The 284,121-nt window shown below is 48.0% G+C and overlaps 4 protein-coding genes and 1 long non-coding RNA gene across 17 annotated transcripts; 3 read left to right on the top strand and 2 right to left on the bottom strand.

The window, feature by feature from the left end:
- Positions 1–574: 574 nt before the first annotated feature.
- On the top strand, positions 575–41,171 carry RAP1A (RAP1A, member of RAS oncogene family). Of its 6 annotated transcripts, XR_012584333.1 has the most exons (10): positions 575–711; positions 18,241–18,310; positions 22,252–22,335; positions 25,987–26,055; positions 27,604–27,660; positions 28,579–28,719; positions 33,603–33,746; positions 37,050–37,165; positions 39,218–40,395; positions 40,578–41,171. XR_012584333.1 is itself a non-coding variant. In XM_074564046.1 (9 exons), exons 3-8 carry the CDS (start codon positions 22,279–22,281, stop codon positions 37,134–37,136), a joined length of 555 nt encoding a protein of 184 aa, XP_074420147.1. In that variant the 5' UTR covers positions 575–711; positions 18,241–18,310; positions 22,252–22,278; the 3' UTR covers positions 37,137–37,165; positions 39,218–41,171. The 6 variants fall into 6 exon arrangements, 5 of the variants coding, with proteins under 5 accessions (XP_074420147.1, XP_074420151.1, XP_074420148.1 ...); XM_074564046.1 differs by having other exon boundaries at positions 39,218–41,171; XM_074564047.1 differs by lacking the exon at positions 575–711 and adding an exon at positions 980–1,343 and having other exon boundaries at positions 39,218–41,171.
- Positions 41,172–56,332: 15,161 nt separating this feature from the next.
- On the bottom strand, positions 56,333–68,112 carry INKA2 (inka box actin regulator 2). 2 transcript variants are annotated; one of them, XM_074564579.1, is made up of 2 exons: positions 68,010–68,112; positions 56,333–58,251 (listed from the first exon to the last, which is right to left on the bottom strand). In XM_074564579.1, exons 1-2 carry the CDS (start codon positions 68,043–68,045, stop codon positions 57,259–57,261), a joined length of 1,029 nt encoding a protein of 342 aa, XP_074420680.1. In that variant the 5' UTR covers positions 68,046–68,112; the 3' UTR covers positions 56,333–57,258. The 2 variants fall into 2 exon arrangements, with proteins under 2 accessions (XP_074420680.1, XP_074420681.1); XM_074564580.1 differs by lacking the exon at positions 68,010–68,112 and adding an exon at positions 67,448–67,548.
- A 6,908-nt stretch (positions 68,113–75,020) lies between these two features.
- DDX20 (DEAD-box helicase 20) lies at positions 75,021–86,215 on the top strand. Of its 2 annotated transcripts, XR_012584320.1 has the most exons (12): positions 75,021–75,279; positions 75,366–75,460; positions 75,685–75,853; positions 76,189–76,303; positions 76,385–76,527; positions 76,912–77,050; positions 77,442–77,500; positions 78,199–78,281; positions 78,968–79,073; positions 79,160–79,261; positions 79,945–81,201; positions 85,607–86,215. XR_012584320.1 is itself a non-coding variant. In XM_074563946.1 (11 exons), exons 1-11 carry the CDS (start codon positions 75,084–75,086, stop codon positions 81,042–81,044), a joined length of 2,307 nt encoding a protein of 768 aa, XP_074420047.1. In that variant the 5' UTR covers positions 75,021–75,083; the 3' UTR covers positions 81,045–81,271. The 2 variants fall into 2 exon arrangements, 1 of the variants encoding a protein (XP_074420047.1); XM_074563946.1 differs by lacking the exon at positions 85,607–86,215 and having other exon boundaries at positions 79,945–81,271.
- Positions 86,216–88,488: 2,273 nt separating this feature from the next.
- On the bottom strand, positions 88,489–209,908 carry KCND3 (potassium voltage-gated channel subfamily D member 3). 5 transcript variants are annotated; one of them, XM_074563947.1, is made up of 8 exons: positions 209,792–209,908; positions 203,407–204,591; positions 118,326–118,488; positions 102,402–102,503; positions 95,357–95,449; positions 92,615–92,671; positions 91,402–91,649; positions 88,489–89,468 (listed from the first exon to the last, which is right to left on the bottom strand). In XM_074563947.1, exons 2-8 carry the CDS (start codon positions 204,513–204,515, stop codon positions 89,264–89,266), a joined length of 1,977 nt encoding a protein of 658 aa, XP_074420048.1. In that variant the 5' UTR covers positions 204,516–204,591; positions 209,792–209,908; the 3' UTR covers positions 88,489–89,263. The 5 variants fall into 5 exon arrangements, with proteins under 5 accessions (XP_074420048.1, XP_074420053.1, XP_074420050.1 ...); XM_074563952.1 differs by having other exon boundaries at positions 88,489–89,956; XM_074563949.1 differs by lacking the exon at positions 209,792–209,908 and adding an exon at positions 209,446–209,717.
- On the top strand, positions 96,793–198,404 carry LOC141733511 (uncharacterized). Of its 2 annotated transcripts, none has more exons than XR_012584321.1 (4): positions 96,793–96,897; positions 140,902–141,021; positions 161,546–161,669; positions 198,267–198,404. It is a non-coding gene; the product is annotated as an uncharacterized LOC141733511 (long non-coding RNA). The 2 variants fall into 2 exon arrangements; XR_012584322.1 differs by lacking the exon at positions 198,267–198,404 and adding an exon at positions 193,814–194,282.
- Positions 209,909–284,121: the final 74,213 nt, after the last annotated feature.

The following is a 284,121-nucleotide window of genomic DNA, read 5'->3' on the forward strand; positions in this document are numbered from 1 at the left end:
ATGCTTTTTTTTTTTAATAATAAAAGATAAATAACACCATTATTAAGTGCTGTGTTTCAGGGAACATGTTTTAAGCCATGGGGGGTGACAAGAGGAGGGCAGTCCCATGGCGGGGAGGCCTGTGCCCGCAGTGGCCGTGTGCCTCGAAGTTGCCACCCGTCCCCCGTGCAGGCATCGCCCCGCACCCTGCCCTTGATAAGGCACCATTCGGGGCCTCGCTATCTGCTGGGTCCCTGCTCTGTCTGCTGTCACCCGGTGCCATGGGTTGGCCCGGTTCCCTCGGGGGTGGGCGAGGAGCCGGTGCCCGGGCAGGCGGCGGGTCCCCGTGGGCCCTGGAGCCGCTCGGGTGGCGAGTGCCCAAGGGGAGGCCCAAGCCCAGTGGCCGCCATAGCCCCTGCGTCGGAGCCGGGACTCCCCTCGCCGATGCCCTTCTCCCGGGGGGTGGGCGGGCGCCCGGGGGGTCCGCGGGGCGGCCGACAGCACCTGCCCGGGCCCGCGGGCGCCGCCGCCGCCGCCCGGAACTTTTCACGGGCCTCGGCGGTCACGTCCCCTCCCGCCGCTCCGCTGGGCGCCCCGGCCCGCCCCGCTGGCTCCTCCCCAGGCCGCGGCCGGTGAGGGCGGAGCGGACGCGGCGCCGCCGCCGCGCACAGCAGCCGAGCCCCGAGCCGAGCGGCGGCGGGAGGCGGCGGCGGGCGGCCCGGGCGGCGGCGGGTGAGCGGGGCTGCGGGGGAAGGGAGCGGGCGCGGCGGGGCCGGGCCCCGCGGGCGGCGGTGGCGGCGGGCCGGTCTCCGGGCGCCCCCGCTGGGGCCTGGCCGCGGCGAGGCCGCGGGGCCGCGGCGGGGCGGGGGGGTCCGGCGGCGGCGGGGGTCGAGGCAGCGAGGCGGTGTCAGCGGGGCCGGGCTGACGCTCCCTCCCCGGGGGCGCGGCGAAGCCCAGCCGGCGGCGAGGGGGGAGGCGGCTTCACCCCGGCCCCGGCCGCGGCGGGGCGGGCGGAGGTCAGCCCGCGGGAGGCGGCCGCCCGCGCTGGGCCCCGGCCGGGGCGGTGCGAGGCGTCCCGCTGCCCGTCCCGCCGCGGTGCCGGGGCTGCCCCGTCCCCCGGCGCGGGCTGGACATCGTCCATCTTGTGCGGCTCGGCCGGCGAGGGAAGGCGGCCAGGCGCCGGGCGGCCGCCGGGGCCGAGGCGGGGGCGGCCGGCCCTCGGCGCAGCGCAGGGTCTCGCCGTGCCGCGGGCAAGCACCAAAATTCCTCTGGTGTTTGGTGCAGCCAGGTGTGCGCCGTCCCGCCGCTCCCCGGGATGTAACGGGGCGCGAAGCTCGGGTGCTGCCGGCCTGGAGACCATGGAGGTACGGGGAGAGCGGGGCGTCAGGGCGGGGTGGGCCGGGCGAGGGCCAGCCTTTGCCCTGTGCCCGCTGCTCTGCCCCGCACGGAGGGCCTGGGGGGTTTGGGCAGGGGGGGCTTTGGGCAGGGTGTTTGGGCAGGTGGGATGAGCCAGGCCAAGGGGATGGCCTGGTGCCCTCGGCGCAAGCCATGCAGAGCAACGCGCTGGTCCACCCTCGTCCTCCCGGCCCGGGGACTGGCTCTCTCCCACCACTTCAGCTCTGAGGTGGTTTCTTGTACTTCCTTCAGTCGCTTTAAAGAGGCAGTTTAGAGAGAAACTGTTCTCTGTGCAGGAAAACTTTTGCGTTTAGATACTTCTCATTAATTAGTGTCTTTGCTTCCGATATTTGAGCTACAATAGGGGTGGTTTTCGTGCAAGGATTTCTGCGAGGCTTCCTCAGCGGCAGGGCTGGGGTTTGGGTGATACCGACCAACACAGAACTGGAATTGGCACTTGGGTTTTGCTTTGCACACAACTTGGAAAGAGCTGCAAACAGGAAGGGCAAACTATGAAAACTCCTGTTTTTTTCCCTTTCAGTAGCATAGCGGAGAGATAATATTTCTTAAAATAGTCCTTTGACTTGAAAACGCCTGTCTGCTTTCAGAGTATTATATCAGCACTCTGTAATTTCTGTTGCTTTTGTAATTCTGTCGGAGTAGTAGTATTGCTCCACATAAAAAGAGACACCACAATTTGAAGAGTTAAATTGAGAAAACCGGCTGTTTAGTTGAGCATGGATGCCTGCCGTCAAATGCTTCACTGTTGTGATTTTTGTCGTTGCTTTTTCTTACTGAAACGGTCTGTTATTAACTCTCACTGGTGCTAGCAGATCCCTTGGATTCTGAAAGGGCTTTAATGTGGGAATTCATGAGACTTTAAGAAAGTGACAGAAGAAGCTATAGAGAAACAGAAAGTTGTGCGTTAGCAGTCAAAGTCTGTGCCTTTAATGAGAAGTTACCCAAAATGAGGCAACTTACGGGGAAGTTTTAGATGGAGCTCTCCTGCGTTTGTGATATCTGCAATTTTTTTAATTTATAGAAGCAGTGGAGTTCACTATGTCCCAAGTATGAAATGCTGTCTGATTATTCTGACATCATTATCACGTTGCTATAGTGACTTCATTACACTGGGAATGCCATGCTCACATCCTGTTGCTATGGAAAAGATCAGTATAATAAATCAAAACATTTAATGTTCTGTTCATCATTGTGGCAGAAAAAACGCTATCGACTTATTGATGTGATTGCCTGAAGAATGACAACATATTCCAACAAAAGTTTTTAGTGCTGAGTTAGAAATGGGGAAATTGTCGCTGACAGCTCTCAGCGGATCGTCCCTTCCTTCCCTCTGCTGTGCCGGGTAGCAGAAGTTGTGAAATCCCAGTTTTTTGGACATGAGAATGCGTATGTCGTTCTTCAAGGTGGAGTCGACAGGAAGTGCTGCTCTCGCATACGCTGCTGCTAAAAATAATCTGTTTTCATGCGCAGTATTTTCTACGCACGAGGAGGAGAGGAGTGTTTGTGCTCTGTCAGGCTAAGATCATCCACAGAAAAGTGAGTTATACTTCTTAAAAGTAGGTATTTCTTGTGGCCTTCATAAACGTAGGGAGAGTGCGTCCAGAAGGGTGTAGTTGGTCTCATCAAGGGACCATGTACAGTGCAAAGAAACCTTGATGGCACTGAGTGGGGCCAACTGGTGCTGGCAGAGCCAAGAGCCGCAGCTCCGAGGACTGGGAGGAAGCGGAGCGGGTGTCTCTCATCACGTGTCTGGGCTGTGGTGTGGCCGTTTTTAGGGTAAGTAGCTTTGCCGAAGATTTTAAGAGGACTGTGCCAAAGGGACTAAACTACTAGCACAGTATAATTCCAGTGACACGTTAACGCTTTTATTTGGAGGCTAATGTTTACGCAGTTTATCAAAATGGTTTACATTTGAAACCAGAAGCTGCAAATATACAGACATAGACTATTTGTGATACATTTCATGGCTGTTCATCCAGTCTGAGGACTGTTCTTAAAAAAACTGAGATGTAATTAGGTAGCAGTAGTGTAACATGCGGACATACTCTAACATAAAAGTTGTAATTGTATATTGAATCATAGTCTTAGGCATAAACAACTCTAAACATTTGTTTGTACTGTATATTGCAGTGTTTCTTCTCATACCATGCGCGTGTACAGTGTACTCAGTCGCACTTTGAACTTGTACTTAGTATTTAGAGAATAGATTGCTTGTGTGTAACTTTACAGAGGCTTTAAAAAAATCGTCTTAAAGAGGAATCCTAATATTCTGAGAACAGGGATGTGTTATGTGTTTATACTAGAGAAAAGGAAGCAAATCTTTTGAACATACGTAAAGTTCAAATCTTTACTCTTTGTATTTGAAATGTATTTTACCTGTAGCTGTTTGAAGTTCAGAATTCCCCTTGGTCCGGTGTTATTCGCAGCTTTGCTGGAACCAGCTCAGCAGAGAGCTGTGGGCTCGGTCAGTTGGGGCTACCTGGGATCCGGATCAAAACTTCTTTGAGGATACTATGGGAGACTTCCTATTTTACTGCTTTCTTTTCAATTCTGATGAGCCAGATTAATGTTACGTGTCAAGCGCTTCTGGTAGCTTTGTGTGTTCAGTTCTGCAGAAGCAGGTTCAAGAGAGACCTAACTTTTAAAACTCGGTCAAGTCCTGGGTTGTGTTTGGATTATTTTTTTTTGGCCATGAATTTATTTTGTTGTTTAAAGAGGAGATAGTGGTTATAGTACAGACTGAATTCATTTTATGCTGAGCTCTGAAGTAGTTACTGATTTGGTTTTACTCTTTTATTTAAAAGGTAATAGGAAATTAAACAGAATTTTAATGAAAGCATCTTCTAAAACGGTTGCTCCTAAATCCCAGGGTCAAATTTTTACTTAGGCATTTGTGTTTGCACTTTGCAAACGCTTCTGATCCTGGAAACATGACACCTAATGGCCAAGATAAGTAAGGATGTTAGAAAGTTGGAAAGAAAAGTTAATCTTGCCGAGCTATCTTGTTTGATCCAGTCTGTCTTGTTCGGAAGCTAAAACACGTGTGAGATGCTTTGTGTTATTTGCTACAGTATTGAAGCCTGGTGGCAGCCAGGATTTGAGATTATTTGGGTTCCTAGACTGCTTTCTGGGTATAAATTAATGCCCTAAAAAGCTCACCTCTCAAACAGGTTTCTCCTTGGATTTTATCCTAGTATCATAAGTGCAGAGAGGATAAAGGAGGATGTAGCTTTTTGTTTGGGAACGGCAGGTTGGAACAAGAGTACAGCGGTATTAGCCCATGGCCTGGTGTTCCTCCTGACTGATTCTCTGGAAGACAATCCTATATCATAAGTAATATAGGTTCCTTGGATGCATCTTTTTTTTTTTTCCCTTTCTCCTTTAGATTTCTTGATTTATACTTAAACAAGCTCTGCAGAATGCATGGTTGCTTTTGATTCATAAAATAGACAAGCTTTTAGCATAAGTGATGGTTTTTCTTGCCGTACCCTTGAGTTTTTAAAAAATGTAAATAATACGCTTTTTAAGGTTGGTGTGTAGTAAACCTGGCATTCAATACAGCATTTGATACAGCAATGTAAGAAGGAATTATTAGGAATTTGGTTATAGTATGTAAAAAACGATGGTTTATTTGTATTTCATAGGGTATCACCAGGACTGAAAGCAACTACGGGACTAAGTGGCTTTAACGTAAGCTCAAAGGCTCCAGCTGAGTGTGCTTTGAGTTGATTTGCTTTTGCTCAGGTGTCAGAGCAGGCCATGGAAAAGCATCCTCCAAGGTCAGCGTGGATTTGCTGTGGGTGACAGTCCTGAGAGGGCAGAGTAGGTAGTAGATAGTATCTGCCATGTGCAAAAAAAAAAGTGATTTTTCAAATCACATATGGTATGATGGGTAAAGTAGTTGTTTCGTGCCCGTTAAGACCAGTTTACCCTGTATCGTTAGAAGCAAAGAGAATTGAGAACGCTTGACGAAAGCTGCTCGTGGATGAGCCAGGTGGGTTCTAGAACCTCATGGTGGGAGTCTGGTTTTACCCCAACATCCTCAGACGTCTCGGCGAGTGAGTGGCCCTGCCTGTCTCTTGGAGCCTGTCGTGGCAAGGGAAGGCAGTGCTACATGCTGAAGGGACGAGGGACCACGATGACAAGTGACAGCAAGGGAAATTTCAGTTAAAGCAAGGACAGACTGTTCTTGTGGGAGTGGTTAAGCACTGGAGCGGGCTGCCCAGGACCTTTTGGAGTCTCTGCCATTGGAGATAGGAAGAACTTCACTGGGCAAGGTCTTGAGTGACTCTGAAGCTAGCCCTCTTTGGAGCCAGGGCTGTAGCAGAGACCTTTGGAGATTCATTGCAGTCTGAATTAGCCCCTGTTTTGTTGCGTTCGTGTGGCACTGTTGTATCGCTTGGTTGCGTGGGTGAGATGCAGTGAGAGGTCCAGTGGCCAGAGCTCCAGACTGTGGTTTCATGGTTGCTAAATGCAGTAGCACAGCCCGGTGTCCCCCTTGCTCTGACACTTGCTCTTAGATGCTGAGGTAACTCAGGAAGCTTAGGTATCTGAAAACTGAGCTAGTCCCAAAAATACATATGTAGTTTTCAGCCAGGTCACTTCTTGCTCTGACTCACTGTGCGGTTGTGCAAGCACAGGTGCTGGTAGAGGGAAGGAGTTGCCAAGAGAACAAGATTCTGCAGTTCCTGACTACATCTGACTTAGGGCAGTATCTTTCTGTCAGTCTTCTGCTGGGACTGTGCTAGAGGTGGCGTGGTGGCTATCTGCTTTTCCTCCTACGTCTGGAAAGAGCTTGACCTGCAGCTTCTCTGCATGGTGGATAAATAGGTGAATGTTTGCTCTCTGTCCTCAGTGGTAACGGAGTGTTGTTTGCAAGGAGCAGCCTGCATTTACGGGAGTTTATATCAAGCTACCTTTCTGTTGCAACAAATTTAGCGTCTTCGCTGCGTGTTTTTCAGTTGGCACTGCTTGTTGTATTGGTGACTTTAAAGACATCACCTGTGAGTTGGGTTTACACGTCTGCTGGCTGACCGAAACCATTTGGAGATAAATGGCACATTATCAGAAGATACCTGTGCTTTCCTGTGATAGCGATAATTTTGTTAATTATTGCCTATTCTCTGAGCTCCCTTCTTCTGAAGAAAGGGGAGTGCAGGGAGAAGCTGTGCAGACCTGGGCAAGAGTGGAGCATCAGTCAGGAGAGCATGTACCTGCGCAGCTGCTGGTACCTGGTTACGCTGGAGCTCTTTGTTCTGGCGCTAGACCTACGGATGCCGTTTCACTTCCAGGTTTGATATGAAACAAGTTCTCATCTCCAAAGCTCTGAAAAGGACAGAAAGTGGTTACTGAGAGATCACTTCTCCCCTTGCCAATACTGCAATAATTAAGGTTGTCTGAAGTAGTCGATTTAATGATATTAAAATGAAGAGGCTGTGGGAAGATGGGTGGTGTTCAAGGAGGAGGCACTGAGTGTTACATTCCTAATCAGAAACGGTGTGTTTAAACTTAAATTGCATTAATCTGTTGTGGGAAGATCCTTTGAGGTGTGTGTGGGAAGAAACAGGACACCATAAGCCTTCCCTAATTTTGATCACTAATCATTTTGGGGTTTATAACTTCTGTATTTGCAGGTTGCACTCACAACACTGTAGCAGCCAGTACCTCTAGTTAAAGGTGAGATTTAAGACTGTGTTGGTGCCGTTTCTCCTGTGATGGTAGTCCACAGGGCACGGCACAGGGCTGTTTTCTCACCGTGTCAGCTGGCTGGAGCAGGTAGGGTAGCTCTGTGTGAATCTGAATGTGGCCACATGAAGACGATGTTTTGATGTGTGTTGCCGCTCTGCGCCACGAGTGGTCCAGCAGGTATTGGGTGTTGTGTTGGGAAATACCTGCTCTACCTGAACAGGCGCTTCCTCAGCGCAGCTGTAGTGGCTTGACGTGAACCCAGGGGAAAGCGCATATTTAATTTTTTTGATTGAGAAATCCCGATGCTGACAAAAGCAGACCTTAGCATGTTTTGAAAACTGCTGTTTGTTTTCTTTTGATGAACAAAGTCCTTTATCTGGGGGGAAAGTCTGACCCTCCGTGGTGCTTTTGTAATGGAGAAGAAGCAGGTAACATAGGACAAAGAGCAAAAAAGGAAGCCTCAGGGCTGCTTACAGCCCAGGCTGCAGGTGGTTGACATGGCTTTCTCACCCCTTTCACTTTGTTTGACTGAAAATATGGGGAGCCAGGCAATAGCAGTCCTGTTGAGCAGGTGGCCCGAGTCATTATGGTTTGTTATTTATTTTGAATATTGATAAGATGGAAAGTATTTAAATCCATCTGGGGCACTGAAACAAGAGGTCTGGATATGTCCACAGCAGTGGTTGTGTTCTGCCTGAATCAGGTCTTTATTAATTGCTTAAATGAGGCAGTCAAAAATACTGCTGGCCTGGTGCTTCATACTCTCACGTAAGAAGTAGGACGAGCATTTCTGTAATAGGTAATTGTTGCCCTGTCAAAAGTTACTGGGAAAAACCTGCTTTTTGGAAACGCGCTGCATCTAGTAGCACACATCACATTTGTCAATCGGTTGCTTTGCTTAACTGCTGCTTGCGGGAGCATTGCAGAGAGTGGCTGGAACGGCAAACTCCAGGCTGGCTGGAATGTTTGGGGGTTTTTTGTTGAAACATTTGTTGCATCCAACGACGTTGTGTTCTGGAGTGTTCTAATACTGAAAAAATTTGAATTTGTCATATTTAAATTAGGGTAGTGCTTGTGAACTCATAGCTATGAAATCTGCTCGAAAAGATCTGAGCATCTGTGGCCGGAGCGGGCTGTGGCTGTAGTTGTGAGTGCTCCGTGCTTCTAGAAGACAGACAGCTATTAGTTTTTGTCCAAGTGAATAATCTGTATGGAATCGGGCATCTCTCACACTTTTAACACATTAGCTGGCAACAGACCCTTACTCTGGAAAGCACTGAGTGCGTGGGAGGAGCAGTTTGGCTGGATGTGTTGGTTGCAGTGCCTTTTATGTTGCTTTTTATGTAATATTCTTTTCTCTAGTGCAAATAAACTTGAAGTTGTAGGGAGGGGCAGCTGAGAAGAGGAAGATTTTCATTACAGACAGCTGACATGCAGAATAATATCTTTTTATATGCCACCTACCCATGTGACAGTTTAAAGTAAATCATAGTTCACTGGGTAAGGTTATTTCTGGCGCAATTCTCCTTTTTGCATAAGTAGTCCCATTCCAGCACGTCTTGCTTTGCCCTGAGAATCCATGTGTTAGTACTGTGCTGGGTAACCGTTACTGCGCATTGGGCCTGAAGAGCAGAAATCTCGATGGATTTATGAAATAAATACAGGTGAAGATAAAATCAGTTTAGCCAACTGTTGCTTTCTGCTTTGGATTATAACACTAATTGTAGTTGAAAATAACATTAAGATTAAATATATGGACTGCAACAGTTCCAGACAGCCTTTCTCATGAAATATTCATGCATTTAGGGCTTTTAACTCATCAGATCCCTTATAAAGTCATAGGCATTACAGTATTATTACATCTTTGTCTTGTTTCACGAATACGCTGCATTGGCATATTGATCGCTAGAATGCACTGAAATTTAGAATATAGCTTTTTCAGGAATCTCATTTAAAATGATCAAACAGATGTTTTAATGCTCCAGGGCACTTTCCTCAATGGTGTGATTCCGAGAAAGTGGGTCTTTTCCTTTGTTCTGTAATTTCAGTACTTTGTAGCCTCTATCTGTTAAATGAGCTGTCGCTCTAAACCCTCAGCATGAACACGACACCAAGTACAACTCGATTTAGCACTCAGGCTAACGTATGGCTGATGTATTTGTATATTTACTTAGAAAAAACAGTTGAATGGTAGTTTTAACTTGGATGGAAAGGTATGCTAACCAAAATGGAAAGCACAGAAATTGCGGATAACGGCAATTAACATTCAAATTAAGTGTGGTATGTTCTCAGGTCTTGCTCAGAGTGCAGAACTGACTGTCTCCAGGCCATATGCTGCACAAATTTGCATACTAATATGGGAGAGATTTTTTTCCTGTTGCCTTACGTCTTATCATTTCAAAGACATATAAAAAAAAAAAAGAAGACTTTTTGTTCCTGTTTGAGTACTGTTCATGAGGCGGAGGGGGAGAGCTGGCTGATGCCAGTGGTACTCATCGTTAGCTGCTGTAGGATGTGTCCTCCTTTCCTCGTGAGTTAAACATAGTGTCTCCTCTTCTGGGAGCAGGAGTCCAGCTGCCCGGGTTTTTTTCTGTTGTTGTTGTTTAAAGACAGCTGTATAATAATCTATTTTGGTTGTAATCAAGCTTGACCTATAAGTACTGAAATGGCTTATATAAAACTGATTTAAACTATCAGAGCTATTTCCTTTAGAGGTTAGTGTCACCTTTTATTTTCCATAAAGGAAATTCCAGGATGAATTGTCACCGTAGTTTTGCCCTTTCAAGCCTGGCAGGTTCAGGAGGATTTAAAAACTTCAGCGAAACCCCGGTGCAGAGGCCAGATCCGCCAGCGGTTTCGTTAGGTTCTCCACCCTCCTGGCCTGAAAGCTCTCGCTGTGAGGCCCTTCAGGCTCCAGCACTGAAGTGTTAATAACATTTTTGAATATTTCTTAAGTTAAAACCCTCACGTAGAAGAAAATTTCATTTTTGTCGTAAAAGAAGATTCAGTTTCCACCCCCCTCTACCCCCAGGTTCCAGGAAGCAGCATTAAGGGACTGAGCTAAATACTGAAGGATTAAGTACCATATTAAATAACTCCATTTCTTTATGAAAAGTAGTGAAACTGTTACTTTTTCCTCTATTTTAAGTTAATTCTGTACATTAAATTACTGCTATTCAGGTTCCTATCAAGCCTTAAAATTTGCCATGAAAACATTTCAAGAGGTGCAGTTCTTACTTTACAGTGCTAAGATCCATCCATCGTTAACTGCATTGAGGTACTCATTACATGGATACTCATTGCTGTAAGGGTTTTATTTAAACTGATAAACAGTGTAGTATTAATAAGTGGCCATCTGGTAAGTGGGGCTTTTCATTCAAAAAATCATTGTTAAAACAGACGTTTAGTTAGCTGCAGTTGCGTGGGAACAGTAGGTATTTTGGTCGCTTGTGGCTGGCACATTAAAGTATTTTTTTAAGGCAGTGAAAATCTCTAGACTGCATATGTAAACCTGACCTTTAGATAGGGCTACGTGGTCAAATCCGGTGTATACACACAAACTGATTATTGCAGCTTTGCCAGTAAGATTTAAAGAATCTTAATATTTTCTGGAATTTGTAAGTTATCCCAGTCTCCTGAAAGGCTGGGCAGTGGTCCATGCTAACAGGTGACGCATTTTTAGAGGCTTAATATTAGTCTTAGAATTTATCACTGAGGGGTAGAAATACACTTGAAAAGCACTTTAAACCTCTACAATTTTTTCAAGAGGTTTCAAAGAAACCTTAACTGGGAGGAAGCTGTATCAGTTTCTCCATCGAAGATGCGATGCTGGAGGCCAAGTATGGACCAACTGGATTCCAGCCCTGAGCAGTCACCAGTGCCTGGACTTTGTGGCCAGTGTCTGGTCCCTGTTGCTGCAGAAATAGAATAATCAAAGTGCAGGCTGAAATTGCAGCGACAATCTACCTACCTCATGTCACTTATTTACTCTAATTATGTAAACCAGGAAGAACATAGTTAAGAACGTTGCCAAGCTACTATCAGCACAACAAATTATTCTTACCAAGTATAATGTAGTTGGTGGTTTGCTATGACTGAGCCTCCTAGAGTCTGTCTGGAATTTAATCTGTATTAGAAAAGGTCAGAATGTTTTTTTTTCCGCAAAAGAAACTGGAGAAAAAACTTTATGGGACTTAAAAATCAGTGGCAAGTTGTGGATGTGGTAGACGACAGATGGAGGAAGTCCCATAAATGGCTTCTGTGTCTAATGTTTATGCCCTTTAACATTTATATGTTTTGCTGGTGAGGAAGGGGGAAAGGAAATGTTTTTCTTTTCTTCTTCTGAAAAAGCTGTTGAGAACTCCTCCGAATTGTGTAAACCCCTCTGCCGAAAATACTCCAGTAGCCCTTGATGAGGAGAAATGGCTGCATGGGGCCGTGGCGTCGCTCAGGAGGACCTCGGCTCTGCCACCCAGGCACCAGCTGGGCCAGTCACCGGCGGGTCGGTTGCCGTAGTGTGGCTACACAATGCTTCATATAAAGCTGTTTTATATACATAATTGAGAAAAGCCTGGTTTTTTGTAAATCTGTGCCGTTTAGGTGGATGTCTTTCCTGCTGTTTGCAGATCGGTGCTCATTAGCATTGAGTTTGCAGCGGTGCTGCAGCCCGTTCCGAGGGGACGCTGCCAACTACAGCCAGTGACGTAGCGTTTGGTCTAATTTGGGGCTGCAGAGTGTGTTGGGCTTTGAGTTTTGCTTCTGGCTTCCTTTCCCCGTCTTTGTCTGTCTGGCACACATCCCTAGCAACTTTCTGCAAATGCAGACCAATAGGACAAAAAATAAATTAGCCGTTTCAGCATGGCAAGCTTTAGCTGCCCAGGGTACTTGTTCCTTGCCCAGAGTGCTTCCATAGCAAAGCAATTTAAAACAAATAAGTAGGCAGTCACTTCCACAGAAGTTAACTTTATGATATTTAAAATTGCAAGTTCAGCATGAAGCTGGCTGCAGAAAAGATTACAGAGTGAGGAAGATCAGTCTCGATATGCTTTGCTTCAAATCACTTACTCAAATTACAGAATTACTCTTTTCAAAGCCGTTCGTTTGCCTGGGTTGTTTGTGTGTGTGTAGTTAATTTGCCGAGAGCTCCCGTTCAGCACAACTGCAGCCAGAAAGGACGACTCTGGTGCTGGAGGACTTTACTCTTAGCCCAGGCTTTTATGGCTTTGGCCCTGCATGGGCAACCTTCCCGATACAGCGCGGAAGATGGGAAATTACACAGAAACTGGCGGTTTGGACATGGTTCAGAGGAGCGCGCGGTCGGGACTTGAGCTTTTAAGAATGGATGTGTGCAAGATTCGAAGGCCGGTCCCTTGCCTGTTCCAGTTGAACACTTCAGATACCAGCTCAGAACAAGGTCGTTTTCTCCTGTGTTCCCAAATACCTGTTTGCTTATTTGGCTTGTCACGAGCTTTACTTCTGACGTGTGCTTCTCGCTGTGTTTTTTTTTCTTTTTATCTAGTACTTCAAAAACAAAAGAAGAGCGTATTTAGATTTAAATTAGTGAACAGTGAATGCCTCTTACTTGCACGAGGTATGTTATTAAAATGTTACTGCCTTCTTGTTTGTGAATTTATGAATTATTGGTGAAAGTGCTCTTTTAGAAGTACAAGACTGTTACAATATTGAAACATTGTTACGCTTTTCACTAATCACAGCTCCTTCAGTTTGTAGTTACTTTATTAAAAGGCATTTTAGCAGAGTAGTGGTTCAGGATTAGATTCAATTCCCAAGTCTTACTGTAGGGAATTGGAGCTCACTCACGAGTTGCTGCGGTTCTTCGGCGTACTTAGGCTTCCCCCGAGGAGCACCTGTGTTTCTGAATGTCCAAAATAACCTGTTTGCTAATCCTGAAGTTACCGAAGTATAAAACAGGTTGATTAGGCAATGTAAATTCCTGCCTGGAACCAAAATGTTTTCCTTGGTTTTACAAGAAATAACTCAGGCTTTGGCCGGCGTTAAATTTAGGAGAACAAAAGCTGATAAAGCAAGAGGGACTGGAGGTACAGTGCGGAATCAGAATTGCTCTGCAGTTGGGTGCTGACTCCTCGACAACGCGGTTATGCACAGTTACTTCTACACTTGTTGCCTTGATTTATCTTTGATTTGATGCTGAACACAGTCAGTGGAAACGGTAATGTTTTTACTCTAAAAATTGTAAAATTGAGGACAAGATTCCTGCCATGATGTATAAAATATGTATGCTGTGATATAAAGTTAATATAAAAAATGCATTTACTTGGGTCTCGGACAGCGGAGTGATAATGAGCAATAAAATAGAGGCAGACTCTGAAGCTTGTGTGAATGGAAGTTTGTCAAGTTGTACTTTGAAGTGACATTGAAGTCCTGCTTTCTGCTTAGTCTCGTCTTTCCTCCAGCTCTCATTTTTCTGCTGTTGGTGGCCTCAGGCAAGGTGCGGGAGGTTTTCTCTGTGCCCTACAGACAGGGAGATCAGCTGCCTTGGGGAAGGTTCTTGGCAAGTGAGTCCGTGGCAGTGATTTTTATTATTTAAGTAAATTACATGCTAACTAACAAGGTAAGTCTATAGTGGTGTTTGTCTTGTTACTTTTTAGGGGAGCTCTCTGTTAATTAATTGCGCAATTTGCAGACAAACACCCTTTCATTTGTGATCCACCATCCCTCTTCCCAACACGTTTCCGTAGCTCGCGTGTAACAATTGCGTAATTGTTGACAGCTTTGATTAATACCAGGGAAGTATTTAATGTGCTTTCAACTTCATTGAGTAATTTAATATCTAAGAACATGGTGTATAACAAATAACTAATTAGAGAGCAGCCGGTGAGTGGAGCCGTCGCTGGGTGGCCGGACCGGCACGGTGCTGCTGGCAGTTTGCAGCCCACGTTTGGCAAGTGCCGGCCCTCGGTGAAGCCAAGGGGAGAGCCTGGGTCTTGCGTTCCCAGCCTTCCCTGCTGTAGCTTTTATTTCTAGATGTTTGAGGGCTGTTTTTTTTTTTGTTGTGGAGAGGATCTGTCAGTTTTAGTGTGATTTTGAGCATCATAAATCCTGTCTTTGCAGAACTGCTGGATTTGAGTTTGTTTTGCAAACACGGCTGTGAATAATGAAGGGATTTTGGTGGAGTATTGAGCAATGTTGTGTGGCGGGTTTTTTTGTTTTGTTTTTTTTTTTTTTTTTTTTTTTTTTTAAAATCCACCCCTTTTCATGGCCTAGTTTATAGTAACTTGAAAAGCTGGCATGAACAACATTTACAAGTTCAAAATTAAACAGGTTTGTTTATAGTAGCCATGATTCAGTATTTAACTGCCAGGGTAAAAATAACCAAGGCGTGTGTCTGGAACGTCCCAAGGCTCTGCCCCTCTCCCAGGAGTGGGGAAGGCGATGCCCGCTGGGGCGGCACGGCCAGCCCGGGACGGAGGTGCTGGAGCTCAAGCACACATCTGCGTGTTTCTCTCCCAAATCTGTAAAATGCTGACAGCATGTTTCCCCTCAAAAATGTGAAATATTTTGGTTTCCGCATGTGAAAACCAGACTGCTAGAAAAAGGGAGGTGTGGGTGATGAGCAAACCAGCGCTCAGGAGGTTGTTCTCGTTTTTCTTCCCCAACGCCAGGTGAGTGGTGTTTGCTCCCTCCCCTCTCTCCCAGGGACAGCACGGAGCATCTTCCCAGGGAACGGCAAGAGAGGAAAATTCGTGTCAGGCTCGGAGCACGTGTCTGCAGCGGCTGCACCTTGCGAGGCCGTTTCACGCTGGCTCTAGGAACTGATGCTTGTGGTTTGGTGTGTGCTCGTTTGGGGCCTCGCTTTTTTCTGTTCCTTTTCTCTCACCCTTTTTTAAACTAGGGCTGTGCCTTGTGCTTCTTGAGTGAAAATGCAGTCTGCGTTGCTGAGTTGTCATCTGTCTTCAGTCCTATCCCTGAGACACTGTCAGCGCTTTCATGAAAAGTCCCTGTTTTCAGGTCTGTACAAATTGGATCCAAGCAAATGCTTGCAGCAGGAGCTTCCTGAATGAGCTCTGCTTTGCTCTAAACTCACTTCCTATTATATTTGGGAAAATATTTGACAAGGATTATGACAGCTTCATTATCTGTTTCTAAAATGTTTTGATTTCTGTGGCTGCAAGGTGGCACATGCCCATGGCTCTGGGGTGTTGGATGCTGAGCTGCTAAAAAAAAATATTTTCAGAAAAACAAATTACTAGGTTTTCATTTAAACTTCCTATGATTCTAGCGTTAAAAGGGGAACAATTGCTTCTTTTATCCTTTGGAAGCTTTCAGAAATGCTTGTGGGAAGAGCAAGTAGCCACGTACAGCCAGACCATCTCATCTGGGGTTTGAAGGACCAGGGACACTTTCCAAGGGCTTGTCTCGCCGTGTTCCCAGAGCTCTGGCAGTGCAGGGCAAGCGTGTCGGATCGGGAAATACTACCTCGTCTTCCACCTAAAGCCTGGGAGCGGGGCAGGAGACGCTGGCCGGGGTCTTGGGGAAAGGTGATGGCTCCCCATCGATGCTGGGGTGAGGCTGCGCTCGGGGCTTATCTGTGGGTGTTGGTCTGCTACCCCCAAAGCAGAGAGGGGCACAGAGCTGTAGGCATTTTGTTGTGCGTAGAGACTTTGGTGTAGCTGGAGCTGAGCCTTGAAGGGGCTGAAGGCAGAGAAGACCCTTCATCTGTCATAGCAGCAGGGTGTAGCCATGGGTACAATTTCTCTTTGAAGTGTCAGTGCTGCTGAAGTTCAGCCTTACTGAACAAAGGATAGCAATGCTGCAGCTATTACGATCTTTTAATCCATGTGAACAAGGAACCAGCAGGGTTACTTGGGCAGGGGCACGGGGGCACTGGAACTTGTCCCCGCTCTTGAGGCCGGCGAGATGCTGCATCCCCTGTCTGGGTGCACCTCCGCGCTCTCCCTTTCTCTTCCTTTTTTCACGGCTTGTAGATGCTCTTTGGGCAGTGTCACGCACGTGGTGTCTGCGCTGCCCAGGCAGGGCAGGGAGGACGGCCTGTCCCCCTCCATCCTGCTGCGGCGTGGGGCCACCCAGATGGCAGGGGAAGGAGCAGGGGCCAGGGCACGGCAGGCCTCCTAGGCGGCTGGAGCAGTACGGGACAGGATGCCGGTGTCGGATCAGAGACCCCGATAGCATCAGTGCCTGATGCGTCTGCTTCCTGCGTGCAGTGAGGCTGCCTGGTGCTGCTGTGTGTGCACGGGGCTGTGCTGCCCAGACCCCACCGCTCGGCCGCAGAGGCACAGCATGGGCACACAGGCACTGTGGGCTTTTTAGAAGAAAGAACATGATGGATTCTGTAAAATAATTTTATTTTGTAGGTGTTGCGACAGTCACTGGATTGCGAGCGGTTGAGTGATGGTTTCTCCCCTTGGTGATCAGTCAGGGTTGCTGGGCTGCTCTAGACGCAGCTGGCTTTCTCCTGCATTCTTGACAGTAGAAAGCACTACATTTTCATCCTTAAAATGCATTGCAAACTTGACACAACATCAAGCAGGGTCAGGCTGACCTCAGTTTGTCTTTCGTAAGTGAAGTTTCCTGTAGAGTGTATTAGGGAGATGTCCAACGGGAACATGGTGATTTGACTTAAGCAGCGCCCATCTCTCCTGCAGAAGAAGGTTGTCTTTTTCTTGTGGGAAGAGCAAGCTGGGGGAGAGGAGGAAAGAGCCTGGAAAGTGCAGGAAGCTCCTGAGTGCTTGGAGATCCATAGCAGACAGCTTTCAGGTGAGGGTTTGATTAATCCAGTTTGTCAGAATGGATGGAGTCTGTTAATCTGTTAAAAAGTGGCTGTGCTTGTTTAAACCTACCTATTGGACACGTGCTCAGCGCGCAGTGGAATCCCAGTGCGTGCCCTCGGTGGTGTTCCCAGCCCCACTTTGGCTGCCCCAAAACGCCAGCACCTGCCCGAGCGGCTTCGCCGCAGCGAGTGGGAGCTGTGGAGGAGCAGATGCTCCTGCTCTGCCCTGCCTCCCTCTCGCCTCTCAGTCCAGCTGTGGCCTTCTGACTCATTTAGTACTGACTCAGTTTTTAAATATCTTTGCTGATCTGTTATCTGTAGCATGTTCTTCAGAAACACGTTTCCCCCGGGTTTCTGGGGTAACGTTTTCCCACGCCGGCGCGGGCACGGCGTGCTGCGGGTGTGAAGGTGGTGGGGAGGGAGTTTCAAGTAAGTTGGCAGAAGGGTTGTGGGAGCCTGGATTCTGTTGACTTTCAATAGGAGTTGGTCCTTGAACTGGTTTTTAAAATTCCCACCCCTGGGTTAGCTGAACGATGAACGGTCAGAAATTGAGAGAGGATAGCCATCAATATGTATCTGGGGATGAACTCCATGGTATTGAGGTAGAAGGCATTGTGGAGGAAAGAGAAAAAGTGAGACTTTGGAAATTAACTTTTTGCAAATGCAGTCATCAGATAAGAGGTAGAGGGGATTGTGGACAGAAGTGGCAACTTTGCACAAATCCGGTAAAAACTGACGTGAAGAAAACAATAGACAAGTGTTTTGCTTTAGCAGCTTGGCTGGGTCCGGCCCTGCCACCCTGAGCAGGGCGGTGGATGCGCCGTGGTGCTGGAAAACGAGACGCAGGGGCCGTGGTTACTCTGTTCAGACTGACGCTTCGTCACCCAACGTGACAGATTGGATGGCTGAGCTGACACGGCTCCAGGAGCTGCATAGCACAGGGAGTTTTGCTTCTGGCTTCCAAAAGCCAGTGCAGTCCTGTATTAAGCAGAAATGTGAACCTTACGGTTGTGAGATTGATTTTTACTTTTTAACCTAAGAAAGTTCAATTTTGTGTCTTCTTCCTATGGTTTACCTTAACTGCAAGTCCAGTTTGTAAAGCGTTTTTCAATGACGTAATCAAGTAGAAAATGTGTTTTGCCACTGGCTTCCACCTGACCCCCTGGATCTTTCACTGTCCTGGGCACAAGGTTAAATTGTGCTGGAGTTCTTGTTTATAAGGTTATTTGATTCAAGCATTCAGAAATTGCATAGAGCTCCACTGATAAAGCAGAGAACAAATTTTGTAACAGGCGTGTTTTCGTTTGAAACCATAAAGAGGAGATTTGACGTTTGCATACACTGTCATTTGAAAAATTATTAATTTTTTTTTTTTTTTCTTTTTTCAGTCCCTTATAGGGAGCCCGGAAAAACCTTCAGTAGGGCTGCTAACACTGATGAGAGATCTTTTATGCCAAGGTATGAGTTTTTTAATGTTCTCAGTGTATTTCAAATGAAATTGCTAACTGTGAAAACACTGGCAGTTGGGGAGATTTGAGAATTGGTAAGCGTATAATGCATTGTTTAAAATAAAAAGTTGCCTGAGTCGTTTGCTCTAGGGGGGGAAAGAAACCCTGAAGCCTTGTGTTCTGGCTTTCCTGATGTCCTCTGCGTTTGTACAAAATACAAGTCTATGATTACAGTTTACAGACTGTGTCTGCTTTGATTTTTATTTTTTTAAGTCTTTGTTATCGTCTTACTTAACGGAGATTGTGTCATCAGTTACGGCCAACGTTTCATCGAGTTATGCAAAACCGTCAGGTCACATGCTCTTAGCAGTCTTCCTCACCCCGAGCGGTGTATCTGCACCTTCTGCTACTCATTGCTTCATCCGTGCTTGGGGTAGGAAGGAGAAACTAATAAATACAAACTGCCTTCTTCAGATGTATAGAATTGTACTCGGGGATTTGCATTTCACAGGGTGCACGTCACATCTCAGGTTAGTGTGAAGTTCTTGCACCCACTCTCTTTCAGTGCTGTGTTCATTTATCTTGTTTATGCTTCTCTCTCCCCATCGCCCAAATTATAAACTTCTTGATGAGCTGGTGAAACTTCTATAAGAGGGGCGGCCTCTTTTTTGCATCAGGGTTATCTCCTGAAGGGCCTTGTCCGATTTTCCCCCCCGCCTCTGCCCGGCTCCTTCCGCTGGTTGGGAAATACCCTGAAAGTTTTGCTGCTCTGAGCCCTGATTCAGCCCCGCGGTTGTGACGGGGCGGGAGATGGTCGGTGCAGTTCAGGCAGCGCCCGTGTGCTCGGCTGAATAAAGATGCAGGAGAGCGGGCGCGTGGAGCCACCTTTCAGGTGACAGCTTCATCTGCCTTTGCATCCATCTGCCCGTCCCTCAGAGATCCTTCTGCCGTCCTGCCTGCGCCACCTTTCTTTTTTGTGCATTAGAACAAATATCCTGCATCTTTCCTTCACCTCCCTCTGTGTTCATGGGGGGGGCCCTTCACTTTTCCTTCAGGAAGGAGCTGAGCAGTTTGGGGCTGATGCTGAATGTGCTTTTCTGTCACTTCCCAGGCAGTGTTGTGACAGTAGCAGCAGCAAAGAGGTGCTGCTGTTAAACAATAAAGAAAAAAGGAGATTAATCCTGAGGTGTCAGGTGTTTCGTAGCGTAGAAGCAAAGTTTGTTCATTATAGGTGAAATCTGAACCCTACTAAATTACCACTCTGTATTTAAAGTGGGTGTCAAGGTGCTGGGCGGGTTGGAGGGGGCTCAGGGTGGCGATGGGTTAGTGAGATGAGATGCGCTCTGTGCCCCACGGTTGCCCGGCCGTAGCCAAGTGACTGTGTGTGTATGGCAAAAGGGAGCACGAGCAAGGAGACACGCTCAGCTTTTGCTTTATTTTTGCCCCACAGCGTTCAGAATTAATGGGACCAGTTTCACAACATTTATGACAACACTAGAAGTTTGGGGTTTTTTTACACTGCTTCGTGATCATATTCTTTTCTTGACTCGAAAGAAACACTTAACACCCGTAACTTCATTCCATTTTGAAACGTAGCTGTTGCTTCCCAGCATGCGACTCCGCTACCCAGAGCTCTGGATGGAAATGAATGCTACTGTGTCTAACTGTATTTAGGTGGGCATAAGCAGTTGCCAAATGAAAAGTTGGCTAGGGCGCAGCATAGTAATTTCTTGAGCACTCTATTCATGTTGTATAAACAGATAACATTAACATACTTGTGAAAGAGCTACAAGATAATTAAGGCATGTGGGGTTTACTGTAATAAGGCTCATGCGTTTCAGGATCTTGGTTTCCTGTTGCACCTGAAAAGAAAAATAATCAGCAAATACTGTAGAGAAGAAATGAGAAGTTAGTCTTGTACTGCTCCCAGCTGAAACTTTCCCACAAGTATTTTTACTATAAATAAGAAGTGAAAGAGTTCACAGCTAAAGTTAACCCTTCACTTGATTGCTTTCCGTGTTTTCTTGGGTGGAACAGACTGTGGAACTGTAGGAAGACGAAGATAAACCAGATCGATAAGTTGCATTTATGCTCTATAAAAAATGCACGGCCTTTTAATTTCTAAGGATTATCAAGGGGAAAATCATTGCTAATTGGAATTTCCCTCTCCTCCTCATCCAAAATCATGATTTTTGGGGGGAAAAAAAAAAAAAAAAAAGGAAGTGAATGTTACTTCTCGGGGAAATTTTCAAGCAGAAGAGCTTACAGCTGCCAGAATTCTAATCAAAACTGTTGCCAATGTACTAGAGTACATAGACATTGCTTGCTCTGCTTTTAGGTATTCAGAGTTAACATTCTGGAAAATCCCTTTCAGTTTGACTTAGTTTCACAATTTCTATGAAGTTAAGCAACAGCAGCTCATGTAGGTTTCAAGAGTTGAAGAAAAAAATGCCCCAAGGTGCTTAAAACTGTGGGCTGCTGCTGGTGGCGTCACCTTTATTCCCCCACTAAGGCTGGGTTGAGGGACGGGGGCTCGGCTACATGACGGCAGGGAGCCCCAGCGCGGGCAGGCGAGCCCTCTATTTCTGTCCTTCTGGCTTAAAGGGGAGCTTAAAGTTGTGCTAAACTGGCCGCAGAATTTGTATGCCCCTCTCCAGCTGCACATGGGATATTTTTATTTTGGTTTTAACCTGTACTTGTGTCGCATTTAGACCATAAAACATGCCGTGGTCGAGGGGTGAGGGTTAAAAGCGGGATGTTTGGGCAAGTCTGCAGTAAGGCATTCGCTGCCAGTCCCGGTGGCTCCAGCGGGGACCGGCCGTGGCTGCGCGGCAGCACCTGGGTCTCCTCTGCTCCCTGTCTGTTACAGCTTTCCCTTGGGAATTTAAATGATAGAAAAAAACCCTGTCCCGATTTAATGATTATATAAACTTGAGACACAGATTGTTGGAGAGTTGTCCACAGTTGCAAAGCTAAAAATACGATCCCTGTTCTTCACGGACTGTTGTTAGCGGTAGTCGACAAGGTGATATATTTCTCTATCAAACTACTTGGAATACATTCTCATTTTTAAAGCAATCCTCAAACTGTAGCCAGTGAGCCCATAAATCCTGTGGCAACGTTAGTTTGAAATGCCTTTGAGAAGTGCAGCTTGCCCAGGCTCATAGCGCTCGTGTTTCCGAAGCCTTACTTGGGAAGAAAGCGCTGTCTTGCTGGGAGAAGAGGGGAGATAATTAGCTGCTGAGGTCATTGTTTGCTTGAGCTCGTTGATAGGGACAGCCCGGCCTGGCTTGTAATGTAAACATAGTGTAAAATGTTTATCACCAGCGTTGTCATTTGCCTTATTTGTCAGGGAATCTCGGTGAGAATGAGAAGTTTTCTGGTGCTGTGGAGTGAGTTGAGGGAGTTGCAAGATTTCCATAAAAAGGCAGAGCCTGGCTTGGGCACGGGGAGGCTCTGCCTTGGCAGCCACCCTAGGGCTGGCCTTTTCCAGAGGGAAAATACTGACCCAGAGCCTTCCCTGCTGCGGGCTGGTGGGAGACGTCACCCTCTCTACTTGCATCTTTCTGATCTCGTTCTCTTGTCCAATACTTATTGTTTTATGCTATAAAATGCTGAGAATGCAAAGGACAGGCAGCGAGAGCTTGTGCCCCCCGTGCGCTGGGAGAGGGTGCCTGTGGCTACGCTGTCTTTGTACCATGGTGTATTCATCCTCTTCCAGCACCCGCAGGCTCACAGGTCCGGCTTTGGGCATCTCGGATAAACCGGGGCTGTTGGAGTGGCCATCTGAACCTGAGCGCCCAGGTGGAAAACTAAAACCTATAGCTGTTACTAAAGAGATCTTTGTTCCCAGGGGTATTTGGAGAAGGGGAGCGTGCTGCTACTTTCAAAAGGCATGAATTTGTATGTGCAGGTGCACTTTTAACTGTTGGCTTTTTTCCTGCTTTCCAGATCGTCGCTGTTTGAACAGACCACACCATGCGTGAGTACAAGCTAGTGGTCCTTGGTTCAGGAGGTGTGGGGAAGTCCGCTTTGGTGAGTTTTGGGAAGCAGTTTTGAAAACGATACACAAACTTCAAAATTGGCCTATCGTACTGCAGGCAACGCTCGTTAAATGCATTGGGATATTTGTATGACTTTTAACATGCGTAGTGACTTCCATGGAGCCACTGTTACACTGCAGAAATAGCTGAATTTGTGTCGTGTTTTTGGAGAAGCAGCAGGCGATTCATCACTGTTACAGTAGTTAGCATTTCATTTCTGCTTTCCGCATGGGTATAATACTAGAAATGACTGAATGTCTGTATCTAAGTATTAAAAGCCTAACCTACACTGGAGCAGCGGATGAAGGCTTGCCGTGCCCGGCAGTGAATTCGCGGAGGTTGCAGCCTTGCGTGACTTTGAAGGCTGTGTGTTTTCCATCCTGGATGGGACCCGAATGAGCCTGGACTGAAATCAGGGGGCAGAATGAGAAGTCGCCTGCAGCGTGAGGGATAAGCAGGCTGATGACACTTTGCACTCCTTAAGTACTTGTGTTGTTTCTAATAAGAGGTTTACGTAGCAGAGTTGATAGCAAAGCATTGTAAGAGGGATTTCTGTCACCTGTTTATCACAAACCAGTCAAGCAGCTCGCTCCAACAAGAAAGGCAAAGAACTGGTCAAGTGTAAAGTTATCTCAAACAAGGAACTACACCGTGTTCCCTGTCACAGAAGATGATAATAGCTGATCCGCCCTTCATGACGTAGACGCTGCTTCTTCCACCATTGTTTATTCTGCTGAAATAGGCTGCTGCTAATCTTGGTACATCACCTGCAGAATCCAGATGAATAGGAGGAAAGATTATTCAATTATGTATAAAATTTGATGTACTCTTTCAGAGATCCCATCCTAATCTTTACAAGATGTAGGTGTAATATATTTTTGATACACTCTAGTCTTCCACAGCAACTTAAGCAATCTGTATTACTTTTTCCACCAGCATCCCCTTGATTGAGTATCTTGTTTTTGTTAAGTAATGTTGAAAGACTCGCTAGGTAAAGTACAGCGCTTATGTATATGCTGTACATAAAAATTATTCAGCATCTGACATACTTGAATTTCCATATTTGTGACGTAAAGTCTGAGCCAGCATCCATCATGGCCTTTTTAAAGGCTGAAATGCAAATGCTTAGTCTGGTAAACAAAAGTTACATTCTTTTGGACAGCCTAGGTGCTAAGTAAGCATATATTGTAACTCATATGCTACATTGATCCATTATGTTTATAAGAGGACACAATCAGTGCCAATTAGCAGCTAAGAGTGAAGAATATTTAGCTTTCATGATGACTGTCTACTTATTTACAAGTATTAGCAAGGAGAGGTTACAAGGTGGGATTTAAAATAATTCGGAGGTCACTTTAAAATTTCTTTCTTCGAACTGTATAAACTCAAATGTCTAACAAAGAGGCTGGTGTTCCTTTTCAGTCCTGTGTTTTCATTACAATATGGTGTTGTTTCACTGCAAATCCTTCTTATTGTTTTAACTGTTCTGTGCCAGTACGATGCCAATGGTGCGCTTGGTAGTGGTGACAGGGTGGCAGAGAACGCTTCAGAGTTACTAAGGCAGCTATTTTGCAGCTTCTTTATAAGTGTTTCCTGTTGCAGTAGTTTCTCCCCACTTCTAATGAGAGTAACAATCTTCTGGAGCGTCAGCGGGTGGACAGTATTACTGAGAGCATCCAGTTGTGCACAGTCCTATACGAAACTGGAAATCAAAGTTGGGACACAAAAGCCCCCAAACTGGTAGCAAGTTATAAAGGCCTTGGATCCACGCATAGGCTGAAAACAACCCCAGGCTTCTGTCTCCTCCCTTGGCCTCTCTTTCCTCCTATAATCAATAAAAATAAAGTACATCAGAGATTAAGAATATTACATAGTAAGATAGGTTATGGATGAAGTTGCATATAGTCGTAATTATGATTAGATGTAATTGGTGTGTCTGTGAACACACAAGCACCGGTTGGGATAACAAAAGTTAGAACAGCGATTTATTAGAAATAAAACAATTTGAGAAGAAAATACATGGCTTCAGTTAATTTTCTTTCAGAGCAGTACTGTATTTGCAGATATGAAATAAGACTCTGCGTGTTACAGTAGAAGGGTGACATGTCGTGAGTGGTTTGTCAGGTTGTCGCGCCGAAGGCTGGTTCACAAACAGTTCCCAGACGGGAGCGGTGCAGATGTGACCGACTGCCGTGCTCAAGCGCTAGCCTCCTGGCAAAGAGCAGCCTCCTCGGGACTCTTTGGGTTCGGAGCTGTGCTAAGAATCCTAACGTATAATCTGTAATCCAGAGTTCTTATTGTTGGTTTCCATCGCTGGGGTAACACTGTAATCCGTGTTAATAGTGGTATCTTCTTGTAATGATTTTAATGAGATCTGTTATCGGAAGGGCAGACTGCGACAACCATTCAGTGAGACAAGGAGATATTGGAGAAGCAAAGGCTTTGATCATTAGTGTGTAAAATAGGTTTATTTAGTGATATAGGATGATTTTTAAATGAGGTAGTACTGGAAATCTTTTCTTCTTCTATTAAAAGAAGAGCAAGCCGTGGGGAATTGCTCAGGTTCCAGCACACAGCGCCGTGTCCTGCTTCTGTCTGGCATACGCCACTCTCTGCAAGTTTGCGAGTACTTGTGTGACAGAGTGAACCTTCTTGCAGAAAAATCTCAGCCTTCTGTCCAAACAAAATAGGGCTTCTCAAAACAGGTAGTGACTTCGCAGAATTTGTATTAAAAAAACTCGTGGAAAGTTCAGTTGGCAAAGGATAGTTGGTGTGTTTGTTGATTTTTAAAGAGACAAAATTAAGTGCTGGGATCTTGGCACTTAGTTTTACAAACACCCCCTTGTGTTACAAACATCAGCCAAACCTCCTGACGCTCCCGTGCTGCATTACTACGTTATTGTGGATTATCGTAGGTGGGAGCGTGGGGATGCGAGGAGAAAAGGAGAAGCAAAGCTTGCCCTGCTGCGGACTGACAGCAGCCAAAGCACCACGGCAGAGCCTGGCCGTCCCGAGACGGGCCACGTCCCGATGGCAGCTTGATGGGGAATGTTTAGAGTAGATTTGCTTTGAATAATTATATAGGGGAAGAAAGACTTCCTCTCTGAAATGAATGATGTCGTCTTCTTTAATGGTTTAATACAAATGGAGTATCTGGAGATGCTCCAGACCTAACTTGTTGCTCTGAAATATGTCCGTGCTCCGCTCTCACCCTACTAGGATTTGAATTGAAATGGGGATTTTCCCCAGCGTGCTTTTCCACAGTGTGCACATTGCCAGTTCTTCTGATTAAATTTCAAGTCTTCCATATTTGGTGATTTTTATTCTTCTCTGAAGTTGCAGGCACTGAAGTAAAGGCATTTTTGAGGATACCACCTTTAATGAAAAAGCAAGCAAGCAAACAGTTCATATTTAAAAAAAGTTTTGAAAACGTGCTTGAATAAAGTGATTCTTAAAACAACACAAACTACAAAAGTTTCATTTAAGAAAATTGAAAATTTCTATGTCTTTTTCTCTTCACAATTGAATTTTAAAAGCAGTGTTGAGTTTTTGTGCTGTTACTTTTTCATAAAGTGCTTCTTGGTAGGTGTTACTGCTTGTGTTCAGTTCACTTAATTTTTTCACTTCTTTTCTCTCTCTCCAGACTGTACAGTTCGTTCAGGGAATTTTTGTTGAAAAGTATGACCCAACAATAGAAGATTCATACAGAAAGGTAAAATAACAACATTTTCATTTCTTTCAAGTCTCACAGAGCTTGCTTCTTTTCAACAGTGCGACAAAAGCTTATCAGAATGAGAAAGGGTCTCTCTGAGAAAACGTTACGGCTGCATAAAACCACAGGAGGAAGGCGACGGATAGCAGAGCATCAGGCTTGGAAACGGTGTCATGCGGATAATTCCCTGTGGCTTTACAGAGTACTTCACTGGTTTAGAGCCTCTGACTGCAATCAGGCAAATTGTATCAGCTACTAGAAAACTGAATTATCAGGGAATGACAAACTTTGCTGTTAATTGGACCGCTTCCTCACTTAGCTCTATTTAACAGGAGGTTAAACCTCTGTTACTCCACATAATCAAGATCTTTTACTTTAAATCTCTGACGGCTCAGGTTGAGGCAGTTTGAGGCTGCAGCTCTCACCGTTTGCCTGTTTGTTAGAGGTTACTACCCCTGCCCAGAGATCAGGCTGGTGTGTTTTCCTGACCCGTCACCAGTTTCCAGTTGCGCTGGGGTATGAGCTGTGGCGGGTGGCAGGCAAGTGTGCTGCCCAGGCTCCTGCTGGGGCTTCTGATCGACCTGGGGGTAGGAACAGCTCAACCAAACGGGGGTCAAGCTGTTACTCAGACCTGTTTGCTGTCACTTGACGCACAATTATTACTTCAAAACATAAAGATATCAATATTTTCAATGCTTGTGCTATCTGTAACAGCTAGTAAAGAGGATATATACACCATTCATCACAGCAGGCTGTAGCACAGCAATTGCTTTTTGTTGTTTTCTTTTAAGGATGGCTGTTTTGCCATTTAGTTCAAATGTGTTCTGCTTGGTTTGAAGGCATATAAAATTCTTTACGGCCGTTTTGGATGCAGGCTCGTAATTGCTGAGCAAAAGTCCTTGTCAGGATCCCTGACGCTGTCACACTGTGTAATTCTATCAACAGAGCTGCTTTCTTCGCCCGGTTGATGTCAAGTAACCCATTGTTTCACAGATTAGCATAAATGTTACCATAATTAAAGGCACCAAAACATAAAACAAAAATTTGTAGCATTTGTGCCTGTGATAATTAAATGTAGATTGTCATACGAGCTCTGCTGTTAAATTTATTTGACTTTCCTGGAATTACCCTCGTTGGATCTGAGACATTTCTCAGGGAGTGGAAGATTTGCTAAGCCTAACTGTGAGGATCACTAAATACTTTGCTTTCTCTGTTCTTCCTTACTCCCTTCTCTCCCAGCAGCAAAGAAAAACTGAAGTTTAAGGTTCTTCGATTTGTAAGAGTGGATTTTATTTCACTTAAGTTGAGATGTTTACGATGAGCTGCTCATTTAGGCCTTTATAATCAACAGAGTCTTGGAGCATATGTGAGATGACCCAAACACCTGGCTTGGGGTGTAATTAATCCCCTAATGGTGCTGGGGCAGCGCAGGTGGCTGGCTCACAGAAGTCTTTGCAGCAGAAGTAAAAATTAAGCTGATATTCTTCTTGCCCGTCCCATTTCAGACATTGGTTTTAACTGCATTTCTCTCTTCCTTTTTTTCCCCAGCAAGTGGAAGTAGACTGTCAACAGTGTATGCTTGAAATCCTCGATACAGCAGGGACAGTGAGTATAATTTCTTTTTCTAATTGGTATGGAGTTTCTTTGTTAAGAATGAGGGGAGATGTAAAGAGTTGCTGTGCCACTGTCACTTGCCGTCCTGCACCGTCTGCCACTAAGTAAACAGACCTTGTAATGGCTGAGTGCACATCACAGGGGGAGGACAGACTTCCTAAAAGTTAGTTTTATTTAGAAAGCTTTGAAAATTACTAACAGCAGTGCAAAGGCGTGGAAGCAGAAATCGTTGTTACAGGGTTCTGGTGAAGCTTCCTTTCACAGGCGTGGACAAAGGCAGCTCTGCTCTGGTGTGGATTTTCCAGCTTGTTCTTGCATTTCATTGCATTGAACCTTTGAGCCGTTTTCATGCTAGAGATGACTACTATATAATTGCGCATGTTCAGAGGTGATCAGGCAGTGCCTTCCCACGCAGTCATGCTCGCAGTACATCGTGAGTGTGTGACATCTGGGCCTGTTCCAACGTGGTGTTAGAGGAGAAATTGAATTTCCAGTCTGTATCTGTTGTCTGGGGAATCATTCTGATGGCAGGCTTGGGCTTAACACCATATCAGAAAATAAATGAAAGATCGCTACAAAATATGTCAGTCAAATTGTAACACCTTGTATTATGGCTTGGGGCATACAACAGTCTGTCCTCAGATATGTTTTTATTGCTGCTCTTGATCTTTTTCCATTTTTTTCAAGAAGCCTTTTTCTCTGTTAGGGGCAAAAAAAAAACAAGGGAAAGAGATGCGTTAATGCTTTTATTAAATTTGAATGCTTTGGTGGATTTCTGTAAGGGGTGAAAATGTAAATGCATGCTGCACGGTACTATATTCTTGTCTCCATTACAATAAAAGTATTCCTTTGTAAATGTTCATTAGTTGCATTCACTAGCCAATTACTTTTTAAAATATTTGATTACAGGAGCAATTTACAGCAATGAGGGATCTCTATATGAAGAATGGTCAAGGGTTTGCACTAGTATATTCTATAACAGCACAGTCCACGTTTAATGACTTACAGGACCTGCGGGAACAGATTTTACGGGTTAAGGACACTGAAGATGTAAGTAGAATATTTTTTGCTTTGCAAATGTTTAACGTGCTTTTGTAACCAAGCATACAGGAATTTGTGAGCAAAATTTTTCTAAGAACATCCTTTGCTGTATAGCAGAGTTTTGTGTTGAAGTAAGTTTCCTTCGCATTGTTTGTTATTTGCAGTGTTGCTATTTGAGGTCCAACACCTACTAAGGGGCATAATGAAGCCAGATTTTCAACGTACTGGAAGGCTGACAGTCTTTGGAAATGGTGGGAGCTGACTGAGAAAACTTTTTTGGGTTTTGGTGTCCCGTCCTGTCCTTTCTGCCTTTAACTCCTATCCAGTATTTACATTTTCTTTTTTCACCGTGCTTTAGTAGTACTTTTTTTCCCTCAAAGTTAAGGAAATATAATAGTCGAATTCACCAATAATGATGTTCTTAGTAGCTCTCCAGCGGTCTTACAAGAGACTAATGTTGCTTTTCCCAAATGTATGAAGTGGAAACAGAAGTACAAAGCCGTGACGTTTCCTGAGCGTTGGCTGTGAAGTCTCTGGAGTCCCGGCGCAGGGCGGCATTGCCCTCTGTGCCGTTCTCATGCGTATGGGTCATAATCCAAGGTGATGAACCTGAACCACACATAGAAAGGACGTGTTCAGTTTATTGACCAGACTGCGCTTGTAATTTAAGTGAGTTTAAGTGTCATTAGCTTTTTTATTTTTGAAATCACTGAATGTTCCTTTATTTTCACTTCTTTGTGTTGAGAGATGGGATGGGAGCCTGGTCCGTCGCCTCCGTTCGATAGATGAAGGAGCCCTGTCTCTCGCAGCATGAAGCAGAGATTCCCTCACTGTAGCTGTGCAGGGTCTCTCAGTTGGGGAGCTCACCTTCACTCAAATCCATCAGAACCAAGACTTTAGGAATTTTAGGTTATCGTATGAAAACATGCTTATCCCTTTCTGAAGGCAAGGAGGATGTTTAGGGGTCTGTGGCTCCCGTGACAGGCATGTGAGCAGGGAGGGTTCCGCGGGGCTCTGGGGTGCCCGTCCCCGCATGGCGGTGGCACCCTCAGACCACCCGCACCCTCCCGGGCTGGTAAACCCACAGCAGTTTCCTTTGTTCCTTCTGAAATTTGACAAAATCTGTAACCCCAAGGAGATCACGTAGTGCTACGTATTAAATGGTTACAAGACTCTGGAAGAGTCTTAGCTAGTGACACAAGGTTGTAATTTTGGTCGTTTAAATCCCTTTTTAAAGTAAGGAAAAATGGCATTCATTAAGATAGTTTGCATTCAGTCCTGTTTGACAGAAGAAAGCCATCTACCGTATTTCCAGTTCAGGCCCCAACTCCTGTGACTGGAACTCCTTTAATTTCTAAGTGTATGATGTAGGTGAGGTTGCCGGTGGCTTTTGCCGTGGTTGCCGTGTGGCTGGTGGAGACGTGTGGGAACTCTCTCTCTGTGTAGACTTCCTCCAGAAGAAGCTGAAATTAATTTATTATTTTTTTTTGCCTAACAGTTGATAATGTATTCAAGGGTTTGCCCTGAGGAGTGTGAAAAAGATTGCCTGTTTTTTTCCACTGGCGGCTTAAAAGTAGCTGCCGCCTTTGATGTCGGTTGCTCCGGGTTGGTGTCAGCCCCTTCACGGCTCCCGAGGGGCTGGGGAGCAGCCGCCTCTTGCTCCCAGCCCCGTTCCGCGGCCGGGGAGCCGTGCTGAGCACGGAACAGTGCTGGGACGTGGATTTAGGGCAAATCCTGGTAAGCCATGTACATTGTATTTAAATAGCCGCTCATGAAAATGCAGTTTGCACAGTGAATGGGATGAGCACAGCCTTGGCGGCTGCTTCCTCTTGGATCTTCAGTGTTCCGTGTCCCGAGTGCCTGCTGTTGAACGGCTTTGGTTCCCTCCTTGGTCTAACAAGCTGAACTTCTGTTTATGCAAAACTGATTTTCGTTTAGGTAGGGATTATGCTTGCATAAATCCCTGGTAACACGAGTCCTTCAGTGGCCTCGTCAGAGCCCGGCGCTCCGCTCAGCTGCGCTCGCGGGAGGGGAATTTGCACCGTAAGCTGGTCAAGTTCGTCGGACAATAGAGACTGTTGCTTTCATTTTACTTCAGTGATTTGATTTAATTATTAAAATGCATTTATTTATTTTGTGTTGCGGGGATGTTACTTGTTGAATCCAAGCTGGAGAACCTTTTGAACATTTAAGCCATGTTCTGCTGAGTTAGGAAAACGTGCTTCTTCCTGTATTTAGTTTCAGAACGTGTCTTTTAAAATCCCAGTACTTAAACCACTAAATTATGTATGTCTACCAAAGTTTAAATTCCAGTCTTCTACATGAAACAGTAAATGATCAAAAGCTAGTTGTTTATCAGAGTCTGGTTTGGGCTCTATGATAAACAATTACTACCTTTTGAAATAACCTTATACAGAGTTTCATGTCTTTCAAACCTATACTATTTACCCATCTAAGTATCACTTTTTCCCCCTATTATTTCACATCTTAACATACTTTATTCTTTTGTTGAACATGTTGAAAACACATTTTCACGTTTTGGTACGAGAAAATTTCTCTTAACTATCTAGAAAACCGTAAAGAATGGGATTAAGCTGATACAGTTGTAAATATTTTGTTGGTCTCTGATGTGAAAGAAGCTTTTTTGGATTTGCCTCATCTGCATTGTTACTTCAGATTTCTCACTTAATAAGTAAAATTTATTTCTCAAAAATAAAAATGGGATCATTTTCTGATCAGTATGGCTGTGAGTTTTAAATACAAAAAATTAATCTTCATTGCAGTTGAATCGGGAAGAGGCTACAAATACTAACGTTGACGTAGATTAAAAACATACACGGTGTTGTAAATTACCAAAGGAAGTGGACGATGATTTATTTTCCAGCTGGAAAGTACTCATTTTCTGTTCAAAGAATGAAATGCTTCAGGAAATGGAGTGGGGTGCACACCCACTATCAGCAGTTCTTTAGGTTTTTTCTGCTCTCGCACAGCGCCAGGCAAACAGGATGCTGGCGCTGCCGGGGGCCTGCCCAGCCCCGCGCGTCCCCACAGCTCGCTGCGGTCTCGCCGTGCAAAATCCACCTTAGCTCTGGCTCTGTCATCCCCTCACATCTGTATGAGATGTAGGTTGTAAAAGCAAACTTTAAAATGATACGTAACGCGCAATTCTCAGGCGTGGCGTGTCCTGAGGTGCGTATCTGTCTCCAGATGGCTCTGGCAGTGCGCGTGCTGGAGCGGGGCTGGGTGCCCCGGTGACGGGTCCTGCTGCGGCTGGGACCGCCTGCGGTCTCATCGCCTTGTAGGTAAGGGAATGGCACCCGAGGGTAGGTCGGTTTGGTTGTTATGGAGGTTTTTCCAGGGGCTTTGGGTGTTTGTTGTTTGCTTGTTTAAGGTCTTTTCAATCTATCTGTGACATCTTGGTGGGCTGCAGCCATGGCAGAGACTGCCTGAGAAGCAGAGAAAGCCTTCTGAAATCATAGATCAGGATGCTATTTCTGAGATGTCTTAGTACTCTTTTTCATCTACCTTTTGCCCAGTTTCTTTCTCCTGAAAGAGTTTTAACTCAGTATCTAAACATAACTGATGAAAGCAAGTCTCCTGCTGCTTACACTCACCAATGCTTACACTGATACTTTCTGAGACAAACGGATTTATCACTTAATGAGCGCAGGCTGCACTTGGCTCTCTGCACTGCGCCAAGCAAATACAGTCGCAGCCCTGGTGAGGAGCTGGTGACATTCAGCAGAGCAGGTGACCCGTCCTGATGGCCCTTGGGCTGTCTGCGGGAGGGCTGGGCGAGCCGAGGGACCCTCCTCCCCTGCAGCCTCATGCAAACGCATCGGTAACAAGCATTTACTGCAGCCAAGGTCGTTTTCCTACGGTATTAGGTTTCTCTGTTTCTCTGTAGGAAATGTCACAAGGAATCTGGTTTCCCCAAGGCACTTTCTTCCTCCTGAAGGAGCAAGAAGGTGACTCACCCAGATACTTTAGAAAGCCAGGAGCGTAAGGAGAGGGGCAGATGCCCTTTCATCATCTTGAACAAATGATTTGCCTGTATTTGCGTCATGGCTGTAGGGTGAATCTTTTGAACACGTATCAAATGTTTGGTTTAATATTGCATGAAATTACTTATTGGAAGTGATGTCCTTTCAGGAGCTGAGCTGCTAGGTGGTCACCGGTTGGAAGATTAATTATTCTAATCTAAGTATTGAGCACAGTATTTGTGCCTTTTGTAGTGAACATCCTCTCTTCTGCGTGTATGCAAAACAAGTCAGTGGTATGATATTGCCTTGAGATGAGAATGGCAGGTGGTCTTGTGCACGGGGCTGTGGGAATACGGGGTTGCACAGGACTGTTCCTGGGCAGGGTTTTCAAAGGTGCTTCCATTTATTGTTGTGTGGCTTGACAACAGGTTGACAAGACAGGTCAAAGGGGGTTAACGTATAACGTGTGTTTCAAAACATGTGCTGTGTGGTCTGTTGTCTAAAATAAGCTAAGTTAGTCTACTGTCACTTGCGAGTCCTGAAATGCATTTCAGTAGTAAATTAAGTTTTTGGCTAGAACGGTGTTGGATGTGGACACCAGAAGACAAATCTTTACTAACTTAGGATTTTGCTGAAATACTACCATTTGGTTTTACGATGTCCTCCATGTGTTTACTTCTTAGTGAACCAGGGTGTCTATAGTACGGACTATTTCAGCCCTTTCCCAGCAGGCAACCAAATTCCAGTCTAGTTTGTGGGCTCTGCTGAATTTCTGATTTTTATTGGTTTTCATACAGTCTATATTGTCTTCGCCCTGCACCCCCATGCCTTTGTAAGCCATAGCATTACAGTCCATGTTGTACGTTATTTTGCTAACGCATCTCCTGTTCTTTCTTATGTCCTCTCCAGGTTCCAATGATTCTGGTTGGCAATAAATGTGACCTGGAGGAAGAGCGTGTAGTTGGCAAAGAACAGGGTCAAAACTTAGCAAGACAGTGGTGTAACTGTGCCTTTCTAGAATCGTCTGCAAAGTCTAAAATCAACGTTAATGAGGTAACTATCAGCTGTTCTCTTGTCTTTCCTACTTCAGCACGAATGCCACATAAACCAGCATGCAGTCCTTCAATATAGTTCTTAATTGGGAAGATTCAGGATGATTCTGAAATGTCAGCCTAAGAAAGGCTTGCGACGCTGTGTGTTTAGCTACTGCTTTCTGTTTGTTCTAAGGAGATCTGCTGCTTTTTCTCTGTAGGGGGTGGGTGACTTCTCCAGGTAAGTGCTTTCTATAGCCTGTGGCAGAGGACGTGAGTAGCAGAGGGTCCTGGGCAAGCCCAGGTAACTGGATGGCTCTTAGCTTAGATAAACTTTGTTTGGAAAGTACACGTTTTCAAGATAACTGCTGCCGCTATTCAGAATGCGGATTATGCCCCTTTGTATTACATGCCGTGTTGCGTAGTGTTGGCTGTTGTTTTTGAGAGTATTTGCTTTTCACATTCCTGCTACGTCTGGCTGCTCAAGCAGACATCCCATCACAGTCCTCCTCTGGTAAGCCACTAATTTACTGAGACCGTGTCCAAACGTGTATCTGTCTAAGCAGTTCCCTGTGTCTGAATGAGAAACACCTTCGCAATCGGTGTGCCTTTTGCTGCTGCCTGCGGTCGTGTAGTGCTGCTGAGGAAGCTCTGCTTGACATCAGGCACCAAGTTTTTATTCGCTGCTGTGAATTATCCGCCTGTGACAGAAGCCAGGTTTCCAGCCACAAAAGCTAAGGTGACCCCATTGAGCGTCGCTGGTGTGGTGCCAGGAGATAACTGGGACCGTTTAGGAGGCTGTGTGATAAGCAGGAGCAGTAGGATCTTGGACTGGCCCCAGCGTTAGTTTGGCAGCTCCTGGGACATGCTCAGCACAGCATTTACCCGGTCGGAAGGGAAGGGAGCTCCAGTCTGCAGGAATTGCAGCTCCTGTGGTTGGGATTAGCCTAGCTGTAGCGCGCACTAATCCAACCCGGTAAATATAGCTCGCTGAGCTAGACTCTGCCAGAAGGGGTTTTTTTTTTTGTGCTTGTGTCTGAGCTGTAGTAAAACTACAACCATTAAGCAAGAATCTAGAGGCTCAGTCATTGAACAGGTCACCATGGAGTGTAACAAATTCTGGTTTATTTGTATTTCCACAGTTTGTGGCAGAGACTGACCTCTTGTTAGCCAACGCGCCTTAAAGCTCTCCCGAGAGCTGTGCAGGGGAGGCAGAACGCTGAAGTGTCCTGGGGCGAATGCACGCCCGTGGCTTACATACCATCATCCTTAACGTGTGAATCCCGTGTCTCCATATTTCCCTGTCCTGTCTACTGCCTCCAGTGAGACTCAGATCATAGAGAAGAAAATTATTATCTGGAAGATTAGTTTCTGGTTTTATTGTGATCTTAATTTTCTGTTTTTCTGCCAGTTTATGTCGTCTGGTTATGAAAAGCATAAAAGCTGAGGAAATCAAAGAGAAGAAACACAAGCAACTTATTGTACTGGTTATTTGTTTGTTCTGCTGGCTCACAGGCTGGGGAAGCGTTTGCATTTTTCTGGGTTTGGGGGGTTTTAGCGACTTTTGGACTTTCTAACTTTGTTAAAATCTAGGCTACAGTACGATAAATTTCTGTGTGCGTTTGCTGAAAGTGAAACAAACCTTTCATACAGATGCTAAGCTTTTAACACAGGTGAGAGTCAGTCTCAGTAGCGGCGCTTCAGATGTCTTCCTGGTGACCTGTGTGATGCTCTTGCACCACGCTGACTTTTCCCAGGATAGTGGCATTCCTGAAACCTTGCTGTGACTTCATTCCTGTACCCACAGTCAGTACTAGCGCCAGAATGATGTAACTTTAGATTTTTTTTGGTGGGATTTTTTCCCCTACCTTAGCCGTGGAAGGTGAGAGGGGTCTATCGCAAAACCTTCAAGGATCTCGTGTGGCAGAGAAGAGCTGGTTGGTGCCTTCAAATATTCAGACCCGTCTGTACATCATAATCATGTTCAAATCACCTTGGCTCTGCTTTATAAAGGCTTAAATCCTGAAAGTTCTTTTGCATCAGCATAGAAGATGCCACTTGTTAATTGATTTCTCCTACGGAAACTTTTTCTGTCTATCTCATCTGTCCACTTTTCAGCGTCTTGGCTGTGTCTGTTGGAGGGCACAAACTGTGACTTTCGCCTCAGGCTGACGGCAGAAACCTGGAGCATTAAGCTTAGTAAAGGAGTAGTGTGAGCAACTCGAATGCTAGTATACAATAATTTATATGAGAGCTTGATAAAGCCACCATCATGTTCATTTCTTTTGAAACTGTTTAACTGTGCACTAGTGCTTTTTCATGGAGGTAATAGCCGGAAAATCTTAACTTTCCAGTTGTTGCCATTTTTTATAAACTGGTTCTTTGTCTTCTGAATTTCCTTGGAATCAACAAGAATTTGTGAGCTGTCAGCCACTCCAGGAAGGAAAAAAGTAAACAAGGACAAGGGTGGAGCCTTCTGAAGGTTTAAATATTTCTCCTCAATACTGTGACCCAGCTCCAAGCATTTTTGCAAAGCTCATTTTGCTATAAATGGGTTGAGTATTGCTGGGAAAACAACTCACAGCAAAAGTGTTCACAAGAAACTCGTCTCTGAAGCTGAAAGAGGCCCCTGTAATCGTCTCCTTCTGGAAATGTCCGAGCTCAGGGCAGATGTTTTGCTTCTCCTTGCTAATTTTATTAATAAACTCAAAGTATTACACTAGGCAAAAAAGTGAAGTAATTAAGAGCTTGACTTTTTTTTTTTTTTTTGCAAAGAGGAATATTAACAGCGCATCCTATGCAGCGGGTGAATGAAGACCCCCTTTGGAGGCAAAAGCCAAGGAAAAGGGGTGGCCTTTCCCCAGGGTGAGATTATGCTGCTGCTGGCACAGCCGTGCTCTGCAGAGACACTCGCCAGCCCAGGGACCACCAGTGGGAAGATGATCCTTAAGGATATTATGCCTGTCTTTTAAAAAACCTTTTGTCGTTCCCCAGTTTTCTCCCACTTTTCCAAAGCATGGGGTTTGTTGCCATTTCATTGCCGTACTCTTCCGAAGCCTTTGGTCACACGCAGAGGGAGAAAGCTGCGTGCTGCGGGATGAGAGCTCACAGCTCCCTTACACTCTGCACACGGACGTGAGCTCTCTGCTCTCTTGTGCCATAAGCAGTTGCTTGAGAAACATGTTTAAGTAAACGCAGGCAGTTTAACTGAATTTCTAAGACCACAGCCTCCAGGAAAAGAGTATCAGCTTGTCAACCTGCCTAATTTGGCACTTGCATGGTGTTTTATCACTTTGATTTTTCAGTTTGTGTTTTTCATTTTCAGATCTTTTATGACCTGGTCAGACAGATAAATAGAAAAACACCAGTGGAAAAGAAGAAGCCTAAAAAGAAATCATGTCTGCTGCTTTAGACTCCCATCGTGCAGCAGCTCTGAGCCAGGTAAGAGGTGTGAATTCCACCCACAGCTCGGGACCCTGAGCGACTCCCAGCAGAGAGAGGACTCGCTCCCCTTCCCTCACTCCTCTTCCTTTGGTCTGCTCCCAAATATAAAATTCTGCATTTGTTGGACTTTCTAAGAAAAGACACTTCTACTGACTGACCTGGCAGAGGAATATCTGCTTCTCTCCCTTTCCCCTTTTGCTTGGGTTGATGAGTGCGACGGAGCAGGAACTTCCCTTTTACTCTTGCAGGTTCTGTTTTGTGACCCCGTGCTCTGGGCCACCATGGCTCAGTTTTGCTTCCTTTTTATCCTCTGCTGAAATGTGGTACCATCTATGTATTTGTGTTATTGGTGCAGCTGCCGTCCCGGTCCTGTGGGGACAATGGCAAATTGTTTTGGGTGGGATGTGGATTTCAGTGGCGCAGAAATAAAAAGCTGCCCACCAAAAAAAAACCCCAAAACAAAAATGAAAAAAAAAAAAACCACCCCAAGGTTGGACATAGCTATAAATAATCTTCCTGTGTATCTTGGCAGGGTACTCCATGTGCTTACAGCTCTTCTCTCGTGCTCCCAAAAGAAAACAGCATTTCTGTAGCTTCAGGTTTTGGACAGAAATACCAGCCAGGCTGCCCGCGAGCTGGTGGCGTGTTGGCACACATGAGCTGCGTGGCACTGTCGGAGGCAGGGAGCGTGCGGGGTAAACGGCCCGTCTGGGCGCTAGGAAGTGAGAAGCGGTCAGAAGGCAAGTCATCTCCCGGGTGGTGGGTGCAGCACGAAGCATGTCCAGCCTGCGAGGCAGCGGCAGGAGTTGGGGAGGAATGGACTCTCCGCAGCGCTGGGGCTGGGCCGGCTGCCTGCGCGACCCGAGCCTGCACAGACCAACAGCTTCTGGCGACTGCTGTGACCCGTCAGAAGCTCTCTGTTCTGTTCCTTAGTTTCATAAATAGGTGCAGTGTAGTGGGCAAAGCGACTCAAGCACCCTTGTCCTACAGGGTTTAAAACAATCTCCTGGTCGTAGAAGGATTTCGGGGATGAATTCCTGAAAGCAAGTGGCTCCGTCTCTGCCAGATCTGAAGTTCATGCTGTAGATGGCCATTTATGTAGCCCAGGTTTCACTGAGCGTAGGATAAGTGGAGCTCTGCAGTTAACCCGGCTTCTAATGACTTGTGCTTTATTGATATCAGAGTCTCTTACCCTGAGCTTCGAATGCCAGAAAAGAATAGCTTAGGGTTGTGGGGAAACAATGGCTTTAGGAAAAGCGCTTGAGGAGTGCTCTCAAGTGGCTTTTCCTGTTCCTCAGGTGATATATCTGATTTTGGGTAGTGTGGTGTCGCCCAGGATGAGGTGGTCCCTGCCGGGCTCTGTGTGGCTCTGCCCGGGATCCCACGCTGCGGAGCCCGGCGTAGCGCCGGGACAACTGCTGAGGGAGTTCCTGCGTTCAGTCAGTCGCTGATGAGCCTGCTCGTGACGCTGACTCCTGCCCATGCCCCCAGATCTGCTCTGGGTGGTCAAAACACTTCACGGTGTCTCTCCCATTCTTTTTAAATCTCTTCCCAGTTCATTGCTTGTTGTTACAGCTGGAACAGGGCTCAGGGAGGTCTCCAGCTCATTAGAGTTTAGGAGCACCTCAGAGACGTAAAAGATGAAATCCCTCTCGCGTAAATTGTTCATCCGCTGCTGAATTCCAAATCCTCTTGAAGGCTGCCAGTCTGGTAACACAGAGGAGCTGCCGAGCGCTGCGGTTAACCCGGCAGAGCGGCGGGGTGGCGGCTGGCTGTCACTGTCACTGCCCTGCGCCGGGCAGGGCAAACAAGAACTTGTTTCTCAGAGTTACAGTTCCCAGAGTCTCCTTTCTTTCCGTACCTGCGAACTCGGAGGACGGTAGGAACAAACCCCGGTGCTGGAGGAAGACGAGCTCTTCCCGCTGAAACGCGGCGTGGTTTTGCGGGGCTGGGTGCAGGCCGTTGTCCGGGGAAGCTGTCAGGAGATCCCTCCTCTCGTGGGCAGGACGAGCAGCGTCCCTCCATCATCTCTTTCTTTACTTTTTCTAGATTTGCAGGAATGAAGAACTGTTGCCTAAATGGAAAGTGCCAGCATTCCCGACTTCAAAACCTTATGGAAATTAATAACATATCTGAAGAAGCTTCTCCTGTTTTTATATACTACGAGAAGAATTTAGATCTTAAAATGGTTTGCACACAGTCCCCGGAAAAAGAAATTGCTCTGTGTATATCTCTTGGAAATCTAAGACAATAATACTCCTCCTTTGCAATAGCAGTTAACAGATGTGAAAAGAAATATAATTGACTCTAGTGTATGATTATACAAAGGAGCATGGATGCATTTCAAATGTTAGATATTGCTACTATAATTAAGATTTCATATTGACCCTTTTATCATAATTTCTCCCCATCAAGCACTAAAAACGTTCCACCATTCTATTTTATATCTATAACTATAGATATATATTATCTGAAATTTCCCTTTGAACTCACTGCAACAAATAACTTTTTTGAGTCATTGACTTCATTTTATATTTAAAAGTTATGGAATATCATTATTTTCATTCTGCCATTATATTCTAATTAAAAATGTTTGTGCATAATGCTTTGGAAAAATGGGTCTTTTATAGGAAAAAAACTGGGATAACTGATTTCTATGGCTTTAAAAGCAAAAATATATAATATACTAAACCAACTCTAATATTGCTTCTTGTGTTTTACTGTCACAGATTAAATTACAGCTTTTATGAATGATTAAATTTTAGTACATTTTCATTTTGTTTCTGTGTTTTTGTTACGGTTTCCAGGCTTTGGTTTTTATACTTTTTTTTTTTTGTGAATTCCTCTTCCATTCTGGTAGATGGAGTATTTTGTTAAAGCAAATCCCACCAGTATGTCGTTATGCTGATGCGATGTCTTCACGCCCCTTCCTTGTTGGATGTATTTAATCATACACACAGTGAAGTACAGAAAGCTACTTTTAATTAGTTTTGTATATTCTTTTGAATGTTTAACGATTGTATTCTGCAAAAAATACTTCCTCTGTACAATTATTTTTATATGTACAAATTTGGTTAAATGCTGTATGAAGGTCTGACTTCTACGATGCTCCTCGGTGTCACGCGATGGTGTCCCTTGGGGTGGAGTCCCCGTGGTGGCAGTGCCCGTGCCGAGCAGGAGCCCGCGGTGATCCCTCACGCTCAGCGTCTCGACACGGAGCTGTGCAGGTGAGAGTTGGTTCTGTCTAAACACAATTTCAACAAAGCAAACGGCGGCTGTACGTTTCTAGACAAAATCTGGCCAGCCTTACCTGATCCGCACAGTCAGCTGAAGGGGTTTCTCTTTCATTTGGGGTTTGTTGGGGTTTGTCTCTTCCCCCGCCCCCCGCCAATGCCTGTTGGTTTCATAGAGTTTCAAAGAGCGACCCGTGGGTGCTCTGCCCCGATCCTCCTGTGTGTGTGCAAGTGAAAGAACAGCTCTGGGAGCTGCGGGGCCCCCGTCCCGTCCTCGGTGTGACGCGGCTGCAGTTCCTGCAGTGTTGGAGGACTTGCTCCTGCTTCGCTTCTGCGTAAGTGAGAAGAGAAATGTATCTTCACAGTGGAGAGAACTCAGGACCGACTTTGTCCTGGTTGTTTAAATGGGAAATCTAAATGTGAGAGCTGGTGAACAGTTGTTCCTGGACCTGTTGTATAGTTTTATTGGAAACGAAGGGGGAGAAATTTCTATAAATAGGTTTTTCTAAATCTGTGTTACTGATGCAGCTGAATTATACAGAGATCCCAGTTTCTAAATGCAGCCCAGACTGGATGAAAATATTTGGATGACGATAATGTGAACACATCTGCCTACTTACAAGCTACTAGGACAAACGTAGTTACTTAGCTGGGTGTCTTCAGCCTACCTTTGCGCTTCCTTTTTCAGGAGGAGCAGAAGCATGGTATTTGCAGGTTGGTTATCTTTACTAAATGTAAAAATATTTTAGTAATAAAGTAATTTTAATGTACCTGCTGATTGCTAGATGTCTCTTCTATAAAAATGGAAACCTAACCTGAATTTTCTAGCCACGGTGCGGTACGTAAGTTCATCACACCCGATTTCATAAATGCAAAGTGTGTTTTATCTGGAAAAGCGGGCGATGGCTGGGGGGGCGCGGGGACGGGGCTGCTTTGCCGTGTCGCTGCCCAACTCTGCGTCCCTGCAGCGGCTGCCGCCGCGTAACGGCTTGCTCTGGGGGAGGGCAGGCGAGTCCGGGCCCCGCCGTGGCACCGTTTGCCGGAGCGGGCTGTGCTGGAGCCCCCGGGCCGGCTCCCAGCGGCGGGGGCGGGGGGGGTGCGGGGGCGCCGCGGGGAGACGCCGCTGGGACGGGGGGGGGGGGGGGGGGCGGCGGGGCCCGGGGCGCTCCGCCTTGCGGGACGGGCGGTGAACGCGGTGCGAGGGCTGCCGGGAGCGGCGAGGGGCGGGAAGCGGCTCCCGGGGCGCTCTGCGCCGCTAGATGGCGGTGTCGGGCAGCGGGTGAAGGCGCCGGGGACTCCCCGCGCGGGGTGACGGGGTTTGCGGGGTCCGCACCGCGCCCGCCTCCGCGCTGCCGGGCGGGGTGGTTTGTTCCTCTCGGGGCTTTTAGCACGATAGCCCCGGTTCTGCCCTTAGACGCACCGCAGCAGGTGACCCGGGGTTTTGTGTCCAGACAGCCCGTCCTGAAGCACTCGGTGTTTAATCTTCCCCTGGGTTAAAAATGGGTTTGCTGAAGCGTGTCCTGAAGAAAGAGCGGAATAAAAACCTTCCAGTAGTCACTTGCTTCCGCTTGTGACCAGCATCCAGTCAAGCAAAGTAACATTTTGCTCCGAGGAAAGGAGCACATTTAAAATTTCAATGAAGCCCCGGAGTCCCCAAAGTCATCCAGCTCCTATTTGTGTTGATTTGAGCCGTGCACAAATTCAGCCCCTGATTCGCTGCTGTCTGTGCAAATACGCTGTTCTTGAACTTCTCAGTCTGTATTTATCTATTTTCTGTGTTATCTAAAGGTTATTTTAAACCACATTTTCCCATCTAATGTAGGTTGGAGCAGACGGTAAGGGCCTGGTAACGCCCTGCATCGCCAGAAAGTTGTAATTGCAAGTTTTCATTTTGATCCAAACACACAAGCAGGAGCTGTGGAAGGAGACGTCACGTCTTCAGGAAGAGCAGCAATGCTGGTGCAGGAGAGACGTGCTGTTGCAGAAGTCACCAGAGCTAATGAATGTTTTATTTATGTTGCCAGGACTGGGCACTGAAGAGCTGAGATTGAATTTTTCGGCAGACATGGTGCCGCTTCAGTGCGTGGCCGGGCAGGAGCCATCCCTCCTCCCGCGGATGCTCCGCAGCCTGAGCCCGGCCCCGGCTGCAGCGTCGGCCCTGCCGCTGCGGAGCCTCCCGGGCTCTTCCCAAAGCCAGACAAGCCGGCTGCAGGAGGAGGGACAGGAGCCGCTCTGGGAGGTCCCCAGCAGCATCACGAAGTGGCAGCACAAAAGAAGAAAATGCCCAGCAGCAAACCCAACGCTCGGCCGAGCTCAGGGCCTCTGGGGCTTCCTGGACTTTTATCTGGGCTTCGCTACCAGTGAAGGCGTTCAGCCGCCAAGGTGCCGAGCGGGGTTTGTGATGGTTTCACCCACCACTCACCTGGAAAACCAGTTCCCCTTCCCGAGGGTGCTGCTGTGAGCAGGGACAGGAGCTGCTCCTGCTCCTGCTCCGCTGCCGGCACCTCGGGGGCTGCTCTGCCCGCGCCGGAGCCGGGGACTGGCAGGTTTGGCCAACGTTTGCCCTCCGAGTCCCCAGCCTGGGGCAGCTCAGTGCAGAGCCCCAAGCCAGCTCTAGAAACAGCCTAATTAGAGGCTATGCCAGGGCTAATTAGCCGTGCTGCAAGCTCGCAGTTGCCCTGGCACAGTGCTGTGCTAATGTGGCTGCTCCTGGCCGGGCTCTGGGCTTCAGCTCAGTTACTTGCTAATCCCAGCGTTGGGAAACAGCGTTTGTATTATCCTGGGACTGAAACAAGCCTTTTCTCCCTCACTTTGCAGAGAACTTGCACACAAGTAAACTCAGCTCATTCCTCGTGTCTGTCAGCAGCTGGCAGAGGCCAGAGCGGTGAGTGACACCCCCTCATCTACAGCGTCCGGGATCCTCCATCCCTTGTCTCCAACAGGATGCGCTTCGGAGGGAGCAGCAGGGGAAGATTAACTCAATTGTCAGAGATTTTGGACAAGTCAGTGCCGCAGCTGGAGTTGCAGCCCTGTGCGGAAGCCCAAGGTGCCCGTCCTGCTGCCCTGGCCTTGCCAGCTCTTGACCAAATCCCGATTGCACCAGCGCTTTTGGGACAGAGGAATCGTTTAGACGAGCCCGACTCCGCCGTAGCGCTGGCCCCGGCACGGCCGCTCTCGCAGTCCCAGGCAGAAGCCCGAGTTCAAACATCCATGGCATTTTCTTTGGGTGGTGCCCGTGTTTAAGGCCAGAAGCCACCCTCTTTGCTGGCAGGTCGCGGTGGCTCGGGGGTGCATAAGGAGCCTGTTGTGCCGCGGTGGGAGGATGCTCCGGGCGCTGGCAGCGCTCCCGTGCTCGTGCCTGCGGGCTGGGCGGCAGCAGCACGGGCACGGACGGCAGCTGCTCTGCGCCGCTGCGGCCCCAGATCCAGCAACAAAGGACAAATTCATGGGGCCGAGCACACTGGGGCATTATGGAGCCCGGCGAGGCAGTGCCGGCAGCCTCTGGCCGCTGGCAGTGGGTGACGACCACCTCGTGCTGTGCTGAGGGACCACCTTTGCTCGCAGGATGCTGCCGGGGGCTCCCGGGATTCGTTTCCATGGAGCACTGTTTCGCAGCCAAGAAACCTGAGAAACCTCTGGGTGTCCTTCAGAACGACCCCACGGAGAGCAGCAGCCGCCGCCAGCTCAGCTCCTCAGCAAAATCCAAGTTAACAATAATCTTGCCTTTTTTTCCCCGCAAGTATTTTAAATACAAATCAAGCTTCTTGCAGCCCATTTTGAGTGAATTACGGTGGAGCTGAGTGGAAGCAAGCGGTGCTGCAGCTCTGCTGCCCTTCCCTCCCCAAGCGCGTACAAATCATCAGCCAAACTGACTTCAGATGCGTTACCCCTTGGCTCAGCCTTCCCCGGGCTCGGTGTGTGGATGCAACATTTTGCGGGGCACAGACATCCAGCGTCCTACGACCATTTCTCATTTAGCCATGGAAATAAGCAGTGTCAAGCTGCCGCGTCAGTGTGGCTTAAATTCACAGGAGAAGTCATTTGATTTGAAGCAGTTTATGTTATTAAATATGACTGCACAGGCGCCCCTGCGGGATAATCCCGTATGATAAATGATGTTTGAAACGAGGGAGACCCGATCCTGGCTGTCTCCCACACCGCGCACGGTTCATCTGCAGGAAGAGGGAAAGGCACGGCGTAATCCCGGAGCAAAGGGCAGAGGCTGGACTTCGGCAAACCTGCAGCTCAACCTGCGCCGCCATCGGCCCAGAGCGTCACAGCAAAGACAAACTGAACTGGAGCATCTTTCCGTAATGCAGCAAAGCCAACGCTTACGTCCCCGCGGGTTTCTCTCCTGTAACGCGCTCCTCGGTCAACTGACTCTCGATATTGTCTAGTACAGAAGTACCAGAATTCTGGCAAGAAACCTAAACGGCAAACAGAAGCCTCTTGTTTTCTGAAATCCCACTGGAAACATACATGAATTTAAATGGAAATAAGAGAAAGCATCCATTTTCTGCAGGACTGCGGCACAGAGAGGTGCTTATTTGTCCTCTCAGTGTATCGCAGGCCGTGACTGAGCAAACGATAACACGTGCTGTGCTGCCCTTGGAGTGAAGTTTTCTGATCTGAATGTACTGACTCAGTTCTGACATGAAAATCCATTCAGGGCCCTGGTGCTGGGGAGGATGAACGTGCCCGTTGGCCGCAGCCGCTGGCCCACAGGTCGCTCCGGGGCTGGGAGGCAGCGCCCGCACCCAGCCGGGGAGGGCAGAAACACCAACCTCCGGGAGGGCAGAAACACCAACCTCGGTTTAAGAGAAACCACGTTGAATGTATGGTCTTGTCATCGGTTGGGACTTCAACAGTTAACTCTTTCAGTGCCCTCTCTCTGCTTTTCTCCAAGAAACTCTCGATGTCCTGTTCCTTAGCGGTTGTTTAAGGGTTTCCTCATTACCAGTGAACTTTCAGAGCTCTTCCAAGACGTTAGAAGAACAGAGCATCCTCAGGAGGTGGAGTCGAGCTAAAGGAGTCCTCTAACAACGGCCCCAGCTCTCTGAAACCCCAGAAGCAGAGTCGTGGCTGCTGGGGGACGGCAGCCTCCGCTCCTGCCTTGGCAGGTCGCTCCTGCGGTCGCCGACGGAGGGGAGACGCGGGGAGCCTCTGCCGGGAGCTGCGGCCGTCAGCCCCAGCCCCAGCCAGGTTTTACGAGTCAGGATGACAGGGGAGCAGAGCGGAAAGCATGGAAGCTGCTCTCGGGGCTGGCGTTCGCGGCTGCTCGGGCTCCGTGCACCTGAGCCATGCAATGTCGCTGCGTAAAAACCGCCGTGTGACGGTGTCACAGCTGGGCTGTCCCGCAGCACATTTCACACCAGTTTTGGCAGAAGCGGGACCTGGATTTGCTGCACTCCTGAGCTCAGGGTATTCCCCTTTATTCCATACATAATCAGTGCCTGATCAGCAGCCGACAGGCAGCTTTTGGCCCTCTCCTTCTGAAACAATCGGTGTTTAGGGCTTGACCGGGAAGGATTTGGTGTGAGATAAGCTTCCCAGAGTGGGGCCAGGACTGAAGTAATAACTGAATAAGTGTGAGGTGGCAAATAAGACACGTAAGGATGAGTCAGAGCAGCTGGAGGCAAAGCCACTGCCCTTGGGAAGGAGGGAAAAGGCTCCTCGGTGTCTCTCCGCTGCTGGGACCGAGCTCTTTGAGCTGCCAGAAGCAGATTTTCCAGGGGAAAGGCTGGGGAGGGGTTTCCCCGGGGGCTGTGCTGGGGTGCCCGGCCCCGAGCCCCGCTGCAGCCCGCGCTGGGTGCAGGGCTGGCACCCGCCGCTCTCCCGGGGCTCGGCCCCAGCGAGGGAGGCACAACGTGCCCGAACACCCCCTGGAGCTGGGGCTCAGGGCCAGCCGCGTTCCCGGTCGCTGCAGTCAGGTGCTTGCCCCTGGAAAATGCGCATTATGGGAGCTGTGCATTCCTAACGGCATTGGGGGTGTGCTGTTGCCGTCTCACTTCACTTCTGTTGGATTTCCCACTTCCTTTAATTTTTTATCAATCTGTTTGGTTGCTGCTCTCAGTAGAGACGGCTCTATGGGAAGTAGAAGAAATCAAGTGTTTATTTTTAGAAACTGAAAAAAAGAGTTCAACCCAAGGCAAATACAATTACTTCAGGTTGCACGCAGGCTTCTGAGAAGCAAAGAAGAAATATTTTCTAAGTAGCAAATGCCCTAAAGCCCAATGCCATGAAGCCACTGTGCAATGAGAGCATCCCTTAACCATTTGAGGAATAGATTTAATTCCAGGGGGGTGGGAGCTGTTGCTGGCTGCCTGCTCCGGACGCCCCCACGCTGCAGCCCAGGATGTGCCCCATCCCACCCCATCCCATCCCACCCCATCCCACCCCATTCCCTGGCACAGGGGAGCCGAGCGGTTGCTGCTGCTCCTGGCAAAGCCCTTCCGCCTCTTTCAGCCCAAAAGCTGCCTCCATCCTCTGGGACATTTTTCTGCTTGAAGGGGCCGCCCCGATGCTATTCCTGGACCAGTTTTAGGGCATGTGTTGCCCGAAGCTTCTGCTGGGTTGTTTCTGGAGAGCTCGTGGCTGGGGGAGACAGAAGGGGTGGGGGAGAGACTCCTCGGCTGGAAGCTTTCACTCTGTAATTATCCTGAACAAGAGACTCTGAGCTAAATCTCTGTTTCTCTCGCTCTGCCTGAGCGAACACAAAGAGGAGAAAAGGACTGAGCCAGACAATTAAAACAAGCAATAAAATTGCACAGAGAGGTCCGTGGAATGATTTTTCCTTGACACGCTCGCCCCCAACAAGTGCCACATGCCCTGTGTATAAATAGCAGCTGCCCAGACTTGCTTAATCATCCCATTGTTGCTTTATAATATTAATTAAACATTCCTCTGGGATTGTTTGCATCCTAATTAAGTCGGAACTTACAAAAGACGGTGAAGAAACCAAACAAGTGTGTGCTGGGGGACGCACAACCCGATTTTGCTAAACTGTGTGCAGCTGTGTTTAAAAAAAAATATTAAAATTGCAGGAGGACTGGGGTTAAAAGCATTTTTAATGGTCAACAAGGATGAGGACTGTTTGTTTAACTGCCCTTGGGGATGGAGAGCGGGTCTTTGCTGCGGGGGCGTTTGCAGGGAGAGCTGGGGGCGGCTGTCTGGGCGCTGGAAGGGACGAGCGTCTCCCCCCGTCAGCGGGACACGAGCGAATCGTCCCTGGCAGAAACCTCCGATATCAAAGGGCCAATTAATCCGCAGCTGCTCCGTGAGGGGGGACGGGGACGGCGGGGGACAAGGAGCTTCTTGAATGGCGTTCAGCCGCCCCACGCGGGCGGCAGCTGGGGGCCGGGGCTGCAGCATCGCCGCCTCCCGCGGGAAGAGGAATCCGGAAAATCCCCGCGGGGCCGGGGCTGTGCAGGTGGGAGTGGGGCAACTGCCGTCCGGCAGCGGACCTGCGTCAATACCCGCGTGTGATAATATTGTGTTGCAGCGCGATGCCGCCTCGCTGACCTCCCCAGCGCTGGTGGAGATCCAGCCGGGGACATCTTCCCCGCGGGAACGAGCCACCACGGTCACGTCCCCGGCCTGCCGGCTCGTCCTCCCCATCTTCTCCTTTCATGTAGCCAGGAAGACTCGAGCACATTGTTCCCAACTCAGACTCATGCACCCTGCAGGGATGTACTGTGAATTACTTCCCAAATTATGTGAGTAATTAAAATCAATGAGAGGGTATCCTGTTAAATAACGTAATTAGATGAGCGTAGCAAGCAAGATGAGTGCAATAGCGTTTTTGTTCTCCTGCCTGGAGACAGCTTTTAACTCTTTCCCTCTTGTCTCTTCCCGGGAAAGGCAGGCAGGGCTCCTCGGTGTGTCCTCGGCCGTGCTGCTCCGCACGCTCCGCTCTTGCCGATGCTGGGGTTATTCCGGGACCTCCAAAGCCTCTGCCTGCTTCCTCCAGGGCTTCTTCCAGACACAGGATTTTCTTCCCCCTCAGCCCCCATCTCTGGTACATGGAGGACACTCTGGCGATGCTGCGACTTGAAGCCCATGAACTGAAAAATCAGAGACAATGGAATTGACCATCCACTTTAATTTAAGACTGAGGCAAATGAAAATAATGTCTCATCACTCCAGTGACTGGAGTGTAAATGGGGGGCCCCACGGGGTGGAAATGAGGATTAATCTCGAGGTGCATAATGAATTGTCTGAGCCCTGCGGATGAGGCGCAGCCGCAGGTACGCGGCCTGGAGGGAATCTCCCGGTGCCGGCTCTTCCCGCTGCGCGACGCGGGTGCGGGGCCGGGCGGGACGCGGGGCAGCTCGGGCTGGGGCAGCCCGGAGCGAAGGGCTCGGTGTACGGACATGGACATTTACAAAGGCACCGTAGGTTTAACGCGTTGTCTTAATGCCAGAGGAAACTAAGCGGCTGGGGAACCCAAGTGCTAGGAGTCATTTTTGTTCTATTTCTGCCTGTTCCAGGCCAGGGGCTGAAGCCTCAGCCCATTAAGAGCCACACGTGGGTAGTTCTTTCTTTCTGCATGGAGTGCTGTTAACTCCGAGGGGGCTGGGGTAAGGGTAAAGGCATCTGGCCAGATGGCTCTCATTGCAGGGCTGGGATCTAAATAATTAATTTATAGTATCGTGTTCTTGACTTTGCTGTCTCCCAAAGGAAGCGCTGAAAAGTCCTTAACTCGGTGCTTATTTTTTCCAGCTGCGATGTGCAGAGAGGTGAGTCTACGCATTCTGTTTTATTTTAAGCTTGTTTGTGATTTTTCCAAGGTAGTGAATTCTTGCAAAGATGTGTCACATCTAATTACAGTTGTCACATTAAATCATATTATGGCAAAAAACCTGAACCCCTGCTGGGACCATAATCCCCTCCGGTAGGGATAGGAGGAAATGTACCTTTGACATGCTGCAGGAGTGACAGGTTGTTCCAGAAGAGATTTCAACGCGCGCACAAAGGGCATGAGCTTCATTGAGCCCTCACCACGCGGCGGCAGACGTGTCCCCCGCCCGGGTTGGACGCCAGTGCCGTCCCCGCCAGGCAGCCACCCCATCACCCGCCGTGCTGCTCGTGGCCTGGGGCCACTCCTGCGCCTGGGGCTCGGCACAGGGCGGCCAGAGCCCATCCCGTCCCGTCCCGTCCCATCCCGTCCCGTCCCATCCTGTCCCGTCCCGTCCCATCCCATCCCATCCCGTCCCGACCTGCCGCCTCGCAGCAGGGCAGGGTGGCACCGCTCTTCCTGAGCAGAGGGCGAGGAGGTGGGAGGAATCGCCCGCCGGGTGTTTGCAGTAAACCCCCAGGTTTTGCTGTTTTACAGACGGGGTAAGAGTGGCTCATCCCGTCCATCTTAGAATGATTTAGAGGTGCCATAGAACTCTGCAGAAGGAGGACTTTAGCTCCGCTTTTCCTGACAATGCATCTTATCTCCGGTGAATATCCCAAGACTCTGCAGCTGCAAGCAGAGTGTTTGTTCCCACTCATGTTAGGAGACACCTTAAGACGGCAAATAACACAGATATTCCGTGAAAAGCTCAGCTACTTTTGCTACCAGCACTGCTAATGCCAGTGATGTGTTTGAAAACCAGGTGAGCAGCAACTAGAAAGATCCCTTTTTGAATTCTTTTAAATCCAGGGGACCCAGTCTCTCCTTTTTAGAAGCAGAGCTCAGTTCAGGGTACCAGAAACTCCGTACAAAACCGACCACGACTCGTTTCCCCACAATTAGCAGGAGCGCATGCAGATCAGGCAGCTGCGCGCACAAACGCCTGGCCTTTGGGTGCAAACCCTCAGTAATTGGTCTGGAACGGAATGAACAGACCAGGAGGGGGAAAGTCTGAGCCGGTCGCCCGGGAGAGCTGCAGCCGAGTGACCCCAGAACGGGACCGAATGCCCGCAGCGTCCTCGGGGCTGCGCAGGGTTGTGTGATCACGGCCCCGGGGAAGGGAACGCACTGGGCACTGCGAGGACGTGGGCAGCGGTGGCTCCCAGGGCCTGAGCTGCTCCTTTTGCCCTCGCAGGGGTGAGGGAGGGACCAGGTCCCCCAAGTCCCCAGGACACTTCTCCCGGCTGCCTTTGGCCGTCGGCGCTGGCTGACAGGAGAGCTCCTGGGCTGGAGGTGGTTGGCAGAGCCGCGGGCACATGGACGTGCTCGGAGAGCGTGTTCCTTGCCACGTTACACCACTGCCTGCCACAGCCGCTGCCCACGCAGCTGCCAATGCGGCTACAGAGTCACTAACTGGGACCTCATTCCATGCTGCCCTTCAGGAGGGACCTGGTGCTGCAATGCCTTCAGTCTGGAGCAGGGGTGAAAGATTCCGCAATGTTCCTGCGCTCTGGAGACACCCGTCAGTCCTCCGAGGAGCTTTTCCAGCCCCAGAAGGTTGTAACAGACCACGGAGGACAGAAAATACAATGCAGGGGCCTGGAGCGACCCTTCAGTTATCCCAACTAGGCGAAGGCAGGTTGCTGTCAGCGTAAGCACTTAAGAATAAAGCAACTGCTCCATCGGGCAGCGGCTTTTCTCAGCCCCAGCGTCTCCCCCCCGCTCCCTGCGCTTCGGAGCGCTGGGAGGTGACGGCCGCCTGCTCTGCCAGCCCTCAGCCCGGCGCTGCCTCCGCGGGGCTGGCACCGACAGAGCACGGGGACTAATTAAACCTGACAGAATGTCGCATTCGTTATCTCTAGGTTCGAAATGTCACATTGCTCACTCCAGCCCGATGTCGCGAATGCGGCGAAGCCTTCTGGGAAGGTCCAGCCTGAATTGCTGGCTTGGTCTGTCCGTGAGGGAGCAGATCTCCCTCCTGGTTGCCTGAGTGGTGGGACTCCCCCAAGCCCCCCCGGGGCCAGCACCGGGGCCGGGTGGTGAAGCCGGCACAAACCCCCCTGTGCCACGAGCACCCGGCTCTGCTCCTGCCAGAGCGGCTCCTCTGCCCACGGGACCCGGTGCCAGCCTGCGGGAGGAGGTGACAGCGGTGACCAGGGTCAGCCCAAAGCTGCGCTCCCTCCTCTCCCACACCACATCCAGCCCCTTCCCCCCGCGCCGGCGGCAAGGCCAGGGTGGGCTTTGGTGCAAAGGGCAGGGCAAGGGTGGGCAGGGACCCCCCATCTCCCCCCGCATCCCGGAGCCCGTGTCCTGCTGCGGGGGAGTTCAGCGTGCATTTATAGCATGTCGGGAAGTGCCTCCCGAATCCACCTCCAGCCGGCCCGGTGAGGACCGACACAGGATCAGCCGCTTCTTCTTTGTGGGATATTGATTTTCCCCCTTTCTCTTTCCTGTTCAGCGACAGCCAAGAAATCTGAGCCAGCTCAAGGCTTTGCTCAACACCGATATTGCAGGAGACGCTCCTGAAACAGGCGCAGATGAGAAGCCGCTGGAGCGGGCCAGGACCGACCCCCCGGCTGCGGAAAGGGGGGATCGGCCCCAGCGGGAGGCTGAGCCGGGGCAGAGCTGAGGGGCTGTGGGGGCTCCCCCAGCGCGGCCACAGCCCAGCCTCGCCGGAGGGAAATTGCTGCAGAAAACCAGGGTTTATTTATGCTTTAAAAGCAGGACCCGGGACTGCCTGCCAGCTGGAAGGGGGTACGACTCCTCCATTAGAAATGCCACGTGGATACAAATGAACTTGAACAAAAGGAAAGAGAAAGAAAATACAGCCTCTCTCTGCAGAGACAAAGACGCTGTGGCTTAGTTTTTGGCGGCCCTGCGAGGAGCAGGGAGTTGGACGCGATGATCCTTACGGGTCCTTTCCAACACGAGATATTCTATAACTTCTATTCTATAACTAATATTCTATGACTATAACTTCTATGACTATGATTAAAGGAGCGTAGTCCAGTTTTCAGAAACACTGCTTAAAGAAGTAGAAGCGATTCTGCTGCTGATTAATAATACGATGAAGGTGACTGGGAATGTGCTGGAGTGAATAAAACACTGCTGGACTTGGAATAAAATGGGTCTTAGTTCAGCAAGGATGTGGCAATTTGTTTCTTTCTTGCCGGATTCAGTACATGGGGAATTGAGGGGAAATTGTTAAATTTGCTCAGTCTCCAGTCACAGCGGCTTTCAGGTTCGTTAGGCACATCAGCACGGATGGTTAACGGGGACAGAGCTGAGTATCGTTAGGGAAGATGAGCTCTGGCTCTGGGGAGGCTTCAGCAGCGGCGCAGATTTTCAGGGCACGTGGCTCCTCCTCGGCTTCAGCGCGTAAATAGTAAATACAACCTGTGTCAGTGGGAAAGGCCAGCGCGGCAGGCAGCAGCCAGCCGGTATTTGCCTTTCCTCTTGCCCAGCATTAGCTTAAGAAGCCCCATCCCATTGTCAGAAGAATAAGCTGTGAAATGGTTTTGAAAATAAAGGCTTTTTAATTACAGGCACATTTGAGAGCCTTCTGGAGGCCATCTGGCTGCAGAGCCGGGCGTCAGCGTCGGCGGGAAGGGGAAGCCCAGGGAGGCAGCGGGAGGAGCAGCTCCTGGAAAAGCCCTCTGTTAATGCTAAGAGCCAAATCCCCTCTGTACACTACGCCAGAGCCAGCAGCCACCCATTGCGGTGGTGCCGGATCCGCCCGGGGGTGGCTGGTGCAGTGCTGTGCTGGGGGCTTTGGAAGGGGCCGGGCTGCGCATCCAACCGAGCAGGAGAGCGGGAATGCTGCAGTCCCCAGTGGCACCTCACGCCTCCTGGGCCGAGCCGCCCCTGCCTCCGGCCCAGCGCCGGGCTCTGGCAGGGGACGTTCCGCCCCGGCACAGCCGGGCTCCGGCCGCCGCCTGCTCCCCTCAGCCGCAAATACCCGGTGCCGGGGAAGAGCCGCTCCCCTCGTGCCAGGTTACTCATCCCTGGTGTTCGCACGTGATCGGCGTCAAATTAACGCCAGTGCGTTTGATCCCATCTAGGCTTAACGTACCCCAAGAACAGAGATTTCTAATAAATCTGGACGCCCAAGCTTCGTTTGCCGTTGCTGCCTTCCACGGGGCAAGTTCACGGGGGAACGTGTTTCTATAATTATTGTCCTGTGTTTGGTGTTAACCATTCCTTTCAAAGCTGCAGAATACAGCCAGGGCCTCATTAAAGACTGTCATTGTGCTAATTAGGTAGGTTTCATACTTAAAAATGGGGAACTATTTCATGGCAGTTTGATGAAAAAAGAGGAGAAAAAGCCATTATAATTTCAGGAAAAGTCCCTGGAGAAGTGAAATGGTAATTCACAAATCCTACCCTGATCTATTAGCAGATCCTGCTCTGGAGACTAAATTAGATAGGATGTCTGGCTTGGCTGATATTCTTTATTATTTGAATGCCTCTTAAAGAATATTTATTACATATTTTTTTTCTCTTAAGAACTTTGAGATCTTGCAATTTTCTAGTGGCTGTTTGAAGCCTAGGACACACTGAATTCACCAGTGCAAACACCCTGGAAAATCCTATTTCGATGCAAAACATCCTTTGAAAGTACACTTAGGAGGCAGAGAGAACACAAATGCATCTGAAACCGTGTTGGGCATTCGGTCAGCCCTCTGTGCACAGTGCCCCGGCAGGCAGCTCGTCCTTCCAAGAAACAAGAAATAAAGCAAACACCACAACCACCACCTCTGTCCTCGGGTCGGCGTCCATCCTCCGTGGTCCCCAAAGCGGAACGCTTGCCCCGCTGGCAGGTGCCGGCAGAAGCGTCGGGAGGAGCAGGGGGTACCGGAGGGTGCCAGGACCCCGGCGGGGCCATGACCCCGCTCACGGGGGTGCGGGTGGGCGCAGGGACGGGCCCGGCACTGCTGGCCACGGCAGCAGCGACTATTTTGGGTGGGAAAGGAATACGTGGGCAGCAGCTGGGGCCAAGAGCCGCCCTTTCCACGTGAAGCTAGAAACAATAGTGCTTCCTCTGAGCAGGGACAGACAGGGCTGGGTTTAGAGCCGGTCTCTGAGCAGCTCCTCGGCGCAGGCAGGGTGACCCGGTGCTGGCCCGTGGGCCAGGGCAGCTGTCAAGAGCGCGCAGGGCCAGAATGGCTTTTTCTCAAGAGAAACTTCCCATCGGCTCCTCGCGAGATCCCGTCGATGGGGGAGTGGCACCACAACAGCTGCTGGGGTGGGGGATCCGGCGCCGGCGAGGGACCGCGTCTGCTGGCCGAGGGGGTGTGAGCCATCAAGCCCTGGGTTGTGCAGCCTCTGCAGGCGGCTGGGGGAGCGGGCTGGCCGGGGGGTGGCAGATCCCCGAGAACCGCTTTTCCCACGGACTTGGTTCCCAATGTGCGTTTTAGGCTCCAGATCTCCCCATGTCCTGCATAAACACATCCTGTTTCCTGGATAATACATGGCTTTGGAGAGGTAACCACCTGCAGAAATGTCCCCTTCATCTCTTGGCCAAAGCATTGCTGTGGCCCTGCCCCTGCCCCTGCCCCTGCCCCTGCCCCTGCCCCTGCCCCTGCCCCTGCCCCGCGGTGCTCAGCCTGGCCCCTTGCCTGCTGCCACCACACTCCTCACAGCTGAGGGCAATCCTCCTGACAAGCTTAAAAAGCCCCTGGTGTAAGAGCTCAGCTCCCTGGAGCCTTCCTCCATCCAGCATGGTGCTCCTCTCTCTGTGGCGCTCAGCCTTTGGTGCCAGGCAGGTACGGATGGGACGTGCTCCTGGGGTGGGGGTGTCACGGGGCAATGCCCCCGTGCTCGGCGCTCCCACCGCTGCCAGCCCGGCCGGGGGCTGTGTGCCCCGGGATGTGCCTGGGAAGCCCTGGGGTGAGGCCACGCTCTCCAGGGACCGAGGTCAGGGTAGGGAAAGCTGTTGCTCTCTCTCGTGCTACTGCTTATAGAAAGCTCCTTCTCCCCTTTGCTGACCCTATGGAAAGGTTGGTGGGAGCTGGGAGGGCATATTTGTAATGAACAGGATGAACAACTGATAAAAGAGGAGGAAAAGAAAATGCTTCAGAAACAGCCTTTCAGCATTCAGGGAAATGAAGACGGGGAAAAACAACCAGACCTAAAGTTTACGAGGAGGAAAACAAAAGCTTGCTTGCAACTCAGGTTCCTGAAAAAGTGCTGAGCGTCGCTGTCAGATGCTGACCCACTCCTCTCCTTGTATGGGCAGAAACGGGGCTTGTCTTGTGCCTATATTTAATTTGCAAGGGGGAAAAAAAAAATCTCCCTCCATGCCTCTGCTCCGCTGGCCTCTCTGCCTTGGGAAGTTACAACAGGAATAGGATTGCATGTTTAAAAAAAAAAAATACTACTGCTGGCACATAAGCCCTTCCTAAACTTGGAGTGAGTGGAACAGGTTTTTGCAACACAACACTGCTGCGCCCACGGAGCATCTGCTGGGACTCGGCTAATGGAAACGGGGGGCTGCAACGCAATCAACAGCTCTGCGCTGCGTCCGCACCAGGGCTCACGGAGCTGCTGGGGACTCACCCCGGTCTCGTTTAGCTCCTGGGGACAGGGAGGAGAGGGCTTATGGTGGGCATGAGGCTGTGGCAGGGCCTGCATGACCCTGTCCCCTCCACGAGCTGAGGACTGCATGGCTTTCTTCAGCAGCAGTTTTTCCCCCAAACACCTCTCCCTCTGCCCTTCCCTGTGCTGGGGGAGGAAGATGGACATTGCAGCGTTACCTGAGGGCTCTCAGGGATGTGCACAGGCTGCAGCGGGACGTGCCTCCAGAGCAGCGTGGGACCCTGGCAGGGAGCTCTGGCTGCAGCTCTTCTCCCTGCCATGATTTATCACCTGTCCTTGAATGGAAACTCTCCTGGCCGCTCCCCAGACTCCCCGGTCCCGGCTGGGAAGAGGCTGACACAACCCACGTGTGCTCCTGGCTCCGACCCCACCAGCAGAGCCTTCATGCTGGCTTGGCTGGGGTTCCACGCCGGTGAAAACCCAGAAGGTTCTGGGCTGGAGACAAGGGGGACTGAGGGTGGCCCCAGGACGGAGATGGCCACACGGCACACTGGAGACTGACACCACTTTATTGGTAACTCTCGGAGAGCTGGACACTGAAGAACTTGGCTCTGTCAAGAGGAGTTTGTACACAACAGCAATAGGAAACAACAACAACAAACATCTGTTGCAACTTTGTATCTTGGTGCAACATCCACAATAAACTTCTGCAACGCTGGATCTGGTGGGGAGAAGGGCATGGGGAGAGAAGCGAAACCCACCGAGAGCTTGAGGGTCACAAACTTCCATGGAAGGAGCCTTGTGTCCTACGGGTTCAACTGCAGGGGAAGGAGAGATGCTGGGAGCGCAATGGAGGTGCCATTTTGGGGGAAAAACCCACAGCTGAAACGCAGCAAAGCTGGGGTTCGACACCCCCGCTTAGCAACTGCTCAAGTCTTAGAAATTCAAACTTAGTTCTTTCTATTTTAAATAACAAGTGCTTCAGGTACAACGCTTGACTTGCCTGGTTTATAACCCAGCTTTAAGTGCACACAAGCAGGAATAGACTTTTTTAAAAAACTATACATATATTTGCACACTCACACACACATGCACACAGTGAATTTTGTGCTGCAGCTGCTTTAACTAGAGATGATGCAATGGGCCTGAAATGGCCATCAGAAGCCAGGCTCCAGGAGCTGGTCATCTGTGGCACCACGCACCCTAAAGCTGCTGAAGATTCTGATTATTTTTGCAAATAGCAGTCCCCCAAAGTCCCCCCACGTGGAGCTGCATCAGCTGCTGCTCAGACTGCCCCTGGAGCTGTAGTTCTGTGGAAAATGCCTCTTGCAGGCGACTGAAGCCCACAGCACGCTTGCAGCAGACTTGCCTCTCATCTCAGTCCATGTTGACAGCGCAGGGGTCTCCTGAAGATGTGTACGGCCTCCAGCTCCTCTCCAGTGTGAAACAAATGCTCGGCAGAGCAGAGAACACCGACAAACTCAGACCCAAACGGCTGTATTGATGTCAAACCCAGACTGGGTGTAGTCTATGGTATCGGGGACTTTTTTGGTGCCAGTTCTGGGCTTCTCACTAATGCTTTCTGCCTTTGGGCACCTCTCTGCTTTGCTGTGATGGTTCTGGATGTTCCCATGAAGTGGGAAGTAAAATGTCCCCTTGAGTTTGTTCAATTTTTTGGGTCTCTTAGAAATTTGGGGCTGTTTGTCTTCGGGCGGAAGCCAGCAAGGTTTCTCCTTGAGAAGCCTGTCTCGGTCTGGCCGAACGCTCCTCAGGAACTTCTTGAAGATGTTGGCTGTGAGGGAGAACTTCCTGCAGAGCTCCTGGGATCTGCTCAAGGACAGAGACTCCTCGCTCTGCTCCCCCTTCTTATCCAGCTCTGGCAGATCCAACCAGTTCCCAACCAAGTCTGCGAAGATGTTATCCCCCAAGACCAGCGGCTGCCGATTCCTGCTCTGGGACATTAGGGAGGATGTCCAGTCATGGCCATCATCGCATCCCGGGCACTCCCGGCATGCCGGCCACCCTCCAGCTGTGCCCTGGCTACTGGGCTCGAATGTCCTTGGGCGGACATGCTCTGCTCTGATTGACACGGAGGAGTGTCCTTTTGGGTGACAAACATCCTCACCGCAGAGGCTCCTGAAGGAGGAGGGGGTGTCTCTAAGGTGGCTGCCCTCTGGGATCCCAGCGGGAGGGGACAAACCCACTGGCTGTGGCACGGCACACGCGAGGGACGTGGGGCTCCGCTCCTCCAGCGATGCCTCCTGCCGCGGCTGCTCGTCCCGCCGGACCCTGGGCACCTCCCAGCTGCTTTGGCAGCACTGGCGCTGCTCAGCGCCAGACACAGCGCTTCGGCTCCCTGAGATGTCCAGCTGCTCCAACGCTGTCTGCACCTGGAGGAGTTTCAGCTCCTGCAGGGCACCCATCATACAGTTCATCTGCTCGTGCAGCCCGTCTCCGACCTCCTTCATGGATAGCTGCGGAGGGAAGGAAGCAGAGATGGAGTCAGTGTCCCCAGGAGAGAGCAAGAAAATTGTGACCAAAGGGCAGGAAACATCCTGAAACATCGCCTCTTCTACTGACCACATTCTAGATGCATCCTACCTGTAGTACATCCATTTCATGGAACAGCAATCCCTAGATTTTTCTAGGAGCTTCCCTCTAGGAATAAAAGAAGCTGACAAGGAGGAGTGGATTTTTTGACCTGACAACAAAAATAGTTAGTTTGAGTTTCCACCAATTGCTTGGCAGCAACCCAAGCTGCAGAACTATGAATGGTTTTGGCTGCTGCCAGTTTTAGCATATTCTTCTTTTGTGTCTTCTGTGCCCTGTAACTAACTGAAATCAGGAGTCAGAATAATGAGCAGAAGTGTCTTCCATGGAGAACCTTGTTTCTTTACCTTAAGTGCTAAAGTAAATTAAAAATAAAGCCCAATAAGAATCACACCGTTACTATATAACACATCTTCAGATCTTAATACCCTCCTTGCAGGCGCCTCTCACTAGAGGACAAAGACATTTCAATGCACTTCAAATTTTGGACAAATCAACGAACAAACTCTAAAATTACTTACATTAAACTAGCAATCCAAGCTAGGACCGTTAGTAGCCGTTCTGCTTTATCCCTGAACCTTGCTATAAAGGTTTAACTTTCTATGCTAGACTTAAAATAAGCAAGTTATTTTCCGGAGCTTCTAAACTCCCCCTCTTCTCTTTCGCTCTGTTGCTTTCTCTCTCTCATGTAGGATCTGGCTCATATTCCCAAAGCGGCATCATAAAACAAATGGGCTATACTTTCCAACAGCTGCCACTTCTTTTTTTTTTTCGCAGGGAGGGGGAGCGGGGATGGGAAGGAGAGGGGGAGAACAGCAGGGGATGGCAGGGCTGGAGGTGAAGACATGTCACATTGATGTAAGGTGGTTTGCAGAAGAGATTACCCCTGTCTAGGGAACGCTTCAGCCCACACTGTCATAAACAGTTTAAAAGGCTCGTCACAATTTTTGTACAGCAACAGATCTCAAGCTTAGGGTGAAAAAGGACAGCTGCATCTTATGTTCAGCTTTATGTTATCAAACTTTACTCTTTCACCTCTCCATTTTAATTAAGCCAGTTCAATTACTTGCTCTATTTCCATTTCTGTACAGGGATCTGAGCCGTGAGAAAGAGCAGTCATCAAAAAATTAGATCTTCTATACCAATCCAGCTCCACAAGTGGAAAGCTCCTCAACGGTTTCTGACCACAAGTCTCCATTTCAAAAACTCAGAACCTAAAACTATTCGGCAGGTTACGATTTTTCAGAGCTTCGCTCCCAGGAAAGTTATTTATCACCCAGAATGAGCACGCAATCTAGGAAGACACAGAAAATCTGTTTAGCTTCCTGATTACACTATCAAGTGCCTCCAGCTATCAAATTTTTTAGCATGAGCAAATAAACCTCTACTTCTGCAGACATGCAAATAGTCCCCCACTTAGAGATGAAGCGAGCTCTTGGGTTACCCGTGCAAAAGCTGGGGCCATATGCTCTACAAGCCTGAGACAAAACTATCACCTTACCTCTCCAGATTGGCTGTAATGCTTCTCCTCCTAACCTTTCTCGCCTTATTAATGGCAGTCTGTTTTATCTGGGGCTTTGAAAAAGCTGGATTTGGAGCCAGCCCGGCCCCTCATTGGCCACTTCCCACCAAATCCCCTGGCGGGCGAGCGCTGTAATCACGGCGCGGCATGACGAGGGTCCTGCGGAAACGACTGGGCTGGTCAAACCCTCGGCATATGCTGGGCGGCTCCGCTGTTCACCTCATTGATTCAATTAACTCCCCCATGATGGGTGGTATCATTACCATGCGTGCCGCAGCCAGCAAGGCTCTATTAAGCATTAAAATTTCATAGGCAGCATTTATCGTCAGAGGGGTCGTCTCTCACAGGCAGGTCCCGTCTCCTCCTGACAAGACAAGGCCTGAGCCCCAAAAGCTCAGGCTCCAGCGTTTTCCTTCTGAACAAATGAGCTGGTTCTGCCGAGCCCAAGCCACTGGAGGAGGAGGGGAGACGTTCTCACCTGGGGAGACCCTTCCCAGAAACGGCTCCAAGATTTGGACACTTCTCCCGATGCCCAGGGCTGGGCTGAGACGCCCCCCTCCAAACGGGCACTTTGGGGACGTGACTCGTCTGTCTGGCTTCGGCAACCGGCTTTGGGGTGGGACAAATCCTGCTCGGCCTCGCTGTCCCGCTGGATACGTGAATCCCACCAGCAACAAGAGAGTTTTAAAGATCCTGAGGGTTTTAACTCTGCTTACAAACACTGCTAAAGCTTCAGGTTGTGCAATTTAAAAAACAAAGCAAACAACCTCCTCTGCTTTATCTTTTGCTCCTCACGGTATCTGTTCAGTCTTTTGCAGAATTGAAGAGGGAATGAAACCCAGCCCAAAGTGAAGTCACTGCCTGGTGACCAAACAGTCTGCAGGGGCTTGGATTTCATCCACTAGTAATTACCCTGTGGTAATTAAGAGTACTCACCCTGGAGAGAAAAAAAAAAAAAAAAAAAGGAAGTTTCTTCCCCAGGGTGTAACTCTCCTCTTTGCCAAGATCTCAGTTCTCCCAAGCTCAGACTGGCTTCTCTGAGACTTTCCGGAAAAGGAACAATCATCTCCCCCGGAAGAGAGACCACCACCCTGGCGAATGTTCAAGATTGACCTATCTGGGCTGCTGGAGGAAAAAGTTGCTGCGCATAATCCAGCAGATTGGGCTGGAGGTCAAAGAGATGCTCTGACTGCCAGGGGATGGGAACTCGGGGCTGAAGGGACACCCCTCGTAGCCTCGCTGGCTCTGTGGTCACACGCTTCATGTAGAAGGAACTGGAATTTGTGATGAACTAAAGTGCGATTCCAAACAGAGCATGAATGTGACACAAAACCCCAGAGACCCCGACCGTATTGCTGGGGTTACGCAAGTGACATTACGTAAGCCGGGCACCAGGGCCCCTCAGGAGATGCTCTCAACTGTGCGTGTTTGAGAGCTGCAAATCCCAAACCTGTCGTTGAACCAGCCCCGCGCTCAGGCACGCTGCAGAGCAGAGCGCAGGGGAAACCGCATTCGCTGCAGGACTTCGGGTGGAGCACAGGTCCTGCTCATCAGCATCCTCCCTCCCTGTGCCCGCTGGTCCCTGCCCAAGGGGCATTTCATGGGACTCCAGGTGCCTAATTTGGGACACTTTGTGCTTCAATACAAGTGGTTGTTTGGTACCTCTGCTTCCCAGAAAAGCCAAATTAGAACTACGACAACTTGCTGATGTTCAAATTTGTGAAAGGGTTAAAAATCAGATGCCTCGAATTGCATCTCATTATTATTCCTGAAACTTTTGCAGTCCCTAAAAAATTGGCATGAAAAAGTTTTTTAGTCTAATTCTGAACAAGCCAACACAGATGCCTTTTATAGCAAAACAAGTACACACAGGGCCGAGCACAGTCGTGATGTGCGTGTTCCACTTCCGTGGCTGGGATTCGGGCTCTGATGGTGAACACGTCTCCTCCAGCAGTACGGTATTACCTGCAGATCACTCCGGGGAAGGCATGAGCAGGGCAGCTCTGGCTGAACGCTTCTCCCATGCAAAGCTTGCTGCAACTACAGTCACCCCGAACACTGAAAACTGGAATGTAAAATTCAAAAGCTTCCCAAACCCTTTCAAATGATCATTGAGGAATATTCAACATCAGCGGGGAAAAAACCCCAAACAAACAGCGAGCATCTCGCAAAATTGGCAGAGTTCAAATATGGAATTTTTTTACACTGGAAATCTACCACTCTGAGTAGCAAAGGTACCGGTCACTTTGTAAGCCATGCCGCCTTAATGATTTCTTCCAAACACTTATTCCCAGAACTACAACCGCAAATGGTTTACATAGTTTATAAATCAATGATCTCCCACCACTGATTAACACAGCAGGCGCGCAACTCGCCCAAGGAACATCCCCTAGCAGCTACCGGCATTTTATCACATTCAAACCCAAATTCCCCAGACTACAAATAAGGGAGATTTCACTTGTTGCTTCCCAGTTCACAGGTAAATAAGTAACTTTTTTAACCCGCTTTGGGAACTGCTGTTTTCCTATCAGCATCTACATTCGCCGAGTTCTCAGAACCCAGATCCCATCAGTGCCCTCCAGCCCCGGCTGTGGGAATTCCCAGCCCACCCGCGCATCTGGCCAGTGCGGGACCGCAGCAGCTTTGTGATGCTGACGGGAGGAAAGGAAAAGCCAGCCAACGCAGCACGGCGTCAGCCGAGCAGAGAGAACCCGAAAGAAGAGCTCTGAGCGTGTTTGTTGCCATGAGGAGGAAGACAGATGTCCAGCTCTAAGGTAGAAGAAACGCAGAGAGAGGAAGTTATTGCTAAGAGGACAGGAAAGAACAAATGGCAAATAGCAGTTCTTAATAATAGTGCTGATAGGCGACAGAACCAGCAACAAACAATTGGTATTTAAAGAGGATGACATAATAGAGACCAAAATTATTTTAGAACTGCTGAGCTGATCATATTGTTTGCGTGTTTTCCTTTGGGTCACTAACTAGATTAATCTTCAGCGAGCCTGCAACTGTGGCTGGGCATAACTCTTTGGAGCACATGGCAGGGCCCGGAGAGCTGCTTCCCAGGCTCGTGTTGCCCCTTTTCCTTCCCTTGATGGACACCAAGGGCCTGCAATTTTCTTTTTGTCTTTGCGTTTTATCATAAGAATTTCAAGTCTCTTTCTTACCTCTTGTCTTTCCAGAGTATTTTAGGCATAAATAAGGATGCTAATGGTGAGCTCACAATTTATCTGAAAGAGGAAGGATGCTGAAACTTTACGAAAGATTTTTTTTTTCCAATAGTTTAAATAGATCTTAAACAGATGTTAACCACAAAAGACGTGGTTCACATCACTCAATTAACTATCTTCCTTACTCAATTGCCTTCCTGTCCATTGCAACGATATTGTTGTGTGCCTCCCAATCACACTTGCTACCTTTAAAGTCAAATTAGAAAATCCATTCCCTCCAACCAGGAAATAAATGGACCAAAAAGAGCTTCAACCTTCAGGCTTTTACTCACAACCCGGGGATAAGACTGACCACAAGCCGCAATGTACAGAGTGACCATTGAAGGTGATGGTTCAAAGTGTCAGCTTCCAGCCCAGTGGTCTGCTTCACCGGGGGATCTGGTCCTCAACGCTCCCGAATACATGCAGCTGGGAGCCTAAAAAAATCCATGTCATCTTTAGGAGTCTCCTCGGAAATAAACCAGCGAACAAAGCCCATGACTGCTTTTTCTCTCCCCGGGTTATATGTGACAGGACATCCGCTGTCAAGTTACTCCTTTGCACCTTCCCTGAAGGCAGCACCAAGGAACAAGATTCTGTGATAACCCCCCAAGTTTCTAACGCCATCTCCAGCGGCGATGGGTAAAGCCACCCTTAAAGGCACCATTTTATGGGCAGAGACACAAATGGAGCTGTGTGTTTCCACATGTTGGAGTGAGCGGTGACGTTGGCCCTTGAGGTCTGTCATTTATGCCTTACCCTGCTGCAAATCACAAGAGCTGCCCTGTCAGAAACAGCAGTGATGAAAACGCAGCAGACTCCTCCTCCAGCATGACACAGTTACCAGAATAGGACCCAGTGTGAGACAAATAATTGGCTGTATTTTTCACTCAGACCAAATGTTCTATTCCTGCAAGATATTCATAGCAAGAAACACTGTCTACCAGGACATAAATTAATGTAAGAAGGAAGCCGGACTCTATCAGACTCAATAATTTGATGCATTTATGATGAATGTGGAGGGAGAACATCCAAAAGTTCGAGTCAGAGTGATGGAGTTTATTTTAAATACCTACTTTAATACTCTTCCTCCTAGAAAAAAGCAACAGAAAACCCAGAAATATCCTGGATTCCTCAACAAAGACCAAAACATGGAAATTCAAGTTACAACTACAGCTAACTTGACTGTGACCCCTCGCCCGTTACAGCCATACAAACCCCAAGTGGAAGATAAATCTGCCCCATGAACCCACCAGTCCCTAGCTAGATAAGAAGTGATTTATTCTTACTGTAGAAGAGCCTCGAACCCCCAGTCCCATGGTGTGTATGCTGATGTTGCTATGTATAAATGCAAACAATCCCCGTGTCAGAAAGTTTACGGAGGTAATGCCATCTGCAGCGTGAGACACGGAAATGAAATTCCTCTCTGCTAATCCCTGAGCAAGACAATTCTTGTTAAATCTGATCTTTCAGCTGTGATAACATTCTGTAACTCGGAAAGCAGACATCATATTTCTGTGCCTCAGAATGATGTTTGCAGACTCCGAATCCAGCCAATAAAGTCAAGAGGACTTTCAGTATCGGGATTAATTGCATTAATGGGAGATTCACAAGCTCTGTGGCACATTTCATGACTGTCATACAAAGGACAGATGAGAGAAGGGGTGGAGAAGCACAACTTGTTCCAAGATCATACCTACAAACCAGCACCGCACATTCTCACAAACCACACTGTGTCTGTAAATCTCCGGGGGCTTTCCAGAGGAGGTGAACAACGTGGTCTGTATTTTCTACATACAGAGGCTGAGGTGCCGAGAGCTGGCACGGCTTGTTCAGAACGGCTCCACAGGCTGGTGCCAGCACCGGGACGGTGACTGTGGCTTTGGAATGGATCGGACCGAGAGCTGCCCCGATGCCGCAGCCGGCTGGGAGGAACGGCTGTGTCAGCTGAGGCTCTCCTGGCCGCGAAGCATTCGCTTGTGGAAGCTTCTGAATGAATTCCAATCAAAGGGACACCACACATGCCAGAAACTATCAGCTTACAATGGAAAACATGCAACTGGAATAGGAGATCTCTCATTGACTGAAACAGGTCAGATTGATCCTCGGGAGCCACGGCAGAGCTTTCCCAGCGGGAATGCAAAGACCGGTGCAAGCAGCCCGGACCCAAGCTCATCTGTGCCTTGTCCGGCAAAGCGCGGTGTGGCCTCAGTGCCCGGGCTCTGTGCTGGAATGTCTGGTGCACCAGCAGCCCAAACCAAGCACCCGGGTATTTAAATATGTTTTTAATACACAAAGCAGGAGAAATATCAGAGCTGTAATCCTTGAATCCCACACTGGTTAGGGATAGGGTTGCACTCGAACATAACCCTTCCTTGGGAACCGGGAGCTGTGCCAACATCCGCTCTTTTTTGAGAAAACCCCTCCTGAAAACCAGCTGAAGGCTGCAGTGGTTTACAACGAGACAAACTAAACCTCTGCTAATCGAACGGCCTCTTTCACGTGTTACACGGACCAGCCTCGGCAAACCTGGCTCCTCAAACAGGGTGTTTTTGCAGAACTTCCCTGCACGACCCCCCTGCGGCCCAGCAGTGCCTCCCACCCGACAGAGCTGCTCCTTCCACATCATGCAAACCACGGGGTTTCTGGATTCCCACCAGTGCCCTGGGACTGGGCTCCCGTTTAGCCACGCACAGGGCGGCTCATTGTCTCGATCTGGCCAAGTCCTTCCCACCATTCCTCCCGCATGAGTCTCGGTTCTGGTGCATTTAACGTCTGGAGGCATGACCTGCCCCGGAATGAAGAAAGTGGTGAAGCTGCAGGGTCAAGAGGTTCAGTTCCCACTCACCATTCAATGCAGATGGTCCCAGCTGTCTATCGCACTGCTTGCTGGTCTTTAAAGAAACATTAATCTATTTTAATTCCAGGCTATCTTGACAGTATTGATTTTTAAAAGCTGTTATTGCTCAGGATATCATTTATGGTTGTTTTAATTAATACGGTCCCCCTACCTTCACTAAATGCGATCTGCAGCTCACTGACGCTGCCGATGGAAGGAACCCTTTCCCATGGCACTGCAGGGCAGAGGGTCTCTCCCGCTGTCCCACCCCGCGGGCTGTCTGGCACCACTGTGCGCACACAGCCCCAGGGCTGCGCTCTGGCACCCGCAGAATTTGTTGTTAAAGTAAGTTTTTAAGTCTGAGTAACAAAAATTAGGGGGTGGGAGGTGGAAAAGAATGTGACTAGTAAAAACCAAATGTATGAAGAGCAAGGCTACTCCCAGTTAAATCACGAGAAGTCCCACTGAAGGTGAAAACTGCCCCTTCCCCGTTTTTTAAGCCCAGCACATACATAAATCTTTGCCAGGCTAAGGTCTTGGTTTATTAATGTAATAAAAATTGTCATGTTTTTTCAATTAAAAAAATCTATTACTCCATTATAATAAGGGTATGAACAAAACCAGAATTTTCTAAGTATTTTTTACTTTTCACGTTAACTGTGAGGGACCTGCCTTCCTTTTGAATATATTCAAGTTCTTAAGAAGTTATGTTGTGCGCTACAATATAGGCACGTTTTACACTCCCAAGTAAAGATGCAATGTTTAGGCTTATATAAAAAAATACTGCTCAGATAAGAAACTGATTTGTTTAGAAAACAAAACACAGGTTTAGGAACCTTATTCTAAGCACGCCTTTTGTGAAAGTTACTGGTTTTAGCCATCTCACCTTCCAATTTATTCAGATAGTAAAGATCTTCCAGATTATAAGGTACGTGCCCTGGTCTACAGTTTGTATTTCATTCATCACACCCAGCGTAGAGAACACCAGTGACTCTCATTTCCCTTTGTTTTAGTTTGTCCTCCAGCTCCTCAGTTTGCTTGGGAAACACCGGTAATGCCAGCAGGTTCAATGTCCCTGTTTGCTGCCACATTTATTCGGAGTAAAGCGCTGCTGCCCGAGCCCGAGGGGTCACCAGCCACGTCCCATCTGCGGGATCCCGGCGCAACAGCGAGTCCCTCATCTGCCCTGGGCTCGGCTGGGACTTTGCGTGGCTCTGTATTGACTCGGATGGTGTTGCTTACAAGCGAAACGTTCCCTGTAATGCAGGCAGGATGGCAATACCGTATATGAGCCCATTTTGTACAACGCCAGTTCGCACAAATACCAGCTGAAATCAACATCCCATTAAGTCTGAAACCGGGAAGCTTTTGTGCGTGCAGAAACTTCACCCACCCGATTCTGCTCTGCCTTGTCTTCCCCTTTTGTTCTCATTATCTATTTATCTGCACAACGCCTGCTCCCGGCCAGACCGAGCGCCGGGACCCGCTTTGGGAAGTGCGGGCTCTGCCCCCCAGCCCACCCCCGCCAGCCCCCGCTGCACCAGCAGTACCTTCTGGCTGTGGACAAGCCCAAGCAAGTTCAGGGAGTGAGGTTACCACCTGAGCGGGAGCGGGAGGAGGGAGAAAACGCTGCTGGTTTATGACAAAGGCGTTCCTATTAAAGCAGAAGTATTGGCGGAGGGGACTGGCGGTGGCAAGCGCGCGCTGCCTTTACATCATTTTGATTCTCGGAAACTTATTCGTATCGGACGTTTCTGTCACTGCTGCTCTGATTTCTGATCCTTGCCGGCATCTTTTCTCTAGAGCCCCCGCACGCCCCGGAGCCCGCCGTGCGCTGTTATTTCTCTCTCGCAGCCGAAGGGACCGGCGGCACCGGGCGGGGGGCTCAGACCCGCCGCCCGACCCGCGGCCGTGCGGGGGGGAGCAGCGGCGGGGGGACCCCGCACCTCCCCGGCGGGGCGGGGGCTGGATGCGGCCGGGACCTGCCGTCCCGCGGCGGAGCCCCCCCCACCCCCGTCCCCGGGGCTGTGTCCCCCCCGCGCGGCCACCGCCACAGCGAGACCGGCCGCGGGTGGGGGTGAAGGGACACCCCCCAGCCCACCGCCCCCTTACCAGCTCCTGCTTCAGCCGGCGCAGGTGGTGGTCCATGGCCCGGCGCGGCGCGGCCCCGCCAGCCCGGCGCTGCGCGGGGAGCGCGGCGGGGCGGGGGGGCCGGGGGGCGGCACCGGGGGCGGTGGCTGCCGGCGGGGCAGAGCCCGGCCCGTCCGCAGCCGGGCTGCGGGGCTGGGAGCGGGGGCGCGGGGGGGGCTCATGCCCCCGCTGGCCCCCGGAGCCCCGGTGAAGGCCACAGACGGCCAGAGGCTTCTTGCGCGGGAGCCCCAGCGAGCGCGGCGCTCGGTCCCGGCGGTGGGGCGGGAGGGGGTGCAGGGAACCATCCCTCCGCCCGGCAGGGAAGTTCGGCGGTTTGCGTTTGTCGCGGTCTAGATGCTGCGAAGTGCCGTGCAGAGAGGGACCACCCCAACAAAAGCACGGATTAACCTACATGGCCTTAATCGCGACAATTTGCAACGCCACCCATTTGGGGATTTGTCCCGTTTTGTGCTGCCCGGGGGCTGGGCTGGGTGAAGGCACGTCCCTCCGGGGCCAGGCGGCACTTGGCCACCCGGGGGGATGCCGCAGGTCGCCGGCACAAACACGAGCACTGACCTTCGCACGTGGCGGTGCCGTGGTCAAAGTGCCCTTTGTCAGGAAGAGCACACGCTGAGAGCGCTGCAAGAAACAGGTGCTGGGAATTCTTAGCATGGATTTCTTTTCAGAACAGCACTTTTCTCCTCGCTGTGTTTTTTATAAGCAGCGTTTCGGCCGACAGCAGTCTGCAAACACGGCAGCGTCCGGGAACTTCCCGGCCGGGCGGGACGTGGTCACTGCTACGGGCGCGCTCAGCTCTAGGGGCTGGATTGTTCCCCCTCAGATCAACAACCCCTGCTATTGCTTGTCACCACAGGCAATCAAACAGATGGACATGTGAGCCAGGACAAAACACAGGCACTTCTGTATCATCAGACTTTATAACTGTATTGAATTTGAAAGGCTTTGACTTTTTCAGCATTTCTCATATATATATATATATGCATTATTCTCAGCTTATGTGCAAAATGTGTTGTTTAAATGACAAACACCGAGTCCCCTGTAATGGGTTAGCGAGGCTTGTCTGAATCATTCTGCAATGGGAAAGAACTTGATAGGATGAGAAATGCTACTTTGTGTTTTCACATTTAGGATGAAAAACGTAATTACTTGCTTTTTCCTGTAAATTTGAGTATTGACAAAGACTGGCTAAAATCTCTGCCTTTCCAAGTCTATTTTTTGAAGGAAAACATTTTTTATAGTTGGTAGTAGGATTTTGTTTGTTTGTTTGTAGAAATCAGCCTTGGTGTTTTTGAAAGGTGACCTTTGTGTCGAAATCCAATTTAAATAAGAAATTTGCTATCTGCCCTTTCATGTATGTTTGGGAAACGCTCTAGAGTTAGCGTTTATTGATCCTTCCAGCATCTCTTTTATTATTGGTCCAAATTTCCTGTCTCTCTACTCATTTCAAGGTTTCCATTTCCTATCTATTAAGGAAGCATGAAAATTGCATCTTTCTTCAAGGATCTGTAGAACAAGGGGCAGTAAACATATTAATGTATTACAGAAATGACCTTATCAAAAAGTTAATCACTTCCAATGGGGTGTGCTATGCTGTGAGTGGGATACCTGCCAGTCTGCGGTCTTTCTTAAAGTCTAAGCCAACTAGCCCAGTTATAATTTTTTTCTTGAAATCTGGCTGGATTTGCTGACCAGCTGGTTGTTCCCCGTGGCCCAGGGTTGGGGTATGTCTGTCCCCAGCCTACCCAAGCATATCAAGTGTCATATGGCAGGTTTGAACAGCCAGTCAGTGGTAAAAAATCAAATAGATGGCACCATGCGGAGACTACAAGCTGAACCGCCTGCCTCCGCCAATTATTAATAGCACAGGGAATGACCCAACTTCCCTTTCCTCTTTCTGTGCCCCAGGCAAGGATCGTGTTCAAGAAGAGCCCCAGTCTCCGAGTCCAGGTTTCTGTGTTGCTTGGGTGGCTCAAGGCCTCTATTTCTTTTCTGCTACTGGTACCATGTTTTCATAATTTATTATATTAGTTCAGTTCTGTAAAGTAGTAATATGCGGACATCACTTCCTCCTTGTGGCATGGCACCAAAGCTAAAACATGATGGCATTTTCTCTTCACATCTGTAGTACATGGACCTAGGTTCAGCTGGTTTGAGCTGAAAACTGACCATGAGCTTAATTTATCCAAGCCAGCTTTGAACAACAGTATTTTTAGGTATTCTTTTACATTTGGTAGGGAATAGACTGAGAGCAGGCATCAAGCGGGAATGACTTCTGTTCTCCCGGGGTTACCGTGTCTAGACAAGCAGACTGCTGATGAGCACTACGGCTTTGGCGTCTTGGAGAACTGCATGAAATCAGACCAGGGATTACGCCAGGCACAGGATGCTCTCTCCAACATTTTCTTTACAATACTGTAATTTTTTTTAAATCATAGCATTCCTGAATTTGTTTTAACTGATGCCTTTCACAGGACTTTGAATATTCCAATACAAGAGAGATACAAAAGATACACATGAATGGTTGAAGCATCACATGTAAGTTAAACAATATTCCATTTTCCAGCACGTCTAGCATTCAGGAGGCCAACTGCACATGTACGTGGCAATTGGCAGAGGCTGTGTTCCAGAAAGCTCCTGTAGCACTTGCAAGACACTGAACTGTGTGATCTGCTGGCAGACGAACAGGGAAGAGTTTTTATCCTCTGTTTGGCTTCTGTTTAAGGTCATCTTTTTGATCCATTTTTCAGCCTCCGGGGCTGCTCATGTCCCATGAGGCTGGTAAAGGAGTTTATGAGCACAGAATAAAGAAAAGACCAGAATATTCATGTGCTCCAAACTCCTGGGAACTTGCAGACAAAGAGAAAAATCTGAAATATTTTCTCACTAGGATTTCCCTTCTAAGCAACACTTTTCTTTTCCGTGTAGACGCTGGTTCAAAGCAGCATCGACACTCCATGCCAGGCCCTGCACTCCATCCACTCTGCCGTGGTGTAAACCATGAGCAGATGGTGCAGTGCAGTGGAAAATCAGGTCTCCAAGAAAATACAGAGCTGAGGATAAAACACCCTCAAGCGGAAAGCTACATGGCTTATTTCAGGATAAAATTAAAAACTGAAATCCTTGGGCAAAAAATAGAATACGCCTTCAGAGTGGCATATTCCTCTTACAGGAACTGCCTCGTTCCTTCCCATTTGAGAAAACATCCATCCCTTCACAGCTGAAGGCTTATCTCATTTGTTGTCTTTCAGTTCATTGATCTGGTTTCTCAGGGCTTTCACGTGACTGTCCTTTGCTGAACTAACAAGCGTGGTTATTGCTGAATTTTCTTTCATTTTTACTTTCTTGCATACTGAGGGCAAACCTTTCAGAATTTCTTCCCACTTGAGCTGCAGCATGACCTGAATTGCATCCATCTTTGTTTAAACCCTCTGGGCCATAAACATCCAGCCAAAATAGGTAAGAATATAATGTCAAAACTGTAATTCTCGTTTTATATTTGTGCATAAAGATATAAATTACGCCTGAAAATCTGACCATTTCTTCCATTAAGCCTAATTTATTCTATGCAGTCTCTGAGCTTACGGCCTTGAAAGTTACTGACATGCCCCCACCTCACTATGCCCCCATCCCAAAAGTAAAACTTTTAACCCTGCTCCAGCTGAATTCCAGCTCCTGACATTCCTCTGCTTGCACTGGAGTGCCAGGAATAAGTACCAGGGCAGGGAAATCCTTCTGCATTCACTGTGCTGTCTTGTGTTAAAGAACTATTGGATTACATCTCGGCTGGCTGCATTTTGGTGACCTAGATCCTGTTCATAGGAGCTGAAAAACAGTTTAGCATACCTTGGTATAAAAGTGTATCTAAGATTAAAATGGGCTGATATTTATTTATCTGGAGGAAAAAGACAGAAGCGAACTACTGGCACTTCCCACTGGTATACTTGAAATAGCTGAACCGATAGCCTGATGTCTGCTTTCTTTTATCTGTAGCTGCCTCTGTACGTGCATCTGCAGTGACCCCCCTGTATCCTTTAGATTTCATCTGAAATTTGTGGAGTTCTTCTGGTTCCTTCTGAAGGACATGCCTGACAAGGAACCAAATCCATTCAGCAGAAGGGCATTGACACGAGGGCACTGTGAGACCCCATCATCATTATTTATAACAACTCCATGCACCAGGCTCACTGGAAAAAAATGTAAGACTTCTTTGCCAATTACTAAAGCAACAAAGAAGATCCTGCTGCCCCAAAGACTTGCTACTTGTAAATTGCAATCCAGCTTTTTTTTTTTTTCAAAGGGAAAATGAACGCGCAGAGTGCTTGGAGTCAATTTTTGGTGGTGAATATGAAGTCGCTGTCTATGCTAATATCAATGGCCCTTTCACTGTAATGTGCTTTACTGTACAGAGAACAAATACAGTTTCCATGGGAGTGTAAACACAAATACATACCACACTCCGAAGAGTGAGTCACACGTGCTGCAGAGAACGGAGAAAGTTCACTGTCTTAATCTGAACACATCTGGGAGAGGAGGATGAGATTATCTCACTTTAAAAATATTTTATATATATTATGTAAACCAAGATTTGTTCTGAATAATTCCATGTTTTGGCAGATATGAAAGACAAATCCGTTGAAGCTAAAGGAATAAGACAAGGCAGGTGCTTGTTTACAGTAGCAATGTTCAAATCTGTAATAAATGTATTCTTAAAAGGTATACCAACCTGACAGTTCTGGCAGCTGATACAAATTCTCCGTGAGCAGTTTATCCCAGTCTTTTGAAGACTTACAACGAGAATTTGAATCTTGGATGGAATTAAAATCAAATATGTAATGTGCGCTTTGTAACAGGGACAAAAACATGGTGAGCCCTGTTTTAGCAGAATAAAACGTGCACTCAGTAGATACAGGAGGAAGAGTTTTCCCTAGCAAGAGTTTTCTTATAAGTCCCAAAACCTAGGGGTTTGTTTATGACCCCAGGCTGGATAATTTATATCCTTTCATACGAACCAGTTATTTTTTAAATATTACAGCTCAGAAAGAGGTCTTATCTACTTGTTTTACTAACCTAACTCCTTTCCCAGGACTTATTCTGCCTGCAGAGTATTCAGATTAACTGTTCAGGTTTCCAGAGGCTGCTTTGAGCGGGAATACATCCTTTGGATTTTACTGCAAGTGAAAGCAAAGCGATGTCAGGGCAAAACTGCAGATTCTTCTTGGCTGGGCTGACATGTGAACATCGACAATGTGAATTCAGTATTTGAGAGTCGCTGAGGTAAAACGAGGCCTGAAGGTGGAGGATTGCTATTTAGACACTGACTCATGGCAGAGCACGCAACACGCAGAGAGCTTAAAACAAAGTTAGTAGCAGTAGCAGATAAGATCTCCTACGGGAATAAGGGTTAAGGGAGAAACAAACCTTTCATTAGATCAACCAGTTCAGCTGCAGGAGCTTGATCTAAATGTGACACAGCCCCACCAGTACGGGCCAAAACCAAAGGGAGAGGGACAATAAATCTGCCAGTTGAAGGGTTTCTCAGCATACAGACACTGAGGTGTTCGGATCCGTCCCTCCACCAGTTTTCCTCCAGATGGAAAATTAAATAAATACCTACAAACAGCAGCATCTTTCTGAATGAACGTGATGTGTCTGAATGTCTCATTAAAAATGCACCGTGGAGAACAATGTCTGTCCCCAAATCACCTTGGTTGCATTGCGCCGTGCATGCAGCCTGAGGGGAGAGGAGGAATAGGTGAGGGAAACAGGGAAACGGAGCGGGGGAGCAGCTCATTGCGATGGCTGTTTGGGGCTGTTTTGTCACCTCTTCTCTGCCCTTCCCCCATGGGAACAGTCACTTCTGACTGCTCTTCCTTGTCAGTTTAAATCACATCAATTTAAAAGGGTTACGAGAGGCTGCATTTAATCAAAGGTTTGTGATGTTCAGGTGTCTTTGTCTGTCTCCTTTCCCAGATTTATCCAGAGATAATTATCTCATGCTGGAGACTCGTTTCCCCTTGAGGACCAACGGGAACATCCACTTAAAAATTAAAAAATAATTGGAACTAACAGAATGCTTGTAGTTAGTGATCCTGTTACCGCTGCTGCGGGGCACAGCTCTCGCCCCCACCATCTGGTCTGTCCCGACCGGGCAGACGCAAGTTCTCCAAGCTGGAATTCTTCTTTGTCCTGCAGGGCGCCGCTCTGGGCTGGTACTCTGATATTCACATGAAAATATCATAATACTAAAAAATAACAAGTGAATAGTTTGCCAGACAATTTCTCTCCCGTCAGGAAGACAAACATGAGGAATTTCAAAGGCGTGACAAAGACTGTGGTACACCAAAGCCATTAAAATTCACCTGGGCTGCCTGGCAATGCAAGGATAACGACCCCCTGTCTGTGCTCCTACAGTAGAAGCCACTGTTGCGTTTTCAAATCCCATTGCAATGAACGGGCGCCCAGAGCCTCTGAACAATAAATGCTGATACGCATAAAACCACACGCCATTTAAAGTAAGCGGTCACCAGAGGGTAGCGAGTAACGCGCGTACAACAGATTAACACATTTGGCCTTTGCTGAAGCGAGTGCTATGCTATTAATTTTTCGTTGTACCCTGGCTTTTAAATCTTGTTTCTGTGTGCTTTGTGGCGAGGCCTCCGGCTCTCACCGGTTTACTTCCACCCACATAACACAGAGGTTTTGTCCTCTGTGACGTTACTAAGTTGAAGCTTTAGCGCGCTTCATAAAACAAATGACCCGGGGTAGGAAAACACAAGCACCCGCGGAAGCTGGCCCTGCCCCTCACGGACCGCACTGACGGGCGGCGCCGCGCGGCCCCGCCAGCCAATCGGCGGCCCCGCCCGCCCCGCCAGCCAATCGGCGAGCCCTCCCGCCCCCGCCAGCCAATCGGCGGCCGCGGCGCCCTCTGGCGGCACGGCGCGCTGGGGTGGGGGCGGTTCTCCCAGTGCGCGTGCGCGGCGCAGGCTAAAGGCGCGTCTCGCGAGGCGCCGCGCGCTGCCCCTTCCTGCCCCCAAGATGGCGGTGCCCGCGGAGGCGCCGGCGGCTGCGGAGGGACGGTTCCGCACGCGCGACGTGTTGGTGCCCGGCGGCCCCTCCGACTTCGGGTCGCTGCTGCTGTCGGCGCCGGTGCTGGCGGGGCTGGAGGCGGCTGGGTTCCACAGGCCGTCGCCGGTCCAGCTGAAGGCCATCCCGCTGGGGCGCTGCGGCCTGGGTGAGTGGGCGGGCCGGGCGAGGGGCCGGGCGCGGGGCCGGGGGCAGCCTGGGGCCTCCGGTGACCTCTTTGGCGGCTTTTTCCAGATCTCATCGTGCAGGCCAAGTCGGGCACTGGCAAAACCTGCGTGTTCTCCACCATCGCCCTGGACGCGGTGCTGCTGGAGAGCCCCGCCACGCAGGTGAGCCCTGGCATGCTGCTGCTGGCCCGGCCCGCCCTTACCGGTATGCGGGGAGCGGGGGGCAGGCGGGGGGATTTTGCTTTGTGAGAGAGTGTCTCTCTTCTTCTTGGGAAAACGGCATTGTCGCCTGTGAGACATAGTATTTGAAGTCATCCCTACTCGATGTTAAGCTTTAATCTTCAGAACCTTCTGCAGCTTTTGGATTTAATCCTTGGCCCTTACAGATTTTGATCCTGGCTCCTACACGAGAGATTGCTGTGCAGATTCATGCTGTCATCACAACTATTGGAATAAAAATGGAAGGCTTAGAATGCCATGTCTTCATTGGTGGGACTCCTTTGAACCAGGACAAAATCAGACTAAAGAAGTGCCACATCGCAGTTGGCTCCCCAGGTACGGACGATCTTCGTTGTGCTTCAGATACTGCGTGATACTTCACAGTACAATAATTGGTGCTTTTGAAATTCGGGTTGGTTTGGGTTTGTTTTGTTTTTTTTTTTTTTAGTAAAAGGGGACAGTCTCAAAGGCCAGTGCTAGAGACATTAGACCAGGTATTTTTAGTGACATTTTTCCAAATGTGTGACATCTGGAAAATATGTGACATTATTCCAAATATGCCTTTTTTTAAGGTTTCTTAAAATTGATTTTTAAAGAAATTAGAAAATTAATTGTTAGAACCTTTCAATTAATATTTTTGAAGTTCCTTTTACTTTTTCGTTCATATGTAGGTCGAATAAAACAGCTCATAGAGTTGGACTACTTGAATACAGCCAGTATTCGGCTTTTCATTCTTGATGAAGCAGACAAGCTTCTAGAAGAAGGCAGCTTCCAGGAACAAATCAAGTAAGAAAAACACTTATCTTGTGCATTTATCAGTAGATTAGGTACATATTTTTTAGTCATTCCCATTTCTTTGTCTCACAGTTGGATTTACTCTTCACTACCAGTCAATAAACAGATGCTTGCTGTTTCAGCTACTTATCCTGAGTCATTAGCTAATGCTTTGACCAGGTACATGAGAGAGCCGACATTTGTGAGGTTGAACCCTACTGATCCAAGTCTCATTGGTAAGTGTAAGTTCATTTATGGTGATGTTATTAATGGATTGAAAAGAGTATACTAAAATGAAACGATGTACCTTTAAAAATTGTGATTCTTTGTAATTTTCCTCCACAGGTGAGTTGATTAGTTTATGAAGTATTTATTACAAATGTTGATGTATTTAAAACAGCAGTAATGAATGTAACTTTCTGGTTTTTCTATCTGTTCAAAAAATGTTTCAGTCTTCTAAGAAAAACCTGTCTTGTAGCTTCTTACTTGGCACATGTGTGTGCTTGTTTAAATTTAAAGTCTTAGTTTTAGCTGCAGTGACACATGTTGACAGCAGCATAGCATTGTGCATGTTTTTATGGAAACCCTTAATCTGATGGTATGTTTGGTTTCGTGCTCAGGGCTGAAGCAGTATTACAAGATTGTGAATTCCCATCCGCTTCCACATAAAACATTTGAGGAAAAAACCCAGCACCTACAGGAGCTGTTCAGCAAAATTCCATTTAATCAAGCCTTAGTCTTCTCAAATTTGCATAGCAGGTAATAAATTTGAAATAAAATCTGTAAAAAGCATGTTTGAAAGGAGTGATTTTAATGTCCAGTCATGGATTAGTTTATGTAGACCTTCAGTGAGGCTTCAAAGCAGTATGCAAATTTCAGATCTGAAATATAGCCAGAGGAATGCAGTATGAAATACTGAAAATAAAGGAATCCTTTAGCATGAAGGTACCTCACATGCTGTTTAGAGTACAGTGAGACCTGATATCCTCTTGTCCTGTTCTATCTGTGAGGTGACTGTCCTAGACATAAAGATGAAAGTGACAATTTTGGAATGTAATCCTTGGCTGTAAAGAATAGCTTGTTGATAAATGCATAGGGGTTTTTAGGTCTCCGGTTTTATTTACAGTTTTCATTGCGTATATTCTGTTAGGGCTCAACATCTAGCTGAAATACTGACATGCAGAGGCTTTCCTGCTGAGTGCATTTCAGGTAAGTCCATTCAAAACTTTCTGGTTCTGTTGAAGTTGTGCATAAATGTGACCTAAAATAGGAAAATTAATCTTAAGTCTTGGCTTGCATGGCGTCTGGTTAAATAACCAAGCATAGCGTTTGAATCTTCATAGGTCTTTAGGACTTAAATATTAATTAATCTTTTTACTGATTAGCTTTCCTGTTTTCAAATTTGGTTGAGAATCATTTTTATGAATATACAGATGAGTGCATTGGCTTATCTGTAAAGAGAAAACTACCTTACATTTGCAGGTCAAAGCAGTGTTTGTTTGGAATGCAGATGTTGAATTTAAATCTTTTTTTATTTCTCGCTTCTCTATAAAAAGCTGATAGCTGGCACCTGGTATTTATTATAAACTTTCCTTTGAATTTTTACTTCAACAGTGTTTTCCATGGTTCATGTGTTTAAATAAAATCTGTCTAAAGTCAGCATTGTTCACGAGGGCTACGTACCTACATAATTGATTTCTCCTCAAAATACAAGCAAATTAATTATTTTTGTAATGAATTTCTTTGTTTTCAAGTTTGTCTTGTTTGTTCCTTGTTTACTCATTGGAAACTGATGTTTGGGGAAGTTTCTCTCAGCCTCATCTACAGTTTTACAAAGCAGAGTTTTCTAGAATTTGAGGGGCAGAAAACTGAAGGATGTAATCTGTTTCTAATTTTTGTCTTTTTAGGTAGCATGAATCAAAATCAACGACTTGATGCTATGGCTAAATTAAAGCAATTCCACTGTAGAGTTCTGATTTCCACAGACTTGGTGAGTTGTGTTCTATAGCATACATCAGTACTGTATGTATTGAATAGAACATAAATGTACTGATAAAGCATGGGACTTGAGCTCTGTGCGCGATTTACGTTCACTGTGAAACTTAGAAATTGTCCCGTATTCCTCATCTAGTTCAAACATGGTTTCAAATTTATCTGTTGCTTTGTAGAAGCTTATAGATGTTTCAGAGCAGTAGAATTGTTTATTTTGGGTAGAAGCTATGGGAAGGAATAGTTTGTTTCTTTAGTACAGTATGCTCACAATAATAAGGTCCTAAACAACTTTAAATAGAGCAGTGGTTATGTTTGAGGCATTTAGCTCTTTCATGGTTGCTGTATTTTGATCTTTAGTTGATCGATTGAGGTCCTGTCATGAAAAGACTACTGCATGCTGTCGGGTTGAATTTTTTGATGCTAGGGGGGAAAAACATACTTGCTTGTATGTCATACATCAAAGGCATAAGCGAAATGATCCCTAGTTTTCATGGTCCCAATGCAGTATGCCTGTTTTACATGTAATACTGTAGACTGACTGCAAAATTGTAGGTGCTTTATGGTGTATTGTAAAAACTAAAAGTTATTATATGAGCACTTACTCTCAAATATATTGTATTTATTTAAAGATCTGTTCAGCATATTCAGTTATCTATTCCCTTCTCTCCTTCTCATTTTCTTAAGACATCTCGTGGAATTGATGCTGAAAAAGTGAATCTGGTTGTCAACCTGGATGTACCTGTAGACTGGGAAACGTACATGCATCGTATTGGCAGAGCTGGGCGCTTTGGTAAAAGCAGTCGTGTGGATTTCTTGAGCTTGCACTAGCTTCCCTGGCTCCGGTGAGGTAACGACACTTTCTGTTGTGTATCGCAGGAACTTTGGGCTTATCTGTGACATACTGCTGCCGTGGAGAGGAAGAAAACACAATGATGAAAATTGCTCAGAAATGTAATCTTCAGCTTCTTCCGCTACCAGGTATGCTCTGTCCTATGAATGCAACTGTTCTTTTTTGTTGGTGGTTTTCTTTTTATTCAAACCTTCAGACAAGTCTACAGGGAATTGACATGTACCTTCTCTGCTGAAGTTGCATTAATTTTGGTACAGGTTTTTCATACTCCATGCTAATGACTACTTGTGTAACTGGTACAGTTGTGCGAAGCAATAGAAAATGAACTGAGTGCATGCCTATGGATAGGGAGAGGAGCTCTGCATCCAGCTGTTGCTTAAGCAACTACCTAACTACTTGGATTTCCAGAAATCTATTAAGCCTTTCTCAGGCTGTAAGTTACAGTAGGGGAAGAAAGGAATAGTTGAAACAGAAGACTTGCCTACCCTTGATTTGGCAGAAGCTGTTCTGCTAGAAATCTAGCATTTGCCTTCTTGCATAAGTTCTAATTTTTTATTTGGTTAAGTAAGATATGAAAAATAGGTGACAAGTAGTGCAATGCTGTTTGACTTGATGAACTTTTCAGTGCCTTCCATGAAGAAAATGTTCTGGCTATTTGAGCTTTTTCAAGAATTGAAGTGGTCAGTTTGTAGCCCTAACTTAATGTTTCTTAACGTCTTTTCTGCGATTTTTGCAAAGCTTTGGTACTTGTTTGAGTTCTAGAGGGAGGGATGCACTTAATTGAGTGCCTGCTTGTTTCCCTTTTGTGCAGAGCCTATACCCTCTGGAATGATGGATCAATTTGAAGATGGGGAGGTAGAAGTCAAACCTGTTGTACATACAGGTGCTTCAGTGAATTCTGACACTGTGTGTCTTAGACCAGAGGAACCAGTACTGCAGCCTGTCCAAAATACTTTTTCAGAGGTACCTCAGCCTCTTTCTAATCTTCCAGGTGGTAATTCTTCTGTAGAAAGGCCAAAAAAGGCTCTAAAGCAAAAGCAGATAAAAAAGTGCACAAATTCTACAAATACAGAAAAAGGTAGCAGAAAACCCCAAACTTCCAGTTGCCACATAGAACAGAGGAGTCAAGTCAAAACTGTCTCCAGAATGGATGGGCAACATAACAGTCAGTCTCCAGATGAGGAGGCCTTAAAAAAAAATCTTCCCAGAATTCCATGCTTGTCATCTTTCAAAAGACAACAGAACAATCCCTGGAACTTCTCAGAGTTTGTTGAAGACTATGAGTATTTCATTAAAGAAGGGTTGGAGAGAGAGGTTGAAATTTTAAGAAGCTATTCAGGCCCAGGAGAACAGTGTGAGCTCCCCAGAAATGGTGGTGTAGAGTGGAAAGAGGTGGAACAAAATACAGAGATGGTAGTAAATGGTGTGTCTGGTGACAGTGATGGTTCCTACAGTTCCAGGGCTTCCTCCAAGAGTAGGGAAAACAGCTCATGCTTTGAAGCACTTTCAGACACACCGGAGAAGAATGCTGTTCCCATAGTGCATCAGGGTCATGCAGACTTCTGTTCTACACCAGACAAACCTCAGGAGCTATCACAAGTCCCAAAGCAAAATCGAGGGAAAAACAAAGTTCTGAAACAAAACGCTAAACAAAAGAAAAGCCATAACCATCAGTTCCCTAGTTCTTCCATGAGAAAAACTGAAGACAACTGCTCCTGCAGCTCTTGGGATGATGGTGTTCCGTATGAGGCATGGAGTTACAAAAACTACTGGAAATCTTACTATCAAGCATGGCAAAACTACTATGCTGCAGTGGCTCACTACAGGAAAAGTTACGGTCACTTCAACTGGATGAGTGCCTATCACGTCAACTCAGTCTACCTTCAGGAACTGCTGAAAAGTGGTGACTGATGTAATGACACTGCTGTTGCGACAGGCTGGTTGGTACAATGAATGGACATTATCTGTGGCAAAAACTGCTAGTCTGCAAGTACATGGACAAACATAAACGGACGTTGTTAAAGACTGAAGAAGAATCTTGTCTTTTTCATAAGTGAGCTGTGTCTAGGTAAATGTTTTTTACGTGCATTCTGTTGATGGTGTTGCAACAAGTTGTTAATAAAAGGAAATGAAAGACAGCCGGATGTTCAGTTGCAATATTTATAATGCGAAGTAAACAAAGGAAGGTAAAAGGCAGACATGTACATGTGAGAAATCTCAGTAAGGAGAAAATACAAACTGGCCCCAGTTTTACTTGCTTGACTTGTCTTCTGTGTGACTTGTGGCTGAAGATGAATTCACTGTAAGACTGTGTAGTCTGTTTATAGTTGGAGATCATTCCGTTTTCTGTAATTCTGTTTAACACCAGGCACTGATTATATACCAGTGGTAGAGTAAAACCTGCATCTCCGTGCCTGTATTGCTAATTTAAATCCTGTTAATTAACTTTGTATAAATAACACTTCTACAGCTAGGTGTATGGCAAGCTGTGCAGTAGAGGATGGTTTAATTATGTAGAAAATGGCAGCAATCATAATTGGTCTGTCCCTCTGGGTGCAGCAATATCAGACTTGCCACACTTACAGGAAAGCTTTAATTAGAAGTGAAATTAGCTATTAGTACTAAAACTAATTGGTATTTCCTGTTTGGGTTGCACTGCTTTGTATGTAGCTGTCCCGAAGAAGGAGAAGAGGAGAGTATTGGCTGGCTTAGGGTGTCAGCCCTGGGTTGGCTCCGCACTCATCTTGAAACTTCATCCTCTGGCTTTAATATGTTTGGGATCCTAGAGGCAGATTTCGTCAGCTAGTTTCTTTGATTTCTCAAAGTTCAACAGAGCAAATATAGTCTTGTGTTTTGAGCAGAGTAAGGCTGGATTTCCCTTAGTAAAAGCACTGCTTCCTACCTACTGTGAACCGTAGTTTGAAGGAGAGCTGCTGCTTTAATTTGGTGAAATGGATGTCTTCAGGGATGCTTGATTGCTCACCTTCAGCAACTTTCAAATTCATTTTGAGAAATATGGTACGTTTTCACTTTGCTTACATTGTCGCTTGCTGTTTGAGCGTTCTAATGTTCTTGCAAATTTCCCTGTGCAAATTCTGTGGTGGCCCTGGCAGCACTTACGACCTTTCTGTGGAGTGGTTGGCCTAAACTTTATACCGTGCAATTCAGACTCTCTTCACTGTGCAGAAGAACTGTAAGATTGGTTTAGCTCATGAGCGGCATAGAAATTTAGGGAGCCAGGACAGTGTCCTGCGCTGGGTGGGTTTGGGGTTTTCCTGCAGCTGGGGCAATGGTGGCCTCTAGTGGGTGTCAGCCTTTACTGCAAGAGAGAAAGGTGGTCTGTGGGCGCTTCTCGTCAGCTCTAACTCGGTGGGTGTCAGAGGTCGCCGCATAAGTAATTTTAATTTCTGCTTAAAGAATTTTGAAAATTTTAAATCATGCCTCCAAGTGACACTTTTGGATATGGTTAATATGAGCTCCGCTTTACTTGTTTGGTGGTTGAGACAAGCTGACCCTATCTGCAATACAGAATACAAGACTTCGGCCTAAATGGAATTGCCGAGATGAGATTGCGCTTTTAAAGAAAGGCATAAGATGTGCTCTTTAAATATAATAAATATCTTTTTAGGAGAAGTATTTTTCTTCCCGTACTTTTTTTCCTGCCTTACTCCCTTTGTGTCACAGCAAATTCCTCCAGGGAGGGGTCTCTCCTAGATTTTGTCTGCATAGTTTGAAAAGGCCACGATGATACGATTTTGTTTCCAAGATGAATTTTGTTGCAACTCTTAATGTTCAAAAGGAGAATACTGTAAGAGATGCACTTGGATATCTGCATTATTGCTCTCCTGTAACATCTGTCATCTTGCTGTTCTCATTAGTGGTTGCTTAAGTAAGAGTTATTAGTATTGAAATGCAAATCGAGTGGCTTAAGCCAACACCCAAAGTTCTCCAAAAGAACCTCCCAGACTTTTTTTAGAAGAAATCTACAGCATCATCTTGGTATTTGTGGCACATACTCTGTTTAATCCAGATTGGATACATCAGGTACAGCAGTGGCACAAGACTCAATACTGTAAATGATATACAAGTTTCAACATATGCACTACAATTCCAAAAGAAGACAACAGGAAACTTGGTTCTTCTAGAAAGTTGTTCTCAAATGAAGCTACCTGCAGTTGTATACAGTACACTTTGTATCTGTCCTCTGATGTTTGTAAGCAAAGCCCATTTATAGTACGAAAATAGAAAATAATAAGGTCGAGAGCTTCTTATAACATAAAACTTCTAAAGAAAACACCATTGCATTGGAATGCCTTACTGATTTATCAAAAATATACCATCACACGCATTTTGTAAGATGCTTCATTGGTCCGAGGAGCCAGCGGGAGCTCCCAGTCATAGTTGCAACAGAACGGAGAAGAGCATTCAGTGTGGTTGTTAACTTCTCACCCAGACAGCTGTGTGACTTCTGTGACTAGCACTAGTTTAAATCAAAGTGAAAGGAAACACGTGCACACGTATACACACAAAGTAACAGATTATTGACTGAGAACAAAACTCAGGAAGGAATTTTCACAAGCTCTTTGTCACCTGGTCTTTTTGACGGTTCCACCTGAAGTTTTTCTGGCACAGTTTTTGCATTCTGAGTGTAAGTAGCAGTACTCTCGTATGCTTTCTCAAGAGTTCTCTACGGTCTTTTGTAGCTGTTCATGAATTGAGCTTCAGTTGTTGAAAGAGGAGGTATTAAATCCTACACAGCTTGTATAATTGGCAAAGAGAGGTGAAATGACTTCTTCGAGGTCACTTAGTGATTCATCAAGACAATCAGGAGTAGAACATAGGTTCCTGATGCTGAGTCTCCTAGCTCTAACTAGTGTGCACGCTACCTTCTGTCTGCTCTTAAAGTTTTAGAAAGATAAAACCATTATGAAGAATGTTTATGGCATAGTTAAATGTGAAACCTAAAAACTTGAGCTCTGAAATCATATACCTAGTGCAGTTGCTTAAAGTGTTGGAGAAGAAGAAATGACTTTTTTTTTTTTAAATCAGAATATATTTGATTGGTAAATTATGTGGAAAAGGTATATTATTCATCGAACTTTAAAAGCAGAATAAAGTCTTCAGTTGAAAGCTGCTGGTGTTTGCAAGCCATCCATGAATGCTGACTTTGTAACTCTGCCATAGTCCGACATAGAAAAAATATTACAGGATCCAAAGGATGTTGCAACCCATAAACTAAATGTGGTTTTTAATTTACTGAATTTGCTTTATAATACATGTAAGATACAACACGTTTATAACCTCTTTACTTAAAAAAGCAAAATACTTGAAGAATGCTTTCTTTAGCTGGTATTAATCTGATTTTCATGTGCACACCTTAAGCTGTCTAAACTAGAATGACAGATGCTTGTTTGCAGTAGAAATACATTATCAACTTTCAAGTTAAACAAGTAGCATTGACTCAGCTTAGTATTTCTAGCCAACTGTAATAAAGGATGTATTTTGAATTGCCTGTTAACTTTATTCAACACTAAAGCCGTGTGTGTTACTTAGTTTGATTTTTCCTCAGTTCACTTTTAACAATGGTAATTATTTGACAGACAAAAGTGGTCCCTGGGATAAGAATTTGCTGTAGAAAGTTTTATATTTCTCTTACGCTTGAAGGCAGCTAACTTAAAATGTGGAAAGGAGAATAATTTAACATGGTGCGAAGGAGTATAATGGCAGCAAGAGAGGAAAAAATAAGGAAAGAATTATGGCTGAACAGCAGGGGAAAAATCCTTGACGTTGAGAACTATTAGTCTGGAATAAGCTCTCCAGGGAAGCGGTGGGAGTCCTTTCCTTGGAGAACTTTAAATCTAATCTAGAGAAAGCGATGCAATATAGTGCAGTGAAGGATCTTGTGCTAGCAGAGGATGGATTACATTTTTTAATTCCTTAATATTTATGTACTAGGATGTGTTATCTGTGGCCTCTTCTTTATGGGTGCCCTTAAGATTTTAAGGAAAAGGAAAGTAAAAGGTGGATTTTAAAAAGAGTAGATAGAAGTCAAAGCCTAGATGTGAAAGGTATTTCTCATCAGTCTTTGCCAATTGTGTGCGATTCCTTCTATTAGCAGCCCAATGCCAGGTGAGAAGAGAGCAAATCTATTAATAGAATATGCTGAAAATCTGTGAAAATATTTTTCCCTCAGGAAAGACTTTGTAAAGGAAACAAAATGCTCGGAAAATGGTGTTGCTCCTTTGATACTTTTAATATTGCTTTATGAAAGGCTGAAAAAATAATCCCCTTTCACTTGCTTTTTGTACAAACAATCTGTTTACATCTTTTTTTAATGAACTATTCTAAAACTATAAAAAGTTGTAAGGAATTAGGGGAAAGGGGAAAGCTTTTCAGATGAACTGCCCACATGCTATTGACGTTTTGTTGAGCAGTTTTGCTAATCAGGCTGTTTTGTACCACCTGCCTTTCAGAAAGGTGTCAGGACTAGAACCTACCTATGTTTCTGGATGCCTCTCCTCCCGGAGGTAGCCCCCACCTGAGGAAGGCCCCTTCCACGTGCATCAGGAATGACCAGGATTGCAGGGGTACGTGCTGGTTTTTGTATCCGTATGGATGGATGTGTGTGGCCCTGGGGAACGGGAGAGGGATGCTGGTAACACAGGGCGGTACTGGGGGCCGGTCCAAATCCTTCAGTTAAAGCCCAGAAATTTTCAGGAGTACTTGGCCTTATCTCAGCAATGCTTTATAAGTTGCTATTTAAAGATTATAAAGAGCCTTGCAGTTTAGTAAAGCTAATTGCCTCCCTTTATTGTAGGAATAAGTGGCTGTAGTGCAGTTCCCGTGCTTTTCTGTGCAAATGCTTTCCCTTCTGCCCCGTGTTTCATTTGAGGGATGCTCTGTTGTGCCCTGTCAACCACTGATATGATGGTGGGAGATTCTTGTCTTTGCTGTTTGATGATTGCACTGTGCACTCATAAGGAGGATGTAGCTGTGTTGGGCAATCCGGGGAGGTTTTGTACAAGCATATTTTCAAGTGCTTTCGGAAGCATTACTCAGTCTATTTCAAATCAGTGTATAAAGGGAGCTAATGCCTCCATTAAAAATATTTTTAGCCCTGTTCCTCTAGGCTCAGACTTCCTCAATTTTGTCTGTCTTTATCGTCTGAAAGTCTGAGCTGATGTACTGACGGCATGGGGCAGCACCTGCTAAGCTAATGGTAGAAGAAGCAAGTCTCGTATTTTTGAGCAAGGATAACAGTGATTCCTCTTCTGTGGAAGAGAACAAAGGCCATGGCTGTCTTGACAATCTGAGCCCCAGCAGCCAGCCGGAAACCCCAAGGACTGGCTTTCCTTCTTACTTTTTTTTTATTCTTAAAAATGTTAATTTTTTTTTTCAAAAAGCATTTTGATTGATAGCAATTAAATGCACCAATAGTGCTTTAGAGAAGGGCTGCCACGATTGCTATTTACAGATAAAGAAGTGGGTGCAGAGAGATGAAGTGGCTTGTTTACCACTCCACAGTAAATCAGGAATAACAACGGCAGCACCAAGAATCCATGTGGAGTCCCTGACTCTTTGTAATCGTTTACTCCTGCGCATTGGAAGGAACACCGTACCCTGTCCGCACGGTAGCACTTAACCCTCATTCTGTGCCAGGGTAAAGGAGGGTGCAAGGTGGTAAGTGGTGGAGAGCAAGGCCTCTGATCTACAAGGGTGAGGGTGTTCAGATGGGGAGCAGATGATGACAAATAATGAAATTAAAGCAAAGGAAAGATTAAATTAAAACATCAAGAAAAACTCAATAATGGTAAGATTAACTGCAGTATAACCTCCTACAGGAAGCAGCAAAGGCAGAGCGTTTTAATCATTTAAAACAGGACTAAACATAGTTTAGGGTAACATATTATAGCACTGGAATAAATGACTGTAAGCTGGTGCAGCTACTGAAGGCTTAGCCATAGCCCTAATATTCCTAGAATGTAGGTTTCTAAGGAGGGTATTGAGTTAATGCGTCAGCCGTCTGAGTCCACTCTATAGACTAATGGGTTAGGAGCGCTAACAAAGCGGATTGCTAGCTCATACGTTTAAGTTAGCATGTAGGTCTATTTATCTATCTATACATGTATATGTCTGTATTTATTTATATGTGTATGCGTGTATATGTGTATATAAATATTACATCAGGATAGATTATGACAGATGTTAAAAAAAAGTCATCCCTTTGTGGAATCAGCCTCAAACATGCTCTTTTAACTCTAACGTTGGTAAAATCGCTGTTCAGAAACAGGACATTGAAATGTTTCCTTATTTTCTACAAGCTGTTGCAGGCTAGGTGCACTGCCGTTCGTGGCTGGGTATAGGGCCTTGAAGGGGTGTTTGTGCATGACCAAAATAATTAGCCAAGCTGTGTATGACAAGTGAAAAGGTGGGTGATGTTCCTCACTCTGCCCTTCACGGATCACGCTTGTTATGAAAAGGGGACTTGAGAAAGGCAGAATGGAAGAAAAAAGTTACTCTTCTTAGGGGGTAAATCAGTTATGTTTCAGGACCATGTATTTCCTTAAATACATCATTCCGAGAAGGATCTCAGAAAGAGCTGACCACAGCTTAGTCAGAACTCTTAGCTTCCTGGCAGTACCACACAGTGTTACTTCAGTTTTTGGTTGACTAGAATTGGGAAAAGCATGACTTTTCCCAAACTAAGTGTAGAGCTGCAAAAAGAAAATGCTCTCTGTACCACACTTTGTCAAATGTTTTCCAAACTCCAGTACTGTTCCCCCTTCTCAAGTGGATTCATGCTGTAGATCCTGTGCTGGGACTGGAGAACTAAAATTGCTAACCTAGTCTACCCCCAAAATCGGTGCGACCCAGAAGCCATTGATGAGACAACTAGAGCCCTAAGACTGCGAAAAAGCCAAACACCCCTCTGTCCATGCAAGATATTTGGCTCTGGGGTTAGTTATTATCAAGTATAGATCCAGACATTATTTGGCTACTATTTACAATGGGCTGTATCTCCAGTGCTAGCAAAGAAATTTCTATATAGAAAACAAAAATAAAAAAGCATGGGCATACGTTACAAGAAACCTCTGTTAGACTTATGAACGCTTGATGCAGTTGAGTTCAGTGCTTTCTCATTCTTTGCCATTTGTGTGTACAGTATTAAAAAAAGAATCCTACCTTTTTTTTTTTCTTTTTAAAAATACAGAACTGGTAGTCTAGTCACACTCTTACAAGTAAGTGATAACAAAAATAGAAAGCAGATACCCATGTGGGACTAAAACTCTACTAAAGCCTCTTTTTTTTTTTCCACAAATATGTTTTCACAGACAATAATTAGCAGACAAACACACTGTTTGCAATTGCACTGTATTGACTTAAAAGGCGGATACAAAATTGTCTAAATAAAGAATGCCATCCAGGGTGACACAGGCGTGTGTGTGTGTGCGTGTGCACATGTATGTGCTGACACATGCTTGTATTTTCCTACTGTGCGCCCAATCATGGAAACATGCTCTGCTCTTTGTAATGCAGTGTTGCTCTGATGGGGTTCTGCTGCACACCCGCACGCACACACACAGAGGAATGGAAATAGGTTTCTGTGACAGGTGGCTTCTTTGTCTAAATCTTTTCCTATAAAAGAAAAAAAAATGTGAAATTTTGGTTGGTTTAAAGGTTCTGCTCCATGAAGAAAAAAAATTCACAAAATCCATTGTTTTTCACCTTTTCAGTCATTTCCTCGTGAATAAATATTATCCATTAAAAACCTTTAAAAAGGTGCTGCGATACACAGTGTTATATTTCCATTTCTTTATTGACTCTCTTGTTGCCATGATGATTCTTTCCCTCCAGCCTCCGCAGGTGACTTTTGCCCTGTACCATGGCACAATGTGCTCCCCAAGCAGGTTTTTCCCTTAACCAGCCTCTTCCTCCATCTCCTCATCCTTCCTCAGTCCACAGCGTGAACGCCAGTCTGAAGAAAGCTGCCTCGTTAGGTCTCCATTGCTAATTCGGTGACAAAATGTCAGGTTGGTCCATCCAGGCACAATTTGCAGCAAGAAAGGAACATGGAGGTGTGGAGGGAGAGGGGCACTGGTCTTCCAGCCTCCTTCTGTGCATGAGACGTCTTACAAGGCAGAGACCTTGACTATGTTGCTCGTGGTGGTGGTGGAAATGTTCGTGGAGTGGCTGGGGCTGCTGGGCGGAGGCCTACTCTCGCCTTCTGGCGTGAGTGCCGGCGGCGTGGGGATGCTGATGATGGCTGTCGTTATCTGGGCAGTTTTGCAGTTCGGTCTCAGCCCATCATCTGATTTCATGTTGAGACTGGAACGACTAGAAAACAAATTTAGTGTTTGGCTTTTTTTTTTTTTTAAACCAGGCAGTAGAAATGGGAATGGTAGTTGTTCTTAATCAGTATCTTATTCCTCTGAACTAAGGGCACCAAAATATTCAGAAGACTCCATTTAAATGTTCCCCCCGGTTCCTGCAAGGCATCATTTCTTTCTACCCAGATTACACCAAGCTCTTTCATTATCCCCCCCGGTTAGGATACAGCTTTTCACAAGGCAAATAATTCTATGTTTCCATTTCATTCTTGTGTAATTCTAGTTTAATTAAGAGGACATCCAAATATACTGTCCTGTGTACTGTATATTTCAGAGCACAGGTAGTTCTAAGAAAGAGCTGTTGTCTTCCTTGCGTTTCAGAATGCCTCTTTCAAATTCACTGTCCCTTGATCTTTTCTATTTTTTTCATCTCTGCGGTAGTTTCAAGGATCTGGCAGCTGGCAGCATTCTTATTAGATCTGCATCAATTGCATCCTATAATTAATTACAGAGGGAAAATGATAGGTTGATTTCTGTGCATCTGCACAGCTACAGGAGTCTGCTATTACCAGCCCAACATGTTCATTTTAAACACAAGCCTGTCCTTTTAAAACGTAAAGCTCCCAGTTGGAAAGCTATTGCTGTTGTTATCTCAGAGTGACTCACCAAGAGGATGTTTCTCGATCGCTCAAGCATCCCAAGAACACGGCAGAACCCTTCCTGCTCCCCGGTTGCCTCAGTCACAAGCTGAGAGTGGGGCAGTCTTAGGGACTGGGTGGTTCTGCCAGTGGTAACCAGTACACCCAGTTAGTTGCATTCCACATGAAAAACAACTTAAAAGCTTTTTTTCTCTCTCCATTCTTACACAGTTTGGTAAGCAAGTGAAATAACAGACAGTGTTGACATTTAAAATATCACTGGCATCTGATTTAGCACCCACCGAAACAGGCAGAATAGTTGACGTTCCCCTGAATTACGGTTTTAGGTGCTGGTTTAAGCTATTGTCGTCTTGAAACTGCAAGAGCCAGAGACTTGTTTTGTGCTTATTCATTCATAATTCATTCTCTGAAATGCCCTTCTGACTTCACCCTGGCAATAGTGATCACTTGCTGCCCTAGAGGCAGCTTCGTTTCAGTTTCTAGATCCCTCTGATAGGAATAGGGAGAAGAAGAACAGTAAGTTCAAAAACAGCCGGGTGCACAAGAAGCTTAATGGGCCGAGGGAGACTTCGGAAGTAATTTAATATTTGCAAGAAAGATATGGTGAAGAAATGGGTTTTTTTCAGCAAGTTACATATAAAATGAAAGTTTCAAAATTTTCTATCAAGACACTTCTTCACCTGTGTCACTAATGGCTTTTTAGGTGAGAGCTCCTGGACACCATTGTGAAATTCCTCCTCATTTGTTTCCCAGTGATGCTTACAGTTGCGATTTAGACTTTTGGACAATGAAAATCAGTGAAGTGAGTGTCTCTGGTGCACCATGTCATTGCGTACAGCTCTCTGAGAGCTTTTGTGGACAGACACTGATTAGCCAGTTGTCCTTGCCTGCTCCCAGTAAAGGCTTGGAAGTACTGGGCTATCTGGGAGGTGGGCCGTGAAGTGGTCCTGTGCCAGCTTCAGTGAGTGGCTCACAGCTGGGAACTGCTGGCTCCTGCCTGTGTGATTAGCACTTCATTGGCAGGTTTCAGCTGGAATTCATTCTTCTACGTCCAATCTGGTCAGAGAAGAGCTGCACTAGAGTGTAGCTTTGACTGGGTTCTTTCCGGAATGCCTAGGAGCTACTTTCCTTGGGTCAGCATTAGGAGGAGGGAAATTAAGATGCTCCCAGCACTAGTCCCCTCTCCCTGGCTGGAGAAGAGGCCTGCAAGAACGTTCCTTTGGGTAATGCACTTCAGAGACTTGCGTGCAGTATTTAGCAGCAAGAGCCTACTTACTGTACCTTGTTGTAAGTGAGGGCTGCTCGCTGCACTGGATGTGGATGGTGCTGAGCTCCTGCATACTCCGGAGGCGAGTGGCTGGCACACTGGAGTTGGGAAGGTGAGTGGTCTTCTTGTTGCGGCGAGAACAGCAGGAGGTGGTCAGTCCATGGTGACTCGACAAGGAGGGGCTCCGAGAAGAAGGATAGTTTTGCATTGAGCTCTCCATGCAGTTCTGCTCAAACAGTTGCTCATCTATGAACTCGTGGTTCTGGCAGGGAAAAGAATAGCACTGTTACCTTCTGGTGACACTACCAGCTTTGGCCCAACAGCAGTTTGTTTTCAAGGGCACCTTTGGCTGGGTTGGTGGGATGTGTCAGCCCCTTCTCTGTGTAAGACACTCTCTGCCTCTGTGTCTGAAAATACTTGTACTAGGCACATCTTTAAAAGAAATGACTCTGCCCTTCCACTCACTGCAACCAAGAGAAGGTTTTGCTCTGCTGCATCAGGAGGGGAATAAGGGAAGCTGCTACAGTGACAAAGGCGTGATAAGTCTATCGATGCTGTCTTGCTTATGGAGCCTGAGATGGTTAATATGTTTGAACCTCCTTTCATTTTTGTGTCTGTTTTCCAGACTTCAAAATGTGGCTTCAAAACGTCTGCAATGCCACATGGTTCGGAAACCCAAGAGGAGATTTAGGCTCCTTTTTCTTTGCCGCTCGGACAGGATTGCATTGCACTTGGATGACCATCTACACATAGAGCTTGATTGCAGGATGTTGCTTGTATTGGCTATTGGGTGCAAAGCATACCTGCCGTTCGCTGGGCGCTATTAGCTGAGGGGAAGTAAACGTGGCAGGGGAGTGGGGAGCGTAGAGGGGAAGGAAATTCAGAAAGCTGAATCTGTAAAGAGTTTTTGCGCTAAGGAACAAGAAATCATGAAAGAAAGAACTCTTATGTGCGTGTATGAACACCCAAGTAGTTCTAGTAAACATACTTTATCCAGTCCCTGTCAGCATCAGAAAGGATGGGAAACAAAAGCAACCATGGTGAAGGCAGCCATCAGTTTTCATCGGAACAATTAACAACTCTGACAGGAAACAAGAGCACTGGGTAGCCAAAAAGAGCCACGTGCACAAACTCCCAAGGACAAGACCAGGAACAAGAAAGGAAGCAAACACTCTCCAGACACATCACAGAGACCACAGAGAAAACATTGAATTAAAAAGGAAATACCTTGATGGTGGAAGTTCGTACAGATAACAGGGGATCATCCACAAGATAGGACAATCCCTATGAGACAACATGCCAACAAAAGATAAAAACACAATTGATTGTCCATTCCGGCATTCAGAAGTTTAGTCCCAGCATTGCATCTATTGCCTCCACATTCCAGCCGGCTCGCTCAAGTTTGAATGGGCAACCGGACCTTCTCTTCACCAAACCTTGCCTGAATCAGACCCCTTTGTTCCTTCCTTCTCACACTTAAGCTTTTTAACATTACGTTCTCGGATATAGGACAAAACTGGTGACAACTTTATGACTTTGATCTTTTGAGAGCCGAAGGCAAAGGAAAACAAAGTTCCAGCTGCTGATTCACAAGTAACGAATTGGAACTGTATTGCCATTAGGCCATCAATGGATATGGGTTTTGATCATACTCTGTGGAAACACAGCAGAAAGGTTTGGGTTGAAGGATTGGATGCGATGCACTCAGCTTTTGGGGAAAACATTGCACGTGGATGTCCATACTCAATCTGGGAGTTGGAATCAGTCAAAGAACGCTCCTTTTGTTTGAACAAACTCCGTCTGTTGGGTTAATATGACAAAGTAATCTCTGTTATGGCAGCTAGAGGTACTTTATGGTCACTTTGTCATCTGACACCCAGATTTGTGAGCCATTCACAGCCATTCACTTGTAAGGCTGTATGCTAGTGACGACCACAGATAGCATGACAATAAATAATGGACTTTTAGAATCCTTCTGACCTAGTTTAAGGAGAGGTGAATTGCCCATTGAAACAAGTTTGCAACCACGGTACATTCCTCATTCCATTCCTGCAACTTGGTCACAAAATGACTCTTCAGTATTTAAAAGTTATTTTACTACAATTTAAATTTTTGGGAGGAGAACTGTTGCATGGTATTTTAATGCATTATGTGAACTGAAGAATTGCCGCACCAGCTGATTGAACAATTTTGATTGATAATTTCAGACCAGAATCCAAACTTGCTACGTGATTTGATGCAATGTCATGGTAATAACTGGCTGAAAAATGTGGGGGAAAAACACATTAAATATTGTGCAGAATTTCCCTCTAGGTTTTAATAAAAATTCAGAGTATCAGTGTTATTGCCATTCTTTGCTGTAAAAAAAACCCAAAAACAAACCAATGTTTGGAACGTTTTCAACCACTGAGACTCACCCTCTGAGTAGGCTTGGGTGCTGGAGGCAATCCTGCTTAGGTGGGCTAATACATCCGCAAATTAGGATGCGCTTTGGCCATGTCACTCCCGGTACCCTGACCCCCTCGTCAGCCAGGGAGCAGCTCATACAGCTCCCAGGGATGTCCCCCTGCCCCGCGCAGAGGTCAGAATCTCTAGAAGCCTTTACAAAGTCAGGGCCTTACAAGGGCAGACCCTGCAGGGAGGGCTGTCAGCTTTTGTTTGCTTCAGCCGATTTGTTAAAGTTTCCAAATGAAATTTTTCTCGAGAAATATGGGTCACAGTAGTGAAGCTTTTAAGCATAAAGTAATAAACTAAAGAGTCAGATTGTGAAATATCTGCTTGTTATGTAACATCTAAAATTGCTAAAAAGAAAGGCAAGATGAGTCTTATAAAATGGATTCAGTAGTCATTGATACAGGAAGAATCCGTTCACTGTCCCCGGAATGGTGACCTTTATAGCCCATTGTGACAGACCAGCTGTACCCAGCAGGTCCCTGGAATTCACAGTCATCTTCTTCCAGTGTATCGCTGAGGCCTAAGTGGGGTTATTCCAGCATAAGCCAAACTATGGAAGTGAAGGTGATTTATCTAAAAGAAAGCTCTTGCAAGCCAGAAATCAAAAGTATATTTGATGATGGATGCAGATAGAAAAAGGCATGACTATTTCAAGTGTTAACCTCTCTTCAGTCTTTCTAGAATGAATCATGGTATAGATAATGTGTTCCTTTACTGCAGAAGCTTTTATATATACCTGGAAGTAAAACATACGTATCAAATAAATATCTGAAATGGTCTAAGAGACTTGTGCATACAGAGTCACTTAATAATAAAAAATAAAATTCTCCCTCCAGCACCTTGCATGAGGCGAACAGAAAAGTCATTGTTATAGAATCTGCTTGACTGAGATAAATAACCTGCTCTCATAACCAGAACTGAAGTGACAAAAGATACGTGCAGCCTTTAAACCATTACGAGAGTTCCTCTGCTCTGTGCCATATAAAGGGGTAAAGGTTATTGGCACTGGTGGCCAGGTTGTGGCTAGCAGAACTGTCCTTTATTACCAATTAGCACAAGTGACAAGTATATATGATGTGTGACTGACAGTGTGAGACAAATGCAGTTTAGTTCTCTTTCAGAAGGACTTAAAAATTGAAACTTAACGTGCACCTTGTTTTAGGATCTCCCTAACCCCATGCTGAAAAGCTATTTGCGTTCAAGTGAACTCGACTGAGCGACCTGCTGTTGGCTTTGTGCTGGTGAAGATGACTGTGGAGTAGCAGATAATCATGTCTTTATCCCTTTGCACAGCAATTACTTTTTTTTTTCTTTTTTCAATGAAGACCATGAAATAAAATGCATTTATCCCATTGCAGAATATCCTTGGGAGCTTGAATGTCAGCCCCCTCTGGCAGAGTTTCTAGGTGTAACTGAGTGCCAGTTCCGAGCACACTGTGTGTGCGTCTTCCCACGGGCAGCCTGGGCCTGGCACAGAGACCTGGTAAGAGGGAAAAGGATTGTGTTGCTACTTACGGTTGTTTTTTCCAGGCAGTGCAGCAGGTGGTGATGTTGGCTTTCAATTAAGGAGGTGCCTTTAGTCATATGCTGTTCATCCTCGGTGGATCCCTGCATAACCAGAAAAAGGAGGGGGGCGGGAAACAAAACCCAAACCAGGTGTAAAGCCATGAAACCAAAGAGAACTACCAGCATTAGCTTTCACAGGGATAAAGATAACAATTTCAGTGTTGCCAACTCTCAGGTTTTTCTCATGACTCTTACGAGGTTACCTCATTTTTTTCCCTAATGATTTGGCTTGTAGACTCAGGTGAAGAACTCAGCTTTGATTGAAAACCAGTGTGTTTCTAGCCATTTTGTAGCTGTGGAGGAAACCTGGGAAATACTGTCGACATATGATGTCAGGCCTTAGGTACCAGAAAGTAAAGAAAAAAGAACCTGTGCTGGTTTATTTTTCAAAAAACCCCAAACATTAAGACTTTTAAGCTTGGCATGACCTTTGAATGCCAACAGACGTACCCTGAATTCCAGTCTCTGTTAGGAGAGAAAACACAGGCTGTAGTGCGTTCGCTGCGCTGACAGCCTGCCTCTGCGCGACCTTCGGGGCTGCGCAGCGCGGGGCCTGTTGGAACTTGCACGTGTTATTGCCAAAGCCAGCCGAGTCGCGGCTGCACCCGGGTCACAACCTGTGCATCCAGGCTTCGTGTCTGGGGCTTTGTAATGCTGCTTCTAGAGACAGGGCTCCTGGATCTGTCTCCCCTCTTCGTGGACATCACCAGTTGTACCTGCAGTGCATTAGAAGGGGGCTGCTGTTGCTGTGCCTCAGTGAATATTGTTGTTGGTGGGGAGTTTATAGCAGGTCCTGAGGACTGGGGTTGGTGCAAACTGAAGATATGCAGCCCCTCCTGTGGCCAAGCCCTCTTTGAAAGGCAGGGAGAAGGGAGGAACAGAAGGAATTAACCTATTCAAGCATATGGCAAATGAAGAAGCATTGTCCAGCAGTGGCAAAGAGTTTGGGATCCCATGAAATGTGTCAGGAGAAGGAAGGTCCCATCTTCATTAGTTTCTTACAGATTGTGGCTTTCACTCAGTAGGATAGCTTACCGTGATTTATGTTTTAGTAACCCAGTGCCCAGGAGCTCTGCGCCCTGGACAGGAACCCTCTGTGCACCACTCAGCACAAAACCAGAACAAGACAAGCCCGTTCCAAAGACCTCGGAATGCAGATACTTGACTACAGCAACATCGGTACGATTAGGGACCAGCTTTCCCCTATTTCCCCTGTGTACTCAAACTGCTGAAATGTGGCTAACCAATTTGTAAGCTAATTCAGAGAGTAGGGTGTGCTTGGAGTCAAGCAGGCAGCCTGGGCCGTCTGGGAAGGGATTGGGTACAGCTGAGAGTATTTAGGTCAAAAACTATTAAAAGGAGTGGTCCCTCTGAGGGAGGCAAAGGAAGTGTTGGGGGATGAACTGGTTGTGACATGTCTGCTTAAGGACTCTGGGTTGGAAAGACTTATTGTGGCGCTTTTGCTGGTCTGTTCTGGGCTTCTACATCAGGTAGGTGTGCGTGTCGTGATTTGGGGAAGAGGCTGCTCAGGCTGCAGCGTTATTAGTGGTTAGGATAAGCTGCAGGTCTCAGACTGATCGCTGTGCTTTTTGTTAAGCTGAGGGGCTTGATCTGCTTGGAACAGCTGAAGTAGAAATGGATAAGAGGTTGGGAGCTTGAGTTCAGCATGCGCGTAATGTTTAGCTCATGTAGAAAGCTTGGCATCTAGCATTCATCAATGCCGTAGGCTAATTTAGTCAACTTGGGTGCGGGGGGAGAAATCCAGGACTCTGTTTTTTGCATTTCCAGGCTGTATCAGGGAATTAGATGCTTATGTTCCTCAGAATACAGCATGTCACTTATCCTATGATCAGATACACCTCAGAAATGGAAGGAAAAGAAGCAATCGTTGTTGTTTAGAGAGTTTCTGCGCTATTTGAGAGCCGGTATTACTTTTCTCATTTTCTCTGTTCTTGTGGTGGCAGATTTCAGATCTGGGTTGGTAAGGACACTCTCTTACTACTACTACTTAAGCTCCTGATCTTGAAATTCACCGTGATTTTGTGACACATTAATCTGTGTGTGTCTTTGATGACTAGCATTTTCAAAGACAATTACATACGTTAAAATAGCGATTAGGTGTTTGTAGAATGTTTCCCTGTGCTCCATAAGTAAGAGGTGCGTGGTGTCTTCTGTAATGCCCAAACGTGAAAGTCAAAAATTGATGTGTATGGCTTGAATATCTACTTAGACATGAAACAGCAGTGTCTCACTGCTCAAGAGAGAAAATGGGTGGGATGGGAGACATGGCAGAACGTCTTGGCAGAAGTGCCAAGACATTGTCTGTTGCTCTCAAGGGGGTCAAATTCAACTCTGCTTAAAGGATTGCTTGTAAATACACCCGTGTGTCCCAGTGATTCACTGCAAATGCCTGTTCTGGATGCCTTTCCCAGGATGGTTCTGTGATCCTTAAGTGAAGCAATAACTCTCTCTGATAGATGCCACGACATAGCTGAACTGGTACGTTAAAGGAAGCTGCCTTACTGTATACAGAATTAATAGATTCCTGTGGGAATGCATCTTAGGCAGGTTATGGATGTGTTTGTTGCTGTTGTTTTGGAAGATGGAACGTTCCCAGAAGTATTTTTAGAAGCGGCCTAAAAAAAAAAATCATTTCAGTTTTTCTTATTAACAATCCTCCTGGTGAGCTCCTGAGGTCCTGTTTGTACCCTGCTGAGATTACTGACTCTGCTGAAGTCTGTGTTGGAATGTTTCCTGTGGAGGTCCTCGCGAGCCCTAAAGTACACATGATGCTGCATTAAAACAGTGGAAAAAAGAGAGAAAGAGCACATACTGCAGACAGTATCTTTTTACAAGGATTTGCTTGAGAGGAGATCTAAATGGAATCTGAAATAGGTAGAGCTTCCAAACCTCTGGCAGAAGACCTAAGCCAATTGTTAAATTTTGGCAGCACAACTTAGTTTCTGCCTCTACCTCCCATCCTGAGGCTGGGCTTGCCGCTGATGGAGATGCATCCGGGGTGGCAGTGACCAGGAAGCGTAGCATCAGTGGCTATGGCTTGTACCTTATCTTCCTTTCACTTTTTCTTCAGTCAGCTCAGTGTTTTCAGAAACAAAGAGTATGCAGCCACCGAGAACATCATAGCATGCAAATTAAGAATGAGAACTGCAGAAACTGCTGCCCAAGGACGACGAAAGTGTCAACATCACAGAAATGCTTTGTATTTTGATAGTACTGTTGAGGGATGTATACCTATAGATATCGCATCAGTGGTACCTACATTGCTGCAGGCAAGCAAAATCTGTGTCTTCATTAGAAGAAACTGGCTGTAACGAAAGAGCTGGTGGTGGGGAGGAGAGGAGATGGTTTGCTTTTCGAGCTGGGATGCCAGTTTTGCCAGGATTTGATGCCAGCTACCATTCAGTTTGTTCTTGGAAGACATTCACTGAGCTGCTGGTTGCTTGGAGGGAGATTGAAACACACTGTAGTGTCAGTTTTGAAATCCCAAATACTTCCACTTTACCTCTTCTACTTAGTGCTTCAGCACGTAAAATGGGACACTGGTGAACTGAGATGAAGTGATTCGGTGATTGGACTGTCCCTTCCCATGGGAACGGCTGTAATGCTTGTCTGTGGCTAAGCAGATTCTGCTTGTGAAAAGGCACAAGGCCTCGAAACTTACTGTTCCTAGGATATACACCTCCTAGCATTTTAGCTAAAAGGGAATTTCAGCTAGCTGTACAAGGAGATTAACGCTAAGAGGATATGTAGGCTGCTGCCATGGGAAGAAGCTCACCATCCCTTGAGCACTTCTGACATAAAGCCCACTAAAAATCTCTCTAAATGAGAAGAAAATGGTCTAGTACTTTGTCTAGATGGCAAATGCAAAATGCCACAAATCCCCGTTTCTGAAGCGAGAGTCTGTATTCTCGTTAGGAGCAGAACTCCTTCCTGCTGCTGTCTTGGATAAATCCTCTTCGCTTTTTCTTTACTTTGATAGAAGGCTACAGGCTGAAGACATGCTGTTCCCTTGAAAGATGGTGTCAGTGTATTCATTCTGGTGCTAACGAAAGGACGTTTGGCACGTGTTCCGGAATCTCGAACAGTCCTTATTTCCCAGTTTATTAGTTTGACTGCAGAGCCACAGCCAGGAGACGCTCTGGGGCAGTTGTTTTCTTTGGGTAACCCCTCAAGGTGTCAGACCGCAGGGCAATCTCTGGGCACTTGTAAAACAATTGTACATTGATCACGGTGCTGTGTGCTTGCTAATGATGAAAGTGATAACATCTAGTGATGGCCATGTAGTAATTGCGGTTGGAATTACTGCTGGGTAACAAACCAGCCCTGTGGCAATCTGTCTGTGTGAAGTCCATTACAGTTAGCATGAGTCCTGGGCAAGGTATCAAAAGGGGATGTGTACCTGACCCATGAAGCAGTTTGATACTAATTTGACCGACAGATATGCACAGTATGGAGGTAATATTTTGGCCCCTAATATAGCAACTACAGAAGTCATATTCCTTCCTATTTTTACAGCTTAAAAAATTTGGCTGGCTAGACTATGCTGTCATTCAATTTTGTACTCTCAAGAATAGTTTGTTCTCCTGCCGTAAAACGACAGGACATAAAATCTTGCCTTGTGGAATTAAAACTGTCATGTATGCCTTTACAACAAAGGATGCTCTGCGGTTTGGTAATTAATTAATGCCACTACCTGTGGGTGGAGAGACATGTCTTGGCTCTTGATTCAGGTATGAGGCTAGTCCTTGGGTAGTCAAAGATCATTTCCTGGTGGCCGTGCGGATGCCAGGCACAGCTTTGGCAAGCCCTTGTTTTAGTAAATTATGCTCCCATATGTCACAGGTGGATGGTAATTTTTACTTCTCTGTACCCTTTGCCTTTGATTATTTCAACAGGAGGTTCCTTATGGTGGGGATATTTTCTTGCAGAGTAGTATTACAAATGGAAACAATATTCAGTGCTTTTCAGATTAGGATTTGTGGACCTTAGTGGGCTATGTGGGAGTCACGTTAGCATTTAGAGCTATAAGCCCACCAGAAAGCAAGTTGTACCCAGAAAAGCTTGGGAATACCTGCTCTAGGTGCTACTATATATCAAAATTTAATTATTAATGGGTAAAAGAAATCCTCTAGAACCCTTTTAGAAATGTTTTTGTTTTCCTTCCTGTGTCTACAGTAGCTTTGTAGCCAACAAAATCACCCTTCTTCCACTCGTTTTTAGGCAAATGCCAGGAAATAAACCCATTCAGCCAAATATTTCTCTCAACCTCTTGCTTTTTGGACTTAAGCACTGGTGCGTCAGCTGCTCTTCCGTACGTGGTCTTGGCAGGGAGTTTTAGTTGACAAGAGAAGTGAGGAGATTCTTGTTGGGATGACAGGCTGGAAGATCAAGTGCAAACTGAGTGTCCCTGCTAAGCTCTTCTGGCATTTTTAAAGACTAGAAATCTAAAGCTCAAAAGGAAGGTTTAAATTTGTATTCAAATTTTTGCATGTTCCCGGGTAATGAAATATCAGAATCTCAGCTGAGCTGGCATCCCTGTCCCGAGCCTTTCCTTTGTGGGGATAAGGCTCTGGACTAGGTGCGACCAGTCCTCTTGGTCTCTCATATTCTTTATAAAGAAACTGTTCTTGAACTGCTCAACAGCAACATATGGTTCAGGAAACAGATTTTCTGAGTGTTGCTGCCATTCGCAGAGCAGGAGACAACATTAGATGTGTAGTCAGAAAGATCAAACTTGTTTTGGAGGGGAGAACAGAAACTGATCTGGGCATCCCACCTTCCGAATCTGTGCTTCATGTGGAGTGCTTTTGTACAGCCAGTTTAAAAACTACTGCAGTTGTAAAGGGGCAGATTCCTCTATCTCGGTCTGCACTGAGTAGCATCCTACGTGCAAAATAAGGTGCTGCGCAATTTCCCTCTGTGTGCCGTTCCCACTGAACTTGGGTAGGAGTGGGCTCGGGCCCTCGTGAGCAGCTTTCACCATGAGCAGAGAAGGTTTTTGGCTTTGATTTTACAAAAGCAAGGATGCGTGCCAGGGAAAATAGCAGACATTTGAAGGATTATGCCCCAAGTAAGGATGCACGAAGAAGTGCTAGGCCGCTCGGGTGGCACAATTAAGGATTCTTCATCTCGCTCTTTGCTCCCCATGTGCATGAAAGGCTGATTTATTTGAAATGAAACCCATGAAATGTGCTAATACCTGCTCTGGTGTTGATCAGGCTTAATGTAATAACCTCCTCTCATTTTCACTGATTCTGCTGAGCAATCTGACGCACTTAAAACTTTTCTTCTCATGAATAGCTAGTATTAGCCTCCAGAGGCCTTTCTGTTAAAAATAAACCCACCACCAAACTGCCTGAAACAGGAGCCAGGGAATATTTTCTCGTCCTGTTGGGCATGATTAGATAGAATCATAGAACTGCTTAGGTTGGAAAAGACCTTTAAGGTCATCGAGACCAACTGTTAACCCAGCGCTGCCAAGTCACCACTAAACCATGTCCCTCAGCACCACGTCGACATGTTTTTTAAATACCTCCTGGTAGTCTATGTTAGAGGGAGACTCTTGAAAATAAGTAACTGCATGTTGAAAGCGGGTGGATGTTTATAGTATAGGCAGACCCTGGTGGTATACATCAGTACAGCTCCAACAGCTCCATCACCCGGAGAGCTTTAAGGGAACTGTGAACCTGGTCATTGCTGGAAGCCCAGATCCTTTCACTGCTCAAGGAGGAGCCTGAGGAAGCTTTTTCCTCCTATCCAGTCTTGCAGCTGGATTCCAGCTGTCCCTCCCCATGGTACATACAGTACACGAGAGGGCAATTATAGTATAATGCCATTCCGGGGGTGAGGCTGCCATGCTGGATAATGAGCAATTAGGTGGCAATGGGGAGAGAAAGGGAGGGAGCCCAGGGAGAGGAGCGAGAATAGGGAGCTTCTCAAACCCTGTGGAAGGGGATATTGTCTCTGTGCTCACCGTCAGCTCGAGGGCTTCGTTCAGGAGGCCGTTGCGCTTGCTGTGAAGGTAAGCGTTGGAGCTGCCTGTTTTGGCCACTCGAATCCTTGCAAGCCGGGCTTTCTGTGAAGGCAAACAAGCTGAAGTTAGAGCATGGCACGCTGAGGGATCGGTCCTGTGCTGGCAATACCGGGAGGAAGGGAATTTCAGGTTCTTGCTCTACCTGAAAAAGCCTGGGGGTGAAATACAAGGGATGCGCAGGCAGGACAAGGTGCTGCTGGGGACAGCTGGCACAGGTCTGTCCCCAGGAGTAGATGAGTACGTATGTCTGAAGCACATCATCTGCCACAGAGTGTTAACAGCCTTTCCAGAGATCAGAAATGGGGTATTGCAGGTTTGTTTATCCTTTCAAAAGTTAATGGTAATTTTTTTGTGGTGAGGTGCACAGCAAGTAGAGACACTTGTCTTGGACGTACTCCTGGCATAGGATGAGTGTACGTGACCCAGCAGCGTGCACGTGCTGCACACACACGCTGCTTTCGTGGCTCACCTTCTCTCTAACGTGCTTGGTTGTTTAATCCTCTCTCTCTTTCAGCTCTGACATCTGTGTTGTCACTTGCTCTGCTTGTACTGCAGCTCGCACACTGACACCTGACCCTCGGGGACAGCAGGCTGGCCTCTGCAGTGGCAGTGCTAGGTCATTAACGTCCGTATCTGATAATACAAGACTGAGCAAAAATATGCATCTCTTGACAAACTGACAGAAGTCACTCTACAACAACACAGACACTCAACTCTTCTCACTTCTATTTATCCCGGACCTTCTTGACCTCCAGGGGGACCAGGTAGATGATAAAAAGTCGTCCAGAATAAAGTGAACAAGAAAAACTCATCAGGCGCTCTTCCTTTTTGATCCCACTGGTTTTAGCATCTCAGTTTTTCCTTTCAATTGTTGCCTGTTTCTCTGTCAAGCGCTGATTTGCCTTTTTCTTTTCTACTGTTAATTTATGACTCAAACACCATTAAAAGTAAATACGTGCAATAGCTGTGGCTATTAAAAAATAATTACATTGTGCTGTAGTTTAAAATGCTGCATAATCTTTTAAATAACATGGAACTCGTGATTTTCCTTTCTAATTAGAGGTGCTAATGGGTATACGCTGTAGGAAGAGTAAAGCCAAGAGGCAAATATCTGCAGTGGGTCCAGAGAGTGTAATAATTCCAGGAGCTCTATTAATGTACATGCGTGAGTGACTCTGGCCCTCCATATTTGAAGGATTTGTTTAACCTTAGGAGCCTCTGCTTAAGCAGACAATTTCTCAGGGAAAGACACGTACAGGATAGTAGTTTGCAGCTTTAATTGGGTGACACAGACTATGACCAGTCTGAAAAATAGGTCTTCTTTTGACGCCCCAAAATGGGGACATCCAAAATTGACTTTCTTTTCTATACTTCACCTAGATTTCAGTGTCCCATTTTAACATTAACACTCCAGGTCAGTATATGAGAGCGAAATCTCTGATGGAAGCTACTCTGTACTGGGGCCAGGGTATCTGACGACTTGCTGGTCGCCCTGTGAAAGGGACGCCAGTTGTGTTTGCAGGATGTAGACTGAAGGTGCTGCAGGAAAATGAAACGGGATCTTCAGTTTGTCTGAAGGCTTTCCCAAACTGCTGTGTTGCTCTGGGCCCTGAATGAGACTCTCCTGAGACTGTCATCCGGAACAAAACCCGCAGAGACCACTACTATCGAATATGATTTAGGGGGAGAGAGCAGGGGATAAGGGATGGAAGGATATTCCATCTCCCAGTTACGTGGCATTGTCTCTCTGTTCCTGTTAATTACATTTACATTAAATTATTTCTTCTATTTGCAAGTATATGCCTTTAAGTCTCTGTTCTTTACTTTTTGCAACAATCTTATCTCTTCTGTAATCAGGACTGGATATTGGATCATGGGATGGTCCTTACAGGGAGGCTCCCACTTCTTTTGGTGCTTGACAAAATAGCGGCTCCTTTGCTGAAGGAATTACCAGAGTCCCCCAGCTTACTCACCTCACCTATAGCGGAAAGGTTGCATCCTCATCTTCAGTTCAGTCAGTTGTTAAAGTGGATTTGGTCTTAGGCTCTTGTAATGAACATTACTCCCTCTGCCTCCAGGGTAGCAGGGGATCAAATATTAATAGCTGTACTCCACGTGGACTGAAGATGGTTCATTTCTGAGGCCTGTTCTCTTTTCTTCTTTGAAACAGGGCCACTAGCTATCTAAATAATTAAGCCCTATAGCTTTTGTAGTTTAGAACAGACATCGTTATTTTAAAAAATGTCAGTGGGGCAGGACAGAAGTTAATCCTATTTTCCTTACACAAAAGATCGTCTGGGATAGTCACATCGCCTAACTTCGTGCCCCCATCATGATTAAATTTGGTTGATATCTTGATTAACTCAGCTAGAGAAGTTAATTAAAATTGGTGCCTAAAATTGGTTTGGCCCTCCAGACAGTTTCCTGCATTGGACTAGAAACACCTCTAACGCCATAGTTCATGGTTTTTATGTGGAAGTCTGGGTGTAATGTGCATTAGTTGGAAAGCATAGCTATCACGTGAGACAAGCTTTCCGTGACATGTAGGTACGTGCCATATGTTTACGCGGGATGCAGCATTTCGATCGTGCCCAACAGTAACAAAGGGCTGGAGTGCAGCAGAGCGCTCTGCCCGCACCGCAGCGGTGGGGGGGACACTGGCTTATGTGACTGAACAAAGTGCATTGAGGACTTGAAGGGCACCTGGCAGCAGTGCAGGACTCGAGTTAGAGCGTGGAAGCAGATAAAACCTGGCTGTTCCGGAGGAGTTTTGTGCTATCTGTTAGAATGCATCAGCCTGGACTTGGCCAGCTGGCGGAGGTGCTTCGGCAGGTGAGGAGTAAATTACAGAGGCAAAAGCCTTGCACTTCAGGCACCCCACGCAAGCTTTGAAGCTGCAGTATTTTGCAGGGAACCGTACTACGTACTGTCACATATTTTGCTGTCGGAAACCTAAAGAATTATGCTGATGGGGTCTTCCAAATTCAGCCAGTTTTTAACATGTATGGGTATGCTTTTGTCATCCCTGCCCTGCAGAGCTCAGGGCTTCTGGTCTGTAGGACAGAAGACGGACGTGTGGAGGACCATGTTTTTCTGGGCATCTGCTGCAAATGCCTTTTGAGGGGTGTGGCGGGTAGCTGTCTTCTGCATCTCATCCCACAAACGTGACAGACTAAAGGTCATCAGGGCCAGGCCTGAGATCACTGTTACTGAATATAACCCCTGTGCAGAGAGTCTAAAAAAGGAAAAGAAAACGGCACACTGTGTCTGCATGTAGAGTGGTAAGAGGAGTTGCTAGGAAACCACAGGATCTCAAAATGCATATGACCTAATCTGGAAGATAATTTATATGATGAAAATAATAATACTAATGACAGCCACTTACAGGTTAGAATGATTAATTTGGTTATCTTGGAGCCCACGTGTTCCTGAGAGTAAGATGGAAGGCAGGTCTCAATAACTTCTGGTTCCTTACTGCTTTTTAAGGAACTGGAATAAGCAGGAAGGCCAGCGAAGCCCTGTACGTGTGGAGTGCTGAGGTATGGTGGTGAGGATGATGTAAGTGGCTGTCAGCATCCTGGGTATCTACATTTCCCAGGGGGACTGAAAACGAAGAAAGAATAGCTTGTCTTCATATTTTAGCTGCTTTGGAGAACTGCAAGGAGCAGGAGTTGCTGGCTAGGAAAAATGCTTACCAGATGGCAGGCCCAGGAAACAGCTAATTATTATTTATTGATGATTTTCGTCTAGTTCTTATGGAGATAATGTTCACTCTTGATTTATGTGGTATAATAAACTATTAAGTTACAACCTATGACGTAACTTCATATTTGCCAGACATCTTAAGCTTTCCAGATCTTCTGCACTTGAGCAAGGAGATGGCTGGCGTACACGTATGTCAGGTACTACATGTACGGGTCCCGTGTCCGCTCCTGCCCACTCTTAGACCGGAGCTGTTATTAGCAGCATCCTTCAGAGAATGGTTGAGGCTGGAAGGGACTCCAGAGGTCTTCTGGTCCAACCCCCCAGCTCGAGCAGGGCAGCCTAGCCTAGGACTACGTCCAGGTGGCTTTTGAATACCTCCAATGATGGGAACCCCACAACCTCCCTGGGCAACCTGTGCTGGTGCTCAGTTGTCCTCACACTGAAAAAGTGTTCCCTGGTGTTCAGGGACGTGGAGCCTCCTGTGTTTCAGTCTCTGCCCGTCGCCTCTGGTCCTGTCACTGGGCGCCACTGAAAAGAGCCTGTCTCCATCCCCTTTGCACCCTCCGTCCACTGATATTTATGTACACTATTAAGATGCCTCTGAGCCCTCTCTTTTGGCTAAACAGTCCATGCTTTCTCAGCCTCTCCTCGTAGGAGAGATACTCCAATCCATATCCTATCTAACTTCATCTGCTGAAACCACACAAAGCACTCCTGGCGGAAAATGCAGCTACACGAGATAATTAACAGTGCTTCCCATTTTTTTCCCTAAACAATTAGTAGTTTGAATGTGAGTAGATCTATTGCCGACTGCTGTGGTGAGTCCAATGGTGCGGCAGGTGTACACCACTGGTCTTTTAAGGCTGAAATTAAGCTCTTCTCAGAAGTAATCAACAGAATATTTTGATCCAATTTTTACTTCCAAGGTGAAATATCACAGCCATTCAGTAAGTGCTTGATTTTCTTGTGTTTTTTTTGTATCTGTTGCTAATTTGGGTCTGGACTTAAATTCTAGATGGAAAGAACATGGTTGACTTTAGGCTATGGAAAAGATAACAAGCAGATTGTACATTTAAACAGGATTTTCTGCAGACTTAACAGGGCTTAGAGTATGGGATGACAAAAAAGTATTTTCTTGTAGTTATGTTCTCACCTTCCTAACATGATCTCGCCTGTGGTACCTTTGGCTAATTTTAGCATAAAATTCAGAAAGAAATCAGGAAGGCTTCAATTCGTACTGCTGAGTGGGAACTCGGTGCACATATGTAACTTGGAAAGGGAATGGATGTAACCTTCATCTGGTGGAAAACAGCTTCGCTCCCCGGCCTATTGTGGTAGTTTTTCCTTGCCAAGCAGAAAATGGAAAATTCTTCGTCTTTAAAAAGCATTCAAAAATAGTAGTGGACAAGAAATTAAATGAATCTACTGTCTGTGGAGTGCTTTCCTCAATATAATCAGGCAACGCTGATCATCTGTCCTACTTATGGCTCTGGGAAGCTGATGTGCCATCTTTAACAAAGCCTGGAAACAGGCTGGACTGCCAAATTAGGACTCGGGGTTATTACATGCGTTTGAATGCTGAGTGAAATAATGGCTGTTTAAAAAGCAAATGGCCCATATAATAAGTACTAGTTGTTATTCTGCTAGCCACGGTTCCATCTGGCTATTGTAATAGGCAGGCAGCGGAGTTACAGCAGTGTTAGAGTTAGTTTCTGCAGATCATCTTTCTGTCGTTTTTAACCTTTTTTTCCTAAGAAGCAAAGTCTGCGCATCCGGACTTTCCTTCCTCTCAAATCTTTACATTAAAGAGCTTTTGAGCCAAGTTTAAATATTCTGTCATTTTTGCTTTGGGGGAGATGTTGTAGAGCTGCATATGGAAATTAGATAGTGTAGAACTCATTATATTCCTATATAATTTGATAGAACCACTTACAGACAGACCTTGATCTTATTTTGGGCCTCTTCATTACTTTCCAGAGATGAAAGATTCCCCTCCCCTCCTCTGTGCCTCTCCTTTTAATCCTACCTTACCCTTGGCACCATTAAAGCAACAGAACATCATTTCAAATGCACTATATCGTTTAATCTTTTCCAACACTGAAGAACATGATGTTCGATCTATTTATAGAACAATGCACAGAATATGGAGTTTAATGGATCTCGGCTTCTCCACTAGTCACAGATATCCTGGCTGATTAAACACAGAACTTTGAAAAAAAAGTGTTGTAATATGCAAAACTTGTGGAGAGAAATGCAGGGCGGTCAGGAAGCCCCTGGGGCACTGGGACTGGTCCTCTCCTATTGCAAACTTCCCTTTGTACGTTTTCCTCTTGAACTTAAGCTCTGGCTTAAACTTAGTGAAGCTCTTGCTCCTACTGGGCATTTATTTTAGAACTCCATTCTTCCATTTGGAAGATTTCTCCTGATTTCCAAACTGCATGTATTTGTTGCCAGTTTTACTCAGTTGCCATTGTATTGATGTCTTCTTTTTACATAGACAGTTCCCTTTCTGGTGTTTGCGGTGTTCTACAGGGAAGAACAGAATCAACTTCACTTTTTATAGAGTCTGACAACTCTCACGTTATTCCTTTGCTTAACATTTAAGTAGTAAGCCTTTTTGGAGGCCATTTGGTATTTTTATCCTCTGTAGATGCCCTGCTTATTTCTAGTACCTTTTTGTAGTTATCCGTCTATCCATCCACCCAGTAAGGGTTACAGTCAGACCTTGATCTCTGTAAGAACTGACCCTGCGGACAGTTTTTGCTTGATTGCAGTATGTTATACACAGTTACTGCATCTTGGCTGAAATTCAAAGCTTCCTCTCTCCTGAGGTTCCCACGCTGCTGGTCCAGCTGCCTGACAGCGCTGGCTCTCGGCGCCTCTTCAATTTGCCTCTCGAACTAATAATAAAAGAAATTCCTACATACGCTTTTTTGTATTCTTCATGCTGTAACAGTTTTTAGAGTTTGTGTCAAAACTGCTGCAGGGATGTGTGGTCAAAGAGGTGCCACACGAATTGTAGTGGGAACCTGGTATAGTTTGTCAGAGTTAGAAGTGTTACAGGGTGTAAATTAGGGTGTCGGAATTTGTCCAGAAACGTCTTACTTAATAAACATCATCTCAAGAAAAGAGCCTGATGTTTTTTCTGCATCATTAATAGAGAGGTTGTTGTTCTCTATTATTATAAAATAGGGTTCTGTGTCTTACTGAATGCAAAGTGTGATGAGCATCTGTCTGCCTGTGATTTATCTGTCTGTCTGTGTTTCCAGATCTCACTTTTATAACATCTTTCACACAGCTCACACCCCTAATTAATAGCTATAAAGTATTCAGGGGATGGAGAAATTAACAGAATTTGATCTAGTGTCACATGCTAACTTACTAGACCTGATAGATGAACGCTAATTAATGGTGTGGAGGCCTGTGGTTAGCTACAGAAAATGAAAGGTAATTGCTTCACATTGTGCTGCTCGCACCTTCCCCAGAAGATGGTGAAAACATGGGAGGGAATGGGGAGGACGGCCACAAAACTTTTGTATGGAACTCAAGGAGGAAAAAAAAAAGGCAAGTTTGTAAAACTCATGCCTTTTGTTCTTCCTTGTGGAATGGAGCCCAAGGAGAAGAGGTGATGGGGGGCTGTTTCCCTGCCTCGTGGCCTGCTTGCTGGCTGTTGGAGCGTGTTGTCTCCGAGGGGCAGGGACCAAGAAGGACTGGGGTTAAGCGTGAGCCTGGGATGCTGCTGCTCCAGGCAGGGCCGGGAGCTGTGCTTCATCCCACCTCTCTGTGCTACGAGCTTTCAGCATTAATTGAGAGAAGTGTTGCTTGCTGGCAAATGAAAATTGCTCAGAAGTGGTCAGATGCCAATAGAGTTGCTGTGTGTTGCAATTAGCTGTCTTACCCAAGCTTCTCCTAGTTGTTCCCCTTGCTCCTGGGGTCTCTGGGGATGAATCTCTTGCATTAGGCTTCTGGGGAAAAAGCCTGCCACAAGCACATCCCCTGGTCCTGTTTGATAAGTGAAGACTCTTAGCAGAATGTGTGTCGTGGCTCACGTCCTCACGCTGGCGGCCTCGCCGGGCTGGCTGTGTGCCACGCCGTGGCAGATGCGGAGGAGCAGCCAGCCCGGCGTGCTGTCCTGGGGCTGGAGCATCCCGCGCTGTCCCCAGTAACCTGCCCAGTCGTCATGGCTACGCACTGCTCCGGCATCCCAGCATCGCTGTGTGTCCTACTAGAATGGCTCCTAATTGTCCTGACTCTATCGCTAACGAAGCTGATGCTTTATGCGTGCACAGAAATGCACTGGCGCCTGGGTACCGGAGTGCGTGGACGACGTGTAGAATTGCTCTTTATTATTGTATTTGTTCGGAGCTAATGCTGAGTTGGGTCTAAATGGCCGTTCTGCCATGGGGAACAGGTGGCTGGAATTACCGTCTGTGTGGTAAACAGAAGAGTTCTGCTGTACTGTGACAAAGAGGGGAAATGAGGAATGATTTCCTATGGAGCAATTTGTCTGGTGGATTGAACTGCTTTTTCTTCCTGCATGGTACTTGCAGGCAGGCTGTGATTTCCCCATATAGATATTTTGTTAGAAAACTATCTGTAAGCTTTATGCACGCTCTTGATTTCCTTGCCTGCTCATGAACCATTCTCTGCCAGCACTTACTGTTGCTCTGCTTGTTCCCCGTGACTGGTCAGGGAAGCACACGCTGTCATTTCTGCTGCCTTGGCCGGTGAGTCAGCAAGAATTGCTCGTGCAAAAGCTCAGATAGGTAAATTTAAAATCCTGGGTATGAATATTATTACCATACGATGGTTTCACTTTATAACCTTGTACATGTACGTGAACTAACTCTGCAAGAATCCAGTGAGCCAGGAAAAGAAGTGGATTTATCCCAGTTTTATGTGTGGAAAAAACCACAGAGAGGAACGCACAGAAGGGTGATGCTGCTGCAGCATCGAAGTTTGTCAAAACAGTGAATGGCTGTAGTGGGGACGCAAAAAAGGACGGCAGGCTCCTGCTCATGCCCAGAGAGGGCCTGCCTTGTGCTAGTTTATTGCCTGACATGATGCTGAAGTTATCAGCAGTTACTGTTTGATGGGATTTTTCATGACCTTCAAACAACAAAGGCTTGTTTTGAGTCAGACTTTGCAGACCAGTGCTGCTGGGTGGAGTGGGAGGAGTGGAGTAATGAGATTCTGGGACTCCTCAAGTTGGGCTTGTGTAGGACATCTGGCGGTGTGTCAGCAGGGAAATTCTGCAGTGGCCCTTGAGAGAGGTGCTGGGAGACTGCAGAGCGTTCCCATCCATCTGACATCAGTGGTTAGAGGGCTTGGGGACCTCTAGTGCCATCCCAGCACCACGTGTGTCGGCAACAAATGTTGTTCTTATCACTGTCATGGTACAAATTAGTAACTGCAATAAGCTTTACTACCATTTACACCCACTTTTAGTTATCTTTTTCCTGACCCAGCGGATATATCCATATCCGTTAATCTAGACATAACCGTATATTGCAGTTGGCGCAGGAGTGTTTGAGCTGTATTCGGTACGTGGGCTGGGAACGTCATGGGAGCTAAACTGCACTCAGTCCACCCGATTCGGCATTACTTGGGCAGAGCGGTAAAATAACTAGTCAGGACAGGCTACAGCAAAGAATCTGATCACGAGAACCCAGTTCCAAGGCAGGACAGGGCTGCCTATCACTTTTTGGCTGAACATTTTGCATGCAGGTCTCCTTGACAAGGCAATTTCAGCTTGCGTTTATTTAGACATCTGGGATGAAGCGGGCAACATCAGCCATTACAAATCCTACCAACTGTGCTACATAATGGAGCCATCTGGACAGAGGCTGCCACACGCAACCCGGGCTTCCGACAGGTGGGGAAGGGGGACTTGCTCTTGTGGCGATGGCCAAGGAGGGACCCCGAGGATGGATTAGTCAGGTTCTTACGGACTGCAGGCTGTTATCTGGTTATGACTGAGACGTGACGTGAAAGGGCCTCAAGGCACAAAACAAATGTGGAGTGGCTCCTGGGTACGTGTGGAAGTTATTTCGTCTGGGCATTGGGCCACTATTGACAACAGGCTTAATATTTAGATGTGTGGGCTTGCTTTGGAGGCTGAACCTGTAAGCTCTAGCTCACTGATTTCAATCCCTGCTTCCAGAGGAGACATCTAGTTGTCTTATGTGATTTGGGACCCAGGGAATTATAACTAGCTGAACTGATGAAAAATACCATTTTGCTTTCCTGGACGATAGGAAAGAAAAGAGCAAGGATTCCTGGTTGGTTTATTTGTTTGGGTTTTTTCCCCCTGAACTCTCTGAGGGGACATGACAAACACCAAACAGGAGACAAAGAACAGAAAGAGGTGCCTACCCCAGTAAAAATGAAATATCTTGTTTAAAAAATCTCTTTTTTTTTTTTCCCCCCCTGTCAAAAACTTAAATATCAACAACAACAAAAACATATTCCACATAGATTCATTGTGGTTGAAAAAAACATGTTTTCTAAATGTCAGCCAGCTCCAGTTTTAACCTTATTGTTTCTCTCTCTCCTTAAGTTCCCAACCCCATCCCCTGCTGGGAACTGAGTCATGTTCTGTCGCTGAGCTTGCCTTAGACAGCTCACAGCTTTGCTCCAGTCGCTTTTTCTGGCCGTTCTGTTCCACGCACTGAAGTTCACTAACCCACCTCCAAAATTTAGGGTGTCAGCTGAAAAACAGAACATTTCAAAGCTGACTCCCCTGCTCTGTAGCAAATCAATTATTATAATGGCCTCATTATTGACAGGTGTGTGGGCTGCCTTTCTCAGGGGTACGATGATGACATAAATCTAGTATTAAGCATTCTTTTCATCACCATCTTCCCTCTTCACCCGCTCTGCTGACTGCAGCCCTGTTTTCCCTGACTCTGGGAGTGACGGCTGGGTCTGGAACAGGCTGTTTCTAACATGCCTCTTGTGGAACAATCAGGAAGACGTTTGTGTCCTTACTCTTCCTTCCTTTTGGCTTAAGCCCCTTTTAAGCATCTCCATAGTTACCTCTTCATCAGCCCGCGGAGTCATAGCTGCCTGTGTGCAACCATCTCTCGAGTAGCTCTCGCTGTCTGGAATAACCTTCCTCCATCTACTCCCTCTCATCGACTTCCATCTGAAAAGATACGGCTTCTCCCTTGTCCCTTCCTTCCTTCTGCTGATGCTGCCTCGGTGATTGAAAGCTTTAATTCATCCACCAGCCAACGTGTCCACTTCTCTGCTTCACCTCACTCATACCACCTACTCTTTGATCGCCTGCATTACAGTTTTCAGTTCTATGTTATAGTGTTATGTGAGTGGCTCTGCAAAATGTTGTGGGTTTTTTTTGTCCTGGGTAGTCCTTTCCTTGCCTAAATTCTGGGTGTTTGGTTCTTTCCTGGAAACTTATAGCCTAGAGGATTAAATGAGAAATGTATTTCAAGGCTTTTGCAGTACACTGCTTGCTCTCATAGAGTCAAAGGCCACCAGATAATAAATGAAATGAATTGAACAGACTAAGAAGCTGTAGTCCTCAAAAGCATATTTACTGCAGCCCTGAAACCAAGCACTGTGGTTACTGAAGTTCTGTATTTGTGGATGACAGTTTCAGTTTAGCCCCTGTGAAATGCACCACTAAAACCATGCTAATCCCTCGGAGATCATCAGCCATTTCAGTATCTTGTCTCATTTAGCAAATCTAACCATTAAAAGATAAAAGCACTTTAAACAGGGTTTCTTTTCACAGCATCTGAGCACTTACGGTTCTCCCTCTGTTGCGCAAAGGTGAGGAGGCGTACCTCATTGTGGAAGAGGCCCCTTTCTGAACAGTTGTTTTCTCCCAAACTGAGAAGATCTACAACAACTCAGGTGGCTAAATGATAGCCCAAAGAGGGCTGGGCCAGAGACCAGTTTGCTTTAGGCTGTTGCTGCTATTTCCAAACATTTCTGCTGCCACTCTCCTTCCGTGTGCCTTCTGAGGCTGTCCAAAACTGCTTTCAATACGTCTTTGAGGACTTCAGCATCTTCATCTGCGTGGATGTTCAGGTGTGCGGAGAGCTGGGGCTGACAACTGCATAGGCTTAACCTGTAATGCTGCTTTGCGCTCGTTACAGTATATTTTTCTGTCTTACCATTTTTTCTTACTGAAAAGCCATTAGTGCACATCGCTATTTGTCAGTCACTGGCCCACCTAAGGAAACTCGCATTTCTGAGAGCTCCTCTGCGGCTTATTGCCAGCCCCTGTTTCCCAGGGGAATGGGACACTGGAGCTGATGGGGTCGTACTGCCGTAATTAGTTGGACTGTACTGGAGCAGTCTGGGGAGGTATCAAAGGCATCTCTAGCTGTCCTTTCTGAAGCATCATTCCAGGAACAAAAATAACAACAGACTGAACTAACTTTGCTGCACTTAGCACAATCTTTCCAGCTGAGGGACCCGAGTTAGTTATTTTAAAGCTGGACAAAGACAAGTGTCATTTGGACCTGGGAGATTAAGGACCAACAAAGGCTCCTGTAACACTTTGAAAAACACCTTTCTAGAAGTATTTTCACTCAGAGGTCTAGTGTTTTCTTCTTTCTTTCTTCCTTTATTTTTGTTACTGTTTGTGCAAAGACACTAACCTTTGATTTACTATTGGTTCTCTGCTTAAAGACATGGGGATACACTTGTCTGTCAGCAGCTAGAGTTTACTCAAGAAGGATTATTCTTGCAGGATTTCTGACTAGTCCCTGAGTCCGGAGGGCTACAGCATACCCGTAAGCCTTGGGGAGGAATCTGCGCTGGTGGGTTCTTTGCTGCACTAGGCTCGAAGGCCACATCTATTCTTTTCATGACCGTGTTACCTGGCAGTCTTTCAGCGCTGCGTTTCTCTGCTGCCCTGCTCTGGTGGGAACGCTGCCGTGGCTCGGGGCTGTAGTCGCTCAGTCTCTAACTTCTAAACACTGAACTGTTGTACTTTTTCTCCTGCTGCTAAAGGAGCAGCATTTCAGTAGCTGTTAGTAGCTGCCTCTGCTTTCTCCTTCTAGGGTTGGAAAGTGGGAGGTGTAGTCCTCAAACCAGCACCAGATACTTGTCTCCTCCTCCTTCACACTGCGTCTATGCTGCAAACCGAACACAGCACGAGAGACTCCGGCATTATCTGAATTACAAAGTCATTCTATTGTCAAGCCTTCTAAGTGTCACGTTCTCTCTTAAAACCAAAGGCTGTGACATTCACTAAAGAACAGCATCACTTCAAAGTCAGGAAGGTCTATTCTTAGCACGTCGGTCAAAAAGGGGGAAAAAAAAAATCTTTGGGGGGGAGAAAAACCCAACAATTTTACCAAAATGAACCTTGTCAGAAATGATCAATTCATCTTCCATTCGGATTGACCTGGTCCTCGCTGCATGCCAGAGGACAAAATCTGATGACACAGCACAATAAATTAAGATTGCCAGATGTCCTTGTAATTAATTCCCTTGCAGTGCAGGTTTGGCAAAGACTAATTTATCTTCAAGGCGATTAAATCACTGGTGGTTTGGTTTTGGTGTTATTCTTTCCTTTTTAAGGAACATATCTCCTCAGTTAGTTGAAGAATAGATGCTGATGAGTAACAGCCACCTCCCGGTATTTTATTCTTGCTATTTAAATACCTCTTCCTGCTAGACTGGTGCCTCCTCGGCAGTTAGGAGCCAAAGGCCGAGCACATGGTGGCCCAGAGGGACATGGGGGCCGTGCTGCCTTTTCCTGTTTTCTGGAGTGCAGCCCCTCGGAACCCCCCCCGTGCCGCAGAGCCCAGGTTTGCTCACACCCCGACCTTCAAATTCGTGAACATCACATGCAGCCAACTTGACGTTCGCCTTTTTTATTTCTCATTGGGAAACTTCAGTCTGTGTTCATAAAAAATAAATAAATAATGTCTATAGCCTAATCTTGAAACCTACTTGTACATTTTAAAAGTTATGATTCTTGAACTAAAGAGAACTTCTTCTAAAGCATTCATACTAATACATACCCTACAAATTATTTACTCTTCAATTAAAAGAGAAAAATAATTTATTTAGTGCACTAGAATCTTAGGAAAGACATCTGTGTTATTTCTTCAAAGCCGTGTCTTCTGAACGCTGCTTATAAGGAGCTTCTACTAGTGGGCGCTTCATATTCAAGGACTGAGAGAGTGCAAAGAGCTTTTTCCAACCTTCTTGAAAAAGCCACGCAAATGTCTTTGTACCGTTCGATGGGGATAGAGTTTTAGCTATTACTAAAACTTTCCTATTTCTGAAGAAGGGATTCAATTTGCTGGAGGATGATGGTGGAACAAGTGTGCTATCAAAGCAGATTCCGAACGTCCCCGTGTACGTCCTGACCATCTCCAGAGAGACTGTCATTAATGTGCTTCTCTCTCTTCCCTTCTCTTTAGTATTCATGCGGTGATGATCATGTGAAAATTACTCACGCTTCTGACTTGAGAAAACTTTCTTAGCCCAGAAATTCATCCAATATCAAGGGAATTAGAAATTCAAATGGGGGGAAATTATACACTCCGTGTGTCAATATGGCAAACCTTATAAAAACTGCAATCAATCACATAGGCATCAAAGGTGGCGGTACGTGTCCTTGTCACTGAGTGGATCACGGTCCACCAAATACAGGAAAAGGTGACTCGGAACAAGAAACTTCATTGCGCTGCCTGGAGAGGACAGCCGCCTCCGACAGCACAGACCTGCACTCCCTTCTGGAGCGTCGTTGTGTTGTGATCCGTGGCTGTGCACAGATCTCGTTTGTGTGTCTTGCCTATCTCTTTGCTGCCGAGGCTGTGTCTCTCGCTGTGTTTCTGTGCCGCTGCAGTAGAACAAGTGCTTTCTCTCAAAGTCTGCCGTTACTTAGATGGGCTATCGCACACAGTCCCCTTAGCAAACCGCTCCGTGGGTGCTCCAGCCCTTCCCTGCGCTGACACCTGCCAGTTCCTGCTCCGAGGTAAATCCAGGTGCCTTATGCCTGGGTGCAGCCTTGCATTAGGCAACTCGCTCTGCAAATCATTTAAATTGATTAAATGGATGTAACAATCCATACTGGTTTCCCACTGTCCAGCTGCTGACTGAAGAATGTGGGGTATCAAGTGGACTTCCATTGTGATTTCTTCAGATTTTTTTTTTTTAATCTATATTATGTTGTATGACTAATCAGAGAAACAACTCTCCCTCAACAACACCTCCCAAAATTAGCGGTTTGATGTTTCACGTGTACAATGCCAAACCTAATGCAGGTATGTGTAAAATCCAGCAGTGACTTACGGAGGCTGCAGCTCATTCCTGCGTGACTCTCTCTCTGCTACTCTCCTTATGTGTTTTGACTGCCAAATTTTGTGGTTTTGTAGGTCTTGTATCTCAGCGCTCTGCTGTCAGCTCCCCGAGATGCAAGAAGTAGGCATGGCCCAGATGCTCGCCTGAAGCAGAAATAGCACATCTTGCTACTACTATTTTCCATCAGGTCCCCTGAGCCTTGAATTTCTGGCAGACAGCATTCCATAGGGAGAGAAAAAAAACCCCAGACCTTTAGATTGCCATTGTTGTAAAAACCTGATTCTGGTTTTGGTGTAATTTAGCAGACTGAAATAGAGATATAATAAATCTGTTATACTTTCTCAGTGAATCAGTAAGCTTATGCTGGCAAAAACTGTTCGGATTTTGGAATATTCAGTAATCCCCTGACATTTCCAGGGGCTTTTATGTATTCCCAGTGATTTGCCTATGTTAGTCTGCAGCGCTGAGGGGATATGGGTACTGCTAAGGACAGGTTTCTGCAGGGGTGTCCTCAAAACTCCAGAGAGACAACAGGAACCAAGCAGCCAGAAAGATAAACAGCTCCCCTTGAAGATTTAAGTGTTCATGTGTGTATTTATTTCAGACTGGTATGTAGCAGAGGCGAGCGATACAAGCCCTGTTGCTTCTGACCTGTAAGACCCGCCAGCACGCGGTGTGTGCCGTGGGCCGGTTGCGTCCCCGCGGGCAGGGGTGGTTCTAGCCGCGTGTGCTGAAAGCCTGCAGGCGGATGGGGAGGTGCGTTGCAGAGGGCAACGCTCAGACCTGTCACTGTTGTCCCGCGAGCCCTGTGCTGACAAGAAAGGGCTGAGGTTTCAGAGGTGGCGGCGGCAGCGCGGGAGGACTTACCTTCTGTGCTCTCCGCTTGTCGGCTCGCTGGTTCTGGTGGTAAATTCGGCTGAAGTTGGAAACAATGACTGGAACCGGCAGAGCAATGACCAGCACCCCGCTCAGGGAGCAAATGGAGCCAAATATCTTCCCAGCAATTGTCTTGGGCACCATGTCACCATAACTGGAGGGGGAAAGAAAAAAAAGGGAAGCCCCTGCTTCAGACAAGTTCAATGGCACCAAACGCCCCTTCAGGTTCCCTGAGTGCGCGGCAACATGAGTGTCCAGGTCAGACACCGAAGCTTAGAAATCCACAATTCACGTGGTGCTGTCATCCTGGAGATGACAATTTACACCACACTTTGGCAATGAATTAAGCTAAACCAAAGAAAGGCACTTTTGTTGCAGAACAGATGTGCCAGTCCAGGCAGCTGCTGGGTACGTTAAATTCACATCCTCGCTCGGTTAGCACCTACCTCTCCTCTCCATCTAGGTGAGCTCTAACAATCTTAAAACTATACGTCTGCTTGTGAGCAGGTTCATGTATGTGCATTCCCTTGTGTCCAGGTGCAAATGAGGACGGATTTACACTTCCATTTCAAAACCCAGCAGTCGTCTTGCCATTTCTGTACCCCAGAAATTTGGGGTTTGTTCAAAGTCTGGATTCAGTAAAGGGTAAATCCTCAGGAATATGGGACCATCTGAAAAATATTCAGACAAACCTCTGCACTGGGTATATTTCTTTGGTATTTTCAGGTTTTTGGGTTGGTTTTCTTTTTTGGTATAAATGCTTCAGGCTTCACTAGCTAAGGCTTAATTATCCCAAGCAGAATCCTTCTCCTGGATTCACCTGCATTAAAGCCCCTCAAAATACCTCAAATCAATAAAATGCTATTTATGTCTATTAACTTTTTAGCTGCTGCTTTATGCAAAGATAGTTTAAAAGCTCTTGCTAAGTGACAAGGTCTTCTGCCTCATCTGACACTGTTCTAAAAAAAACCACCAAAACTTTCTTCTCTCCTGCCACCCCATAACACAATAAGGCTAAAAATTAATCATATGCCTCAAACATGATCTCAGTGACCCAGAGCAGGGAGAGAAAGCCCTTCTGTGCATTTGTGGAAAGTACAATAATAAGTGTCTGTCTCACAGTCTGTCTTGTAGAGTTTTGTTCTTACACGCAGACCGAGAGTTACCTCATTACTTGGGACTTCAGAGAAGGCGCTTTAAAGCGCCGTCAGGAAAGATCAGACTGTCTTGCAGCGCGGAGGGTTTTGCTGGGGGATGTAGAACTTCATTTGCAAAACTATGACGAGAGATGCTGCCGTGAGAAATCCTGCACTGGCTGGAGCAGGCTGCAGAGGAAGGAGACCTAAAACTTGTACTTAACTCTGACTCCGGGATCTACTGCGGAGCTCTCTGTGGAGAGAACGTTGTGGATTTGTCCCTCTGGGCTTGCAGGGCACGTCGTGCTCCCGTGGCCGCGTTCTCTGGCTCCACTGGGCTGCCCTGCAGCCTGGGTGGTACTGAGGGCTGGAAATGCCCCAGCTCTTTGATTGGAGTAAAACCCAGCTGTGCTTCGGCAGAGCTTGGTCTAGATCCCCTTGCGCTTAATGAGACCCCCTCCCTTTGATTTTGACTATGATAGGGTTTGGAATGAACCCACAAAGTTGCTGTTATTCTACTCCTGTATTGACATACGCAGCTACTGCAATATTAATTGCTGGAGTGACTTTTTTTTGTCCTGATGGTGCCTGAGGTACTAATGGCCACATGGCATATTTATAACAGATACAGTGCCAACTAATCCTCCAATATTGGATTTCAGTTAGTACTAATTGGGCATTTTAAACCCAAAACTTCTTTTCCCCAGACTGGAATGAGAGAACTCAACTTTCCCATTAATTTGTTTAGTAAAAGGCAACTTGTCACCTAAAGAAACTTCTACAGAAAGTGCATTTTAAGTAATTCATCAATAATCTCATTAGAGCGGCAAGAAGATAGAAGAGTTAGGTAATGATTAACATTCACAGGGTCTAACGGGATGTTTGAGCCCGTAATAAAACAACAGGAGGCTGCAAATTCAGTAGACTCTTAATGTGACCTCCAGTAAATCGTTTCAGTTTTCCTGTACCTCAGTTCCCCGCTTATGAAATGGCATTTGGTTACTTACTCTTTGCCTGTTTGGTTAAGCAGGTGCCAGGCTCCTCCAAGGTGGAGCTGCCCCATGTTCTGGCTCTACCCAGCCGTGACCCCCGTGTCCTACTGCATTACAAATGCTAATAACGCAAGGCAGATGCCCAGGAATCTGGAGTAAACCCAGCCCGTGCGGGGCTCCAGGCTCGTCCAGAGAGAAACGCTTTGCATTGGCTAGGTTAGATGTGGAACGTGCCTAGAGATAAACAGCTTTCCTGTTTATTTTGCCAGGAATCCAGTTAAATGGCAACAGATTCCACCAGTTCGGGGTTGCTGAGTTCCTCGCCCCGCTTCCTGGCCGTGCTGGCGGGGACACGCTGCCTCAGCCGAGCGCCGGGGCACGGGAGGGCGAGCTCTGGAGGAGCTGCCCCACTGCCGCTGTGCCTTCGGTGCTCTGGGCACCGACAGCGATTCTGGAGCCTCTACACCTGTATGCCATGGTTCAAATGGCGTAGCTTCAGTTTGTTCCTTTTTCTTCTCCTGGTGTCCCTTCAAAGCCCCGTTTCCTACTGAGGAAGCGCCAAACACTGAGACTCTTACTTGCTGTACACATCACGGGAAGTTCAAGTAAAACCTTAAACAGGCACAGCAGGAAAAAAACAAAATAGAAAATTACTTTTAAGTGGTCACTCCTCAGACAGGAAAAGACTGTGAGTGCAGAATTCCAACATCTTTTAAAATTTGTCCTGTGACTGCTGTGTTCTTTGGCTATAAAAGGGGTCGTATGTCACTCACCCTAATTAGCAGCTATTAGCCCTGACAGCATAATGTGCTGTTGTTTTTCTCTCTGTCAGTACAGAAAATGTTATCAAATAGAGGTCACTGCTTCTGAGTTCTGGTTTCAGCGGCAGAGGTGTCTGGACACAGCTTAGCTCCCAGCTGGAGACAGCGATAAATAAGGTGCCGAACAGCTCATCAAATGACTCACTCCAAAAATAGACTCCCAGCAGCATCTCTGATGATCCTGTCTCTCTGGGCAACACTCACAGCCCTACAAATAGGGAATTGTAGTCAGAAAGCTGGAAGATCCGATGGTGTAGGGGCATCGGAAAGTGCTACAGCAATAACAACTCTGTGGGGACAGCGAAACAGCTTTTCAGAGGATGCTCTTTTCCAGCAGCCTTTTTCTGTGCCAGCTTCCCAGCCGGTGTAAGGCACACAGCTGGGGAGGGGCCGACGGGCCATGGATTATTGCTCTGTGTAGCTGTTGTCTCCGCTGGCTTCTCCAGGTGCAGAGGGGATCAGAGTGCAATTGAAAACTGATAAACCTGTATCCCAGCGCCTTCCTCCTCACCCGTAGAAGACCTGTGTGTGGGCAGCGCGTCAGCCCAGCACCCCTCCTCTTCTCCAGGGCTGGCTCGGGGCAGGCAGTGAGCCCCTGCAAGCAGCACGTCCCGGGGGCATGCTCCTGTGCCCCTGGGGGACTTGGTTGTGGACACAGGGCCAACACGAGACCGTGGGGACAGCTGGCTCCCGGGTCCGATGGTCAGAGGAGAACTGTCGCTACGTTTAAGCGGCCAAGGGATGCTTCCTTAGTGCTGCAAAACCGTGTGGTTTTCACACACCTATTGCAGCCTGCGAGAGCTGCAATATCTCATGGAGGATGGCAAGAGAAACAATGCTGCTTCAAGTGATTTAGTATTTCTGCCTCATGCTGGCACTAACAGCTCTTTGAGAGCTTCTTTATCTCTCTAACCTTTTGCCCAGCACAGTAGAGTCAAAAGAAGATTTCACTCCAGCCTGTAAGCTTCTGCTTTTAGGACAGTAAGGATGGAATAATAACATTATGTACTGTACAATAGAATATGATTTTGAAAGCCTTTTGCATGAAAGAGATAGAATAAAGCATGGAATTAGCATGTAGTTTTCCAGGTGCAAGAGATCCTTTTCTATACCATGAGTAAATCGCTGTAGAATGTTTTGATTTGCACAAAGGAGGAAAAAAAAAAAAAGTCTAAAATTCAGCTAGAATGTTTCAGTTGCATTGCAAGGCTGTGCGTGTTGCGTTTGACAGCCCAGAGGAGCTCATGTCCCTCCGTTTAATAGGTACAAGTCCAATGTAATCATGCTAATGCTGCTTTGAACCTCCAGTGAAATAATGATCATGTCACTTCCAATGATACAATGAAAACAAAAGCAAATATTACTCATTCCTTTTCTGTTTTTGCACATGACGAATGAGCAGGGAATTAACAGCTCCGGTAGGGGGGCTGGGGAGAGTTAGGCCTTTTGTTTAGGGTTTAATTCGCGGTTCCTCTGCCACATCAGCTGTTCCGTCCGCCTTGCTGGAGTTGCCCCAGCACAACCCGCAGCTCTCCGAGCGCAGTGCTGCTCGCGTGGGCTGTCTCCCTGCCCGGCCGGGTTCTATCCTGTCACGTATCCGTACCTCCTGGGGGGCGAAGATGATGCTGCCTCATTCAGCAGAGGCACACAAACTTTCACCTGTGGTGTATTAAATTCCCGTGTACGGGGAAGGTGGGAGGAGGGCTCTGGAGGCAGGGATACCGTCTGAGGGACTCAGCGCAGAGCTGCAACGCAGAACCAGCGATGGGGCAAGCGCTCCTCCTGTCTGAAAGCTGACTTGGGCTGGTTTTATGGCCTCGGGAAAGACAGGTCCACTTTCTATCTGATTTTTCCATGTCCGTAAGGGAGATCAAAGTATTTTCAGAGCTGTCCTGGACAAGCGTTGTGAGGATTAATTAGTTAATGCTGGCATGATATATTGAAAATATAGGAGAAGTTTTCTGAAGGTGTCTTGCAGACACAGACTCAGTAATCCATGTCCGTAAGGACAGTCTGGTAAGTTATGTCAGCTTTTTAAATATACAAATCCTAGAAGGAAGGGGATGCGCTGATGAATGCCTGAGAAACCTGACACGTGAGGAGGCTCGTGGTGCCTCCTGAAAGAGCGTGCTGTAAACAGAGCCATGATGGCTTTGAAGCCAAAGAATCTATAAACAGGCCGTCAAATGACAGACTTGAACAGCAAATCAGCTGTGTCCGGGGAAGTACAGAGCCTATTTCATGCTAGGATTCTTTTACATTAAATATACTTATTTTCTGCCTTGTTTTGAGCTGGGTAGCTCCCCAGCTGGGCGTTCAACTTCTGCAATATCTGGCTTAGTTTTACACTACTGTTTTCTTTTTCCCTGGCATATTTTATTTGCTAATGTTTTTGCGGATGCTCTCATCCTCCCTAGATGTTCTGCTGAAATTACATCCATCAGCCAAGCTGTGAGGGATGCGTGCTGTAGATGCATATCAGTGCTAGCAGCAGAAGCTTATCGTCAGTACTCGGATTTGTTTTGATTTTTTGTAAAGCTGTGGTCAGCAGTTACTTAGTAGGGATTTTCCAGGTAATGTTGCCTTTTGATTTTGTGCTGGTTTACAAATTCCTATTTGTTACTGAGTTTTATGTAATAAAAGGACTGAGACACGTATCTGAAATCCTGAAGAAAGGTCTGATGCTGTTAGGCCCTTTTTCAAACTAACTGAAGTGAGCGTGCAGTGAGATGGGAAGACAGGACGCTTAAAACCGAGAGGGAATTCTGTGCAGTGCAAGAAGTTACCTCCATGGAACTCGCTGTTTCCAGATGCTGTGGGGAATTTGCTAGAGATTCACGAAAGGACCAGTCAGCTGTCTGTTTACTAACACCGAGACCACGTAGTTACATCTCCTGGGATGAGAAAGGATCACTGAGGAGATGGAAGTTCTGTGGCTTCTCTAACAGTGAGAATTAGAGAGAGGCGGGTTATTACCTAATGACTTGCTCGGGGGCATCTGTCCTTCTGGGTATGCTGTCCCAGCCCTCACCAGAGCCAAATTAAGGGATTAGATGGCCTCAGGGTCAGTTGTAGCCTGCTGGTTCCTGTACTTGTACAAGAAAGGTGACCGAGCTGAAGGTCTTGGAGCAACTGGTAGCGTAAATGTTCCTTACAACAAGAGCAGGCGCTGCCCAAAGAAACGGGAACGTTTATGTAGACTTGGGAATAAACTGAGTAGGTTATTTAATACACCGAGGGTTGAGAATTCTTAATATATGCACACACTGGTTCCATTTATTCTTCCTGGCTTGGATCAGCTTCTCAGCCTGTAGGCAGTTAAAACAGATGGTCGGAATTTGGGTAACATTCAGACCTTGAGTTGAAGCTAAAAATGGAATTTCATTGGCAAAGAAAGTAGGTCAGAAAGCTAAAGCCCCTAGTCCTAAAATGATGAAAGGCTCCTAATCAAGTGTTCTCTATTACCATTCATTAGAAGGAGCAGGGGAAGAAACGTTATTAGAGACCTTTGAGAAAGGGATTACAATGGGAGTGTGAACACCTTCCTGCGGGGAGACCTGCGCGTTTGCAGACCTGTGTTGGTGTCAGATGGGGCGACCCGGAGCATCGCCTCCCAGTCCCGCGGGCTGGACCGGAGCCACCGCAGGCCGGGAATGGCTTTCTTCATGGGGACATAAGCAACTTTATCTTCTGCTTCAGTCGGAGGAGTGCTGAGAGAGAGCCTCTTTGCATATCCTCTATTAATACCTTTCACGCTAATAATCCCTTCCACACTAATGCTGTCATCCACCTGACTCAGGTTCTGTCATTTCATCGCCTCTGCAAATTGTGACTTGCACCATACCCGAGACTCTCAGTCAGTCATTTCTTTGCTCTTCATTTTTAGATGTGTGCCAACTGCTAGAAATCTTTCTTTGTTGTGGCCGACAGGGATTATTCAAAGCAAATGGGGAACCTCTACCAGTTAACCCAGTAGTCCCAGTTCAGCACATTGTTTCAGCCCTTGCTCAGTATTAAGCACATACTTAATTGCCGTTCACTGAAAAGATGGTAACATGCTTGTTCAAATATTTTTTTGAAACGGTACGAAGATGGATGTTTGTTCTTTGCGTTTGGCCAGCCCAAGCTAATTCACCGTCGTCACTCCTCTCCTTTCCCCCTCAAACTACTGCTAGAAATTACATTTCTCTGGATGGAGAATTGCCTGCGTTTCAGCTCTGCCAGCAAACGCATTTTTAGAGATAATGTCAGAGGCCGCCTGTTTGCTCTCCCTTAATGGCAGATGTGGACCGACTGCCTTCGTCCTTGGCTCTCGCTGTCACAGCGGCAGGCAGCAGAGGTAGGGATGGAAATCCAGAGCATCCTGTTGGTCTGTATAGCTCAGAAATGACGTGCAGGGTAATTGTCTTCTGCTTAACAGAAACAGCAGTTTACTCTGTCGTACACATCTCACTAAAGAAAAATGGATGTTTTCTTTTTTTATGATATCTCAATAAAGCATTAACTAGTTTTCACAAGAAAAAAAGGAAAATTTAAACCGTTTATTCTCAGAATAAACAGTTATTCTGAGAAAAAGAGGAATTGACTTCAATGTAGAATCAAAGAAAACCTCAGTTTCGCTTTGCAGAAAATATCTCCAGTCTTAACCTGCTCACCTTACTGTCTTTTATTTCTAATGTTTATTCATTCAGCTTTTCAGAGGAAGCTCTGTTCATTTTAGTTCTTGCAAAGCTGATATATCTAGCAAAAAGTGATCTCAGGTTTCTTTTGCTTCGTGCATCACCAAGCAGCCATGCTGTCATCTAAGTTTTTGATCCTCAAATCTCAGTTTCGGTAGTGATAGATGTAGCAGAAAAAGCTTTCTTAGACTTTTTTTTTTTTTCTTTTTTTGGTTAGCCTGCTGAATTTCAGAGCATTTTTGGTTAGACAGATCTTTCTCCAATTGGCAGTTACTTTTGATTTGAAATTTATTGAGAAGACTTAGCAGGAAACACCAAAGATGATGTCTGGGCTGTTATTTTTCTGAGCAGAAGATGTCTGGAAAGAGGAAGCGTTTCAGTGGACCCAGGAGCAGTGGGGGGTGGTGACAATTTCATGCCATTCTAAGTTCTCCGCACTAGAGAATTTCAAGTGAAGAGAAATCGAAGAGGCAGCAGCCCCCCGGCCATGCTGACGGCACAGTCTCTCTGTGTTGCAGGGCAAGTTGCAGAATAATGAAAGGTCCAACAAGAAAAGAGTCAGAATCCATTTCCTACACTTGTGTTTGGAAAATTGCAAAGGTCCTCGGTTCCCTGAACCAGGAAAGTTCGTTTGTTTTTTTTTTCTTTTTTTTTCTTTTTTTTTTTTTTTTTTTTATTCTAAGCTGCAGATTCCTAGACCCATGGTAACGGTGGTGTTGGGGCCTGTGCGGGTCTCTGGAGCAGTCTTGAAGTGGGTCTGTTGTCAGTAGAATTGAAAAATGCACAATCTGTTCACAACAAGTTACTGTTTAGCCCTTTAACTCACGATTATCAGTTGAGGAAAAGCTCTGGTTTACTGTAACAGCGGGGATTTACTGTCATGCACGACCAAAAAAAAAAAATCTATTTGATTCTTTCTTTTCTAACAGCGAACCCACCCCTTGCTGTGTACCTCCATATCGTGGGGTTTTTTTCCCCGTGAAGGTGAAAGTATGATGTTATTTTCAAGGACTGCTGCTTCCTTGGTAATTGAAGCTTTTCACCCTGAACCTGACAGCAAGTTCTGCCTCGGTCAATATTTAATTTAATTGAAATTCTAATGTGGGCACTAAGACTCAAATCCATTTATAAGAATTAGCCCTTGCGGTGGTGCGGGGCAGTCACCACCCGCGGGTTCTCTTTGGCCCTGAAGCCGTAGAGCTGTGGCACATGGACGGGTTGTAATGAGGCGCCTCGCTCGCCTCTTTCTGTTCATTTTTTTATTTTATTTCAATTAACCTCAGCCGCACTGCTGCTCCCTGCACGCGGGAAGGGGAAGTCTGCGGTGTCAGTGCCGGTGCTCAGAGGTGTCTCGCCTAACAGCTTGTGATTATAACATGCTTAAAGAAGTTACTGTACACAGTTACTAATTAGTTTATGATTTAGCATTGTTACCATTTTACTAGTATGTCAGTCATAATAATTTGTCTGCAAATGAACGGAGGTGTATTTTATCCAATATAGAGCGCACGCCAACTGAAATAAGGCCAATTAAAGTGGAACTGCAGTTTTGCAGCCACTCATTACTGAGGGAGCACTTCGTCTTGGGTCTTCTTGTTGTGGCCCAAAGCAATCATTTTAACCCTCCTCTTTTCCTCAGCCATCAAGCATCAACAATGCTCAGAAAATATTAAGAAAAAGTCATGAGTATTATTGTCCATCTGACCATCATCTGATACAGCATCTGGCATGTTAGCAACTGAGTGCGTCTCTTCTCAGCAACACACACCTTTAAAAAGTGTTTGTTTTAACGGAAAATAAAATGTCCCACATTAAGGCATTATTTATTTCTGGCTGCGTACACTAAAGGCCTTTAAAATTACTTCATTCATTATTAATTCAAGAAGCAGCCTCATATTACTCGGAGTGAAAACCTTATACAATTACCTGATAGTAGAATCCTTTCTTTTTTTTTTTTAAGCACCTTAAAGCTCTCTGTAAAAGAAATTTTTTTTTGAAAAACATACAGGCTGGAGAGGGCACTCAGTGCATGGAGCAATTAGACTTTTCACCTAATAGCAGGGCTGGAGGCTCCCTGCCCTGCCTCAAATTCTTAACTGAGGTGTCAGCTTAAAGGAAATGCTGGGTTTTTGCTTTCATTTTATCCTCATCTTTTTCTTTTCTGTCTTTTTAAGCAGCTTGAGTGTCCATGCTGAGCCATGTCACATTCAAAATGATACACATACTGTGCATTTTAATGAGCTGCTAACACTGATTATACAAAAAGCAATCTCAGAAATATTTACTGAGTCCAAAAAAAAAAAAGCCTATGGGGAATTAATTAGCTTTTTAAGAATTGGCTTTTTGAAAGCCTCAGATTCTGGAAAAGTTGAACTTGGAAGTGGAAGCAGTTTCAAAGGAGTTGAAGTGAGCAGAAGAAAAAGGGATTAGGTTGTAACGGAGCGTTACACATCCCAGGCCCCTCTGGGCTGGGCAGAGGATGCCCTGGAAGGTGTGTGTGTGCTTGGTTCACGCTCCCGGCTCTCGGAGGGGGATGCCGTGCCATGCCTGGGTTGTCTGAGGCTTCTGTAGCCCTTCTGCGGGGATGGCAGAGAGGGACAAAATCATTGAGCCCTGGCCACTTCCCTCCACCCTGCTCATGGCAACAGATTTGGATAAAAGTCTGCTCTGGGTATTTGGCCAGTCACGGAGTTGTGGGGTGGCCGGGGCTGGAAGGTCCTTTGGAGACCGTCTGGTCTTTGCCCAGCTGAGAGGGGGCCACCCAGAGCAGGTTGCTCAGGGCTGTGGCAATCAGGTTTTTGATGTCTCCAAGGCTGGAGACTCCATGATCTCTGCGGGCGAGCTCTTCCAGTGCTCAGTCACCCTTGCCGTGAAAAAAATGGTGAATACTCTTGATCTGGAGGCGGTTCTCCTCGTGCAGCGTTGTTCTTGCTACTGCATTTGAAGCTTTGCCTCCGTGCGGAAGCAGCTGCGCCTCGGTACTGGGTGCAGTAACGCAGATGCACAACTAACCTCTTCCTCACAGCTCCTATTGAGTGGCTTTTCGGCTGGTTTATTGAAAGAGTAAAGCTGTTTTAATTTGATCATCTCCTTAGAAGCTTGATTCCTTTGGTTATATTTAAGCACCTAAGCTCCTCTTTAAATAATAGTTTGAAATATTTTATATTTAAGAATAGCTATAATTCTGTAAATTTGCGTAGAACTACCTTTTGTGATCAAAAGTTCTATTTCAACAGTCTAGCAATTATGATCACATAGCAAAGTGCATAAAGTATGTCAGGTTTATTGGCATGAGAGACGTGGCACAAGTGAAAGGCATATCTCATGTCTTAAAAAATAACGTGAGCTGTACACTTCTCTCTCTATTCTATTATCTCTATCCATAAAATACGAACCCTGGTAAACACAATTTCAAAAACGTGTGTTTTTTTAAATAGTGATGTCAGAAACCGACTTAATTCAAGGCAATGGAAAGTTGCATACAAATTCCAGTTAGTTTTAGCGCTGATTAATGCTTCTTTTTTATGCAGACGTAAAATGCTGTCCAAGGGCTGGGTATTGCCTAACCATACAATTCTGTCCCTTACGAGGAAAAGTGATCTGATAATGTGGCATTTGTCATCAAATAGTGACATACAAAAGGAATTAAGAATTTACTTGGCTCAGGCACACATTGTAAATGAAAGACGTGTTTCAGTGATAGGAAGAATTACGTGAGCATCAAAGCGATCACGTTGCAGAGAGTACTTATAAGGTCTGCAGAAATGATTTCGGTGCAGGCTGCTGGAGTCCTGAAAAGGCAAGGGACAAATCCATGTAATAATGGGTTGGGAGGCAATCCGGAAATTCAAACGTGGAACTGCTCCTTGCAGGATAACTTGGTGCGTACAGGATATTACCGAGATCAGAAAGATTTGAAAGGAGTTTTCTATATTGCTCTTCGGTAAAATCACAACCAGTCCTGCAGGTGTCCTGAAGCGGTGTGGGGGGGTGGGAAGGCACCACAGGTTTCTGCTCGCTCTCGTAGAGCGCGTGAGCTCTGGTGCTGAGACCCGGGAGGGGTGTGTTTGTGGCGCAGACTGGCTCAGCCTTTGCTGCTAAGCCAAGCAGAATCGGGGTGAATTGAAGACTTGTGGAGACGTATCGCAATGCTTTCACGTGCGGGAAGCACGTAGTGATGAGTGTGTCCCCTCAGCCTGGGGGACCTCACCTGGCTCGTGGTGGCTGCGTTCTCTCCACAGCCTCACCTGACTTGTGAGCAAAATCAGACTTGCCGTAGGGTTAGATTCACAAAGTTAATTGGGCTCACGAGAGGGATGGCTGAAGCACTGGTGCAGGCCTAATGCTATTTCATCTTTACACACCTAAATAATTCTGTAAATCTGGCCATAGACCCTATATACAACTCTGAAATGCACTCTGATTTTAGATCACGTTGGGCAACCTCTAGCCGGTAGGAAGAGGTTCTGGCTGCAGGAGGCTCGGTCTGGGCGTCAGAGGCCACGGCAAACGGGGAGGGAGCTCCGGAGCCCGCGCCTGGCGCTGCTCACCAGGGCCGGGCCGGTCCCTCTGCAATGCAGAAGACTCCGGTTTGGCGTGGGCGTGCTTTGTTCTGCCTTGGTGTAGATACTTAATGATTTCTTCTCCACCCCCTCTCCTTTTTAATGGTCTTGTTTAAATAAATATTAATGCCTCGTCTTTGAGCAGGTGCAAACCTGTACTCCAGAAAGACTGTATTATGGTTGCAGAAGCATTACCGTATCCCTATCAATCATACTCTCATTTGCTCCTGGGATGTGAAGAGCACCTGTGGCTAGTTAGCTATAGACTTTATTACAAGCTAGATGACTTCAGCGTTCCTTGCTCATAACTATGTTCCTTCTGCTTTCTTTTCTATGAATAAATTTTGATTTTTTGGAAGCCTTGAAATATCTCTCCCCCCCCCCCCATTTCTTGACTCTGTATGGCAGAAAATAAAAATAAATAATAAAACCCCAAGAAATACAGGTGCCCCTCTGCGAACCTAGTTAGTGCAGGACAGCAAAAGGTTGTCAGAGAAGACAATGGAAACAAATAGCTTTTTCTTATGCTAGCTACTCTCTTATCTTCTCTTACCTCTTTATCTTCTGTTAATAGTACCTTGTTAAAAAAACGTGGTGAGCTTTAAACACCACACTGCAATAGAAAATTTATTCTCCTAGGTATATGACAGACAAATCAGAGAATCTTTATTTCCTTTCTTATATTGTTTTTTCAAATGGAAGACCAATGCTGTGAACCTGCTTTGAACGATCCCTTGATTTTATTCTGCTCCCTTTGGGAAGAGCCACCATGAAGGCACCACCGCGTCTCTCGGACAGTCCGGGAGGGTTTACTCGTGGGGAGGCGCAGGTCCTGCGCGCAGGGACTGTCTTATGTGTTCATGCGTTACAGACGGACAGACTCTTGTAGCACTGCGTGTCACATACGCATGTGTGTGTCCTGTGCAGCTTCCAAAGCAGCTTAGGGATCAGCCTAAACTTGCAGCAGAAACCAGTTTCACTCTTTGGCCACCAAAAGTGGTGAAGGTGGGTGGCAGCATGGAGCTGGCCTGGCAGGGCGCTGATGGAAATGATCCCGGCATAGGCTTTGCTTGTTCTCACCCTGGTTACAGCATTGCACAGACACAGGTACCCACAATCTGCTTTCCAGTGCAGAACTGGGATGTGAAGAGACGCAGTGTCCCTTCTGATGACGGTTGGTAGCCATGAACTTCAGTCTGAGTGGGCACTGGGAGTCATAAACTGGCTGTCTGACACCTTTCCTCTTCACTTGGACTACCAGGAGCTCAGGATCTAGGATCCATCTCTATCTGTATTTTAGAATATCTTGCCCATTTGTTCCTCTAAGCATGTGTTAATATTAATAACGCATAGATAATTTTTCTGAGTAAGAAATCAAATTCACCTACATGCTGCCAGATCTACGCCTCCAGGGAAGTGTTCTGAGTCTAGAGCTGGTTGAATAATTCTATTCTATTTCAGACTCCTCTTTCTTCAAAGACAGACTAAAGGAGCCTGCTCACAAATACCAATTTCTCTTGAAATGTTTTGGATTTTTGTTAGGGAAAAAAAATAATCCAAACTGTAAGCTTTTAACTGAGAGTAACAAAAGCCAATTGAAAACACAGGTTTGTTTGTGCATAGTTCAATTTCCCTTGTCTGTATTTGATTAAAAATGCTGAAGATTTAACATGATTTTTCTTCTAAATCGAAAGAAAAACAAGAAGAAAAATAGCCCTGTGTGAAACTCTGTTATTTTCTTTACCAGTGGAGTATTTTATCATTCTGAGCAAAAATTAACTGGAGTTGTCGAAGTTTGCCAGTGATTGATAGTGTCACCTTAAATGTTACTAGTCAAAACTTGTTTTCTCCTTTCTCACTCCCCCAGAATTCAGGTAGGCAGTTTGCCAAAGTGTAAAATTCCCTTTTGTGCAATTTGAAAAGTCAGCAGCACAGCCACGTTGTCACTCCGAGCATCCCATCGGAGCAGCAAAGGGGGATGAGTGTCCCACCTGGGGCAGCGCGGTGGGGACGCAGCGCGGTGGGGACGCAGAGCTGCTCACACCAGCAGGACATCAGCTCGCGAGGCTTTGGGACGGGTCACCCCGAGCTCCGAAACCCCCTCCCCAGCCTGGGGCTGCCTCCAGGGAGCCTTGTGGGAATCTGCCGTCCCACCAACTGCAGCGGGACTGGGCAGCGTCTCCCGAAACGCCTGCTCATTGTCCCTTCCTTGGCACGGAAACCTCCCCCCTCCTGCTGGTCCTGTGTCCGGGCAGGCTCCGATATGACACACGCGTGACTGCACGTATGTGTGCACTTGTGCTTTCCGGGCAGCCTGAATCGTCTTACTGCTTTAGCTTTGATCCTCAGGATCGCGTTCCCATGTATTTGCTGCAAGACTATATAGTGTGTGCCATCTCCTCCTCCTCCGGTAATGCGCCGAAAGTTGCTTTTGAACTTTTGACCTTATAAATATGTTTCTCCCAGATGAGCAAGCAGACAGCTTGTGATGAAAATTAACTTGCTAATAAAAATAATTAGTACACAAAGGGACAATCACCAAAATCAAACCCTGCTTTGTTTCCCTAAGTGTGTTTAAGTATTTCATGAATAGAAACAGATTATAAGAATAAATCATTTGTGGTCTGCACCTTGGGACGATGCTGAATGATGGTTCTTGTCTCTGGAGATACCTCGGGTCCTTTTCCTTGTATTTTATGTGTTTGAGCAGCCAGCCCTTTATGCACATTCGTAAGTTTTTCAGGAAAAACAAAAGACTGAGTTGTCTGGTCCATTTTCTGGCATCACTACTACATAGGGAAATTACCATTTTGCAGTTTCTACCAGTAAATCTCTTGTCTAGTCCTAAATCCTCTGTCTAGTCCTTTCCGTCTCTGCTTGCAGAGTTGGTAAATTCACAGCTTCCCTGTCAGCAGACTTTATTTTCTAATTTCCTTTCTGTTTTAGAAGATTTTTCTCCATTATATGCACAATCTGAGATTCAAACCATCATCTGTTACTTCATTCCCACGTCTGCTGTGAAGAAGCCGCTTTCCTTTCCAGTACAGGTAGTTAAGGCACATTGTGTTTTCCCTTCGGCCTTTATTTTCTCTAAGATATTACAGGGAGATGCCTGGAGAAAAGCGAGCTTTTCTGAATTTGCTACTCGTGATATCTTTTTCTTCCTGTTTCTACATATGCACCTTGGAAAGTTGAGCTTTTCCCTGTAGATATGACACTTTGAATGCTGCGTCTGAGCTGATGCCTTCATAAAAACACTTGACTGTGAATTCATTCTCTGGCAATTACTGATTCACCATCCCTTCTCCAGGTACAAACCACCACAGATAACATTATTTGAATTTATCTATGGGAGCGATACGCAGCAGGCTCATTTCCCAAGGTGATTTTGGAATAAACAAGCAAACAAAACCAAGCCAAAACAAAACATAAAACCCCTAAATCAAACAACCGGGAGCCCAGAGCTGCGGCGTGCATTCTTATTCCTGCCTTTCCCCGAGAGTTGTCAGAATTCAAACGTCTCGCAGTATGTTGTGCAAAAGCAGCGCAGCGTGCCCTTTGCATCTGTCAACGTCTTGCGCTGTGCCTGGCGAGGAGGCTGCTGGGCCTCTTCCCCGCGGATTAGTCCGGCAGCTGTAAGAGCCACACAAAGTGACAGAAGTTACAAACGGTTCTCACCAGGTTGGCCAGGGAATCGGGCACGGGAAAACGGTGTGCCGGAGCGTGGTTGCTTTGGATGGGCTTTTTGGTAGATCTTGCATAAATGGGAAACAAACCCGATTTTAAACTCATCCTGATTTAGGAAAATCTGTGGCTGACCTTTAAGCCGACTGGGTTCAGTGCACGGATTTCCTTTGACTTCTGCACATTTTAAGCTACATTTTGCTCCTTTTGTATTCGTGGGGCAGTTAAGCCCCTGCAAATCTAAAACAGCAGCAGGGAGATTTCAGCCCTCTTCTATCCAGTGCTGGATCAAACCGATCTAAAAATATCTCGCATTTGAACACTTCTTAGGGGTACAAACCTTTGCTTTCTTTTGAGGAAGGCAGGCAAGAGGAATGGAAGATATCCTTCCCCCGACTGCTCAGCTACTCCAGTTCAGAATAGCTGTAGCGTAGGAAATGCAGTTTTTTAGTATTGCTTTAACTGCAGTGAAGCAAACTGAAAAGCAATGCAGGTGAAGCTATGTGATTAAAGTAGGGCTGTACAAGTGCGGCTGAGTGGAGATGGGGGTACGATAAGCCTAGAAAGTAGTAAATCTGGGTATAAATCTGAATGAAACAGCATTTAAGTGTTGCGTTTGTTCGCTGTGCGCTGCTGCAGGCCCTTTCACCGCAGTGAAAATACACTGTAATTCCTTGAATTCGCAGCGCTTTTGTCCTCATCCTAGAGGGGCTTCAGTCGTGCAGCTCCCCTTGGAGGGACCTTCCCCGCCCACTGCTGCCGGCGGGTTTGGTCGCCGGCCACCGTGGCCACCTCTGTCCTCTGCTCCGGCTGCCACAGGTCCCAGCTGGTGCACGCCCTGAGTGCCACTGCTTGGGTTGTGTTGGGAGGGAGTTTTTCTTGCTGTTCTTGGTTTCTGTTTATAAAACGAAATCATTTCACTGTTGAAATGAACAAGCAGTTTTAGATTTCGGTGGAACCAGTATTTTCCCAGGAAAATGAGCCTTATTCCCATCATCACATTTAATAATCGTACCTCACACAGGGAGATTGTCCCCTGAAAAGAGTGGTAAAACTGCCCTACTCTTCAATGAGAGTGTGAGAGGCGTCCTGTTAGCTCAGGAAAATGATGTTAGAACTCTAAATGAGCTCATGTACCTCCTCATAGGGATGCGGCTGCTCAGTTCAGAACCTCCAGCCTTGTTCGGATTTGTGTGTTTGAGCTGGTAAGGTTTGGTGATGCTAATTTTATTTATTGGGTGTAACTGTTGTGCTTTGAACAGGAAAACACCCTGGTCCTTGCCTTTTCCCTGTCCTGTCTAAATCGCAGCTGTAATATCAGGACAGCCAAAGTTCCTTGCCTTCCTAATGAAACAGGCCGCTTAAGCACTAAGCCCTGGTAATCCAGTTTATGTTTTCATAACAGTAAATATAATATGAAGATATGCACAGCTTGTGCTTGATGTAAGCAGTGAGATCATTACGGTGTTCCTAAATCCTTTTATTTTAAGATTTATTTAGTCGATAAACTTTACATGTTTGTCCTTCATTTGTCATTTGCAGCACGGCCTTTAGCCAAAGCCAGTCCCCACGCCTTCTGCCGCCCCTGTAATGCTCCTTGTGCCTGGAGGTTGTTGGTGCAGGAGACACGGAGGTCTCATCTACAGGGTGTTAATGCCATGGGCTCTGCGGGATGTGACTTTTGGCTCTCTGTGTGACCTTGGACAGCCCAAGCAAGCTCTGTTCTCCTCAGTTACCCTTGCCTAAAAGTGAGGAGCTATTATTTCCTTCCCTCTAATCCCCACTGTTTGCTCTTGCTCTTTATATAAGAGACTTCGCTCTTTGCACTGACGCGGCATCCAGTATGTATTTTCATCATCATTATTTACCCTTTGATTAAGCACTCGTATTATTCTGTAGATGACATTAATAATATCAAAATGCCATTTTATGCAATATTTAAGATCAGAATTTCCTATTGGAAATCAATGAGAACATATTCCTAAAAATCAATGACCTGAATGTCCCTTCTTATATAAGAAATATCTATATTTATCAACGCTGATATAAGATGCCGCGGTTATCTGTCTGTTCGCGGCCTATACAGAATTCTGTGATGCTTTTCTCAGCGGCAGCCAGTTACCTGTCAGGAGTGGATGACTTTTACACTGCACCAATTCGGTTTAGATTTAAAACAGAAGCCTGGAGACGAGAGGCTGGATCTGCCATGAGCAGACCCCTCCTGTGGATTAGTTTGTCGTTAGGCATCAGCCCTTAGACAAGACACTCCATTAACTAGAAAGGGTTGTTCCTTCTCAAGTCCTACATGGCTCAAGGTGACTGAGCAATTCCCTGCAGGAGCGGGTCTGTTCAGAATATAACTCTCTCAGTGAGCCCGAGCTGGGTCAGGGAGAGAGCCCTGATTCTATTCCTGGTCCTGCCGTGACTTACCCCGCTGGAAGCTGCGCCTCTGCACCGCCGACGGTCCCAGGCGCGTTTAGAGACAGAGCCACCACGTCAGGGCAGCAGCGCCATTGAATACAAAGGGCTGTTGCTTATCTCTTTGTTGTCATAAAACTGTATACATTGCACATGATACGTAACTTTCGCACTTTGAAATTGCAGAGGGATTAGGGCTGTGTTTGATGAGTTTAAAATTTTGTGTTTATCTTGAAGTTTTTATACATATATATATCTCTCCCTCTCCTGTATCTAATTTAGCCTGGGGTGTAATCAGTAAAAAATTGCAGGGTAACCTCATCACCTGTAAGCATTCTAGTGGGAAAATATGCAGCACCAGCAGGAATTCAGATTAAAGATGTTAAAAAAAATATCCTTTCATCAGTGCTTTCTTCCTCATTAAGTGCGGAGTTTGCTCATAAGTATTCACCAAATAAAAAGGCAGAAATAGGTAAAAGTTAATACTATACAATTAAGTTCCCTTGAATTTTCCCAGAAGGTTCACCTTAGCTTAATTTAATATCCCCTCAGTTCTCCCAAGCCATCTGTTTGGCTGAGATGCAAAACAAATGTGTACAGTTAGATGTATTTATCATGCAAGCCTTGGAGGTGACAAAAGCTCAGAGGAAACAGGTTTGCTCACTGACGCCACAGGGCAGTTGTTTCTTCAAGAAGTCCTTCAGCGCCCAACAGAAGGCTGTCATTAGCTGTCCTGGAGGACGCTTTGAACAATCCAGCAAGGCAGGTAAAGCCCCCGTTAAGTGATGCGCGTGTCAACAGTCTCGTTGGGGTGGTGAGCTGGGCTGAGCAGCGGTGGGAGTCAGAGGAGGGTCTGACCTGAACACCCAGCTGGATGGGGCCTGGGGGTCCACAGAGTCATAGAACCATGGAATGGTTTGGGTGGGAAGGGACCTTAAAGACCATGCAGTCCCACCCCCTGCCATGGGCAGGGACACCTCCCACTAGATCCCACTAGATCAGGACACCTCCCACTAGATCTTGTGAAAATCCAGGATCCGGAGTCAGAGACAACGGATCCGAGCGGGAGAGCCGGGCGGAGCAGCAGCAGAGTGATGAAGGAGGAAAGCTTCCTGACCCCTGCGGTGATAACCTTCTGGCATAACCTTATTAGCACAGCTCTGCCTCTGGGGAGTGGACACGAGCCTTTGGAGCGCGCTGCTGCTGCTGTCTGGTGTGTGCCCGTGAGCAGCAAGACAGTAATTCTGGGGCTGGGCCAAAGTTAAACTTTTTGTTTAACTTTTAGAGATTGGGGTAGATATTGGCTATAAAACTGCTGATCTCTGTCCTGAGTCTGATGTAGAGTTTAGTGTTCGCAAACGTCTGGGCAGCTTTGGCATGGCACGTGCAGTAATAACAGCACCGCTGCAACGAGAAGGCATGGGCTCAGGCAGTGGCAAGGAGACACCGTTGCTCCTGTGCTCGCCCTCCTCCAGCGCTCGGGGGGCTGGGATTCTTGCAGTGCCCCCATCTCAGAGCAGTTGTGTTTGTGCAACCTGAGTTTCCGATGGAGCACAGGCTGATTCCAGGCTCGGAGGAGTGTGGTGTACCCGGCTGTGGGCTCCAGCGAAGGGCAGGTGTGGTGGGATGTTAAATGAGGCTCAAATCTCCATGATATTTCTGTAGGAACAATCAGACGTTTGGTTTTTTGCATGCCAGTGTAGCGTTCTCTGCCTCTGGACTCGCTGGTATTTCAACATTAGGGGCGGCTTAACAAAGATCGGGTTTTTATCTAAGCAAAACGTCAACAAAACTCATTCTTTGGAGACTGCTTTGATGTTTGACTTCTCCCATTTACACCAGGGGCAGAATAAGTTGTTTGGGGAGTTCGTTACTATTCATAAGGCGTTAGTTCACAGCAGTTTCGGATCTAGGCTCCTATAAGGTCCTCTGAGTAAGTAAATGGGCTAGTTTGACTTTCAGTGATTTTTCATACACAACACCCCCTCTAGATAAGTAAAGGTTGTCCTTAGCTGGGTAATTTTAAAAAGTGCATTTATATTCATGAGTTATCTGACAGTCACTATTTCAAAGCCTCAGGATAGTGTTTATGTTTAAAAAAAGAGAGAACAGACCTGAAGCTGCGCTCAGATTCTTGGCCTCGGTGTTCTTGTAAGTCATAGTTCTATGCAACGCATCTTTAAGATGTTTTGTACCGAGACGTTATTTGTTAGATTGTTCAGCCAGGCTGGGAACGCACTGGAGCTCCCCTCACCACAGTTTTCTTCTTGTGGAATTGATTGTGGAATGAAAAGATGAACTTCTGGGGCACAGCTCCGGCGTGTGCAGTGCAGGATGGCAGGGACTCTTGTAGGTGGCCCCGAAGAGGAACGTCTCTGTCGGACCAAGGGCTTTCTCCCCGAGGACTGTGCTGTTCCCTGCTTTCTCTGCCACGGACACGGGTGCGCGGTACCCACCCTTCGGTTGCGTTCTCACAACATGGTGTGCGTTCTGGATATTTAGGCATTATCTGGGCATCTAAATCGGACCTAACCCTTCTGGAACTCTTATTATGTGACGGCAAATACTAAGGATTTTTTAAATAAAGGAGCTGTAAAATCTGTTTTTTCAGCTGCTGTGCTGCAGATTTGTCATATGCGAGGGAATCTTTGAATTCTGGAGTTGTGAAAAAAAGTTATACCCAAGTCCTAGTTTTTCAACTGATCACACTCTAGCTCTTGGTTTGAAGAACTTGATTGTTCTTTAAAGCCATCTGCGAAGAGTTCCGTGCTAACTGTGTATCAACAAGTAATTTTTGAAGTGCAAAAGTAGAAAGAACCATAATCCATCGCCAGAGATTTCGCAACTGTAACACACGCACATCTTGAGGCTGAAAGCATTTTATATTGCTATTTTTGGATCTTTGACTTGCTTGAAAAGAACTTGATGCTTGTGTCATTTTATGTAAATTGGGCTCCGTCTGTCACTGCCTATTGTACCTAAAGGGTTTTAGACTTTTTTTTTAGAAAGGCACAAGACTATTTCTACTGAAATAATCAGCGTACACACATCCATGGCATAACATTTTTCCATAATCATAGCACAATTAACCACGGATAGATACCGCGGGAAGATTTTCACAGCTGTCCCAAAGACATCATGGAATAGTTTATATTTTAAAGGCAGGACCCTTTTCCGTTCTGACGCATTTAGCTGTGTGTAGGATATTAACTTGGGAAGAGGCATGCCTGCTCAGCCGATGGCCTCGGTGAGGTGGCAGATGCCCAGCAAAACTTTGTGGCGATGAGCTTGGTTGTAGCGCTGCTCTCCAGGTCGGGCTCACGCTGCCTTCTGGGAAGGGGCTTTCAGGGCATAAAGCTGCCCAGGGATCATGCAGAGAACAAGCAGAAAGACTATGCGAAGGAACAAAGTCAGACATGGAAAAGCTTTCTAAAAATAATATTTTTTCCTTTTCTTGTTTTTAAGGGGTTAGTAAAGTCTAATAGTGTATTATAGAAAATACTTTTCTTGGCTAGAAAGGCACATCACTAGGTGCTCTAGGGGATCACACGCAGGGAGTATAGGTAACCTATTGCTCTGCTACAGCCGGCGACATTGGATTCACCATCGGTCTTAGGCCTGTTAATCAATATTTACGTGGAACTGAAAAAGAATGCACTACCAAAGACAATTACAAGTCTCAAATCTATACAAACAAGTCTAAAAGTTCTGGTAAAGTCGGTACGATAAAGTTAGAACTGTTTTCCTCTGGACTGTGCTTGGTTGTGAACTAAGGATTTAAAATCCTGGCAGAGAAGCCATTTTCCTACTTCATTGTGGTTTTCAAATTGTCATTAATAAAACATAATGCTGTCTAAGTCGTGATGCAGAGAGACCTTAGTCTTAGTACATGCCCTTCCCATTTATTATTTATACCGGCATTTAACAGCTCTGACATATTTTAACCGAAATGCTAGGCAGTTGTTTGCAAACCAGAATTAGCAACAAATAATATTGCATATTTCACCAGATTTCCAACGGGTTTTTTTACGCATAGGTAATCTATTGCGAATAACACCTGGGCCTCGTGTGTCAGGAAGAAATGATGTCGCGTGTGTTGTCCTCTGCTTAACTTCAACAATTTCACCTCTTGCCTTTTATTTCCAAGTTAGAAGTGCCATTTAAATCAGAGGGTATTTTATATATGTCTGTGTATATATATGGCTGCTAATTTAATTTATATATGCAGCAGGGGTTGAGTAAGAGGTGAAGAGATTAATTGTACCTTCTTATTAGCATCTTGGAAAAGCTGATTGCCGTTCCTTGCCTGTTCTCGTTTCCTGATGGATGAATGCTCCCGTGAATGTTGAGGATTCTGCCTCCTGCCGCGGAGGATTACCCCGGCTGCTCCTGCAGGTACTGCCGCGAGTTCAGAGGGTGTAAGGGCCGCTCTCCAGAGCGAGGAGATAACCAGCAGAGAGGGGCCCAGCCTCTCCCGAGAAATTTCTGAGCAAAGATGTGGGCAAACCAGAAAGGCTGACTGGAGAAGGTCACACCTCCCAAGAATGTTATTTAAAACCGAGGAGAAAGGCTAACAGCTTCAAGAAGTCAGAGACATGGAGGTTTTGACTTACATCTCTGGTACCCTTGAAAACAATGACAAATCTCATGTTTTGTCTCTTATAAGTAAAAATAAACAGTAAGACCCCAAGTTCCAAGCATAAAGAGAGGAAGCTCTATCAAGCATTTAAAGAAAAAAGCAGTGATCCTGCACTATTGAAGCGAAGGGAATTTTACGGTTGACTTTGAGGGAAGCAAAAACAAGTCTTTGAACTAGACTACTTCTAATTTTCATAGCACTGTGAAAAATATCTCCAGCTCATATGAAAATAAGTTAGTATTATCTCCACTCCCAGGGAACTGAAGCTTGGAGAGTGTGTGCCTTTCTGAAAGTCTAACAGGAAATCAGTGATAGAATTGGGAAGCAGACCTGAACTTCTCAAACTTCAGACCAGTGAAAGGACCCACATGTTGAAGTGGCAAAGTGACTTTTTCTTGCCTTTTTCAAAGATAAGAATTCATATGATGAGTCTGAACCTCCTTTTCCAACTTTCTTTCTGATGGTGTAGGTTAAAAGCTTGCAAGTAGGTTACAAAGGACTCGAGCGCTGAAGAACAAATATTCCTCTGGTGACTTGCTTGGTGGCCTAGTTCTTGGGCAGCAAAGTCATAGGAGACGGAACGTTTCAAATCACACTAAACAAATGCTGGAGGCACTTTTAGGAGAGGTCCAGGGAGATATGCAAAGACGAGTGAAAAGCTACTATTAGTTCTTTAGGAACTGCTGGCTCTGAACCGCTCCTCGGGTCCCCTGGAGGAGCGGAGCTGGGGGCGGCGGGGTGAGGGCGCGCCGGGCTCTGCTGGGCTGGGAGGCAGCAGCGAGAGCTCGCTGCGGGTCCTGCGCGAGCCGGTGCTTTCCCGAGCCCGGCAGGTTGCACTTGAAACACCCTCAAGTGCCTTTTCTCCATCACCTTCTGCTCTGAAACGTGGTGTTGCGCCTGACCCTGAGTTAGTCTGGTTCTTTAAGTTCATTATGTAGTTTGATGAATGTTTGATTAGAAATTGCATTTAATTCTCCATTGAATGAAAAGAAAAAAAACCAACAAACCAGCCCTCAGCTGTTAAATGCTGTCTCTGGTCACCAGAAAGAGATTTCAAGTGGTTTTTAAGGTGCAAAGGCTGCCTGCCCTTGAAATGCCCTTTCTTGGGCTGCTCAGCTCTGTTAGGTTACCCACAACCACAGAAGCCTACTTTGTATAGGGAGGGAGAAAGAATGCATGGTCTTGTATTTAAAGGTTTTATGGGACATGAAATAATTTTGCTGGTTAAAAGCTAAACTTTATAGTGTTTCTATTTTTAATTAAATATTAATTGCAGAAGATGTCTCTGGAAATGACTGCTCAGATCATTTAATCCATATAGATGACCTTTACGTTGAATTTATTCTCTTGTGCTTACGCTGCCCTTCAACCCCATCTGGGGACTGACCTCATCTGTCAGGCTGTTCCACTCTTAATTAGAAAGATGCCTAGCTTACGCTCCTCTTTAATGTGTATTAATGTTCCTTTGCTGAGGATACTGTAGGATGGAGAGCTGCTGATTACTGTGCTATAAAGTTTCCCTGTCGGTTCTTTATGTACAAACAGCCTGGTTATTCTTATATGGCTTTTGAGAGTCGGATGTACTTCAAAGGGACGAGAAAAGGGGGAACAGTGTCTCCTGAAGTTGAAAAGCAAACCCACCTTATATGCTCTTTTAGTGGAACATATGCATTACTTGAAAAAAATCTTTTTTTTTTATTCTTTTCTCTCCCAACCATCTTAATTCATTTCTTTTGATTCTGATAAGCAGCTTTGTGCAGCATGAAATTTTCTACCGTGATTCTGAGTTGCCTGAGAACTCAGGTATAAAAATGAACCATCAGCCAGCAAGAAAATGTGTGTTCAGGTGCTGAAAGTCTTAAAAGGATTAAGTTCATTTGCAAAATACTGTTTTCTACTAAGAGATATGATTCTGCTTCTTCGTTTAACGCACAATGTCACAAGCACTACTGTGGTTGAAGATTGAAATGTTAATTAAAATGGAGAGTTAAGGGGGGGAAAGGCAGGTGTAAACCAGTCTGTTCTAGTTGCTTGACTGTAGGACACCCGAGAGCAGAGGCTTCCACCAAAGGGGTGGTTTCAGCTTTGCACTTCAAATTACTTGAGTTGCTTTGGCACATCATGCTCCGGGTCTTCTGATCTGTCACTGACACATGGTGAAGTATCTGGCCTTTGGTGAAAACAAAAAAAACCCAAAACACCAAAGGACCAGGAGCCTGAGTGGGAGGGAGCTGCTGGATCTCAGGCAGAAATTGTTTGCTGTGAGGGTGGTGAGCCCCTGGGCCAGGTTGCCCAGAGAAGCTGTGGCTGCCCCATCCCTGGAGGGGTTCAAGGCCAGGTTGGATGGGGCTTGGAGCAACCTGGGCTGGTGGGAGGTGTCCCTGCCCAGGGCAAGGGGTGGCACTGGGTGGGCTTTAAGGTCCCTCCCAACCCCAACCATTCCGTGATTCTGTGCTCTCCTGGAGAGGGTTCTCCTTTCCAGTGCCTGGTTCAGATCTGAGTGCCCCTGCTCGCGGCCAAGGAATGTGCTGGTTCCCGTAGTTCCAGCCTGTCCTTTGCCGTGCCACCGCTCGCCTTGTCTAGAGAGCAGTGGTGGCTCCTGTAGCCAAAGACCGCGATGGTTCTGATGCTGGCTGCGGCTGGTGTCCGTCGGGAGAGCAGAGGGGGCACGCAAAGCACGAGGAAGGCTTTAAAGTTATTCTTAGAAAGTCTATTTTTCCCTTCTGGGGTGACAGTAACCGCCTTCCATGCTGTTTAGGATAACTTCGCTGCAGCCGAGGCCTATCACTATGTTGCTTCAGTTTGGGGATTTGACACATGGATAAAGTCCCTTAAGCCTGCTCCTGAGGATTTGGAGATTTTTGTAAAGCTCAAATGCACAAAGCAGCCTCTGAGCTGTGGCTGCTAGATGGATCAATGGAACTGCATTTAACTTCTCAAGCCAAATCTGCCATGTTCCTTCTCTTGCATCCTCTCCTGGAATTTCTATTTAATATTTAATATTACTGTTGTTGCTCTTGCTGTTGTTTTCAAACAACAGTCGCCTTAAAGCGGGCAAAAATCCCTAAGAAAAAAAAAAAAGGCAATGAGCTGTTTAAGCATGTTTCCTAGGCCTCTTCCTATCTCTACCCTCCAGTTATAACAAGTCTATTGTAATTCAAATCTAAACATAAAACAGCCAAAATTCTTCAGCTGGAAAGTTAGAAATTTCTATGCTAATAAGCCTAACAGAAGGGCTGTGGAAGCAGCCGATTTAAAGTGACCCACTAATTCGCATCTCCTAGATTTACAGCTCTGTTAACTTCTATTCCAAAATATCATCTGGCCCCCATGTGGTATATGAGTTTTCTCCCCGCCAGTGGCTGTTCTGGCTTTAAGCAAACGCAAAGCAATGCCCCGGTGCCTGCGCTGGACCCTGGCGTGCGGTTCCCCCGGCAGGTACAGCTGCAGGAGCTTTATCCGTTCTGAGCACAGCAATGGTGCTGGAAGAGCTGAACGTTATCGATCTGGTTTGAATACTGTCTAGACGTTTAACACCTTCCCCTTCGGGGACCTGCTCTAACGTTTGGAGACCTCAGCACCTTGGCATTTTTTATCAGTGCAATGGCATCTAGCACGGTGCACAAGAAAACTGGAAACGGTCATTTTTTGCTGCCTGTTCTTTGTTGGGGAAACAATACACTGGTTAATAGCAGAAAACCTGCATTTTAGGAAAGATACCATAAATCATGTCATTAAAACATCGAGTACCTTACCGCCTTATCCCCAGTTCTTTTATTCTACTCATTACGGAAATACCGGCTCGGGCTCTGCCTTGCTGCAGGAGCCAGCCAAGGACATGTGGGGACCTGCTGCTGTTCTGTATGTACCCAGCTCTTCACACATGGAATGTTTTATGATTTACCTTTTCTGTGTACAAAAACTATATTGAGCAGGTACGGAGTACTTTTGGACCTCAAAATTGAGAGACCTAAAAATCCAGCTTGCTTGAAAGAGTAAATCCATGTTGATGGACTTCATTGGGAAACTTAATTCACAAAGTCTTTCACATCAGCGCCTTTTGCCAAAATATTTGTCAGGTGCCAGTTGCCAGCTGATATCTGAAGTGATTGTCAGCAGCCGTCGCCTGGCATGGATCGGGAGCCCCATGTGGAGATGTACGGCATGCGAGTGAGTGTAGCGTGAGAGCAGCTCCGGCCACGCTGCCGTGCCCTTGGTGCTCCCCAGGTAATTGGAAATCTTCGCTTTCCTACGTGCAGGTCTGAACCAGCTTATAAAATTATATCGATGACTTTAAGAATGGATAAGAAAAGTAAACTCGATTATTTCTCAGCCATGCGTTGCTGTCTATAATTGCATAGATTTGGACTTTAATTAGGCAGATTACTTCCTCGGTTCAGAGTTGGACAAGACAGTAATGTTCACAGAAAATCCTAAATGTCCTCTTTCTTATCAACCCCAACGCACAGCTCTGGGTCCTCCTCTTCCGGACTCTTGAAAGGTATTTGAGGTTAGAATTAGATCCTGGATCTAAACATTGCAATTAGGTCACATTTAATTCATGTGTTTATATTCTGGATTTGTTCGGTTCTTGTGGCCTCAGTGTATTTGTATGCACGCTGGTTTTGTACAGCAGGAAAAAAGTTACTGGCAGTGTGAGTTAGTGGAGTGAAACGCAGCTGTGCAATTTGCACCCGTACTCAGGCTTCTGCACCGTAACAATTTGCCCAGGCGTATGGGTTGTGAACCACATAAGCTTCATAAGCTGATACTAAGGACCAATGAGCATATTGTACAAATCAAATTTTAAAATTAAATTTCCAGTGCCTAGAGAAAAAGATTGCAGGAAGCTAAAAAAAGATTTGAATCTGATGCCGAATGTGAATATACTAGCAAGTCACACTTCAATAATCTTCATATCTTAAGAATCAGTGCCTGGAAAAACCGCTCAGCAGGCTCTGGTTTAACCTCTGTCTGCAAGGCTGATGTTCTGCCTGCACACGTGTCAGCCACTTAAGGACTCGTGCTATTCAGTTTTGTTCCAGAGCTGAGTAATATTCCTTGTGCAAAGTAATGCCGGGCTGCTTGACTGAGTACTTCCAACCATCTAAATCTTGGGGTAATTATTTTAATAAATATGAATTGTGGGACTCCTGCCTAGATGTGTAATAGAAATCTAATCTATAATACAGATGGAAAGCAGTGCAGCTGCACTGTGTTAATTAAGTATACACCAAACATATGGCAATACACCTCCAGACCAACAGGCACAGAACTCTCTTGGATGCAATTAGCTCTTGCGCATGCATAACGAATCAGTCATGAACTCCAAAAATGCATAAGTCATAACCTCGGACTGGTGAAATTACCAGTGCTAAACTGCCTCACTCGCATTGCAGAAATGTTTATCTAGTCGTTGATATGCTGGTGAGGTTTGGTTGTTAAAAAGAAGAAAAATATCCTATTTTCTGTTTCTAATCTTTGCTATACAATTCCCACATCAGAGCTTTGCCTCTGAGGAACCAGAGGAGTGGCTTAGCGGAATACAAGCCCAGAGGGAACGGTATTCCATTGCCCTGCAACTTGTGCAGTTATTTATCCAGGTTTAAAATAGATGAAAAATTGATGTAAAACATTACCTTCTGATATAGTCTCACTCACACTCTTGATGTGAATTTGCATCAAGATGCATAAGGTTCACAACAACAAAGTTTTGACCCAATCAGTAAATAATACAGACAATAGGGCACATCATTTGCTGTTATTTGTGCGAGAGGCGTCTTGGATGCCCTGGCACTGGCGTGATGGACACTGTGCAGAATCGCATGTGATGAAGAGCTGCCTCTGGAGATCTAAGTGACAAATCACCCCTGACTTTGATGGCACCCGGATTTCACTCACAACAAAGCTATAAACGCTGCCTCAAAGAGTTCACAATTGCAGTACAAGGCAAAAGCCAACAGGTGAGTACCGTATAAGACGCAAGGAACAACACGAAGACAGATTTGATTCAAAGATGGCTTAAGGGTAGCCTGAGCCAGTTTCCCACAAATGGCTCTTGTCACGATTGCCAATAAAATCCTGCTGGCCCGTTCCCGAGCGTGCAACAGAAATGGGCAGTGCTCTCGCCTGTTGCTGATAACTATTCTAACGTTTCAAAGCTTTAGATTAATATGGTCTTTGCTGCGTATTGCTTAGAGAGTGGGGGAACCTCACTGCTTCTTGGACTGTAAATTGGAGGGGGTTTGTTATTTTTCAAGTCAGACACATCAGACTGGCTGACTTTCATTTGCACAGATTCGGGAGAATGTTGGTCCTTCCCAAGCAAAGCCACCGTGTGTGACTCTTCATTGATTTCAAATAAACAAACACCCCCCCACCATTTTCTCAATGAAAGTTCATCGTCCCTTGAAGTCATTCTTGGTTTGCTACTGGTTTTACGAGACCGGCAGGCAGCCCTGGTTCCCAGCAGCGCCTCTGGCCGGAGTCAGCTGCAGAACCCCCCTCTCCAAACGGGGAGACTTTGAGAAGAGTGAAGTTTCTCCAAGTGCAGTCCTTCTGAATAGTGTTCACTTGGAGACAGACAATGAGATTTAGATCAACTACTTAAGATACAAACAGGTTCAGCTGTGCCTCCTCCTTCTCCCAGTAAAGATAGATATCACCTCTTAGAGCAGACACTTACCGCTGGCTTTTCTTATTCCCAGCCTGATGCAGCAGCCTATAATTACTTTTCACACCTTGGCTATGTTTAACTCCCCTCTGTCTCATCTGTTAATCTGCTAACAAGCAGCAAATGCGTTTTAGAGTCGGATCCAAATGGGAGGGCAAGACCTAATGGTTCACCTTCTGAGGGAGCTGTTCAGAGGGCACAAGTCTTAAATAACTTTCAAATATCTTTAATTCATGTGTTTTTTACAGTCTGGACAAAAGTGAGAGCGTATATCTTAATATTAATGCAGAAAGTTGGACTAAAAGCTGATTGCATAAAATAATCTTTAGTTTCCTTTTGGTGCGAGTGGAATGATTTAGTGTCAGTGAAAGGTACGGGTTTTACAGCCTGGAAGCATCCTCCATGGGGCTGTCCAAAACAAGCCCCCCCGGCTCTGGCTTGGATGTAGCTGCTGTTGCAGAAAGCGTTTCCTAGTCTGTCAGTTTTGTGGCGGTTCAGTGGGGGGGTGTATGCGTGTGTTCTAAAAGAGACCAGTTAGTGGGTATGTTGGGAATGGGGGCAAATTCCAACAGAATTTGGGTTCATGTATCCAGGGGATATACCACAAAGAAGCCCTGATGGTGACTGGGGGGGGTGGGGTTCCTTTTCGAAGCTTCCTGCGCTGTATTGAACCAGTGATGTTTTGATGAAAATGTGGTTTTGATTCTGAATCATTACAATTCAAATGATGGAAATCCTGGGACAGTCAAGCTGATTGAAACACAGATTGTTCATTTTTTGACTTTCATATGTCTTTTCTTCTGAATCAACATTTGAAAACAATAAAATGCATGAGCTTCGAAAATTGTTAGCCAGCTCCTCCGGCACTTCTCATTCCTGGTTGTTACTCGTCTTGGCTCTGAGGGGGCGAAGGCGCGGGGCTCTTGCAAAATGAGAAGTGGTGGGTGATTTTGGGAGCCCAAGGGCTGAATGTCTGACCCAGGAACTGGGCAGGCTTGAATACAAAGTGCAGCAGTGGATAGAGGGGGACAGTACACTTCCATTCTCCTTTGGAAAAGGAAAAAATAATCTATAAACATCTGCTGTAGGTCAGTGCTGGAGCCCAGGCAGATGTTTAGGTGGACTCCTGTACAGAGAGCGTAGTTTTAGATGGTGTTGCCTGGGTCTCGCAGAATCAGACACCGCCTGCTTATTTATCTCACTCATAGATTTTGGCTTCATAGGTCAGACCTTCTCTGTCTGGACATAAATGAGGAGCAGTGCTTTTTTTCCTTTGCATTTGTGCTCACTGTTACAGCAGTCGCTGCTTCCTTGTTGCTGTGCCTGGAATGTGAAATTTGGACTTGATGTCGAGCCAGCAGAAGCAGGAGGATAACCTCCGCCTGTCGTGTTCATCCTCATGCTGACTGTCATTCACAAACTCACGCCAGCATGTGATGCTCATCTCAATGAGAAATAGTTCCTTTGCGTCAGCGTGAGAGCCTGGGTTTTATTCATTTGTTCGTTTATTTATCTATCCATCATTCCCTCAAATTGTTTGCATAAGAATGGAGATTAAAACTTCTGCAATAATAGCTGGAGCTGAAATTGGATTCTAAGCTTCCCAGGCCATGGGATGATTAGAGTTGTCAGAGCATGTTCCCGGAGAACTCTCTCCTCGTTAGCGGCTCTGATGTCCTGCGCGGACTGTGCCCGGCCCCGCTTTCCCTGCAGATTAAAGGAAGATTGTTCTTTCATTTTCATATTCTGCATCTCTTATTTGCTGAAGTAAATAAATTGAAGCCGCTTCTGCCATTTGTCCTAAGTCTCTCTTCCAAAGAGCTGCCACTGATTATCGACCTTTTTTATTTTCCATTATTAATCCTCCCTCCTTCCTTCAGTGGTCTGTTCATTTACTAATCCCATCTGTCGTGTACGTAGATGTTAAGAGATGGAAATCTAATCTCAATGCGGTTTTCATTCTCTGTCTAATGTATTTATATAGATTCACAGGACACAAGCTTTTTTGTATGGGGTTCTTAGTGAAGCAGGATGCCTAAATGACCATCGCTACCTGCCCTCACAAAGTGAATCCAGGCATATATGGATTTGGCATGGCTTTATTCAAATGCAGGCCAGGGGTTTTTTATAGTTATAAATTGCGCTCTTATCCTTCCTGATAATTTCACTGAGACAGAAGTGGTCTGTTAAGAGGTTTGGAGCCTTTCCCAACCAACAAACTTCTTTAAATAGGATACAGGCAGAGCCAGAGCCAGAGCTGCTTTACGGAGATGGAGGCAGAGCAGGGCCACGTGCCGTCACGTACCCATCACCCAGCGGGATGGCTGGTGGTGAGACATACGGGATTCGGGATTCTGATTCCCAGTGAGAAATCCATAGGCTTGTGGCGCTCTCATCATTCAGTAGCTGCTGGAAACTGCGGGTTCGATCCGTAGAGAAGGAAGGGCAGATTGCTACCCCCAGCTCTGTTGTTTCTCTTGGATGCTCCCACCAGCTTCCGTGATCCCAGGAGGGGCATTTACCATCCAATCCCAAGCGGGGAGAAGGGTCTGATGGCACCTTGTTCAGGGCAGAAACTTTTTTTAGGCCATTGGAACTTTCCCCCAAAAGGAGCTTAATTTAACGTGGGTGTCTTGCATCGCCCTGGCCAAGCTATATCCTGCCCCGCAATGTTTGGTATCCGGAAGATGTAGAATTGTAGGATTTCCTAAAGGCTTAATTGTACAAATGTGCAATTAGTGAGGGCAGCTTATGCCTGTGCTGAGGTTGTTCAGCTCCGTGTATAGCATTTTCTTTTTTTAGCTTGCTTGTCTCATTCTTTAAGAACTGCAAATGTACTACTCATATGCGAATATCTCTGCTTTTGGGTTGCAGCTGTAGCCTGTCCCTCTGCGAATAATCTGCCTTCTCCCTTAGGTTGTTCCTCCCCTTCCTGCTTCCAGAAGCTCTTGTGGTCTGGGGTTATTCCCCTCGGTGCCACGGCCATGTGTGTCAGCCCGTTAGACTGGCCCCGCCAGTTCAGGCCAGCTTCAGGCAGTTTCATCACTAGCTTTGCCCATGTTGGAGGCATTTGCACATGTTCGTTCCCACCTGGGTGACTGGCTACGTGCTGGGGTGCCGCTGGGCCCCATCCAGTGCTTCATGGAGCACCGGTCCCCTCCCCGCCACCCCTGTGGCCCACTCGACGTCACGCAGCCCTGGTGGCAGGAGCTCTGAGGGAAGATGGAGAGAACCACTGAAGTGACCCAACCCCAGCCCCGCAAGCTGCCCGCGTGGTTAACTTGGGATCGCTGGGTGCAGCTTTGCAGAGGAAGGATGCCTCGCGCTTATTCGTAAGCCCTCGCGTGGCTTGGGTTTTTGTTTCTCGGGATGCCATCGACTCCTAACGCTGAAAACTTTGGTCTCTGGCTGCTGGTGCTGCTCCTCAAGCGTTGAGTCCCAGCAGCAGGATCCAAAGCTGGAGAGACGCGGCATTTCCTGAGCAAGCGTCGTGCAGGCCTCGAGGAGCTGGCACAGGCACGTCACAGAGCAGAGGCTCTGAGGTGGGGAGGATTGACAAGTTTAACGTCACAAGCGTGTTTCCAAATGAATCTGTTGTGATAGGTATTAGTCATAAGTATAAACTGCAGGGAGATTTGCATTTTATTCTCTTTATCCTGCTTCAGTCCTGAACAGCCCCTTCTGCCCACCCTAATTTGGCATATTTAAGGGGATTTGCTGCATTTTTAGTAATTAAAGGTCCTAGAGGATGGTGAGCTCATTTGAATGGAACGATGCGTGTGCACACTCCGGCTCCCTGTGCCCGGATGCTCGCACACGGACGTACCCACACTTGACGTGCTGGTACGGGTCGCCCTGGCGTGGTGCTGGGTGAATCCTGGGGAGTCCGTCTGGTCTCCAGGTGTTTCGCACCCGTGTCTCTTGCGAAACCACACTCCTGCCTTTCTGGGTTTTCTTTTCTCCCCTCTAGATTTTCCGGGGGTTCTCTGCTCCTGCTGAGCCCCGGGCTGAGGGGGGCACCTTTGGGCTTGGTTTGGGAGTCGTGCTGCAGAGCTGCTTATTCGCCTCAAACGCAGCCCGACTCACATACTAATAGTCTGGATTTATCTAGTATCTGTCATACGCGGGTCCCATCGCGTTTTATGACCTTTAATTAATTAAGCTTCATAAAATCCTAATCATGCAGGAATTATTAATCCTGTTTTAAATTAACTGGCCAAAGAGAGGTGAAACTTCTCACCAGCCTGCGGATACCTGATTTGAACCCTGACGTCCTGCTGACTCCAGCCTTGCTGGAACCCAGCAGGAAAATTTGCCTCATGTGGGACTTCAGGTGAAGTCTTTAGATATAAAGTTCCTCTGCTAAATTCCCTCCCATAGCAAATGGATGCGACTCCTTTGACCCTAATCAAATCTCGCGTATCTCATACGAGGACCGAATCACGGCTCTTTCTTCCGAAACCGACATTCTCAGTAAAAGCAGAAGTGAGATTTCCCTCTCCTCCTGGTTGCTGTGCCAAAAACTTTCACATGCGTCCTTAATTCCTTTTGCACAAATGCAGAAGGCAGTCCTATTTTATCAGTCTTAGCCTGGGATTTCTTGGCATTAACTGACTTGTAATTTTCTTTGGAAGGAAAGTTTGTAAGTAGTTATTTAAAGCTCTGTTGCACCTCCCTTGCGAGGTGTACCATATACTCTGTCCTTCTCAGGAAGGAAGGAATTCTGATGAGAATGTGTGTTCTGGCTACATTTCACTGAGTCTGTGGCCAGGCAGGAGCGGGGGATAACTGGTGGCTGTTGTAAACACCACATTTTGCGTGCGTTCGTCATCTTCTAATCTTTATGATCTCTGCAATTTGATTTTGCCATGAAGGGCACTCATAGGCAGCGGTACCTGTGACCACAGGGGTGGTTACAGACAAACTGTTTCTCAGCCAGAGAGCTAATCTGCAGATTGCATACAAAAATAACCTCACATAACAGTCGTCTTTTAATTAAAAAACCTTGAACTTCTAAGTGAAAGTCTGCACTTATCGCATCCTTCCATGAAGAGTGTTAGCTGTGAGGGGAAGAAACGTATTTTGCTCAGTGAGGAAGGGCCGCTGACAGCTTAGTATGGCATTATTTTCAAGGAACAGTTTCACAAGGACTGGAGATGCCTCTCTTACTGAAACAGCCCATTCTAATACCATTTTTGCCAAAGACTGCAGTAGCTGGGACACAATGTCTGTTGTTACACTGTGTTGATGTGCCACGATGCCCTCAAGTGCTGCTCGCAAGAGGTGGCCCTGACAGCGACTGGGAAGTGAGACTGGTTCCCGTGTTTCTTGCGTTTTATGTGAAGCTCTAATTACGTGTTGCGTGACCTTGGGCAAATCCGTATCTTCCCTCTGCCACGGGGCAGAGCAGAAGGGGAGACGTTCCTGTGTTCACTGGCACCGGCCACCTTCATATTGATGGGACGGAGCTGGTCACCCTTCCTGCCTATATGGTGCCTTGTGGTCTGGCTGTAGCTGGGAGAAGGAGAGGCTTTTCCGAGCGGGAGGCTTGGCTTGGGGAGGGAAGAGCCTCCTGGCCCCGGGAGCAGGAGCCTGAGCCCGGCAGAGGCAGCCAAGCCAGCGCGGGAGGGGGGGTTTCTTGCTTCTCCTCCCAGCAAGAGGAGTTATTTCCCTGTGTCACGGCCCCAGTGCCGACCCTGATGGGCGCTGTACTGATTTCGTCACTGTCTTTGAACTCAGTGTGGTTCAGGCTCTCGCCTCAGTCAGGCTGTGCAGACTGGCACTGTTGGCTTCTCTCGTGTTTGCCGTAGCTCTCGTTCTGTGCCCTTCCCTGGGAAGACATGAAGAGCTGTTGAGTGTCCTAGACAAGGGATACGTAGCCCTCTCTTGCTGGTTATGAGTTGATGCTGAAAGGCTAAACCCCCACAAAGAAAACAGCAGTATAATATCGTATGTCCTCTGCGCAGTGGTTTGGTTTCATGCTTATTATAATCCACATGAGTCTGTGGAATTAATCATAATGCCAGCGCTCCCATCCAGCTGCCTCAAAGCTCTTTTCAGACATTAGTCACATTAGTCTCCTCGTCGCGGTCTGAGGTGAGAAAATGCTGGCTGTTATCAGCCTCGTGTGGCTGAGAAAGCTGCTGGTTGGAGGGGAATGCGTAAAAACACCCCGGCGTCCTGCGCAAGGGCTGGGAGTCGAGTCTCGGCTTCCTGCTCCTTGCCCGGGGCTTTGTGGGGGCCAGCAAAGGGCGAATGGCCGGATCCCACCCGCTCCAGGAGAAGTTCCGATTTGCCTCTGGAGCGGGGGTCAGAGCTGCTAAGGGATGTGAAATATTCTCTTGGGTTTTCTTCAGTTCCCTCCTTCCTAAATTTGTTGTCTATGCTCTGTCACACCAGAACAGAATACACGACACAAATCTCAGTCGTGGACCATTGCAGGAGTCGTCCTGTCATGGTTCAACCCAGGCACCAAACCAGGACCCCTCCAGAGCCCCGCCATGTGCCACAGTCACCAGCGTCTGGCAACAGTTCAGAGAAAAACTTCTCCGCAGTTTTGCCATAAGTACAGTTTTTCTTGCCTTTTCTGCACTGAACAGTATTTATGTGCTCAGGGTGACTCTCCAGCTCTCAATATGTGCTGACAAATATTTCTGTGGGGTCACGTCACCTTGAGAAATATGCTTTGCTACACGGAGCTGCTCACCCAGCGTTGTTTTCTGTCTGAGCTGGGCCCCGGACATTAATCTTATGGCACTGCCGAGATCGGTATCTGCTGAACGCTGTTTATAAGATTAAAGGGATATTATGAGTAACAAGTTCTGTTTAGCTCTTTGATGCTATTTCTGTGCCAAAACATCTGAAGTGGAGCTGAATGGGTCATAAAAGACTCCAGAAACCAAATATTTAGCCAGGGGTTTTGTAGCTGTTGAAATGAGTTAATGACGTGATGTCGGTGTCGGCCGTGGAGCACCCGGCGGAGATGGGGAGGCGCTCGTGGCGCTGCGGTGCAGGGGGCTTGTCCTGCTGGTGACGGGGATGAAGCGGTGTGATGCAGGTGGCAGGGTCCACGTCTGAGGACACTGCCCTTATTTTCTGTCTCGTGCCCTCTGCGTAGGATTGGAAAGCGTTTGTGGTATGGAAAACCAGCGCTGCACACCTTTGCGTTCTCTTTCCATTTCTCCCTATCCCACCTTGTTCCATGGCAGAAACAATCTCGTCTCCGTCCCGCCCGATACGCGCTACCTTTGGCAGAACCCGTACTGGGGAGTTCAGGGAAAATTAAACATTTTGTTATTTATATCCCTGTGGTGATCCCTGTACACTCGAGTCATGAGATCTGATTACACTTACATTAGCATGTTAATAATTCATCAAATTATCCAGACTCTTAAATCCAGATACACAGGGCATTGTCAGTAGTAATAGTCTTCATCTGTACTTGTTTCTGGCCATTGGTCTGTTTTAAACAGGTTTCACTTTTCTTACTGCTTCGGGCGTACTCGGGAGACTTTTCTTGTCTCTCACGTTTCTACAGTGTCGGGAACTAGAGCTGGGAATGTTTCCCATTACGTCTGTAAATGAAGCTTCTCTATATGTAAGCATGTGTGTATTCATATGCACACAAATATACACGTGTATGTATGTTACTCAGCCTATCTTTAAACACCCACAAATTTAGATTTTATTAAGTCAAAAAGCTGCACAGGCTGGAAATGGGAGGCTCCAAGCTAAATTATGTCAATGATTTTTGATAGCAGTGAACCCAGAGACTCACAAAATAGGAATTTTATAATTAGAAATACTGTTTTGAAATTTTTTGAGAAACTGCTAGATCATACTGATAACCTTGGATTTTATTTGAAAAAGGAAGATTAACATCCTGATCACAAGGAGTAATTGTTACAATATTTCACATTGCGCTGAAGCTTATTGCTAAAATCCTCTGTTTGACACTGGTGAATATTCTGCTATTTTATCATACGCTGACTGGCATAGGAAATGTAGAATTCTGTCAGGAGTGAAAAGTAACAGCGGTTTTCATTTCAAATAAATAAATATATAAAGGCAGACATTACTCAAGCTACCTGGGCTCTGCTGTACCGGGGTTTTCCTTGTGCCTTTTGGGCACCGTGGAGGGAGAGCTGCCGGCGGGTCAGGAGCCAGCGCAGCAGAGAAGCCTCGTTACTTTCCCTATGAACTCGATAACCTTCATCGTCATTAAGACTTATCTAGTACTTGATAAAAAATGTCCCAAATTCTACAGTAGAAAGAAAAAACTGTGTTAAAGTTAAGGAAGTTGCTGACAAAGTGGGTCGTTAATAATGTTCCGAGGCCTTTGTACAGAGGTGGCCGGGGATAAACTCTCAGTCAGAAGCTTGTAATTTCCTGGGTTTTGTCATATTAATGCAGATTCTTAACCTCAAGGATTTTGTTTGTGAAACATTCTGTTAGGTTTAATTGCCTGCTTCTCTCTTATAAATCTGATCTGATAATGGAAGTTTTAGAGGCAAATTCATTTTGTTGAAATAGATTTTTATTTTTTTCCTCTATCTCTTTCCATTGTATTATGAATCCAAAAGGAGGGTGATGCAGCTAAGTCACACTGAAATGTTCTCATCTGCTCTGATGTTGGACACAGGGCAGGTTCCTGAACACAAAAAAACACGGCAGCCTCTCCCCCCGTGCACTTCCCAAGTCCATCTCTAATTGCTACAACGAACACAGCTAACGAAGAGCCAGAACCCCCCAGGCAGCCCTTTGCACACCCGGCTCTCTCCCTAAATCCCGTGCTGTGCATTTCCGTCTGCATCGCTCTCCTGTAGGACGCAGAACTGGAGCAATATTCTCATACTAAGCACCGGTGCCACTGAATGCCAGCCCTCCATGGATGGACGTCGTTTGAAAGGTGGAGCAGAGAAACCGCAGTGAGAGCTCAGAGCGAGCCCGGCTCTCGGCTATTTTGATGCCATTACTGTCCACAGGCGCAGGCAGCCCCGGCCTTTGCTTTGACAAAGCATGCAAAAAATGTATTTTTTATAATCAGTTTGTCTCCCTTGACAGAACTGATTAAAAATAGCTTTTCTTTTTCAGCCGTGGTAATGCTTTTTTTTTTTTTTCCCCACGTTGCCTTGATAAGGACCCAGTGAGTTTGTAAGGAAAAAGTTATACAAGAAAATAAATGGGGTTTCTCCTCTTCCCCCCCTCAGCATACACGCTGCCACGTCAATGCATAAGTATCCATTAATTTTACACCTGTTTTCTTTGAACCATTATTTTACTCTTCTCCTAATGTTTTAATGTGTCCCCTGGGATAGCGATTCTCTTTTCTGGAGAGCCACGAGGTCACAGCGAAGGTCTGATGCTCCAAAGTGTGCCTGGGATGCTTCAGCCCCTGGTTACTGTCCTTCTCAACCGTGTCTCTCCCTGTCTGCTCGGACTGTTTCTGCATGAGCTTTGTCAGCACCTCAACATTTTGAGTAGCGTATTCATGCTCTTTGCATGGCCATAATGCTAATTCTCTCCAGCCTGTTTTCTGCCGGGTAGGTCTGTTACGCGGTTGCTGAGTCCTCCAGCAGTTCCTACTGAGGAGATTGCTCTCCTGGTGCCTGGAGTGAGCCTCAAAACTGTTGTGATGTAAGATGTCTTTCAGTTACAACCCTCAATCTTTATTATAATGGTTCATTTTGTTAATTACAAAATGATAACCACAGTGCTTTTAGTGAGAACGGCAGCCCGTCCCCACGTCAGTGTTTCCGAGCTACAAAGAAAGGCAAACAGGCGTCACCCGTAGCACCCTGTCCTAACCGCAGGGACACGCGTGGCTGTTTCACACCTGCTCTTCCACATGAAACCTGCCATGGCACATGGTTAAACACAACGTTTACAGTTACCAAGTGGAATTAGTCTGTGTGGAAGCCTGAAAGCTGTTAATGTCCTTGCTGTGTTGAAGGTTACCCAGCAGAGAGCACTGGGTTCAGACCTGGGCTCTAACCATCATTCTTGGGTTAAAGCTGAAGGTTCTCCTGTCCCAGTGTCCCCAGACGCACGCCGTGAAGCAGGGAAATGGCTGATGGGGGGCTCGGCTGTTCCCTGGCCAAGTGACACCGCCCGGAGCCGGTGCAGGTGTTTTTGCTTTGCTGTCCGCAGGGTAGACGTGCCCACGGTGTGGTGGGACCTGCCGGAACGTTGGGGTTTTGTGGAAGGGAAGGGGATGAGAAGTGTCGTGAGTTTGTGTACGTATTCTTCATGTAGCGCACTGGGAAGCCTTAAAGAGCCTTTCAGTAAACCCCCCTCGCCTTGTCTCCTGAGAAGAAAAGGAATAGCCAACTCCCTGCTTCTTCCATTCCAACAACGGGCAATTTTCTGTTCAGCTCTTTCCCAAGATGTTGTAAATCCCACCTTCTGCTTTTTCAAATAAAATCCCATTTTTACCTCTAAGGAAAGCCATTTGAAACGTACTTAGCAACCGTCAGAGTCTATTTTTAGCTTCTATCAGGGTGTAATGTACAAAATGTAATAATCTCACGCTTGAAGCTTTTTTCCCTTCCTCCCAGAGATGTGAAACTGCTGCAGTTGAATAAGAGTGGGAGAAACTGTATATCTCAGCTTTGCCCAGAACTCGTTCTCTCTCTCTGTGTCTCAGTGTCTCCAGTTGTTCACGTTCACCTTTAGCAGTATGGTTATTTATGGGCAAACCCAGCCACTGTGAATGTGCTGAACGAGGTAAACTGAGTGTACGTTTTTAGATTCCTCTCTGACCACGGAGCTCGTTGTCACGGATATTTGTAGGACAGGGAACAAAGAGTCTAGAAAGAGAATGAATAAACCCCTCCGTGACTCCACGAAGGTGGGGGACTAAAGGGACTGCTTGACGAACGAAGAGTGACTTCAGCCCCTCCTCAGCTCGTGGACCTGCAAAACTGGGCTGTTGATATTCACCTTGGTCCTAAGCTATACTTTCCCTTTTCTACAAATGTACTGCACTCCCTCCGATCCCGGGAACAGGGCACTGGCTGGAGATGTCGGGTCTGCGGAAGCTCTCGGGGGGTGCGTGGGGAAGACACATCTTCTGTTAATCTGTCCGCGTTCTCGGAAGCGAAGTAGGAAGGATGATCTTACGACTGCAGAACTGGGTTGGGACACGAGCGCTCCCAAATTACTGCTGCGGTATACTGCGTGAGACCTTGGCTAAATCATTAAAGTCATTAACCTTCGTGTGATTTAGTTCATCACTTTCAGCTCATATTTCTATCCTTTTTTTCCAACTCTTAGACAAGGCTGTAATAAAGACAAAGTTTGTCTGTCACGATGTTCATACGCCTCAGGGCAGCAGTCCGGGGGTAAGCTCCTGAGGCCGCTTAGCAGCCCGGAGCCTTTCTTGGGTGCATCTAGCCCTCCTCTTTGTATCGGTATTGTCTTACTAAAATGAGTCCTTCGAGCCTAGGCTGTTATGATTTAATGCTATTGTTTGGTAAGTCTGGAAGGCCTCATCCAGCTTGATGCTATTTGTTTGTGGCGGCGTACCTAAGCCATCAGATGTGGAGAAGCTGACCACAGCTTTGGTCCATGCCTACAGACGTGTATGTAAGTGTCAGTATTCACCACAGCTCAGACAGGAATATTAGACAGAGGGGAAGCCTGCGAAGGGCAGAGGCCTTTCCCTGGAGCCCCGGGATGACGGTTCTGTGCCGTCTATTTCCTATCACTTTGTTCGTTCCAGTTTTGAATGGCAGAAGTGATGGGGCTCCCATTGCTCCCTTCTGGAGATCAAGTGACCTCCTGTGCCAGATCAGAAATAGACTTTAAATAATTCATTGAATAAAGTCTAGGATTTTGGTAAATGTCTGTCTGATTCTCCTTGCTCTCTATTATTCCTGGCTTTCCCTACCAACCCATAGAGCACGCAGTCATATCCCTCCTGTCATCACATCTACATTGCCTCCTTTCGCTCACAGATCATCACGTTTCTTTGAGCATTAGTTGAATTTTTCCTTTTTCTCTTGAATGGGGGAATTATTTTACCTAATAATAAGGCTTTGATTTCCCCATTCGAGCGTGCTTTGCTCTGATCTGAAAGAGGACACACACATTAACTTCCTCCGCGTGGGACTCGCCTTACATCAGAAGTCAGCATGTTAAAGCAAATTGCATGGTACTGTAAACATCTAGAATCAAGCTCTGTTCTCATTTGTATCCGTGCAATCACGCTGAGTAAAATTCAGCCCGTAGAGCTTAAAGACATGCGCTTTTAATCCTGTGCGTTTTGTAAGACTAATAACCTGCTTGGAGGCTCGAGGGCACACAGCCTGATGGGACAGGGTGAGGCAGGGTAGCAAAGCACGAGGCAGAGTTCTGAAACATAATTCTGGATGGGAGAGAAATATAGGGAATGCGTTAATATTCCTTAATTCCAAGCACTCTTGCAATCATGTCCTCATTACCGAAAGGGATGAATTTGTTTATGCTGTTTAGCTTCAGGCTGGAGGGGAACATGAGATACGTTTCCTTGCAAAGATACATTCCTATTTTATTTGATGGTCTGAAATTAAATCAGAAGGGATGTTATTTGATCAGTGAGAAAAGAAAAAAAGAAGGAATAAACAGGCATGCAATAAATTCGTGGTTGGCAGTATGTGACATATGAGGTCCCCTGGGAGGTTAGGAACCATGTGGAGAGCATCGGGCTCGGACTCTCTTCCCGCGTGGCGCAGGTTTCAACACCTGAGACGGGATTCCTGAACGGCCTCGCGTGTGCGCACCCTGCCTCGGGGAGACGCGAAACTGGAACACTTTCTTTTCTTCTTTTTTTTTTTTTTTTAAGTTGGTACAAACTCGCAATTATTTATTTCTGTCACAGTTCTACTGACTGTCTTGCTTGTGGTGAAGCTGGGCCAGAGACTTACACCAGGCTAAGCAGGAATAAAATGCATCTTCCTTTAAGCATCCGCAAAACCTTGCGTGAGCTCCAATTTTCTCCACTGGATGAAACAGTTACTCCAGGATGCTGTGGTGAATTTGCAAGTCATTAGTTAACTTGCCAAGCTATTTTGCCTTTTCTCTTTATCGTAGAGATTAAAACCAAAGAGGTACGTGCATAGAGAAACAGCGGAGTCCTGGTGGTGGCACCTGCCTGAATGTTTCTTGTTCTGTGGCTGCAATAGACTTGTTTTTTCTTTTGACAATGATTATTTTTTTTGTAATGTAACCCTACTAGTTTGTGTGGATTATAGCATTCCTGGTGGGTGTGTGTATACAGGAGAAAAAGAAGCTGGAGTCAAACCCAGAGCCCTTTAAGTAACAAAACAAAACCACAAAAGTAGAATTGCATTGTAGCTTGTTTAAGCCTCACCGAAATTTCCATTGTGCAAGCATTTAAATGTAGTTACTGTGGCACATCTCATTTTACTTTATTCCCTGGTGGATGTTTCCCTGAGAATGTGGTACAGATGCTGAACAATAAAGCCTATTGCAAATTGCTTTCCAACTGCTAGGTAATTACAGCAGATTTTATGCTAAATGTAAAGAATGTACTGCTATTTTTTAATAAAGGGAACATCGTTTCTTATCTGATGTTTTAATACTGTCTCATTTGTCTTACTTTCCAGCTGAAGGATAACTTCCAGTTGTTCCCACCCAGGCGGAGCTGCCGGCATGCCTGCCTTTCCATGTTCTCCTCCAGAATCTGCACGTTACGCTGATCAGCTGGAGGTTCAGACCCTCGTGTGTTCAGTAAGTAACTTTAAATATTTAATATGACTACACTGAGGCCATAGAGCATGTTTCTATCTGTACTTGTTACCAAACTGGACAGAATATTTGGTTTCCGCAGGCTTCAAGGATTAACTCCGCGTTTTGTCACATTTGCTAGTGTTTACAAACACAACCAGTGACGTTATAATCTCTCCTGTACCAGGCAGGGTAAACATGAAGCTCCTCGTCCCTTCTTACAGGGAGGTTTCTCTCATCGCCTCTGCACACAAACGAGCATCCTGTGCTGCAGGAGGAGCGTCGGTGTTTCCTCTGCGCCGCAAAATGGCTGGGCTGGGTGGGATTTGTTTCTTGGGGAGACACCACCAGCAGAGTGGGGTTCGGGGGAACCTGCTTCTCGGGATATGGAGAAATTCAATGTCAAGCGTGAGCCGTGCTGTACAGCGTGGCGTAGGCACTGCCCTCCCAGCCCCGTCCCTGGCAGAGCTCGCTGACCCTGCTGTCTCGGAGCTGGGTCGGTGCAGTCTGGGGGACGCAGGAGCTGGGGAGTGGTCAGGGATGTGTGCCTGAGCCGAAACGCGTTGGAAACCGAGGGGGAAGTCGGTTCCTGGAGAAAAGGAGCTGCCCGTGTGTCAGTGCACGCAGGCGTGGGCTTGCTGCATTGCTGTGGGCGAGGGCAGAGAGTGTGGCCAAGGCCTCGCTGTTGGGTATGACTCCTTCTCCAGGGCCCGCTAATCAAAACCTCCTGCCGTTAGCAATGCTTTGTCATACTCTTGCGGTGAGCACCTAGGTCTTGTCACAGCAGAGATGACAATGTCGCTGAGCTTGGCACGAGGCCAGGGGAGGGATGCTGCTGCCGGCCCTTGGTCGGGGGATGGCTACAGACTCTTGCTTTCCTCGTGCCACCCTCGGAATAAATATTCTCCCTCCTTTTCATCCCTGCTGTTGGCGGTTAGGGAGAGCACATCCCCCTGGGCCGGGGAGAGGATGTGCAGCGTTAATGGGTTGATGTAGTAATTGCTTTGAGGGCAGTGGAACACGATGGTTCCAGAAACTCTGTTATCGTTGCTGCTCTGCTCAGGCTTCTTTGGTCAAGTCAGAGGTACCTGCTCAGCCCCGGGCTCCTGGAACGCAGCTGTGTCTGCTGTGCTGGAGCAGGGGCTGAGCCTGGGTTGGCCTCTGCCGGCAGCCCGGGGCGGGCAGGGTGCGGGGCTGGCGGAGGTGGCAGCTCCAGTGTCCCCGTCCCACTCCCCCCGCTGCCTGGCCTTCCATTGCAAACGGCGAGGGTTTGGGGCTGGGATCAGCTGCACTTGCAAGTTTGCACCTGGGATCTATTGTAAGCTGCAACTGAAATGTGTTTTAAAAATGTGTCAGTCATTAGAATCTAAAAATTGATCTGAGCCCACACAGGGAGCAAGTGCATAAGAGTGAATCAGAGTAACACGTTGATTCAATGTAGTATCTGAGAGAGTGGAGTTACTGCATTATAACCCCTGAACTGATGGGAAAAAATAGGATATAAAATCAATCCTAACATCTAGGAATCTGCATTTCTAAACTGCATGGGAATCAGGAAAACCTAATTTAAAGATGTCTTCCAAGAGAAAGGTGCAAGTGTGAAACAAAATATTTAATATTTCTGCGAAGGAGGGAAATAGTCATGGAGAGGCCATTGAGACTATTGTATAAAATAATGTTTACAGTTCTCTTGGGGGAAAAAAGAAAACAAATATAAACAAATTAGCCTAGCTAGTAAACCAGAATTTGGTGTTTAATTCTGTGCAATTACTTTGACATCTAGTGTGATAATAGAGAAAAATTATAAGAATATGAAAAAGTAAAGGTAGCCAAGGGGAAAATTAGTAGCGCGTTCATGCATTTCTGTGTCCAGAAGTAGTAAAACCTGAAGCTGTAGCACTGGAAAATGGAACTTTTATCAAAGTCTGTAAGTGCCGTCGATGCTGGTCACTGAGAGACCTCAGAGGAGCTGGAAAAGCCCTGGGCAAATCTTTGGAGAAATCTGATTATAATTTGAAAACTTAAAGGGCAACTCTTAGCGGCAGGAGAAGGATGCTCCCTAGCCACGGCCACCAGGAGCGTCCCGCGGCCGGCGGAGCAGTGCCGTGAGCAGGTCAGACACACTCCCCACGGCAGCGCCGGGCCTCCTCGCACCCCCGCGGGTCTGGGACGTTCCCCGAGTCGCCCGGTGCTTTCTGGTGGGGGTTTTAGTCATGTGCTGCAAGTACCTTTGCAGCGGCTCCCTGACAAGAGGTGGGATGGTGTGCGGGATGTGTTTAATAACTGGTTAGCTATTCTTAGAGAGCTGCGTGCTGGTAAATGTGCGGCAGCAGCCGTCTGTGGTGCCAGAATCTGCAATAAACGTGTGTGCACTAGGGCTGGGCGAAAACCGCTCTCAGGTCTCTGTGGGTATTCTAGGGAGCTCTAAACAGAATCTGCTCTGTTACTCTTTATGACCTTCTTTATCTATTTCCCATTAACTTTTATATGGCTGATTGATGGGAATGCAGAAGCAGAGAGGTGCAAACACCGCAGTGTGATTAGTGCCGAGGTTCCCAGCTCCTGTTAACCTGCTGCCCAGACAGAGGAGCACCACCAGATGACTCCTCTGGGTGATTCTCCCTGGAGATCCCTGGGTGTCCTGCAGCAGACCTTCCGGAGCTTGGGAATGCCAAGGCCCGTCGGCATCCACTGACGTGACAAGCAGCTCTGGTCGGCAGCCAGAGGTCTGACCTGCTCCCTGCCCCGTGCTGGCAGAGGCAGCAGATAAGACTCAGTAAGACAAGAAGAGATGAGGTAAGACGAGGTGAGATCAGATGAGACGAGGGATAGCTCTCCCGCACTCCCACCAGGTGACATTATGTTCAAAGCAGATACCCACGCGGCTCGGGAGGCAACAGGAACCCTGTCCAGATACTTTCTGACTTCCAGTAACACCACTGAGTAGTTGAAATGTGCAATTTAACATATGGCTAATAAACTACTAATTAAAACAAATAGGAAACAGTCAACTAATCGAATCTCCTTGTTGCCATATGGCAAAAATCCCTGGCAGCCTCCGGGAGAGGAGTCACCCAGCCTGGGGTACGAACAGGGACCCAGTGACTCAGCGGGGGATTAGGGTGAAGCGGGGAATTCAGGATGATTACTCATCTAGTCTCAAACACAACAATCTCCTTTTCTCTGTTCCTTTGGTTGCCGTGAGGCTTTATCACCTCCCGTCCTTTCCCTGGCATGACCGGCACGATGGGGCTGGCTCCTGCCCAGCCCCGCGGCTTTCCTGGCCCCCGCTCCCAGTGACGGGCCAGCGGGAGGAGAGGGACCACTGGGCAGGCTGCGGGGGCAGCTGAGGTGTCCTCGACTGCAGCATCTTCCCAGGTGCTTTCACCTGCATCCCGGCTGCCGAGAGGAGTGTTTGAGAAAAGTCTTGTAAATGCGTGTGTAAATACCTGTGGGCGATCACTTGGGAAGCAAGTGGATGCTCGGCATCCCGGCAAGCGGAGCCGGTACGCTGCGGCTGGGGCTGCCCGGCATCCCAGCAGCGTCCCAGGCTTACAGAGGAGAGGGATGTTACTGGGGAAGAGCTTGACAGCAATCCACAGGCTGGGATTTGCCTGCTCGGTGTTTTGGTTGAGAAGTGCTGCGTGCTAACGCGTGTGGCAGGAGAGCAGCCGGGTTGGGGATAATTTACAAGCAGGAAAAAGGGCTCTGAATGATTCAGCGAGAATTATCTCTGCTCCACGCATGGTCTCGACACCGTGTATGAGTGAGAAAGACATCAGCTCCGGAGCTGGGAGGGTATTTAAGTCTCTCTGGCCCATTACATCTTTGGCATTTCTATCTAGAATGCTGACAGTAGGTTCAGTTATTGCGGTGACACAGTGATAGGCTTTTTAGTATAAAGAACAGTGTATAGTGACGCTGTGTAGTGTTTTACATATGGTAAGTGATTATCATCAGACTGTCCTATAGGGAGAGAAGGATGGTTAATTAAGCTACATCTTCATCCATGATACGAATTATGAACAAAACAGGATGTTTCCCCTGTCTCTTTTATTAACTTACTTTGTCTGTGTAACGGCAGCAGCTGGATGACTCACAACCTTTGCTGAGGCACAAAGATACTGTGGTCACATAGGCTCCAGAGCAGAGGAGCACCTTGAACCCACCCAGCCAAACCCCTGCTTTAGCACAGTGCATCATTTTCTGCATGTTTGTACCCCAGAAATTTAATTTGAAACCATTTTCAACAGATGAGCTCTAAACTGGCATGATAAGAGACAATATAGATAGTAAATCCTCCTCTGAGTCACGAAAGCTGTGTGTCCCTTTCTAAATTTATGCGTTCCTATAGAAGGTATCTTTTATCCTCTCTTGGATAGTACTTTCTAGTTCTTAAATGGAATCATCATTTATAAAGAAGCTGTAACTGGGCTTTTTAACACCCTTTACCCTTGTCTTGGTTCAGATTTAAGTCACGTCACCAGGGGATATGAATGCAATGAAAACTCGGTGTTAACAGATCACAGCCATGAGATGCAGGAAAGGTCATTTTCTATGGGGAGGTGAGGTCAAAGGTGACCGAGACATGGATGGTGGGAAAGATTTCTGCAGCGAGAACTCATTACAGAGTTTTATTTGACATCTTTTTGCAGATGGCGACTGGGAGACAAAGCTTGATAATTCTTCGTGAAGTGACAGAATTATAGCAAAATGTAAGGAAAGTGACTTAACTGCCACAGGGAAATGCTGGGCCGAATCCATCGAGACCCTCAGTGTCCCCATCATCATCCAGCAAAGCACTTAAGCACCTGCTTTACTGTAAGCACCGTTTAAATCAATGCTGATTTGCTTTGCTGAATGAGGAACAGAGTTCGGCGTAGTTCAGGAGTCAGTCAGCCCCTGTTTTGCATCTGCACAGTGGGTCCCTTCCACTTGCCCGTCCTCTCCTCTTGAACTGAGACCTCTGGAGCAGAGAATGTCTCTTGGCAACTACTGGCAGCATCCCTAGCAGCCTGGTACCGGAGAAAAAGAGTAAACCAAGTCACCTAGTAAATAACCGTAGTAAAAAGAGGTCACTGAACTTGACAGAAAACACTGTTTTTTCAAAATTAAGCAAATTATTCACGGGCCCATTCTAGTTATGGCATGTCTGCACTAGGTGGGTGGTTTGCCTTTTGCTGCTGAACAGCCAGCACCAGGGTGATCACAGTGTTCCCTTTTTGCCTTAAAAGCTGTTAATGAATCCCTGATCTCCTACAGCCCCTCTTGTGTTAATTTACGAGTGCATTCTGCCTTGCTTCTCCTACTGGGCATTTTGGTGCCCAGAGTCTGGCAAGACTTCTGAAATTAATAACTTTCTCTTATAAACAGCTATAAATATCACTGCTGGTCTATGAGCGATGGGTTATATAGGAAAGGGATATCCTCCCCCCACTGATCGGTTGCAGAGGCTTTATGAGAACGCTGTGCAATTGTATATATATAGAGAGATATATCTATAGATAAATATGACACACAAAATTACCTTCAATGAATGTGAAACTGCAGAAGGGTAATTTAGTCACGTTAAATAAGTCTTATCCCCCAGGAATGGACTTTCTGTGGTTGGACCTTGAGCTTTCACTGGCATCCAAAACTTAGCTGCTATCTCTTCTTCCCAAGCTCGCATAGAAGCCAAATGCTTAAACCTACGCCATATGCTCTCTTTTAGATTTTGCTTTTGGACAGAAGTCAGGTCCCTAGCGATTGCCTCCTAAGTGGGCCAGACAAGCAGGGAGCCGGCAGGACGCCGTTGCAGGCAGGGCTGCCCTCCCACAGGAGCCGCAGGAGATTTAATTTTCCTCCCGAGGGTGCGTCTCGGCCCTGGGAGGGATGAGACAGGCTGGTTTTTCACTTGGCGCAGGGTTAGCACCAGTCACGCTACCTGGGGCCGGCGCTGGGTTCAGAGGAGTCACCCAGCGGGAGCCGCGTCTGTCTGACAGCAGCTCCCAGGTCTGCTCACAAGCCATAGGAGCTTTGGGAAGCCTCGGCAGCCGCCTTGTTCCCTGTCCCCGCGGTCCGAAGCCTGAGCAGGGCTGAGCCACGTTTGTGCTGCGGGAGCTGCCTGTGCCGCCCGTCCCCGCGGGCAGAGCGGGCCCCTCCGGCCAGGAGGCAGCGGCTGCGTCGGCCTCCCACCGAGCCCAGCGCTCTGCTCCCGCTCCCCAAGGAGCGTCTGAAAGGGAAACAGCACGGCTCAGGCTGATCGGGACCTGGAAAAGTGCGCAGGGATTGGTATTGCGACAGATCTGTGCTAGGAACAGCATAATCCCTCGCGAGTTATCCTGAGAGACCCTGCCTGGAGCTGCAGCCACAATTTTCTGTACGTGCCTCTGCCCCTCCTCAGCGCTCTCTGCCCACTTGCAGGCCAGACCTTCTGCTTTATGGTTTTGCTTGTTCCTACCCTACCTTTTAAGGGATCCTGCCCACACTAGTTTCTCATCAGGGTTCAGAGTGCTTGTAATCAGCCCTCTGAGATTAATTGGAGACCAATGAAGATTCAGTCATTTCATGGCAATCGTTTCTAAGGCATTACAGACAGAGTCCTCAGCTGGGGTCTAACCGCTTCTCACTTAGACCTGCCCCAAAGTGCTGGTCTGATGGGGAACGTCCATAGCGTGTCTGTGGTGCTTTATGCGATTTAACTGCCCGGGGTTGTAGCTAAGGTTCCGGAATATTTGTAACTGGTGCTAAAACCGCTTGGCTCATTGTTCTCCTTCCCTGTGCATGTTACTTTAGAAAGAGCCTGGGTGAGTGTATAGGGGCTCTGCCAACGCATTCGTTTTGCATTTCAACCATAAAAAAAAAAAAGAAAAAGATAGCTGGGGGTGAAAAAATGCTGGTGAATGTGAAAACATGTGGCCACAGGACTCCAGACTCATCTAGTGTTCTTTTGCAAGCATCGCTGCGCTCCGAGGCTTGAAGGGAAGATTTGAAGAATGACAATGAGGTCATTTTTTCAGATATTCACAGACTGCTCTTCAATGTTTGATGAGCAGCACGGGGCTCTTGATGAAAATGGCTATGGAGTTTTACAGGGTTTTTTAGTTTTCTGTGATTTTTATTTATTCCAGACTCATAAGGCGTTTGGAGAGCTGATTTTGTCTTTCTGAAAGCTTGTTTCCACAAAACTGAGACTGTGTGATACAAGTCTGTCCTTGGCTTCCTCTTCCTGGTGATGTCTGGAGCACTGTGCCGTGAGCGAGGGCGCCCAGTGTTCCCAGTACTGCTGCAAACATTCGGCAAAAGCGATCAGATGCCTTTCGTATCTCCAGTGGAGAGTTTGTCTCACGCCTCTGTCCATGATTCAGTAAAAATACCCTTGCATTAAATATTTATGAAATACAAATGACGATTTAGGCCATCAAATATCAGGCTGCCTAACGATGCGTTGGTCGGCATTGCGGAGCGCTCCGTTGTGCTGGACGTGGGTCTGTAAGAGGCGCAGGAGGCTGCGGGAGGCCCAGCAGCTCTGGCGAGGGGCCGTGCCGGTTCAGCCGTGCAGCTGTGAGCCCAGCGCTCGCCTTCCCATGGCTGCTCCCCCCGGCAAACTGGCCCATTTGACATCTCCAGACAGTTCCTTCTTGGTTCCTGCTGGCGGGCGAGTGGCTGTGAGCCAAGCAGGGCTCAGCCCCTGCCGTGACACCAGCCGGGGGGCGATGGGTGAGATGCTGCTCCCTGCTCTGGACCAAGTCAGAACTTGTAACCCATGTGAGCGCGGGTTGGGGACGCCCGGTCTCTTCCAGCACACCCTCTTTTCCCAGAGACCTGGCTTGGGGTTTCTGCCGCCTCCATCCTCCTCCATCCTGGGCTGTTTCCCCCTCCCCGTGCTGGGGCATTCGTAATGGTGTTTCTAGGACGTGGGGTGTTTCTGGGCACCGTGAACATCCCACGGCTCCCCCGCCGCGGGTGGGAGGTTTCACCCACTGCGCCCGTGCTGTGACTGTGCCCATGCAGGATGGCTGCAGGAAACCCTCCTGCCGAACAGCCGGGGGAAACTCCGCTGCCTGTTATTTGAAGTTCTCCGGGTTTCTTTCATTATACCTGTGTTTTATTCTGGTTGGCAAACACTGGTTTGGCACAAAGTGGCTTTCATTCCGGAGTCTTAACCTGCTCCCTGCTGGGTTCAAAATTGACAAAACTCTACCTGGCTATTAGCAAGGTACATAATACAGCAGCTAAATATAGAACTGACAAAGGCTCTCCCTGAAATAGTACCAGCACGGGGATAAAATCGATGTCATTTCTTACACAGTTCCTTGACAGGCGTTTGCTAGAAGAGTCTTATCTGCGCCTGGCAGTGATTCTCAGATGCTTCTTGACTCCCGATAGAAAGCGCGGAGCCATCGTTGCCTGATGCAGAGAACAACTGACCCCTGGTCTGACCCCTCCCTGGGAAAGAGCCCCCTCCCTGGGAAAGATGGATCCCTCCAGGGTCTCAGTGTGCTCTCCCATGGGAGGTCGCGGGATTGAGATTTGCAGTGGTGCAGCCTGGAGTGATATTTTTTCTTAAATTATATTGTTTCCTTGTGTACTTTTTAGTAAAGGTATTTGCTTCTATCTGGTAAGGCGCAGTATCCTTTTGGCATTTCAGAAGAGGTGGGCAGGATGAATTATTCATTTTAAAAGTGTGTGACATTATGATGGAGCTTCAGCAAAGTACATTTAAACATTACAAAATAGGATGAATCAGTTTAAACTCATCTGAGCTTATCATATATCAGATAAAATGACTGATATAAAGGCTAAAAAGGAAGAAAAAAGCTCTTCTCAAACCATTTCTAAATCAGACTCCAAAACCACACCAAATATGAAAGGGGGTTTATTTTCAGATCTTTTAATGCCAAGAGGTTTAGGGAGAACTGATGAAAATACAGGGTTAAACCCCTTCTTTGCTAGAAAGTGATGGGACTGTTGGAACTGTGCTGATGTGCATCCCTGAAAGTAGCGCAGGGGACGGTGGGGACAGACCGCTGGGACCCTGAGGACCCAGGTTCCTCAGGAGAACTCGTGTACAGAAGAAAAGAAAAGGCTCTGGTTAAAGCCTGGAGAATAAGGTGGTAAAAGGCAGCAGCAGGGATCTCATGGAGGTGCTTTGGGAGTCTCCTCAGACTCGGGTCTGCTCGGTCTCCTTTATTCTTAAGTGGTGGGCTTTTTTCTGAAAACACAAATATTAGTGTTTTTCTAAATCCTTCTGCAAAGTCTTTCCCTATATGCATCAAATAAGATGGATCCCTTCACCTGTAATAGATGTCTCAAAGTATAAAGCATTAGGAATAGGATGTTTAAACTCAGAATTTATTACAGCCCTCATTACTTTGATGAAAATCCTGTGTTTTAAAGTCAAGTTGCGGGGGGAAAAGCCTCTCTAAATAGTCCTTTATTTCCACTTATTGTTCCAGAATTTCCACTTATCTCGATGCTTTAAATGTTGCTCTTTTGCTCATCATTGTTGTGCTTCCCTCCTGGACATCAGGGTGCCCCAAAGCTGCTCTTGGGCCCATTCCCAGCTGGAGCGAACGCTGGAGTTCCCTTGCCCAGGCTCCCACTGGGACCCGGCGGGCTGGGTGCTCCGTCTCGCCCTTCCTCCCTGGTGGCGGTGCGGCTGGAGCCTTCCTGCGCAGGTTTTCATCTTGATTTCCCGTAACGCTAGAACATGAGGGCTCTTGTTGCTGCTCTGTCGGCGCCAAGGAGCCCTTCGGCCGCCTGCCCAGGGCAGGCTCCTGCGCATGTTCCTTCCTTCTCCGGGCTGGTTTACAAATAGTTGTGCCATGGCCGCTTTTTTACTATCCAAACTACTAAGGTCATTCTAGCCTAAAACTGAACTTAAAATCCTTTTCCCAGCAATAGCGTTGCCGCAGGAATAACACAGATGCTGTAGCAAGAGCTGGAACATGAGCTTTCTGTTCCCTACACAATTAACGTAGCTGTTCTGCTTTACCAAAATCCCCCGAAAGACTCTCTTAAAGCTCCATGATGATAAGATGTAAACCCGAGGTCTGACCCCTTGCGATCATTAGGAGGAAAGGGAATATAAACAGTGGGCGCTCCAGCAATCTGTCCGGTTCAGCATCCCGTCCTTCACGGTGACAAACGCGAATTGCTTCTGAAAAAAGAGACCCTGAGCAGGCAGCGAGGGGAAAACCAACCACCAGGGACATTTCCCCGTTACTTCAGAAGAATTATGACCTGTTCTAAACTCACAGCGTATTTTTTTTGACATCGGTTCCTGTTTGTGATAGAGATGTTTGTTCTTTCTGAAAAGGAAGCTGAACTCTTAGTCCCGGCGATGTGTTGTGGCATTGAATCTCCGAGGTTAATTATGTGAAGAAGTATCCATTGATCTGTTTGTTGAATTTGTCGCTTTAATTCCAAACCTTTCAACCCCCACCCCTCTTGTGCCTTTAAGACCAATGGGAATTACACGTTCCTCATCTATTGCTCTTTATCACTCGTTACAGATGCACTTTTTAAGAATACAGAAATATTGCGATCCAATCAGATTTAAACTTCTGTAATTGCATTCTGCCAAGCTAAATTTCCTTGCAATTTCAATTGGATGCAGTGTTATTCATTAGGTGAGGTCCTAATCTGCTGTACCGGGTTGCTGTGCAACAACCGCTACAATTAATCCCCTGGGTCAGGAAACTGATATAGTCCTCCTGTATATTTGTAATTTGTAAAGTGGTAATGGTTCTTTTTCAAGGAATATTACTTAATATTTAATAACAGTAATGCTAATGGACTCTGCATTTTCTACAATTAAATACTTGGAAGAGTGGATTGTAAACTCTGCATTCAGCTATTGACGTATGGCAATTTTTGAGAGACTTTGTACTTCAGGACGTGAACAGAAAAGTAGGGTAATATGATTCCTATGCAATTACGCATTGCGTCCACATACGGCAGCTGCTAAAAGCATTTATCATAATTAACGTAACCACACTGATTATCAAAGGATGTTTGTATAATGATTGATTTGTCACTTGTTGTAAAGCCATGCAGGACATCAGAGCACAAATTACAGCGATTTACTGTAACAGTATATGCCTTTAGGTGAAGCCATTCCTTAGAGGGGAATCTGGGGCTCTGCTGCTCGTTCCTTGCTCTCTAGTCCCTCAGAATCATTTCTCTGTGATAAAATAGGAGAATCACTGTTAAGAGCAGGCTTGAATGAAGGGACAGCACTCCCAGAGATGCTTCGTATCTTACAAGAGAACAAAAATCTTTCTTTCCTCTCATCAGAGTGAAAGAGAAACAGCAAATTGCACTCGGGCCGTAACGAGACCTCCAGAAGGGTTTGAAGTCCCCAGGCAGCTTTCCACCATCACCTCCCATTATTGCCTTTCCTATTTTTAGTTGAATTTCCAGGTTTTTCCCAAGCCAATTCTTTTCCGCCATTCAACATTTCTCCCATGTCAGAGGGAAGGATAGCTTTACGTGGTGTTGCCATGGCAACACCTGCTGGATGCGGGATGGAGATGGGCGAGGAGCAGGGCGAGAAAAGGAACCGGCGCGAGATGGAGAAGCGAAGGCACGGGAGCCCCACCGCGTTGCCTCCTTTGCAGGGCAGCTGCAGCAGCGCACACGGTTTTTCCTGGCTTTATTTGCACAGTTCAGAACTTTGTGTCAGAGCTAGAGAATTCGGCACACCACCACGCGGGCAGTAAGGGGAGAAAGACAAACATTATCCCTGGTAACTTCCTACGCCCCCTCCAAAGTCAGTATCTGATTTTTCCACGGAAATCTGCTCCCGACCTGCTTGACCCCTTGTCCCTTTCCTGGGGCCACCTCCACCCTCCGCAGCTGCGGGCTCCATCCTTGCGGGTTGTCTTGGCAACACCCGATACCGAGAGAGCGGCCGAGGCAGCAGCCGGGGATGCGCAGAGGTGGCCTGGAGTGGCATGTTGTCCCTAGAGCAGTGCTAAAAGGTATTTTTTTGTAGGGGGGAGCGTTAACATAAGTTACCGCGGTGAGTGCGCAGGAGGCATATTTTTAATTTTGAGTGTGCACATTCTCCATTACTGCCTGCACAACTGACGCTCCGTTCCTCCATCTGACGGCCCGATCCAGGGCTTACTTGAGTCAACAGGAGTCTTTCTGTTTTCCTCAGCCCTCTTTGGCTCCAGCATTACCATAAAAGCTTTTGGATCAAAGCACACGTCGTGCAGAAAGTCAGACAGGTATAAAGAGCATCTGTTGTGTTGAGTCATTTGAGTTTGTGCCACGCTTTAGACCACTTGTGGATAAGCTCTCAGCTTTCTGCTGTGTATATACCAGTTGAAACTAAGCTTAATGTCTGCCTCTGATTTTAAGCAGAGGGAAAAATATTACCTGCATTTATGCTTCTCCAACATCCTGGGCTTCACAGAGGTTGTGGGAGTGTGAGTGCAGGGCAGAGGGTCTGAGGGCTCTGAGATGGCGAGCTCACTGCTCAGTGCTTCGACAGCCTCGGCAGGACCCACTGAGGTGGCAGTAAAGAGATCCAAAGCCAGGGGTGATTGGTAGGGGTACGGCCACGGAGGGGTGGATGGCCAGTTACGGGGATGATTTCAAACAAGAAGTCTCTGATGTCTTGCGACCTGATGTCCTCTTAAGAAATCTCAAGAAATATCTAAGATCGTGTCTGTGTGGTTTCAGAGTTTTCTCTCTTTTCTTGTCATACTCAGAAACTTAAAGTTGCGCTTCTCGGGGAGAAGGACCGACCTGCCATTAGGTAACAGCCAGAGTAGGATGAGGACACCTAAGTCTCCCCGAGGATGCACCAGGTTCCTTGGGGGGGTTGTTTGTCCCTGCTGACAACTTGGGAGCCAAAGCAGCTTTTTCCTTCGGAGTCTGGCTGCCCAGGTGCGTTGCCCAAAGCTAGCAAGAGCCAGGGAGCTCTGAAACGCAGTTACCCACAAGCAGCAAAATCCTTCTGGGGCCCGGCTTTGAAAACTGTCCCCCTGTCATTGTCACAAATCAGCTGCTACGTGTTCAGAGAAGCGCTGCGAGAACTTGAGCACTGAGCCTACGTTTCATGACTTTTCCCTGTATTTTCCGGTCATCCGTTATCCTGCTTTGATCCCTTCTGGTGTTACATTTTCCCCATCACTAGGTTTGCCTCTCTGCTGGGAACCTGAAATTGTGTGCTCAGCTATAGGGTTCAATTTGCCTTTTATGCCTCCTGCAAATCTTATTAAGTCCTGTTGTATTAAATGGGAGAAGCATGCAGTTAAGTCTGTGGTTTTCAAAATGCATTAGACTTCTTTTCAAGTATGCAAAGTGTAAATGGATTTTGTGCTTTGGGAATGTAGCAGTGTGTTTACAATTTTGGTTAGATAAAAGGATGCTGAGATGGCCTTTAACATTGATTTGGCGTTACGTTTTTCTCGGCTTTAATATAGCCTTAGAGGTTCTTTGAGCATTTTGATTTACAGAATAAATCAGAAAATGAGTTTTATTTTATTTATCAGTCAGTAATGTGCTTTTCGTTCTGTTCTTCCTCAGTGCGGTTAGCCCTGAAAATAGCAGCCTGGGTAATCTCATTAGGTCAGGCTTTCTTCTTGTGAGGTTTCTAATGTAGGATGGGTTGAAACACTGAGAAACGGACTTCTTGCAATGTTTTGGTAGTTTTCTTGTGAATCCAACTCAAAACAAGCAGTGTAGTGAGCCATGAAAAGTATACATGAAACCTAAGCCTTTCTGAACCTGAAAAGAATGCTTTCTGAGAAACGCAGAGGAAGTACCAGAGGAGCTGGTCTCCCTCTGGGTTGCTCACGTTGTTCTGGTACACGCCTGGGAGCAGCTTCATCTTCCCATGCTGCAGCATCCTCAGCTGCGAAAGCAGAGGCTGGGGGCATTTGTTCATCTTGCAGAGGCAGTTATAAGGTTAGGTTTGTTCTGAGAGCTCATAAATAAACTGAAATTTTACCACGAAAGTTGCCGTGGGAGTGCTGTGCCTCACCACACGGCAATTTGTCCGGGGAGGCTGACAAAAACAGTGGCAAAAAAGAAAAAACTCTCTTGGGTGAATTGGCAATATCTGTATTATCCATCCTTTGAGGTGACTGTAGAGTGATGGGGTTGCTCTTGCAGGAAAGAGGGGCCCCAGAAACAGGCCTGAGTTTTGACTTTTTCAAGTGCCTTCATTATTGAAATCTAAATTTAATTCCAGTTATGATTACTTTGAGAGTGATGCCAAGTCCTATATTACTTGACCTACTTCAAAACTGTATGGAGAAATGTATCCACCAGATTGACCTTCCGTTTGTCATTTCACATCTCGGATGCCGCTGTAGGAAACTCGGCATTAATTTTTCAACAGGGAGAGACAGACTGGGGTAGACACGGTAACTTGCTGGTAACAGGGCGCGTACTCTCATTGATCAGCAAAAGGATGTGTTGTGCCTGAGAGACGGTGAATCTCCTGTTTGTTCTCTCAATCTGTTTGTCCGCTGCTCTGGTGTAGGAAGTCCTCCATAAATTACTGTTTTTATGCTGGTATAACTCTACAGCACGAGGACGGCACAAAGCTGGAATAACGCAGCATGTGTCAGATCTGATGCTTTCTAACAAATGTGTGACGATAAGAAGGAGGGGCAAGAAACGGGGATTTCAATAGGAAACAAATCAAAACACTCAGTGTCTTAACCAGGAGAGGGGGAAATACTCGGGCGATTCCTGTGCAGCTGGGTACAGCCCAGACCTCGTCCCTGATCTTGTGGACAGACCTGTGGTGAATCCCGTGCAGGGCAGAGGTCCCGGAGCAGGTTTGGTGCTGGCAGCTGGGACGTCCTGGGAGCAGCCGGGCTCCCTTGAACCCCCGGGAGCCCCACGCTCGCCGTGCTGCAACGCGACAGCGCTCTGAAACCTGGGCGAGGTTAGTTACAGCTACACATCCAGATCTGCCTCCCTTCCCGGCACCCCGCTGGTGGCTGCACGATTGTCGGCAGGAATAAATGGCATTGCATTCACTTTAAGGCTCCTTCTGTCCCACCTACAAAGCCAGAATAGCATAAAGACACAGGAGTAAGCGCGAGTCTGGCCCCTTCCCTGAGTATGTTTCTAAAAGAGGAGTCTCAGCCTCTGCAAGGGCGTTATTGGCCTGTCTGTCGGTCTCGGTTATTGCCCTGATCTGGTCCCTGTTACACTTCCATGGCTAGGGAGAATTTTTTTGGTGATGTTGGATGCCTGATTTCATCCAAGAAAGATGGATTCAGGACAGCCTGAGCAGCCCCTGCCCTTCAAAGTCAGCTCCTGCTTGGGCAGGGAAGTAAGCGAAGTTTTCCTCTTGTGCAGTTAGTATTTGGAAAAGGTGTGGACATGCTTTCTGTTTCAAATTCCATTTATAATTACAGATAAGAAAAAATTCCCAAGGAATGTCTTCTGCCCAGTTGACAAGGAAGGGTATCTTTTGACTTCAGGGGAAGGAAAAACTGGAGAAAAAGATACTATCTGCAGAAGAAGCAAATTTCCTCAAGTTTTATCATTTTTTCCATAATATTGATAGAATAGTGCCATGTTGTCATAGCAAACGTATTGACCTACTGTTTGTAATGTATTCTCTTAGGTCAAGTCTCAGATCCTTTTTTTTGTGTCTGAAGTAACCAGCTCGGCTGCCAAGTCCAATCAGAGAGAAAAACGTTAAACCTAAAGCAGCTCTTAGCTTCTCAAGCCAGGAAAATATCCATGTTTTATTCATAGAAGGATACTAGTCAACATCCTCCGGTTCCCTGGATACAACCGTGAGTCTATAAATAGCTGTGCAATGACACAGCAAACTGGCATGGGGACGGCAGGCGGTGGCACGGCAGCCTGGCAGCGGCGCTGCCCGGGGCAGGCGGGACGCGGGGGTCTGCGCCCACCCGGCTCCTCGCTCGAAGACGATGAGCACGGCGACGAGATGGCAGCCAGGGCAGGGCTGCAGCGCGGGCTCTGCGGGACCCCCATGCCAGGGGTGGCTGTTTTTCCCCCCCGGAGCATCGCGAGGTGCTGAGCCCGTTTCACTCGTGCCCTGCCACGCGCTGCTCCCCGGCTGCTGCCCCCGCTTCTGTTCAGGGCCGGCCTGTGGGATGGAGAAGTCCATCTGAGGGGTTTTTCTTGCACACCCAAAGCAGGTGTGTGGATGTTTAGGAGAAGGAAGCTTGAAGTAGTGGATAGACTCGGGCCGGCACACAGCTGGGAAATACAGAATAAGCGTGTGCCTGACTACCTAATGATGTTCTGCCTGACGCATGCTCAGGGGTAATTCTCTCCATAGCTAAAACTGGCTAGATCCTAATTTAATGTAAACTTAGGTGAGCACTGCTATAATAATTTACTCCAGACAGGGATGAAGGCCTGGGAGACTTGCCTAGAGTTTCTCACATGTGCCTCAATCAGATTTTAGCATTGCTTTAACAGTTCAAGAGGCGTAGCTGGCATAACAAATTCATCATGCACCTACATGATTTATAGACCGATGTTGATATATATCCTCGCTCTCCTTATTTTCCAATGCATTTATCATTCTCACATGGTCATTTCTTTCCACTCCGCAATTCTTACTGCCTTCCAGTTTTTTGGCTGCTTCTGAGAATTTCTCAGGAACTTTGTGGCACAGAAGAGCATTCATACTCGGTCCTGCCATGCTGCCTAGCAGAGGATTCAGCTGCAGAGTTCTATAGACCAATACACGGAAGATTTTATGAAGCGCTATTAATGCGTTGTTTGATTTCAGCACAAATACAAAGATAGCTCTGTTTTGTATTTATACTCTCGGGACTTTTAATGAGCTTTTCCCCTGACTTTAATATTTATTGGACCAGAATAACATAAGACTTAGGATTCTCTGGTAATTCAGTTAGCCGGGAGCTGAGCTACAACGCACAGCTATGCTTCTTGTAGCTCCAGACATAAACAGCTCTAAAATACTGGACGTGCTGGCAGTGAGGACAGGCCACGTGCAGAAGGACGGCCAGGTCCCGCAATACAGCTGGCCGCGCGCAGCCCCCCGGGAGCCCCCGGGCCCATGGGACCCGTGTGATAGTGGGGCACGGGGGGATCCCCACTCCGGGTGCCTCCCCCAGCACCCCCGGTGCGGGGTCTGGGGTGCAGCGAGGGTCGGGGCTGCCGCGGGAGGCCGCTTTCCGCCCGCCACGGCGGGGCTCTGTGCCCGGGGGCTGCAGCTCTCGCAGGGGAAGGTGGTGGTGAGGAATGGGGCGAGGCGTGAGCTCTGCCGCTGCCGCAGTGGGGTACCTGCCTCTCCTGCAACCGTGCCGGTGCACACCCAGTACTAGAAAGTTGTACAAGTTATTTTTAAATTGTGGAGGAAGTTATGTAAGGTGGATCATGCTAAGGGTTGATTTTATTTTTAATGACTATATTTAAAACTTCATGCAGAAGCATAGAGGGACTTTTAATTACTAAATTTAAACCTTCAGGTGCCACTTAAGTAAAGAAAAAAAGTCTTTTTCATTAATTTTTTTTTACGTCCTCCTTTTCTTTGCAAAGCAAACGTAGGAGCAGGCTGCGAGGTTGTCCTGAGATAAGACAGAGCTTCAGCTTGGGCACGAACTGCAAAAGCACGGCCCTGTTTCACAGTATCTTATACTTCACTGATAATGCAAGCATCTTTCATTCTCCCCTGCAGAAACGAGCTCCAACGTGACCACTTTAATTTCCTTGGGGAGTGCCCGATATCACTTTCTGCAGCTTTCCCGGTCCAGCTCCTGCATGAGGCAGCGGGGCTGGCCCGGGTGGCGGAGCAGGAAAGGGCCACGGCAAAGCTGGTGCTTACACCGTGCTGCGGGCAACTGCGCGGAGACGGGCTTTGCCTAAGGCAGAGGCTTTGAACACCTGCCCAAACGAAATAAATATGTGCTGAAGTGCTTTGTTGATCAGCACAGCGTGCTGAACTGGCCTGGTGTTCTCAGCAGAGCAATTGCAGCTTTCACAAATACATTTCACTCAAAAAGGACAATTCTCCTGCCTCCCAAAAGAGACTTTTAGGGCTAATGAAGAAACGCACCTGAAAGTATCATCTGGTTTTAGTTTAACAGGATGATATGACATAGGCATTAGGGTTTTGATCAGAGGTGGAAATGAAGTGAAAAATAATCTTTTCTTAGGGGAAACTTTTAGGAAATTGAATAAACTTGGAGCCAGTAAGACGTTCAAAGATTTGGCGTAGTTCTTAACGTCAGCCACAGCTCAGAGAGACAAGAGGAAGCTCATAGCTCTGGCCTCAAATCAGCAGAGTTTCTATTCAATGTAGAATTTTAAACCAGTCTGAACTCCTATGTATCCTTCAAATGAAATGTTAGTTGGAGGTCTGGCTAAACAGGAGTGGATTATGTAAAAAAACGTTAATGTATTGTAGGTTTTTGAGGCATATACCCATTATTCTGCATGCCTTCCAGAGACAAGATTACAGACCTTTTAATGAGGATCCGCTTTAAATCCTCTGGCCATTTTGAAATGTTTAGGCAGAAACATGATTCTTTTCTTCCATGCCAAAAGTGACACCAGAGGAACACATATTTATACAGAAATAAACACATCATCAGCTCAGCCTTTGTGTTCGCTATCTAATGTCGTAAAGCATCTTTGAGAATCCACAATGTGCAAAGCAAGTTCTTTGTATTCCACTGGCCTATTGTTTATCGTATTGACTAGCAGAGAGAAGGGAAAGAAAAAGTGCAGTTTAATTGGCCGTGAGAACTTAATTTGTACTGGCGGTCAGACTTCAGCTTGGCTGGATTTTGGTTGCAGAGCGAATCCGCGCTGCGAGTGGTGGATGGGTCAGGGCTGGGCTCGGGAGGTCGCGCTGCTCTCCCGGGCTCTGCGGGAAGGCGGGTCCCGCCCGGCACCCAGCGTCCTGCATCTCCCTCCCTCTGCCTCGCCGCCATCAGCGGGAGCGTTTCCGTTTCCCAGACCCTCTCCACCGTGTGCCTCGGTTTCTACACCCGCCGAGGGAGGGTGACGGCACCGAGCTCCCGAGCGCAGCTCTGTGAATGCAGCGGGGGACGCGTGAGGATAAACCGTTCTCTCAGGAAGCAGCAGCCTAAATACACCCAGAGTATTAGTTTCTCCTTTCTCCAGCTTGTGCCTTTGTTTTGTTCAAGTGACAGCCCTGAAGGGGGCACAGAGATTTTACAAGTCTTTGAGCTTGTATTGCCTAAAGGGAACAAAAAAAAGATTCTCCCATCTCGTTTTATTGAATATAACCAATCGGGCACAATTGATTGCTCTGAAGTATTCCCAAACCTCACGCTTCCCTGAAAGGGAGGCTTCAGACACAATAATTGAAGTAATTCAAATCCTCCGTAAGAAACAACCTTATTGTCTCCGGCTGTGGATGTCTTTGTAATTATGAAGATGGAATTGGTTATCTTTCTGCCAGTGGACTCTACTGAAAGAGGTGGCTGTGTAGATAAATGGGCCAAGAACCGACTTTCAACCATCACAACGTGATTCAGATAAATTCCTGCACCGGCAACAGAGCGTATTCCAATTAGAGGCACGCAAAGACTTTTGTGGGGTTTTCTGCAGGCAGTCGAGACAAGGGCATGGTTTCCCGTCTACCTGCCTAATGAATGACAGCGAAAGGATTTGGAAGAGATCCCATCACGGATTTTCACCCCTTTTTTCTCAGAGCTGATACTGTCAGGTCTCCCATCCTTCCTGCTTTGCCTCTTTAGTTGCCAGTTGCACGGAGCAATTTTAATTCTCTCCCAAGCTCGGGAAACAGCCCCGAGTGGCTCCTGTTCCCAGGGGCTGAGACAGCCCCCCCGCTGCTCCAGCAGGAGATCTCGGTGGGGAACATCTCCCGCTTACCCCTGCTTCTGCACGGTCCGGATAACCCCGGGCTCGGCTTCTGGGCCTGCAGCTTTAGGGAAAACTTCAGCATCTGCTGGGCTCAGGGAAGAGATGGGAACTGGTGTTCCGGGCCGTCGGTGGAGCCGGCAGAGTGCGGGGAAAGCTTTTGCTCCGCTCTCGGTGCCGAGGCTGCATTTCCCAGTGCCGTGCCCGGCGTCCCCCGCCTCCTCTGGGTCCCCAGGATTTGGGTGGAGGAAGAAGAAAATGGGTTGGCTGGCGAGCGGGGCACAGGCGGCCCGGGAGCGGCTCTGCCTTCGTGCCCGCGGCGCCCGAGAGCGCGTTGATGATCTGCGATGGCGGTTCACAGCAACTGTGACTTTGATGTGGTCTGCGAAAAGGGGAGCAGGTCTTCGCTCCGCAATGCACAAGCGGGCCTTTTAATTACCCCAAATACATGCAAATCTTCCTAAAATACGGATTAAAGGCAAGTTATGAAAATCCTCAGGAATTGTTTCCAGCCCTTATGTTTGCCCTGTTTAAACCGCGTGAAAACTGCGAGATGAGTCCAAATGTGTCTAGTCTGACACATCCTGTAAAATGATGAAGCTGAAGCATAAAGAAACCCAGTTTCTTCCACCTCTTTTTGCATAAAGTGCTCATTGTTAATTTAGTTCTGAACGATACTTGATGGATGGTACCAGGTAGGTTTCTCCATTATTCTTTCTAATCTGCTTGATATACAATTTAAGGGAGCTGAGGAAAAAATAAGGAGGCTGACGAAATTCAAATCAGAATTCATTTATGCAGCAATTCCAGCATCCATTAAAAATAACCCATTAAATATTGTCCTCTGCTAAATTTAGAAAATGCTCAGGTGTGTCTGCTCTTGTGCTGCACAGAAAGTTTTAATACAGATTTAATCATACTGAGTGTTAGGGGAAAGAGCTAATTAGATCGACAAATTTAGAAGGCGGTAGTATATTATATGGGAAGAAATGGGTGATTAGATATTATTCACTGCAAAAGTGACTGGCCCTGGGGAATATCTTTAAGGATATTATATGACATAATCCTAGTTTAAAAATTGAGAAAGTAGAAGTTCATATCATCCTCAAAATTCTTTTCAATAGAATTTTTCCCCGCTGTAGTTTCTAGCATTTTTTGGCAGGCAGTCGGCGCTGGGCTGCCAGAGGAACAGTCCAGCCGGCGGGTCGGGCTGTGTGTCCATCCCTTTGCCATCCTGAACTTAGGTGATTTCTGCAAATAATGGCCTTCATTTATCCCCATAAATTGTATTTTTACACTATTCATAAAATTGTCGATTAGCCATATACAACTGGTCCCCTTCTCAGCATTTTTCAGTATTACGCTTCCCTTGTGAGAGCAGATTTAGAAGGGAAAAAGGGCATTATTTTCTTTAAATAAGGAAGAAAGTCTATTTCTTAGCATGATGCAGCACGGAAAGTCTCAGTGTTAATGACTTTGCTGAGCTTTAATCACCACAGAAGATAAATGTAGCACGTTGGGAGTTAAGGCCCATGGAAAGCAGGGGGAAGCGGTGTTTTTACAGTAGCCGTTCTCACTGCTGTGTTTTCCACATCGGTTTGTGGTTTTTCTGGGTAAGGTGACCCCCCCCCAAGCCGGGAGCTGTGGTCCCCCTGCAGTGGCCCGTCCCTGCCTGCTCTTGGAGCCACGTCCCCACGTTTTCTCTGCCCCAGATCAGCGGGGCTGGGGCGTCCCCCTCCCTCCTGGCCCCACTGCGCCAGTAAAAGAGATTCACAGCTGTCTTTAGCAACTTGTTCCATCTCCTAAGGTCATTTTATATTGTTCAAAGAAGGGTATAAAATATGTCAGGATACCTGCTTACTCTACAGACCCAGGACAGAAGTGATTGATATAATATGTCACTGCTAAATTGGTCAAATAAAAAATGATTCATTTGAGTTCCCTTAGACTTGTCCTTCCACTATCCAGCATCGTATTATTGCAGAGAGAAAACTGGGTATTTACAGAAAGCATTTCAACTCTGCCTAGAAACAAAGGGAAAGATTATTTTAGTTACAAATACTATGAGTGGTTTAAAAATGGCAATATTAATAGAAGCATGTGGTGTTACATTAGTGACTTTGCTGCCACAGTGGCCCATCCAGTATTCTGGCCAACAGCGCAGTGCTCTTTGGGTTGGCTGGGTGCTTTGCACCGTATATGTTAACTATATCAGAAAAATTAATCATGAGCTTGTTTTATCCTAAAGCACACGTTATTTTTCTCTCTTCTAAAGCAAATTTCTGTTTCATCCTTCTGAAGGGGTTCATTTAATAGTGTGTGAAATGAAATGTCAACAAGAATTAGAACAAATGGCATTGTAATTCCCAAGAGACAACAAGTTTCTGCTGGGCAATGTTTCCAGGCAGCCTGCTGCGGGGAGAGGGCTCAGGTGGTGCCGGCTCCTCCAGCGCAGCCAGTGCCAGAGCCCTCGTGCCCCTGGAGCTGTGATCCGGGGGGATCGGGGGACGAAAGCTTCAGGAGAACCCTGGAGAGCCGGGCTCTCTCAGAGCCTCAGCCTTAAAATCACAGAATCAGAGTGGCTGGAAGGGACCGGTGCCATACTGGTGCTTTTGTGGGGACATCCCATCCCATCCCATCCCATCCCATCCCATCCCATCCCATCCCATCCCATCCCGCCCTTCTCCCATCGAAGACAGGGTCTGTGTCTTTCAAGCCCCGAGCTCACACTTTGTGGCCTCGTCCTGCGGGTCCTGCGCGTCGCCGGCAGAGCTCTGCTGAGCCCGGGCACAGGGGGCGCTGAGCATCCCCGGGGGGGCCCTGGGGCGCGGTGGCAGGGACACAGACAGGCTGCACGCCTGCAACCCCAGCCACGGACCCCTTGGGTTTATTGCTCCCATTAGCCCTAAAATCTGTTGTTTATGGGAAGTTCAGAAATGACATGAAAACATAAACGTGAGGTATGCCGATAAATCTTCCTGACAAAATTGTTCACTAGACTCATTATTATGGAAATAAATTTAAAATGTGACTTTTCAGAGCTACTGAAAGCCATCGTGTTTAGAGCTGTGTGTGCCCCTCTGATGAGTGAATGCCAACGCTTGTGGTGTGTGGGGAATGCTTTTCAGATGTTGCTTGTTTTGAAAGTAATTCCAGTGAAACAAAGGCCGCTGGATAATTAGGAAGCCTCTGTGGTGCTGGATGAGCCCATTAGCTCTGGCGACTGGTGCCTGGCACGCTCAGGTGCTCTCCCCTGATTGTGGCCCATTTGCATGCTGCGCGGGGGTTGCAGACCTATTATTGTGATGTTGCTCACTGCATAAAGTCCAATTAATGAAAGGTTAGGATGCAATTAAAAATCGGAAAGTGTCCTTTATTTCAAAGTGAAGTTTATACTGCAGTATGAGTTCCTGGAACACGCTACAAAATGGTTTCTGAAGACTAAGGCAACTCCGGTTTGTTTGTGTGCTTGTTTTGACCCCTGTAGAATTTTGAGGGTTTCTCTAAAGGGACAGAAACAACACGCCGGTCTCCGTGGGATGTTTATAGCCCCTTAATGGATTTGTGCCTCTGCTCTTCAAAGGAGAGCCATGATGCGGAGAGGAAGGATAGGTATTGAAACTACCTGCCCTGTCAGCAGAATTTTCTTCTGGGGTGACGTTACGGGTGATTAGCCAGAAAACTACAGGTGGAAAAGTGCCGGCTTGGCTCTGAACAACCGTCAGAAAATCTCAGTGCCACCCATTGTCTGTCTGCAGGAGGTGACCCGCACTGGTCACCTGCTGTGGAAGTCAGGGGCTTTAAAGAAACGGAGAGTTATTTGATGAAAGCTGCCTTTGGATTGCCGAGCTCTCGCCGTTCTGGCACAGGTGATGGGCCGAGGGACCGCGCGGGGTCCACTGCAAAAGATGTGCTGCTGCTGAACGGGAGCGGGGAATTCTTTACTTGTGGTTTGTGTAGGAGTTCAGTCGTTTGCTGACTTGGATTTTACATCTGTAAATTGGAGATGTCAGTGCGGATTTAGGAAGGTGGTGAATTTTAATAAATACCTGTAGCATATTTTGGCAGTCTTGGTGAAGCTGCAGAAATGTCACTAAAGCTCACTACTCTTCAACTATTTATTTCTTTTGTTCCAGTGGTCCAGTGACCACACGGGGAGGTTTCTTTGCTGCAATAAGAAACCTGTTGCTATTCTATTTGGGGCAAAAAGCAGTAGGAGTGTGCGGCAGAGCTCCCGTTGCCTGAGCAGACTTAGCAGACCTGCAAATGGCACGTATGTGTCTAACAACTGTAATTAAACTGATTGACCTTTCCGTGTACAGGCTGGAGGGGAGAAAAGAAAAGCACTAGAGAAGATGGATTGAGAAGTGAATGAGATGCCAAAGTAAATCTCATTTACCCGTCCCATGTGTCAATAGTGAGCTGGGAGAACATTACTCTCTGAAATCATGTCACGTCACCAGAACCATCTCAGACACCAGCTGTTTGCTGCACGGGGCCCTCGCGGGGCCACGGCTCGGCAGCGAGTCCCGAGACAGCTTGACAGGGGGCCACCCCCGGGCACAGACACCTCCCCTCCTTCTGAAGCAGCCCCAGAACAGGAGCCCGAGACCACTGCTCCGGGAGGGAGAGGACAGGGAGACTCAGTGGAAGATAAAAATGACGTTTTGGAAGGATGCGTAATATGAAAAAAAGCAGCCAGAGAGGCAGCAGAAATAACTGGCTGCTAGTGACTCTGTTCTTCCCTAGGTCCCTAAGAAAGAGTCTTTTAGGCTTAGTAATTAACCCCCTAAGCTTGCACTGGCACCAACAAACACCTAAATGGGACAACGGAACCTTGGACGGGGCTGCCCGGGGCAGTGGTGGAATGGCCATCCCTGGATTACGTAAAGGCGGGCGGACGTGGTGCTGAGGGACATGGGCCAGGGGTGGGTTTGGCAGCGTCGGGTCGGTGGTTGGACTCGATGATCTGAAAGGTCCTTTCCCACCTCGACGATTCCGGGGGTCTGAGCTGTGCCCCACGCCCCCCCCGGCGCGGCAGCTCGCATCTTTGGCTGAGGGTGGGACGGACGAGGACTGAGTGCGATACTTGTTGTCACTGTGGTAAAAGGCTTTTGGGGCGGAAATAAGCGATTTACATTTAACCACTTATGCTCTTTTGCCATGTCCCCCTTCTCCACATCCATGGGGAAGCTGATGACAGTGTGGGGACTCGCAGGCTTTGCCGTGCCGATCCGTGCCCGTGTCTGGGGTGCCCTGTCCTGCCCTCGGCCGGGGACCAGCCGTCTCTGTGTGAGCCCCAGCCCTCAGCACCGCTAATGCCATGCCTTGTCCGTGGTCATGTGTGTCCAAAAGACAATGCGGAGTAGTGCTTAGCTTTTAAATAGATCATTCCTGACAAAGCCCATTACTCACAGTGAGCATAAAGCCAATATCCCCTCGGTTCGCAGAACGCTCCCCGTAACGCTGCTGTCAGCGTGGCATCTCCTGCCAGTGATCTGTGACCGCGGGGGGCACTTGGTGGGAAGGGAGAGGACCATTATTGACAGCTACATCCAATCTCTTCATCAACCCGATCTCTGAAATTTTAGACTTCATTTCCTACCATTCCTTGTGATGCTTGACATGTTTCATGTGTCTAATGAGACGGGGTGCCGGTTGTTACAGATCTGTAATGCTGATTACAGGCTGCCCAGAGAGGTGGGGGAGTCTCTGTCTCTGGAGACATCCCAAACCCACCTGGACGCGTTCCTGTGCCACCTGCTCTGGGTGACCCTGCTCTGGCCGGGGGTTGGAGGGGATGATCTCCAGAGGGCCCTTCCCACCCTGTGGTTCTATGATTCCATGATTGTTCAGTTGCACGTCGGCCCATGCGCAGGCAGGTATTGCCCAGCACACGTAGCTCCACAGGGGTACTGAATTCCTCTCGTGTGCTGACGGGTCCCAGGTCAACTCTGAGTACATCAGCACATGAAGAGCAATTTTTTGACACGTCTAGGCACTAAACCACTTAGGAGAATTGTATGGTAAAGCCCACATATGTGACACTTTTGTGAAATGAATGAGGGGCACAATCGACAGCAGCCTGTTGTGCCTCTGGCTGCGGGTGCTCATCCTCCACTGCGGCTCCGACCCCTCTCCAACAGCGCTGCCGAGCGCCGCTTGGATTGTGTAAACGTTTGAACACCGAGAAAGGAAAACAGTTTGGAAAGGATGGGCAGAGGAGAGAGACCCGGGCTTCTGCCACGGCTGGCCTCGGGGCTGCCTCTTCTGTAGTGCCTTTTGTTTTCTACAACTCAGTACTGTTGGGTTTGATTGTTTTTACAAGAGGGCTATTATTTTCTACCATATCTGAATGGTAACATTTAAAAATCGCATTACATCAATGCCCAGTCGTTCAGGCCTTCAGTCTTTTATTTTATGGTTATGTTTTATCACGTATAGCGGTGTGATTGCTTTTCACATCTTACGCATCCTCAAGAATCTTTTTCATACCCACTCAATCTGATTTACTCCCAGCTGGATGCATGTAGGGTTATGGCTACGGATACGCTCAGGGTATTCGCGGCACTTCAAAATGGCATATGGCAGATTTTAGGATGTCTCTTGAGCCCGCTGTAAGCACTGGGCTGTGGCCTGTGACTTCTGCTCTCTTGATTTCTTTTATTTGCCATGTTTCCATAGAAAGGTCATGAAATGTCCCCGTTATCCCCGTGTTGTGGCAGTGTTCGTGGCGTGGGCTGCAGCTATCGCATTCTGCGTCCTGCACATCACCGCTCAAACGGACAGTCGTCCCGGGGTATTGCATTAGCCAGTGGCAGAGCGGTACGGGGGAAGAATGCGCAATGAATAACGATTAGGCAGAGGGATTGTTTTTAAATTCCGAGGCCGGACTCTGCCCGCTGAGTGAGGAGGTGATGTGTTGGGTTTGTTGTTGCTGGCCCTGGCTCGGAGCCGGGCAGCCTGGGCACGGACATAGGGAAGCTGCTCCTGACACGCGCAGGCGTCTCCCAGGAGAAGGCTTTGCCAGCAACTACAGATTTGGGGCGCTTTTTCCTCCTCTACTTACAGGCGGCTTGAGCAGAGCTGCACAAATGTTCTTCAGAGTCCCCGTTAATCAGTGTTTTTCATGACTGTTCCCTATTCTCCTGTGACTGGAAACATCGTGCCGTGGGTGCGTGAGCTGCCTATTTTGTAGCTGAGGGGGAGACGGATGCTCTATTTTGCGAAAGATCACATTATTTAAGAGAACCGAGAAACTCTTCTGAAATGGATGAAAATGCGATTAAAAATGCTTAGAGTGACTATTCTGTATTTGGAGATGGGGTCGCTCTTGGTGAAGTGACCTTTCTCTGTGGACAAGGCAGCGTGACAAATCTGGAGCTGCTGCGAATCGGGTGTCAGTGGGGCTCAGTCCCTTGTTCCGTACTCGAGCATATTGATAAAAACAGTCAAAGACCTGCATGTTTATGTGAAACCCGGTTTGGGTTTATCACTTTTACAGATACTGACCAGAAGCGACCTTAGTCTTTTACTATAAGATATAATATTACAATGCTATTTTTATTTTATTGATTTAACCCGGTCTTCAACAGAATGGGACAGAAAATTGCATTTAAAAGATAAGTGGAAAAAAAGATCTACAGGATGCATTGCATCTTGGATGGCAAACTGACTCCTACGATTACATTTTGTTATGCTAAGCATTTGGGCTATATTTTGTAGACCAGGTTTTGCTAAAAATCTAATTTTACCATAGATAGTGTATCCAAGAGTACTTTAAAATGGATTATATAGTAAAAGCTCAAAACTTTACACTATATTGTAACTCAAATGGACTGATTTTGCAGCTATTTAACGTTTTGCACAGTGCGGCGGTACTTGTCACAAAGTACATACATTCCACTTCAGCAGCTGCTGGCTGAAGTTTTGGAGAATGCCCAACTGCCGGAGACACGGGCGAACCCCCTTCTGCCTGCTGCACAGATGAGCTGGTTTTTCTTCTGGCAAAATGTGTAGCTATAATCTATTCAAACCGATAAATTAAGGCAAATGCTAACATGAGGAAAGGCCGGTACAGGATGGGTGAGGCGGGTGCGGAATGGTCACAGCCGCTTCGCTACGTCCCTCGCACCGAGAGGAGGAGCCTGTCCGCGGCGGAGCTGAACCACAGCCTTGTGGCAGAGCCTGGCGAGTGTGTGTGTGTGTTTCTTTGCATGCGTTTACATTCGTTTCTTGGCTAGATGATTCTGCAGATTTGTTATTAATAGTATTTTAGCATTAAATAATAAATCAGCGTCTGGGAAAGAAACAACTTCTGTTCACGTTTTGCTAAATCATTTTCGGTCTTTCCCTATAAAGCAGGAAAACATAGACCTGTAGAACGTCTTTTATTCTATCATCTAAAATTCTGTGTGATTTTTTTTTCACCATTCTCTCCTTTTATCTGTGAGAGGAGATCGAGTTCTTTGATACTTTATTTAGATGGCATTGCACATTTGGAAGTAAGCCACTTGAGCTGATTCCGGATACCCTTACGGTGTGACCACTGCCGGGTCACCTTCCCTCTCTGGCCTGGCAGCGCCGCGGTGGAGACGGGGCCTGTCGTGCAGCAGAACTGCAACTCTGAACGGGCAATCCAAGGGTGGGACGAGAGGGATATCTGACTGTGCGTGTTTACCTGATTCAGTTCCAGATAGCTGGTGCTCGGTGCATCAGAGTTTTTTCCATCTATAAAGTCCGTTGCCCAGTGGTTGGTGCACAGTGAAGCAAAGTTTGGATCTCTGTCATTTCACAGCCAGGGATGGAATCTAAGTCTCACTTGACTTTGGGAATCCCAGCACAGAGATTCATACACCTAACTGACAAACGGTCATCGGGTCCTTCCCAAACGCCTGCCGGAGGTTGCTATGGGGAGCACAAAGTTCTCATAACTTTGCCTTGCTCACGTGAAGCTTTTTGTCCTGAGCCACAGTGAGAGCTGGCACGGAAGCGAAGATGCTGCTGTACTTTCATTTATATCTGTCCCTGGTGATAGGACTGGATGAGGGAAATGGTCGCGGCTGCCTAAAAACCCCTTCGCCTTGTCCCTTGGCAGTTACAGCTGGCCTTCAGAAGCCCATTACGCTACGCTGCCATGACAGCTCATGAGGGAGAAGCATTGTCCAGAAACGCAGGACACAAGACATCCTACTTTTACATGTTTTATGGTATCCTGTATGAGGTGTGATGCTGGCCTTTAGAGAAAGGGGTGGATCGTCTGCGCGATCCAGCAACAAGGCTGGGAAGGAGCTAAGAATAATCAATTACATGGGTCACGTCGAGGTAGCGGGGAGCTGTCTGCCTGCTTCTGCTCGGAGGTACTCAGCGAGCACCGCCAGGTAACGTCTCCTCCTCTACTGGGTTGCACTAGTACTATCGGCGCTCGTTCGTGTTGAGCTGTCTGGTATTGCAGAGCGCGGTCAGCAGAGGTGCCGTTGCTGCCAGAGAGCTGGGTGGTTCTGCGTCTCCGCGTGCCGCGGGGGCTGCGGGTTCGTTGGTCTGTTTGCACATCCTCTGAAATCCCTGTCCGACAGCAGGGTGCATGACCTGTGCTTGTTTCCTACTAAATTCTGCAAATCCTTGTCGGACTTGCTTTTAGTCACCGATCGTTTTCATCAGAGGTATTGCACGTTGCCGATAAAGCGTTCAATACGCCCAGCTGTTCAGATAAACGCCCTTTCTCTCAGTTTGTGATGATTTAATGGGTGGATTTAATTTATTGTATAGTCAAGTGCTATAGGTGGTAGATGCGATGTCTGCCCACTCTGTTTTGATATTGCCAGGGAAGCAGTTATTAATGGCACATAAATTCTATCCAACAGTTTTCTTAAGTGCCTTAACTACAGTGCGTCTCGTACTGCGAGCTGGAAAGCGCTGCTCTTCACGGGATGTCCAAGGAAAGCCCTGGTAAACAGGAGAGATGAGCTGCGGCTCCGTGGAGGACCTGACACCAGAAGGCGTCTCTTGCCGTAATGACTTTCCCATAAAAGTGGCGCATAACACGTCTCCCAAATTACACCCCGACCTATTCAAATCCGCAGAGCCCGGTTTAGCTGTCAGTGACACTCGTTTTTCACTGGTGTGACTCACTGACTGTAATGAAGTTACTCCCAATACATGTTGTGATTGGAGTGGGCAGATCCATTAAAAATTATTTGCATAGATGGAATTGCAAGGGGCTGTCGAAGGCGTCCATAAAGCGGTCCTGGAAGGACGCACAGAGCCACGGGGTCGCCCCAGTAACGGGTTTTATGTGCTGCAGCAGCAAACGAACCCCCCCGGACACGGCTAACGAGGCAGCTACAGACGCCTCCTCTGTTTCTGACAAAAAATGAATCATAAAAGCTGCTGAAATTCATTTTCAGTTCACAGTCCATTTGGTGCCAGACTTTGGTGCTGCAGTCATGTGAATGTGTACTGACGTGTACGAGTGAGCTGTGGGCATGTTTATTTACCCTGTGATGTGCACTTGAGGGCATGCATGCATAGGTTTAAATATATACATATGTTTAAAGACCAAACACCTATTTTCTCCTAAAAGTCTTTAGCTCCCCCCAAATTAGCAGTTATTTTCTACTGCAAAGTTCAGATATTTTCGTTCCCTTTCCATCTTCAAGCATTTTTTAGCTCTGCTCAGACAAGAGCAGACAAAGGATGGACAGGGGCAGCGTCTAAGAGGGGCACAACTAGAGGAGCTGAGTAGTTTAAACAATACTTCAGTATCTGCTGAAAATCTACAAAAAAAAAATGGCAAAAATAAATGCAACCGTTACTATGTAGAAGACAAAATTAAGGTTTAAAGATTTTTCTTTCAACATCTGTAGATCTGTTCTCCTCTCCTGAAATCTCATTTTCTCCTTTCACTTCCAAGCCACCACAATTGAAAACTTTGCTAAACAGCATGTGGGTGCGTGACAGCCCATTCCTTACAGACTAGCTACCTCAAGACTCCTACCCTTCTGGGTAATTAATTGCCCACGAGACAGTGTGGACATGAGATTTCCTTTGGGCCATTTGGCGCGACCTCTAAACACGGCAGACCGTCTGATCTGACACATCTTCCCAGGCCAGAAAAGCAAGGCTGGGGGTTCAGATGGAGACCCACAGAGATGCGGCATTTCAGGAGCATTTGTCCATACAATCGTAGGATAACTTTGGTCGGCAGGGACCTCTGGAGGTCACCTAGTCCAGCTCTGTGGTGTCTTACGTGGAGGGTAGAACAGTCCCATGTTAACGCCAAAGGAAAGTTATTAGAACATGTGTGTGTTAACAAGTCGTGTTGGTGTGCATCTTTCTTTGTATCAGAATTTGTAAAGAAAGGTCAAAACTGGAAAGGAACCGCTACCATTTGGTGCTTTTCTGATCCATCCTGACACCTGCACCTTCAGGAAAGAATCTGACAATGGCCGTGGCTTTGCTCTTCGGCTCCAGATAAGTCTTCTGCGTGTAAACTGATGGAGCTGTTTACCTATGTTTTACCTATTCAGAAGGCTTTCCCTAGGCTGGAGATCAAGCTCGTTCAATAGAGCTCGTTAGGTAATGAGCTTATTCACTAAGCTCATTAGTGGTGGAATTCATCCTGCTCAGTCCTCTGCAGCCCAAAATCTTGTATCCCTTCAGCCCAGCTTACTACTTGTTTTGACCCTTACGAGGGAGATGACTTTTACCTAATTTCATCTGGTTTGCGTATGTTCATTCAGCAGCTGTCTCGCTGAATGAATGTTTCTATTATTTAATCTGGCCTGCTATTCCTCTGTAGCAGAAAAATATCGAAAAGGGCTGAAGTCTTTTGCATCTAGCGTGCCAAGGCTAGGATATCGTGCCAACTCATTTCATGAACTGAAGCCGAGTGTCTGACTCAGTAGGATTCATCCTGTTACATGATGGATGCTCCCTGGACTGATGAACAGACGGTTAGGCAGATGTAAGTAGGCAGGAAAACGAAAGAGGCACCAAGTAAAAGTTGTGATTGCCTCCTGCGAGCTGACCGTGATTGCCCATCTGTACACAATCTAGTGGTCCTGCGGGAAGTTTTAAAGCACACACATGCCCAGCAGAAGCTAGGGATTTCATATTTTGGTTAATTATGCAGAGATCAGAGAGGGAGCTTGATAAAAAGGATATCTCGCAGGTGCAAAGCTGGGTGGGAGACGGTGTTTTAAATCTTCCTGAACCAACGGCACAACTGAAATGTGTGACAGTGAAGGATGTGTGTTGGCAATAATGCTTCATTGATTCATGTTCAAAGTGGTAAATTTAAGTCCTGTTTCTACTCATTTCAGGCACTGATTACTAGAAAAAGGCTCTCGTGCAGTGGAGTATCGGAGGTGTCCGTTAAATCGACAACAGCCGACTCCTGTCTTCCCTCTGAAGGGGCAGAAAGAAGCAAGTGGAGCTTTTCTCAGTTTAACATTGATGACAAAAAGCCAAGATACTATGTGAACCTCAAAAGACACTAGAACGGGATTATGATTGAGAATGAGTTCTGAAATCAATAGCAGGGGAAGAATAAGATCATATCTGCATTAGCAGGCAGCGCGGGTTGACGGGGCTGAGCTGGTGCGGGGACTGAGCATCCCTACTGTACGCACCTCCGAGGGGATTCATTTTAGTCTGGTCCTGCTCTGGTCCCTGCACTGAATGCCCCCGAGCAGTAAGAGCACTTTAGCTGCGTTCCTGGAGTGCACCTTCCAGCTGTATTTTGCCCAGAAGAACGCAGTCTGCATGCTCAGAAACCGCTTTGCACGGAGCCGAGCTGCAGCAGGGACAGGATGATGGAGTTTGCTTTCAGAGAGCGCACCTGAGCCAAAGGAAGACACCGATGGAGCTGGACTCCAGGAGACAGCAGCTCAGAGCCGCTTTCTCTCGGTTTAGCTTTCCTTTTGGAGACAGCTGCCGTCTGCCAAGCATTAGGTTGCAAGAATAGCTGGCTTGCATTATCCTTCTCAATTGAAAAATAAAGTGCTATTTTTGGGTTTGCCATAGTGACTGTAATTAATATTTAAGGAGGATGGCTCCCTCGTGCTCCAGGTCATACAAATACAGAGAAAAGTGTGTACCGTTAATGTTGCATTGTCTCCAAATTACAGCCCAAAAGTGCTCGTCGAGCATACCGAGCGTACCGACACGGAAGTGAGGATTATGGCAACCGGGTGAGAAAATAAGTAGAATTAACTAATAGTGAGAAGTGTTTTCCTTAGTGCAGAGAAGAAATAAAGGGGCTTTCTAGTTGTGGGGTGAAATCTTGTTATCTCAGGGCTGTGCATTTAAATATTAAAGGCTGAAAGTGACTCAAGATTTTATCATCTGCTGTTTTCACATCTGATGTGACACCCTGTGTCTACAGGCAGGATGAGAAGAACAGCAGCACTTTGTGTCTTTTAGATGGCAAAGGGGAGTCACATGCGCAGAAAGAATAAAGCAGCAAGTAACGTGAAAAATAATTACCCATAATGAAAAGCTCAGGGTGCTTCACCGTGTTGAGGAGGTGGTGTTTGATTAGCGGGAGCTGGTAACAGCGAACCCGAGAGCTTTGGCTCCCGCCGGCGGCAAGGGCTGGGTGCCGGGCATCAGCCAAACCCCTCCGTGCTGCACGTCCCGTGACAGCGGCTGCTTCCCTCCATACGTGTAAGACTGTCGCTGGAATTATTTGCCCTTGTTATTAGCAGAGTCCCCCCACGGCTGCGCCGAGACCTCTGCACCTCCTTCAGGCTCAGGTTTCAGGGACCCGTAGCCTGGTTCTGCAGGACTACTCTCTTCAGAAGCAAACAGCCCTTCTCAAGGGCTTTCTGGGGATGTACAGCAGCCAAATTTCGCAAAGTCCTGAAGGCAAAAAGCTGAAGCTGATCTGTGTTTTAATTTTGCCGCAGATGGCAGGCCAAGATTAAAGCAGCAGGCTTCCCCAGGCGATCTGCTCAATGGCCCTCCCGAACCCGCGCGGGGAAGAGCTGCTGGAAAATGACTTTGAGTGGCTGCCCAGTTCGGGGTCGTTGTTGTTGCAGATGCTTTTATAGGTGAGAGAGAGCTCGTACGCAGAGTGCCACGCTCCATCAGGAGGAGCGGCGGCGGTGACAATGCCATCGCAGCGCTCGTCCCCAGACCCGAACCCCTCGCGGCGCCGCGCAGAAAGTAAGGACAAGGCCACAATGTAGAGCCAGGACAAAAGGGTGAAATCACGAAAGAATGAGGGAAAGAAAGAGCCAGATGCTCCAGCATCATTTCTGAGGCTGCAAACCAGAACAAAAAGCCCGTAAAGACTTGCACCTTTTAAGGGAGTAATGAATTCTTTCCTCCTCTGGCAGGCTGTGATTTGACTTGCCACATGCCTCCTAGTAATTTCCCAGCAGGTTTTAATGTTGGAACAATGGCATTCTGTTAGATATTGATTTTAAAATAACTCTTCCACACTTACTTGTAACTTTAAGAGGTGAATTACAGCCCTTGAATGTGCTCTAATGTAGCAGTGGTAAATAGTTAAATAGGCACAATCTGTTTCTGCAGGCTCTGCCTGTCCAGGAGAAGGCAGAGCTTGGCTGAACCCTGCCTGTCCTCCTGCTCCATGGGAAAAACACCCGGCGCTCTGCCTGCACTGAAGGAAAATATTAATAAATTCACAGCGGATGCGGTGGAATTTGACAGAAGAGTTTTTCTGTGCTGGATGTTGAAGCAGCTGGAGTGGGAGGGCAATGGATAAATGACCTGGTTGTAGCTCTTTTCTTCTTCAGCTGTTGCGAGCGGTGATGCTCAGTGTGGGTATCGCCGCGGTGCCAGCGCCCTGCGGAGGGCTCCAGAGCAGCCGGGGCCACCGTGTTGTGGCAGCGCTTCATGGGGAGCGCAAAGGTGGCTGCTGGGTTGGGGTGTCGCCATTGCTGAGGCTTGTGCTGCATTAAAAATAGATAAACCTGCTCTGTCCGCTGGTAACGCGCTTCAGCAGCTCTGTCCCTGTGTGCGTCTGCACGGGCTGGGATGCAGGGCAGGAGGACACGGCCTGCGTTAAATGCGAATGGTACATGGCTTCCACGAAACCAGACTGAATTACAGCGTTAGTGTTCACGGCGAGTGCCTGGATTCGAGTCCAGCTGTAAGTGTGACGGGTGGCAGGGGAGAATGCTGGTTGATGCTAGGCTGAGAAGGGTTTCCCTGTTTATCTTACACTTTCTTGTAGTTTTTTGTCTTTTTTTTTAATGAGGTGGTGCCACTACAGTGCCTGGGACGCTCTGCTACAGCCAGAAATAAACCGCTCCAAGTCACTGGTATCCCCACGTTCCGGCTTCGGCCGCCCGGAATGCACAGATCCCTCAAGAAATTGCGATAAAATGTCTCATGTCATTTTCCTAATGCTAAAGCGGGGCAGGAGTTTCGTTTCGCGTTTCAGGCGCCCCGTGCCGTACCCGTGCCAGGTGGGCGCATGGAGGTGAGGCGGCGATGGACACGCAGGCAACGTCCCCGGGGCGAGGGGGGCTCCGGCAGGGACACGGGGCATGCGGGGGCTCCCCAGGGCACGCCGAGAGCTGCATGGGCTGTAATCGGCCAAGAGACGTAATTAGTTTTGGCTAATTTGTTGCAGGGCCTTTAACTTCACTTCCCCTTTCCCTGCTCTCTGACTGACAGCGGCTACTCTGTCCCTTATTTGCGGCTGATCTCCGTAAACTAATTACTTTTACTGGGTCAGTGCTGTTATGAAATTATCATTTTATGAGGCTAAAAATAGCCCAGATCCAGTCAGCAAGCCAATCACTTCCCTTCATCTCCAATGAAAATACAACGTTATCTTTAATCTGTGTTTCTCGGGCACTTACTGTGATGCAGGCTAGAAAGAAGCGGGGGGGGAACGAAAGAGGAGCTTAGAAAAAATTCATAACTCAGTTGCTATAGATGCGTCTCTGCCAAGGTTTCCATTGGTAAATTTAGCAGGCACGTTATAATTTTAGCCAGTGCCGTTACTTGGCCTTATTCAAAATAATTCGCTTCTCACACAATGAGTCTACCTTAAAGGAAAGTGATTTTGTCTTGCACGCTAAAAACGGTGTGTTTGCACATCTGTGCAATCATTACAAATAGACAAAGCCACAAAAAGCCTAAAGATGGATAAATTTGTCTTTTTTAAGAGAGAGAAAAATCCAGTGAATTCCACTTGCTCTGAGAATGAAGGGAGGTATTTTAATACTTCTGGGGTTCTGTTGAAAACAAATAGCTCAAAAACGAGACGCTTGCCTGAGATTTGCATCAGGATAGTGAAGGGACAAGGCTCCGTCTGTAGTTTCTGATCCAAAGGCATTTTGCACACAATAGCTGCAGGTCCATTAGGGTAAGAAAATTGGTACACGTTTCATATAAGATGAAGCTGGAGTCGAGAGAACGAAAGCTGAAGAAAATGGCTTCTTTGTGGAGCTCCATCAGTTCCTTGTTTGACTGGACTTTCTGTATATGAAATTCAAGCAGTTCCTTGGGCTGTGGACGTACGAGTTGTTGACTGTGTAGGAAATGGGGAGAGTGATGAAACTCTAGCGCCTTGCTTTACAAAGGAAATATCCCACATCTCATCCATCTTTCCATCGCCGATGTTAAATATGCAAAGTAGTGTTTCTATTAAAGCAATTTTTCTGATTCAGTGTAATGGCAGTTACTGAAGTACTGACACGCATGATATGATTGCTGGGCCAAACAGCAATCTTTCCGGAGAACCCGGGAATGGCAGCGCTCCAGAGATGATTTATTATTTTCCTTACTTTGCAGACTCCTCCTGGTTTGCACGAAGGAGGGTGAATGAAGGTTACTATCAGCCTGAGCGGTTTCAGCGCTTTGCGGAGAGCTCTGCGCTCGCGCGGGAGCTGGCAGCGTCGGCAAGAAGCGCCGTCAGTGTTCGCTAAGTTCACGCTCGTCCAGCTGTCGGCAGTTTGGCAGCAAGGGTTTCCCGTGCTATTTCACTGCTTCAGTTCCATCCCCTTTCTTGTCCGTGGTTGAATACCAATAAAAAAGAAAGCCCAAGAAATAAGCAAAACCGGGAAGGATGTTTCTTTCGGGGGGGGGTCGATCGGGTGTCAGTTCTCTCCGCTCTCTCTGACCCGCGTTTTGCAGAACCACGGGCTCCCAGCTGGAACCAAGACAAACCAGGACAGACCGCTGCCCCCGCGTCCCTGCTCGCTAAGCACTCGCCTAATAAAAACTGTAAGGCATTTCAGGTCTTGCTCTAGATCAGGCTGTTGACATAACCAGGCCAGCGCGTCTGTTTTATTGACTTCCTAGCGTTAACCTGGTTCCTGAAGTGAATTATATAGATAGGACTGTGTTGTCCAGGTGCACTGATGTGTATCTTTCAAACTCATTGACCAGGGCAGCCGGATCTGAAAGAAGGATAGTGTTCTCCAAACCATTATGTTCTTGCAAATTGTGAGGGCGACGGTGAGAGAGAAGACAGATTCTCCTGGGACCACCCCGAGGGCGCCGAGCTGTGGGAGCTCGGCCTTCGTCAGGCAATAGAAAATCCCTCAGCGCGTCCCTAAGCTCACACCAGAACAAAACCCATCAATAACCTCTGTTCCTTGCTCTGGGGCTGCTGCTTTATTGACACAAAGAGCCCAAAGATCGCGGTGCCGATTCCCTCAGGATACACTGCAGGTTTTCCCCCTTTCTGCCCCAGTCTGCTCCAGCTGGGGTGGGGTGGGGGTGCTGCCCCCCCTGCTCTGGGTGCCGGTGCTGGGCTCTGGCATCTCCCAGACGCTCTGCAGAGCCCTGGGGACCGCCCCGGGACAGTGCAGGGAGATGTGGCACTTGGGTTTTCCCATCTACAGTTTGCTGCCTACGCTGCAGGTCGCAGACGCTGCCCGAGAGTCGGAAACATACTGCTGTTGTCAGGTGGAATGAAAACAGCTATAAAAAGCTTAGAAAAATATGCGCTCTGGGCAAAAACGGTGTGGGGTTTAGTGGCACGAGGGAGGTCTCGTACCGCAGCCGTGGCTGGGATGCTGCTGATGGGCAGCGAAACATGAGGCTGCCCCTTCCACGACCAAACCCTATTTAAAAGTGAAAAAAACCAACACGCTGGTAACAAGGTGACAAAATTTATGATAATTAAACTGTCTCTATGTAGATGTTAATCTGGTGGCTATTGCGTATCAAGTTAGCTACAGACCAAGCCAGGGACACGGATGGTGACGGTGGGAACCAGCCCTGCGTTCGGCGGCGCTTGCCTTGCTGCGATGGAGGGTCCTGGGGGTGAAAACCTCCCACAGAACAAAGAAAAGGTGCTGGCAAAGCTAATATTTATTGTATTGGTGTTTTACACAAGGCCAAGAGAGAAGATGGGTAGTTGTTGGCCGCTTGAGGAAAATGTTTCTGCATGAATTGGATAGCTGATTTTGAATTAATTTTGAATAGTTGTTTCAGTAATTCAGATTGATTTAAGATGCACCCAAGAATAATGCTTTCATTATAAATCCTCCTGAGCAAAATTTAAATCGTGCTAAATTAAAAACAGCCTCTGTTAAACCAGGGCTGATGAGCACAGCAGAGGGATGAGGGATGCAGGGTCAGTGTAATTGAATTCCTTTGCTTTGTTTCCCATCCCAGAAGCGCTGGTTGTACCTGTCTCCGCGGGTTGTTCACTACCCAAGGAGCTGGCAAGCTGCCCTGGCGTTCTCAGAACCCACTTGCATAGTAACCCCACCAAAAGCAGCACTTAGTCTATTTTATACGGCATTTCACCTTCAAGAAGAAATGCATTTTTATTGCTTTTTCATTTATGGGTCAGTCTGGAAACTCAATTGTATCCTAAAGATCCTGAGGAATCTGGAATAACAGCAGCTGATGTACAGTCCAGCAGGAGAGTTAATGGTTTCCTAATGCTCGCCCTCTTTCTTTGTTGTAAGTAAACCTTCCCTTTTATATAAATGGACATTTTTTAATGTAATAAGATGGGAAAAGTTATCCTGCGTGTTCCAAATCACTTCTATAAAGCACTTTGTCACAAGCAAATTCCAGTGTCAGGGAAATGTTCACTTATCTGGATTTGAATGTTTCAGTGTTCAAAACAAAAAATACGTATGTGTATAGACTTGAGTTTAAAAACATTCTGCTTTACAATTTCTTGTTTTAAATGCTGGCTGAATTTTTAAAGGCAAGTGGCAGAAAATATTTCAGTTGTTTGTAAAAGCTGTGAGCGTTGCCGACACGCAGAGAGCGAACTGGCAGAACCAACCAGGCAGAGTCTGGTGTATTAAGAAGCACGTGAGAGACTTTGGCTGCATTTTTGGCAATGTCGGTGCAACAGGAATTGCCAGTTACTCTCATTAGCAACAAGATCCTTCCAAACATGCTGAAACGACTTCTGAAGAGAGATATATAGGAAATATTGTATGAAAATGCCAGTTTGTCAAAACTGAAGGATTTATGGGGAAATGAAGGGGGCCAGGGGATGTGGCGGGAGTCAGGAAGGTGCAAACGACCTGAGGCCAAAAGTTTTGTTTCTAGAGGTGATGACTTCGTGTGCCACGATGCCAAGGGGCGGGTGAGAGCTGTCGCAGGAGCCGCCGGCGCCGTCCCTGTGCCCGCCCAGCTGGGACCCGCCACCTCCTCAGCAGCTCCACAACGTGCCTCCCGAGGGGCTCCGGCCGGGCCCTGCCGAGCTGCTCTGGCAGGAGTCAGGTTTCTGTGGCTCACGGTAACAACCTCTCTTCCTGGCACTGGTTTTGGGAAGCCGGTGGAGGGTGTTTGGGTTCGGGTGCCTGCATAAGGAAGCGCTCGGTACCAGAGCCCGGTCGTGGGCAGGTCGGTGCTGTCAGGGGGGCACAGGGCTCTCCGGGGTCTGCTCTTACCGAGGTTTCTGAGTTTCTCGTAAGCCTGTGATATGACACCGAACTTAGCTGATGGACTATTTGCTAGAGACACCTATTTTAATTAAAATCCTGCAGCAAAAGTCCCAAATCAGTAATAGTAGAAGTTTAAGCTTTAAGGCTTTCACAGCATTTTATAGGTCTCTTTCCAGTGAGCTCTTACAAAGCCGTGTTTAACTGTATAATTTCTTAAATTCTTGTCAACTCATTAAAGGCATTCATTCATCTATAATCTCTGTGATTACAACAGATTGAGAACACTTGGAAGCCCTCCGGAGCACTCTGGTTTGTCTATCCGTGCGTTCAGAAAGGGGAAAGCGAACCAGACCCCGTCAGTGCCCTGTCGGGAACAGAGACGCAACGGCACTACCGCGCATCCCGCGCGGGGCTCGCAGCGAGGGCTTGTTCCCAAGCAACACTGAACGTTCCCTTGACCCCAACTTCCCTGTCACAAAGATATAACAACGTACGTGTGAACGCGCATAAGCACAGACAGAACGATAGGTGTGATCCTTATTAAGCAGGAACCAGGCAACAGAACTGTATTTTCATGCATTTCTCCCCCGTGGAGAGGCCGTGTGAACAAGCCACCCAGGACAGGTGGTCCTCTGTCCCTGAAGCTGCTCAGCTGCAATGGTGGGGACAGGAGGGTGGGAACCGACCAGCACGGAGCAGTCAGAATATGGACAGCTGAGCCACAGGGTGGTAGAGCACTGGGATCTAAAGCCCAGCTTTGATTTCTAAGCAAGCTCTGACTTCTTTGCCAGGGTAAAGACCTCAACTTTTGCCATACGAACTTGCAAACTTTGCTTAGATGTTAAAAAGGAGGAAAAAGATCTTCTGGTGACTATGACAAACATGTTCTACATTCTCACTTAATGAAGAAATTCAGACTTGCAGTTGTCATATGCTCAGATTCTGCGCCTTTCTGACAGCTGAATTATGATTTTAATAATTTAAATGTGCTACTGTGAGCCTGGTCATGTATAATAGGCACAGAGAAGTGTTTAAAATCAAAAGCAGTTTAGAGAAAAAGTGGTCACTGTATTACAAGAACGAGAATTGTCTACATCTGAATATTACCCTGTGTGAACTCTCTGGGGGAAAACTCTTTGCAAAGTAACTATAAACTCGGTATATTGTTCCGATGTGTGGAAGTAAGAGACTGCCTTCGATCATAACTTGGTGACTGCCCGAGGCAGCAGCAGCCTGTGATTCCTCCCTCCTTTTACATAACCCTGCCAGGGTGAGGGTTTGGTCACTCTGCTACAAAGGTTTTAGTTCAGAGCAACAGAAGCTCAAATCTATAATCTCAGTAGAAACAGCTGTAAGACAGAAATGAAGTATAAGGGGGAAAAGTGCCCTCCAGGCTACATTCCCCTTGCTTTGATATTATTATCTTTGTACCTGTCTGTGGGAATGTTTGAAATTCTACTGCAACTGCTACAACATACTCATATTATTTTTTAAACTCACAACTAAACACAGACAAGAAGCCCGTATCCTGCTCAATTAAGTGAAAAACACATCACGTCCGGGAGATCACCGAGTATTTTCAACATAGTGTTCCACAATACCATTGGAATTCAGCAAATCTATAGTTCCTGGCACGTCAAGTGAAGAAACAATGACCGACATCGCGAAAAGAGACAACATACACATCAGCAACTTTGTGTAAAATCTGTGGCTCGAATGAAGGTCTGAAAAAAACATCAGCTCTTGTTGCCAGCTCCCTTGCACGCATGTTAACTTTTGTCTCCTGCAGAAGGAGCGCAAAACAGGACCTGCTGCTCCACAGCCTTGCGCCTCCTGCACTCATTTACCATTGTGCCAACCATTTGTCAAGTGGGTGTAAGTGCTTTTTCTGTTTTATACAAATTCTTATAAGCATAAATTGCAGAAGTTGTAAGGCAAAGAACAATCAAGCCCTTAACAGTTCCAGCCCCTTTTCGAACACGCACCCAGGAAAATGCTTAGGAGGAACTGAAGTCAAGCTCCCAGTACATGCTTGCCTGCTGCTCAGTAAAAGAAAAAGTAATACTCACCCCAGCGTTGTCATGGTTACAATAGTGTACCAAAAGGAAGCAGGAATACTGGTGAATTTGCTTGCCGAGGACCCTTTCTCTGCATAAAACATCACAGTTGCAAAGATGATGATTGCCATAGTGAGGGAAAAGAGGAGAAAGCCAAGCTCGGAGGCACAGCTCTTCAAAGTGTAGCCCAAGATTCTTAAGCCTTGGGAATGGCGAGAGAACTTGAAAATCCTGAAAACCCTAAAAACCCTTAGTGTCACAAAGGCTCCGCTGACATCCTCATTGTTGGTCATCACCAAGCCAATGTAGTACGGCATGATGGCCACCACGTCAATGATGCTCATCACACTTCTAATGAATCTGTAGCGACTTGGGGCCGCAAAGAGTCTCAACAGATACTCAACCGTGAAAATCATCACGCAAGCCGTGTCCAAGCAAAAGAAAGCCACAGCATATCTTTCCCCACATGGAAGCTCCTTGTTTCCAGGCACCGTGCCACAAGGGACAGTTTCCACCACGTTAGTGATCACAGAGACAGCAATGAAGAAACCGGTGACATAGTAAAAGACTAAGGCTAAGGTGCTGGTGTGGGGGTTCTCGAAGGCTCGCCACATGGTCTGCCGGAAGCTCAGGGATGGCATGGACCCTTCTTGGTTGTTTTCTGAGTCATTGTCATCCATCAGCCGCTCCGCGTTTTCCCTCTTTCTGTCTTTGTACTCTTCGTAGCAGCAGTCCCCAATGATTTCAGGGAGGATGCCATAGAAGGCAAGCTCTTCGTCGTAAGCAGAGATGCACTCGTACCTGGGGTAGTGCAGCTTGCCAGTTCTATAAAAATTTAAGATGCATCTAAAGACCTCAGGGTCCCGGTCAAAGAAGTACTCCTTAGTGTCTTCGTTGAAGAAGAACTCCTTCTCGGTGCTGCCCAGGAGAGTGTCCGGGTATCTCTCCAGTGTAGTCCTCCAGGTCTGGAAACGCCTGCCACTCACGTTGAGAATGATCAGCTCATCCTGCCTCTTGTTTTTCTCCGTTGGAGCCAGTGGCATGGGACAGTTGGCCACTGGCATCCATCCTATGGCAGCTGCCCTGGCAAAGGGCAACCATGCTGCTACTCCTGCTGCCATGATGACCCCAGGCCTTGTTACTGGAGAAGACGGTTAGGCTGCTCCTGAGACCTGCTGCAAGTCAGATCAGTTCCATCTAAAATACAGAACAAAAAAAAACACAACACACAGTCAAGCGGGGTGTTTTGCCCCATTGTGGTAAAGGCTCAGGTGGCAGTACGTACGCAAGAATTTAAAACAACTGGCTTGCCCTCTTCTCCCATTTGAAGAATGATGTTAAACAAGGCACATGATAATCAGCTCAGCGGGGTTATGGCATTATTATAGATTGAAATTTTGAATAGCAAATGATTCCTCATTAAAAGCATTTTAAAAGTAGCATAAACACACTAATTTATATTTGCTTCCTTACAAACAAGACTAATCCATAATTCCCCAGGTGTAAGCCTCATGCTCATCAGTTTAACTACAGCTGTCAAGAAAGAGCTGGGAACTCCAGTAAATCAGCTTGCTGTTCACCCAGTGAAATTGCATGCTATGAAAAACATGGACTGAGCTGGGTTTCCAGTCTCTAAAAAGTTCAATAAGTAATGAATCTTGCACTAAGAACATTTTCAGTTGAAAGAAACAGAAAATCTCAGCTTTTCATTAGTTTTCTTCCACCTTCAATTAAAGACCTGGCCTCAGCAGCAGTTTTTTGCTGGTCTTTTTTATTTAGAGATGGGTTTTACTCCCGTGAAATATTGCATCCTCCACCGGAGCAGAGGAAAATTTAAGGGAAACATTGCTCAGAATACCCGAGCAACAGTAAGCTTGAATCCCAGGCGTGAAAGCTGATAGATTAAGCTACCAACGGAGTACCAAGAACATCAGAATGAGGGAAACCTCCAAAGTTGGACAACTTTATTCCAGCAGGAAGATACCTTGATTATTTCCGAGCTAACAGAGGCTGAAGTCCTTCAGCTGAAGAACTGACGGACTATTAGGTTGAAAGGAAATATGTTCGCTGCACTCTTGATTTTTAGATGAAAAACATCCAAAGTTGTCCAGATCCTCAGCCAATGTTCTCTTGAAGTTAGAGTCATTGGATCTAGCCAAGGATTTTCTTTTTCTTTTTGGTCTTTGGTCGGAGTTCTTACAATATTTAATTTTTGTTTTAACTTGTATTTACTTTCACTTCCCTGTTTTTCTAACTCTACCATAAAATTATCTGGAGAAAGGTGCCGCTATCATATAAGATGCATTAGGGGCCCTATCAAAAGTCAATTTATCAATGGAAATTCCATTGATTCTACTGACTCAGGCCCTCAAAGCTTAATTGTATCCTCTACGTGGTATCCTTCTAGGCAGTTTCACTCTGAAGTTTTATAATTATATGAAAGCTGCCATTCCAGCCAGTAAGGCTGCAGCATTATTGATTTCAACAGGCCATCAAAATACTGAATAAAAAATGATGGAATCAATCTCGGGTGAAAATGACTAAACTGCTCACAGAAATGCTCTTCCTCTTCAGGGCGCATTAACATTCATCACCTTAATGTGGAGTATCTTTCTGTGCAATTTTACTATCTAAAGGACAATTGGGATCCCTCGTGCAAGCATCTTACTGCTGCTGGAAGAGCTTTTGTAATTACGAAACATACAATAATCCATAGTGATGCTTATCCCAAGGAGACACTCTGCTTATTCGCATGGCACCGGAGCAAACATCCCACAATATTTTCCTATAAAGAACTGTTCAATATTACTATGCACTATTTTTTTCTCTCCCCCTAAAGAGGGAATTTATTGCGTGATGGTGCCAGGCTGGCAGCCGGGAGACGGGGCTCTTTGGGCTGTGCGGGAGAGGCAGAGCCCAGCACCGCGAACTTTCTCTGCCCGCCTGGAGAGCGAACCCAGTCCGTAGCCGAGCAGCGACGCCCGGGGCTCAGCCGCCCGTTTCTTACACCAGCAGTGCTGGATCTTTTAACTTCTACAAAACTCTGCGTTAGGAACAGGACTGCAAAACAGGAGGCGGCAAGATAAGAACCATTTCGTTCGTTAACCACCAAATATATACAGGCAAATAACCAAGAGAGCAGGCTAATGCATCCTGTTCCTGTTTTCCCTGCTGGTAAACTGCCTTCTCTGCTTTTTAATTTCAATTAGCGACACCACCACAGTCATTCTACCAGGACTGATTGGCGACGTTCAGTGACCTGACCAGCTACAGTACACTGGATCCTCATCTCCCCTGATTTCTCAGGGGAACCTCCTTAGAAATCTCTCCTGTACTTTTATAACTTTGGTTGTAAATTCCAGGTTACCTACATTAGCTGCTGAGGCACTATAAATACTTGACATATAATTGTTCTAATAAAACACTGGTAACTCATAAGTGACTTACACGTTTCAAAATCAATTTTTAAAGACAAAATGGGTCCTTCCATGCTGGCGGTAGATGTGGGGAAGCTATAAATATCTCAGCTATGGAATGGACAGGAGAGGGGTATTCTGTGGAAGTTTATGTTCCATTTCCCTGTGTCCAAGAGATGCAGCTGGTTAAGAAAACTTAGTGCACGCAGCTTAATTTTCAAAGTTGCATTCAATCTGTCCCATTCGATCTTCAAAATACATAAAAAGGGAGACTTTTGCAGCTCGAAATTTTCTGGAGGACTGAGAGGGAGAAGAGTCATGAAATCCCCTGTGGCAGAGGTTTTGCTTTTTCTTGTCCATGAGTCCTCGGAACTCCACCCTCCCCAAAAGAAGAGACAGAAAACTGGGAGAGAGCTAGGACTGGATTTGTAATTCAGAGCTGCACAAACTGAGCTGAGTGAAAAAAATAGGAAGTAACTAGTCTGTCTACAGAATGTGGAAAGAATCCTCCTCTTCTGTGTGCCTAGGTTTGGGTAACTGCTCACCAGTCTTTGTAGGCTGGAAAGCAATTGGCCGGGCTCAAAATATACTGTACAGTCGAGAGAGTCTCTTCAGCCCGCGTAGCAAACAGACACGCTTCAATTCTAACAAGCATATATTTAGCTATACACATATTTCTAATTTTAATTACCATAATTTCTGCATGCAATTTGAGAGGAACTAGTTAACAAGAGATCGGTACCCTGCTGATGACATTTAGAACCTGGTACATGAAATTAATTTGCCTCCTTCTGATTTAAAAAACTCAACATCTATAGAGAAAAGGATCTGTTTTCTTCAGCTAATTATGAGGACAGTGAAGTGGTGCACGGAAATTTGATAGAAAAGCCCGTGGGTTGAGCCCCTGTCGCCCTCCCAGGACTCCCGAGCCCATCTGGGTCCCTCCCTGGCTCCCGCAGGTCGCCGGCGCTGCAGCCGCTTCCTGGCACCAGGGTCTCATCCCCGGCTCAAACAAACACCCGACGGGCACAGGCTGGCCAGGAAAGCTCTGGAGGAAAACTTTAGAAAACAGTTGTTTCTAGTCACCTGAAGGGTCAAGAGATAAACGGCGGGTTCTTACCACAGTAGCTCCCACCAGCAATGCCACACTTAGTAAATGTCTCTTCGTAGTCTCATGAAAGCAGAAACAAAACAGAAATCTCCTAGTGTTTCCCTTTCTAGAAGCAGGCAGGGACGGTTTAAAATAAGACTGATAAACATACTGTGAGCTCCTTGCTGAGACACTGCTGATGGGAGTGAAGAGCCTTGAGATCCTTCGTTCTCTCCTTTCCTGTCCTTGTTGGGTCAGGCTCAGACAGCAAAGATGCTTTAAAGCAAAATACGTCAGCCAAAGCCTCGGTAGCCTCTCTCAGTCACACAGTCCTTTCCCTTCGCAATCGCATCAAATAATAAAACTTTCTGCAAAACCTTCACTCCCTCACTCCGTTGGAGAGATTTAGGAGCAAAAGCAACAGGCTCAGGATAAATGCGTGCAAACTTCTCCCCTCCCTCCCAGTCAGCCCAGAGAGCCCCATCTTGCCGGCTCACGGTGATGCCTTACCTGGCAAGGGAAGATGCTCTCGGCGCCCAAAAGTAGGGCTAAATGTGGAGAACTGGAAGGAGGAGGGAGCAGTCACTCCTCAGGATAAAAGGTGAACTGTGCTGCCTGCCTCTTGACTCCCTCGCTAAACGCAGTCAGAAGCAATCAGTAAATGTGATCATCATTGTGAAAGTATATATAGAGAGATGACTAAACAGCTTCTCCCTCAGTACTGCCGAGACGGAGTCTCTCTCGCCTGAGCCTGCTTCATTTTGCCCCCTCCCCTCCCAGGACCGCTCGGAGCTTCGCTCTGGCTGCCCAGCCCAGCTGGACCCGGGTCCCGGGGAGCTGCTGGGGTGGGGGCAGCAGGAGCTGGCCCCACTGGCCCCAGGGAGGCAGACTGGGGACTGACGGTGTGAGCTAACGGAGACTCTGGCAAATGGAGTCATTAAATACACAGCAGAGCCGACCCCGCATGCTAATGTGCCAGCGGTGGCAAGGGGGGGGTTGAAGGGGGGAAAAGTATGGGATGAACTTCACTGGTCCCTCCCGGAGCTCCCTCTGTGTCCCTGGCTCTCGGGCAGGCGGGGACCGTGCAGGAGAGGTCCCTTCTCCTGTACGAGAAAATGAGCCGTTCCTCCAGCATCACAAACCTACAACCAACGCCTTAACCAGGGCAGGAGGCTACAGTAAGGAATTAAAATACATAATTCAGACTTAAACCGATCTCTTCCTCTCTCCTTTCCCCCTCTTCCTTCCCAGCACCTTTTCCCCTCGTCCTGCTGCTCTCGCTTGCCGTGCTCCTTGGCAGCTCTTACCAGTCCTGTCTCCACCTCAGCATCCCTCTTTTATCCACCGTCAGAAGTTGGACTCCGCACGCTCGGAGACCTGACATCCTTGCCCGTTTAGCTGTTTGCCGGCGAATGTCCATTAAATAACTAACTATAAGCCCACATCAGAGCAAACCGGTCTTGCCCTGCTCCGCCGGGCAGCTCCCGGCAGTGACTGATGCGCCGCAGCGACAGTTGGTGACTTCCATAAAGTACGGATACGTACGTGGAGCGGAGGAGCGCGGCTGCCTCGCCATTGCCTCGCCTCCCTCCGTGGCTCGGTATCGCACTTCGGCGACGGGAGTTCGGGGGCTGGAAGGGGCTGCGCGGCCGCCGGGCGGGGAGGCGGCGGGAGAGGCGCGGAGCGGGGGCGAGGATGAGGAGGGCGCGGGGGTGGGAGACAGCCGGGGGCACCGCTCCTGCCCCTCGCCTCCCCCGGGGCCGCCGGCCGCCTCCTCCCCGCCCGCAGGTGAGCTCCCCCCCGGGGCCGGTGTGTTCTCCCCCGGGGCCGGTGTCCCCACCCCCGGCTCCAGGTGCCGGTGTCCCCCCGCCCTCCCGGCGGCCCCCCTCACCTCCGCAGAGCGCGCCGGCCCGCCGCCTCGCCCTGCCCGCCCGGCGCTCCCGGCCGCGGCCGCCCGCCCAGCGCCTTCGCTGCCATGCGGCTGCCGGGAGCGCGGAGCGGCGCGGGGGCGGGCGCGGGGCTGCGCGGGGCGGCGCGGAGTGCGCGGGCGCGGGGCGGTGGCGGCGGAGCGCGGCGATCAGCACCGCGGCGGCGGACAGCTCCGCGGCGCGGGGGTGGAGCGGGGCGGCCGCGGGGGTCAGCGGAGCCCGGGGGGGGCTTTGCATCGGCGAAGGCAGCAGAGACCCCCAGCCGTGCGTGTGTGTGTGTCTGTGTGTGTGTGTCTGTGTGTGTCTGTCTGTGTGTGTCTGTCTGTGCTCTGCTGTTCTGAATAGGGGAAACGGGGAAACCACAAACCAGGGCCCGTTTTCCAGGTGATTTTGTGCGCCTACGTTACAACATGCCGTTCGTCCGAGCTCTTAAACCAAGGCCTTGTTAAAAAAATAAAAAAAAAATAGAACACCGACCCCTCAAATCCTCAAATATTTCAACCCTTAGATTTCAACCATTGGAATGATCTCCCCAGGGAAGCGGTGGGTTCCCCATCATTGGACACTGCTAGGACTCAGCTGGACGGGGTGCTGGGCCGTCTTGTCTAGCCCAGGCTTTTCCCAAGAGAGGTTGGACCAGGTGATCCTTGAGGTCCCTTCCAACCTGGAATTTGATGATTCTATGATTCTATCACTCTTTATCAGGGAGCGGAGCGATAGGATGAGGGAGAATGGTTTTAAACTGGAAGAGGGGAGATTGAGATGAGATCTGAGGACAGAATTCTTGGCTGTGAGGGTGGTGAGCCCCTGGCCCAGGTTGCCCAGAGAAGCTGTGGCTGCCCCATCCCTGGAGGGGTTCAAGGCCAGGTTGGACGGGGCTTGGAGCAACCTGGGCTGGTGGGAGGTGTCCCTGCCCAGGGCAGGGGGTGGCACTGGGTGGCCTTTAAGGTCCCTTTCAAACCCAAAGCATGCTGTGATTCTCTGATTGTCTGATTTGGAAAATCTGACCTGGAAACTCTGATACCAGAACCCCGATCAGTTTGGTTCAGCGTGTCAACGTTGTCTAACTGCTGATAATTCAATGCAATTATTAAAAAATAATACTAATTTCTGAATGTCAGGTTCTGGGTAATCCTCCCGCACAACAATTTCCCCCGGTAATATTTGTAAGCTGCATTACAATGACTGCAGACTAGTTAATGAGGTTATGCAAATACAACATGTTATAATCTTTAGAATATGGGGACTAATAGTTGTGTGCTGGACGCTTGGCGTGCAAAGTGAATCCTAAAACTTCTACGAGAAACTTTCAGTGGCTGTAGGAATTTAAGCAAATCATAGCATCCAGAACCCATCTTTATTAGATGTCTTCAGAACTGCTTTTCTCTTTAAAGTACTTTGTATATCTCCACTTGCTCTTTTCCTCTTGCAGATGCTCAGAAGAAAGCAAAACCAGAAATGTCATTTGGCTTTTACTGGTATACGAGATTTTTCTGTGATTTACAATGTCATCACTTCATAAAACTCCCTGACTCTCCTCTCATCAGGCGTGCTCTGCCCTCACTCTGCTGCCTCTGCCCTGGCTGTGATTCGGAATAGCTTTTCCCCCATGACTCGGCCCCCTTTTAACTTCCGATCTCTATTAAAAAGCTAATTTGGGAACTCTTTTTCAATGCTCCCAATTTTGTAATTTTAAACAGAGTATGAAAGTCAAAAGCAAGCTGGCTGCAGATAGTCTGACATGAAAATATTCCTTCTTCTCTCTCTTTCTTTTTCTTTTTAGTTCTCTTTTTCTTTATTTGTTTCTTTGTTTCTTTCTCTCTTCTTCTCTCTTTAACTCTGTCTTTCCCTCTTTCTCCTTTGCTCTTTCCTTTTGCCTTTCCCTTTCTCTCTCCCTTTCTAGGAATATCTCCTTAGGTTCTACTGCACCAATTATAGGTTTTATTAAAACTTTTTGAACAACTTTTTCTCATTCTATTACTGAAAAGTAGAACCTGCCAGCGTTGAAACAAGCCACGTATGCAGAGAAACAATTGGAATAAATTATGCAAGGTTAAATATCAATATTAAATAGAGTTCACTTGATTTTTCTTCCCGCTATTTTCTTCTGTATTGATAACCTATGCCTCTATAGTGTACTTTATTTATTGTGTTTGTTCTTTACACTGGGTGCTGTCCTGCATTAATTCTGTATCTAAATATCCCGTTGACTTCGTGGCCGTGCTGCATAAGCATTCTGTAATGACAGTGGCAGTAACGACGCCAGCTTCCCGGCTCGAAATTACAGCTTGCCATAACATTCTAGCTTTGTAGTCTGATTATGTCCTATAGATTGTGCCAACACTTTCCTTGCTTTGGATCCAAGCTTGTGAAAATGCCTGCGCAGATTAAAGACAGATCATTAATATGATTATACAAAAGAGTCAGTCTTTGTAACCTTAAAATTATCTACGTGGCCTAGGGATTGAAACAGCCTGGAAAACACAGCTGCTTGAGGGTATCTCCGCGTCTCTCGAAAACTCTCCCAGACCTTGGCTAAGTCTCTTGAGCTCTGTGTTCCCAGTTTCCATCTAAAGAAAAGTAATAATATTTACTGACAAAAAGTAATTTATCAGAATGTATAAATGTTATAAATGGCTATATGATTCCTGAAGGATGCGAGTTGTACCGAAGTTTAAAGAGTGAGCGGGTTACCTGCGTGTTGCTCCGTTTGCCCATCGCTCTGGCAAACATTTCTCCAAAACCTCACCCATCCATCTCGTGGGCTTCTCACCACAGCACACACGTGCACAGAACGGGTCGTCTAAAAGCGAATGCGTGAAGGAAGGCACAAGGCACTTTCTATCTCGTCCTATAAATCCAGTAACAAATATCTACCACTTGCTCGCAGTAAGATGCCTCCATGCCCCAGGCACGGCAAAACGAGGAGTTCACGTGTCTCACTGCTCTCTGTCTCATGTATGTATTTTATCACTGGAACCTGCAGTGCCTACTGCAGTGGCAGAAATGGTCTTCACTAGGACCAATCTAAGTTTTGTTTTATCAGCACACTTCTGGTGAAAAATTTATTTTGACACAGAAAAAAACTGCCAAAAATTGGATCTGGATCAAAATTTTGCAGTCTTTCTTGTAAGGAACACTAGACTATTAAATCAGGGAAGTGTCTATAATAAATGGTCTTTTATAACACAGTTCTGCTTTAGTTTGTTTTTTTTTTTTTTAAACCAGTATCTGAAACGTTTTATAGAGATTTGTAAAAAATGAAACACCAAATTCTCTCAGCATCCCTCGGGAATTTTTATGGGGATCTTGTTATTGGCTTAAAAAGATCTTGAAGGAAAAAGTGACTCATTTTCAAACACCTTTTGAAGAAGGTTCCGTACAGGGAGACGTTAAGGGTTGGGGGATTTATTTAGGATGACTGGAGGTCACATTAGCTCCACTTCGGGGACCACTGCAGAATTCCCAGGGTGCTGTTTGCACCCCTGTGCGGTTCTCAGACCCATCCCTCCGTTCTCAGACCCATCTCTGCGTTCTCGGACCCATCCGTCCATCCTCAGACCCGTCTGTCCGTCCGAGCCGTGGGTGTGCTGTGGACAGTCCGTGTCCCTGTCTCCCTCTGCAGCCTTTCCCTGCCATTGGCACTTGGAAACCAGGGGGTTGCTTCAAGTCCATCTCCAATTTATGGCGCGTTCAGTTTTGTCCCCCTCAATGTTTGGAGATTTTCCAACCCCAAATAAAGCCTCGCAGGCAGCTGCATTCTGCCACGTCTTTCCAAAAGGGAAGAGGAAAGAGCCGTGGATGGGGTCCAGCAGCTCCGCTCGCCAGCCAGCAGCTGCAAAATTTTCTGCTCAGCTGACCTTAATGAATGAAGAAAAGATCACACATGAGAGCAGAGGGAAGAGACCCCTGAAGGATAGCAGTGCCGCTGAATGAGCGCTTTGATTTATTGTCCACTGTCTCTCCCCGATGCAGACCACGGCTCGCTCTCCCACTCTCATTTCGCACCGTGGGTAAAATCACAGCACTGGTTTGCAACGCTACTCCCTGCAACAGCTCATCAGGGATTGTGCTTAATTGGCCACATTCCACGTTATCAACATCCGAACGCTGAAGTAACGTCTCGTGTTACCATTCCCGAGGACGGAGGAGAGCGGGTGTGCTGCAGGAGGCGGGCAGGGAGGGAGGGAGCGGAGGACGCGGGGCTGTGGAGGAGCAGGTAGAGCTGCGTCAGCTCAAGCAGGCGATGCTGCTGCATCAATTAGCAGAGAAGTGAATTAGCGCGCCTGGGTATTCCGCGTCTGCTTGTGAGGCAGTACTGCCTGGGACTTGCCTTTATTTATGCCTTGAAGAGAACGGTGCCCGGGAAGCCCAGCCTCACCGTTCTGAATTTGAAGCATTTTTTGCTCTTCAGTGCCACGGGCCTGATGCGCCTCTCGCCTGCGCTGCCTGAATGGGCGGCAGCTCCACCGAAACGGGGCGGTTAGAGCAGAGAGGTGCCAATGAGGGGGAAATCGGGACAATGGGCTCCAAGCTAGCAGCTCTGTAGAATAAGAATTCTTTGCTGCTTTGCTGTACTCTGTGTCGCTAATGCTTTAGTGCCTCGCAGTCCAGGCAGGACTTCACACATCGTTCTTTATCCCACCGCTCTGCAGCGAGTTTCTTTGCAATGATCTGTCTCCTGCCAGTTGGGAATTCTCGCAATTATGAGTCAACCAAAGCTAAAAAGCTCTGAACTGAGCAAAGCACAAGTCAACTGCACTCCTTTGATCTCCCACACGTTGGGGTAACCAGTCACCATCAAAGCAATCATCATTATCTCCTGGAAGTTGAGAGACCAATTAAAGAAAAGCAAAAAAACCCCCGCAAACACAAACAAACCTGAAATCAATTATTAATGTTAAATTATCAGGTTTAGAATGGTTACCAGAGCTAAAGTGTTGCTGAAGGTTTCGCTGCTAGAGTCAACAATACAATAAATCGCAATTGCAGTTTTTCGGTGGCTCATAACCAGTAAATCAGATCTGTGGAACTATACGGTTACTGCAAATTTAAGTTGTTGTTCTTTCATTTTTAAGAGTGCATTTTAAATCAAGTCAACAGCCATAACGCAATATACAGCCTGCCGAGCTATTGTCTGGGGAATGAACCCTGGACCATTGTGATTTCTTTTTTTTATTATTATTATTATTAGATATGGGGGCAGGGAGGAGAAATCTGGGGGGGAGACTGTCCTCCTCCAGCTGGCCGGAGCATAGGGTGTACGGTGTCATCAAAAGCAATGGGGACTTCTCCACACAAGGCCTGCACTTTGCTTACTTGGTTTTGGGCAAACCGGAGTAAGAACCGGCTGCTCCCACGTTAGTGCTTTACACAGGCAAACACGGAGCCTGGCAGGGGTGGCCAGGGAGAGCCAGGAGCCGCGCTTTTTGCTTTTTCTTTTTTTTTTTTAAGCTCACCTGCCTGCTATCAACTCTTTACCATGTGAGATCCTTACGTTAATGAATCAATCAATGTGGCCTGGGCTGGGAGGGGAGATGATAAAAGGCCGAGGCTGCCAGCCTCTCCTGGTGAGCTCCGAGGCTGCTTCTCCAGGTGTCCTTGTGTCCAGGGAGGAGCTTCCCACCCTGGTGGAGCCCCCTCTGGATCCTGGGGCTGGGAAGCCATGGCCTGGCCTGGCCTGGCTGGATGAAGAGCTAACGGGATGATGGTGCTCAGTGTTAGATTGAGCGGAACTGTTGCTTCTGCCTCGTGCTGTAAGGACCCACCGTTTGTCGCCACCCCGTGCGCGGCACCGCGCTCACCCAGCACGCCGGTGGCTGGGGGCCGTGGCCCTCTGTCTGCAAGGTTAGTCCTGAATTTCAAATCTATGCAAAGATTTGTGTGCTTCTGCTGGGATGCTTGGAGAACTTTGGCTGTCTTTTGAATGAGGGACAGTAAATGTTAAAATATTTGGGGGTAAAAGGAAGTGTAGAAGCTGCCGGGTGGAAGGGACCTTGGGCACCCCATGGTCTGCCCCCAGCTTCTCCCCACAGGCTGTGCTGGGGCAGCTCCCAAGGCGCGGGTACGGCCAGGGGGAATCCTTTCAGATTCCGGAGGGATTCCAAATCCCCACGGCCAGAGGTGGCACAGGGCTGGTGATGGAGAAGGGCTGCTGGTGTGTCCTGGAGGGCAGGGCTGAGCCTGCAGTTTCCCATCCTCCCTAAATGTAGCTCAAGACCTCTTGCCCTGTGATGAGAATTTGATTTTTATTCTTTTTGGTTGCCTTTCCTTCCAGAGCGTGGTGGCTTCCTGCAGCGCTTCTGGCTGTGATTTGTCCAGGGGTGAATTTCCGTTTCTATGACGATGGCGTTGCTGGGGAGGTGGCTCTCTCCTCCCTGATGGAACTTTTAATGAGACGGACAAGATGTTGAAAATGAAAATGAGAGGCCCTACTTCTTGCAAGCCCCTCTTTTTCCTGCTGCTTAATTATCACATTGAAGATAAAAATAGCTAAAAAAGTCACTGAAGAGGCAATGAAGGATTTCTGCAGCTAGCCGCGTCCCCTTCGCGACTGGCCCCGCTCTGCCTCCGTACGCTCCTGCTCTGGAGCCAGGGCACGGCCCCAGGACAGAGCCGGGCTGAGCTGCTGGTAGGGAGGCAGCGTTAGGGGCCCTCACTGGAAATAACGGCGCTGTGGTACGGCTTGTCCCGGTGAGCGCTGGGTAGGAGATGCGGTTGCAGCAGACGATGCTGGAGCTGCAGCAGGGTTTGCACCACCTCGATCTCCATGTGCCTGGAGTGGAGAAGGGCTGAGCCCCGAGGAGATGCTGGAGGCTTTAACGCGTGTGCGTGGGGTGAGCGATGGCGTTTCTCCATCACTTGTTGGATCGTGGCTCTGGTCTGCGCTGGCACGATATGGAGGGGCTGGAGGAGGAGCCCCCCGAGAGGAGGTGGGGGGCTGGCTCCTGCAGGCAGCTCGTCCCCAGAGCGTGGTGACCAGACACGGACAGTTTCCTCATGCTGTTTCCGAAGGGTCAGGAGCGGACGGTTCCCAGCTCATTGCTGAGGGGGGAAAAAAGCAGAGCTGGATTCCAGCCCCAAACCAATTTATCATTCCCCCTCTACATCGATGAGAATGCTAATAGGCTGAAATAGATTTACTCTTTTATCTTGGAACGGATTAAAAATAATTTTTACCTGCAGACAAAGTCTATAACTAGAATTCAAGCTTAATCTGATTTTTTTTTTAATTATTGAATCCAGTAAGATTATTTCTGTCTTGCTATAGCAGGATATAGCCTGCTAGCCAAAGGGAAGGTTTTCTGTGTGCGTGTGTGTCATTAAGGGCTAACTTGGAATTCAGATCTTAATCCTCAGTACAGACCTTTGGTATAGAAAGAGGGCTTTTGTTAATGCATTAACTTAAACTCGCTCGCAGCAGAAGCAGGAGCTGATAGCTTGACAGTGAATTCAGTTAGTATTTTTGGGTAGTCCAGTGTTAAATGACATTCTTCACGAGCGGAAAATCTCTCATCTAAGCTTCTCAAGAAGCTCAAAAGGGATATTTATGCAAACATCTCCCTGAGCAGGAGGTTCTCTTGCTCTTAGATCCTGCACGCACGAGGGAGATGTTGTTTCTTAACAGGCTGAAAGATCAGCTCATTAACGGGGATTTTGGAATATTCAGGCCCTTTGCCAGGACACTGCTGACGTTTGCTGGTTTGCAAGACCCTCAGTTTCTGAAAGAAAGCAGACCTCGACTTTATTTTGGTTTTCTGGGTTGTTACCAAGGTCCCATCTGGCAATAGACTTGGTAGCCTACAGAACGGCCCCGCGTTGGGGGTCACGGTCGTCCCAGCTGGACACCCCCCCCAGCGGAGCGGTGCTTCCCCGGCATGCACTGTGGAGCCCGACTCACTCACTGCGCCTGGCCAAGGGATAAACCCTCCGAAGGTGGTGCAGACGTTCCCAAAGCATCACCCCCCTGGCTTTCCAGTGTACAAAGAGACCAACTGTTGGGCTTTCTATGTCTGCTAGGACAATGGGTAGCATCGCCAATACATGAGCTTTGTTGGTGTTGAGCACAGTTTTACTTCTATTACAGGCAGGAGGGAGGTTAATCAAGACACATGGACACATGTTTTTAGATGTGACTGGTTTTGCTCATAGCAATGTTCAGGGGCAAACCGATTAGTAATTCTGATTTTGCATTAGGTGACAAGTTGGCAAATAACAAAAGAATTTGATTTTTCAAATTCACTGCGCACATGTTTCTGACCAGGAAGCCTTCTAGAGTGAAAATTCACACTGTTCACCCAGGAATGAGTTACACTAACTCCTTTTTTAAATTAGATAAAATAACATTCATCGTTATAGCTGGATGCTTAGATAATGCATTTCCTAACACTGTGTGTAGTATTTCTCTGCAAGGAGTAATGTGCAAAAAGTAGCACAATCTGGAATGATGTAGCAGGACATAATACAAGCCAGCTTAAATAGGAACATAGGAAATGTTTAAATGGCAAGCAATAAATCCATGTAATAGCATTTAAATAGAGTTCAATCCAAATGATGGCTTTGGTATTGATGAAACCTCACCATTTTATGCCACCTCTTATTTGGATAACTCTGAGTTTGCAGACATTGCCCAGTTTCTCAGAACAGCCAGTGCAGAGAGAAGCAGCTCCTTTTCTGCTGATGGTAGAAAGGGAGGCGTGTAAAATTCCTCTTTTTCTCAGTATTGAAAATGTTGAAGAACCTTTTCCACATTTTATTTAATTGTTAAAATGATCTGTGGCCTGAGATACTACTTTCATCTGCATGAAGTTAGCTGAGGAACTGGGGTAAACTGTTCTGTGTTAGAAGTGACGCAGATAACCAGGAATTTGGATCTGACGATCCCTTTATTGCTATTATAAGTGCCAGCAGAAATAAAGGAAACCGAATTTTTCAGTATTTTGCAACCTAATATACTATGGAAGCCAAGCCGCTGCACCGCGTTCCCCCGGCCCTGTTACTGCGTTAGGAGCTGGGAGCACGCGGCGCTGTGTGCGCTCGTGTTCCAGATCAGACCTTCAGATGTGAAGCTTAAGGAAAAGCAAGGCAAATATTCATGAAAGTGTCTGCGTTTTGTGTGACCTCCTTTCCACCTCAGCTTTGATCCAGGCTGCTGATCCGAAGAATAGATTCTGATTTCCATTTGATAAGGCTTACATTTTTTTGGCAAAGGAAGGCTCAAAAATAATCCTTTTCTGAGCAGATAAATCATCTAAAGCGCTCAAACATGCAGGCAAAGGAACTGGTAAATCTGCTAGCTGAGCTCCCATGATTGCTTATTTTCAGGAGTCCGTAGTGGGGAGCTGGTCTGGTGGGACGTGCTGGGTGAGCGGGGCCATGGCCACGGGCTGAGCCCGGCTCTGCGGCGCCGTGAGCTGCCCTGGGCCGAGGGTGAATCCGCAGCTGGCCCTCGGCGCTCAGCCCCACCAGGCACTGCTCTTCGCAGCCTCCTGGCGCCCGCTCGGAAATATTTGGGCACACGTTTAAAATGAAGGTCCTAAAGGCCCAGCAAGTCAAGGGTCTGCTAACGTGCAGGAAGGCAGACGCCCGCTAAGTGCTTCGCTGGACTGTGGCCAGGGGCTGGCCCCGGGGATCCAGCCCCTGGTGAAATGGGGATTTCAGACCCGGCTGATGACAGAAATTGTCCCGTGGAGTTCGGAGCCGCTGCTGGGCGTAGGGCTCTTGTGCTCTTCAGGCAACCGGTTGGAAACAGCTACAACCCTTCCTTCACATAAGGACAGCAGTGAAGAGAAGGGTTATGATTATTTACTAATTAATCCAGTACAAATAGACATATGAATAAATACTCATTTAAAATTCCTGCTGGTTCCCAGGGCCGGTGAGTCCAGTGCCTTGCACGCCATTGGGGTGCTGGTCTTGGCTCCAGCCCTGACCCTGCAGGAGAACCAGCTCGGAAAAACAAGCTCTGCTGTTAGGGAAAACAAACTTTTACAATCCCGAACACCAAAATGAAATAATAAAAGAAACAGTACTTCAGGTTTTAATTAAAGAAACAGTGCTTCAGGTTTTAATGAGCGCTGGGAAGATGTCAAAGCAATGTAAAACCAATGTATATATCACTTATCTGAGCCCTGATAAAGACTGCTGAAGGGACTGGGCCGGGTCTGGGGTCATACTCTTGTGACGTATCTCTTTGCAAATATACACACGTATAAAGTCACAATAAATCTGGGAAGCCACTTGTGTGCAACTTGGAGAGCAGATGAGTGATATAAACCAAGAAAGAGCATTGCTGCTGATAATCGCTCGTGTTGTTATTGTCAACCAAAGCAGCAGCAAAATCCGAAATACGCTGCCTTTCACCCGCCACGGCTCAGCACGGTGCCAGGAGGCTCCGCGCCCCCGGTGAGGTGCCCATGGCAGAGCTGTGTAGAGGCACCAAGCACCGCGTTCCCCCAGGATTTTGAAAATCAGAAACTGTGTAACTGAGAGCGCAGAGGGAGGTTAGGTTCCCAGCTTTCCTTTAAACCTTGTTTCTTGCCCTCAGCTTGAAAATGTGAACTGAATTCTGTTTTCTCTGCACTGAGTTAAATACCAGGAGTCTTCAAAAGTGCTATAATAACAGCGAGTATCATTAATAATAAATAATTATAGTTGGCACTTCTTGACTTTTAGTCATAGCCTCTATTCCTGAACAAAAGTAGGGATGGGTAATTCTCAGCTGACCTTCAGACAGAAAGAGAAGATGCACAGCTAAAAAACCATTGCAAACAGGACTCGGGATAATGTCACATAATCCTGACGATGCCGCGCCAGCCTTCCGAGGCAGATGACATTCAGTGCATCAGCTGTTGCTAAGCTTTCAAAAAAACATTTATTCTTTGGCCACAAGCTACTTCTGGTCTTTGTTATTAACAGAGACATTTATGTCAGAAAATGTTGTTCCTTTTAAAATTTTCTGTGATAAAAGGCACTTGTTAGATGTCCGGTGTGAGTTTTAAATTAACAGTAAGCTGAGTCTGTGCTGGAGGAGCCGCTGACGACTCCATGTTACCGATGGCAGTTTCAGCAGTGCCGGTGCTCCCGTGAGGGATTATCGAGCAGTTTGGGGCACAAAGACAGGAGTCAAATTAATTCCCTGACAAGACGCTATCGGCTCAAACCCTTTCCCTCCCGCTTCCTTAGCATCTGTGTCTGGTTTACTGAAATGGCAGTAAACAAGTGTAAACTCTAACAAGCCACAAGTGAGCTGTTGGCATCGCTGCTGGCTGCCGCGTCCTGGAGGTGTGGGCGAAACGCTGGGGCTCTGCAGCGGAGCCGGCTCCCAACCCATTTCTCACGGAGGCGATTCTTTACCTACCCCTTCCCTTTCAGGAACGCTTTTCTTTAGCAGCACGCTGGACAGACAGACCTGTATGCGTCATTTAACGGCCCTGAGTGCCATTTAGAAAAAGGAGCTTTAATTCCCTAGGTCTTGCAGAATTAAAGCATGCTTGTATTATTTTACTCTACCTTGCAATTATTTTTCTCAATTTCTTTTGAGGACAGGCTAACAACAGTCACTCTACTGAGTTCAAAAATTGCACAAATTATTCCTAAACCTGAAACGCAAGTGGTTGTCTGGATGCCATTTGCCCTGGAGGATTAAACCTTAGACTAATAAATAAATAAATAAATAAATATAGGGGTAGTTCAGAAAAGCACTGAGAGATGAGATTAGCCCGGGCTGTGACACTGATACGGTCGCGTGAGAGCAGGGTATCTTCCTGGAAGCTCAGCCCTTCCCTTCCTGATCGGGGCTGGAATCTCCTGGGAACAGCGTTTGCTTTTCGTCTCCCAGCTCTTCCCTTTTTCTGCCCCTTCGCTGGCGGGAACCGAGATGTCCGAGATCCCGACTGACCCCAGGGCTTGCGTGATGGTTCAAGGTCTGGGTCTTGAAAGAGGTTTAGGATGTGCTCACGCTGTAGATGTTGGCTCAGATTTATCCTGCCGGCTTTAGCATCCGACTCGGCGTCTCCGTCAGATCCCATTTGCTCTTGGCGCTCAGGCTCGCCGGTGGCGAGAGGCTCTTTGTGATGGTGACTCACAGCAGGAGCCCGAATCCTTGGTTTCATTCTTTGAGTTATACCCTGGAGGTGCCTGTCTGTCCCCGCGGACTGCAGAGAAGGCTTGCAGAAATTGTGACTGCAATAAGGATGAATTTTTGGAAGCTTAGTGGTGGCCACTGGGGAGTGAAGTCCAGACGCGGCTCTGAAGGAGCCGTCTCCCCCCTCAGCCAGCAGCCGGGTGCGAGGGTTGGCGTGGGGAAAGGATGGAGAGGGAGAGAGATCTTCTCACTTTGTTATTTGCTCACTCTTATGAGAGGTTAAAGTTTCTCGTTCACGCAGAAAGGTCCCGCAGCTCACCCAAAATTCACCAATTTGTGAAATCCCTTTGTAGCTCATATAAAAAAAATAAAAAATGCCTGTAACTGTTTTGGGTGGGACGGCAGGGAGCAGCAAAGGCGGGATGAGGTGGAAGGCTGGGAAGGGCCATGGTACGGAGTTGGGCATGGGCTGCGGATCCCCAGCTCTGGCCCAGCCGGGGGCTGTGTCCCCGCAGGAACTACAGCCACATCCCACAGACGTGGCGCGGAGCAGAGTCCTGCCCTGCACAGGCATGTGCAAACCAGCATCTCGAGGATCCTTCTCCGTTATTAGCTTTTGTGGTTTGACTGAGATTCATTTCCGTTTGATACAACGCTGCTCTTCCACGGAGTCCTGAAAAAGCAGAAAGTCTGATAGATCAGCTCACTACAACATGTTCTAACGTAAGAATAATGGTGTGCGACAGCTGCCGAGCAGCGCGGTATTGATCCGTGCAGCCTCGGAGAGGATGCTGAGCAGAGGTGCGTTCCTGGAACCGGCCTTTTTTAGAGCAAAACCAATTTAAATACAAAATCCTCCCCCGGAGGAGGAAGGCGAGTCCCAGGGGCTGGCAGCCAGGACCTCGCTGGTGGTGGGGTGTCTCTTTGGGGAACTCTCCCTGGCTGTCCTGCTCGTCACCCTGTGTCCCACAGCGTGTAGAGATGAGAGGGACTGAAAACACCCGTGGCTTGATAAGAATAAGTAACAGAGCTCTCAAATTGTCACGCAGGAGAAAGAAACCACAGCGCTGAAGCGCGAAGCTTGGCTTTGCAGGCAGATGGTCACGGGCCACTGTTTGCGCTGGTCTTTAACTGGTGTAATTTAGGATTAAACTGCTCCTGAGAAGGCGGCAGGTCACGTCCCCATCGCAGTCGTGGGGCAGGTCTCAGCTGCTGAGGACGGGGCTCTGCGCTGGTGGGAGCGGGCTGTCCCCTGCAGGTGTCCCATCCCTGCGGGCTGTCCCTGCAGGTTGTCCCCTCAGGCCGTCCCCGTCAGGTGTCCCATCCCCAGGAGATGCTTGTGCTCCCTGCAGATGGACACCCAGCAGAACACAGCTCCGTTATTCCAGACGTGGCTCTGTTTGTCGGGGACGGGAGCCGATGCCGAGCGGGCGCGAGGAGCTGTGCTGAGCCGAGGGGTGACGCAGCTTCCCGTGTCCCAACCTGTCCCCCGCAGGGACCCTGCCCGCCTTCACGCAGCCCCTCGCGCTCCAACCGATCTCCGGGCTCACCACCAAATCTGGGGTATAACCAGGATTTAAAAGGCAATTTGCTCCTCGTTCCAGTGGAATTAAAGCTGCGTTGTGAGCGCTGGGCAGTAATGCCACAGCTGTGCGCCAGGTTCGCTTGGAACATGGCAGTGAATAAAATGAAATATGAGTTTTATTGATCTTGTCTGCACTGCATTGTTATTCACACAGAGTGAAATTCACCCTGAGGCACAGGACAAACGTTAGAGTTGGGCAAAACATTTCAGCCGAATGTTTCATTTGTTGGAAAGAATGCGGGTTTGAATCAGCTGCAAGTACTTGTGAATTCACATTGCGTTTGTCAAAGTGTTTCAGCATGTAAAAAAACCCAAAAACTTTTTTCACAAAGTCAAAAAATTTACTATTGATGTTTATTAAATGCAACATCTATATTTTTAAGGTCTGAGAGAACACTTTTTAAAAAAAAATATTAGTAAGATTTACTTTAAAAATAATACTAACCCCTGCAAAATGAACCAGTATTTTGCTTAGCTTGAAAATCAACAAAATACAAAACTAAGAAACAAATTTTGGAGTACGTTTGGTTTTGAAAGAAAGCATAATATTTTTCAGGTTGATCCGGAATATTTTCCCTGCTGTTCTGGTTTAGCCCTTGAAAATATCAATTGCCCCCCGTCTGCGGAGCTGGAACACAGCGTTTGTACCCGGCGTCCAGGCACGAGCCTGGCTGATGCTCCGGCCCCGTCCCGGTGAGTGCCGACCTCGCCGTAACCTCTGTCTCTGGGCTGGCTTTCACTTGGGTTGCTGAGGTTTTCCTCAGTGTTAGGAAACCAGAAGTGAATCTCAGAGTGCTTTGCACAAACTGGTACTTTGCTGAGTCCATTGAGACTACGCGGAAATGTGCGAACAGAACAAAAGAACCGGGGGCTGGAGGATTATCGTGAATTGGCAACGGCCTTACAGCAGCGTATGCGAGAGCAGAGTCAGGTTTAACAAAGTTTCTGTCATAATTTAATGTACGTTATTAAATAATCTAGATCTCGATGCAGCTGGTGGTACTCCTGCCTGCAACAGTATCGTCTCGTACCTTTTATTTTTAATAGCTGACCGTGTTCCCCGCTGTTCTTGAATCTTGCATTGAGGCGTCCTTTGGCAGCGGGCGGCCTCGGATGGCCACGCCGCCATCTCGGCAGACCACGGCGAAGAGCCGAGGGGAAGGGAAAGGTGTTTGGGCAGCGGTCCCTGGCACCAGCCTGGGGGATGTCCGCGGGGCCGCAGGTGTGGGCACCGCGGGGGCTGAGGCTGCCGGGGGTGTGGGTGCTGCAGCTGTGATGGGGAGAAGGCAAACGCGGGAGCCCTGTGGAGCAGAGGCTCTTGGGAGAGGCAAGGAGGGTGCCGGGGCACCCCGCTGCCCCGGGCACGCAACGCTTTGTCACGCAGACCCCACGGGGTGACCCTGTGCTGGCTGCAATGGGGGTTCCCGCTGTCACCACCATCGTCCTCCAAGAGGACCAACAACGTGAGCATCCCCGCGGTGCGGCCGCCCAGGGACCGTCCGGCTGCCACCCAAACTTCATCGCTTCATCTGCCGCTTTGTGTGCCACGGAGCGAGGTGTTTGCGGTTTGCACTGGCAGCGTACAGTGCAAACACAGCCCTCAAAAAGGGGGGGGAAAAAAAAAGAGATGATGTGATCCTGAAGGAAAGAAAGCAGAGAAGCGTAGAGATAAACCAAGACAGCTAGGGATTTATTCTGTGAAATCTATCACGTTTGTCTGGGATCTGCTGACTCGGAGTCTAATCAGCTGTTAGAGACTATTTTTCCAGCACCTCCTCAATCATTGACTTCGTTCATTTTTCCCCATCAACCATATAGGGCCTCCACGTCAAAACATCATTTTACCATTATTGTCTATTTCCAGGATGTCTCTTATTATCCTGATCTCATTTTGCAGCCCAGAACCTGGCGCGGAGCTGGCTGTGTTCCCTCAGATTTAGGAAAGATTGCGGTAAGCGGGAAGAGCCCTTCTCCCGCTCAGCCCGTCCCACTCGTGAAACCATGAAACCAAGGCACCGAATGGAGTGGGGAAATCCATACGGGCCCAGCGCCCCTGTGCACACAGCTCTGGGAGGTGCTTTAAAAGAAACAATAATTGGGAAGAAACCCTGAATAGCACATAAAGAAGATACGATGAGATGAAATTTACTTGTGGAAGTAGTCACAGCAAAAGAAGATTTTTTCGTCGAAAGAAGATGTAATTTCTGGATGGAGCGCGCTGCCCAACTTCAAGACGTGTCTCTCCCCACCCCAAACCCCCGTTTCTTGCTCCCCGGGTGGGAGCCGGGGCTGTTATCGCAGATGGAACGCGGTGGCTCTGCCCGGCCGTGCTCTCCCCCGCAGAGCCTGGCAGATGCGCTCACCCGGCCTTCCGCAGATTTAATAAATCTTTTGTAGTTTAGGCCATTAAAATTTTAATAACAGCTAGAGCCAAACAGAAAAGGAGGGGAATGTTTGAAGGGTATCCTGACTTAGAAATCTTTTCAAAATGTTAGCGAAAAGCCTGGTTAATGTGCCTCTGCTTTGCTATACATATGATTATTTAGGTTTTAATCTATCAAAGAGATGCAATTCTTAGGTTCTGGCCAGCTAATTCTCTGCCCTGGAATTTACACATCATAATAAAAAACATTTAAGCCTTTGGGGAAATGAGTTTAGCTCCTTCAATTGCTGAATAATTAAGGGTGACCCTTGTCAAAGACATGGTGTGTGCTATATATCACTGGATTACCTGTCTGGTTGGCAGCATTTTGCAGGCATTTAGAGCTCTTATTATATGTTGGTTTTCATTTAGATGCAATTTCTTTTGTAATGAGGCAGAACTTATTTTCCAGCCCCTACAGGTGGCTTTGTCAGCTCTCCAAATTGCGCGTGAAGAGGCAGGTTCCCAATTGATCTCTCAATTAGGGCTTTGTTGATATTGGATAAATGAGGGTTCACCTGGTTTGGACACAGCCTTGTCTGGTCGTGGGCCAAGGCTTTCCTGTGAAAGGCCACGCATTTGGGGGGGAAGTCTGTCTCTTTGGTGTTGCTTTTTCCCCTTGACTGCCCAGGCCAGGCACATGGGTTTGTGGCTGAAGCCGTGAATGCATGAACACAAAAGCAGAGATTCGGGTGTAAATCTAGAGTGAATTACGTCAGGAGGTTAGCACGCCGGGGAGCAGATCTTCTGATGCAGCTTGGCAGAGGGCTGAGATTTCGGGTTGCGGATCGAGGGCTCCCAAACAAGCACGTGGGGTTGTTCAACCTGCAGGTCGCGTCCTTTGCCCCGTGGCGATGACGATGTGCCCGAGCTGCCCAGCGGTCGCGGCCATGGGAAGCGACGTGTCCCTGTGTTCGGGAGCTCACGCACGGCCCCATCCATCGCCGGCCGCTTGCAGCTCTGTGGGTCGGCTTTGTGAGGCAAGGCCTGGAGATTGCAGTGCCCCGGGTCCTAATATCTGCAGCTGTACTTTCGGTTACAGCCTACATCGTGTGGAAAGAGCCTCCTCGGGGAGGGCAGAAGGACTCCATCTTCCAAGGGGTGACTTGGAGACCGTGTGCCTGCTGGTGGCCAGAGGAGCATCCCACCAAAGCTGTATGTGACAGCCGCCTCTTCGGCATCGTGTGGAGGGTCGAGCAGAGCACCAGGAAAGGTAGGGGCAGGACCTGCTGCCTTGGTTTCCACAAGAAATGCTCTATTTCTTTGCGGGAAGAAACACTGGCTGAAGCTGTGCGGTGGTTCGGTGTGCTGGCCGCAGGCTGCGGCACGGCTCCGCTCGCCCTCCCAGCCCCACGATGGGAATGAGCTCCGGGTTGTGACAAATCTGGCTGCTGGGATGTGCTCAGCTGCTCTCCTGAGACCCGAGGGCTGCGGTCCCCAGCCCTGCACTGGGAAAATGGAGTGCCGGTTGTGGGTAGAGCGTCCATGGGGACCGTCCCGGGGGGCTGCTTCACCTCCAAATAGGAGAGAGAACCAGTATTTGCAGTACAGATGGATGAGCCACCAGTTCACACAGAAGCATGATCTGGTTTAAGCAGGTAATTAACTCAGGCTTATTGACCATGGCCCAAACGCCTAATGGAAGAAGTCTGGAAACTGCTCAAAAAATTATTTCCTGCTAAATCAAAAGCCAGCTCTTGCCGAGATGAAAGAGAGGTTAATTTACAAAGATGGTCAGAAAGTTTAATAGCAATTTAATTTTTTTGAAATATGTATGTGTTACTATAGCCTGACATTATGGAGGAAATTGCAACAGTCCTGGAATAGACCTGCTGTCTAATTTTACTCCTATCATGTGTACGGTTGGGTTTTATGTGCAACAATTCATTTGATGGCAGGCTCCAAGTATTAGATTTACAGTAAAAATCAATGTGAGGTTACGGGCCCGGTCTGGATTTATGTCCCTTTGACACCGCACACGTGAGACAGTCGCTGCTCCCACAGCCTGCCGTCACCCGGGCAGGGACCCGGCTGGGGGACCGGGGGTTTCCTCGGCCGTGCCGAGGTGGAGCTGCCCCCATCCTGCCCCTCCTCATGGGGAACAGTTTTTCCCTTGTATCAGAATTTCCCTGAGAAATTCCAGAGGCTGCTTTGCTCCCCCAGCCCTCTGGCGCGAAGGTGACCTTTCCCGACTTCTTCAGCCGCTCGCCAGATCTTTAAGCGCCCATAAGCGCTGCCCTGTGGCTGGGTCACCTCTTCCAATCTGATGGAGAAGTTTGTCTGCCACTGCAAACACGTGCCCACAGACATTAAATCTCTGCAATTAATCACGGGGACAGTGTGGGAACAGGCTGGTGAGGTCCTTGCTGTCTCTTAAAGGCGAGATCTTCCTTTCCATCAGTTCTCCACCGCTAGCAACAGTTCCTTAATTCCTCACACCGTTCCTCTGTATTAAAAATGTTTAGTTTTGATTTCACTGCTTTAAATAAAGGCAGCGCTTCGTGCTGTTCTTGGGCTGTGCTTTGTAAAGCAGTCGTTTCAGAGGACAATTCCTGTGCGCCAGACGCCTGTTACCAGCACCGTTCCCAGCGACCGCGCACGCATCCCTGAGTTTTCAAGGTACGCTGTTTAATATCAAAATGCTTGAATTAGCTTGTTACATGATAACGCCAATGGAATGGCATATCCATTAATAATATTATGAGCTTTCCTAGGGAGCTATAACCTCTCTGGTATACATGAATTCAGTAATAACTGTAATTATTATGAAGTTAATATAAAACATGATGTCTCACTCTGCCAATTCAAGGGCAATAAGTGTGAAAAACAGCTTTTCTCCCGATCGCACGTTACACTCGCCCTTCCCTTGGTTCCGAGGCAGCTCTAGGTGTTGAGGGGCGATGGGCAGGAGGAGCAGCCCCGGTAGCGCTGTTGCCTTTCCCGGTGCTGGGCAGGGCGAGGGTCCCCCCCGGCTCCCCGACGCCGTCCCGCTGTACCTCGGGCTCCCTGCAGCCCCCCAGAGCCGCTCTCAAGCCGTGGCTGCCGTGGGGGCTGCAGCGCAGGGGGGCACCCCAGGCACCGCTCCCCGCCTCGCCAGGCTGGCGATAAAAGCAATATCCCATCGCTCGCGTGAGCGTGTTTGCGTTGGGCATTTATGGCTCTCTTGGCAGCCACCGGAGCTGTGCCCATCTCCCTTTTATGTCTCCAGCTTTGTTCTTTAAATACTTCCCTTCCCGGAGGGGGCTCAGCTGGCGCTGCAGCCTGGGCGCTCGGCCGTGCCTGCCCCCGCTCCCTGCACCTTCCCCATCCCTCTCTTTATTGCCCCGTAAAAGATCTCCACAGAGTCCGTTTACTTTCTAACGCAGCAGATGAAAAACAATTCTGTCAAGATTTTCTTGTGATTCTCTGCCAGTGACATCATTGCAGTGATGGGGGATCAGAGCCCAGGGATCCGTCTGCGGGATCCGCCTGCCTGGCGGCTGATGCTCGCAGCCCCTTTGATGCTCGTCTTCAGATGTGTCACCGCAACATGCCGCTTGGATCTCTCCCAGCGGAACGAGCTGAAGTAAACTTGATAATGAAAAGAGCCTTGATGTTCACCTGCTCCCGCTCGCACTGGAGGAAAAAATAGAGACTTTCTTATTCAAATGAGTTGCTGGTTCCATTCAATCTGCCCGCGCTGAGGGAGGCAGAGCTTCCCGCGGGCTGCACCGTCGCACCTGTGGGCTCCGGGCTCCATCTCCGCGGGTCAGGCAGTCGACGCTCTGCTCCTCTTCCAGTTCAGAATGCTGAGCACAAGCATTTGATTCATCAAATCTTTTTAATGCGAAGCTAAAAATAGCAGTTTAAAATCCTCAATCATATATAATTAGTCCTGCGTATATTTTTCAACAGATGTTCCGTCCCCGTTGCTGTTGAATAGAGGCGCGTTGAATGGTGTCAATTGTGTCTCTGTTTGTGGGAGGGAGGGAGGGAACCTGCAGGATTTCAGCTTTCCCACGGGAATGCTTCCTGAAGGCACCACAGTGATTCCCCGCAGCACCTTTGCTCCAGCCTCCACAGACACATTTTCTTTCCGTGGACAAGGGCTGAATTCCCCAGAGAGTTTTCACTTGGAAGTTTCAGAGGCATAAGAGGTCGGTATGAGGAAATCCATTTCCCCTGCCTGGAGGCACTAAGGGAATTAAGATTGCCACAAGATGATGGATCAGCAAAATTTTCCCTAGGAGATCAGATTAATAGGGATTATAGAAGAGTTGCAGTATATTTATCAAAAGAAAAAAAAATTAAATTCCTCCTCCCACCATCAGAACTGATTGTAAATTTGGTAAATCTATTTTCCTTTAAAAGAATAATAACCATATATCAGACTTCCATAATCTTTATCCCCGAGGGCTCCGAAAATGTATGGTATTAATCTCTGCTACAGGAACAGCACAGATCTTCTATGTTAATTATTGTGCGTCTTATTTGCCCTTTATATCTGGCCTGAGCAGGCACAGGAGTCCCTTAGACAAGGCACAGCGCTGAGAGGTGAACCGGGCAGCTCCGGCCATTCGGGTTTGGGTCACCAGAGGAGGCCGCCGGGGGACAGGCGGGAGCCTGCGGGCGGCGAGGGGGGCTGCGGTCCTCAACCCCCCTGCGCTGAACGTCGGCGTCTGCTGCTGCCTGGCAGGGAGGAAAGAGGAGCTGCACAAAACTGTTGTCATTTTCTCTTCTTCACTTCTATTGTGGATTTTCCTGAATGAATTAGAGGCTGCCAGCACACGCTGTCACAGCAGAATGGCAGAACAAAAACACTCCTGAACCTGGACTTGTAATTTGCCTGCAAAAATAAAGATGCCGTTAAAGAGAGTTGTGACATTTCCTTTGCTTTCAAAGAGGCTGCCAAGGTGTTCAGGCTTTTGTTTCATCTTTTCCTTTCCTAGGTGTTAAATTATTCCTAGTTTTCATATTGTAAATTTACATTAAGATGGCGACTGCAATGAATTAAAGTGGCTGTTTAAAAACTCTTTGCAGCAGCCGTGGTCCCCCCTAAGAGCTGCTGCCGTGGGGGAAGAGGAGGAACCGAAGCCCGGGGTTCCCTCCCCGGCACGGGGGCTGGTCCCTGTGCGTCGCTGGCTCCGCGGCGGCGATGGGAGCGCGGAGGTGCGGCTGATGTGGAGCTGCGCTGGCCTGAGCCTGGGCGGGCCGCTGTTCCCTCTGGTTTTCCAGAGCTCTGAGAAAATCAGCCTCTTCCCAAAAACCCCCCGGTTTGTTCCTAATTCCAGTGCAATTATACTACGGTGAGGTGTGTTTATTACATTTTATCTTTTCTGTGCAGCTCTTTTATAATGAAGAGTTGGATTTCAGTAAAAGCAGACGGACGTTTTACGCAGAAGCCCTGCCACCAAGGTCTGAAATGTTTAAAGCTGATTGCTTAGTAATGGTTCTGGCAAAAACGATAGAGGGCTGAGTGTTTGAAACACCGGCGTGAGCCCGACTTGATTCCACTGCCCATGAATGTTTTAACCTCATTTATCCCCTAGGTACTTACAGAGCCATTTTACATTTGTGCACTTAAAGGATTAAATAAAATAAATGGAGATGATTATTACTGCTCAGCAAAGCTAATGTTCGAAGACACGGTGTTTCGTTGCAACTGGAATTGTATTTGTGCCGTTTCCATACTCCGCAAGCTTTCCAAAAAGGGAATGATGAATCATCCGGTCTCTGGCTCTCTACTACTAATGAGAAACCTCTTAGCGGTACGCTCTGCGTGCTCCCCTCCCCGGCAGGAGCTGGTGCGCGGGTGCTGCTCCCCTCCGGTGCCCAGCTGTGCCGTGAGCCGCGCGGCCGGGCGCTGCTGCGCGGGGCTCCGGCGTTCCGCAGGTGTCGGATGTGTGGGACACGCGGGGAATCTCTCTGTGATACACCTTGCCCGCTGCAGCGACGGGTGGAAACAGTGCGGCTTTTTGCACAAATAGTTCTGAAGCGGTGATTTCCCGTTGTGACACGATCCACTTCAGAGGCCGAGTCTCTGAAGTTTAAACTTGCTTCAATTCTGAAGGTCTGGAATCTGGAAGAGGATGGTTCGCTCTGCGTTCTCCTGGTTCCTGCATCCGTGTCACTCAGCTTATTGCTCCGTAAGGGAAAGATGAATCAATTTTGAGCTTTGAACGCAGTGGGTAAAACGCCAGGTTTTGCAGAGCCGGTGAGGAGCTGCTCCGCGGGGAGGGGAGCGTCGTGTCAGGCTGGGCCGTGCGTGTCGTTCGCTCTGAAGCAATTAGCGCTCGCCCAACGAGCCCTTCCCGTGGGCGCAGGCAGGGCCCGGGGCAGCCTCTGCCGCAGCCACTCGAAGCAGGAAAATAGAACCTGCTCGTGGCAGCCCGGGCTCCGTTAGCGCTTCCCGGGGCAGGAGGCCTTTGCTATTGTGCCTCTGTGATTCAGGGCTGCCTAAATGGAACAGCGAGACGAGACGCACGCTTGTCAAACCCCTTCTCGTACTGCTTTTCCAGCTGCTGTCTCGGCTGCTTAAGATGTGCAGCGCGAGCCCTCCCTTGGGTGTAGCTAATGCATCCAGATCCCTGCGCTGTATTAATGGCATTATTTTCCTCCGGCTGTGGAGTACTCGGGGCTTATATTGTGACAAGACTCAAGCACTCAGTTGTCAGTCGGAGGTGCTGGATGTCTGTGTTCAAAAGGCTGGTTTGCAACCGCATGGGAAGGGAAGAAGGAAGATAAACAGAATAACTTTTTAAAAGGCAAGAAAGCCCATCACCCCCCGCCAGCCCTTCTTCCCTGCAAAAAGCCTTTCTCGGGAGCACCGAAGCGCTGGGACTCTGTGGGACTCACATCAAGGCCGTCATTTTTCCCCAGCCGACAGTTGTGCGTAGGCGAGCACCCCGTGCACCGACCCGCGGGTATGGCTGGGAACCCCCAAGGCCCCGTCCCGTGCCGGGGAGCAGCATGGGCAGCTCCGGCCCCGCGGCGCCCCGAGGAGGGTCCTGTCCCCCCGTCGGAGCCTCCCCGGAGCCGCGCAGGGGAAAGGGTTCTCCTCTCGGCATCTCCTCACCTTGCGCGGCGTCTCAGGGCGAAAATTCACATCTGTCACTGTTATGGCTTATTAGGAAAAAAAACCACATTAGAATTATGAGGAATTTACAGAACTGCTTTTTGCTTTGTATTTTTTTAACATATGTTTTAATACTCGTCTGTTTTTCTTAGCTGCCTTTCTGAACACTGTGGTTTTCTGCTGTACATTTAGCCAGGGGCGCTATCTCTACGGCAGCAGTAAACGTACATGACCGTATATTTTTGTCTGTTCTCTGGGGCATCCAAGTATCAGCCATTGCTGGAGGAAGGATGGTAAACAAGCGGGAGAAAAGCGAGTCCTCAGCCCCTTCCCGTTCCAGCCCGTGTTAGTCACTGAAAAGGACAGCAAATGTTGTATGTTCAAAACTAGAAAGTTGTTCTTATTTTGGTCGCACTTATTAAGTGAATTGTTTAGCTGTGCTTTGTAAATAATGCAAAACAGTAGCGGCAAGTGGGAAGCCGCGTGTGCTGGAGAGTACGCGATAGACAGTTGTCACAGTAACTGCTCCCTTTTGCCTGTGTTGGGTTATTCTGTTAGAGCTACAGGCAAGAAACTGGAATTGTAGATTTGTCTGAGGTTTGGCAGCAGTGTCTGTTATGAACACGACGGCTGGGCTCGGCAACGCACCCGTGCCAGTGTGTGCCAGCGTGTGCCGTGTATAGAGTGTGTCGTGTGTGTCAGCATGTGCCGCATGTGCCAGTGTGTGCCACGTGTGCCGCGTGTGCAACACGTGCAGCGTGTGCAGCGTGGCAGGAGGCGCTGGCACCGCACAGCCCGGGCGGCCGCGGTACGGACTAAAGGGAGGCCAACAGAGAAGATGTCTCTTTCCTGTGTACTTTGAATTGCCAGTTAAATCCCGTAGTCGTTAAATTAGTTCTAACTGCAGAAAAGTAATTTTAACTGAAAATACTGATCCTGCCAATCTGAATTTATGCACGTACCCTGTGGGGCCATTGGCATGACCAGAAGCCCGTACGTGATGGAGGAATGGTTGGAGGAGCAATCATTCGGTTTAACATTCAGGCTTTTAACAATGAGAAAACGGTTAAAGGTTTGTGTATTTATGACTTTTATACTCTTCCCATTCCCTAATGATTCTTTGTCTTCTGCAAACAAGATTTCTTTGGTAAGTGGCAGCAAGATGCTGGAGGCCCAAATGCGATTACGGATCCGGGCTCTGCGTTTGTTTTGAGCTGGGGATTCAAGAGGAAATTTTTTGCTCGGTCATCTCCAGGATACCACAGCGGGGCTTTTTAATTTGTTAGCCGGGCTGCTCACAAGAAGCGTCTGGATGACGCCACCCGCGGATCCCTGCGGTGCTGGCAGGAGGGCGGCCGGAGGGGCTGCGGGGCCGGGGGAGCTCTGCCCGCTCCTCCCGGGAGACGCGGGTGCCCCTGGGGGGGCACGGGGCAGGGATGGGGCTGGGGACGGGGCTGGGGCAGCCGTGCCGCTCGTCGGGCTGGGCTGAGGGTGGTGACGACGGGGAGCAGAGCGGGGTTTGCCTGCGTTGGAGGAAGGCACGTGGTCGCTCAGAAGCGCGCGCGGGCTGGGGAGAGGGTAGTCACCAAACACTTGCCCTGAGCTTTCTGTTGGTTCCAAAAGTCTCCATGGGATTCGTATTAATCTAATGATTGACAAGATCCTTGAACATAATTACGCATATTAAAATCTTTCTGAGTTCTGCCCAACAGCAGTTTAGGAGAGAAAGTTGATTTATTAATTTAACTGTGGTTTCTTGTCTGTTATTATAATGAGTCAGAAAGACTGAAAACCTGCTAATTAAAACTCATAACGCTTCTGAGCAATGCAGAGCAGCAACAAACTTGCGTATTGCAAAGCAAATACTGATACAGCCTTCCAAAAAGAAAAACTGGAAGAAAATGCCATTGCCCCTTGAAAGCAAGAGTCTCCTTGTGCTTTTCCTAGCAGAAAAATATGGGAAAATTATTACATATATATTGTTTTCCTCTATTGAAACCTTGTCCTTGCAGCCAGGGCAAAGCCGTGACAATGGGATGTTGGCTGCAGTTTGCCATTTGCCTTTGCATTCATTGGCGAAACGACAAGGCGAGGAGCTTGAGGAGGGTGTAAATGCAGAGACATCCAATGGCAGCATCTGCCTCCGCAGGAGCGAGCGCGCGCGTGAGGGAGCAGCAGAGAATTAGGTCTTTTCTCCGTTTCTTCAGTCTCTCACACAGCCTCAAAATGTTTTTTCTGCTACTGTAGAACCAAGGTAATAACACGTACCTGTGCTGTGACTTTATGACAGAACATTTCATTTAATCCCCAGCAATACCTCGAGAACGGGCGAGCACAGAAATCTGCATGTCCCAGCCCTGTACAGGTAGCCGTTTGCTTTCTTTGTGCCAGGGCTGGTGTTATTTAAAATGGCAGAAGTTTGGTTGGAGGGAGGCTGTGCCTGAGCAGAATGGCTCATTTTTAATTAGCCAGGGCCTGCGTTAAGTATTGTTAATCACTGCTGTCAAGGGCTAAGTGATTGTTCTGCAATTTGTTAAGGTTCTCCCACAGTTGACATTTCTCTGCTCTTTATTTTAAGCAAGAGTGATTGAAAGTTTATGACTCTGGGAGATGGGGAAGAGGCAAGTACGTCCCCAGGATGGGGATGGGGATGGGGATGGGGATGGGGATGGGGATGGGGATGGGGACGGGGACGGGCAGCTGCAGAGCAGCCCCTGGGAAGGAACCACCCGGCCCAAGCCCTTGGGTACCACCGTCCCCAGCCACGGGGGTGGGCTGCTGTCCCAGGGTGGGGGCAGGGGCTCACCTGCGGGCGGTTTGGTGATCACCCCCTCCCAGGCACCTACACCGCAGCCTGTGTCCCTGCTGCAGCTTCCCTGGGATCCTGGCCGAGCTGGGCTTCTCCTTCAAAGGGTCTTTGAGGTACTTCCAAACTTTTCCTTTAGCAAGAAGAGGCATCTTGTATTTTTATTTCCATTCTTAAAAGATGGGCAGTGCCTCCTTGAAGTCTTTGCTTGATAGTAAAACTTTGTAGGAAGGTATTAGTTTTAACTCTAGGCTTAAATACGAAGCGAGCTTGTCTGCTGGGGAGGCAGGGCACGGTCTGTGCCCGCTGTGCTGGGGGCTCGGTGCCACCAGGAGCCGTCCTGGGGAGCCCGCAGAGCACCGATGCCAGTCATGACCAGGCTGCCTGGAAATGGGCCTCCCTTTCCCTTCCGAATGGCCGTGTGTTAAGGTAAAGAGCTGCCGTGCCTTTGGGAGACTCTAGAAAAAGGAGAGAAATCTCTGGCTTTTTGCTGGGAGCGGAGGAGGTGTTTGAAGGCAAGAGGAGGTGATGTATGGGTCTGGTCGGATGTCAGCCTCCCGAGAGACTATCGAGCTTAATTCATTCAGCTATAGTGTACCTATAAAGCTTGATGTTTCTATCCATAATGTGCTTGTTTGAGCTAAGCGTATTTATCTCTTATGGGAAGTGAGCAGAAAGGGACTTTCTCCGTGTGTATGGGAGGAGGATGGCTGGGTACCAGCCGGCTCCTGCTCGGCGGTGGGAAGGGGCTGCGTCTCATCCCCCCTTTCCGGAGCCTCTCCCCGTCGCCCAGTGCGTGCCCAGCTCTGCTGCAGGGAACGGGCGGCTGTAAATCCGGTACCTGGCAGTGCCAGTATATGGTGTCCTCCCCTGAGAGCTACGTTAATGGCCAGAACTGTGGCTTTTCTGGAGAGCAGGCCAGGGCCACCGGGGAAGGCAGAGAAAAGCGCCAGTCAGTGACCATGAGATGGGTGTGAGCTGGGGCCGGCCGCTTTCCGCCTGGGGCGCGTCTCTGCAGCAGCCCCGGGGAGTCAGGTGAAGCTGAGAGATGTCGTATTTGATGGCTCGTTAGCCGTGGTTCCCCCAGGCTGCAGCAGCGAGGGCACTTTGCCGCGGTGCGGGCTTTGCCGCGCGCTAGCCAGGATGCGCATCCCACCAGCGTGTCCCTGGTGGGGTGTCCCTGGCTGGCTGGGGACCCCGGGGCAGCTGGAGCGAGGCTCATAAGAGCCTTTGCTAGTTTTTTATTTTACATCCATAATGACTCACTTCTGGAAGCGCTTCACTTCCCGTTTGATTGCGTCTCCAGGAGTACAGAAGGGTTAAACAGTTCACAGATCTTCGAGTAAACACCCGTTGGACGTGGCAGGAGGGTGCCGAAAGCTGCTGCCAGCAGCGCATGAGGGTGCCCCACTCCCCGCTGCCTCCCAAGTGGCATCTCTGGGGGCTCAACTTCAGTGTAGGGCAAACAGAGAAGAAAAAGCAGGAGCTTGGCTCTGCACTCAACTGGAGCGGCTCGTGTCGTGTTGGCTGTGAAATGAGGACCCGCTGCCTAGTTTTCTCCCCAGGTCAGGAGGCAAAAACCCCTCAGTCTTCGCAAGGAGCCATGCTGGCCCTGGGGCAGTCTGTCATTCCTCCCCAAGTGCCCCTGACTTCAGGCAACTAATGTCAGATCAAGATCAAGCGACGCTCTGCTCTAAACTTTATGCCTTTCCCTGTAATAATTACTGTTCAGCTCCGTGCATTATAGAGGCCTTTGACTTGACTTTGAGACAGGCATTACTGGCTGGTGCCAAAGACAGTGACTAAAATGAAAAAATCTTTGATCGAACTCAATATCACAACTTCCTTTTTTTGTGTATTAACATAATCTCTGTACTGAAATTAATCTGTGGTGTGGCTGCAGTGTGTTGAAGATTATATGTATTAGCATTCAAGATGATGACTTTTTTTCTTTTTTTTTTTTTGTTAAGCAGTAGCAATTCTTACTTTTTAAGCAGCTCCTATTTTAGGAGTATATCTATTTTGCCCTACAAAATATCCTCAGGAAAAGTTCAGGAGATATTTGCAGAGAAACTGCGTTTACTTCTTTGGGTAGAACCAGCTGTAGGTATGGCCAGGTCCCAGCAGACCCCGGGCTCTACGTTAGGCTGCTTCATTGGAGAAGAGACACATCAGGCCAGGACCAGGATGGGATTTTTGACCATTTTGTCCTTTATTCCAGCCCTGGACACCGGCTGTGGCCCTGCAGTGAGACTTCAGAGCTCCCCACTCGTGACCGAGGTGCAGCAGCTCCTCCCTCGGAGGCGGCGGCAGCGCGTTCAGGTAATGGTGGTGGAAGGACGCGTGCGCTGGGAGCCCTGGGGGGGAATTAATGAAACACAAACCTGCTTGTGTAACGCCGTTGTCTGCGCGGGCTGAGGAGCTCGGGGGGCAAGCTGGCACAGAAGTGCCCCGGCAGCATTTGCTTTAGGAGAACATTCAATACAGCTTTTGAGTAGCTGCAAAGTTTCTTGAAAATGCCTTTTTGGTGAGGACAATAAAGTAAACCCGTGCTGGCTGGATTGGTGGGTGGGTTCTGGACGTTTTGTGTTGCCGGGATGCGACAAACCAGACCAAGTGTGTTCCTGAACCCCGCTGTGGGGCAACACTCGACGTCTGCCGGTGCTGAAAAAGGTCGTTTTTCTCCTTGTGCCTGTCCGGTTTCACACCTCGAGGGGCGTGTGCGTCTCTCCCGCTGCAGGGCAGTGACCAAAACCCACCTAAAGAGCATCTGGGGCTCTGTAGTTCCTGGCCGCGGCGCTGGCAGCTTTTCCCGGCCCCGCTCTTAGTGGTGCTCGTCACGGAGTTGTCTCAGCCGCTGGTGCCGTGTGTGTCCACGGGGGTTGTTGGAGCCTGTGTGACGGACGCTGGTGGCTCCCAGTCACGTGTAGGCAGGTGGATCTTGTCACCACGCGCGTCTCCCTGGAAATGGGTCTCGGCTGGAAGAAACATCCATGTTATTGATTTCTGCTCACGGGGCACCGATCCCGCGCTGTGCGGCGTTTCCCTGTGGTATCACTGGAGTCAGAAGTGTTCAGCGACTTGCAGAGGCCTGGAGATCTTGGTTTGCAATGAGAAATTGCATTAACAGGAGCAAAAATATCTGCTTTGCATAAAACATCAGAACATGTTTCATATCTGGCTTTTTGTTTGCCTCTGTAGCTAACAAAATAAGAAAAATCCATATTCAAAAGGACACTATTTTCCAACAGATCCGTGAAAAGTGACTGTATCTGACAACTGATGCTATTAGCAAGAATATATCTCTCTCTTATTTAAAGTATTTCCATCCTAAAAGTAAAATGTCCGTTCTATAAGTCTATTAATATGCAGTTCATTAAACTAGAAACAACTATATAATTAGGAAACAACAACAATTCATTAGTCTTAATGGGATTTAATAAAGTTCCTAAGCAAGGATTCTTCAGAGAATTAATTACAATATACTAATCAGTAAAAAAAAGAATCCAGTTCCTCACTCAGATGTATTTCCCCAGTTCAGGGGCTGTGAAGCACCAACAGCTTCCAGAACGTGCCCCCGGCAGCGCGGGTTCTCCCCGTGCCCGTGGCACCGTGGGCTGCCCCGGCAGGACAGTTTACAAGGGAATTTCTCTTTGTTTTGTAAAGAGTGGATTTCCAAGCGAAAGCAGGGTTATTAATCGTTTCACAGCCAGGAATGCTGGCAGGTGAAGGAGCCACGGGTGTCCGGGACACGCATCCCATCGCGTGCTGGGGCGGCTGCCGTCGTCCCCGTGAAGGGCTGGGGCTGCTTAACCCAGCAAAAGTGTAAATGGGAATGTCTGAATTCTGTAGTCCTTAACAAGATCCATTGATTCTCATCAGGGATTTTCATCCCTGCCTGTCTTTTCCCCACTCAGACGGTTAGCCATTTTCTTATTAATTAAACAGCAGCTTTCTGCAGGCACTGATTGAATTATCAAGTAACACCTGCCACAATGCAGGGAATAAAAGGGAAAAGATGTATTATTTTTAATGCAAATGGCTTCAATTCAGACATTTTGATCAAATTTAACTGACAATTGAATTATAAATGAATAAAGTGAGAGGGTCAGTAATATAACAAATGACACTGTCGTCATCGGTGTCATATTTAAGTGAGCCAGTTTTTTAAAAATGAAATGAGAATTGCAAGTGTTAACTGTTGCTAGCTATTGAAAGTCGGGAGCAAGGATTTTTAGAACGTAGCGAAAGATGACTATCACTTCTATACTGCGCCTACAAAACGTGCGGAAAAAGAGCATTAATTCTCGCCGTTGCAGTAGAGCAATTATTGCTGTGTCGTAACTAACAGCAATGATGGGGTAAATGGGGGGGCGTGGGGTGACCTGGCGTCTTGCCCTTCCCAGTGTGGCCTGGGGCTCCCAGTACCAGGGGAAGGCGAATGAATCTGTTCTCGGTTCCCGCGTTGGGTGTAATCTCGCACCCGCAGAGCCCCGCAAACATCTCTGTCCCTGGAGCCAGCCCCGGTTTTCACTCTTGGAGAATGGACCAGGTGGCTGTTTGTGGTGAGAAGTTCAAAAATAGTGACCAAAGTGAGTTAATTCTTGGTGGTGTCGATGGTGGGCATTCCTAAGGCGTGCGGGTGCTGCTGCGGTTTCCCTGGGCTGGGTGCGGGGCTGCTGGTGCCGCGGGGCTGCTGGTGCCGCGGGGCTGCTGGCCTTCGCCCCCGCGGGTGCTGCCGCGGCGGGGCCCGTCCCAGGGATGCGCCGGGAGCGTGGTGCCCACAGCCCGGCACTGCCGCTCAGGAGGGCGACGAGAGCGCTGGAAATCCCTCGCGTGCTCCCGGGGGCTCGTTTATCCTGGGAACGACTTGCATGCTGCAAATAAATCTGTGATAAGCAGAATGTGTAGAGGGCCCAGCTATCTGGTTCGCACCACCTAATTTAAGCCTAGTTTTGTTCATTATAAACTAATCTTTGGAGCAGTCCCCGATGCGGTTTCGCAGGCGCGGTGATAGAGATCTGCCTTTTCCTCTGGTGCCTGATGTGCATCTGGACGGGTTTTTGTAAGAACATGTGGAAATCCGTGTTGACATCCTTGACTAAAAGGACAACCCACCTTATCAGTCTGACTCCAGATCCCTGTCTCAGACGCTCGAAGAAATACAGCAGATGTATATTTATCGCAGACTGGTTTTATGCAGCTTCGCCTTTCCCTGCTCAGGGTAGCAGTGCTGCACCTCTGTAAAGTCTTCGGAGTAATTTTGTACTGTAGTTGTGTAACGATTTCAGCATCTTTTGTGAAATCCTGGACTATTCACTCCCTTGGATAGCGTGTCCTGTCATCTCCTGTAGTGGGGCTTTCTTTTTTTTCTGCTTGTTTCCTGATATATATATATATATATTAATATATATATATATATATTATTTTTTCCTTTCTGCTGCCATGTCACTGAGCTGAAAAGATTAATAAAGAATGATTAAGCACTGGAGAGAATATTTTACAGTGATAGACTTAGGGAGCTCAGTCTGTTTATCTTATCAAAAAGAAGCTTGTAACTTAATTTTGGTGGTTAAGTACCTTTGCAGGGAGGAAGCTCCAGGTACTGAAAGGCTCTTTCTTCAGAGAAAGGCACAAAAAGACACAATATCTTTAAGTTGAAGCCAGAAAAATCCAATTAACAAGGTAGAAATTTGAACTTTGAGGATCGTTAACTACTGGGAAAATCTGGCTAGCTGCTCCCTTCTCCAGATGTCTTCAGACCCAGACCTAAGGCTTTGATGGCACCCTGCTCTGGTGGCACTCATCAGCACAGAGGCAAGCGCTCAACTGCTTGTTGCCTCCTGGGCATCCCATAAGGCAGCCCAAGCTAGTTTTACCCTCTGAGTCCACAAATATCCCCCGTTCTTCCTGAGACGCTTTCCCTGGGCTGTGGCAGGGGCTGACCTGGCAGCGGCAGCGTTGGCTGATGCTCCGTGGGGGCTGTAGGGACCAGCGAGAAGCAGGAGTCGTGCTTCAGACCCGTGTTACTTGCTGGGGTGATTCTCTGTGCCTGGGCAATTCCCCCCAGGTCAGGGTCTGGATTGTGTGCTGGGGAGGTCTTGAGATACCGATGGCGTAAGAGAGAATGAGACAGCAGCACGTTCCCATCACCAGGCAGCGATGTTTGAGGTTGCAAGCAGCCCACGATAAGCTTTGCATTTTTAAAGGTTACTGACTCAGCCTTTGCAAGCTGGGAAAGCAGCTTAAAAGTCCGTAGAGACACTAATTGGTCATTTGAACTTTGCCTGGAGGGCCCTTCCAGCAGGGACAGCGTGTTCCTGCTGACTCAGTGCGGCTGAAGGCAAAAGCGGAGAGATCCCACCTCAGAAGGGTCAGGGAGGAGGAAGGCAGCTGCTTGGGACGGGCACTTCGGCGCGTGTGGGCACGGCGGCTCTGCCCCTTGCCTTGCTTGCGCAGGACAACGCAAATGTGGAAACCTTCCCGTCTCCCCTGGTTTCTCTGCTGGGTCCTACCCAGGTTTCAGCCCCAGGAGACGAGCAAGGAGGGTTCTTTCCTCTCTGGCTGCAGAGGTGGGCTTACGGAGCCAGGGGTGGGGCGGGGGGAGCAGCTGTGGACAGATGTGCAACAGCAGCCTTCTCTAAGTGACTGACAGCAAGGCGTTGCAGGTGGGATCTTGTCCTCTCCTTCTCCTGTGGCCTCCTGTGAAGCCATTTAGTTACTGAGACACCCAGCAGAAACCTGCAGACGCGCGGCTGGACACAGAAACGGATTAAATTCTGTCTGCAGTTATTTGCTGCCTGGAAAACCACGGGTGAAATGAAGGAAGCTCAGGTGGACAAGGGCTAAAATCAGGCCATTACTGTTCCCCCAGTGAACATTTTAAATATTACGGAGTTATTTGTGACTGATAGTGTATAATTTTTCTAACAACTAACCTACAGTACCAGGGTTTTGTAAAGTATTTATCAATTGGAGCCAGCGCAGGATGTTGCCATGGAGATGGGAAGTAGCTGGGTGATATTTTTTTCTTCTGCAAATATATTGTTGCAAAACACAAATGGGGAAAGAGAAGGAGCCACCTGGTCTTTGAAGGAGCAAAACCTTCAGGTTTAAGCTGTCACACGGGGGCAAAAGTAGTTCTCGTGGTGGGTGGGGGTTCGGGTGCGTCCCACCAGGCAGGGACCCAGGGCTGGGCTCTGCAGAGCTTCGCCTCGGAGGAGAGCCGCGATGCTGCGGCCCCCGGGGCAGTGACCACCTGAGAAAGAAACACAGCAGATTGCCCTGTGACTGAAGGTCTCTGTAAATCCAAGGTCACCAGAACCACTTCTGTGGCTGCTGCTCATCATTTAATGAAGATAAAAAAGAGCAATTAAGTTTAGTCTGGCAATTTGGCACATTAGCATTAATCTTCAATGAAATCAGAAGGTGTTTGTGTTTTGTGTAAGCTCGGCTAATGCATCATTTTATTACTAACAAGCAGAAGCCGTAATTACTCTTCTATTTGACAGAATTTGTGGATGATTTTATTGACAGCTCCCCATGTTATTTATGCGTACAAGTCACTTACTTAAGGGGAAAACTTTGAGTATTTATTCAACTTCCCTAATTCACGTCCCTTCTGCCTCGGCAAATGGCAGGGCTTTGGGTGATCTCCATTGAACACTTCAGTATCAGTCCAGAAACCATATACCATATTTAAATAAGTCCAGGATCTCATATGAAGAACATCAAAAACAACTCATTTGAATGTTTTCACCCCAGGACCTCCACAGGGCTGGCTCCTGCAGCTCCTGGGCTGAGCAGCCCCTTGCCCAGCGACGCGTCGGGGGACGTGTGTCACCATGGTTAAGAGTTGCTGGGGCGGGATGAGGGGGCATCGCCCGCAGGCACGGGAGCAGAACGCACCCGGCTCTTGGGTTTCATCCCCAAATTACCAGCACTTTGGCACTGGAACTTTTGGGGAAGATTTTCAGGACTTAATGCTCTAAGAAAAAATGCATTTCAGCTTGTCTTTTAAGTTGGGATGTAGCTGTGTAGCACTGCCATTTCCTAAAGGAAAAATAGTAATTTTTTAATAACTCTATAAATCTGAGAAAATTTTAAAGATTTTGGGGAGACAAACCCAGAAACCTTCATTCCTGTAACTGCACTAGAATGAGCTGTAAACCATTCTCCGAGCCTGGGGGAGGAGTGATGGGACGCGTCGCTGCTGCCATCGGTTTATGTTCAGTGTCTGTGAACTTGTGGGGTTCAGCTGGCACGCGAGAGGGAAGAGAGGAGCTCCAGCAGCCGGGCAGCGCTAGAATATCTAATGGGAAAAAAGCCGCTGCAAACTTCCAGCAGGTTCCTGGAGGAGGAGAACGGCGTGAGAGCTCCTGAGAGCACGGTGCGGGATCGAGCAGGGGTGCGGGTGCTGCAGGGGGTTTGTGCCTTGGCTCTGGGAGCCATGTGGCCACCTAAGGGTTGGCTTGGCCTGGCTCTTCTAGGAACATATTTATCCCATATGCCCACATTTGTGGCAAAAAAATAAATAAAATCGGAGAACTTTAACCCTGTGGACTGCAGCCCAGAAGGCGAGAGAGAAAACCATGGGGTTTGGCTGAGATACTTGGCTAAACGTGTTGGTTTTGGTGCTCCTGAAGCAATACCCGCGTCACCTCCGGTTATGCCAAATCCGGGAAACCCGCGGCGCCCCCTCGCCCTCCTCCTGGGCTGCGGCGACAACGGGGGCAGTTCCGCATGTGGGGACGGGCCTGCCCTTGGGTTTGACTTATTCTTTGATTCAGTTCTGAACTACTAGTATCATCCTAAAGTGAACTGCACTTGCCGCTTATTTAGCAATGCAGAGAACATTTTATGGTTTTATCACGCAAAAAGAATAAATTTGAAATACATTAGGAAGTGGCCCTGACTTACGGCTAGGTTATACTGATGGGCGGCACAGATTGCATTTGGCGTTCCCGACTACTTCCAGCACTTAACGACTTAGCTTTAATGTTTTTTATTTCTTTTTATTAAAAAAATATCCCACAAGACCATGGGGTTTATTACAGGGCTGGGTTGGGGGTATACAAGGCATTTCTAAACTCGTCGCAACACTGTGTGTTAAATATTCATAACTGCAGCTACCGTTTGCTCTTGATAAGGACATTGGTTTTTCTCTGGAAGCACAAGAATTATTTGTGGCATTTATTGTCTGCTGGGATGCTTTTATATGAAAGTTTGGGAAAATATTAAGCATTGTGCATGCATTTGGGTTTATACCCTTCTACAGCTGGGAAAATAAAGCCCGAAATATAATTTAGTTAAATAGTGTTTCTCAGGACTGGACTTACTAATGCAAAAGAAATTACAAGTCAGGAGCAAACCACACAAGCAGGTCACGCCGGGGAGGCAGCAGCGCCGTGACTCCCGGGTTTCACCGTGGTTTTGCACATCCCTATTTTGTAGAAAAGCCTGTAACAAGATGAAACGCCCCCCTGGAGATACTCCCTTGTGGGGCTGGGAGCCATCGGGGGAAGGGATTAGTCGATTAGTCATGGTGCTAAATGCACTTTTGGCAGACCGTCTCCTACGGTCGTGGCGAGCGTAACAGGAACCTGCAAGAAACGGGCTGCAGTGGAGATACACTGGTCCTTGTGCTGAGCCGGGACACCCAGCGCGACCTCCGTCCATCGGTACCTTGCTGCAGCACCCACCATCGCTGCAGCTGGGATGGGCCTTCCCTGAGCTGCGGAGGCAGGTACCGAGGTACCAGGTACCCGCCGGCGTTTCTGGAGGACGCGGTTTGGGTTGGGCGCCCCACAACACCTTCCCCCGCTCTCCCCGGGTCCCCAGCCGCCTGCTGGCTTTCTGCTCAGAGATCTCGCTGGAATTTAAACTGAATTAAATGGAACTTGAAATTCGAGGTGAAATAAGGGTAATTAGCCGGAGCCTGGAACAGATCGGTAGCTTGAAATGGTGCCTGATCCGTTGTCTCCGTAACGCCCCTTGCTCTGTGCCCGGCAGGGATCACCAGCCTGGACTCTCATGCCTCTCCTTTGGCTGCTGGAGCTTTTCTCCTCATTGGAAAAGAATGTTTCCCCTTTTTTCAGCCCACCTCCGTTGCCTGCGGATGCAGACACTGCTGAGCCCTCGGCGGCGCAGCGCCGGGCAGGGCTGCGTGGGAGGGTACGTGCAGAGGGTCATTGTTTTAGCGTTAATGGTGTTTCTTGCAAATTACGGGGTGCGAATTACGGCGTTCTCCCTGCTGCGATCTTTGCAGATGATCCCAACCCTTTGCTTATGCTGTGCTGCGAGGTCAGGCCTGCTGGAAACGTTCTTCCCCAGGCTGGGGGAGCGCGGCTGCACGGCTCTTTTTGCTGCCTGGTAGGGAAGTTGAGCTGATTTCTGGAAAGCAAAGCTGCTTTTTCTCTCAGTAGCAAAGCGCAACCCTTTATTTCCAGAGATTTCAGTGTGTTGAAACCAGGATGGACCATTGCATCGCCCCGTGAGCCCCAGCCCACAAGTTTTCCCCCAGCCTGGTGCTGGACCCCAGTACCCGGGGATGCTGCGTGCGTGGCGTGTGACGCAGCCACGGGCCACCAGCGACTGTCGCTGCTGGGAAGAGCCCGACTGAGGGTCCTTTTGGCTGTTTGTAACTTGCAGCTGAGGTCAGACGTGAGCGATGGGTGGGATCTGCCTGGGGATGTCCCTGTTCCTCAGACCAGCTGAGCCGAGGTGCTGCCCTCGTGCAGAGCAGCAAGGAGTTAGGAAATGTCCAGGGAATATCCACCACATCATCCACCTCATTTGGCCCTGATTAGCTTCTGAATTGTGTTTGGGTTGGCAGCCTGGGCCTGCGCGCTGATGGGGTGGCTCGGGTACGGAGCCTGGGTCCTGCAGCTGCAAGGCTTCACCTTAACTCAACCTCTGGAAAGGTTTCAGTGGTTGCATTAAAACATCTGCTCAGGCTTTAGCGGTATTATACTGATAAACTCGGTAAGAAGGGTCAATACAAAAGCTAAAAATCCCTGTTGGAATGTGCCCACGCTCTGAGCACGTTCCCCGTGCAGAGGGACAGTCTGTTCCCGACAGAAGCGCACGAAGCGTGAGATGTGCTCTGATGTTCTCAAGAAGCACCCAGCCTTGCTGCTGTTAGTCTGTTAGAGCGAGACCTGGGAAGGAAATGCGAGCCCCGGGGGAACGACAGCGAACCACAAGCCACCTCGCTGCTCATACGCCCCAGCCTGCTGGGGTTTGGATTTTTAAGGGACCTTGTTCTGCAGACGACTGGTTACTGCGTCGGCTCCGAGTGGCTTGCACTCGGCCGGGATAGCATAATAACAAGTGTTTGCTGAGCATCAGGGGCAGCCCCGTGGGAGTTAATCCTTATAAATAATCCAGACACTGTCAGCTCCGCTCTTCTCCTCTCCGCTACGGAGCAGGGGAGGGAGCCACAGGAGGAACGAGCAGCCAGCCCGGCCGTTCCTGGGTTTGCAGGTTAAGAAACAGGAGGAGGCACAGGGATAACCTTGGCAGTTGTGCACCACCTCCGTGCACACACAAAGGCATCTGTTCAAGGAAAGTACTTTTTTTTTTTTTTTTTTTTTTCTTATGAGGTCTGAAAAAGCTTATACTGGTATTATGAGATCTTTGGCCCTTTGGAACGCCAGCACTGACCCTGGAGCCATCTCATACATGGGAAGCCCCGGCTGGGAGCTCAGTTTTCCCTGTGGCTGGAGAGAAACCGTCTGGGGCTGCCCAAGAGCGAAGAAACCACCCTCCTTCCCTGGAGGGAGCGTGTCCCCGTCCCCCGCGGACAGCGATGTCCCCCCTGGCCCCGGCTCCCCTCCTGCCGCGGGGGAAGCACGGGCACAGGAGCACGGGCACAGGAGCTGGAAGAAGCTCAAGTTGTCATGGTGGAAGATGAAAGTACAGAACCCAGAGTCTGAAATCTTTGGCTCATGCAATGACGTGTTGTGTCTAGGTGGAGGATGAGTCTGAGGTTAAGAAGTTGTTTATTCATTATTTCTGTTTAAAGTCTCGTTGGTGACTCTTGCTTTTGAATCTGGGCTTCACAAGTTTCAAATGCTTATTCTGGGGGAAAAAAGGACGAAAGGAGACAGGAAAGTTTTCAAAAGAAAATCTTGCCGTCTTTGAAATGGAAGGTTTTGCTGTGGTTGGAGTTGTCACCAGCTGCTTATACTCGGATCTCTGAAAATGGGGTGGAGAGAGAAGCGGGGTCCCTGCGGGACCATCACGGCTCTTCCTCAGGGTGCCCATTGGTACCAGCAGCTTTTTGCTTGCTGTACGTACACGTATTTTTCCATCTGAAAGGAGCCTTGCCAATTGGATGAAATAAGCCTCCAAATGTATATTTCCGTGTTTCTGGGACCATCTGGGTGGTGGTTATGAGGCTGCAGTTTCTTGCCTGGTGTTCCAGATGTGTGTCTCTCCATCACCGGCGGCGCTCCCTGCTGCAGCCGCAATGCGCTGCCCGGGACGAGCCGCCGGGCAGAGCAAGGCCTTGTGCGGTTTATTCCTCTGCCCTGGAATCCCTTTATTTTCTGTTTGTTATGAACATCGCCGGTGTCAGAAAAGTGCACAGGCCTATTCCATTGGAAGGTAAATAAATGAAAATGGGGATCTTTCCCTACAGCTTGAGTCTCTGGCCCAGATCATTCTTACAAAAGTTCCGCAGATCTGTATAAAGACGCGGAGAACAATCTAATCTTGAAAAAAGTGTACTTATTACATAAAATGAATAGATGGGTAGTGCAGAAAACTCCATTTAGATTCTACTTGGAGGGAGGTGGGTAATTCTCTGAACTTCAGAGAATCTCTTCTGTTTCTTACATTAGCAATATTATATACAGACAACCAGAGCGCAGAGGACCCTGACTGTAATTGAGACGTTATGACTTGTTTACAGAGGCGATGATTATGAGATTATGTACTTTTCTATGAAATTTCTTGTAAGGGAGTCCAGCTGTCGGGTGGCGATGGCGGTGCCTCCAGAAGGCTTTGCGCGGGAAGAGCTGCCCCCTTCCTGGGACACGTTTTCTCAATTAGCGTGATTGTTTCCACTCCTTCAAATCTGTGCTGAAACAATGTTGGTTTTAATTTAGCGCTGAACTTTACAGGTCTCGGCAGCTTGCCTGCCTCTCCCCTCCATCGGCTGTGCGCTTGCCAGGGCTCTGCGTTACAGATGCGCGCGGCGGAGCGTCGCGGGTGACCGCGGGGACGAGGCAGCAGCGATTCTCCGCTCGGGCACGTCGCCTGCACACGGTGCCCTTGGTTACGCCTCTGCAACTGCGCTAAAGGGTAATGGGGTTGCACAGACGTAAGCGAGGAAATAATCTGGCCTGCACACTCACGTTATTACTGCTGGCGATGCGTAAAGTGCTGAGCCTCGGCCGTCAGCTGGGAGCGCCGTGGGGCTCAGCCCTCCCCTCCGCAGTCCATCCCCCCTGGAAATGGGGAAGGGACTCGGTGAGATCCCAAACCCCCCTCCTCGGGGAAAGTGTCCCTGGGGGAAAGGCAGCACAGTCCCTCTCGCCATGCTGTGGTGGGGTGAGACGCATGTCCCTGCTGCCAGGAGGGGCTGCCCCGACCACCATCCATCCCTTGCCATCCCTTGCCATCCCTTGCCATCCCTTGCCATCCCTTGCCATCCCTTGCCATCCCTTGCCATCCCTTGCCATCCCTTGCCATCCCTGCCTGTTTGCAGAGGGATGAGTGGGAGACTTAGTATTGAAAAAAAACAAATAAAATGAAATCTTCCTGATCTAACCCAATGCTTTTACTGTGGAGCGGCAAGTTTCATTTTGCCTTTCCTGGAACAAAGCTGGTCTCTGTGGGGAAAAATGGAGTGGAGGGAGAGGTAAAAGAAAAGAGCGCGCCTTATCCGGATGGGCCTGAGAGGATTTCACAGCCTGCCTGGCATGCTCGTGCTGTCTTCCCCGCCTGCTGCTGCGGGGTCGGGCGCCCCCGGGCTGGCCGGGGACCGGGGGGACGGGCTGGGACCCCGCGGGTTTGCTTTAGTGGCGTCGGGAGCTCGCTGTGACTGTAACAGCACGGTCCCCGACGCTGATGCTTCCAGCTGTCGGCGTTTATTCTTTTGTATAAACAGCCCTTGCAGGAAATTGATGCATGGGATCCAAACCCAGGGTCTGAGCCGAGGCGAAGCCCCGTCAGGCTCACGCCAGGCAGGAGTTTGCCGAGCCAGTGCAGAACGAGAGGAAGAAAGGGTCTCTGGTATTCACTGATGATCTTTTTCCCGAAATAACTCTTGAGTATGCATTAGCAGAATGTGAAATACCTGAATGCAACTGCTATGGCAATAAAAGGGAGATAGTGTCAGAAAGCAACTTTGAACCATCTCTCTTCATTAAAAAATAATGTGTTTCCATCATGGGTTTTGCAGAGAAAATTCCCTAAGCCTTAGTTTTTCTGGCGTTACAATAGATTCATAGTGTTTATTTTTAAAAAGGCCAGAGTAGCAGCAACAATTCTGTTAATAACTGGAAATTATAGGGAACAAGCTTCTAGGACCAGAGGCTTAGGAAGAAAAGGGAAAGCCCAAAATACGGGAATGGCAAAATGCCGGGTGTGGGGAGCCCAGCGCGGGGCCGGCTCTGCCCCTCCGTACTTCCGAGCATCCCGTGGAATCCTTCTGCTCCTCGGCTGGACGCTTTGTGCTGTCGTGTGTGTTATTCCTAATGTTATCATTTGTCAGTTGAGATCTAATTTTTTATGCATTTTATTTAAATGCCAACTAGTTAATTATTCCAGGTGCACCATAGAAAAAAACGTAATAATTTATTTTTCCTGATGTTGAACTAGTTTTCTGGAGCCACAATCTCTAACGTATTTTGTAAATCTCTCCTATCTAATCAACTAGTAGGTAAATTAATACAGAATTACGACTCATTAGCGAATGATGCATTGATGTCTAATAATTCCCTGCTTTCTTATTTGGAAGAAAGTAGGTTATGCTGCTATTGAGTTAGTGCATTAAGTTTCAATGCTTTTTGTCATAAGCATTAAGCGCTTTTAAAAATATGTGTTAATTAAGAGATTACACCCACATCAACATTAAAGCGTTACCGTTAGTGGAATTATGGAGCTAGATACTGGTGTCCCCAAGCATGACACAGCGCTGCAGAGTCCCTTCGCTCTGGTTTCAGGGGGCACCTCGCAGAATGAAAAGCCACTTACCGAGACACGGGGCAACAAAATAATACAGGTTATTCGGGATGGGAGAGCTGCCCCGGGGCTCCTTCTGGTTGAAGGAGGGTGAGGAGGCGTCTCCCCGTACGGGAGGGGTTTTGTCGTTTGGAGAAGAGAGACGGTAGGAGGCTGCAAAGTCACGATAGCTATAGAACATATGAACTATTATCAGCTGTTTCTCAAAAATATGAACTAAAGGACCTGGTACAACTATCGACAGATGGTTTAAAACGATAAATTAAACTGTGGAGCTTGGTTTTGGTCTACTGGAAAATAGTAAGTTTTGAAAATGATGTCTTGGTAGCTGCAACGCAGCGATATTAAATGCAGACATCGCAGAAGTGAAAGCCTTTTATTAAGTGTTCTAGTTTAGTTTGTTTTGTTTATTCAACTTGACTAGTATTTTCCCATCCCCGGACAGCCTGATGAACGCAGCTCGGGTAGCGCAGAGCCACCCACTTTATTTCATGCCAAATCCCCACGAAGATAAAGAGCAGAGAACCCTTCTGTCTGGAGCTGTGCTGGTGTACGACTTATCACCACCGGTTCAAAGCAAGCTCCATTCCTACAGCATCAACTTAGCCCATTAAGCAATTTATCTTTGACAGGAATGAGGCTGATTATAAGAGGTAGAAATGCCCGCGAGGCAAGGAAATTTAATGAAGTTTGTAATGGACTGCAGGAATATCAACCAAATGATCAAGAATTTGCCACAAGAAGCAGTTAATTCAGCCTGTCCACCCGTCTCGCTCCTGCTGAGATGATGTTTGTTGTTTCCAGTTCCCACCCATGCGAGCGGACTTGCCTTCAGCAGGGCTCCAGGGCTCTGCAGCCGCCTGAGCAGGAGCCTTTGGCCTCCCCAAAGCTGTGGCCGATGGGGACATCTCCCGGCACAGGGCCACCACGTCCTCTCCCAGGTCTCCTCGTGCAGGGCAGAGCAAGGGGACACCATGGACCAAGGGACGCAAGTACATGAGGCAGAAAAATCTATTTCTTCCCTCCAGGCTTCAGGGTACATCCCTGCCCGCCGCGTTTAGTACCTGTTTACGGACCTGTTGTCCATGAATCCACCTAATTCCTTTTTCGTGCTGTAGCTTCACGGCCTCCCCTGGCAGCAGTTTCCAGTTCACTACCTGCTCTAAAAAATGAACTAAACCCAGACGATTCAAGAACCTTCCTTTTATCGGCTTCAGGCATCCTCCCTGCGAGCCTCAACGAGCTCTATTTTTGAGGGATTTGGTGAATAACAGCTCTACATCCGCCTTCTCTTCTGCCTTTGTGACTTTGCAAATCTCAACCGTGTTCCTCTTGAGCCTCGAGAATGTGGGTCCCATTCACATGAATATCATTAAGAGAAAAAGCGCATTATACACATTTATTATGCCGTTTGCTGGGGTGGGCAGGGAGGGGGTGCCTGGGTGGCTGTGCTGGGTGAAGGATGGAGCTGAAAAGGCCAGTTAACGCCGCGGCCCTGAGCGTTTCGCTATAAATGCATCAAAACATGTGTTAGTTTTAATTATCCCCGCGGCCTCACAGAATCACTTCCCTGGTCAATTAATTTAATTACTTTTTGGATAATTATTTTTCTCAATGGTGCATTGGCTCCAGACTGTGGTGGTGGTTGTGCTGCAGAACTATGAGATGGGAGAGACTTTGCCTTGAATGACACACAGAACATCAGCAAAATACACATTTATAACAGACACCTGAATTAATGACAGCCCTTTGGAGTGAAATGGAACAATTCATCCTCTGGATGGGAGAGGGGAAAAAAAAGCAGCTCGTGGCAACAGTAAAATCGCTCAAAACATGTCAAAAAGGCCCCTCTCTCCCCTCCGCAGCCGGCTTGGAGTCAGAGCCAGGTCTGCAACGGAGAAAGGCGTGAAGCGCGGGTGCGGGTGGGCTGCAGCGGGGTTTAGCCCGGCCCCGCAGCCCGGGACTTTCTGAGCAGCAGGCCTGGGCCACCGTGGCTGTGTCGGGGTGACCACAGCGGCTTCTCCCCACCTTGGGGGTGAGCACGTGAGCCGGCAGCGCTGCCGCTCTCGGCACCCTCCTGCAGCTGGAGATGCGGAATCTGGAGTTTACGAATGTAATTAGAAACCCAGATATTTGCCAGCTTGGGTCGGTTGCCTGAGAGGAGGGTGATGGAGCGATGGTTATCAAACAGCTCGGACTGAGAGAGTGTCTTCTGAAAGGGATCCGTTCAGGTAATGGTGATCTTAAATGAAAATAGTCATAACTCTGCAACCCTCCCCCTGCCCCCGTACGCATCACCGCCTGAAAAGCGGAGCAGGGCGTGATGTTACATGAGAACTTCAGATCTCTCCCGGTGCAACTGTTGTGTCTGATCAGACCACGGTGCCTTAATCCGCTTCGCTGTCTCCACACCGGGAAACCCTGGGAGGTGAAATACCCTGCGCAGAAACGAGGAAGAACCACTCGTGCCCCCCCAGCAGACAATTTTGTAGACATTGCAATTACGTGTCAGAAAGTTTGCCAGTTGTTTGGAGGAGGAGGTGCCAGTAAACATCGCTGTTTCGGCTCCCAATCTGCCTCCCAGCTCGCAGAGTGGTAACAGAACAAGGAGGTGGTGCCCAACGAGAGTCTGAACACTGACAAAAAGCCGAAGAGAGCGCTGCTGGAGGTCTCTGCACACACAGCGCAGGCTGGCTCTGCTGGCGTGCTCCATGGCCTGTGGTCCTGTGCTGCCGGCGCTCCTTGACGTAGTTCAGCTGGAATTTTCTCAGTGCATCCAGCTCTTCGGGCGGCTCCTGTCTCCAAGCCCCATTAATAACCGCGTTGGTTGCCGAGCTTGCCCACTGGTTTGATCTGCTGTTGGCGAGGGCACCTGGCTCTCTATGAATTAACTTCGACGTCTCTCTCATGATTTTGATGCAAATGGATGCTCTCTGGTGTCAGCGGTGTCTGACTCCAGGCAGACCTCATCTCCGCTACATCCCTGGGCTTCCAGGCGCTGCCCACGTCGGAGCTGCGGCTTCTGCTGGGAAGCAGAGAGCCCTCCTGGGGGGACTGGAGATGCCAGGAGAGAGGAATTCGTTTTGAGGTATTGCTAATTGGACCAGAAATGGAAATACCGGGGAAAAAAACTTGGAATAAAGCTCATGATTTTTAGATTTCTGGTTTAATTTTGCAGAACCAAGAGACTCATAAGGCTTTAGAGAAACATAGAAACGAGCAGGGGCTTATCAGGATTGCTCATCTTTACCTCGGTCATTACGGGACTTTGTTTTGTTTGTTTTTACTGATACATCTGTGGTAACTACTTGTCTTATCATTATTTATTTTTCGTATGTCTAAAGTGCTTCTATGTTCTAGTCAAATGTACCTTAACTTAGGCTGCCGAGAGCCGCGAGCTCGGTCTCTGGGGGGCAATGCCAGCGCAGTCGGGCACGGGCAGGGGGCTCTGGGCTCCAGCACACGGTTACAGCCTCCGACTGCTTTGCTCTTCCCGCCTGCAACATCCGTCCACTCAAAGAACTTTTAAAGGATTGCTAATATAAAAAGCACATTATCTCATATAAACGTGTTCCCTCTCCGGGGTAGCGATGGGATGCAAACTGAGGTATCTTCACGTGGCTGACTCCAGAGTTTTAAGTACGACTTCATAGTGGTTTGAAGCCCGTGGTCAAGCAGCCGAGTTTGATAATTGAGGTGATTTACTCGGGTGCACAGCTCTTCAGTTCGCTCTTTGATATAAACACGGTAATAAATTGAGTGCACGGGGACGTGTCTATTAAAAGCCAAAGTAAGAATGAGTGAAACCCCAGGTGCATTGTCAAGATTAATATGTTTGCTGGGTAAAACTGGCCTGGTGCCAGCTGACACGATGACTGAGTGATGAAACAAGATAATATGGTTTGGCTGTAAACAACAGAAAAACAAATAGAGAGCGATGCGCAAAAGGGAAAAGTACAAAACGTACTAATAAGTTGAATAACCAGCTATCACACAGATAGAATTTTTTAGCAATAAAACATATCTACTTAGCGTTTGACTCCCTCCCTTTTCAACATGAGAGTATTTTTGATTTTAACCTCTGAAGCATCTGGATTGATGGTGCACCCCCGGCATGACAGTACCACATCCCCTATTGTTATCAATTTTGTTCAACAGATGTTCGTAACAGACAAGGAAGAAAAATGAGACAGAATATTGGATGAGAAAAGCTACTTAATATGAATTCTTTCACTGGCCAAAAGCTTATTGTGGAAATATTAGTTAGAAGAATTAGAGAACCAGCTCAGGACGCTTCTGCCGGTGCCGCAGCAGAAGCAGCTCTCGCTGGCGCGGGGGCGGCAGAGGAGGGGCAGGTCCTGTTGAGTTGGTGGGGGGTGAAGAACGTGTCACTGTGGGAGAGGGTTAGTGCTGAGACCAGGGCGGCCACTGGGGCAGATCTCCCTGCCCTGGGGACGGACAGGCTCTGGGAAGGGCCTGGAAAACCCTTGGAATCCTCCAGTTGTGTCGTGTGGTCTCACCATCTCCTGCGCCCACCATTCCTTGCGCAAACAGTGGGCAGTGGTGGGGAGAGGCACCAGGTCTGCATAAAAATGGTGGTAGCAACAGCCAGCACCACTTATTTAGAAACACACGTATATAACGTTGCGCGCTCCCAAACCCACTGAAAAGGCACCTTCCCTTAAGCCACAATTACCATCGTCATAATGTAAGAGCTCACATGAAAAAATAATAACTAAAACGTGGCATAAGCCAGCACAAAGAATAAGGAGCGCACCAAGCAATTAGGAGCATTTACCAGCCTTTGCCCACTTCAAAACGAGTGGAAAAGGATGGTTTTTGCATTATGAGCAGGATGTAAGGTTTGGGCTCATTAGTGCAAGGAGGTTTTGTTGAGTGTTTGAGTTCAGAAAAGCGCTCTAAGTTTTTTATATCCTGATGTTTGACTCGAGGACCAGTCCTTTAGGGTAAGCAAGAGGAAGGCGTTTCCCGGTGAGGTGACCTTTTCCTGGATCCATGGATCCAGCCTTTCCCAGGTTACACCCACGCGTGACCCAGAGGGTCTGAAGCTCAGAAACGGGCCAGAAGAGGCTGGTGGTTTGAATTGTATTAAAACATACTGCAAACGGGGCCCTGTCTGTGCACCGCGTCCCTCACGTGCCGCCTCTGGGAGCGCCGGCTGCCAGTCGGCGCCTGGGCAGGAGCCATCCACGGGCAGAGGGGTCTCCCTTGGCTCTGGGTGGAGACACTTCTAAAAAACCTCCTGTTACCTGGTTTCTTTCAGGCTAAGTAAGTTATCCAAAGACAGGTGGAACCGACTCTGATAGCAGGTATTATTTGTGCTCCAAAAATCCTTGGTTTGCTCCGTGAGCTCTCTGTAACACAGCCGTCCTCTTCTGAGCACAAACGTCTTGGATAGAGTTAACTTCTCTGAGCTGGTTTCCGATGTAGAGGCGTTCAACGGTCCCCCCAGTTCTGCCAGGGATGCGAATGCAGGGAAGGTCCCCGAGCAGGCGGGAGCGTCCCTGGAGCTGTGCGGGGGGATCTGGGAGGTGGCACATTCCCTTTTGAGCCGTGCGAGTTCATTGTCTGGCTCGTGGCAATCTCCGGGTGAATTCTTAGGCACAAGTAGAAACGAAATAGTGGTGTGAACCAAATGAGAGCTTTTTCCTATTTGTAGATGGTGATTAATGACGGCTATCAGACATCCCGCTTTAAAATCCTTTCCATCAGATAAAGCCCCTTCTGTCACCTCATTCCTTATTTTATTTGAATCCTTTTTAGCTCATCTTCCTTTTAATGCGGGCTGTCAAAAGCAGTCTTTGCTTTTTTCTATCTGTGTGTCACGTTTGCTGACAGCCCCAAAGAGAAGATTCTCAGACCGAAACCTCGGGCGATGTCGGCGGGGGGTGTCCGAGCCCCCTCCTGGGTGGCAGCGGGGATGGGGCTGCCCTGGGCTCGGGTGGGGGGCCAGCGCCGCGCTCTGCCATCGGGACCTCAGCCAGCCCCAGCCCGCGCTCGGGGGGGTGGCCGCGTGTGGGGGGTTTGTGTGTCGGGCACAGGAGGGTTCCTTGTTTAATAGCAAAGGTAACGGCGCTCATCCCCTCCCTCCCACCGCGTGATTTCATCAGTTAGTGTTACGAAAGAAGCAAGCTTGCTCCTTAGCGGTGCTATACCGTATTATACAAAATAAAGATTATTTTCAAATATTCCAAAATAGGAATATTCTCCAAACCAGAAGGCAGTCAGACCAGCTCGGCCCATTGCCCCGCTCTGCCCGTGCACCTCTTCTCGCCCGCCCCCATTTCTCTGTCCCCGGGCTCCTTTTTCTCCCGTCTCACATCTCAGAGATGGCAAATGGACTGCGTTTCCCTCCGGCTCGCTCTGCTTGGAGCTCTGACGTGTGGGCACTGTCATTGCATGGGAATAAATAAATGTATATGTATTTGAGCACATGTGTGAGTGTGTTCATAAATGTGTGGGGGAGACTCATCCATGTTTGGTCTAAGTCAATAATTGTAGAAGAAACCAAATACTGGAAAGACTGAGAAAACGCTTAAGGACTGACTTGCACAAAAAAATCTGAACCTTGTAAAGCGTTCAGACTTAGTGAACTTTGTTTAAACCGGTGATCTTCTGGAAAATTATTAAAGGATGTAATCAAATGAGATAAAGTGGCAAATATTGACAGTATGGCTTCTCCAAAGCTCCTGAAGAATTACCTGGTGGTTACAGCAGTTTATGGTTGACTTTTGCACAGCAACAGAAAGGCTTGATCCGGGCGGTGGGGCCGTTAGTGGTGGCTGGTGCTGGGCGAGGGCTGGCACCGTGGCTGCGGTGGCCTGTGCCACCCCCTGCTCCCAGTCACGGCTGCGACAGTCCCTCTGGTCTCTTCTTGTGGCCGCAAATCCCTGAAGTTTTTGAGTGCTTCCAGGTTTCTGGTGGCAGGAATGAAGGCAGCCGCTCGTTCAGTAATTCTGCTTCTCTGTCAGCAAATTCAGTAGCTGATAATTAATTACTGGCAGCAAGGAAAGGAAGTTACCTGTGTTTTCTCGAGCTCCTGCGAGCGCACAGCTCCAGATGCAGGAGGTTCAGCTCATCCATTAGCTCACACTTGGAGGGGCAGAAAGACTGTTTCATGTTCTCGGTGCTTAAGTGCTCAAAGATTAGCAGACAGCAAACGTGAAGGAGTAACAAGCATGATCTAATTGAAATTTCCTCTTGGATTTGAATGACTACTCAGAGACACTTCTCTCTAAGCCCTAATTGTCTACTTTTAACTATTCTTTGTGTTGTAGTTTGAAAGTTCTTTAGGTAGAGTAGGCAAATACCTGACCTTCCAAACAGCAGAGAATGGAAAAATTAAGCAGATTAAGAGGCCTGCCGTTTCAGCGTGTGTGGTGGGTGGTATTTTTGGCTGCCAAAGCCCTACTCTGTGAAGACGAGACGTCAAGGCCACGGGTATTTCAGCACACATTTTATCAGCAGTGCAAACAGACACTTAACACCAGGCGTTTTGCATACAGAACTTAATGTATTCACTTTGGCAGGTTATTTTTAGCTGCCGAGTGCAGTCATGTGGACGGCTGATCTGTTTGTGTTGCCCCTGTAGATTGCAGACATATGTTGGAGTAGATGTGGCAGGGAAAGCATGACTGAGATAGGCAAAAATCCTTTTAAGATCAATTATTGACGTGCTCCTTAGGAAACCACCGTGCTGAGTTCACCGGGCCAGGGAGGGAAGGATAACGGTGGGGTTTGCGACGGGAACACGAGTCTCCCACCAGGCACAGAGAGAGGGTTCTTTGGTTCCACGGGCGCTATAGGATGGGTTTAACGTTCATACATTTAATTACAGCAGGAATGCTAAAGAAAAGCAACAGAAAATCAACATAGTAAAGCCAAAGAGAGGAAGATGCCGTTCCGTAGCATCTTTTAGTGCCGTCACTCAGATCCACAGCAACAGCCTCGTTAGATGTGCCTGTACTGAGTGTACACCCAGAAATGATCCAGAATAGACTGTTACTACGACGATCGTAAAATGGGGTGAATAAGCTCAATTTTCCTTTTAATGTAAATTGTTTTTAACTCAGTAATAAATCTAATATCAAAACCCAGTCATAAATATATACACTTGAAGCAGTATGTTTGGCAGTATAAAACGAATAACTAATCTCTGTGTGTATTTGAAAACCAAGCAGTTGGGAAAGAAAAACCTTTGCACTGAAGGGAACCTTGTGTTCCACCTAAGTGTTCTTTCCTAACTCTTTGGCTATATAAAAACATTACTTAAAAATGCCTTGCATCAAGTCAAACCAATTAAAAAGTAGTTTGGAGCTGCAAGGAAGACAAAACCCCTTATAAATGGTTTGTCTCTAGTGAGCAGTTCTGTTTCTTTATCCCTCCTGGAGAGAGGGAGGCTCCACGCAGGAGGGCTCCCGCTCGTCCCGTGGACGGAGCAAGGGCAGGCGGTTCACAGGGGCAGGTTCGATCAGTTCCTGATCATCCAGTTTCTTCTTCGTGGTTTGATAAACTCTTTGATTAATGAAACTGTGAGCTGGAGCGGAGCTTCCCAGCAGGCCAGCCTGGTGTCTGGCTCTTCAAAGAGGAGCCGGGGTCTGCCCAGCAGGTGAGCAAGAGCATCCAAACAGGAGCGCTATCAAACGCCGGGGTTGTTCTCCCTGGGGCAGAGCCGTTCCGCCGCAGGCTGCCTGGCCCGCGTTTCAATAAGCAGACATTGAAATGAAGAAGGCCAGCCTCGAGGGAACACAGGGAAAAGACAAGACGGTTTGATTCAAGGAAAAAGTTCAAACGGTAAGAAAGTCCATCTATATTTCTGTTATAAAGTAGAAAAAATAAGGATAGGCCTTTTGATTCCATTCCCGTTTCATTTCTTAGATTCTGGCTGTCTCAAAGGAGTTTCTGTGCGCACCCTACAAACATTGTGTAACTCTTCACAGTCTCTTTTTTTCTTCCTTGAAAAAACAAAACCAAACCAACCAAACCCACTAACAAACCCCACCTTGAGGCCTGGACGGCCGAGCAGAGGCGCAGTGAGCTGAGCATCACTGTAGATTCCCGCGTTCCTCGTTCCCCAGGGGGAGCACGACGCGGACAGCGTTGTACTGCGTTGGGATGTACCGGTTGTGTGGGGTTTGGAGCTAAAATTCAGATGACTTGTCATTATTGCTGTTGCTGAGACAAGTAGAGAGTATTTTGAAAAGGCTCCTAAGCATTGAATTGTCACTGCGAACAATGGACCAGTTGTAGCTTTTGAGGTTCTTTGAGGAACCCAATAAAACCAGTTGGGAGAAGCCGATGAGCAGCACTCAGCCTGCGGCTGCCCGGAAGGGTTAAACCCTCGAAGAGTACAAAGATAACCTAATCCACTAACGCAGTAGCGGGGGAAAGGGCTGTACGCTGTTGCTAGCAAACCCTCGTGCGAGTGGCCGGTTTTCCCGGCAAGTTTCAGAGGAAGCCAATCTTATCTCTTTTGTTATCTGCTAAACTCAGGGTGGGGAGAGAAGGAGTCGCAGAGAAAAGCGTTTCCCCACTTCCTCCCCCACGAGGAGGAATTAACATTATACCGTGGTGGCACAGGTACTCCCCGCTCGCCCTGCGGTGCAGTAGCTGACGTGAAGCAGTACTGGCTTTTTCTGCAGATCCAGAACTGAAGTCCATTGTCAATAAACGTTGATGGAGCAAATCACTTTTTCTCCATCTAGTTTTTTGGTTGTTGATTTAAATTAGCCCCATGCCCTGCAGCTGGGCACAGCGCAGAGGTCCAGAACATGATAAATGCCATCGTCATCTGCGGGGGCTGGCAGGAAACAACTAACCTCCAGTACGTCAGCCATGCTAATGCCCTCTCCGGTGGCATTAGGCCCTGCTCAAAACACCCTGCACTGCCTTGCTAAATGGAGCTGCCTTCGTGAATAGGTTATTCGATGATCTATTGTGATGTTTTAATTATTTCCACACGTGCCCTGGGTGCTGTTGGCAGCCGTGGGAATAAGGAGCGTGTTGGGGTTGCCGGGTGGTGGCCACGCAGCTGGTGGGTTAGCAGATCCCCTGGGCAACGTGCCTTGTGCGATGGGTCACGCCGTTCTCTCACCCGGACCCGCTGCTGCAGGAACACGTTTTCCCTTGACACCCATCCTCCATGGTCCCCTCTCCCCCTGCGCTTCCAGCCCTGCTCTTTGCCTCCCCCTCTCCTCGCTGGCCCGTTGGCGGTGCAGAGGTGGCACCTCCTCAGCACCCGCCTGCGCCCGAGGCGTGCAGCGGGAATTCGGTTCCTGCTGGGGTAGACCATTCCCCGGTGCCTGCGCTCGAGGGCTGTGTTTGCAACGGTTCTTGGTGCGAGCCCTGATCTCTCTTGAGGTTGCGTCTTGTGGGCCAGTATGACTTTGTGAGCAAAAACGGGCTCCGAGTAGGACGCGGAGCCTTTGGGAGCTCACCTGGCAATTTGCTTTGCGCGTGTGTCCTGCCGTGCTGTCCGGGTCAGTGGCCAAGAGGGGGGAAGTGCAGATCGACGTGGGAAATGGGTTATTTTATTGCCCAAGCATCCGCACTTGACAGTTTTAATACCCTACCCACAGAACAATCACTGAAGCACCCGAACTCCAAGCCTGCATGATTTTACTGCTGAGCAGGAGGAGTATGGATTTTTACTCCATGTTCTTTAGGAAAGAGCATTGATTCGGCACAAGAGACATCAATAGGTCCCAGTAACTGAATAAAGAGTCTGAAGCCAGTCTTAAAAAATAAGAATAATAAAAAGTGCAGTTGATAAGCGGGATGAGCCATTTATTATTATGAATGCCGCGTTGGTCACACCATTTGAATTCTTCGCTGATGTTGACCTCTCGTCTTGCCTTCCGTACCGTTTTCCTTCCTTCTTTTGGAATAAAACTTACTGGGACAAGGGAAGGAAGAGCAAGGGCTATCAGATATCGGGGCTCTCTATTATCTGCCTGTGTTTGTGGGGACTTTTCAGTGCTTTACTTCTTATCTGTAGGTGTTTCGGCTCACAAATACCAATGATACATTCCTGAAAACACGTAATTTCTTTGAAGCGGAGGGAAAGGAAAGCTTCATATATTTTCATTTCTATTTCTCATCAAAAGTTTATTCTTTGAAACTTTCTGTTCATCTCCACAGCTTGCAGGCAGCTCTGACAACCCCTGCTCTCTCTCCTCCAGTTCTCAGCCGCTTTGATTTAAAAGGGCGGCTGGTATGAAAACAAGCGTGTAAGGCCGGAGGGTCGGAAAACGTTCCCAGTTTGCACTTCTGTATACCTTAATGTCTGTGAACGGCAACACACTAACAGTGGTTTGCGTTCCCTTAAACTTGCTTGTGCAGGCCAGATTAGCTCTGTGCCTATTCGTGTGGTTGGGCTGCAAACCAGATGTGTGAAATCCAGCTCCAAAGAAATCACTATTTAGTATAATCTGCTGTAATCTGTTAAATCTAGCAGGTTTGGGGCAATTCTCCACCGAAGTTATGGTCTAACGCGTCCTTATTCCTGCCCTGTGCTTTGCGCATAGCACTCAGCTGATGGGACCATTAAATCCATTTCCCCTCGGATTTATGCCGCCACCTTTATTCAGCGCGTTTCGGCCTCTACTTTAAGCTCTCTCATTTTCTCCGCTTTGTACAAAGTGGCTCCACAGAAAGAGTCAGAATAAGATGTGAATTGTCTTTGGTAAAATAAACTGAAGGCATCAGTTTGTCCCTTCAGAGCACGGCGCCATGCCATCAGCTCTGTACGCCATCAGCAGAGGCGTCTATTGCCCGGCAAAAGCAAATATTAATGGGGCTTGCATTTGCTGGACGATTGTTTGTCAACTGGCAGTGTTCGTTTTGCTCCTTTTCTCCTCGTTTCACACCAGCAGCCGTGGCCGTTGCCAGGTGCAGCCGCAGGCTGGGAGCGAGCAGGCACCAAGGTGAGACGCGGCTCCTCCGCGCTGCCACCGCGTCCCCCGAGGGACGGCCGTACTGTCCCCGTCATCCCCTGGAAGGTCCCAGCTCTCCGCTGTGGGCTCCAGGGCGCTTGAGCCTCCCCGTTCCAGGCAGATGTTAAAGCACTGAAGGAGATGGACCGTTAGCGCTAACTTTATTTTTCTCTGGAGGTGGGGGATGCTGATGGACGTGCTGGCGGTCAGCCCGGGCGCTCGCAGCCCCGCCGGGCTGTCACCGAGGAGTTCCCGTGCGGTCTGATCCCCCCCGTTTTGTGGCAGGGATTGTTCATGCTGTTCTTGCTTTGGGAAACTCCCATGGGTGTTACGGCCCCGTCCGCATTCCCTGGGTGGAGAAAGGCTCAGCCCCAGCCCAGCTGCTCACTTTAACCCAGGAGAGCTTTAGCCCTTTATTTTTTTCACCATCTGTGGGCAAATTTACTAGTGGACAGGAATGGTGAACGCTGGTGGAAATAAAAAGTGTTGCTCTATTTCAAGCAGGGTATAATCAAGGAGGAAGAGTGTATAAATATATAAAACGCCTTGTGTAAAATCCGCCAGGCTGCGGCTTTCCATCTGCAGCTGCCCCCCGGGGCTGGGCGCCCCGTGCAGCGGGACGGTGTTGGCTGCGACAGGAGGGGACCGAGCCCCCGCTGGCACCCGCGCTGCGTGGCCAGGCGAGGCTGGGACCCGCTGGTGCTTCCAAACCTGTGCCATGGGCAAGGGAGAGCGATTCATTTCCCTCCCTCGTTTCTGTGTTATGCCGTCAGTTTGTAAGCCTGAGTTAAGAGGAATGAGTTATTTTGCTTGTCTGTAAATTACCCTTCCCACAATTATGTGCTTTGCGTGTAGCAGTCGCTCCTTCAATCATCTTCCCTTTCTGCGGTGACTGGCGGCTGTTGGGCGGCCTGCCCTCCTGGGAGCCACGCTGCTGCCTCTGCAGCCAGTAAATCCCTTTATTGCTTGTAAACGGCACCCGAGCGGCGTTCGGAGGAATTGTCTCCCCCTTCCCCTCGGGACGCCGACTCCTCCTCTCTCTTCTTCAGCGCGTTCCCCTCCAAGCACACAGTCCGTCCCGGAGGGGCGAGAGCTGCCCCTTTCTGGAGATGTCTCTGCACTAGGCTGCTCGGGGTTAGCCACCAGGAAATTTTATCAGTCTGTACGATTTTTTGGTGAGAGAAAGCCATTTTCTAGAATGTAATAAAAAATACATTTCTGCCCACAGTTCCCTGGGTTATGTGTGCACAAGCCCAGGGGAGAGCTGCTGTTTCTGCCGAGCTCCGTGGCGGTGTCGCAGCGTCTCTCCTGCGCCCTCCGCGCGCTGGCTCTGCTGTCCAAGGGCATGGTCCGGTGCCCCCGGGGCAGTTCCTGGCACCTCTGCCCGGCGCGGTGACACCCTGGTGCCGTCCCCAGGGTCGGGGGAGCTGCGTCGTGTCAGCCCCAGCGAGCAGGTCAAGGGGGCGACTTCGGGCATAAAAAATAACGTTATGCCATTTCTTCCTTAAGGAAGAAGGCTGGCTTTTCCCCCGTTTGGCGATGTCCCCGTTCAGCCTGCGCTGGCTCCTGGCCCCACTGGTGCCTCCTGACGTGGCAGGGGACGGGCCCAGCTTCCAGCCTCTCTTTACTGTATATGAAGGAGTTTTTCCATTCCTCTCCGGTGCTGCTGCACATATTGGCAATTAGAACATCTTCATTAATGCCTGCTTTACCCCTTTATAAATGTACTAAATATAAAGGGGAGAAATAAAAGAAGAACTCGCTGAAAAAAAAGCTGTAATTAACCAATGTCAGATGCCTGCAATGTAAATGGGAAATCTGAATAAAGACAATGGCGTGTGTGAGTTAAGGATGTGAGTCAGCCCGAAGTCAGCGTGGATTGTAATAACTGCCTCTGGATTGTCTCCAAGACCTAATGCTACACAAAAATAGGCTTCTGTTTGTATTACACCAGTGAGGGACGTCCTACACAGGCTGTTTGGCCTTAGAGAGAGTCATACGTTGGCTCCGAGGACAAGAGACATTTCTCTCGCTTTGTGATATACGTTTACTTCAAGACCTTGTATTTTGACTTTGAGTTCAATGTTCAGGCGCGCTCCAATCTGAATTTCATGAAGGATATGCTTTTGCACCATAAAAAGTTGCAGCTGTAGCAAAAAGGAACAGGTTTGATTAGAAACTTTGACGTTTTGTTGTTGGGCTTTTTTTAATGTCTTCGCGTCCACGAGAGAACAGCATTCAGTGCTTGTCCTTCCCGGAGTGGGGGGTATGAAATGAAGTGACCGTTTGTCTTTCATCGCACCCATTGTATGCATCCCTGATGTGCTCTGCTTTTCTTTTTAATGGCAAGATTTATTTTTTTTCTTGAAGAAAAAAAAAGTATTTCTCGGTGTTGCTGATTTGACCCCCTGTGACATCTCGTGTTTGCTGTCGAGCGGCTGGTGGCTTTAGGAGAGCGCAGGCAGGACGGGACACATGCAGTTTGATTCCCGAGGAGCAGCAGGACCCGGGGGCACTCAGCGGCGTTCGGAATGAGCAGGGCAAGCCTTGTCCCGTGGGCATCAGCCTGGGAAGATCCCCACACCAGTCTCAAGCCCCATAGAGTTAAATGGCACTTAAAACCCAGTAGCAGCGGGTATGCACAAGGTATCCCAGAGGATTTTCCACTAATACGGGTTAAATTAGCAGGCTTCTGTGGAGCGCAGTAGTGTTTGGAAGAAATTACTCTACGGGTAGATAGTATTGAATAGAGAATGGTAACTATCCTGGAAAATTTAATAGGAAACTGCCCCCATTCCAGAGCTTTGCGGGGTGGCTCGCAGACCTGGGGTGGTTATCACCCTGCAGGGACCCGGCTGGGTCCCCCCCGAGCGTGTCCCGTGGGATCACCAGCTCCGACCCTGGCCAACGCTGCCCTGGCCAAGGTTAATTAGAGCTTCCACAGACGGAGACCACAATCAGCCGAGTTCCCGCTGCAGCGCGACCGGCCATTGAGCCCGTCACCTGGCAGAGGGAACAGATGGCAGTGATAATCTTTAATAGGCTGTCAGAGAAATCAAAGTAACGAAGCAGCTGCATGCTTTCGCACCGGAGCGGTTGAGAGCAGAATCTTCTATCGGTGCTGATGCTCTGCCTGTTGCAGGGAAGAAAATTGGCATTGTTTAGTTTGGGGAACGATTTCTTCTTCTTTCCTTTAAGCCTCCATCCAGCTGATTTCTTGCCTTATAAGCTAAAATGGAGTTGACGTGTTTCAAAATTTGCGTGACATCTCGCCAGCTGAGAGTGTTAAGGTTGCTTGGGCTTTTTCAATGATCGGTGTCTCAGAGGCGCGAAGGAACAATGAGCAGGGACAGCTTTGTCTTCAGATTACAGAAACATTTGCGTGGTAGATGGTCTGGTTGAGAAAAGCCTGCAGGGGAAAGCAAACAAATAAAGCGACCAAGTAATAATTTAATCAGAAAAGCCTTAGCAGAGCTGTAAACAAGAGAATACCTGACTGGAGGGAGAGCACAGAGAAATGGCAGCGTGCTGAGTTCTGAGGCGGCTGCTGACAAAAGACCGACGTCCAGGTCCTGAGGGAGGAGATGGCACCGGGTTATCCAGACAGGCGGGTACCAAAGGGCTTTTCACTCGAGAGAAATCTAGACAGGACCCTTAGGATGGTGTAAAAGGAGCGTTTATCAGCCCAAACCTATCCCCGGGAATCGCAAGGCGCTTGCAGTCACAGAAGGGAGAAAGTCCCCAGGAACCACAGGCGATTTACGTGCCTCAGGTGCTCTCGATTAATGGATGGTTGAGTCTTTGCTCTGGTGGCCAAAGCAGGTGATTAAGGAGCCAGAAAGCCCAAGTGTTACTGGGGGAAGTCAGTGTCCTCCTCCAGCGTTTGCTCCTTTCCAGCGTCTGCCTGGGTAGCAGGAGTCGAAGCTGCAAACCACTGCCTGAGAACGTCAGAACTAACCCCTCTCTCAGCCTCACGGGGACCTTTCCCATCTCAAACTGAATCACAGAACAACAAGTTTGTAATTAAAACAGCAGACAAAATAACCATAAATCACAGCCTGTCAGAGCGCGATCTCCCGCAGCTGAAGAGATAACTGGGAATAGAGCCTGGCTGAGGTTCGCAGCGATAGGCAAAGACAATGGGTGAGGATAGTGCAGTAGACAGTGAATTATCTTTGCCATCTGCTTTTTGCTAACACCCATTTATAGAAGAAACTAACATTTGGAAACACTGAGTGCTGATTGTTGTGCCTGTGGAATAATTTTCCACTGGATACAATTAATCATTAAGCCAATAGAAGACTTCTCCCAGCGTTGCTCCAGCTGCAACCACGGCACCTGCCGAGACTTCCAAGTTCAGCAAGCGGCAGGGGTTCAAGGGCTCGGTCCTGAAGTTCCAGCAGAAGTTCCAGGGTTATAGAATCATAGAATGAGGGTTCCCCTCCCAAAAAACTGGAGAGGGAAGCTGGGATGACGATGTGAGCTCTGCGAGGAGTGGAGAGCTACTGGGAATTTTTAGGAGAAACACCTTCATTTCTGCTGATGCATTTGGCTGATGGAGCTCGTCTCCCGGCTGGGGTTTGACTGTGTGTTTGCCGGGGGCAGGAGGCGGACAGGGGACACGGGCGTCTCCGCGCACACGTGGAGTGAGACCACCCCTGCTTTGAGCACGTGGAATAAGCCAGGCAGGGTCAGGAGCAGCTAGTGGTAATCACAGCCGGTTACAGTTGATTAAAAGCCTCGAGAAGCCAATATATTGCAAAGAAAAACAAATAGCAACTCTGCAAAAAAGGTAATCAATAGCTAGCCAAGCAGCAAGCAATTAAAAGGGGAAGAATGTCCCCATTCTCTCTGACTTGTGAAATATCCGAAATATCCTTCCTTCAGCTTCTCCGAATGTGCCGTTCCCGGCCTCAAGGCCCGGGTGTGCGGGCGGCGGGCAGGGTACCAGCCCCACAGCGAGCGTCCTGCCCCACAGCGAGTGTCCTGCCCCCTGGCCCTGCGCTGCGGGGCGGTCCAGCTCCTGGGATTTACAGTTGCTTTTCTCTCTCCGAGTAATTAAAGGCACCGGAATCTTGCTCTATGCCAAACCCGGTGCTCGTGCAAAACACCGTTAGCTGGATCTGAGCTACTTTAAAGCTCGCCCGGCGCTGCGGTGACAAGCAGCGAGCCTTGAGATCGCTGTCACCGTGCATCAGCCCTCGCATGCTCTGCAGCAGGAGCTCCCAGCAGCTTCCTCGTGCGCGGGCAGCGAACCACGAGCCCACGGCAGTTACCATCCTTTCGTGCCCCGTCCTGTCCCGTCCCGGAGTGTTGGCGTTTCCATCATCAACGCAACGTCCCGTTGGCGTTTCCATCATCAACGCAGTCGCTACTCTGCTCCTCGGTGGGTGCAGCCGTGGGGGGCAGAGCCGGGGTCCCCGCTGGGGCAGCAGCAAGAGCTGCAGAACGGCCCCAAACCCGCCGGCTCCCCCGGGAGGTGGCGTGAAGGGATGCTGAGGTACGCAGTCTCCGCTTCGGCCTTTGGGATGGGATGGAAAAGTGGTGTAAACAGTCACGCAGGCATGGAAACGCCACATTGGTAGGGTGGAAAATTAGGACATTTGTTCTCTGAATTAGTTGGGGAATGACATCCCCAAAATATATATTTTTTTTTTTCCTGTATCTGAACATCAAACATGATTTTCCCACGAACTCCTAGACCTTTACAACATAATTGATTTTATTTATTTTACTTGAAATCCTTACCTTTCTTCTATTTCTTAAGTGGAAATATAGACAATAAAAGGAGGGCGTTCTATTTTATTTTTTGAAATTATTCTCTGTTTTGTCTGGAAGACATTTTCTGCAGAGGATCGAAAAGCTATCAGGGACAAAGTTTTCAGTCTACTGCAGCACTGGAAGAATAACGTTCTTAAATGATAAATTTTGCGTAGCGCACATTCCCTGTATTAACAAGTAGCTGTGGGATTTGTTGAAATCCCGTTTTCCCCTCCGGGTGCAGCTCTCGGTGTGTCCACGTGCCCTTCTCTTCCCTGTGCCCCTGCTCCAGGCGCCTCCAGCAGCTCCCAGTGCTCCTGCGCCCGCCCGGCTTCGCTGCCGCGCTGGGATTTTCAGGCGGCTGCCGGCAGGGTTTGGATGCCCAGGGCAGGGGCTTGGCTCTCGCGCTGTTTAGATGGGGTTCAGTGCTTAGATGGGGTTCAGGACGGCTCTTGGGCGCCTCAGGTAGCGGTAAGAAAGAAAAAGAAAACCGATGCTCGTGTGGAGCCCGGGGGGAGAGGAGGAGAGGAAGGTCTGGGGGGCTGGAGTTTGTCGCCTGTTGAAACACCTTCCAGAGATAGTGTTAGTACCAGAATCCTGACTGAAATTTCTAATTTTGGAGACTCTTGTAATGAACCGGGGTCATTGTCGTTGAGACCGCGGGTCATCGTTTGAGCCCCGGCGCAAGGGCTGCTGCCTTCAGAGGTCGCCAAAGCGCCCGCAGACGGGTTTGTAGCCAAAGGCCTGGGCTGCCTCGCTCGGTTAATGTGACAGAAAAGTCTATTCTCTGGCACGAAGTGACAAAGAGAATTTTCTATGAAGAAAACTGAAAGTGAACAAGACGTTATACAAACCATTAAAAATTTGCCTTTTTTTGTTAGCAACAGCTTCTGGCAAGATGAATAATTTGGAAGTGAAAATCATATTTTGAGACGGAGCAGGAGCCCTTGATCTGAAACTAATTTGTTGTCAAAAAGAGTTAAGGGATTGTAAGCTGGGCTTTATCTCGAGCAGGATAACGCAGTGTAAATACATGCGCCCGCTCGGCTCCCCCCCGGCACAGCAGCTGTGTGCTGCTCTGGGTCCTCTCTGCAATGGTGTGAAGCCACCGAGGCGGGTCCAGCGTATTTCCATTCCTCTCTAGCTCCGTTTGCTCCGGCCAATAATCGCGGAGGTGACTCACGGCAGCGTGGGAAGAGCGTGAAGCCGGGTCCCAGCAGGGGCGCGAGTCGGCGATGGAGGGGCACTGGGCTCCATGGAGGGCGAGGGGGGGATGAGCTCCTGCACTGATGGAGCCAGAGGGCAGGAGTGCCGAACCCCGACCGTATTTATGTGACGTTTTGCTTATTTTGCCTGTACAACCACGCATTCGTGCAGCCCTGGGGGCTGGCGCACAGTGCCAGCAGTGGCCTGCCGCTCCTGGAGCCCGGTTCCCACGGTGGCCGTGGGTCTGGGGGGGCTGATCCGGGTCTGTCCCGAGGGTGACAAATCCTACCTGCCCTGAAAGGTCCCTGGCGCAGCAGTGTGAAACCTGCCTGGGAATGAGCAGAGGAATTGGTAAGGGTTGGTCGGATTATTTATCACCAACAGTTTACACAAATAATTTTGATATTTTTGTTCAATACATTATTTGCGGTTGCTTTTTTTTTTTTTGGTCATTGATTGCCCCGCCATATGAAGAGCGGCATAATGCTCAATTAATGATTAATTCAGTGGTCGCCACCTTTCACCCTCAGCTGTGCGCCAGTGAATGCAGCCAGTGTTCCCTTCTGGAATGAATATTGAGCGCCCCGTGAATCACCCACATCTTTAGTCACAAGTAGCAAAGCTCCCGTTTGGCTGCGATTTCCATGAAAGACCGATAGCGGAACAAGGGCGGGAGAAAAACCTGGAATGTGGCTTTTCCCAAGGAATGAACGTAGCCGGTGACCACACTGGGACCCTGCGTTTCTAGTCGCACCTCCCTTTTCTATTGGTGTTCATCCCCTCCTAGGACAGCACAACACCATCGCACCTGGGCAGGCCCTTTAACTGCTGCCTGCTGGGGGTGCAGACAGTCCCGGGGTGTCCCCTCGTCCTCGGCCGTGATGCTGTCAGCGCTAATTCTCCCGCTGGAGCACCCGGCGCATCTCCACTGGAGTTAATGCAGAGGTGATGCTCCAGCACGGAGCTCCTCGGGATGGGGACGGGGACGGGAAGCACCGCGCTGCCTCACGTCAGCGACGGCGTCAGGTCCGTGTGAGGGTTACTGGGTGTTTGCTGCTGAAATCGCCTCTCCCCTCGCCGGGAGTCGCGGTCGTGGGCGCTGGCGGAGGGTCTCAGCCGTCGTTCGCGAAGTTGCACCAACACACAAGTCATTTCCGACTGTCTGACGGCGTGCGGGGCGGCTGTCGGATTCCTCTGTGTGCTGAGTAAACAGGATCACATCATAAAGATTTAATTATAAAACCTAATGGTGTAAGACTATTATGATTTGTGGAAAATTGGTCATTAACTGCGGGAGTATGAAAAACAAACATTTTTCCCTGACACTTCCACTCAGCCACACTGAACAAACACACGCTGGAAAATGTAGAAACGTAACACATTATTCAAAGCGGTTAAACGCGATGGGCTTAATTTTACTGGGCTCGTTTCTAGTTGCTGAAGTGAGTTTGGCTGACACATTTACAACCCGGATTACACCGCGGTTACGAGCATTTTTCCACAAAACGCAGCAGTAACCCGTCGGAGCGCGTGGGCAGCGATGGACGGCGGCTCCGGGCAGGGCTGGAAATAACTCGAGGAGGAGGCAGGGTGTCACCTCCCCCCTGCCCCCAGAGCAGCTCCCGCCTCTTTTCCTGGTCGGAGATAAAGCAGAATCCTCCCAACCGGCATCAGCCGGGGCGACGCGTGCCGACGTTCCCAATTAGCCTCCCAGGTTCAAGTTTGTATCCAATCAAACATAGTATTAATGAGAATTAGGTCACTTTTAATTAGCTGCAGTTAGCATAGTAGGTTCCCCTCTCCCAAATACATCGCTGCCGCTGGTATTAACCATCAAGTAGTCTTTCTCAGCGCAATTATCCTAGCAAAACTGGTTGCTCTCACGGTTAATGATTTTCATACTAATGCAGTAATTGCCCCTGGCTTACCCACCTCCTAATCAGCAAGGTGGGTATTACTTTCTGGAAGTGATTGATTTCAAGGGACTTAGCACTTAATTACATTTTAGCAAAGTCTGTTTTGAATCCTTAGAGAAGAGAGACATTTTCTGTTTGGCTTTGAACTTATCGTGTTGGAGGGATCTAAGTGTCTAAATTATTCCATTCATTCTTAAGCACGCCCGTCACGAGGTTGGTGGAGTTTTGTCACTTCTGATTCATCTTTGCCCAGAAGAGCTCACCCCAATTGTAGGGTTTGCATTAATAAGTAAGTTTGCTTTAAAAAATAATGATTACATTATATATATCTGCATGTCAGGGACGGATAGAGTGATCTCTCAAAATGTAATTTGTATATCAATCAGTTAACTCAATGGTTTGGGATGAAATGTGCTATATAAATGCAAGACCATAATTTATCTTCTTTCCTCTTGTGTCTCAACATAATTGCACCTTTATTGCCCGCTCTGGCTCACAGGAACGGGAGCTGCAGGGCTGGGGCAGGACGAGTGTCCGTCTGGAGCCGTGCCCTCTCTGATGCGCTCGTCTCGCTGCCCTCGGGGCCCGGTACAGGCGCCTCGCTGGTCTGCAACACTCGGCTGCTGGACATTCTCGGTTTGCCTTCTCCACCTTCATCATCCAGAGATGGGACTGAGCCCAGGGGTATGACAGGTTAAAAAAAAAAAAATGGCACCGTTATAACGATCCGGTAGAGTCTGTTTTCCTCCAAATCTTGCGTATCCCGTGTATTTGTATAAACCCATGGGCTCAGCGCGCCTTCGGTGGCTGTTTCCTCTGCAGGGCATGAACTCATTCCTTTCACGACTTTTTGCCACTTTCTAATTGTATTGACAGTTCCTACTGTGCTCGTATTGGCAGTGTGGTACGAGAAAGGACGGATAATATTTCCCCAGTTGGTCATTGCTGCAAGTCCAATGTAAGTCCCTCGTACGAAATCGGGTGTAAAGATAGCTAGCTTAGTGTAAATGAGAATTGATACCAGCCTTTCTGGACCCTCGGGTGAGGGATGGCACAGAAGGGGATTTCACCAAAGGAGTTCCTGACTGCTGCAAGGACGCAGAAGCGCAGCCGTGACCTTCTCTCTCCCGCGCTCCTGCTGGCTCACCGGCTTAGGGATTTGTTGCGGCATGTTGGCAAAGGCTGGCAGAGGCTGGCGTTTGTGGAGCTGACATCCTGGGGCCGTCTCTGTTGGGCCCTCGCCACCCGGTGCCTGCCGGGAGCGGGCGGTGCTCGCGGTGCCCCCGGGCAGCCTGTGCAGAGCCGCCTGCGCCGACATCGCAGTGGCGGTGGCGGCTCCCCCTGATCGGCAGGAGTCCACCTCCGGTGCCCCTTCACTGCCTTGGACATTCACTTTTGTTCTGATTAGAAATACTTTGGTGTTATCTGCCTGTGACCCCAAAGCGAGAGACCTGCTGCTAATGCGTTGATTCCTAATGATGCGAGTAGCTTGTGGGAGAGGGAAAGGGAAACGGGAGGAAGAGAACCATTATAAGGCTTTTGTTTACAACCTTCAGGAATTTCTTTACAGCCAGGGCCTTTTATGAGAGAGAAGTACAGACAGATCTCTCCGTTCCTGTCGTATTTTTGCCATGGGCTTATTATTTCTTCTTAGAAATGGTCTCATTAATCAAATGTTCTGGGAACGCCTGTGATCAGTGGTATCAAAATCACTAATCGTCATTAAGAAGCAATGCAAATTCGTTTTTGCCTCCAGTGTGCTGGGCCTTACTGACAGCAGAAGACGTTTCCCCGTCTCGTCCCCAGCTGCAAGCCAGGCGCTGGCAGTAGCCCCGGGCATCACAGGCTCCAGGAGAGGGCTGCCGGTTCCAAAGATGATGACCAAGAAAAGCGTGTCCTGCGGGGCTGCACCTCGAGACACAGGCAGAGACTGAAGTAGCGCGCGACGCTTACTGCAGAGACACAAATGTGTGGGCTCAGCTGATGTGCCCCGTTCAGCACGGCTTACAAAGCGTAGGTACCAAGACGGCAGCGGTTACGGGGAGGCCGCTCTGGGCTGGCCCGGGTGGGTGCTCACACTTTAATTCCCTTTGACCAGCTTTAACGCCGCTGGAGCCAGCAACTAACAATCCTGCAAGTGGAGGAGGAATACGAGGGATTAAGCAATTCATGGCAAAGAAAGTCGTCCCTCTTACGTACTTCCACCAGCTTCCCCAGCCACCCGCGCCCGCCCCAGCTCTTGCGGGGCCGCGGGGCTGTCCCGGCGATGGCAAGGGGCGTTCGAAGCTCAAAGCGTCGTCCTTGCTGACCCCCCCCTCGCCCAAATGCCACCACGCCGCTGCTTTCGCCCGCCCTGGGGGAGCCGGGGCAGAGCCGAGGGCTGAGACCCGGGGCTGGTGCCTGGGGATGCCTGGGGGCGGGGGCCGCGGGCGGCTGCCTTCCCACAAAAACGGTTGGAAGGGGAGGGGCTGGAGAAAGTGGTTTTATGCTTGGGAAAATGATAAAACTTTGATAACTTCAAGCCGGCTCAAATGGCAGACAGGCAGCTCGGAGGGATGTATAAAACATCAAAAGGCAGAGAGGGGGAGCGGTGCCTGAGCGCTCCAAATATAGCTCGCCGCAATGCAATTCATTCCCAGCGCGGAAAGGAGGGATTTGGCCGCACCGCGTTGTGCTGCAGCCCCGTTTCCACGCGTGCAGGCAACCCAAGTGAAAAGGGTTGCAGAGACCTGTGCGTCGCTCTGTCAGTGATTAAATTAAAAACCCCACAAAAATTAAGCATGTGCGTGGTAAACTTAGCAGAGGATGTGCTGAAAGCGTGATAAAATGTTTTTGCAGCTCGCTTTATAAAGAGAGAAAGAAAAAACACCCCACCCCAAAACCCAACATGTGGAGACTCTGAAATCATGACAAAGATAGAATGGTTATATTTGGGATTCACTTTTTGTAGTTCATTGTGTAAAGGGTTTAATTGTTTTATCTGCATTTAGAATTTGACAATGAGGGGGGTTATTTATTGTTTCTTGCATGAGGGGGGTACGGCCATTCCTACGACGGCAGCGTGCAGCAGGAGAGACCTTTCCAAAAGCATTTGCTCCTGGAAGAGCACAACTCCCCCGGCAGCCAGCGGGAGGTGGAGGCCAGATCCGCGTCTCCGCTGAAGCACACGCTCAGTGGGAGACCCGAGTCCTCTCCACCTCGATTACTTAAAAAAAGTAAATCAGCGGAAGCTGAAAAGGTGCTGGCAGCTCCCGCGGCCTTCAAGGTGCTCGAGGGCTATTTGGACTTGTCCCGCGGCCCCGGCGAAGGGACGGCAGCGGTGCCAGGTCCCACACAGCCCTGCCGAGGGCAGGGCTCCCTCGCGCCCCGCTGACGATCGCAGCTCGTTAGCGGCCAGGGCAGAGGCAGCGTCGGCGCAGAAGAGCTCGAGCACTGCCCGGCCGCAGTGGGAGCTTGATACAGGACAAGACGCCCCATGGCACGATAATTATACATTTGACTTTTCTGGAATTACTGGCTAATTTATTCCTTCTGACTCGGGCAATTCTTTTCAATAAGCTGTAAATATTACTGATTCATCTGGCTTTCGTTTCTGTATCATTAAGCAGGAGAAGGTCTCCGGATAAGCAAGTGGGTGTAGTAAGAATCTCATTATTAGTCAATGCTAATTAATGTCCACTTAAACTAATTATTAACTGGGTTTAATAATTTGTAATTCTGATCTCACTAAACAACCAGAAATTATTACAGGGAATGCTCAGCTGAGAATGTGATTAACCGTTTGTTGCACAGGGCTTTTTTGTGAACCGTGCGGCAGCTGATGTTGGTAAAGAGCACTTCTTTGCTGATTTGTATCTGTCTATAGGTATAGATGTTATTAGAGTGGTATTAAATGTAAATTAAAGGTTTAATCAGGCAGTTTAAAACACTGCTGTGTATTTGTCACAGCCCAGGAGCCGTACGTGATGGGGGGAGTTTCTCAGTGCCCTGCCCGGGGGAGCCCCGGCCCCGCGGGAGGTGACGAACCTCGGCGCCAGGTTGTGGCTTCGGGCTGCTCCCGACTGTCACCCGACGAGTCCAACGGAGACAGCACCGGGTGGAAGGGTTTCCAGCCCGACCAGTTTGGCATCTCCATTTGCTTTCTAAAGTTAGGACGCGATTCTTTTTTCTTTTTTCTTTGTAAAACCGAGGGCTGGCTGAGAGCATGTGTGTGCGCTTCTTGCATCCCGCGGGAATCCTCAGCCCAGGGTTCTCCGGCTGCTTCTCCCAGCGGAGACCAGCTTCCCTCGGAGATGCTTTTCAGAGGAGTGGATCTGCCGAGGCAGGACTGAACCTGCGTCTCCAGAGCAGCCTGAGCGTTTCAGAGCTGGCGAGCCGAGCGCTGAGGCTGCGCCACAGACCGGGGCAGGACATCCCAACGGCCAGATTATCTTCACAGAAGCCATTCAGAGCACATAATAGGGAATTAGGAAGCTTTCATCAGCAGTGTGGGGATGAGGAATAAGCGTGCACCTAATCTCTAAGCCGGAAGCTTCTACTGTGAGCATTTCTCTTTCTGTTGGTGCGATTGTTAAATATACAAATTATGCAAAGATAAAAAAAATCATTCAAATGCAATTATTTCAGCGATATAAGTTTATGGCTGTATAAGTACATTAAAAGACCAACCTTGTAGGTCTTTATGTGCTTAATAAAACTGAATAATTTGCCAGAAAAAAATCTTTGGTGGCAGTGGGAAGTAAATTTTGTATCTCCATTTGACTTCAAGCATAACTCCAGGTATATAAAGAAAAAAGGTTGCTGTATTTCAAACCGTGTTTCCATATTGGGTGGTTTGTGGAGGACTGAGGAAGGTGGTTGATGCTCTTGTTTGTAATTACTTACACTGTCTTTTGCTTGATGAGGAAACCTGACAGGCGTAGACCTCCCTGGGTTCACCCCGAAGGATGTGCCGCCCTCTGCTGCGTAACACGGGAGCGGAGGATGGGGACGGCTTCGGTGGCGCAGGCTGAGCCCGGGGACAGTCTGTCCCGCGGGGGGTTTGCTGGTGGGAACCTCCATCCCCTGGGGAAGGCACAAAGAACATCACCGATGGGGAAGCTCCGGGTCACGGCAGTTTCCAGGACCTGCCCAAAGCGGTGGCCTGGGCTCAGGGCGACACTTCTCCAATGGAAGGCGTAAGGGAAGGCAATCTCTGAGCCTGTCCCTGGCCAGAGACCACAGAGGAGGGCTGGCCAGGCTCCCACGCGTCCCTAATGTGCCAATTCACTGGGTACGCGAGAGAAAGGCTTCTCGGCAGTGATCACCAGCACAGCACAGAGCAGGACACGCGTCTGAGCTCTGCCCGCGTCCGGCTGCTCAGAGCCGTGTCCTGCACAGGGAGCGCTGGCACTGCTGAGCTGGCGCCTCTCCGCGCAGCGGAGGGAGAGCGAGAGCACGAGCAGCTGAGCGTTCCCTAGCACAAATGCTAAAAGCGTTATTTTAAGAATTAAAGTGTTCCCGTTAGAAAAAGAAAAAAGTTTTGAATGGTGGTCTCCAGGGAAGGGGATCACAAAAAGGAGCAAGAAATGGGTACCTGCTGAAACAAAAAATAGAGTATACTTTCTCAGCTGAAAACTCCCATTTATCGTCACATGTGTAGACCCACACACTTTTTCCCACAGAATTATTGTTCAGAAAACTATTGATCCACATCCACTCTTAAGTGTGTCTCTCATTTTTCTTCTCCTTTCTGCTAGAGAGTCGTACTTGATAAATCTCTTATATGTGCACTTGCACCCTGACGCTCACACTGTGCGCTCGCACTCACACACACACACACACACACGCACGCACACACGCACCCCCCTCCTGTGCCTTTAAACCCAACTGCTTCGGCATTTCCATGCGCTCACATACGTGTATTTGGTCTCATCCACTCAAGCCTGAAGAGATTTCCTGAACAACATGTCAGTCTGCTTATGGAGATGAAGCTAAATATACACCTAATGCCTGCCCGAGCTCCGGAGCCCTCGGAATGGGGCTGTTTTGGTGCCTGGCGCGGTCTGACGTCCCTGGGAAGCGCAGCCCCGCTGTGTCCCCGCACCGGGCAGGGCGGCCGCTTCTTACTGAGCACGTTTGTCTCCCGCGGACAAGCCAAAATTATCATCATTTGAAAATAATTTTTTCCAGTCTGCGCCTCCTATACACCAGCAAGGGTGGGTGTGAGAAGCGGGACATTAATCTCAGCCTTTTGTACCTTTTATGTGGGACCAGGATTTTCACTGGTGTTTGCTTGTCCTTGTGGCCTGTGTCGCGGGTGAGGGGGGCTCTGGTTTCAGGAGCTCAAGCAGCCTGAAACCTGCCAGGTCTTAAATTCATTATTGATTCCTTCCACTGTCTCCAGGGACAGCTGGGAAGGAGCCAGGCTAAAAACCCTTATTTATGCTGCATGGCATTTTCAGCACAGGCTGCTGATTGCCGAGGATTTCAGGTATAGCAATTATTCGACCACAAACACGGCGATGTTTAACTAATAATCTGTTTTACCATAAAGTCCTCTAATCCCTAAGGCCGGGGGCACCAGATGTATCATCCTGCAGCGCTGTGCCTTACGGGCCTCGTTACTGTAGGGAGGGATGAAGTCAGAGCTGGCGGGGGCAGCCCCGCTGCCGATGGGGCACGGGGAGACGGGTCTTGCTGGGTGGGATGGCAGTGGGAGGAGGGGACGGTGCAGGACAGCGGGTGGGACAGCAATGGCAGGAGGGGACGGTGCAGGACAGCGGGTGGGATGGCAGTGGTGGCAGGGGATGGTGCAGGACAGTGCATGGGGTGGCAGGGGCAGGAGGGGACGGTGCAGGACAGCGGGTGGGATGGCAGGGGGAGGAGGGGACGGTGCAGGACAGCGGGTGGGACGGCAATGGCAGGAGGGGACGGTGCAGGACAGCGGGTGGGATGGCAGTGGCGGCAGGGGACGGTGCAGGACAGTGGGTGGGATGGCAAGGGACGGTGCAGGACAGTGGGTGGGATGGCGATGGCAGAAGAGGACAGTGCAGGACAGCGGGTGGGATGGCAGGGGCAGGAGGGGACGGTGCAGGACAGTGGGTGGGATGGCAGGGGCAGGAGAGGACAGTGCAGGACAGCGGGTGGGATGGCAGGGGCAGGAGAGGACGGTGCAGGACAGCAGGTGGGGTGGCAGGGGCAGGAGGGGACGGTGCAGGACAGCGGGTGGGATGGCAGGGGACGGTGCAGGACAGTGGGTGGGATGGTGATGGCAGAAGAGGACAGTGCAGGACAGCGGGTGGGATGGCAGGGGCAGGAGGGGACGGTGCAGGACAGCAGGTGGGATGGCAGGGGCAGGAGAGGACGGTGCAGGACAGCGGGTGGCGCGGCGTGTGCCCATCCCCTGCAGCACCCGCGGGAGCCGGCCGCCCGCAGAACTGCTGCTCTTCCCTTTCCTTGGGAGCTCGAGTGTTTCAGTGCATCCCAGCAGCTCACCCAGGGACGTTATAGAAATGTCTTAACCACTTGAAGCTATTTTAAGAATAAGGGGAAAAAATATGAGCTATGAGATCCCAGTGTAACTCCTGCGAGCTGTAACCTTGCTGAGTAAAACCAAGGTTGCCGCACGTCAGCACCGTGAGTCCGTTCAGCATTGCTGGAAGCTATTTCCTATTCCTCTTTTCCTCTTGCTGATTTATATTATTGCTGAGGAATGAAGTGTTAAAAGTAAATCAATAAATTGCGGCGAGGCGCTCTGTGGCCAGCAGTCGCTTTCTGTCACGTTGCGGTGTGAGGGCGCGCAGCAGCCCCGGGTTTACCCTGCGGTCCCCGGGGCCGGGCGCGGTGCGGGCGCTCGCTGCTCTCCTCGTGTCATTCAGAGCCTTCTGCGCCGCACCGTGTGCGCCCTGCGCCGCGGACCCCGCGGAGGCGGCGGGAGGGGTCTGGAGGCATCTGGAACGGTGCTTCCAAAAATAGCTTATTGACATTAATGGGCCAGATCAAAGCACAAAGGGCTGGAAAGCAGCCCAGATGAAAGGGCGCAGAAAAGGTAGCGCGGAATCACGCCAGGTGGGGATGGAGGAGAGGGGCAGGCGGGGGGGACCCCACGGAGCCCGGGGGGATCCATACCGGTGAGTGAAATGCGAGGATGGGATGAGGCAGAGGCCGGGAGAAGCCCCTTCCCCAGCAGCCCCGGGTGCAGCTGCTGCCGCCGCTTCCCTGCCGCTTTCCCAGGGTGGGGACTTGGGCACTCGGCAAAAATCAGCCAATAACTTCTTCTTCTCGGCGTCCGTCTAACTCAGGGTTCAGAGGCGGCTTTGGCCCGTCTCTGCGGCAGTGCCAGGAGCCCAGCGCCAGCGCGGAGGGGCTGCCTTTCGTCTTTGCAATGTCCAGGTGTCCTCCAGGGCTCCTTTCACCACTTCCCTGGCCTCGTCACGCTGAGACGATGATCCACAGTGCTCGGCGCCATGTGTTCAGCGAGGGTGCGGCGATCCCGGGGGCTGTGGAATATTTATAGGAAATTACGCAGCTGGTTGAAAGCTTGCTGTTCCTTTCCCCCCCGCTCCAAGAAATTCTTGTCCTTCTTAAACCCCAAGCAAAACAGTTTAAATAGATCAAGACTTGCTTCCAACATAGCTCGTGGTGTGACTTTCCCCAGAATAGAGGACATTATTTCAAAATCCATTATGCCGTGTCATTTGTTAGGACACTTTACCATTGACAGGCATCAGACCCGAGAGATCGTCCTGCTGCTCCCTCCCGGCCGGCACCAACCTGCGCCGAGCGCGGGGGCTCCGACCTGCAGAGCCTGCAGAGCTCACTGCTGGCCCTGGGGAAGGCAAACGCCGTCTTCGGTTCAGAGATGCGGGAAGGGCAGCACCGAGGGGTCAAGCTGTGGCTGAACACGCCGCTCAGCAGCAGGAATTCCCGCAGGTGGGAGGCTGGAGGGTTCCCATCTCCCGAACCCACGCCGCGGCCCTGGCTCTGCCCCGCTGCTGTGGGTGCAGCCCAGGGCGGGCGCTGGCGCCTTGCGGGGGGGAGCAGGCGTTTGCTCTTCCCTGTGTCGGAATTCAAGTATCTCACTCTGGGGAGTTAAACGCGATTCAGGCCAAGCTACTGCTGCCTCCCTCCACCCAGCACGGTTTTCCTTTCTGTCCTCCTTGATTACTTGAATTTGACTCATCCTCTCTCCGTGGCTGGCAACCTTGGCATTCAGCTCAGCCCTGTTCTCCCGGGGATGGTATTAATTAGATGCTAAAACTGTCGCCGTGCTCCCGCGGCAGAGGACCTCCCCAAGCCGGTGACCTGTGCTCCCCCGCAGAGCGCGGTGGCTCTGGGCAGCCTCCCCACGCCCGCCGCCCCCCCCGGCCACCGCTGCCGGGCACAGAGCAAACGTCCCCGCTGGCGCCCCGGTACCACCCCCAGGGTGGGAAAAGGCATCAGCAGGGCGTGCAGATGAGGGGTTTGCAGAGGTCTGGGGTCCAGAGCGGGTGCCGTTCAGGGCCAGACCCGGTGCCACTGTCCCCTCTTTGTGTTCGGGCACGGGCTCTGAGCCACACAGGCTCTCGGCTCCCGGAGGTGTTTGTTCAACTTCACCAGTTCGGCTGAATTTAGCCCCTGTTTTGATATATCGCAGCTTACCTGAGAATTACAAATCTAAGTGGGAGCTTGAGACTTAGAGATCTCGTTATAATGAATGCTTACGTGGATTTTCAAGTTGGAGCTACTTTTGTATTCCTTTCGATTAATCACAAGCATCCAATTCTTAGCAATGCCATGCTCAAATCCCACACTTATTTTCACCTTTTTTAAAAAAGTCAAGGAAGGCTGTGAAAAGATTTTCATTCTTAACTACACGTTCCTGTGACATTTCAGCTCTTCGTATCTGTAAGATGAAAAGAAATGCTGAGCTGTATTCGCCTCGCATTGCTGCTTGAGAGGGGAGCTTGGTTTTATATACAAGCATTTTGTTAAATGTACCAAACAAGAGGCAACCCGAGGCCTTTTCTCATTTGGATCCTAGTCCAGAGTCCTTTCTTACAGGGAGAAAAATCATATTATGAGTTGTTGCAAATGCAATAGCGAGGAGAAGGCGGGAGGGGAGGGCTTGTGTAAGAGGGAGCGGAGACGTCCCGGCAGGGCTGCTGGTGCCTCTCCTGCTCCCCGCTTTCTGCCGCCCCCAGGGACGAACTCGCCCCGTCCTGCCGAGCTCAGCAGAGATCGGAAGGAAGGAGGGCCAGCTGGGAACAGGCATCCCGAAATGGTGTAAGAATCAAGAATTTTCATTTCCAATTTCATAATTGTCATAAAAATGGAATCACAGGATGGTTTGGGTTGGAAGGGACCTTAAAGGCCATCCCGCGTCACCCCCTGCCCTGGGCAGGGACATCTCCCACCAGCCCAGGCTGCTCAGGTCTGAACAAGTTGAGACGCGAGGGACGCACAGCGGCATGGCTGCTTATCGCAGGCAAGCAGAGAGATTATTTCATATAGCTATGTTCAGCTTGGGGTGTCCGTCTTTCTGTATTTTGGAAATATTCTGATTTTTTACCTACTGGAGTACTTCAAGCTTTCCTACCTAGTGCATTTGGAAATGAGTTGGCTCCATTTCACAAGCAAAAGACTGGGGGTTTTTTTTCCAGCTCTTTGCAGGTTTTCCTCAGCTCTTTGCCACCTGTATGGATGCAAACTCCTCTCTGCGGTGGATGGATGTACGTGCACACACCAGTCTGTGCAGAGGCTAATGGGGAGAACGGGACACATCTAGAGGTAGCAGAGTTTGAGGAGACACAGTCTCATCTCATCACTTCATGTGGCATCAACTTTTTGTGTTGTTTCACGTCTCGCTGGGAGAGGCCTGCACCTCATAAGGCTCAACAAGTCTTGGAAATATAAAGACAAAGCTCTCTCTTTCCTCCAGCAAGATGTTGCTGCTATTTAAGGTCTATTATCCTCCCTCTGCTCACACATTGCTACCATTAGTGTTATAAATGGGCTGGGTATACAGAGAAGAGAAGAGACCCCCAGGGTAGCAATTACTAGAACTGAATTGTCTGATGCAAAAGGCAGCATTACCCTGGTGTAATTTGATCATAAAATAAATTGCATTGCCCATAAACTTGCTGAACGGTAGAGTTTCCCCCACAGTTGTTTCCATGCGTTTGGAGCCAGAAGTACCGCAGGGAAACAGCCCAGCTCCGGCCTGCTATGGCCACAGCCGCGCTGAGGCTCCAAGGAAAATTGTCACGGAACATGAACAAATGAATATTCATAATGAGATTAAACTCATCTTTGACATGGTGCCAATGCTAATCTTCCCCAAACAGCCCTGGATGAAGACTGTGTGGAAAAATCTGCCTACGCTCTTGAGCATCAGCTCTTGGGGCTCCTGCGGGAAGGTGTTGTCCGTTGCGGGCTCCTGTCCCCAGCCCCTCCAGCCCCTGCCCCTGAGCCGGAGAGGAGCAAAGCACCTGAGGGACCAAACCCACGTCCGCATTTGGGAACCCTGGAACCCCCCCGTTCCCCCACCTCCCCGCGCTCCGCACCCGGCTGGGTCCCCACCTCCAAAACCGGCATCTCCAGCGCTGAGACCCTAGATGTGATTCCAGGTCTCTGTTAGCCGGGAAAACAACCGAGCTGGTGACAGGTCTCCTTTCAGGCCGGTAAATAGCAGGCAATTGTACCCCCCCATAATGGGATTCGGGGCTGCTGGGACTTCACCAGGTTTGAAGCGGGTCAGTGGTTGTATGGGGAACCTGCCGGAGAAAGCAGTAAGAAGTGGTGTTTATACACCAGGATGCTCGGATAGTGAGCCAGCGTCCTATTGGATGCTGGGCGACACCGCTATATTTTAGATTAAACTGAAACTCCAATGATTTGTGGTTGTCGGCAATTCCAGCGTATAAAACAAACCTGCAGTCCAGGCAGAACGCGGGGTGGGTGCTGCGCTGGACGCTGCCGCCCTCACTTGGCTTCTGTTGCTGTGTGTTGCCACAGAGAATATCTGGGAGAACGCTAATTGCATCTTTAGCACACTGCTACGTGGCGATCAGATACCGAGGTGATAAATAGTAGGGACCAGAACCGAAGAGCTGCTGTAAAACAGCAGGCTTTTTACTGCCAGGCTGGGCATGCTCTATCTTGTATCCATTGGATCTCTCTACGTTCTTTCTGTGCTTTCTGTAGGAATCCAAAGCAGCCACCAGATTCTTGTAAAAAAGGGGAAACGTTACCCCGGGCCCCTGGGGCTGAGGCGTAGGGTGCTCCCCCTGTCCCCCCTCCCTGGATCTGGGGATGGGACTTCATCCAAGGGCATGGAGGGAGAGGGTGAGGG

Source organism: Larus michahellis, chromosome 21, assembly GCF_964199755.1.
Source record: "Larus michahellis chromosome 21, bLarMic1.1, whole genome shotgun sequence".
Lineage (NCBI taxonomy): Eukaryota > Metazoa > Chordata > Aves > Charadriiformes > Laridae > Larus > Larus michahellis.

Coding starts and splice junctions, on each gene's coding strand:
- DDX20 (XM_074563946.1), top strand. CDS start 75,084: ATGGCGGTGCCCGCGGAGGCGCCGGCGGCTGCGGAGGGACGGTTCCGC. Junction 76,304..76,384: donor AGCTTCCAGGAACAAATCAA/GTAAGAAAAACA, acceptor TTTGTCTCACAG/TTGGATTTACTCTTCACTAC. Junction 79,074..79,159: donor TGGCAGAGCTGGGCGCTTTG/GTAAAAGCAGTC, acceptor TGTGTATCGCAG/GAACTTTGGGCTTATCTGTG.
- KCND3 (XM_074563947.1), bottom strand. CDS start 204,515: ATGGCAGCAGGAGTAGCAGCATGGTTGCCCTTTGCCAGGGCAGCTGCC. Junction 118,489..203,406: donor GTAACCATGACAACGCTGGG/GTGAGTATTACT, acceptor TTCCCCCTCCAG/TTATGGTGACATGGTGCCCA. Junction 95,450..102,401: donor ACGAAGCCCTCGAGCTGACG/GTGAGCACAGAG, acceptor CTGGTTATGCAG/GGATCCACCGAGGATGAACA.
- INKA2 (XM_074564579.1), bottom strand. CDS start 68,045: ATGGACCACCACCTGCGCCGGCTGAAGCAGGAGCTG. Junction 58,252..68,009: donor GCCGGCTGAAGCAGGAGCTG/GTAAGGGGGCGG, acceptor TTCCCTCCGCAG/CTATCCATGAAGGAGGTCGG.
- RAP1A (XM_074564046.1), top strand. CDS start 22,279: ATGCGTGAGTACAAGCTAGTGGTCCTTGGTTCAGGAGGTGTGGGGAAG. Junction 26,056..27,603: donor TAGAAGATTCATACAGAAAG/GTAAAATAACAA, acceptor TTTTTTCCCCAG/CAAGTGGAAGTAGACTGTCA. Junction 27,661..28,578: donor TCCTCGATACAGCAGGGACA/GTGAGTATAATT, acceptor ATTTGATTACAG/GAGCAATTTACAGCAATGAG.